General features: G+C 43.7%; 6 protein-coding genes, 2 non-coding genes and 1 pseudogene across 12 annotated transcripts; 1 reads left to right on the top strand and 8 right to left on the bottom strand.

The window, feature by feature from the left end:
- Positions 1 to 568: 568 nt before the first annotated feature.
- Positions 569 to 24,931, bottom strand: NOXRED1 (NADP dependent oxidoreductase domain containing 1). 2 transcript variants are annotated; one of them, XM_047736040.1, is made up of 7 exons: positions 24,719 to 24,931; positions 21,278 to 21,449; positions 19,383 to 19,579; positions 17,269 to 17,449; positions 16,514 to 16,665; positions 15,465 to 15,687; positions 569 to 1,223 (listed from the first exon to the last, which is right to left on the bottom strand). In XM_047736040.1, the coding sequence occupies exons 1-7, from the start codon at positions 24,735 to 24,737 to the stop codon at positions 1,046 to 1,048; spliced, it is 1,122 nt and encodes a 373-aa protein (XP_047591996.1). In that variant the 5' UTR covers positions 24,738 to 24,931; the 3' UTR covers positions 569 to 1,045. The 2 variants fall into 2 exon arrangements, with proteins under 2 accessions (XP_047591996.1, XP_047591997.1); XM_047736041.1 differs by lacking the exon at positions 24,719 to 24,931 and adding an exon at positions 21,990 to 22,047.
- A 2,420-nt stretch (positions 24,932 to 27,351) lies between these two features.
- On the bottom strand, positions 27,352 to 53,649 carry VIPAS39 (VPS33B interacting protein, apical-basolateral polarity regulator, spe-39 homolog). 3 transcript variants are annotated; one of them, XM_047736038.1, is made up of 20 exons: positions 53,533 to 53,649; positions 48,831 to 48,923; positions 48,087 to 48,189; positions 46,092 to 46,238; positions 44,980 to 45,018; positions 44,563 to 44,627; positions 43,711 to 43,767; positions 41,093 to 41,185; positions 40,320 to 40,353; positions 39,717 to 39,819; positions 38,196 to 38,223; positions 35,410 to 35,483; positions 33,384 to 33,459; positions 32,805 to 32,939; positions 32,151 to 32,192; positions 31,737 to 31,826; positions 30,322 to 30,408; positions 29,649 to 29,738; positions 29,130 to 29,234; positions 27,352 to 28,394 (listed from the first exon to the last, which is right to left on the bottom strand). In XM_047736038.1, the coding sequence occupies exons 2-20, from the start codon at positions 48,921 to 48,923 to the stop codon at positions 28,374 to 28,376; spliced, it is 1,482 nt and encodes a 493-aa protein (XP_047591994.1). In that variant the 5' UTR covers positions 53,533 to 53,649; the 3' UTR covers positions 27,352 to 28,373. The 3 variants fall into 3 exon arrangements, with proteins under 3 accessions (XP_047591994.1, XP_047591993.1, XP_047591995.1); XM_047736037.1 differs by lacking the exon at positions 53,533 to 53,649 and adding an exon at positions 53,137 to 53,255; XM_047736039.1 differs by lacking the exon at positions 53,533 to 53,649 and adding an exon at positions 49,177 to 49,196.
- A 37-nt stretch (positions 53,650 to 53,686) lies between these two features.
- AHSA1 (activator of HSP90 ATPase activity 1) lies at positions 53,687 to 61,484 on the top strand. Its single transcript, XM_047736042.1, has 9 exons — positions 53,687 to 53,918; positions 55,243 to 55,433; positions 57,141 to 57,223; positions 57,625 to 57,742; positions 58,840 to 58,928; positions 59,725 to 59,853; positions 60,327 to 60,428; positions 60,922 to 60,973; positions 61,093 to 61,484. The coding sequence occupies exons 1-9, from the start codon at positions 53,839 to 53,841 to the stop codon at positions 61,263 to 61,265; spliced, it is 1,017 nt and encodes a 338-aa protein (XP_047591998.1). The 5' UTR covers positions 53,687 to 53,838; the 3' UTR covers positions 61,266 to 61,484.
- Positions 61,485 to 65,334: 3,850 nt separating this feature from the next.
- On the bottom strand, positions 65,335 to 80,362 carry ISM2 (isthmin 2). Of its 2 annotated transcripts, XM_047737448.1 has the most exons (4): positions 80,167 to 80,362; positions 72,497 to 72,724; positions 70,159 to 70,549; positions 65,335 to 66,959 (listed from the first exon to the last, which is right to left on the bottom strand). In XM_047737448.1, exons 1-4 carry the CDS (start codon positions 80,293 to 80,295, stop codon positions 66,442 to 66,444), a joined length of 1,266 nt encoding a protein of 421 aa, XP_047593404.1. In that variant the 5' UTR covers positions 80,296 to 80,362; the 3' UTR covers positions 65,335 to 66,441. The 2 variants fall into 2 exon arrangements, with proteins under 2 accessions (XP_047593404.1, XP_047593405.1); XM_047737449.1 differs by lacking the exon at positions 72,497 to 72,724.
- A 4,453-nt stretch (positions 80,363 to 84,815) lies between these two features.
- LOC125105784 (U6 spliceosomal RNA) lies at positions 84,816 to 84,922 on the bottom strand. Its single transcript, XR_007129046.1, has one exon. It is a non-coding gene; the product is annotated as a U6 spliceosomal RNA (small nuclear RNA).
- A 585-nt stretch (positions 84,923 to 85,507) lies between these two features.
- SPTLC2 (serine palmitoyltransferase long chain base subunit 2) lies at positions 85,508 to 202,191 on the bottom strand. Its single transcript, XM_047735644.1, has 12 exons — positions 201,974 to 202,191; positions 173,420 to 173,614; positions 159,712 to 159,866; positions 157,887 to 158,035; positions 155,899 to 156,023; positions 150,478 to 150,571; positions 147,336 to 147,441; positions 146,378 to 146,597; positions 143,638 to 143,764; positions 99,496 to 99,631; positions 95,903 to 96,032; positions 85,508 to 90,925 (listed from the first exon to the last, which is right to left on the bottom strand). The coding sequence occupies exons 1-12, from the start codon at positions 202,100 to 202,102 to the stop codon at positions 90,806 to 90,808; spliced, it is 1,686 nt and encodes a 561-aa protein (XP_047591600.1). The 5' UTR covers positions 202,103 to 202,191; the 3' UTR covers positions 85,508 to 90,805.
- Positions 116,037 to 117,321, bottom strand: LOC125103796 (ubiquitin carboxyl-terminal hydrolase isozyme L5-like; annotated as a pseudogene).
- Positions 134,059 to 134,190, bottom strand: LOC125105907 (small nucleolar RNA SNORA31). Its single transcript, XR_007129146.1, has one exon. It is a non-coding gene; the product is annotated as a small nucleolar RNA SNORA31 (small nucleolar RNA).
- LOC125103795 (protein farnesyltransferase/geranylgeranyltransferase type-1 subunit alpha) lies at positions 170,119 to 171,809 on the bottom strand. The gene has a single exon (XM_047735645.1). The coding sequence runs from the start codon at positions 171,768 to 171,770 to the stop codon at positions 170,631 to 170,633; it is 1,140 nt and encodes a 379-aa protein (XP_047591601.1). The 5' UTR covers positions 171,771 to 171,809; the 3' UTR covers positions 170,119 to 170,630.
- Positions 202,192 to 234,324: the final 32,133 nt, after the last annotated feature.

The raw sequence follows: 234,324 nt of genomic DNA, 5'->3' as shown, positions 1-234,324 counted from the left end.
CATACCATTGAGTTTGCCTGGCTTACAGTTATGCAAAAAGGAAAAACGTAAATGATTAACCTAACACCATGGTGGTTTACATGTACAGTGAATGATTTTGTTCGAGAGCACTTCCGCATTTAGCAAACAGTGGTTCTGGTCAATGGCAGAGCAGAGTCAGTGTCATCCTCCTTGCCCTCACGGTCACTTCACCTCTGTTGTCTTCTGCACTCTATCACTGACAAAATATTTGCAAAACATAAAGGCAATCACTTTGCACTGTAGGGATAAGATCTATATTTTGCAAAATTATTTTTAGCCACTTAATATAAATGCCAGCTGTTTATAAAAATGGTTATGTGGTTTAAAGTGGTTTAAATCAGTCAGTGAGGGCCAGCTAGGGTACCATCGGGAAGCATTCCTGTGTAAATTGCCTAAAGAGATCTCAGAGGAAAGGGTCCTGACTCCCAAGTGTCCAAAAATTTGAGATGAGCTTTTTTTTTTTTGTCAAGCAGTACTTTCTTATCATCTATTTAAAAATAAAAATAAAATGGTTTAAATGAGAACAGTTTTAAATAAGATAGTTCCAGGGAAGTCATGTATAGCTGAAATAAGCATGAAATGAGTCATAATTTAATTAAAATCATTTACCACATTTGACTTCTTTATCCAAAATGGTAGGAAAATCAAGACGTATCATTTGTCAGCTACACACTCCTATAGGAAAACAAGCCACAGTATGTATTGTCTAATAATGACTTAATTTCTTGAATTTAGCTTTTAGAAGAAAGATAATTTATATTCCTGGGGAAGCAACTTACTTAAGTGTGTCAGGTTATGGTTTCATTTGGTTGCTTCCAAAAGCCAGACATACCCAAATATACTGATATAAAAGACCTCATTTTATTCTATATGTTAAAGATTAATTAGTACCATTTTCTAATTCCTCGATGCCCAAATATGTGGCAAACACAATACACTCACGTGACTCCCAGTGACAATTGTGATAATCAGGGTACCAGCAGTGTGGAGGGAAAAAAAATTCTGATTCCCGAGGTCTCTCCTCTCACTGAGAGGCAGAGCCCGTGGAAACCGCTGGCTGCTGTTCTTTGGTTAGGGAGATACCAAATGAATTACAGTATCGATAGGTAAGGTGGTCCTGGAGAGCAGGACTGGCTGAGAGATGCTGACTAAAGGGAGTTTCCTTGAGTTGCACCGCAGTCAGATCAAACCAGGGGAAAGGCCTGGGGTGGAAAAAAAAAAAATACTGTTACTTTCTTATGTCTGTTTAATACATCTGATTTGGCTGTTAAACATTTCCTTTAAAGTTTTCCAACATTTGGAAATAAGGTTCTTTATTTTCTACATCAAACTAATTAAAATTCATAAACATTCAGCTACAGCTTTTCATTATGTGGATTTAATTGTACTTGTGACGCATTTTGCATGTTTAAGTACATTTTTCTAAGTGCATTTGGGAGGAAATTCACAATTAAAGAATGATTATAACAATGACATTGACGTTCTTTTCAGTATTTGTCCCTTAAATTTAGAAATAGAATACATAAGGGGCACCTGGATGACTCAGTGGGTTAAGCATTGGATTCTTGATTTTGGCTCAACTCATGATCTCAGGGTCATGAAATCAACCCCATGTCAGGCACTGTGCTGGATGTGGAGCCTGCTTAAGATTCTCTCTCTCCTGGGGCGCCTGGGTGGCTCAGTGCGTTAAGCCGCTGCCTTCGGCTCAGGTCATGATCCCAGGTCCTGGGTTCGAGCCCCACATCGGGCTTTCTGCTCAGCAGGAAGCCTGCTTCCTCCTCTCTCTCTCTGCCTGCCTCTCTGCCTACTTGTGATTTCTCTCTGTCAAATAAATAAATAAAATCTTAAAAAAAAAAAAGAAAGATTCTCTCTCTCCCTTTCCCTCTCCCCTGTGCTTGCATGCACACACTCTCTAAAAAAAAAGAAAAGAAAAGAAAAAGAAAGACATAGATACATAAGAGTATCATGGGCATTAGGAATATAAAAGATCTGGAGGGCCTGAGTGGTGCAGTCAGTTAAGTGTCTGACTCTTGGTTTCTGCTCAGGTTTTGATCTCAGGGTCATGAGCTCGAGCACTACATAGGACTCCATGCCCAGTGCAGAGTCTGCTTAGGTTTTTTTCCCTCTCCCTTTGCCCCTCCCCCAGTGTTTGCACTCTCTCTCTCTCTCTCTCTCTCTCTCTCTCTCGATCTTTAAAATAAATAAATAAATCTTTTAAAAAATAGAAAATATCTCATTTCTTTTAAGATATCTTCTTCAATTTTATAGGAAAAGTAGTAGAAGTAAATATGCAAATGAGAACAGAGCAACTTTAAGTATAACTCAAGTTAATTCAAGTTAAAAAGTATTAAGACGGGACACCTGGGTGGCTCAGTTGGTTAAGCAGCTGCCTTCGGCTCAGGTCATGATCCCAGCGTCCTGGGATCGAGTCCCACATCGGGCTCCTTGCTTGGCAGCGAGCCTGCTTCTCCCTCTGCCTCTGCCTGCCACTCTGTCTGCCTGTGCTCACTCTCACTTCTCTCTCTATGACAAATAAATAAATAAAATCTTTAAAAAAAAAAAAGTATTAAGACAGGGGTGCCTGGGTGGCTCAGTGGGTTAAGCCGCTGCCTTCAGCTCAGGTCATGATCTCAGGGTCCTGGGATCGAGTCCCGCATCGGGCTCTCTGCTCTGCAGGGAGCCTGCTTCTTCCTCTCTCTCTGCCTGCCTCTCTGCCTACTTGTGATCTCTGTCTGTCAAATAAATAAATAAAATCTTAAAAAAAAAAAAGTATTAAGACATAGGGTTGTTACAGTGTTAAAAAGATTAAAAAAAAAGCAAGGATATCTGTTCTCACCCCCCTTATTTAACATATACTGGAAGTTGTAGACAATGGAATAAGGCAAGAAAAGGGAAAAACAGCATACAGATTGGAAAAAAAAATGATCTGTCTCTATTTATAGATGACATGATTATGTGGAAAATCCCAAGGAATCTACAAAAAGAATTTCCCAGAACTAATGAATGAGTTCAGCAAAATCACAGGAAACAAACAATACAAAACCCAATTTTATATATATATAATTTTATATAACCCAATTTTATATATATATATAAAATATATAAACAATGAACACTTGGGCACTATAATTAAAATATAATAATATATATATATATAATTAAAATAATTAAAAATGCAGTTCCATTCACACATACACAAAAGGAATACTTGGATATAAATCTAACAAAACATGTATAAGACTTGCATACTAGAGCACCTGGGTGGCACAGTTGGTTAAGTGGTGAATTCTTGGTTTTGACTCAGGTCATGATCTCAGAGTCATGAGATTGAGACTGGCATCTGGCTCTGTGCTCAGGACAGAGTCTGCCTGAGATTCCCTCTGCCTCCCCCTTGTCCCTCCTGCTCATGTTTGTGCTCTCTCTCCCAAATAAATAAATAAAGCTTTACAAAAAAAAAGAAAACTTGTATACTGAAAATTACAAAATGCTGATGAAATTAAGATCTAAATAAATGGAGAAACATACTGTGTTCATGGGTGGGAAAACAACATACTAAAGATGTCACTTGTCTACAAATTAATCTACAAATGTAATGGTAAAATAAAAATAACAATACCAAATCCTGGTGAGAATGTAGAGAAACTGGAAAATACATTGCTAGTAATAATGTAAAACAGTACAACCACTCTGAAAAACAGTTTGGCTGTTTCTTAAAAACAAAACAAAAAGCATACAACTACCAAATGTCCTAGGAATTGTAATCATGAGCATCCGTCCCAGAGAAATGAAAAATGATGTTTACAAAAAATCTGTACACGAATGTTCATAGCAACTTTATTCCTAATAGCCAAAAACTGAAAGAGAAAAAACAAAAACAAAACAGCCAAAACCTGGAAACCACTCTGGAGTCCTTCAACAGATGAGTGATTAAAGTATGGTACATCCATGCTGCAAATACTCCTCAGGAATAAGAAGGAATGAACAATTAATATACACAGCAACTTGGGTGAATGTCCAGAGAATTTGCTGAATGAAAAAGGTCAATCCCAAAAGGTACATACTCCATGATTCCATTTATGTAACATTCTGGAAATCATAAAATATGGAAATGAAAAACAAATTAACAATTGCCAAGTTGACGAGGAGATGGCCAAGATGAAGGGTCACTCAGTGACAGATCAGTTCTAGGTCCTGACTATATCGGTGGCATTATCCTGCTCGTAGCATTCTATCATAGCTTTATCATATCCATGTAGAGATATTTGTACTAAAATGTGTACCATTGGGGGGGAAGTGGATAATTGGGTACATGGAATTTCTTTGTATTATTTTTAAAAACTGCATGTGAAGGATTTCACTCATATGTGGAACTTAAGAAACAAAACGAACATAGGGGAAGCAAAAAATAAAATAAGATGAAAGTTGAGAGGGAGGCAAACCATAAAAGACATTGAACTCTAGGATACAAACTGAGCGTTGCTTGAGAGGAGGTGGGTGGGGGCAAGGGATAATTGTGTGATGGGCATTAAGGAGGGCACTTGATGTAATGAGCACTGGGTGTTACATGCAACTGATGAATCACTAAATTCTACCACTGAAACGACTTAAAAAAAAAACAAAACTGCACATGAGCCTACAATTATCTCAAAAGTTTTTTCGGGGGTGCCTGGGTGGTTCAGTCAGTTGAGCAGCGGACTCATGCTTTCCACTCAGGTCATGATCTCTGGGTCCTAGGATCGAGCCCCAAGTCACGCTCGGTGTTTAGTGCAGAGTCTGCATGAGGATTCTCTCTCACCCCTTCCCTTTGCCCCTCCCCCTGCTCTCTCTCTAAAATAAATAAATCTTTTACCTATTTATTTTTTTTAAAGATTTTATTTATTTATTTGACAGAGATCACAAGTAGGCAGAGAGGCAGGCAGAGAGAGAGGGGGAAGCAGGCTCCCCGCCAAGCAGAGAGCCCAATGCGGGGCCCAATCCCAGGACCCCAGGATCATGACCTAAGCAGAAGGCAGAGGCCCCAACCCACTGAGCCACCCAGGCACCCCAACCTTTTTATATTTTAACGATTATTCATTTAGGGGTGCCTGGGTGGTTCAGTGGGTTAAGCGGCTGCCTTCGCTCAGGTTGTGATCACAGGGTCCTGGGATGGAGCCCTGCATTGGGCTCCCTACTTCTCCCTCTGCTCCCTCCCCGCCCCACCTCATGCTCTCTCTCTCACACAAAAATAAATGGACACAATCTTTAAAAAAAAAAAAAAAAAAAAGCTAATGGGGCGACTGGGTGGCTCAGTTGTTAAGCCTCTGCCTTTGGCTCAGGTCATGATCCCAGGGTCCTGGGATTGAGCCCTGTATCAGGCTCCCTGCTCAGTGGGAAGCCTGCATCTCCCTCCCCCACTACCCCTGCCTGTGTTCCCTCTCTTCGCTGTGTCTCTGTCAAATAAATAAATAAAACCTTAAAAGAAAAATAAAGGTAAAACATTTTAAAAAAGTTAAATGTTGGGGGAAAAAAAGTACGATTCACCAAGAGGACATAAAAGTTATGAACTTTTTTTTTGTCAGACGATATGGCTTCAAACTTTATAAAGATTATTAGATATATAAAGAGAATGTGAGACACTACAATCAGTGGAAAAACTAATATGTCATGCTTCTCATTCTAACAAATCATCTGATGAAAGAGAATATAAATAGCACTTTTCCAACTTAAATATAGTTATCACTTGGGACTTTGTAAAAATGCAGATTCTGATTTCATATAACTGGGGTGGGCCCCGGATTCTGTGTTTCTAAACAAATTCCCAGATGATGACACGGATCCCAGCTAGTCTGAGTAGCAAGGATATAATGGATTTGAATAACACAGGAACTTTGTGCCCAACAAGGTCGTGGTTATTTTAAAGACCAAAATAGCACATGGCTGAAGAGGCTAGATGAGCATTCTTAGCTCTTACTATTTTTATAATAATAATGTGATTGAAATTAAATGAACCGTAAATATTCAAGAAGCTAAGAAAAAGAGCCACAAAATAACACAAAAGAAAAGAGGAACAAATTATTAAAGATAAAAGTAGAAATACTTGGATTAAAAAGTTGACCAGTAGAGTAAATAAAACTATAAACTTATTTAAAAAAATCAATAAAATAGACAAGCTGCTAGCAAATTTAACCAAGAAAGAAATCTTAAACACATATACGATCTTAGAAATACAAAATGAGATATAATCTGATGAGATTTTATTTATTTTTTTTTAAAGATTTTATTTATTTATTTGACAGAGAGAGATCACAAGCAGGCAGAGAGGCAGGCAGAGAGACAGGAGGAAGCAGGCTCCCCGCTGAGCAGAGAGCCCGATGCAGGACTCTATCCCAGGACTCCGAGATCCTGACCCGAGCCGAAGGCAGCAGCTTAACCAACTGAGCCACCCAGGCGCCCCTAATCTGATGAGATTTTAAAAATACAAATACAGGGACGCCTGGGTGGCTCAGTTGGTTAAGCAGCTGCCTTCGGCTCAGGTCATGATCCCAGCGTCCTGGGATCGAGTCCCGCATCGGGCTCCTTGCTCGTCAGGGAGCCTGCTTCTCCCTCTGTCTCTGCCTGCCATTCTGTCTGCCTGTGCTCGCTCGCTCTCCCTCTCTCTCTGACAAAATAAAAAAAAAAAAAAAAAAAAAATACAAATACAATCATGGGCCATCAAATTTGAAATCCAGATAAAAATGAAATATTTCTGCTAGAAAAATGCCAGTGACCAAAGTTGACTCAAGAAATTGTAAACCTGGGGCGCCTGGGTGGCTCAGTGGGTTAAGCCGCTGCCTTCGGCTCAGGTCATGATCTCAGGGTCCTGGAATCGAGCCCCGCATCGGGCTCTCTGCTCAGCAGGGAGCCTGCTTCCTCCTCTCTCTCTGCCTGCCTCTCTGCCTGCTCGTGATCTCTCTCTGTCAAATAAATAAATAAAATCTTAAAAAAAAAAACTTTAGGGGCGCCTGGGTGGCTCAGTGGGTTAAAGCCTCTGCCTTCGGCTCAGGTCATGATCCCAGAGTCCTGGGATCGAGCCCCGCATCGGGCTCTCTGCTCAGCAGGGAGCCTGCTTCCTCCTCTCTCTCTGCCTGCCTCTCTGCCTGCTTGTGATCTCTCTGTCAAATAAATAATAAATAAAATCTTAAAAAAAAAAAAAGAAATTGTAAACCTGAACAGATCATAATCTGGAAAAACTGAAAAGACAGTCAAATAGCAACTTCCCCTGCAAGATATTTGGACCACAGAGATCTACAGTAAAGTTCTGTCAAATCTTCAAGAAATCTATAATTTCTCTGTTCTGTTCTGGAACTAAAGGCTTCCTAATTCTATAGGATTAATACAATGTTGATACCAAATTTGAAAACGACAGACCAATTTTATTTTTGAGTATGATGTAAATGTCTTAAATAAAATACAAGCAAAATAGATTTGGAAGTGTATCACTAAGAGTTTAAGAATGCAATGAAAGCTTAATATTAGGAAATCTCTTTACGTTGTTTTTATATTAAAGGAAGGGAGAGATATGAAACCCAGTCTACACATACATTTTGGTTAATGTGACTTTTCATTTTTAAAGATTTTATTTATTTATTTGAGAGATAGAAAGAGAGAGAGCATGTACGCACAGCAGAGGTGTTTGCGGGAGAGACAGAGGGAGAATCAGACTCCCTGCTGAGCAGGAAGCCCAATGTTGGGCTAGATCTGAGGACCCTGAGACCATGACCTGAGTCAAAGGCAGACGCTTAACCATCTGAGCCATCCAGATACCCCGGTTCATGTGACTTTTAAGTCTTTTTTTTAAACCTTTGATTTCCCCTTCCTCTTTTTTTTCTCTTGTAGTTTATTTGTTGAAGAAATTCAGTTGTTTAGCCTCTAAAGTTTCCCATATTCTGGCTTTTGTTGATTATATCTCATGGTCATTTAACACTCTCCTGCCTCTTGAATTTATATCTACAGACCTGATCAAATTCAGGTTTGACTTTTTTTTTTTAATAAGAATATCTCATCTGGGGGGCGCCTGGGTGGCTCAGTGGGTTAAAGCCTCTGCTTTCGGCCCAGGTCATGATCCCAGGGTAATGGGATCCAGCCCCACATAGCATTGGGCTCTCTGCTCAGCAGGGAGCCTGTTCCCCTTTCTCTCTCTCTGCCTACTTGTGATCTCTCTCTCTCTCTATCAAATAAATAAATAAATCTTAAAAAAAAAAAGAATATCTCTTCTGTGTCTTATTTTTTTAAATTCGTGTCTATTTTTATCCAGTAACACATTGTCTCTCCTTCTGCAGTGTTAACACTGATTAACGACTCAGGATGATCTACTCATTATGAAGTTCCCCCATCAACTTGTCACCTAATGTTGCCCAGATTATTTCACTAGAGGTTGCAAAAGGATGATCTTCTATCACCTCTCCTTCATTTTCAACTTGATAAATAGTGCCAGAAGCCAAGAGCAAACATCCTACTCAGTGATTTAACATTAGAAACAGCCCATTTTCAGTTCATTTATCACAGCATATATTAATAGTAGTTACTTCTGGAGAGTGGGATCTGAGGGTAGTACTTTCACTTTCTGTTTGGTACATTTTAATTAATACCTTGTTTACTACAAGCACTTGTTAATTTTCTAAATTTTCAGTTTTTTTTTTTTTTTTTTTGACAGAGAGATCACAAGCAGGCAGAGAGGCAGGCAGAGAGAGAGGAGGAAGCAGGCTCCCCGAGAGAGCAGAGAGCCCGATGCGGGGCTCAATCCCAGGACTCCGAGATCATGACCTGAGCCGAAGGCAGCGGCTTAACCCACTGAGCCACCCAGGCGCCCCTTCAGGTTATTTTTTAAAAACTCAAGTGAAGGGGGCGGCAGGCAGGGTGACTCAGTCAGTTAAGTGTCTGACTTCAGCTCAAGTCATGATCTTGGGGTCCTGGGATCCAGCCCGGAGTCAGGCTCCATGCTTAGTGGGGAGTTCCCTTGTCCCTCTCCCTCTCCCTCTGGCCCTCCCCAGCTCATGCTGTTTCTCTCTCAAATAAATAAATAAAATCTTTTTTCAAAAAATTCACATGAAGAGGGGTGCCTGGATGGTTCAGTGGGGTTAAGTCTCTGCCTTCGGCTCTGGTCATGACCTCAGGGTCCTGGATCGAGCCCCACATCGGGCTCTCTGCTCAGCGGGGAGCCTGCTTCCAGCCCCCCACTGCCTGCCTCCCTGCCTACTTGTGATCTCTCTCTCTCCCCATCAAATAAATAAATAAAATCTTTTTAAAAAATTCACATGAAGAATAATTCTGTAAGAAGGATTAAGATTCTGGAAAATAAGATTAAAGAGGACTTGGTCTACAGATACCAAAATATAGATCGATATTAGAGTAATTAATCATAGCATGGGAATAGAAAAATAGGTCCACAGTTCAGAATACAGTCCAAAAATATACCCATGAATATCTTGCAGTTTAGCAAATGATAAAAATCTTATTTCAAATTGGTAGGAAAAGAAATGGCTACTCTATAAATAATGTTAGGGCAACTGGCTTTCCAAAATGAATAGAAGATATTAAAAATCCCAAACTGATTAAAGATTTAAATATTTAGGGGCACCTGGGTGGCTCAGTGGGTTGAAGCCTCTGCCTTCGGCTCAGGTCATGATCCCAGGATCCTGGGATCTAGTCCTGCATCGGGTTCTCTGCTCAGCAGGGAGCCTGCTTCCTCCTCTCTCTCTGCCTGCCTCTCTGCCTACTTGTGATCTCTGTCTGTCAAATAAATAAATAAAATCTTTTAAAAAAAATCAGTTTAAAAAAAAAGATTTAAACATTTAAAAAACAAATTACTAGAAGAAAATATAGAATATCTTAGGATGAAGAGGTTCTTAATAAGTATGACTTACAACCCTAAAGTCATGAAGTAATTTAACAATTTTGACTACAAAAATTAGAATCCCTAAACAGCAAAATTTACCAAAAAGTAAGAGAAATATGAAAATTATTTCCAATATACATAACATATTCCCACTAAAAACCTTTTCTAAAACAATAAATAAAAGCAAATAATCCAAAGGAAAAATAGGCGAAGAATATAAAATGAGAATAACATGAGCACGAGAGCTGCAAGTTGGAAGCTGGAAAAAATATGGACAAATGGTAACACTGAGCTGAATCTGAAGTCAGCAACAGGGAAAACCAAGACACAGTCCATTTACATCACAGAACCTATGAAAGACTCAAGAAGTACATCAGGAAGTGGGAGGGAGATGGGACTAAAAATAGGATGATGGGTTGAAAATCTTAAAAAGGAGGGACACTTGGGTGGCTCAGTCATTGGGCATCTACCTTCAGCTCAGGTCATGATCCGGGGTCCTGAGATCGAGCCCACATTGGGCTTCCTGTTTGGGGGGAAGCCTGCTTCTCCCTCTCCCACTCCCCCTGCCCGTGTTCCTGCTCTCGCTGTCTCTCTCTCTCTGTCAAATAAATAAATAAAATATATTTTTTTTAAAATCTTAAAATGGAGAGAGGCACTCCCAGCCCCTTACCCAATGCTGTACAGTCAGGAGACTGACCCTCCTCCTCCCCAACAGAAGATTTATTCTCCGGAAGGGTTAACTAGAGGGTCCCTGGACAGGGGGACAGTAGGCACTGTTGAAGGAAATGATTTGCTAAATATAGGGGGAAAAAGTTTTTAAAAATCTAGTGATAGGACCACCCTCTTCTTTTTAATTTTTAATATATTAATTAATTAATTTTTTATTAACATATATTTGTTATATTATTTGTTTCAGGGGTACGGTTCTGTGACTCATCATTCTTACACAACTCACAGCACTCACCATACATAGCACATACCCTCCCCAATGTCTATCCCCCAAACACCCATCCCTCTCACCCCCCTCCACTCCAGCAACCTTCAGTTTGTTTCCTGAGATTAAGACCACCCCTCTTCTTCCACACATACACAGCAATCTTTCCCCAAGTTGGGTCCCAAAGACTTAACAATATCAATATTCAAGGTTTTCCGAGGAAATGGCTGATCAAATCATTCTGTAGTAAAGACCACACTAGCACAAACAGTTTCCAAAAGGGGGTATAGCTCAGGGGTAGAACATTTGACTTCAGAGTTTCCAAGCAACTTTCTAGTGCTGGGATCTGAAATATGAGCAGACAGAGTTCTCCATATAAAAAAGCTTTGAAAATGAAAGACAGAGACCAAAACAAATGATCAGAGAACAACCTGAGGGAGACAGACTCCTCATAGAAGAAAAACACCCACTCTCATTTACATTCTCAAAGGGATAAGAGATGGTATTATAGTGAAAACAGGATGCCATATAAAAAAGGAATATTTGGAGACTTTTAAAAAATCTTTGAAAATATTCAAAATAGAGGTCCCTGCTTAATCCTCTGCCTTCTGCTCAGGTCATGATCTCAGGGTCCTGGGATCGAGCCCTGAATCAGGCTCTCTGCTCAGTGGCAATCTGCTCCGCCCCCTTCCCCTGTGACCTCTCACACTTTCGTTCTCTCTCAAATAAATAAAATCTTTAAAAAATAAATAAACATGAAGGGGAGCCTGGGTGGCTCATTTCTTGGGCATCTGCCTTCAGCGCAGGTCATGATCTCTGCATCCTGGAATAGAGCCCTGCATGGGGCTCCGGGCTCAGAGAGGCGTCTGCTTCTCCCTCTCCAACTCCCCCTGTTTGTATTCCATCTCTCGCTGTCTCTCTGCCAAATAAATGGATAAAATCTTTTTTAAAAAAGAGATTTTTAAAAATAAGAAAATATTCAAAATGGGGTACTTGGGTGGCTCAGTTAGGCATCCAACTCTTGGTTTCAGCTTGGGTTATAGACTTGGGGTTGTGGGATCCAGCTCTATGTTGGACTCTCTGCTCAGCAGGGAGTTTGCTTCTCCCTCTCCCTTTGCCCCTCCCCACTGCTTGTGCTCTAATAAATAAATAAAATCTTTTTTTTTTTAAAGTAGGAAAGATAAAGAAAATCAGAGTACCAGTCCAGGGGGTGCAACATTGGACTAATAAAATATTTAGAAAAAGAAGAAAGAAAACAGGAAAGGAGACAAAATTATCAGACATGATTGGAGAAAATTGGAGAACACAACATTCACATTAAAACGGACTATTGAATGTTCTGTTTCTTTTATGGGTATCACTTACATGGGTATTTCCTTTACAATGGTTAATTAAACTGGGTATTTATGTATTTATGGGATATGTACTTTTTCTGTGTATGAGTTATATTTCACAAATTTTTTTAAATTAAGGGAGGGAAAAAAGGAAAGGTTCACCCTGTGCCCAACACAGTGAGTTAAAATAGATCCATATCAAAAATAAAATAAAAAAGACACATGTCATGACACATCATAAAATTTCAGGATACTAAGGTCAAAAGATCCTATAAGTTTTCAGAGAGAAAAGAAACAGATTTCGAAGGATGAATTCAAAAGTTAGAATGGCACTGTTCCTCTCAACAACAACTTGTCTATAAGACAATGAAGAAATGCCTTTAAAATTCTGAGTGAAAATCACTTCTAATCTAGAGTTCTATACCTGCCTATGTTCTCAGTAAAATATTATGTTAATATAAAAACATTTTCAGACATAGTCTCTTTAAGTTACTTCCTATGCATTCTTTTGTAAGGAAGCTACTGGAGGATATGATCCACCACTATGAAAGAAAAAATCATGCCAGGGAAGAGGAATCCAGGAAAAGAGATCCAAGGCAAGGGAGAGAAAGGAATCGCAGGCTAAGAGGGAAGGAAAGTCCCCCAACAGAAAGTGCCTCACAGGCCGCTGGTGATTGATTAGAATACAAAAGGTAAGTGAGAATTGAGGATTACTTGCAAGGTTCTGGCTTGAACAACTTGGCAAGGAGCATGTATTTAGGCAGGAAACACCAGCAGACCAGGTATGACAGCAGGCATGCTACCGGACTAGTCGAGTTTGAAGGGAGATGGTGGCCACAAACTTTCCTGGGTTTCAAGCTGACATCTAGGGTAGAGATACAGAGTCGTGTGCTGTCCATGGAAAGATGGCAGCTGAAGTCCCCGAGGTGGTGAACACCCATGAACGAAGTGCAGGACGGCAAGCAAAGAAGGCCTAGGACAGAGTCCTGGAAACTCCCAGAGACAGGATGAGGCAGAAGAGGCGCTGTTGGTAAAGGAGGGGCTGGAGAGACAGGAATAAAATGAGGAGAATGTGAGGTTATCATGAAAGTCAAGAGAAGAGATTGATTCAAGAAGGATGGAATGTTCAACAGCCAAGGAAGAAAAGGATTAAAAAGCATCCAGTGCGGGCACCTGGGGGGGTTAGGGGGCCCTGTCAGTTGAACATCCAAGTCTTGATTTCAGCTCAGGTCATGATCTCAGGAATATGAGATTGAGCCCTGCATCAGGCTCTGCACTCAGCGGGGAGTCTGCTTGGGATTTTTCTCCCTGTCCGTCTGCTCCTTCCCTCACTGGTGTGCACGTGTGCACACTCTCTCTCTAAAAATAAATAAAATAAAATAAAAGAAGATCTTAAAATAAATAAAAGTATCCAGTGAATTTAGTGGCATGGAGGTCCTGGTAACAAGGGCAAAAATTCTTACCTATTAGATTATCAAAGGTTAAACAGATTGATCAAGTAATCAAGCTATAGAGAAACGGCAAACTCACACAGTACTGCTGGGAATGTAAATGGGCACCATGTTTTTGATAAGCAATTCGGGAATACCTATCAAACATAAAATATATCACCTCTGACCCAGAAATATTCTTCTAAAATATTCTTTTAGATATTCATCCAACAGAAATACTGGTATAAGTGTGCAAAGTAAGCACAAGCATATTTAGTTACAGGACGCCTGGGTGGCTCAGTCGGGTGAGCATTTGCCTTGGGCTCGGGTTGTGATCCTGGGGTCCTGAGATCAAGTCCTGCATCGGTTTCCCTGCTCACCGGGGAGCCTGCTTCTCCCTCTGCCTGCTCTGCCTGTTGTTCCCCCTGCTTCTGCTTTCTCTCTGACAAATAAATAAAATCTTAAAAAAAGAAAAGGGTGGGGGGCACCTGGGTGGCTCAATGGATTAAGCCTCTGCCTTTGGCTCAGGTCATGTTCTCAGGGTCCTGGGATTGAGCCCCACATTGGGATCTCTGGGGGGCGCCTGGGTGGCTCAGTGGGTTGAGCCTCTGCCTTCGGCTTGGGTGGTGATCTTGGGATCCTGGGATCAAGTCCCACATCGGGCTCTCCGCTTGGTGGGGAGCCTGCTCCCCCCACCTCCCCGCCTGCCTCTCTGCCTACTTGTGATTTCTCTCTGTCAAATAAATAAATAAAATCTTAAAAAAAAAAAAAGAATATTTAGTTGGAGCCCATATTCAGAATTTGGGGCACAGGAAAACTACATCGCCATCAAGAAGAAATAAGATCAGGTGCCTGGGTGGTTCACTTGGTTAAGCAGCTGCCTTTGGCTCCGGTCATGATCGCAGGGTCCTGGGATCGAGTCTCACATCGGGCTCCCCGCTCAGCGGGAAGCCTGCCTCCCTCTCTCTCTGCTTGTTTTCCCTCTCACTGCCTCTCTATCAAATAAATAAATCAATCTTTAAAAAAAAGAAGAAGAGGGGCGCCTGGATGGCTCAGTGGGTTAAAGCCTCTGCCTTCGGCTCAGGTCATGATCCCAGGGTCCTGGGATGGAGCCCCGCATCGGGCTCTCTGCTCATCAGGGAGCCTGCTTCCCTCTCTCTCTCTGCCTGCCTCTCTGCCTACTTGTGATCTCTGTCAAATAAATGAATAAAATCTTTAAAAAAAAAAAAAAGAAGAAATAAGATGAATAAATCTAATGAAATAATGTACCCAACAGATAACCTATGCAGTTGCTCATAAATGAAGTAGATATGATTGTACTGACATAGAACAGTGTCTATAACATAGCAAGTGAAAATCAGTATACATAGTCTGCATGTTTCTGAAATGTATATAGATATGCAGACACGTTACAATATCATGACAACATAAATATATGTTTGCAAATGTATAGATTAAAAAGACAAAATATAAAAACCATATGAAATGGTGTTTGGAAAGCCAAGGAGAGCTTTCACTTTTCCACTAGTAGGAATTTTTACAAGAATATATTATTTCGGGGCACCTGGGTGGCTCTGTTGGTTAAGCGTCTGCCTTCAGCTCAGTTTATAGTCTCTGGGTCCTGGGATCGAGCCCACTCCCTGCTCAGTGGGAAGTCTGCTTCCCCCTCTCCCTCTGCCCCTCCCCTCTGCTCGTGCACTCTCTCTCTTCTTTGTCCCTCAAATAAATCAAACCTCTTTAAAAACCCCAAGAATGTATTATTTTTTATAAAATTTTAAAGATTACATGAGAGAAAAAAGGAAATAAAGATTACATTAGAGGAAAAAAGAGAACAAAGCACCTGCTACAACAGTGTGGCCGAAATTAGAGTAACCAGCCGTCTGAGGCCTTACCTCCGCTGAGGCAGGTTCTTGCTGTAGACCTGGCTGACAAGATCACGTAACTCGAGTGTGGGGCAAGACGCGCCATCCTTCCCACAGGCTGCCGAATGCACGGAGAGAAACAGTTGGTTCAGCAGCTGCAGCGCTCGTAGGTGAGGCACGTCCCTGGCGGTGCAGACGTTTAGGACCATGTACACCACTCCCTCCAGCCACTTGAAATTGAGGGTTATTCCCCCTGCACGTTCATGGGGAGGGAAATACCAGTTAGCATCACCAAAAGGGCTTGCCTAGAATGTAGGACAAACCCCAAACAGTGAACAGCCGCCTTTTCTCCAAGATAGGTTGGTCATATGAACCTGAAGATAAACAAACACCCGTTTTTGTAAGCCCAGAGCCCTAACTGTGCCCTTTATAACAAATGGCGTGTTAACCCTACCGTAGGAGGACAGGTGTGACTAATGTAGGCATTGCTAATGGCAAAAGCATTCTAGAAATCTCTAGAATGATTCTTCCATCAAGGAGAAGAGACTTAAGGGAAAATACAAGATTAGAGCAGGGAAAAGCCGTTAAGGCCCAACATCACATCCTCCTATTTAAACAGGCTCTTACCTCTGGCTGTTTCTGATTCAGCCTTAACAACGCTCAGACTTCTCTGCTTTCCCTAAAGCAGGCAGGCTTTTCGCCACCGAAACTGTTCCCTTTCAAAACCTAGATAGCTGGGGGCGCCTGGGTGGCTCAACTGGTTGAGTGTCTGCCTTTGGCTCAGGTCATGATCCTGGGGTCCCCAGATGGAGCCCCGTGTTGAGCCCCCTGCTCAGCGGAGAGCCTGCTTCTCCCTCTGCCCCTCCCCCCGCTTATGCCCTCTCTCTTACTCTCTCTCAAATAAATAAAATTTTTAAAAACAAAACAAAAAAACCTAAATAGCTGAGAATGTGTCCAGCCTGTAGCCCCCTACACACATACCCAAGACACACACAGGCACACGCTGGGGTTATAAAATAGCACCAGGCCGAGAGGAAAGTAACTTTCAAAAGACTGCCCAAAACACAGCGAGCCATTACCAGCCGAACTGAACGGGCAGGTGGCCTGAAGAATCACAGGATCTTGGAGGGCTGCTGTGATGTCCTTATTGGCCCCCCAGATGTTGACCCATTCTTCAACACACTGATACTGAGGCCGCAAGATATTGGTGTGGTTCAGTAGGAGTTTCAACCTGAAAGGAAAGCCCCCAAGACAGGGAGGGCAGAGACAGGACTCCCATAAGCCACCCCACAATCCCCTGCATTGGATCACATCCAACTCCAATGACTTCCTGCCCTGCACAGCACCCCTTGGTGGCAAACGTGGTGGGGGGGGCAGGTCGGAGGGCACTGCTTCCTAGTCGGATTGTTCCGCAGCCTACCAGACACTTAGTGCATGCTGTCTCCCACCGGGTGCTAGGCTAGACAGCAGGGGTACAAAAACAATATTTGACACACGCCATCAATCACATTTCATGCTGTTGACTGACGGTTTTCCTTCCCATAGATGCAAGAGGGGAACACTAGTCAGCTTCAAGAGGAGGGAAGCAATGCCCCAGGGCAGTTCTAAGCACTTGCACATCAAAGAAAACGTTCCAGCCTCAAGGGCTGGTTATGGAGAAGTGGGGAAGACACAATTAGAAAGGCGGGCTGGGTGTTGCAGAGGAAGCTGCTTGCGCCTTACTCTTGTGAATGACCAACTCCAAGTGGGAGGTAGGGGGCTGGGGTGCTGGTGGGGGGAGGAGCCAGATATGAGGGGATGGGGCAGCTCTGCCAGCTCCGTGCAAACAGGGTACCTGGCTATTGGGATGGCAGCTACGAAGCTGTACACGATGCAGTCTTTTTCGAGGCGGGTTTGAATTTCCAGGCAGATATTAGGCAGCTGAGATGGCAGGCAGCAGAGGAATATCACGTTGGCCCAGTCCACCAGATGAGGGTTATGGTAAAAACACTGGATTCCCAGGTTCTGGAACTCACCTGGGAGGGATAAAGGAAGAAAGAAAGATCACAGTACAAAGGAGTTTGACCTAAACATCAGCTGTGGGGAGAGGATGATAACAACTCTTTCTCCAGTCCTGTCTCCACGGAAATCAAAGAGACCCCCTCCTCACGTCTTCTAAAGCATTCGGGCCATGCCCTGACACCATTAGCAAAGCAGCTAGTGTCACTGGAGCCATGCTTGAGGTTGTAATTCATCCTTATCTTGCTTTTAGACCAAATGCTAGAATTTTTCAGGTTTGTTTAGGAAGAAAAATAATCGGGAAGACGGCTTCTGGCTCTAATTTACTGACGGTGTATCTCGTGCCAGGTGGCGTACAAAGTTCTTTACATACTTACCTAAGGCAATCCTCACAAGGACATTTTGAGACTAGTATTATTCCTATATTACAGATGAGGAAACTGAGATTTTGAGAAATCACGGGGCTTTAGCTGGTGGGAAAAGTGAGGACCGTGGAAGAATACAGGGCAGAGGCTGGGAGGAGTCGGAAAGATACACTGACAGTTTCAGTAAAGTATATGCAACTTACTGTGAACAAGATAGTTTGAAATGTTGAGAGAAATGTGATGCCTCCTGTATTTGCTTTCAGTCACTGGCAGTTAATCACTGTGCTTACCTGATATGGATTTCAAACGTAAAAATGTAAACTCACGTAAGGTAGTGTGTGTGTATGTGAGTGTGTGTGTTTATTTTTTTTTTTTTTAAGATTTTATTTATTTATTTGACAGAGAGAGATCACAAGTAGGCAGAGAGGCAGGCAGAGAGAGAGGAGGGGAAGCAGGCTCCCCGCTGAGCAGAGAGCCTGATGTGGGGCTCCATCTCAGGACCCTGAGATCATGACCTGAGCCGAAGGCAGAGGCTTAACCCACTGAGCCACCCAGGCGCCCCGAGTGTGTGTGTTTAAAGATTTTATTTATTTATTTGACAGACAGAGATCACAAACAGGCAGAGAGGCAGGCAGAGAGAGAGGGGGAAGCAGGCTCCCTGCTGAGCAGAGAGCCCGATGCTCTCTAACCCAGGACTCCTGGGTTAAGCGTCTGCCTTCGGCTCTGGTCATGATCCCCGCACTGGGCTCCCTGCTGAGTGGACAACCTGCCTCTCCCTCTCCCGCCCCCACCCCAGCTCGTGCTCTCTTCTCTCTCTCTGTCAAATACATAAATAAAATCTTTAAAAAAAGAAAAAAAAAACTGATGCAAAGCATCTTGAATTCTTCCTTACGCAACATGCAGGGATGTTCTAAAACTGTAATTTTATTATTAATAAATATAATGCTTTCCAAAGAATATATGAACCTTATTGAAACACATATACTGGTCCTTTTGATGAAATTTAAGAAATTTGTCTCACATGGTAAGTTTTTTTTTAAGTTTAATAGAGAAAGAATACTTGCAAATTAATAAGAAAAATTCAGGCACTCCAACAGAAAAACTGGACAAAAAGAACTCAAAAAAAAAAGAAATAGAAATAGAGCTATAAAACATATTCAGTTCTTCTAGTGATCAATGAAGAATATATTAAAACAAAAAATTTTAAAGGCATATTAAAATGATGATTAAGGGACACCTGGGTGGCTCAGTCGGTTGAGCGTCTGACTCTTGACCTCGGCTCAGGTCATGATCTCAGGATTATGAGATCGAGCCCTGCTTCAGGCTCCGTGCTCAGCAGGAAGTCTGCTTGAAATTCTCTCTCTAACTTGCCCTCTGACCCTACCCCCACTGCATGCACATGATCTCTCTCTAATATATAAATAAATTAATCTTTAAACATATACACACACCAACATCTTTCTTTTTTCAGGACTAGTGAGCAAAGAACTCGGCATGCTCAGTGCAGGGGTGCCTTTCTCAAGGGAGCCTTTCAAAATGGCATCGTCAACACCCGAGCCCCTCTCTGCCACACACTGCTCCTCACCCAGGGCCTCTGGCCTCCGAGTAGAGATCCTCAGGTTCTCAGCAGGGATGGGGACAAGCTGAAGCAGTACACGAGCCAGCTGCTTCCCAAGGTGGCCGCCTCCGATGATGCCTACCTTTAGCTCATCATCATTGGGAACGCCAGCAACCACACCAGTCGAGAGACGGCTGGGAGTTTGCTTCTCGTGGAATGATTCTCTGGAGAATGAACACACAGACACATAAATAAATACACATGCACTCTGTAGCTCTTCACTGTAACCTCCGATGCTCTCTGCTCCAACATCCTCGCGTGGCAGCCTGGGGCACCTTAAGCGCCCCAGAGACAAGGTATTCCAGTTAGGGGCCACTTCTCCAGCATTGCCAGGGAAGGAAACGTGCCCTGAGTGAATTTGCCACAAAGTAAAGCGTACCCCTTCAAGGGACGAAAACTTGCCTAAAACATTTTTTTAAATGAACATATTGTGTTGTGGTTGTTACACGTACCATGCATTTCCCTGCCTGCTTAAACGCAAGGTCTGAATACTCAACCGTTTGACTCAGAACTATCACTGTGAACTGCCGACCGTCTGTGCAGCACCCTGGGACACTGGGGGCCAGCTCTGTCCCCACTTCCTGTGCGGACAGCGGCCAGTTTTCACTGCCACCATGATAAGATTTCCCCTGTCCTACCACATACCGACTCTTTCTGGTTTGATATTTTAGTTTTGCATACATCTGGGTAACCAGGGAACTTAGCTTTTTTCAAACATCTGATTTATCAGAGTAAGTGGTATTAGGGGGAAACAAACCTGAGAAATGGAGGATCAAAGGTTTGAGGTCACTCTTTTCCAGAGGCTCACTTACTGTGGGTTCTGGATCTGCTTCCTTGGCCCAAGGTGAACAAAGTCGGACCTCTGAATCCATAAGGCATTGTTTTCTGTTGTTATATGACAATCTTATACTTGTTCTCTACTTCTATTAGAATTAGTCTTAAGCTCTGGAGTTGCCATATAAACATCACAAGCCACTTTCTACTTAAGGCTTCTCTCTAGGTTGAAAGGAAAGTGTTTTCTCTGTGCCTGATCCTTCCGAATATAAAATGCTTCCCAGAAATGTCACATTCTGGTTTCTCACCACTCATCTGGGATGCAACCAGAAGGTTTATGTCTTCTTATCAACCAATCGGTAGACCATTATGCCCCTTTTTGTCTCTGCTGTATCAGTAACATGTTCAATTCAGATCTATCTGGTCCCACCATCCAGGAGTAGATCTAATTTCAGAAAAAAATTAGTTTGGGGGCAGGGGGCGCTGCCAATGTTCCAGGAGTAGCTTACAGAATCCAAGAGTCTGGGCTTAGATACTTGGTTCTCAGACACTTCCTGTTTAAATGTTCAAAGCCACATGGTACAGAGATACCAGAGGGCAGGACTAGACCGAGCTTCTTGGCAAATCGGTATCCCTGGGTTTCATGCAAGTCACCTGACCAAAAGGACCCCCAAAGTTTCAGGTGGCTTTCCTGTTAGGGAGAATTCCACCATTAGCTTAGCCCCTGAAAGGAAGAACCACCCTCGTTTTCAGCCAACAGCCACAGGATAGCTAGTCATTGGTAGCAGTGGAAGACAAGCTGGTGGTCCCAGGCGGTCCATGAATGGGTGAACGAATGAAATGATCATTTAACCAATCCACCCACTAAAACGAAATCATAAGCTATGCTTCATTATGTAACCACAGTCAAGGGACTCTGGTATTCATTTCCCAGTGCCTTCGGACCAGTAGTGTTTGACTGTGGATTGGAAAAGGTAGGAGGACACACCCCCTGCCCAAGTTATCCTCCAACATAGAAAGTTTAAGTTGTCTAGATACTCCTCAGCGAGGCTCTTCTCCATCTGCCAGACCTTAGAGACCTTGCTTACCTCAAATTACACAGTAGCTTGCAGAAGAAGGTTGCATGGGCACAGGACTTGATCATCAGCCCTCGAGAACGGCCCTGCAAATACAGCCAGCTGCGATCTTCCTTTTGAATCCCATACTCAAACTGCAGGGATTCAAGGTCCTCTAGCATGTCCATTTCTAAGCCACCATCTCCTGCAGTGACAGATAGCCATCAGTTTGGCTCCCTGTCTTGGAAGTCTATGCAGAAGGGCGTGTTCCCAAGTCACAGGCTCTCATGATGGTGGGCTGACAGCACCTCTCTCCTCCCACGCTCTGTACTTGCACTGTGAGTCCTGGAGGATTCCCATGCACTGACCGCCCATGGATCTGTTCAGGTTTTTCATGAATACCTGGATTCATGAAAAACCTAAACAAAAATCCAAAGTAATGTTCCTCCACATAGCTACACGCACTTTTCTCAACAGAAGCATTTACATTAGCAGTAATGCTCGTGTATTGGCATGGATGCTCGTGGGCCAGGACCTTCTCCCTTCCATTCCCTCCGAGGATTTAGAAATAGGATTGGCCATGTACACCATGCTTCAGAAGAATTCTTTTCACTAAACTCTGTGTTCCGCAAAGGATGGGAAAGAGCCCAAATTCACTAACATGGTCCCCTGCCTAGGGCAAGGACATTTGGATTTTAGAAAAGGAAGCCAGAGATATATAAACCCATTTACATTGATCTCTCACCAACCAAAGTGAGGAGAAGGTGGCACTACTCCTCAGTACTTCTGGTCTTGGAAAGTAAGAACTACATTTCCAAGAATCACCAACAAAGTTGTCATTATGACTCCTTAGCTACCAGATTACTTCAGTCTCTGAGACTTAAAGGGGCCAGCCCCACACAGATGCGTTCAGACCTCCCTCATGAGGACGAATTCTTTCCACTAGGATTTATCTATTTATTTGAGTGGGGGAGGATCAGAGGGAGAGGGGGAGGATCTCAAGTGGACTCCCCATTGAGTGCGGATCCCTACACAGGGCTTGATCTCACAACCCTAAGATCATGACCTGAGCTGAAATCAAGAGTCAGACACTCAACCGACTGAGTCACCCAGGCACCCCTTTCCACTACTTCTAGGAGCACTAGAAATAGGGAAGTATGGGATCCTCCTTTTCCTAACAGAAAGTTCTAGACTTCTAGATTTTTCCTAGACTGTAATATCATAGAGATCTCAGCGCTACTCAAGCAGTTATTTTTCAAACTCCTTTTGTATTCAAGATACCAATGAATAAGATGCCTAAGTTCTGGAAATCTAATGTACACCATAGTGACTACAGTTAATTATACTATATACTTGAATTTGACATACTTGAAATATATACTATATACTTGAAATATGTACTTGAAATCTTAAATGTACTCACCACATACACACAAATGATAACTGTATGAGATGACAGATGTGTTAACTGTGGTAATCATTTCGCAATATATATCAAATCATGTTGTATGCCTTAAATATAATTTTTTAATTTTTAATTTTATACAATTATACTTCAATAAAGCCAGGGAAAGAATCAGTAATATTCAGAACTTTATTTTATTATAGCAATGGCAAAAATGAGATCAGAAATCAAAACTTGCTCAAACCCCTAATCCACTTTTTTTTAATCTCTACATTCCATGTGGGGCTTGAATTTACGACCCTGAGATCAAGAGTTGGACCCTCTACAGACTGAGCCAGCTAGGCACCACTCTAAACCACTTTTTAAATTAAAAAAAAAATTTTTTTTTTGAGGTGAAACTCACATAACATAGCCATTTATTTTATTTTATTTTTTTTAAAGATTTTATTTATTTATTTGACAGAGAGAGATCACAAGTAGGCAGAGAGGCAGGCAGAGAGACAGGAGGAAGCAGGCTCCCTGCTGAGCAGAGAGCCCGATGTGGGACTCGATCCCAGGACTCCGAGATCACGACCGGAGCCGAAGGCAGCGGCCCAACCCACTGAGCCACCCAGGCGCCCCAACATAGCCATTTAGAAGTGAACAATTCACAATACACTCACACGCACTACCTCTAGTTCCAAAACACTTTTATCTCCCCAATGAAGGAAACCTTAAAACCATTAAGCAGTTACTTCCCACTTGCCGGCCACCCTCCTCAGCCTCTGGCACCACAAATCTGCTTTTTGTCTCTGTGGATTTATCTTTTCTGGACATCTCATCTGAAACGTCTCTGGCTTCTCTAATTCCTTTCATAGCAAGGCGCTTTTTAATTTTTATTTAAATTTAAATTCAAATTAGTTAACATACAGTACAGCACTGCTTCCAGGAGCAGAATCCAGTGACTCATCACTCTCATACAAAGGCAGTGCTCATCCCACCAAGCGCCCTCCCAAGTGCCCATCAGCCATTTAGCCCATCCCCCACCTACCTCCACTCCAGCAACCCTGTTTGTTCTCTATAGTTAAGAGTCTCTTTTGGTTTGTCTCCTGTTTTTACCTTTTCCTTCCCTTGCCCTATGTTCATCTGTTTTGTTTCTTAAATTCTACATGTGAGTGAAATCATCTGATTTTTCTGACTTATTTTGCTTAGCATAATACATTCTAGTTCCATCCACATTGTTACAAATGGCAAGATTTCATTCTTTTTGATCAGAGTAATATTCTGTCGTATGTATATATATACATGCACAGTGTATGTGATATACAAACAGATATACCCATCTTCTTTATCTGTTCATCAATTGATGGACATTTGGGCTCTTCCCATAATTCGGCTATTGTTGATAATGCTGCTATAAACAAACATTGGGGCGCATAAGTGCCTTTGAATCAGCATTTTTAATTTTATATTCTTTGGATAAATACCTAGCAGTGCAATTGCTGGGCCATAGGGTAGTTCTATTTTTAACTTTTGAGGAAACTCCATACTACTTTCCAGAGTGCCTGTACCAGTTTGCATTCCCACCAATAGTGTACAAAGTTTCCCCTTTCTTCACAGCCTCACCAACACCTGTTGTTTCCTCCATTGTTAATTTTAGCCATTCTGACAGGCTGGAGGTGGTGTCTCATTGTGGTTTGATTTGTATTTCCCTGATGATGAGGGACGTTGAGCATTTTTTCATGTGCCTATTAGCCATCTGGATGTCTTCTTTGGCAAAGTGTCTATTCATGTCTTCTCCCCATTTCTTTTTTTTAAGATTTTATTTATTTGACGAGAGAGAGAGAGCGCGCGCGCAAGCAGAAGCAGAAAACTCCATACTACTTTGAGTGAGCAGCAGAGGCAGGAGAAGGAGGCTCCCAGGGAATGTGAGGCAGGGCTTGATCCCAGGACCCTGGAATTATGACCTGAGCTGAAGGCAGAGGCTTAACTGACTAAGTCACCCAGGCACCCCACTCCACCCATTTCTTAACTGGATTGTTTTTTGGGTGTTAAGTTTGATGAGTTCTTTACAGATTTAGGATGCTAACCCTTTATCCAACCTATCATTTGCAAATATGGTCTCCCATTCCACTGGTTGCCTTCTGGTTTTGTTGTTTCCTTTGCTATGCAGAAGCTTCTTATCTTGATGAGGTCCCAGTAGGTCACTTTTGCTTTTGTTTCTCTTGCCTCCTGAGGTAGGTCTAGTAAGAGGAGGCTACAGCTGAGGTCAAAGAGGTTGCTTCCTGTTTTCTCCTCTAGGATTTTTTTTTTAATATTTTATTTATTTATTTGACAGACAGAGATCACAAGTAGGCAGAGAGACAGGCAGAGAGAGAGGAGGAAGCAGGCTCCCTGTTGAGCAGAGAGCCCGACGCGGGGCTCGATCCCAGGACCCTGGGATCATGACCTGAGCTGAAGGCAGCGGCATTAACCCACTGAGCCACCCAGGCGCCCCTCCTCTAGGATTTTGATGGTTTTCTATCTTACATTTAGGTCGTTCATCCATTTCGAATTTATTTTTGTATAGGTGTAAGAAAGTGGTCCAGCTTCATTCTTCTGCATGTCGCTGTCAAGTTTCCCCAACACCATTTGTTAAAGAGACTTTCTTTTTCCCATTGGATATCCTTTCCTGCTTTGTCAAAGATCAGGTGACCATCATACAAGGGCTCTTATGTCGCTCTCAATCTTAGCACTTGAAATGAAGAGTATGGAAGTTCTTACCAAGTTCGAGAAAACACTTCCTTATGTTGCATGTGATGTTATCGTCCTGAAGGAAATAGTTCAAAACCTTCCCACTCAGCCTGACCATGCAGCACTGGTGAACCTGTACATGTGTGGACTCTAAGCCCATCCTTCACTAACACATTCTCAAAAATGGGGATCCAGCGGCTGTGGCTTTGTAACATGGCAAGTTGGCTAGCCTGAACTACATTTCCCAGAATTCCCTACCCCGAATGTTTCTGGTTAGGGTGTGCCACAAGAGACTTCTGTGCAAGGTCTGGAAGGCTGAAATGAAGCAACAGCAGTTTGTGTGGATGCTTGCAAGGTGAGGACAGGTACTTTGTCCACTAGGGACCGTGTTGGTGTGAGGCCGCAGTTGGACCAGCAATTGCTAAAACTTCCCCTGGACACTCGTACAGCTTCTCACACTCCTGAGCCAGGTCTGTGGTCAGCTCTGCAATAAAGGCCACCACCTGTAGGACTTTCACTTCCTCAACACTGGAACCAGTGAGAACTGACAAGGGTTCCTCTCCATCCTCCTGGGCTCCATCTTGTCCTTGCTTTCCCTCACATTTTATCCACCTTCCCTTCCCCACTGCCTGCCCTACAGACATCCAGCTCTACCACCAGATAACGAAAATTATCTTCCAGAGACTGTTTAACCAGAGCCATACTTGAATAAAGTCAAATCCCTCTAACGAATCCCACATACAGACGGACTGCATATGCCTAATGATTCTGCTTCTCTAAATGAATCCTGATAGTATACTAATTAATAAAGCCACCATGGTTTATTGGATGATCAGCCAGTAACTTCAGCACAATTTAGCAAATTAAACTCCTGTTCAATCCAAGAGGATGATTAGGAAAGGAACTATGAAGTTACATGGAATTGCAAAGCAGAGAAGCAAGAGATGGAGTCTGATCACCTTATGGTAGGCTTGCATTACTGACATTCTGGGCAGGATGATTCTTTGTGGGAGCGGGCTGTCCTACGCTGCAGAATGTTCAGTGGTGTTCCCCCTTCTACCCACTAGAAGCTAGTAGCACCCACTGGTTGTAGCAACAGCACATCTCCAGATTTTGACATAGGTCTCCTGAGGGGGAAAATTGTCCCCAGTTGAGAACCACATCCCTTAAAGCCTGCTATGTGCTTTTTTGTTGTTGTTGTTGTTTTAGATTTTATTTATTTATTTGGGGTAGGGTGCCTTGGTGGCTCAATGGGTTAAGCGTCTGCTTTTGGCCCAGGTCATGATCTCAGGGTCCTAGGATCGAGTCCTGCATCGGGATCTCCGCTCGGCGGGGAGCCTGCTTCCCCCTCTCTCTCTGCCTGCCTCTCTGTCTATGTGATCTCTCTCTGTGTCAAATAAATAAAATCTTGGGGAAAAAAAAAGATTTTATTTATTTATTTGGGGGAAAGAGAGAGAGTGAGCAGTGGGGAAGGGCAGAGGGAGAAGCAGAGAGAGAAAAGCAGACTCCCCATTGAGCAGGGAGCCCCATGCCAATGCCAGGCTTAATCCCAGGACCAAGAGATGTTGACCTGAGCTGAAGGCAGACTTTTAACCAACTAAGCTACCCAGGCGCCCCCTGCTGTGTGCTTCTATACAGCTCCTTTTCCTCTATCACTTCACCCACAGCACAGGAGCATATAATTCTATAGGCTCTGAAAGAAACACACCATCCTATGACAGGTTAAGATAGTAAGTCCAGAGAGAAAGTCCAGAGAAAGGGAATCACCCACCACACTGCCTGTCAGCGGTAGAGCTAAGAGGCTAGATCTTTTGTCTCCCAGCTTGGTGCTCCATTAACCATACAGTCATTCTTTGCCATGAACACCATTACTCCATGACTTAGAGTGACAGATAATGAATACAGTCACTGAGGCAGGTTTTCTCTTGTCCCAAGAGACAGGGAAATTATTTCACTGTCCTGCACAAAACAACTGGGAGGGAAAGAGAAGGCACCAAGGAGGAAAAAGCTTTATTATGAGTTTAGGCATGTCGGGGAAACCCAGTTCAGTCCCAGAGAAGAGAGGTTAATACTGGCACAGGGCAGGAAGCTAGTATTACAGAATATCCTGTTGAAAACCAAGTGAAACTAAAACCTCATCTTAATATCCTAACCATCCGAAATGCTTCTGAGTTTAGCCCTGGTGAACCTTCTGGAAGCTCCTAGTGAAATAATGAGATTTGTGCATAAGGGGGGGAGCACTCCAACACTGCTGAATCTGAGCTCCATAAAAGGTTATGGGTCTAGGGTGGGAGAAGTAGCGGCAAAGATAACGGGGATGTCCTTATCTCCCACACAAGGCCATCTCGGTGCGCAGGTGAGAGAAGAACCACAGTCTCGGACAGAGGCTAGACTGGGGCAGCAGAGGGCACTGGTTGAAGAAACATGACATCTGGGCAATCTCTGTCATTACGTGGAGAACTCTGTGCAGTCTGGTGTGAAGGCACGTCCAACAGGTCCTGGCTATTACTGGCACCCCTTCCTGAGGTCCCTTGGGAGAAAGCCATCTTGGTTCTACTCTGACTTCATTCAGAGCAGAACTGCCAATGTCCAGCACCAAGTCCAGGGTCATAATTAGCTAAGAGGAATGGAGTGGCCACTCTATGACACCTGACCTCTTAGTCTAGGTAACTTCTTTTCTAGAGCAGTCATTTTTCCCAGACCAAGAGAGATCTTGCCCAATATGGGCCCAATTTAGAGATTACTCCCACCTTCATGTGAGCACCAGGTGGAGAAAATCTTCCTCATGAGTCAAAGCTTTAAATCTTGGCCTTTAGACGATGATCCTTGGACAGATCAGTCTGAAGCTGTCTGTGCCCAGGCGCTGGTTTCTGTCCTAAGAGTAGCAGGCACTGCCTGTCGATGATGGGTCCAAGCGATGTGTGGTACTGTAACTATCCCAACGAAGAGCACGCTCTACTTTCACAGGCAGGAAAGGAAGAAATGAGGCAGGTTCAGGGCAGCTGATGCCACTTAGTTCTTCCATCGAATTTGCTGTGGAAAGAACAAACCATATCCATTTCCATGACCCCTACAGAGAGGTAGGGGACAATAAAACAAGGCTAACAGCTAGATAAAGAAAGAAGAAGAATGGAGAGGGAAGTTAAGAGTTGTTTTTCTAATATGTGAGGGAGTTTGCTTATTCAAAGATGAATCTGACACCCATTCTGTACCTTGTAAGACTGATTTAGGCCATTTATTCTGGTTCTGTCCTCCACAGGACCAAGACTCACTAGCTTTAGATGATCCCAGAGTAGGTCCCAAAACATCAAACAGGGAGCTAAGCTTCATATTAACGAAAAGCTCAGCAACTTCCCACTATGAGAGATGAGCCAGCTGTGTTGCCCAAATAGCTAAGACCTGTTTTACCCACTTATTTCCAACAGGTAGATCACACCTGGCCCCAGGGAACTCCCATCAGGATTTTCCGAATCTGCAGCCGTTGCTTCCATACCACCTGGACTAGCACCTCCTACCTGCTACGTTTAACGACGACCACGGTGCTATGTGAAGTCTCAGCCCCATGTCCCCAGATTACCACTGGACCATCCCACATCCAAAAGGAATAATTTCCACTTTTCAAAGCAGTGCTTCAGATCCTTAGGCCCGCAGGAGATCCTTGTACCCATGACGGTCTGCAAACTCTGACCCTATCAGGCCTTGGGGATATATACTTGATGGTATTAAGAGGACCGTCTCCTGGGACCGCGGAAGGCATAAGCTGCTCACCGAGCTATTCAGAATGGCATCAATCTTCTCCTCCTCTGAGGATCCTTTATCCACCTTACTCCTGTATGCTAGCAACTGCTGACGATCCTTCAGGTCCCGGCAAGTCTGTACACCAGAAGATATAAAACCTCCAATCAGCCTTCTCTATGAGGGCCTTTTTCTTTCTGCCATTCCCAACGTGGGGCCAAGGTTCAAGGAGAGGCTGAGGGGTTGTAGTGGGATGACAGTGGGGTCAAACACCTACAGAATTTCTTATTGAAGAGAAGTCTATAGAGCTGATGTGGCTGGATTCAGTTCTGTGAATTCCTTGAGTGCAACAAATTTATAAAAACAGATTATAGTCAAAAGGCTGCGAAAACAATATAGGGAACTCCTTCCAAACTAATTCTTGACAGATCATTCTGTCTATCAAGTCAAAACTGAAAGCACCTCAGGATCTAGGACAGAGAATATCATAATCCCCCACTCTCCACCAAGGGTCCAACACAAGGTTCTCGTTTTTTTTTTTTAGGGACTCACATCAATGACAACATCATGGCACTTGAACTTGGTGGCTAAGTTCAACTTTGTGTCCACATCTTCCACCAGATTAACATACTCTTGTAATACCTACGGGAAAAGATACTTCTGATTAATGACCTCCAGACCCACAAAACAAAGAACTCTAAAAGGAAGATAACAAAAATCCTCAAGAAGGCAAGGGTTCTGATATCTAATGCCTACCGCTCCCATGATCAACCATGGGACGAGTTCTGCAATGGAGAATGAGGCAGACTGTATGCAGTACTTCCACGCTCACCCAGAAGAGATGGGAAGGGCACACACTGCCTTACCCGACAGCTGGGTACCCAGGCCAACAGGTGTGCTCTAGATATGCTCCGGTGCTGTGCTCATTGCTCCTTGATGTCCTTTCTCACTGAGCTCTCCTTTGTATCATTTGATTAGTATCTCAGTGCTTCACATAGGCTAAACACAGTAGATGCTCCTCAGAAAGGGGCAGTCTGGGATTACTTCTGAAGGCAGAGGAGAACTTCCCTTCCTCGCTTTTCCTATCTCAAGGTCCACTATAGCCATTATGTTATCTTTAGGATAAAGCAGAGCAGGTCTCAAGTCTCCCATCACCGACCAGTAAGAGGCTGAAAGCTGGGTGTCCTAGAGGATCCTACACGCAACGCTTTTTAGGGGCCATTACCTGGACAGGGGCACTATTCTTGTGCAAAATTTCCACAACCCGATGGAAGCCAATGGGTGCTCTCTTCTTAGTGTAGCCCAGCCAGTTCTGAAAAGGGAAGACAGGGCAGCAGTAGCTAGGCAAGACAGACTCAACACACTTTGTGTCCATACATTTTATGGTCAGACTAGAATAACATGGTGGTGAGCATGGATGGATGGGAGGTGGGAGATAGAGAAGTGAAGAGAGAGAATTTTTTCAGAAAAGTCAAGGAATTTAAGAGGGTGGAAAAGAGCCAGATATATGAAATAAGTTCTTAGATCTACAGGCAGAATAAAGTCTGTGAAATATGCCTATTTGAAATAAGCAATTTACTTTATAATACTTATTGTATGAACTTATCTGGGTAGAAAAAATCCTATCCTATCCTCTGTGTTTATATTCATGTAAATGTATTTGTAAATTCATGAGGGAAAGTCTGGAAAACTACCCATCAAACTTTTAAGAGTATTTGCAGGCGCCCGGCTAGCTCAGTCGGTAGAGCATGAGACTCTTAAGAGTATTTGCCTTGCAGAAGGGACTGAGACAGGAGCAGGTAGAAACAATGGATGAGGAACTTCCATGTAATTTGTGCTCTCGTATAGTGTTTGATTTTGACACAGACATGTATTGCTTTGGTAGTCAATGTAGCTAATTAAATAACTAACCACCACCACCACTACCACCAAAAAGGGAGGGGGCAGCTGGTAGGCTGAGTAGGTGGACACATGACTCTTGATCTCAGGGTCATGGGTTTGAGCCCCACATTGGTGTGGAGATCACTTAAAAATAAATCTTTAAAAAAACAAAAACCCAAGCAACAACAACAATAACAAAAACCTAACAAACAGAGAGAAAATTCTCAAACCCACAGTAGAAAAAAATGATATTTATTGAAAAAATGAAATTTAAAATATAAAGAGACATGACAACCAAAGAAATGCAAGATCCTTGACCAGATCCTGACAGCAAACACACACACACACAAAACAAAAAGCTCTAATGAGCTGATTTGAATATAGACTATAGACACGATATCATAAAATTAATGTTAAATATCCTGAAAATGACACTAATACTTTGGTTATAATTGAAATAAATGCTTAAGTATGCAAAGGAGAAGTGTCATGATGTCTGTGACATACTTTCAAATGGTTCAGCAAAAGAAAAAGGAGAAAGCAAATATGGCAAAAAATGTTACTAAATCCGTGGAATAAGACGACTAGTGTGTTTATTATACCGTTCTTTCAATTTTTCTTTCAGTTTGACATCTTGGAAAATAAAAAGTTGGAGGAAAAATGTAACCCAGTAACTAGAATGTGAGATCCCCATGAGCATGGAGTATAAGATGATACGTCCAAGGCCCCAGTGGCACCAGACAGTCCCAGGGAACGCACCTTTGTGGTAAAGAGGGCATCGACATCATGCCAGGCTCGAAGCTTGGCGCGAGCTGCCAGGGCCGTCAGCACATACTGTTTGTCTGGGATCTAAAAAGCAGAGACCAGGGGAATTAAGGGGGAGTAGAAATGCATCAGGGGAGAGTTCTAGGGAAGTCAGGCAAAAATATTCCCTGGTGTTGAATCTGTCCCTTAAAATGCAAATCCTGCAAAGTTATCAAGAACCTCTTTCTTCCCAAGTCCCAGCACTGCTGCCGGCCATGCCGTTCAGGTCTTCCCTCACTTCCCACACACTCACTCCCTCTGCCTTTAACCGTGACTGTCAAAGGACTTCCTGTGCAGGGTGACCAAGCAATAGCTATTCCAAAGTTACCCTGACACCACTTTACCAAAGACTGACCAATTTATATCTACCTTAAACGTCTTCTTCAGGTTGACCGGACTGCTGAACGTCCCCTAGGATCAAAGTGGAGAAGGAATTTTACTGTTACCGACTTTCCCAAATACCACCCTAACATTGTCTTTCCACTACTTAGACATTGTACGTTCCTCTCTGTAGCCATTTAAACCCAGAAGTTAACTTAAGAGAAAAACTCCACCAGGTCTAACTGGGCTAAGTAAGACCAGATTAATAGGTATGGTGTATTTCTCAATTTAATGCCAATCTTGTGATCATTATGATCATTCCCACCTATGATATTAAACTTGAACCTCTTCAAAAAAACATTTTTTTAAGTACACACAAATACTTAACACCCTGCTGCTCTTCTTCATACCATGCGAACCCATTTCAAATTATGGACCGTTGAGCAGGGACTGCTGTGGGACCAGCACCGGTGAGACCGCATGGGCTATGCTAGCAAGCCAGCTCATTGGAAGCCACACAAGCCCTTCCAAACCTCTTTTTCCCTCTTCGCTCACCCCTTCGGAGGGCCAGGGAAGCTTCCAGGTAGACCTCCCCAGGAACTATGTACACCCACTGTTAAGAGCATACTGAAATAAGGGGCTTCAAACGCTATTCCTCTGGTGCGGTGCGAGTGCGTGCAGTCTTTCACACTTTGCCTCTACCTCAGCCTCCGTGTAATGGTAGAAGCACGAGTAGAAAAGCGTTGTCACTAACGGCATGTTGAGGATGGAAGCTTTGCGGGGGTGCTTCCGAAAGATCTCAGTCTGTCCTGCTGACTCTAGATGTCGATCATTTGCCTGTGGTGGAGTGAACCAAGTGAGAAAAAACAACAATGTCCGCAGAGTAGAGACAGAAGAGAAACATGAAATACTATAGCAGTTGTGCTTCCTTTCCTAGGGAAGAGGCAAAGAAGAAACAAACTGCCCAGGACAGCCCAGGGGAGTTTAAAATCCATAAAATGATGATAGATCCATGCTGAATGAAGACTGGAGAAGTAAGGATGAAATGGGAGTTCTTGAGGCGGGGGGGAGAGAAAAACTTCCAGGTCAGCAGCAAGTGAGAAGAAAAAGGAGCCTGAGAACAATGGTGGGAAAAGGGCAATCACAGAAAGAGGAAATGAAAGGCTCTTAGAGAATGTTAACAGGAAATGACATACACAGCAGAGCACAGAGGTCTCCCAGATGCTGAATGGCACTGAGCACTGGCTCTGAAGCAGAAAATGTAGTGACAAGGAGTCTAACCTCAATAATGATCTGGCGTTCCAGGAGGGTGTAATGGTCTTGAATATGTGCAGAATCTTCTGCTGAAAATGGCAAACTGGTAAAGAGCCAGAAGGTTAGTACCCCTTTCTCTACTGAAACAAGAAACAAACCCAAGTAGACCAAACCACCACTGTAAGAGGCTCACAGCACCTCACAAATCTGATCCCAAGGCACCATTAGAGCATCCCTGCAAGGCAGAGAGAGAGGAAAGAGAATAGACCCTTAGCTGGGATTTTGTATTTTAGGTTTTGCCAATTCAAGAGGGATCCTGAGGGGCGCCTGACTGGCTCAGTCAGTAGAGTGTGCAACTCTGGATCTCAGGGTTGTCAGTTCCAGACCTCTGTTGGGTGCAGATTACTAAAAAAAACATAAAACCTCAAAAAAAAAAAAAAAAAAAAAAGAACGATCCTGAAAGTCCACAAAATATACAGTCATCAGTGGTTTTGCTGAGGAATGAGTTAGAAACCTCTCACTGTAGGAGCTGGAACATTTGGCGAACGGGTCACTTAGTGTATGAGTGAGCCTAGCCGACTGCCCAGCATCCACATCCCAGTGAAGCCCTGTGGTTCCTGTCCGGCCTTAATGTCAATGCTTAACTCTCTTTAGGAGGGGCTTACAATCGTTAGCTATTTCCTACTGCAGAGGTATAAGGTAAAATTAAATTACTAGGCATAGAAGTACGTGTATAAGCTGATAAGAATGTCACATACCCACACAGATATCAAGGGTCCCATCCTCTTACACATGAAAAAGTTGAGGGACAAACAGTATCTTGCCTAAAAGTCATACGTGGTAAACCAAGATATAATGCCAGGAATTAAGCTTCCAGTTCACAGTCTCTTCTTTAGAAAGTACTGCCTTAGTCCAGTACTCTACTCACCCCCAAAGAATTCTGAAACTCAGTTACACTATCCCAGGTAAGTGTGAGCCACAGCCAATTTTTATAGAAGAGATAAAGGGAGACAGCAATAGGTTTCAGTTACTTCACTATTCCAACATTCCTCTTTGTTCACCAGAGGCCACTATGACATAGCTTAGTATCTGGTAACATTAAAACTAAGGATTGCATGGACAAAGACAAATTTCTAAATGTGAATCCTGGAACTCCTATCCCATGAGGAATGACTAAAGCAACTGTGAATACTGAATGTGAATTAAGACCTACTGTGTAGGGTGCCTGCGTGGCTCAGTGGGTTAAGCCTCTGCCTTCAGCCTGGGTCATGGTTTCAGGGTCCTGGGATCGACCCCCACATCAGGCTCTCTGCTCAGCAGGGAGCATGCTTCTCCATCTCTCTCTGCCTGCCCCTCTACCTACTTGTGATCTCTGTCAAATAAATAAATAAAATCTTAAAAAAAAAAGACCTACTGTGTAGACTCTATGCCTGTCTTGAAAGACAGAAGGAAGCAAGTTTTAGTTCAATATAAAAAAGAATTTTACGATAATGGAGGTTGTCCAATAACAGGATAGCTACTTCCAAGAGCACCGAGTGCTCATCACTGGAAGAATATTATGCGGGGCTGGTTTTTACAGGGACTTATATCCGGATGAACACCTGTACTGAATCAGTGGTACCTGTGCTTTGGGGTCTCAGGGACCAGTAACACTGAAAACAATATGGAACGTAAAGTGTTGCCAACCTTTTTAAAAATATATAAAGTCATAAAAAAAAATTACATCCTATTATACCCCCAAAAAAGGGAGAGAGAGGAGGAAAAAAAAAAAAATCCCAGAATAAAAGGCAGACTTTCAAATTAGATAAATTTGACAGTAGAAAAAAAAACCTCTTTATATTGTCTTTATTTTTCTCAATTTACTACCCATCAGTGAAAACTCTACTGGGGAGTTACTGTCTGGAATCACTGAGTGAGACCACCTTTAATGATGCTTGTATGACCCACCGTTAGCCTTTCCCTTCAACTACCTATCGCCTCCACCCTCATTTAGTCTCTTCAGTTCTCTGTGTAAGAATATTTAGTGTTAAAAACATTTCTCCCCTAGACTTACCCAATGCAGGTCTTAAGAAATTCTTTTCGTTTCTCAGGGTCCTGAATGTTCAAGTGCTCACGATAATGAGACAGCTACAAGATAAATGAATGAATGAATGAATGAATGAATGAATGAAAGGCTTGAACCATTTTGTCTATTTTGCCTCCTTTAAAGGGTGAAGTAGCGATGTAAGTAGCCTTTACATCCTTAAAAAACTAAACTCTTCATTATTAAAGATTCCTCTGTGTGTGGACAGGCAGCAGGTAGGGAGAGAGTAGACAGTAACTGAAAATTGCTCTTTGGGGTCTGGCTGGCTCAGTAAGTAGAGCGTGCGACTCTTGATCTCGGGGTTTTAAGTTCAAGCCCCATCCTGGGCATAGAGATTACTTAAAAAAAAAGAAAATCTTGGGGCACCGGTGGCTCAGACGGTTGAGCATCTGACTTCAGCTCAGGTCATCATGATCTCAGGGTCCTGGGATCAAGCCCCATGTTGGGCTTCCTGCTCAGGGGGAGCCTGCTTCTCCCTTCCCCTCTGCTGCTCCCCCTGCTTATGCTCGCATTCTCTATCAAATAAATAAAAATTTTTTTAAAATCTTCAAAATCACTCTTGGGTTTATCTATAACTGCAATACCCAATACAGTAAGCACTACCCCGTTTAGTTTACATTTACCTTTAAATTAATTAAGTTGAACAATTCCTATCCTTACTTACATTAGTCATTTTACCATGTGACTAGTGCTCCCATGTCCAACAGCACAGATGGAGAAGATGGCCATCACCATAGGAAGCGCTTACCTGACAAGTGCTTGCCCATAATGAAGTACTGAGTAGGTACGCGCCTAGCTTTACCCCAAAGCCTGGCTTCAGCCTCACTATTTAACTAAAGCCAGCTTTTGCTTCAGCCTTAGCCTTTGAAAGGCCAAAGAACTAAATGCTTACTTCAGCATTATTTTTGGCACCCTTGCAATTATACATGATCAATGATAACATGACCCTGTAAATAACTAGTAATTAACAATATAAATGACAGGAATAAGCCGTGTCCTCTGATTCACTGCTGACACCGACTGAAGATTCACATTCAAATACTACAGGTTCCACATATAACTCTGAAAGAAAATCTCATGTGCTTTCTGTTTCGGAATCCAAGAAAAGAACTTAAGTTTAAATCCCTATTTATTATTACAAGGATTAATTGATGCAATAATTAATGGTGATTGTAAAACTTGCAATTTTGTGTACAATTATTAAAACTTTCCAAGAATCAGGGAGCCTGGGTGGCTCAGTGGGGTAAGCTCTGACTCTTGGTTTTGGCTCCGGTCATGATCTCAGGGTCCTGAGACCTCTTCCTCTGCTCCTCTCTCTTTCTCTCTCATAAATAAATAAAATCTTTAAAAAAACTTTCCAAGGGTTAAAAAATTAACAGACTGACAGTTAATATCAATATTAAGAGAACGAACTGGCTTTAGAAAGGGCAGTATATCCTTTTAGAAACAAGTGTATAAAAATGTAAATAAAGAGATTATACCAAAATCTAATCTTCATAAAATATCTGGCATATAATCATTCCTAGTATCAAAGAAAGTCATCTTGAAGAGTTATAGTTAATTTTTATTGTTCAATTTCCTTTTGGCCTTAAGCCTTTCAATAAAGTCCTATTTAGGTAACCTTCCCACTCTATGAAGATAAACTGAAAGCAGACTATTAACTTGGCCATTTCTGAAGTTTGCAAGGTTGGAAAACTCTAAGTTTACATACAACAGCACGCATGATAAATCATCTTCAGTTCAAAAATAATAGCAAAAGGGAGAAAATAAGAAAGTTTCAGAGGAAAATGAGTTACCCAAAACAGATTTTCACAAATCAAACTTTGTAAGAATGCTGTAGGAAAAACTTCCTTACAGTTTCAAATCTCTGGAGATTAAAAAAAAAAAAATGTAAACAAAAAGCTTTTCCAAATGATTGTTACAGACTGCCAGTCCTTTTCAGTACATTATGATAAAGGATTTCAGAGAGTTTCCCATGCCTTGAATATTAACTACAAGTTCCTTTTACAAAATGTTACTGAAAAACATTTTCCTGAATTACCTTCTGCTGGGCAAAGGGGAGCAAGATTCTCAGGTCAGCTGACCGTGAGCACTGATCTCACTGCCAACATGCGGTGCAGTAACTCACAGAATGAAATGGCAGGGATGGCCACTGCTGGTGCTGAGGAATTCTAACCCCTGCACTATAACGGCAAACTTTTAGAAGTAGATCACTACTACTACTAATAATAGAATAATAATAGAATGAAATTTTTGGTACAGTTTCAGCTTTATTCTTGTATTCCAGGAGTTTATTCTGTAATGGTGAAACTCTGCCAAAAATCAGTTTTAACAGTCCTCAAGCTCTCAGCCAAATATGTGTATTGAGTGTACCAGCAGCTTGACCTATCTTCCTTCTTGACCCATATCTGGTTTCTCATCCCTCTTAACTTACAACATTTTCTAGTATTGGAAGCCAAAACCCAAAAGCTCCTACAAACCAGGAACTGAAAACAACTAGAAACTAAAATAAAATTATAAACTGAGCAGGCCAGTTTTTATTCATTCTTCAAAAAAATATTTATTCATAAGTCCTATCAAAAGAGCATCTAGAAAGAAACTACATCATTTGGATTAAGTTTTCAGGCTTCCCTTTCTCTTTTGGATGCGATCAACACCAAAGGAAGAAAACCGTTAAGTAGTCTGATCTCGGAGACTGGGTTTTGGCTTAGATTTCTATTAAACCAGTCCCCAACTGAAACAAAGGCCACACTTACCGCAAGCTCTTCTGTTCTATCTAGGAACCTGGGAAGAAGCAGAAGGGAGCAGGGCATTTTTAGCTATTGACGTGTGGCAATATAACCTCACAAAATAGTATGACTGCTCTAGGAGAAACACAATTTCAAATTCAATTCACCTCCATACATGAGTAAGCCCTCCTCTTCTTAAACTTTCTACCACCAGCAATCTCTTGAAAACACATGGTGCATCAGGTATCATTGTTCCCCTGATCACTCTGAGTGAAAAGCAATGAAAGCACTGCAGGCCCCTAGCAACTTTGTAACGTTAACAGGCCTGACAGAAAGGCTCAGAGACTCCACATAAAGGTCCAGCGGTAATCATACAGGGCTTTTTGGAAAGATTAAGCACTCTTCTCTGACAGTACAATCTTGGAAAGAAATTCCTATATTGTTCTCTGTTGTTTTCACATACAGTGTAGAAAAAGCTTTGTTTCTCCCAATGGTGTAAGGCCTTGGAGAACAAGGACTTTGTCTTCTGATTCCTTCTTATTCTGAATGGACCACTGTAATTAAATCACAGCTTTGACCTGAAGCTGATGCTTAATAAAGCTTTCTTGATTGGAAAGGAAGGGAACTGAGGAAGGGAACAGCCTGCCTCAATGAACATGTCTTCTGCAAATCCCTGGCTAACCATCCGTAATCTTGGCCCTGGGCAGGTGATCTGCTTTCCCCACCTCCGACTCTGGGACAGCTCATCACTGTGCTAGAGGCACTGCGTAACTGGAGTTACGCTGGACCACATATCAGACTAAAAAGAGGTTCCAACCACTTCCCTGACATTGAAGAAAGGACATAATAAAGATACATTTTAATCTATTGGCAGGAAATAGTTTCTACTGATTAGAATGAGATAGGGAAGGAAGGAAAACCTGGTAGAAGTCACCCACCCACACCCTGGGCCTCCAGCAGATATGCCCACCTCCTGCCTCTCCGCCTACCAGATTCCTACCTAGTCTCAATTCCTAACCACTTCCATGAGGCTTTCTTTGGGTATCCTGACTGAAAACTGTATTTGCTGCTTCTGCTCTTCCACTGTACTTCCCACTGGCATCACTGGGGACCAACTAATAAGAAATACCTTTATTCTAAGTCTTTTATAATAAAATGCTTAAAAATATTATTAACACAGACTAGACATTACACTAAGTGCTCTCCCCACAGTAACTCTTAATCTTCATGACCTGTGGGGCAGGAATCATCATTTCCATTTTATTGATGTGGAACTGACACTTAGAGTGGTTGGTTGCTCAAGGTCACTCTATGAACAAAGCGGTGGTGCCCATATTCGACGCGGGTATGTTGGCCTCCAGGGCCTGGTTCTTAACCCCTGCTACACTATCATTTTATCGCCGGCTGAGGGGCATTATTAGTTATCCTGTCGTGTTTCAGTATCTCACCTAACAGCAAAAAAGGAGAGTGTCTTTTCTCTTTGTATCCTCCAGGGAGCCTCGAATAAAGTACTTAGTAAACTTCATGCACAAGATGATCAGCTCTTACCTGAAGAGGTCCAAAAGCAGCTTTTGATCCCCTATCTCTTTAAGGAAGTGGATGAGATGCCTCAGGGCAACCTGTCGCACCTCCAGCTCTCGGAACAGGATCTCTGGCCGGCAGGCGGGAGTTAGGTGGGGAAAGAGTAAAGCATATTACACTCAAGTGTGAAACTGGTCTCCTTCCTCATACATTCCAAACATCTCAAAGCCAATCACAAGTGAGGAACAGCTTTTTATGGTACCAATTCCTCTGGCTCAACCCACCACCAACACACCTCCCGATCCAGGGCCACTCTTGGCCCTTCAGTCAGACTTCAGTTCTCACCGCCCCAACCAGCAGGCACCTGGCGTGGACTCTGAGGTCCTCAAACCAACAGAGCCATCTGCCTGTCTAGTGGGCAGGGAGGCTTTGGAGTTCATGTAGTTATCACCCTGCAGGATGAACAAGTGCCCTTACAGGTGAGATGAATACTCTGAAGTCTTGGGCCCCCCACTGTCTCTGAAACACAGCTGATGATGGTGAATTCTGGTATGGAGGCCCCAATGCCATTCTCCCTTCAAATGTAGCAGGCATCTTGTCAACTGATAATTTCTCTCAATCCACGCTCACCTTTGCTCAGGGTCCTCTTCAGGAAGATCAGAACCTAGAGGAAAAGAGAATAAAGAGTAAATTACCCTGTGTAACCTTTCAAACACAAAGCCCTGCCCTGAGCTCCTGATGTGTAGGAATGAGGTCAGCGACTCGTTAGGAGTCTTGGCACATCCAGACAACAGATTTCTCTATGGGACAGAAGGCCGGGTGACAGACATCTGGAATTGAGCTGTGTCTGAAAGGAGTCCACCTGCCCATTCCCATACTGGCAAGAGATACCTCCCTATGGGAGACACTGCTCTCATACTTCTCCTGCCTCAGATTACTTTTTTGTTTTTATTTTTTTAAAGATTTGAGAGAGAGAGCACGCGCATGTGCACTTACACGTGCGCACACAAGCAGGGAGAGAAGCAGAGAGAGAATCCCAAGCAGGCCCCCCACTGAGCACAGAGCCCCATGCAGGGCTTGATCTCACGACCCTGAGATTATGACCTGAACTGAAATCAAGAGTCGGTCCCTCAACCAAGAGAGCCACCCAGGCGCCGCTCAGATTACTTTTTAGAACAGAGTAGCCAACCTGTTGCTTCTTGCTTATCATCTAGAGTTCCACATACAATGCATTTCCTGCCAGGTGAGTCTCAGAGCATGTATCACTGAGAATCCTACACTTGAAGAGGAATCCAGGATCTCTACTAGACATTTAACTTAAAATGTTAAAGTCCTATTCTGACAGGACTTTGAGAAAGTAATGAAAACCACAATTAAGCAGACAAACAAAACGCACAACTTACCGCAGTAATGACATTTCCATCATGCATGCTTACTGCTTCCTCTAGGAGTTGTAGCTTGTCCTGTAAGGAGCGGAATCTTTCTAGTGAGCAGACCTGGCAGAATAAGAACAGAATTAGTGCGCAAGAAGTCTTGATGTCCTGATGGAGTCTTGCCAAAGCATAAGGGTGGAGATGACCAGTTCTCTCTTTAATGAGGTATAATTTACATACAATAAAATCGACCCAAGTGTAGAGTTCAGTGAGTTTGACAAGCACACATAAAATTCCGTGTAACCAATGAGATATCACCTCACACCAGTCAGAATGGCTAAAATTAACAAGTCAGGAAATGACAGATGCTGGCGAGGATGCGGAGAAAGGGGAACCCTCCTACACTGTTGGTGGGAATGCAAGCTGGTGCAGCCACTCTGGAAAACAGCATGGAGGTTCCTCAAAATGTTGAAAATAGAACTACCCTAGGACCCAGCAATCGCACTGCTGGGTATTTACCCTAAAGATACAAACGTAGTGATCCGAAGGGGCACGTGCACCCGAATGTTTATAGCAGCAATGTCTACGATAGCCAAACTATGGAAAGAACCTAGATGTCCATCAACAGACGAATGGATAAAGAAGATGTGGTATATATACACAATGGAATACTATGCAGCCATCAAAAGAAATGAAATCTTGCCATTTGTGACGAAGTGGATGGAACTAGAGGGTATCATGCTTAGCGAAATAAGTCAATCGGAGAAAGACAACTATCATATGATCTCCCTGATATGAGGGAGAGGAGATGCAACATGGGGGGCTACGGGGGTAGGAGAAGAGTAAATGAAACAAGATGGGATTGGGAGGGAGACAAACCATAAGTGACTCGTAATCTCACAAAACAAACTGAGGGTTGCTGGGGGGAGGGGGGTTGGGAGAGGGGGGTGGGGTTATGGACATTGGGGAGGGTATGTGCTATGGTGAGTGCTGTGAAATGTGTAAACCTGGCGATTCACAGACATGTACCCCTGGGGATAAAAATATATTATATGTTTAAAAATAATAATAAAATAAAATAAAATAAAGTAAAATTTATAAAAAAAAAAAAATTCCGTGTAACTGCTCCATCACCAAGATACAGAACAACTCCATCACACCAAAAAGTTCCCTCATAGGCTTTGACGGCAACACCCTCCTCCCATCCTTAGCTCCTGGCAACCACTCATCTTTCAGTCACTGAAGTCTCCCTTTCCTAGAATTCCAGAAATAGAATCATGTAATATGTACTCTTTTATTTTTTTATTTTATTTTTTTAAATTTATTTATTTATTTGACAGACAGAGATCACAAGTAGGCAGAGAGAGAGAGGAAGCAGGCTCCCCACGGAGCAGAGAGCCCTATGCGGGGCTTGATCCCAGGACCCTGGGATCATGACCTGAGCCGAAGGCAGAGGCTCCAACCCACTGAGCCACCCAGGTGCCCCATATGTACTCTTTTATATCTGACTTTTCACTCAATATCACAATTCTCAGAGGAATCTATATGTCGTGATGAGTACTGCTAGTTTGCTCCTATTCACTGGTAAGTAGTTTTCATTGTATGGCTATACTACCATTTATCCATTTACCTACTGAGGGATATTTGCCATTTGGGGGGCTATTATGAATAGAGCTATTATGAAAAATCTGTGTACAAGTCTTTTTTAAAAGATTTTATTTGTTAGAAAGAGAGTGCGTGCGCGTGAGAAAGCGTACACACAGCGAGTGAGGGGTCACAGAGTGGGAGGGACAGGCAGGCTCTGCACAGAACGCGAGCCCGATTCAGGGCTCAATCCTAGGACACTGAATCATGATCTGAGCTGAAACCAAAAGTCAGACACTCAAGCTACTGAGCCACCCAGGTGCCCCTGGATATTTATCTTCGAGCATATGTTTTCACTTATCTTGGATTGTAAAGGTCTACCAATAAAATTAAGTGTATGTTTAACTTTGTACGAAGCTGCCAGACTATTTTCCAGAGTAGTCTTTTTTTTTTTTTTAAGATTTCATTAATTTATTTGACAGACAGAGAGATCACAAGTAGGCAGAGAGGCAGGCAGAGAGAGAAGAAGGGAAGCAGGCTCCCTGCCAAGCAGAGAGCCTGATGCAGGACTCGATCCCAGGACCCTAGGATCATGACCTAAGCCGAAGGCAGAGGCTTTAACCCACTGAGCCACCCAGGCGCCCCTCCAGAGTAGTTTTAACATTTCACTTTCTTGCTCTCTCTGTACGAGAGCTCTAGCTCCTCTACAGCCTCCCAATGCTTGGTATGATCAGTATTAAATTTGGCCACTCTAGTGGCTGTATAGTAGTATCTCACAGTTTTAACAGACATTTTCTTGATAACTTGGTGTGGAAGATCTTCTCAAGTGCTCTTTGGCCATTCATGTAACTTTTTTCTGATATAACTGGTTAAATCTTTTTTTTTTTTTAACTGGTTAAATCTTGTGCCAAGTTTTTTATTGGGTCGTTTATCTTATTAAAGATAATCATTTTTCTTTGTATATTCTGGATAAAAATCCTTTACAATGTATGCATTTTGCAAATATTTTCTCCCAGCCATGGTGGTTTTTTCCCCCACAAGACTCCTCTCTCTGGTGACCTTACCTTGCCCTTCCGGAGGCGTCGCACTGTGTCACTGGGGCTCCAGTCATTGCTGTAATCCTGGAATGTTAGCAACACATGCATCTCAAGAAGTTAAGGGATCAGAATTATCAGTGTTCCAGCTCCTCACCTAAAACTCATCTTTATTCTCTGATAGGGAAATATTTTGTGGGAGGGAATGAATGAAAAAAAAAAAATGAAGAACAGGGATGGTCTTGTTCTGAAGGAACAAGAACAGGGAAGGAATTAGAACAGGGACAATGAAAGCAGGAAGAAATGGATCAAAGAGGGAAGGTATCAACTGACAAAACCCTATGCCTACTGGTTCAGGATTTCATTCCTCAGACACAAGTTAGTCACATTTTGGGATTCTAAAGAATGGTCTTGCAGACAGAAGGAAAGAGGAAAACATGTTCCTCTTCTGGATCTTATGATACAGCTTCTTCCTTATGAATCAATGTGCTTTGTTATGTGCTTCTTGGGAAAATGAGCTCCACCAAGCTTCCAGACCATAGCAATGATCAAAAGTTTCAAAATACAGCCTCCAAAAGGCAGTATAATGGGTAAGGAATGTGTACCAAGACAGAATCAGAAAATAGATTTTGAGTCCCAGTTATATCACTTAACAGCTGTGAGATCCAAGGCAAGCCCTGGTGTTTAGATATCCAGTTTTCTTTTCTTTTCTTTTTTTTTTTTTAGATTTTTATTTTATTTTATTTTATTTTATTTTATTAGATATCCAGTTTTCTTATCTACAAAGAAGTTAAAATAATAGCTGCTCAAAAAGTTGGGAAGATCAAGCAAGATAATGTACTTCAAAGTGCTCTGAACTGTGCAGTGCAAAGTATAACTCACCCTGTACTCCCCCTTGGGTCGGCCCAGCTCTGGAGCATAGCTTTTGGCAGGTACGTCTGACAGAGCTGAAACAGAACAGGCAGCTGGCTCAGAACACCATCTTCAGGTCAATCCTTCCCTCTTCTGCTTTCCTCTCACACACCTTTTTTGACTTGTGAGGTCCCAAGGCATCTTAGGTATCCTTACGGCCCAAAGTAGATTTCAGCTCCTCCCCAAAGGCAGCATCCCTAGAAATCATCCCTTACTCCTACAGCCAGAACGATTTTGACCTCCTTACTCAGTATCAGAAAATTTCTCTAATAATAGTGGTAGATTCAGAAGAAATTCTAATTACCACCAGTCCCCATGACTCCCCAGACTGCACCCCATATCAGTAACATCTCCCACAGCAATCAAGAGCAGAGAATCAGTGCTTACCATCAGAAAGGGACTGGAAGCTTCCAGGTCGAGTTCTCCCTGAAGGTAAAGAGCATATAAGGAAAGAGGTCAATGGTTCAAGTGAGAGCCATTTCAGATTTGGTTAAGGATACAGTATGTACAGAACCTTTTTATGTAATATGGGAACTCGAGGCTTAAAAAAAAAAATACCTCCATTCAACTTCAGAAATTTGAGGTGCCATGAGACACAGAGGGTGGAAAATTTTTAAAATTGTGGTAAAATAGGGGCGCCTGGGTGGCTCAGTGGGTTAAGCCACTGCCTTCGGCTCAGGTCATGATCCCAGGTCCTGGGTTCGAGCCCCACATCGGGCTTTCTGCTCAGCAGGGAGCCTGCTTCCTCCTCTCTCTCTGCCTGCCTCTCTGCTTACTTGTGATTTCTCTCTGTCAAATAAATAAATAAAATCTTTAAAAAAAAAAAATAAAAAAAAAAATTGTGGTAAAATATACATGACCTAAACTAGAATTTTTTATACCATTCTTAAATGTACAGTTCAGTAGCACTGAGTATATTCACACTGTATAGCTATCACCACTATCCATCTCCAGAACCTTCTCATCGTCCCAAAATGAGACTCTCTACCCATTAAACAATAACTCCCCATGCCTCTTTACCTCCCACCCCTGGTAACCACTATTTTGCTGTCTTCATGAACCTGACTATGCTAAGTATCTTACAGAAATGGAACCATTCCGTATCTGGCCCTGTATGTCTGGCTGGCTTTTTTTTGAAGAACTGCCATACTGTGCCCCACAGGGGCTGTGCCATTTTACATCCCCACTAGCAGTGCACAAGGGTTCCCAACAGATACCCACAGGGGTAGGCAGGAATTCTGACCTAAGGAAATTTCTTCAGTACTTGCCACAGAGCTAATATCAGTTTTGCTCATCTCGTTCCTAAAACCCAGTCTGATCCCTCTGAATTTCTCTCATTTCTCCCACTTTTAATCCCTGTCAGCTCCAAAGATAATTTTTTACCCTCCAATAATCTTTTTCTTCCAGAATAAATGAAAATCATAGCCTGAGTGACTTTTTTTTTTTTTTTTTTTAAGAGAAAAGGAGGACTCTCTGTCTCTTTAATCATCACTCTTTACCTCTAAAAAAGCTGCTCAGGGAGTATGTAGAAGGAGGTTTGGGTAGTTGCGCATAAGTGGAGAAGCTGTTTCGGCTCTTTAGCTGTTCACGCCCCTCCTGGCTTGACCCACTATTGCCAGCAGTCTCTTTGATGGACCATGAGATACCTGTGAGATAGTAAGAACTAAGTCAGTGATTCTCATCCAAAAGAATCCTTGACATCCAGCATTCTGATAAACACTACAAGTTTTCACCAGAGGCCCTGGTCCCTTACTGACATGGACTTAAAAAGCCGGAGCAGGGGGCGCCTGGGTGGCTCAGTGGGTTAAAGCCTCTGCCTTCGGCTCAGGTCATGATCCCAGGGTCCTGGGATCGAGCCCCGCATCGGGCTCTCTGCTCAGCAGGGAGCCTGCTTCCTCCTCTCTCTGTCTCTGCCTGCCTCTCTGCCTACTTGTCTGTCGAATAAATAAATAAAATCTTTAAAAAAAAAAAAAAGCCGGAGCAGGGAGAAAGGATAAAATCAAACAGACTAATCAACAGAAAGAGGAGCAAAGGAAATGAATAAATGGATCACAGAAAAGGAAATTCAAGTGGCTATTAAGCATAGGAAAAGATGCTCACACTTAATAAGCGAATCACACAAAGTAAAGTACGCTGCGATACCGCTGGCCCCTAGAAGACTGGCAAAGATCCAAAGTCTGATAATACTCTGGTGGCAAGGCTGTGGGGTAACAGGAACACTCGAACGTTGCTGGTGGGAGTACAACCCCTGTGGAGAACAACCTGGCAACGTGTACCCCGTACAGATGCCAATACCCTCTGCCAGTGTTTTCACTCTAAAAACTGATCTTTCATGCACTCATATTGGGCAGGAAACAAGGTTACTGATAGCAGTATAAACAAGGGAAGATTGGAAATGATCTAAAAGTCATCAAAAGTGGACTGGTTGGGGCACCTGGGTGGCTCAGTCGGTTAAGTGTCTACCTTTCGCTCAGGTCATGATCCTGGAGTCCTAGGATCAAGCCCCACATCAGGCTCCCTGCTCAGCGGGGAGCCTGCTTTTCTCCCTCTCCCTCTGCCATTCCCCCGCTTGTGCTCTCTTTCTTTCTGTCAAAAAAATAAAATCTTAAAAAAAAAAAAAAGTGGAATGGTTAAATAAGTTATGGAAAATCCATACAACATAATACTATGCTCCTGTTTTAAGAGGGAGTGAGTGAGAAATTTCTTTATGTATGGATACAGAAAGATCTCCAAGCTATATCGGCAAGTGAAAAGAGCAGGGTATAAAGAAAAAGGGGAGTAAGAATAAATTCCTATATGCATTTCCACACGTAAAAAGAATCTTCAGTTGAACACGTAAGAAGCAAACAACAGCAGTGTTTTGGGATAGAAGGAACTGAGAATAGTAGATGCATGATAGTGTGGGAGGGCAACTTTGCACTGTATGCCTAAAATACTTGATTTTCAAATCCTGATGGTATTTCCTATATTAAGAAAATTTTTAAAAATATTCTTAAAAATCAGATGGACTCTGCGAAGGTGTTAAGTGGTATTATAAAATAGCCAGACAGCGAGGCCTGGTGGCTAAGGAAGTCAGTCTTGCCAGCCGGTTAAGAGCAAGTAAGCCAGCAGTTCCAAATATGACTGAATATCAGAAGCACCTGCAGTGCCTATGATAAATTAAGACCCCCCCCATCCCAACCCCCACTCCCAAGACCTACTAAATCAGTCTCTGGAGTAAAGCCTAGGAACCTAACTTTAACAAGCATCCTAAATGAGTCTGAAATAGCCAGCCAAGACAGCCCCAGGATGGCAGACCTGGAGAGCCATATGGCAACTACTGCTGTTGTGTCCTCAAGTTTCTTCTAGGGTTAAATTTCTAAATGTATGCTCATCTAAAAATAGTCTCCCCTCTTTCCCCTTCCTAACAAGCACTGAGGAGATAAGCAAGTGGCGCCTTCATTAGTGACAAGAACCCTGAGGATCAATCCCTTCCTACAGCCTCCTCTACTTACTTCCCACAGGTTCCCCACTCCAGCTGACTCTCTCCAGGTCATCGTCATCCTCATCATCCACGAAGTCGCGAAGACTATTCACTGCTCTCTTGGATTCCTTTAGCTGCAGAGGGACATAAGGCAGGGCACTCAGGCAGTCACTACTTCCCACCTCTCTCTGACAACCAAGAAGGTTGCCATTAGGACTGGAGATGGGCAACACTTGCTGCAGTCGAACGCCTCGCCGGCGAAATATTTGCCAAGAAAACAAACTGCTTTTTAGCCAACACTGCAGTCCAGTGGCAAGACTTAGAAGGAATGAAAGCTGCTTTTAAGTTCTAATCATATACGTGGCAATGACTTGCTGTGTAAAAACCTGAGTGAGTTTTATCCAGCTCTCCAAAAATAAACCCATTTCCCCATTTGTAAAACAGAAGCAATAAAGACAACATCCAGTCCAGTTCATCATGCAAAAATAACAAATTACATCACATGATAAAAGACTTGGGATTCTGAGGGAAAAAAAAGAAACTGAAATCACCTTAAGAATAAAAGTAAGAAGGGCAGAGGGTTGGTTTTTACAATCCTTCTGGCTCTTTTTTCTGAGCTCTTCTCTATGAAGATTTTTCTAAAGATCTGACCCAAAACATTTTTGAGCCTAAGTGTGACACAGTCAAAAGCCAGGTTACCAAGGATATCAGGGAAAGGAATTTTAGAGTGGCACTGTGGACGTGTGACCTGCGCCAATTGTTCACAAAAACCTACCTGTGAGAGTTCATCATCTTCATCGTCAAAGGTGAAAGCCTTGAACTTGGAGCTGTTCCAATACTCCTCCTCATCAACCTTTGTCCGATTCATCTGGAGTGAGAGTAAGACAGACATATCTCCCTCCCTGGATTGCTTCCAAAAGAGCTCCAAAAGCTTTAGGTTCCATCACTGCAAACTCTCCCTCCCACCCCACCCTGCAGTTACTGGAGATGTTTAAAAGAATCTGAGAAAGGAAATACTGAATCTGTCACATCAAATCCGATCGTTGGGTCTCCAACTGATCAAACCATACTTCTGATCCTCTACTTAACCACAAGTAGTCATTCATTCCTAGAACACCTACTTTGTTCAAGGCACTCTCTCAAGTATTGAGGGGATATTTACAAAGTGCAAAGTGCAAGACACAATCCCTCTTCCGAAGGACCCTGCAACAGAACTGGGGTATTCAGCATTGATACATATGAGGGTAATAGTACAAGACAGGAAAGAGTTATAAGAATGCATCACAAATTTTGCTGAATACACAAGATCAATCAAAGTATCGACAAAACAAATAATAACTGCGTTCATGTATTATTCAACACATATCTATTACTGAGGGCCATCTCTGAGGCACTGTCCTAGGCTCCTGGAATATACTATAGTGAATAAAACTGGCAAATATCTTGCTCTCATCTATGCTTGCTAAATGCCTAAGAATGATTAAATGAAGCAGAATTGTCCTGCATCTTCAAATTATGCCTGATTTACCAAAAAGTTTTGGCCAAATTTTAGGAACTGAGGGTGTAGCTAAGAAATGTATATAAAGAATCAGTCAAAACACTCTAAGTCTCTCTCATAACTATTCTAAAATTAGATTTCAGGACAACCCTCTCAGGTCCCCTCCTCTTTGGGAGCTTTGTACTCAATAAACTTTACTATAAAAAAAATCATATTTCACTCTGAAAAAAAAGTTTTGCCCTAGAATTACAAACTAAATTATCAATGCCACTGGTTAGAGTGAAAATTGATTTAAACTAAGAACTAGTTACCAAAACTCCCAAAGCAACAAACATAACTCCAAAGGCTACACATCAAATTTTAAAGAAATCAATTTGCTTTTCCTTTTTTTTCAATAGTACCTTTCACAACAGAAGCTTGAGATAGACTCATCATGGCAGCCCTGCTGAAGCTTCTTTTTTAATGCTGTTTTTTTTCTTTCTTAGCATTGAGATATAAGAATTCTTTTTTTTTTTAAGATTTTATTTAGTTATTTGAAAGAGAGCACACACGAATGAGCATGAGTAGGGGGAAGGACAGAAGAAATCTCAGACTCCGCACTGAGCCTGATATGGGACTTGATCTCATGATCCTGAAATCATGACCTGAACCAACACTATGAGTCAGTTGCTTAACCAACTGAGCCACCCAGGCGCCCCGTTGAAGCTTCTGATGGCCCTGGACGTACTCTACAGATATTATCTGATTAACATCCAGATAAACCCAACATAAGTCAAGAATATTTTAAGCTGAAAATGCTGAACAGCACACCTTAGCCTAGCCTTCCTTAAACATGCTCAGAATACTTACATTAGCTACAGTTGGGCAAAATCATCTAACACAATGCCTATTTTATAAAAAGTGTTGAATATCTCATATAATTTATTCATTGCTGTACTGAAAGTGAAAAACAGAATGATTGTGTGGGTGCAGAATAGTTTAAATATATCAGTTGTTCAACCTTGTGATCATGTGGCTGACTGGGAGCTGTGGTTCACTGCCACTGCTCAGCACCAAAAAAGTATTACACTGTATTTATTACCAGCCCAAGAAAAGATCCAAATTCAAAATTCAAACTATGGTTTCTACTGAATGTGTATCACTCTTAGGATGCCTATGTGGCTTAGTTGGTTAAGGGTCCGACTCTTGATCTCAGCTCAGGTCTCGATATCAGGGTTGTGAATTCAGTCCCCCTGTTCGGCTCTGCACTGGGTGTGGAGCTTACTTTACAAATAAATAAATAAATATATATATATATATATATATATATATATATATATATATGTAAAGTGTATCACTTTCATACCACCATAAAGTTGAAAAATTGTAAGTTGAAGAATTGTGAGCCTGGGAATCATCTGCACTCTCACTTCCTGACTCTTGTGTTCTCAGGGGATACAGGGATTGCAAGGTATGGTGGGTATTTTCTCCTATCTGATCCCTTCCCATGGCAGACATCACTAATTGATCTCTACTGAATCCAAATATAATTTAAAAGTCCTTCTGGATATCTAAAGCCAAATAAAGCTGGCACATACAATGAAATTATCCCTAATGGTGGTATAAGCACAAGCTTTATAGTAGGCAGGTTGAATTCAAATATTGGTTTCTGGGGCACCTGTGTGGCTCAGTGGGTTAGGCATCTGCCTTTGACTCAGGTCATGGTCCCAGGGTCCTGGGATCGAGCCCTGCATCAGGCGCCCTGCTCAGCGGGAAGCCTGCTTCTCCCTCTCCTCCTGCTTGTGTTCCCTCTCTCTCTGTGTCTCTCTCTGTCAAATAAATAAAGTCTTAGGGAAAAAGCCCTCAAATCTTGGTTTCCCAATTCTGAGCAAACTGGTTAAATAATTCTATGTCTAGGTGTTGGAGAAAATGATAGCCTACTTTACAGGACTGCAGTGAAGAAGAAATAGGACTCAGGAAACACCTAGCAGAAAGTAAGCATTAAGGACGCTTGGGTGGCTCAGTGGGTTAAGCCTCTGCCTTCGGCTCAGGTCATGATCTCAAGGTCCTGGGATCGAGCTGGGCATTGGGAAATCTCTGCTCAGCAGGGAGCCTGCTTCCCCCTTCTCTCTGCCTGCCTCTCTGCCTACTTGTGATCGCTCTCTCTCTGTCAAATAAATAAAATCTTTTTTTAAAAAAAGTAAATATTAAATTTCGTATCTGTTTAGCACAGGATTTTTACTGACACCTTTCCATCTTGGTTTCCCAATCTGTAAAATGGGCATAACAATAGATGCCTACCTCACAAAATTGTTGGAAGGCTTAAACTAGTTAATACATGTAGAGCACTTAATGCCTGACATAAAATTAATGCTCATTATTGATGTTTATTAATAAAGCATCATGGTAACTTGGAAAAATCTACAAAGAATACATTTTTAAACAATCCTAAAAATTTAAAACAATTAATTTGACACAAAAATGCTGAGAACGGCTCTCACAAACACTGAAGTCAGTGGGTAGAGCATGTAAATGTCCCTGGCACAGATGCCAACTTACAGAGCACTCTGTCATCCTCACAACAGCTCTATAACATAGGCCTGGCAGATTCCATCTCTATTTCACTGGTGAGGAAAATGAAGCACAAAAGGATTAGGTACCAAAACCACTTTGCTAATTGCTTTTATAATCCAGGTTTTCCGGCTCCTGGATCTTTCCTACTCTGACATGCATGGTCCTTCCCTGTCTCACTCTAGGGAAAACCAGGGCAGGTCCTTAGCTTCCTGCGGTAAATAAATGTCTGTAAATATCTACAAACAAGCACAGAATGTGTCCAACAAGCCCAGTAATCTACCAGAGGATTTCTGGAATCTTTTTTTAACCATGCAACCGCAATGGACACTTGACACCAATTTGTACTTCTAAAGCCAACCCAGAACCTAGATTTACTTGCCAAGGAAAGAGAGAAAGTTAATTTAACGGCTCTAGAAGTTAAAACCAGGTACGATTTTAAGAGTGACTGAAAAGGGTGCTTCAACATGATTTCAAATACAGCAGAGGCTTGTCCCTGTCGTCACCTGTTCATTGAGAGCCCACAAGACAGGGCAGCAAATCCACAAGACATGACAAAGGGAAGGAAAACAGGCATCCGCAAAAAAAAAAAAAAAAAAAAAAAAAAAATCCACGACCAACACGCTCCCTACTTCAGGACGCTTCACAAACCAGCTACCGAGAAGCTGGATTCAGATTTAACCATCATCTTCGGAGCCAGGCTTAAATACGTGACTATGAACTAAGACCAGGGAATGTGGGTTAACCGAAGACGACTCTACCGACGAACGTCCAGGAAGCCGTGGATCTACTGCACTCGCCAGGGCCCGGCGGATCGCCGGCACAATAAATGATCCTTCAAAATCAAATGTCGAAGCTCACTTAGAGCCCCAATGCCGAGCGTACTCGGGCTCCCAGCGTACTCGGTCGCTCCGACTGCAAGAGCCGGGCCTGGGAGTCTAGGGACGCCTCAGAGAACAGGGGGAAAGGATAAGTTTGCGGAAAGGCTGGAATCAGCCGGACACGCGGCCCACACGGCTTGGGACACCCTCACCTCTTCCACACCGAGCCCACCCTTTCAGGACAGCGTCAGACTCTTCCGCCGCGGGACCACCCTTTCTAGTCAGGCTAAGCGGCATAGAAAATGGGCGGAAGCGATCAGTCGCGGGTGGGGCGGAAGGAGGGCACGTGTGTCAAGAAAGGAGTCGCAGGGCATGCTGGAAATTGTAGTTTTTCTGGTACTGTCCTCCCGCACGTTCTGGACGAGACACAGGGCTCCTTGACTACAACTCCCAGAACGGCCGGCGCACCGCACTTAAGTCCTTTACTTTCAGCGCGACCTTCCGCGGTTATCCAGCCGGTTACCTAACAAGACTACAATTCCCGTGAGGCTCAGCAGGGCCAATTCAGAGTCTAGGGAAACAATGAGATGTGTTCTTTGTGGCCTTACCGGTGATGAATGGTTGTATGAGCGGTTGCATTTCGGGCCCCTTTAGCGATAACCCGAGGGAGCCTGAAAGAACTCTAGAACAGGCAGAAGCTGAAGTCCGACGAGGTGGAACGGAAGTACCGGGTGGGAGTGAGGAGGAGCCGGAAGTTAAGGCGGGGAGGGGCGGGGGGTGGAGGGAAAAGCAAGCCAGGAGGTTCTGCGGCCGCTTCTAGTAGTTTCCAGGCGCTGCCGGCGGCTGGAACCAGGCGGTCCTGAGGCTGTGGCTGTGGCTGCTCGGGAGTTGGTGGCGGTGCGACAGGAGAGCCGATGGCCAAGTGGGGTGAGGGTGACCCACGCTGGATCGTGGAGGAGCGGGCGGACGCCACCAACGTCAACAACTGGCACTGGTGAGGGCCAGCGGGCCAGGCCGCGGGAGCGCTCGGCCCGGCCGGGGTTGCGGGTCCCTGGAACCTCGGTCGGAACAAAGCTAGGGCCCGGGGCAGCCCTGCCGGGAGATGGGGCGGGGTTCTTGCTCTGGCAGGGGTCCCTAGTCCCAGGTCCCTCCACACACCACCACCTGCCTCTGTCTCGTTGTTTGGAGGGCAAGGGGGCGACGGGGAGGGCTGCACCCGGAGGAGGAGTTCCAGAGATGCGAGCACATAACCTCCTAGCCGATGCATCCAGCCTCAGCGGGGACATGCTTCTCACACGTGGCCGGAGGAACCAGTGAGACCCACACTGCCGTGGATTGTGTGGGGAGATGCTGGGTTAGGCTCGGGGCTGCGGGTTTGGAATTGCTCTTCTGCGGCTTACGGGTGAGGTTCGGAGTCAGCCGTAGGGGACCGCTGCCTAAGTCTAGAGGGCAAAGGTTTGGAACGTGTTCTGCAGGTGCCGAGAGCTCAGTGATGCTGAAGATGCCGCGGCCTCTCACCCGGAACTATTCATTTGGTTGTGTTGTAACTCCCGGGACTGTCCCTGGTTGCCCGGCAATCGTGGCTTTATAACGTAACCACTTTTAAAAGCCTCTTCTCCTTTATGAAATTAAAAGTACTATTTCCTTATCTGTTCACTCCACTGAACTTTGTTCACACTGTCTTTACTGTATTTTTACTTTGTTGCAGTTTTTCGCTTCTGGTTTCTCGGTTTCTCTACTAGTTAGTACCTAGGGAGGCAGAGAATGATTTTTCTTCTTTATATCTCAGCCTGCCGGCGTTTGATCTAATTTTTGTTTTGACGCCCTGACTTAACATTGTTTTCATGGCCGTCTAGAGGACAAAAATGTTTAGGGGATTTTGAGCACAGCCTGAATTTGACAGGTCAGAACACTGTGCTAATGAGGTCAAGATTATCAGTTTATTACTTCCTGGACTTGTTAGCTAAATACTGCATTCCGTGGCCCACTCTTGTACTCCTGACCTCAGCAAGATGGTCACAGTTTTCCATTTGGTCAAATGGGGGCGCCGTGTTTAAGTGTCAGATACTGACCCTAGCACCATCATGCTGAGAAAGGAAAGCATAATTTTCCGTTTGACTTGCAACCATTCCACACAGCTGTTGTCTTTATTGACAATATGGGATTCCTTGCCTTCCTAAATGGGTGGATGTCCGGGAGTGGGACCGGTCTTTTCAAACTTCTTGCCAGTCCTCTTTCAGCCTTGGATTCTCTTGCACAGAGCAAGCGGTTTGTCTTTCATGCGGCTCCTGGTCCATAGCTTTATGTCTGTTTTGCAGGACAGAGAGGGATGCTTCAAATTGGTCCACGGATAAGCTGAAAACCCTGTTCCTGGCAGTGCGGGTGCAAAATGAGGAAGGCAGATGTGAGGTGACGGAAGTGAATAAGCTTGATGGAGAGGCATCCATTAACAATCGCAAAGGCAAACTGATCTTCTTTTATGAGTGGAGCATCAAACTAAACTGGACAGGTAAGTCTATGCCAGGCTGTTAGGATAAACGTTAGCTGCATTTTGGGTGACCTCTTTCGGAGCCAGGGGGAACAGTTAGGGGGAAGTTAGGAACTCTGCCAGGGAGACGATGCTGCTTTGGAGGTCCATAGCAGTCAGTACTGGGTGCCAGAATTTCTCTGCTGCTTTGGGACACTAAATGTATTTCCTTTTTTGGGGAATGTGGGGGGTGTGTCTCTCAAGTCCCCACCCGCGAGGCAGTTGGGCCACTGAATCTTTGGGCCACATATGTTAGGACAGTTTATATAAGGTCCTATTTCTCAGACTGGCTTTTATCTCTTGGGTGGTTGATTTAAAGATGGGCAGGGGGATTTTTTTAAGTCTTGATCTTTTCTTTCTTCAGTGTGAATCTATCAGTTTCGACTACTGTGCTAATGAAGTTTGTGGGTGACTGTAATTTGGGGCAGTTTTATTCTCTAATTTGTGTCCCTCCTGTGAAGGTATTGGCAAAGAATTAGAGCCATGTGTGTGCCTCACCTAGATGATCCCGATAGTTGGGAGGCTGAATTTTAAAAGGCAGTAAAGCTAAAGGAGTACATGTAGGGGCAAAGCTTAAAATAGATTTGTTTCAATGAGCATTTCTCAAGTAAATGGTAATAAAGAGGGGGGAAAGTAAATCTATGTTTTCATGACTTTTTTAAAAAACTACTGAAGTATTGTAGTCTGAAAGGACCCTTAGATGTCCTCTTGCCCAGTGCTCTTTGTATGGATTGAGACGCTGAGGTCGAGAGAAGTGAAGATAAACGACTTGCTGGTTAATTTTGAAATATAGTCAGTTCTGCCATAACGTCACCCATGTGTTCTAGAGATTACCATACTGTGTAAAATTGCTCAACCAAAACCACAGGGCTTATAGGGAAGATAGGGTTAGGGACAGGACACAACACCTAAAACCTTCATTGGTGACACGTTTTTTTAAACATAGGAATTTAAAAAATGATAGCACAGCTCTACACGTTAGATGGGAAGAAATACGTTAAAAATACAGTAAACATGTTGCTCTACCTTGACAAAGACCTGAAGTTCACTTGTGAGAGTGGGCATCAGAAGGCTTACAGCAGGCGGGTTATTGTGAATTGGCGGAAGGAGGGTCAGCTGAAATCAGGGGGCATGATGACGATGACACCAGCGTGGGTGGCCTGGCTCGTGAGACATGGGCCCCTGAGGTTGCTAGTAGGTGAGTGTTTGGAAAGTGTGTGTCTTGTGTATTCCTGTGCGGATCCTTTCAGCCGGGTGTGGTTTTGTGTGTTCACCTAGTGTTTCTTACGAAGAAATCTTGTATTAGCAAGCATGAAATTCATGCTGTGATCAGGTTGTCCCCTAATATGTCAGTCGCATTGGAACAAACTTCTGTTTTCAGAACGAGCATCTTAGCAGAACTGACTGCCTTGATCATTGACCCGAATGCCCCCTGGCAAAATTCACACCGGTGCCAAATCCGTATAGCTCTCAGCCCCACACAGTACTAACACGGTTGGTCTCGACAGATTTAATGAGGAAAGACATTTCTTCTGAGGAAGCAGGGGGAGGGTTGATTGCGTCTGGCATTCTCAGAATAAAGAGGGTCAGTTCGGTAGTTCAAAAGAAGCATAAGCATAGGAGTGGTTAGGACCCCAGAGCAGACTTCGCCTGCAGGAGAGACTAATGACCTTGCATTGCCTTTGACAGGTACCTCTAAGTCTGGAGTGCTGTACAAGGGGCATGTGGAGATCCCCAATTTGTCTGATGAAAACAGTGTGGATGAAGTAGAGGTTTGTGCTTCCTAATTTCCTCTTCTGAGTCTTCCACATCCTCTCTTCCCAGAGGAGAAAAATGGCCTGTCATTCAAGATTAAAGCCCAGGCTGAGTCCCGGCATTCAGAACCTCAGTCTGCAGCTGATTTCCTAGGTCTGTGGTGCCATTGGGAGCTGCCAGCACAGCTCGTGCTCATTTAATTCCTCTGTTTTAGCTAGTCACTTGGGTTCTGACTTAGCCACCCTGGCTTTGACAGAGAGAACCTGAGAAGGAACACTCATGGGGATTGGAAAAAATACCCCAGCCCTCACACATTTCCTGTGGAAATGTCAGCAGTTACCTGATTGTGCAGCACCTGCACTCCACGCTGTGGGTCCCCCACACGTTATTTACCACCTCCTTCTGATCTTTCACTCAGATTAGTGTGAGCCTTGCCAAAGATGAGCCTGACACAAATCTCGTGGCCTTAATGAAGGAAGAAGGGGTGAAACTTCTAAGAGAAGCAATGGGAATTTACATCAGCACTCTCAAAACAGGTATCCCTTGAGTAGTTCTCTATGCCTTGAGGAGGTAGTGCCCCCCCCCCAGGCCATCAGACTGCTGATGAAGGGGCCTGACAGTCCTTTCTTTGCCAAATGAATAAAGATTTGGGGGGAGGGGGCTTATTTCTCTCAGAGTCCATCTATAACCTCAATAAGGGGAAAGATCTAGAGATGGGTTGTCCGATATATTGACTGTTGAGCTCTTGAAATGTGGCTAGTCCAAATGGAGTTGTGCCCTGAGTATAAAATACAGTGGGTTTTGAAAACCTGGTACCCAAAAAAAGAATGTGAATGATCAATAGCTTTGTTTATATTGATAACCTTGAAATGATAGTTTGGATAGCAGAGGACTGGGTTAAATATACTGTCAAAATTAATTTCACTCGTTTTAATGCTGTAACGTGGCTACCGGCAAATATAAAATTCTGTGTTGAGGCTGACCTTGTATTTCTGTTAGACAGTGCTGACCTAGACTTGGCATCCCCAGACTCACTGCTTGAGCGCAGTCCTGGACTGTCTTTGCTGCGCATTGTCCAGGGACCCGTGGGGGTCATTAGCCAGCAGTTAGCTCTCCCCCTTAGAGTTCCAGTTCTGCCTGTACGCTCTGATTTTGATGTTGGAGTACGTAGCGTGGCTGTCAAAGGGAATCAGCATAGAAGGTCACACCTCTTTTGGTGGGAACACGTGCTCTGGTGCGGTGGCTAGTTGTGGCTGCTCTACAGAGGTAAGGCAGAGCGGAGAAGGGGGACTGAATCTGCATCCGTAGGCATCTTGTCCTCCTCTTGCAGTCACTGCAAGTGCTGCTGCATTCATTCACTCCTATCCATGGTAGACCTATCCGCATTTAACAAGTTATGATGCTTCTAGTGGACTCGGGTTCAAAACAACCCTAGTTAACATTCTGTATTCTGCAGTGTACGCTCAGATGCCTGTTTTGCATAGACCAAAGGGAAAGGCATGAAGTAGAGAGGCTCTTTCTCTGTCGTTACCTCGTTCTGGGGTAAGGTGGCCATGTTTGTCAAACTCTAAAGAAGCCCCAGATCTCATCTACTAAGAAATAACTTACAGGAGTGGGGGTTTTATCTTTTCAGAGTTCACGCAGGGCATGATCTTGCCTACGATGAACGGAGAGGCAGTAGACTCGACCGGGCGGCCAGCACTGAAAACTGAGGAGCGCAAGGTACGTGTATTTCCATGTGCTTTTCTCTCTGACCTTAACCTCCAAGCCAGAGTGGCATAATCTGCCCATGGTGCTTTTCACAGAGTCCGCAATATGTAGTTGTTTTGTTCCTCTTTAACCTGGTTTTTATTCATTTAGAGCAGACCCCTAGAGCAGATGGAAGCTATCAGGGGCTTCCGAGTCTCCTGACTGCATTTAATACCAGTTAGGAGGTTATGAACACGGGATAGCGTTTACCTTTTATATGGCTTTGGTATTCCTTCCAGTTGGGGTGCTGCTCTGTCTACTTTGACACTGGAGGTCTCCTGAAGGTACCGGGGTTAGATCCCTACATTCACGTGTCAGGAAATGGATCAATTTCACATTTGCAGGGTGAGCAAATATTTTTGTGGAGGTGGACCTGTGCGGCTCAGGCTCAGTCCTTGGTCAGCTGCCCTTCATCAGCACAGTGAAGGGAATCCCAGAGGGGAGGTGGCTGCTTCCGGCTATTTAAGCACAGACTTTTTCTTTGAGAATTATACTGAAATACCTCATGGTTTGCCACATCCTTTGGTCAGTGGGGTTTTCAGTGAATATCTCTCCTCCTTCACCCGGGATGGTGTTTTCAGTGGGAATCGATGTTCTGGGCAAGTCCCCCTCCTGACTGAACCATCCATACACATTCCCTCCAAGCCCCTGAGGTAGTTAGCACCCGAGGCAGAGACGTCTGTGAGGATGAGTAACAGGCCTGTCCTGGAAGCCGTGTTCCTGCAGGATTCCCCATCCCTCTAAACCTTTCTCACTGCCGCCTCCACAGGCTAAGTCTGCTCCTTCAAAAACCCAGGCCAGACCTGTTGGTGTCAAAATCCCCACTTGTAAGATCACCCTTAGAGAAACCTTCCTGACCTCACCAGAGGAGCTCTATAGAGTCTTTACCACTCAAGAGGTAAGTATAATCCTGTCTTTCAGGCCTCAGGGCATCTGCTATTCTGGGTGACTTGGGTTGTGGGCACGTCCCCTCTGTGTGCAGAGCAGGTCCTGGAAAACGGAGCTCTGAGGTTTTCCTCCTACAGGCGGAGGCAAAGGAAAGACCCTTCTGTTCAGCCTACTCAGCCGAGTGGACATGCCTTCTTTCTCGTCCCATGTACTAGTTTTGGGTGGTGTGAGTGGGCACCACTGGACGCATTCTTGTTAGGAAAGGGAACAGATCTGAAGGAATGGCATCCTGGATTCACAAAGCATTACTCAAGCCAAAGCCTTGAGTAGTGGTTGTTCCTTTGTAGTGGAACAGAATAGAACCTGGTCATTGGGCAAAGTGGTGCCTTTGGAAATGAGAGCTGAGGCGTGCAGGTGTCAGCTGCCTTGGTCCATGGGTCCCACTGAGAGGGACATCGTCTTCCACCTCCTTTGTTTCCACAGCTCGTTCAGGCCTTTACCCATGCTCCCGCAATGCTGGAAGCAGACAAAGGTGGGAAGTTTCACCTGGTAGATGGCAACGTCTCTGGGGAGTTCACTGATCTGGTGAGTGCCTGCTAGCCCCAGACCCAGGATGTAGTCTCTGGTGAGAAAAATACATCGTTCCCTTCTCTTTTCAGCTCTGTAGGTAAAAATTTAATCTATCCAGTTTGCAAAGACTTATTTTTGATTTCCAAAAGCATGCTGTAGTTAAATTTTCTTGCTTTCCTCCAATTTTTTTTCCTTAGTGGAGTAAAATTAGTTCTTCCTGAAGTGATCCTTTGTGGAAGAGGGGTCATACATATCGGTGGGTGGTGGCTTTCCATGTGTAGCACTGAAATGTCCCCTGGGCACAGCTGACCCAACTGTACTTCAGCGTAAGGGGAGGAGCGGGGCTGGGATTGGGGCAGAAGCCGCCAACTCCGTGGTCGTCCACTTTGTGCCCGAGTGGTAGAATCACACGGGTGATAGACTCCGTACGAAAGGCAGGTGGCTGCTCCCAGCCAGGATCAGGGACATGGGAGTCCACAGCACAGAGTGATCTCTTCGATTATTTTAGGTCCCTGAGAAACTGATTGTGATGAAATGGAGGTTTAAATCTTGGCCAGAAGGTAAGTATACGGATTTGCCTGTGGCTGTTATCCCCGGAACTCGTTCTTTTCCGAACTCGTTCTTTTCCCCTCGTCTCAAGTCCCGGTGGAAACCCTGGATCCCCTCTGCCTTTCCCCAGGGCACTTTGCCACCATCACCTTGACCTTCCTGGACAAGAGCGGAGAGACTGAGCTGTGCATGGAAGGCAGAGGCGTGCCGGCCCCCGAGGAGGAGCGGACGCGGCAGGGCTGGCAACGGTACTACTTCGAGGGCATCAAACAGACCTTCGGCTACGGCGCGCGCTTGTTCTAGGCCTGGCGCCAGGGGCGTTATCCGCCCCCTCGGCCCAGCCCTCTCCTGACTAGGGCGTAGGACTCCCAGGATTGCACCATCCCAACCACTAACTTGGGGCTGGGGCCCCTTCCCTCCACGTATAGCTGGGGTTTGTGCATGTTTTCTGCTGGGTGGGATCGGAGGGCGATTTCTCTTTTATGTGTACATACGCTAAATAAACGTAATTTAAAAAACGTGCACATCTGGCATCTTCTGTCAATGGGGTGGCTGGTACTCACGAGTCCCCTTGAAGACACTGAGTTAAAGGAGGAAAAACAGGTTTTGTTTACATTCTGGCTGAGGGTAGAGGCATAAAGGAAGGCTGCCGCTTCCTGCGCTCCTCTCTGCGGACTGTACAAAGCTGCTGCTCCCCTCACGGTCGGAAGACAAGGCTGGGGGCGGTGCTCTGGGGTGGACAGTGCCCAGAAACCTTATTGCTGGTGGAGGTGGCATCCTGGGTTCCCCTCTCCGTGTGGCCTCTGAAATCCTCTTGCAGGAACAGATGAGCACTGGGTGCTGCCGTAAGATGTGGAAAGCTGTCCACGCCGTGGCTGAGCGGAGCAGGCCTCAGGTTCACGGCTCCTGCTTCCCGATCAGTCACTAGGTACCAGACGCTGTGTAACCCCCGTGCACAGCTCGCTTAACCTCCATCATAGCCTTGGGGAAGAGATACTACCAGCATTTTCTGTTGCCTAAGAATCCAGATCTTGCGTTTCTTCAGTAATACCCAAGACCTGGCAGTGGGCATTTAGTAGAGCTGAGACTCGGATCAAAGACCTGCAGAGGCGGTGCTCAAGTCTATACCACTGGCTGCTGCCGTGCCACTGGGTTCACCATCCCCCACCCCCCAGACAGCTGCTGGTGTGTCAGGCATCCCTCCTGGAAGGCCTGTTACTTCCCCCAGAAAGAAGACACAAATGTTCTTGCTAATCCCTGGTTCCACTACGCAGGTTTACAGAGCACTGACCAAGTGGCAGGGATGTGTTCAAATGGGGTTCCAGCTGCCACGTGGCAAGAGAAGCAACCTCCCCCATCCCCAGATGGGAGGGTCACTGTCCCGGACCAGCCAGGCCCTGGCGTCTGGCATCCCTCGGGAGTCCGGCATCCCTCGGGAGTCCGCGCCTGCTAACCCAGACACTCAGCCCCCTGCAGGCACAGTTATTTCCTTCAACTATTTTTGTCTCTCTTATTAGGTGGCAGCGAGGCCTGCGGGCTAATCCTAACACCGTGACGGTGGCCACAGCATTGTAGTCAAAGCAGAAAACCAGTACCCGTGGGGATCATTTAGACCCCTGAAAGCCACTCTGGGCTTGAATTACCCAAACAATGGTGGACTGAACTAATTAGCATCTAGCTTGGCATTAGATCTGCCTCCTGGGGGCCAAAAAGATGCCTTTTGGTAAAAAGCCTGGACGGTAGCTTGAATCAAACCTAGGGGCCCCTCCTAACAGACTCCTGCTCCCCACACAGAACAGTGACAAAACAGGAGCCCTTTCATACCTGGCTGGGGAGTTAACCAAGTCTAGATTTCTTGAAAAAATCTGAAGCAGAGATCACAAAGTCCTTAATAAAATCCAGAACATCGGGCAGATCACCCGTCCCATGACACACTCAGTGACAGTTCACATCCCCGGTGCTGACAACGGCTGTTAGAGTTTTTACCACTGCCATTTTACTGATAGCATTTTTGAGACTAAAAAGCAGAATAACAGAGCTAAAAAACACAACTGTGGACTTGACTGCCCTTGTGTTAAGTTGTGCCCCTTCCTACAAATGGGGCACATTTTCTCACCAGGATAATGGGTACAGTAGGCACCTTATCAGAGCATTAGAGAGAACACATACAGAAACACTGGCACTTGCCAGCATCTGGCAAATGTCCCCTACCAATGGCCGGACTCCAGAGCCCAGGCGTCTTCCCTGGGGCTAGAATTATTTTGAAAAGCTAGTTAACTGGCCAAATTGTGAATCATAGGCCAAGGACTCACCTCACTCAGAATCCCCCTGGGGGAACCTGTTAAAGTCAGCAAATTTTATGGACTCCGCCCCTAATTGATTCTGACTCAGTGTGGGGTGTAGCCCATGAACCTAAGAGTTTAATAAATACTGCAGGTGATACTGGGGTCAGGATGCAATTCGAGAAGCATCCCAACCTGTTAAGAAAATCTAACTGTAATGGAGGAGCCTACAGAAGCACATTTTGTGACCTTTTTGTGACTAACAGGACAAAGGCTCCTGAACCGTTCTGTCTTCCAACAGACAAGGGAAGTCAGCAGGATCAGGAAGGGTTCATAGCACCAGTTGTTTTAAACCCTGGTAAGAATTCAATCCGACTGGTCTTGCCTAACCTAGGGCCCTTTAGGAGATACACCAGAGGGAAACTGGGCAAAACCACCCTGGGGACTGGGCAGTGGCAGTGTTCACGCTGGCTGCATGGCCACAGAGGGCTCCTGGTGTTTGGGACAGGAAAAACAGCGAGTCAAGACAGTGACCTCACCAACACTGGACCCGAACAGGGCGGGGGGTCGGGTGGACCCTCCTGGGCCAGGTACCAGTCACACCAAATCCTCCCTTCGGCAAGGTCAGCGACCTCCCCATCACTGTTTCTCCATACACCTGTGTCCTGGGCCCTCAGCCCCCTGCACAGCACCTCCTTCTCCTTTGTAGTTTGAATAAACATCATTTTATAGCTGACTGGCTCTCCAGCCCCTTCAAGGCTCCTTTCCAACCCCCTTTATCTTCTGTCAGCTGTGGCCTGACATGATAGCAATTCCACCTGTCACTTGGATTACAGATCAAAAACGTGGCCGGCTAAATTCAGTTTGGGTAACAGACAAGCATTAGGTACAGATTAAATTTACACAATGTGTTTAAGTGTCAAGGTAAGTTATATCAGAAAGGAGGGGAATTAGCAGATTCCTATGGAAACAGACTCTGGGATGTCCTTATCTTCTTACTTAATAAAGAATTTCTGCTGGGGCGCCTGGGTGGTTCAGTGGGTTAAAGCCTCTGCCTTCGGCTCAGGTCATGATCCCGGGGTCCTGGGATCAAGCCCCGCATCGGGCTCTCTGCTCAGCAGGGCGCCTGCTTCCCTTCCTCTCTCTCTGCCTGCCTCTCTGCCTACTTGTGATCTCTGTCTGTCAAATAAATAAATAAAGTCTTTAAAAAAAAATTTCTGCCAGAGCATCTGGGTGGTTCAGTTGTTTGAGTGGTGGTTCTTGATTTCAGCTCTGGTCATGATCTCAGGGTCCTGGGATTGAGCCCCCTGTCGGGCTCCCTGCTCAGCATGGAGTCTTGCTCAGGATTCTCTCTCCCTCTCTCTCTGCTCCTCCCCCTGATCTCTCTCTCACTCTCTCTCAAATAAGTAAATAAGTTTCTGCTAAAAGATAAGCAAAACATTCCTGTGCTAATAATCACGTTGATTGCCCCAGCCAAGAGAAAGGGAATGAACTTGGATCCCCTCTGGTGACCTGAGATCCGGCCCTCGCTGCCCCTGTAATATTTTAGTCTCACCCAGTGTTTTTAGACTGTAGTCCAGGACCAGACTAATAAACTTACCTCTAGGTGTGGTGGTTATGGAAACATCTGGTTCTCTGAGCATCTCCAGGTGATGGCTGGGCACACCTTGTCTCATTCTCCTTCCTGATGTGTCTCTGTTCTTTCCCAAGTGCCAGGAGTGACAGTGCAGTGTCTGTTACCGGTAGCAACCAAAGCAGAGTGCAGGTCCACTTCCGTCATCTTACAACTGTAATCCTTTGGGCAACTCTGGGCAGCAAACCACTTCCTCTGGAGTGCATGCCATTTATCTCTGACTCACAAGTCCTCCTGTCCCCAGGAACTAGCAAATGTGCCCCTGAGGTCCAGCCAGCTCCTCCCACCTGCCAGGCAATACTGTAGAAGTGTGGGATGATTCACACCTACATCCAACCTCTGCACTCCAGGAGCTCTGCCCACCCAACTGGGTCAAGCAGTCGCAAACCCCACCACGGCGGGCTCCCTACACCTCTGCGGAGGCTCCCAATTCCTCATCAGACAGAATTTGAAAATAAAGTGCTTTATTGCGGAGGATCACGAAGAGCTTCAGGGCAGCTGTCTGGGGACCGAGGTCCCCACCTTTTGGAGCTTCTGTGAACAGGACAGTTGGGACTTCATCACTTCAACTCCACAGACCAGAAGTACGGTTCAGGGGCGGAGGTGAGGGGGCAGGAGAAGCACAAGGAGAGCTAGGATTGCCAGTCAGGCGCCTCTCTTCCCAGCGCTGAGCTCGGTGCCTTGATAACATCAGCTCGGAGCATGAAGTGGGCCGTGGTGGGGCCGTTTCCACCACAGAATTGGCCCAGACCTGGGCTTCCCTGCCGCCAACCCAGTCCAGAGAACTGGTTTCCCAGTTCACCGTGGGACACATCCTCTTGAACCTGTCCTGAGCCTAGCCCAAGCTCACCATCTCCCAGGCCTGCACGTGCCTACCTACAACCTGGACAGGACAGACGTGCTGGACAAAGAGAGGGCCCTGAATAGGTTGACCTGTTCCCCGCCTGGAGCCATCCCTTGCCTTGGCTGCCTCAACCTGTCTGTCCACACTGGGCCCCACAGATTGACTTCAGCCCTACACTGAAGGTGTCCCCCAAAGGGAAGCTTGGAGCCTAGATTATCCTGCAATGGACACGCTCCTGGTCTGTGGTGGCTCCCAGCAGGGCTGGGGCAAGAGGGCCTCGTGCAACCACCCAGAGGTAAGGAGGGGGCCACTCACGAGGTTGGCTGCCAGCCTGAGTAGCACCTCAGGACCTGGACTTTCTGCCACCTGGCCGGGGAATCATTGTGTGCTGGGGAGCCCGGCCCTTACCTGTGCACAGAGCCCAGCTCAGGGGGAGAGGGGACAAAGTGCATGGCCAGGCTGGGACACAGCCTCCCAGCAGGCAGGGGAGGGCAATGCCCCCCCCCAGACTCCTGCTTCCTCAGATACACCCTTCGACCTCCGGGAGTGAGCTCCATCCCTTGCCCTGGCCCCTGTACACCCCTCAGCCTTGTGCCCAACCCCCCACCGACCCCCCCGGGGTGCCAACCTGCCTGGGGTTCTCGGGCGCCTACCCAGGGGTACGGGCAGAGGGCCGGGGTCTGCAGGGGCGGGTTCTCGGGCACAGCCCCCCTTCCCCCCTCAGTACTCCTTGGCCTCCTGCAACTGGGCCAAGTACTCTTCCTCGGGCGGGTTGTCCGCGCAGGCCCGGCCGTTGTTGGGGGGCCGCACGGTGTGGTAGCGGCTCCAGTCGCCCTTGCAGAGGATCCAGGGCAGCGTGTCGAGCTTGAAGTGCAGCTCGGGCGAGAAGTCGGTGCTGATGAGGTCGGGGGCGCCGGCGCCCTTGCCCCGGGTCAGCAGCCGGTTGTCCTCGTCGTAGCAGCAATGCTGCGCGGCCAGGGTGCTGCTCTCGCCCGACAGCACCGAGCGCAGGCAGAAGCGCGCCGTGGGCTGGTACACGTCCAGGCGCTCCCGCGGGCCGCTCGCGTCCTTCCAGCGGAAGCTGCGGCCGCGGCGCTCGTCCTGCAGGCTCACGGCGCTCGACGCGGCCTCCAGCGGGTACCTGCAGGGGCAGCTGGGCAGGTCCTGCAGCACCTGGCGCATGTACTGGGCCAGGAAGTCACTCTTGCAGTTCAGCCACCTCTCGCAGCTGTCCACCTCTGCAGGGGGGAGGGGAGCCGGTCACCGGTGCAGAGGGAGTTATCAAGGACCTACGCCTGCCCGGAGAGGGAAGGCCGCACACCAGACCTGGGTGCCGTAGGGCACCACCATCCCCGCTTCCCCCGTGGGCACCCCCCCTCCCCCGTGGACATTCCCCCACCCTGACCTCCCCTGTGGACAGAGAAGGGCTACCGCACAGCCCCCTCCCCAGGAAACCTGAAGCCAGAGGCCACAGCTCAAAACGATGTTGGCCAAGGGGCTCTCCCTCTACGTGCTGGGTGCTGGGAAGGATCTGGGGTCTTGGGGAAGGAACTGGGAGGTGCTGGGGGCAGGCACCGCTGTTTTAAGCACTTGGTAAGAAAGTATTCCCCTGTCTTCACCATTGGTCCATTCTCGTTCTTACCTCCACCAGCTTCAGCCTTACCCTGCCTCTCTGGGGCTCCTGTGGCCCCCTCTGTCTAGGTTGCCTCCTCTCTTCTCTTTCTCTTGAGAATGTGGCCTCTGACTCTGGCCACACAGAAAACATGGCTCCTTCCTCTTTGCTCCAGAATATGGGGGCATGCCCTGCCACATAGTGCTCAAGCTGGCCGTGTGTCTCTCTCCTCCTAAGGCCCGAGATCCGTGAGGGCAGATCCCCGGCCCTGCACAGCGCCAGGCGCACCCCACCGGCTCAGGGAGCCTCACAGTAGTGAGCATGGGCCCCACCTGCAAGCGGCCTGTCGGCAGCTGCCACCCTCCTTGTGGGGTGCAAGGGACCCCAAGAGATGCAGATGCAGAATGTTCTAGTAAAAACAGCCTGCTCCCTACGCTGCTGGAAGGAGCAGTTCCGGAGTTCTGGTCCTTGCCCTATTTCTGACAGTACCCCTTCCCACACAGAGCCTGCCTGGGAGCCCCCAGAGTGACCGAGAGTGGAAGCCAGAATATCCCATCCCATCCCACAGCCAGGCAGAATATGCCCCCCCAGGGAAACCTCCAAGTTCTATGGCTCCCATCAGGACCTTCTTCCCAGCAGGAATGTCAGGCTGGGGAATGTCAATGGCCTGGCTAGGGGAACTGAGAAAGGCCGGGGTCCCTTTGCCGGAGAGGGTCATCTTCCAGCTGGAACGTGTACCCTGCCTCCATAGATGGAGGTGAGATTCCTGTCTGCAGTGATGCTCGACACTCCCGGAAAGGTTCTCCCCAAACCCCTGGGAGCAGGGCCTAGCTCCCCACTGACCTGGGCTGAGCATGTCCGGGGCATTGTGGGCCGGGCGCTGCCACCCCTCACTGGGGAAGCTCAAGGGCTCTTTGTCCTCGGTGCCTTTGGGAGGAGAGGCAGCCAGGCTGGTGGGACCCTGGGGCACCTCCGTGCTCCCCGTGGGGGAGGCCCAGCCCTCACTAGGCTCTCAGTGCCCACAGCATCCGGGCTAGGCCTGGGCCGAGGCCAGACCACTGCGTCTGTGAGCCCCCTGCCTCCCTTCTCCAGGCCCCGTCCTCAGACAAGGTGCCTGTGCCCAGGGGACCACCTGCATGTAAGCAGCTGCCTCTGCCGGCCCTGGCCCTGGGGCTCGTTTCACCTCGACAAGGGGGCAGGCAGTAGGCTCGGGACCCTGGTGGTGGTGCAGGCGTGGCCGCAGGGCCAAGTCCTCCTCTGGCTGGGAGACCAGGGCCTCCACTACTCTGAACGCTCAGAGTCCGAGTCAAGGCAGGGAGTCCGAGTCAAGGCAGGGAGCCAGGGGCGTATGAGCACAAGGGGAGCACCAGGGCCTGTCACCAAAACACACCCCTTCCTCGGGAGCATGCCACCTTTGCCAGGGCTCCCGGCCTAGGGGACGAAGCATGGGCTGGATTCCAGCCCCCGCCTGTCCCTCAGCTGGGCACCCCCGTAGAGCAGACCTCTGTGCAAACCACGTCAGTCAGAACCACAGCTGACAAGATCACCCTGGCACTGGGATTTTTAAAAAAATTTTTTAAAGCTATTTTTTATTTATTTGACAGAGAGAGAGAGGGGTCACAAGTAGGCATAGAGAGAGAGGGGGAAGCAGGCTCCCTGCTGAGCAGAGAGCCCGATACGGGGCTTGATCCCAGGACCCTGGGATCATGACCTAAGCAGAAGGCAGAGGCTTTAACCCACTGAGCCACCCAGGCGCCCCCTGGCACTGGGATATTCAGGAAGATCCTGACTTCCCACGCTGGGGACCCAGCACTGGTCTGAGGAACCTGACGTCCACCAAGACAGGCTGTGCAGGGCTGGGACCCGGGGGCGGGGGGGGGGTTCTCTGTGGAACCCCCAGAGTCCTGACATAGTCCTGACAAAGCCCGCTTTCTCCTCACTTCCCAGGCAGGTCTGAGCAGGCGGGCACCAGGAGCTGAAGGACAATTCATGGAAGATGAGCTGGAAAGCCTAAAGTTTCTGCCAGTTTACATTATTTTGGTCTTAGTTCTCAGCACGGCACCTCCCTCCAAGGACCAAATGCCAGGGCTCTGGGGAGAATGGCTACGATGGTGCATGAAACGGGTCTGTGCCCAGGGAAGCCTGGACTGCAGCATAAAACATAAAAATGGCCATCATGGAGGTCTGGCCGGGGCTGAGGGGGCATTTTCTGGATGGTCTGGGCTGATAGGTGGTTTTCTGATAAAAACAGCCAATATTTAGTTTACTACATGCAGGCACTTTAAGTGTATTAACTCACTTAATACCCTCTACACCCAGTCTTACGTAGTGAGGGTTGTGTCGTTCTCCATTTTAGAGAGGAAGGAAAAGAGGCACAGAGAGGTTAAGTAACTTGCCCAAGGTCACTCAGCTGGAAAGCGGCAGAGCCAGGATGCAAACCGCACAGTCTGAAAATGAAGTCAGTTGTGAGTGGTGGGGTTTATAATGTTTCCCAATTCGTTGGCAACTGACAGATATGAATATATATAAAATTACAAATGTCCGCTTTGCTGAGGGGGGTCTCAGGGCTGTTGTGGAGGTCAAATGTTTGGGGAAAAAAAAGAAAACCCAAATTTTGCCAGCTACAGGTAATGTTGCTACTTAGGGGATGATGGTATTTGTACAGGCCTAGCTCCTGGTCTCCGCTGCGGCCCCTGCTCGGGGAGCTCTCAGGCCTCTCTCTAGCCCCGTTTCCACTCAGGACCTCCAGACGGACCCTCTCTAGCCCTGTTTCCACTCAGGACCTCCAGAAGCCACAGCTGGGAATGCCAAGATGGGGTGCTCACCATAGCCGTCCGGCTCCTTGAAGGCCCAGTCCCCAGGGGCCAGCCAGCCCTGCTCCTGGCTGCCTGCGGCCCCACTGAACCCAGGCTCCTCCTCGTCATACTCTTCGTCATCACTGGCCTCCTGGTCCTCACTCTCGCCGAACTCTTCAGGGTAATCCTCCTCCTCCTCTTCCTCCTTCTCCTCCTCCTCCTCTTTGTCTTCTTCCCCTGGGGCTCTGCCCTTGAGATCGGTCCTCCCCTCCTTGCCCTCCAGGATGCCCCAGAACAGGGGCCAGAAGAGCTCCTTGACAGGGAGCCAGCTCGAGGCCCCCTGGGGCCAGCGGTGGCCGGGCTCGGCCAGGAGGTCCATCTCCACCTGGGCCTGGGGCTCCTCCACCACCTCAATGGTCACCTGCAGAGGGACAGACACAGGCAGGCGGGTAAAGGAGAGCTCAGAGCAAGACACCAAGGATAGGACGGATGACGATAGGGGCAGAGGTCCTCCCTTCCCTCCAAACCAGCTCGTTTTCTTCACCAAACTTCCTGGCCTCTCAGGGCACATGGGGTCACAATTTAAGACTCAGCTGTGCATCGGAATCCCCTGGGTATCAAGACCCCCGACCCAACCCTAGACCTGTGTTTAACTACCTGACATGGGGTCAGGCACGGCAGCTTTAACATTGTGCCAGGATAGAGACCCACTCTTTAAGATGCGCTGGCTGGTGGGGCGCCTGGGTGGGTTAAAGCCTCTGCCTTCGGTTCAGGTCATGGTCTCAGGGTCCTGGGATCAAGCCCCGCATCGGGCTCTCTGCTCATCGGGGAGCCTGCTTCCTCCTCTCTCTGCCTGCCCCTCTGACTCCTTGTGATCTCTATCAAATAAATAAATAAAATCTTAAAAAAAAAAAAAAAAAGATGCACTGGGTGGGAATTATGGCTCCAGTGGCCTGTGGGCGCCCAGCCCAGCCATAGGGGCCACTAACACCCTGGGGGCTCACTGTGGGACTGGAAAATAATTGCAAAGATAGCAAACTCCCATCGTGTCTATGGGTGGGGAGGTTTGGGGAGGGGGACAAAAGGGGAGCAAAGGGGGTTCCCTCACTGTTCCTGTTCCCTGGTGGACAGGAAATAAGGAACGTGAAATCATTTATGTGAAAGGGAACTTTGAAAGCATTATTTTTGGCTATTATAGAATAATATGAGGGGCACCTTGGTGGCTCAGTGGGTTATCTGCCTTCGGTTCAGATCATGATCCCAGGATCCTGGGACTGAGCCCTGCATAGGCTGGGGCGGGGGATGGGGAGGCAGGCTGTGGGCCTCCCTGCTGAGTGGGGAGCCTGCTTCTCCCTCTCCTTCTGCTTCCCCCTCCCCTTCTTGGTGTGTGCTCTGTCTCTAAAATAAATAAATTAATTAAATATTTTTTAAAAAACATTAGATTCTATGCTTTTTTGTGGACTTTTTTTTTTAATATAAAGGTTTTATTTATTTATTTGAGAGAGAGTGAGAGATAGCATGAGAGGGGAGAATGTCAGAGGGAGGAGCAGACTCCCCATGGAGCTGGGAGCCCAATGCAGGGCTCGATCCTGGGACTCCAGGACTGTGACCTGGGCTGAAGGCAGTCGCTTAACCAACTGAGCCACCCAGGTGATGATGAAAGTGTTTTGCAAACTGTAGATGCTGCACAAAATGCAGAACTACTACCGTCAGGGGGGCGCCTGGGTGGTTTAGTGGGTTAAAGCCTTTGGCTCAGGTCATGATCTCAGGGTCCTAGGAGTGAGCCCCGCATCGGGCTCTCTGCTCAGCGGCAAGCCTGCTTCCCCCTCTCTCTCTCTGCCTGCCTTTCTGCCTATTTGTGATCTCTCTGTCAAATAAATAAATGAAATCATAAAAAAAAAAGAACTACTACCACCAGGGATTGAGGACTGGCAGTGGGGAATGTAAACTAGAATCCCACTGGCCCCATAAAGCCCTTCTGGGGGGACAGCCCCCCACGACCAGCCCACCCCATTCTGCATACAACCAACCCTGCAGGAAGGATGGGCCTGGGTGAGGGCCACAAGTCACTCCTCCCCCAGATTCCTAGAAGCCCCTGCAGCTCACGAAGCTTCTCCACTCATTGGGTCCTCATGACAGCCCTGCCAGGGCCGTCTGTCCCTCACCATGGACTAGAAAACATGGGCTCAGCAGGGCACATGCCCTGCTCAGTCTGTGGCAGGGAAGAGGATGACCAGTACTCCCACCACTCCATCTTCGGTGATGCCGAACAGGACCCCCTCCCTGCAGGGAATACAGGATGGGAACTCGGATCCGCCCAGCTCCTCCCCAGATGTCCATGGGCCCACGGCCCTTCTGGAGCTCTCACCTGGATATTGGGGTTTGGGGCACTCAAGTCTGTGTTGGCCAATCCTGGCAGCTTCTGCAGCTCAAACAGCAAGGGAGCGACCTCCAGGGTCCTGGGAGGGGCCGTCCTGTCCAGGCTCAGGGCTGCTGCCTCACTGTGATGGCATGGCCCTGCCTGGAGGCGGGTTCTGGGGAGCAGTGGGCTCCTCTCTTCTTCCCCAGGAGAGCTGGGATGTGGGGAGGCTAATACCTGAAAGAGAGAGAGCGGGGGAGGGAGAGGTGACTGGGGTCAGAGCTGGCCCCAAGTAGACCTGAAGGGGGGATTCGGGAGCCCTGGGGTCTGTCCAGGCCACACACTCCCCGTGTGACTACGTATCCGAACGCACCTGCTTTACTGCCTCAGAGGGTGAGTGAGGTCCTGTCCACAGACTGCTTGGACAGACGGTGCTAACATGAGGCATGACAGGGGGGCTAAATCAGGGTTCTACACACGGAAGAGACACAAGCCAAGCCCCTCGTTTTACAGATGAAGAAAACTGAGGTCCAGAGAGGGAAGCGTGTATTTCCAAGTGCAGTTAGCAGACCACATGCCTCAGAGTCCCCAGGGCTCTTGCCCGGGAACAGGCAGCGGGCCTCCCAAGTCGGGGTGGGAAGGCCCAAAAAGGCCCATAGGAAGTGAGGGCCGACCTGGGCCGCTGGCCCCCAGGCCATCCAGGAGGGGGCTGTATTCCTTAGCATCCCTGACCACTGCTACCTTCCTCCTCCTGCCCACCTGGGGCCTGGCACCTTTCCTGTTCCAGGTGCTGGTACAGCTGCCTGTCAGCCAGTTAATTCCCTCTACCAGCCAGTGCCCTTGCGGGGTCCACACCGGGGCTGTCCCTGCTTCCGCTGAGATAGTAAGTGAAAGACCCCGGTTGTCTCCGGCTCCAGCTGCAGCCCTCACCTGCTCGGACAGTGGGACACTGGGGTGGCCATCCACCTACTTTCAGGCTGCAGCCATTACTCAGGTCTCCACAACAGGATGGAAAGGGCACTGTCCAGAGCTGCCTTTATAAGTCTCAGGGGCTAGGCGCCTGGGGATCTTGCCCCCACTCAGTCTACAGGCTTGACCCCATCTCCCACTTCATACCTGAAACAGTGTGAGAAAACACAGGTCTGGACAGTCAGATCAGCCTGGGTTCAAATCCCAGCTCTGCCTCTTACTAGCTCATTCAGCTTGAGCAGCAAAATGAGCATAATTCCTACCTGGAAGGATTGTCAGAATTTATTTATCAAATATTTCCACAACACCTGTGTGCCAGGCACTTTTCTGAACACTTACTTAATCACTGATTGCAACTCCCAACAACCCTCAGCGGTAGGTACCAGCTGTCATCTTCATTTCAACAATGGAAACTAAAGCACAGAGAGGGCAAGTAACTTGCCCAAGGTCACACCAAGACATTTAGTGGTAGAGCCAGGATTTGAACCAGACAGCCTGGGCCCAGAGCTTACACTCTTCTTCTTCTTCTTTTTTAAAGGTTTTATTTTTCAGTAATATCTATACCCAAAGTGGGGCTCAAACCCACAACCCCAAGGTCAAGAGTCCCACGTTCTACCAGCTGAGCCAGCCAGGTGCCCCAGAGCCCATAGTCCTAACCGTTGTGCTCGGACACTACAGGCAAGAGAGTGGAGGGTCTACTGCCCAAATCAGAGGCAAACTAAACTCAGTCTAGTTTCTCACTGTGACTTTCTTGGGTTGGAAAAGAGAATCAAAACCTTCGGTCTCTCCCCTTTAGCCCCTCCCTGCGGGGATCCGCAGACTCCTGGTTCCAAGTCTCCCGCATTAACCACTATGGGCCCACCCGAGTCTGGTCCTGGTGTCGGCTGCCGAGTCAAGGGGCTCGGGTCTAGACAGCCAGGCCAGATGAGCAGAGGAGGGACAGCTGAGTAGCAGAACAAGTCAGTCCCTTTGCTGACCCATCTCGGAGGCCTGGCACATCCCCGTGTGTCGTCTTCCTGGCAGCTCCCACCCACGAGGCCACCAAAGCACCAGCTGTCCCTGTGACGTGGTCTGGCGGCTCCTGTCTGCAGCCTCTGGGGCCCAGAGACAGGCAGTCCCAGGACAGCATGACATCAGGGTCTGTGGCCTCTCTGGCTGGTGTGGATTGGAGAGGGGTGCCTCAGGCCAAGAGGTCATACGACACACAGGGTAGCCCTCACACAAATCATCCAGCCCAGAATGTCAACAATGCTGCAGTTAAGAAGCCTGGTCTCGGGGGTGCCTGGCGGACTCAGTCAGTAGAGCATGTGACTCTTGATCTCGTGTTGTGAGTTCGAGCCCCATACTGGGTGTGGAGATCACTTAAATACATACATACATACATTAAAAAAAAAAGAAAGAAGGAAACTCTGCTTTAAATTCTGGCTGCTTAGGGGCACTTGGGTAGCTCAGTGGGTTAAGCCTCTGCCTTCGGCTCAGGTCATGATCCCAGGGTCCTAGGATTGAGCCCTGTGTCGGGCTGTCTGCTCAGCGGGGAGCCTGCTTCCCTTCCTCTCTCTCTGCCTGCCTCTCTGCCTACTTGTGATCTCTGTCTATCAAATAAATAAATAAAATCTTAAAAAAAAATTCTGGCTGCTTAGGTCTAAATCCCCAGATAGCCTGACTTCTGACCTTGGGGACCATGACAGGGACGTAACCTCTATGAGCATCCTCATCTGTAAAATGGGGAATAGTGATGGGAAAGAACTGGTTTCCAGCAGGTGCTCAGAATGAGCATTTCCAGGCTCTTCAACCTCTCCACTCCCTGGTGCCCAGGAGGACCTGATGATAACAAAGGCCACAGAAAGCCCCAGCTAAACATCCCAGCCACACATGCCACCTTTCTCGAGCTGTTCTCGGGCCTCCTGCCCTGTGTTTCAGGCCCAGGGAACCCCAGGAGTGGAGTGGAGTGGAGTGGAGTCGAGCGGGGACACCCGTCTTAGTTCGGGTTTCTTCAGAAGCCAACCCTGACACAGGGATTCAAGGGCAAGTCGTTCCTTTGGAAGGTGATCCCAGGAGACAGGAGCAGGGAGTCGGGGTGTGAGTCTGGCATGGGAAGCAGCTAATACAGAAATGCTCCCTCAGGTTAGTGACCATGGTGACAAGCGGAACTCAGTCCCATTGGGTGCCTCAGCGACTCCCCCAGGAGTGGGGAGCTGGGCTGTGTACCTACCAGCCCCACCAGTCACTGGTTGAGGGATCACGGAGGGAGGAGAGGGTTTGCTACCCGGGCGCCTCAGGCTGGCCGTGACAGCTCAGAGCAGGCCCTAGCAGCAGGGACAGCCATCTGGCCGCCAGACACTGGCAACCGGAGGAAAGGCCCGCAGAGATCGGGGTAGAAAGCCCAGGGCCCCGCCCTGCACGTGCTGTCTGAGCACATCTTCCCTCCCGGGCCTGGGCTAGGCCCTTGATGTACCTTCTGTCACCCCAGCTAGACGGCAGGCAAGACTTTTTGACTGCTTTGTTCCTGCTGTAGCCTGTGCCTAGCGCAGTGCCTGGGACACAGGAGGAGCTCGATAAATCACTGCCTTGCTGCATGAACACGAGCAACCCCGAGGGGTGACTGTGACTCTCCATGTGACTGAGGAGCTTACGGGGAGGCTCAGACAAGGCCAGGGACTGACGTGAGGTTGCCGAGGTTACAGCACTGGAGCTTGGGTTCAAACTCAGCTCTGTCTGATCTCCGCGCCCGTGCCTGGGTGCACACACACGTGTGTGGACACGCTCTCACGACAACCCCCTTGCACAACCACCTCTGTATTCACGGAGCCCTCCCATTTTCACCATCTCGCTGGCAGCCTAACGGGGCAGTGACGGGTGGAGGGTGGAGGCCACACGGCCTGGGTTCCAGTCCCAACTTGTACACTTACGAGCTGTGTGACCTCGGGCGGGTTAACATCATCTGCCTTAAATACTGCCTCCATAAATTAAGGAAACAGCAGTCTCTGTCTGGCATGGTTGTTGAGTTAGAACGAGGGCTGCCTCAAACAAGGCCAGTGTGCAGTGAGCCTCACCTAGAGGTGGTGACGGATGGTGTTGAGAGAGAGAGGACCCCTCTTGCCAGGTCCTGCCAGCTCTTTACATCTTAGCTGGTCTGAAGTCCCCAGCACCACCCCCTATGCAGAAACTCTGGGGGGTGCATCCCATGGCCTGAATTCTGAGGCTCAGCACATTTAACAACACCTGTCCTATCCTACAGGACCAGCTTCCCCATCTGCTACCCTCGCACGGGGAGTTTCACACAGGCACAAATACCCGAGTCCATGCTTTGGGGCAATGGTGTTAAGATCTATGCCCCTCCCCCCATTCTCTCTCTCTCTCTCTCTCTCTCTCTCACACACACACACACACACACACACACACACACGTGCATTCTATTCTTCCGTTTCTCCCTCAACCAGTTTTCCAGTAGTTCCAAACTCTGAGCAGGAAGAATGGTCAGGAGGGAGAGTGATGGTCAGTCAAGGTCCAAGGAGGTAACCAGCTGCTAGGGGAGGCTGAGGGCGAAGCCACATGCTTGGCATCACACATATGCTGGGGTCACACTCCCTCAGCGACTGGGCTAGGAAGTGGGGCACACCCCAACCAAGGAAAGCCAACCTGCAGGAGAGTATCTGCTTCTTGGTGTCCCGGCCGGACAGGCAAGACCTACCACCCCTCACGCCCCTCCTGCAATCCAGTCCTTGATGCTAGGCACCTGGCTGGAGGACGCCCGGGACGGAAGTGCTGACTGAGCTCCCCAGCCGTATGTGGGACGGTACCCCAGGCCCACGGGCTCCCTCCTCTGGGCCTGAGCTCTTCACTCTCAGGCCGTCGTCCCCTCGTGTGTGCGTTCTTCTGAGGGGACCACATCCCTGCTGCAACAGCAGGACCGCCTGCAGCTCCGCCCAGGGGGGACCCTTCATGCGGGGCAGTCCTTGCAGCATGGAGGAGCTGTGAGCGGTCCCCTCTCTCTCTCCTCTCCTCCTAGTTCTCATCTCCATCACCCACCTGTGACCTCAAGTCCTCAACTCTGTTTCCCCTACCCCCGGGTCTTCCCTTGGCTGCCCAGGAGGTGGTGGGTGCCAGGGCAAGGTGTCCAGGGGTCCCGGAGTTAAGCCAAGCTGGGTTTCAATCCCAGCTCCCCGCTTACTAGCCGCAGAACTATGGGTTAGTGATTAGACCCGCTGTCCGTCTCCTTAACCCTAAAATGAGGAAAACAAGGCAAGGGACGCAAGAGGCTAGGCACAGTGGAGTGGCTGTTTGGGTGGTGGTGTGAGCCGAGCTAGAGCAGAAGACACCCAAGGGAGAGAGCTCTGCTGTTCCTTGCTCATCTAGCCCCCAACAAATCCTTGTAATGATGACGCCACACACGTGAGCCATGCTTTCTCACCTAGCAGGCTAGCCACCAGAACGGGCTCTCTTACTCCCATTTGATTGTGGGGATAAACCGAGGCTCAGCAACAGGCCTGCCCAGAGAGAGGGTGGCACGTTTTGTTCCTGATGCTGATGATTTCAAGACTTTTCAAGACTTCAGATGAGCAGGCTAAGGGTCCCTGGCATAGCTCTTGAAATGACAGCCCTGGCTCCCAAGCTCCGTTAGGCTTACCGGCTCTGTGCCTTGATTTTTCCCTCTGGAAAATGGGAATAACACCCATGTCAGCATGGTGTGACAATGAAATAACAGCACATGAAGCACTTCGCACAGACTCTGCAAGGCCCAGAGAAGGCTCACATCCCGTCATCCTGTACCTTTAGATCTGGGGTGGGGGTGGGGTATGTTCTTCAGCTGCTTCTTCAAAGTCTTTGGGGCTGTCAGTCATTCCTACCATAATCACCTGTGGCCCCAGAACACCAATCTGCCTCATCTCAGTGGGATTTCTTAGCGAACACCTTGATATAGAACAGCCTTAACACACATTACAGACTTCTGAGGCAATGTTTGAGCTAGACGGGATCCCGGAGATGCCTCAGTCCCCTATTTCAAATTAGGAAATCATGGGTGAGTCATACATGAGTTAATGACCCACTGGGACCAGAACCCCAGGCCCTGGGCTCCAAGCTCTGTTTTTCCTTTGTGGCACTAATTTTCTTTAACATGCTTTTGAGGATTCTGACAAGCCCTATTCTAGGGCTGGGGATAGGACTTTGGCTCTGAAATAACTCATCCTCTAGGCTAGTCTTAGGGGAAGATATGGCAAACATATAAAAAAAAATCATCACGATACAAAGCCGTAAGTACTGAAGTAGAAAACGCCAAATGAGTAGGAAAAAAAACAAGTCAATTAATTGTAGGACCACTGTCATCTCTAGGAGGTGGCACTGGCCAGAGGCTGTTCAGTTCCTCCGGATTTGTCTATAGCAGTGGTTGCCAACAGAGGTGGCCGGGGGAGGGGTGTCCCTCAGGAAACACTGGGCAATGTCTGGCTCTGTCCAGGAGTGGGTTCTGTAGACATCTAGTGGGTCAAGGCCAGGGATGCTGCTAACACATGCTACAGTGAACAAAGAATTATACAACCCAAAATGGCAGGAGAGTGGACATTGAAGGGCTCTGGTCTATAAAATGTACTCTCAACAAGGGGCAAAAATTGGAAATTGGAGGCAAAAAGTCTTGGATATCACAATGGTTTGTAACATACCAAAGTGCCATAGTACATAAACAGTAAATTTACGGTATTAAAATTTCAGTGGAAAAGGCATTTTGGAGGAAAAATATCTAAAAGTCTCCTTAGGAGGGCAGCATTGAAAAAAAGGCAGATAAACACCAGTCCATAAAGACCCTAAGTACAGGCCAGGCCCTTGCTTCCCATGGCCCCTGGAGGGCCTCAGCATCCTGGGCACTACTAGCCCCCAAGCTGTGGTACCGCTCACTCTCCAGTCTCCCCCACCCGGCTGGGTCTCTCTCGGTGTCCTCATACGGAAAATGGGAAGAACTACTCTGTCCTCCTCCTCCTCAAATAATAGCTACATGGGAGGAGCCCAGACCCCCTGCCACACCAGCCTGCATACCCCGGAATAAATCTGGAGGGTTTTGACCCCATGCGGATGAGTGACCACTGCAGTCCACGGAAGAATGGCTGGACCGCTGGCCCCTGGTGCAAGGAGGCAAGTTTTGGCAGACCGTATTCCTCTCCACGTCTAAACCACCCTTTTCCAACTCGCTCCTCTGTTTTCAGTCTCATCCCCAAAACGCACCCACAGGCTGCTCAGAAAGTGCCCTCCGCCCGTCAGGTCTTAGCGACCTTTTCTGCTCTTCCAAGCACATAGTAATACCAAGGACCCTGGCTGATCTTACTCCCCTGCAAGTTGAAAGACCCCACTCCCTGCCTCTTCTCATCACAATTCACACCCAAAGGGATTCAAACCTTTGCAGGTCTGATTTGAGGCTGCACTGGCCCGTCGAACCTCAGTAGCTCGGCGCCGCGTTCCCCTCCCACCGTTCCGGCTCCTCTCGGAGCGCTCCCCTGGATGGGGGGCTGCAGGAGAGGTTCGCTCAGGGCGACGCAGCCGCGGGCGGGAGAGACCAGGCTGTCCCACGGGGTCCGGGTCCCACGCTCAGCCCAGCAGTGGAGTCTCTCCCCCGCTGGCCCTCCGCCCGGCCGGGACTGGGGCTCCCGCAGGTCCCGCGCACCTGGCCCCCGCCCCGCGCCCGCCCTCGGAGGTCGCCGCTCGAGCCCGGTCCCGCCGCTCACCTCCGCCAGCCTCGAGGGGCTCCGGGACCGCGGCCTCCTCTGGGGGAGCGTCCGGCTCGCGGCCAGCAGCGCCACCAGCAGCACCCCGCCGAGGAGGAGCCCCGCGCGGCCGGGCAGCCCAGGCATCATCTCCTTCCCGGCGCTGCTCCGCGTCGCCTCTCCGCGCCTTGCGAGCGTCTCCCGCGCGTACCTTCGCGCCCCGCCTCTCCTCCTGCTGGTAGAGCGGGAGCGCGCGGATCGCGGGAGCGCGGGGGCGCCGCGCTTTTCTCGGGTCAGCGCCCGGGACCTCCTCGGCCCTTCCCACAGGGGCGGCTCCTCGGCGCGCGCGGACAGTCTCGGCGGGGCGGGAGACTCCCTTTGGTCTGGCAGCCTCCTGCCCTCTGTCCCCGCCGCTGTCGCCGCCCTAGCCCCAGGCGAATTCCTGGCCGGGGTCGTCGCGGCGGGCCAGACGGCCGGCTCGCTCCAGCCCCTCGCTGCCGCTCCTGCGGGTCGCCCACCGGCGGGCGCGCCGACGGCACAGGGACACTCGGACCGCCTGGGTCCGGGGTGGGGGGACGCGCCGAAGCCCCGCGCGGGCGCCCTCAGCTCTTGGGCAGGTGTTTATTTACACCTCGAGGTCGGTTTGCTCGGGGAGGAAGGCCAGGAAGTCTTTCCCCTAAGGCTCCCCCAGCTCCTCTGCTGGAGGAGACGCCCAGAGAAACACCTGCCGCCGTGCGCCCCATTTCCTCAGGATGTTCTCAGAGCGCTTCAAAAAGCCAGAGAGACTTGAGACTCAGATGTGAGGATAAGTCCCAGAAGGACAGCCAGCAGCTAGACACGTCTGAGGTCGTGGTCAGAAGATGGTGCCATGCTACTGGATGTCACCTAGTTTAATCCGGGATAAAACAATGGGATCACCACTCCCTCTAGCGAGACATTCGTGCGTGTTTCCTCACCTGTAGAGTACGCTGGTCATGAAATAAAAGCTCAGCCCATGATAAAGATCAGGAACTCCTAGGGGCGATGACAATTCTTGTGGCATGGTCTCTGGTCTATGGTCTACGAGGAAATGTAAGCACAGTGACACAAGGTGGGGGGGGGGGCGGGACTAGAGGGTTGGGGTTTGGACAAGTCAGTGAGGAGCTGTCAGAAGACACTAGGAAGATGGCCACAAAGGCTGCCTGGTTTCAAGGCGGGGATAACAGATCCTGGGGGTGCTGGGGAGGAGGAGGAGGGCCAGGAAACCTGCCATAGGGGTAAAACTTGGGATCTGGGTTTAGCCAAAGTAAAACTCATAGGGGACCGGGCACAGTGCTGTGAAACCACTCCTGTCTGCAACAGCACAGCCCAGGACTCTGCGGCATTTTCAATAGTGCATCCGGAGTTTACAACCCCGGTCTGGAGTTGGCCACGGGGGTTTGAATCCTGCCTCTACCATTTACTAAGAAGTTACTATTGGGCAAGGTCTTGGGCCTCTTGGTGCTTTTCTCACTTATAAAAGTGTGTGTGTGGGTGGGGGAGTACCTACCTCGCAGATGTAAGGAGCAAATAATCTATTTTAAAGATTTTCTTTAGGATGAAGTTGCCATTTTTTTGGTCCAAGGGGTCAAATATTGGCAATTTCATGTGGTTCAACCTAGTAAGATGCTTGGTACACAGTAAACACTCCAACGTTAGCCAAAAGAAACGCCTTTGAGCACCTTCTACACCATATGACTCTTTCTAGACGAAAGGTGAGGCTACCTGGTTCTTTAGTTTTTTAAGATTTCTTTTTCACACACAACCTATTTTCTTTTCATCAAATTTCCACACCTTCCACCAGATGGAGGTCAGGCTCAAGTTCATTCGTTTGGATGGGCCTATCTCTGAGTCAGGCACTACAGCTGTACCCCAAACCCTTTCCCCCCCTTCACCTGGACCGCTGTCGAAGCCTCCGGACTGGTTCTGCTGGATCCACTATCGTTCTCACTCCCTCCTCACCGGTGCTGTTGGTTATCCTCAGCGGAAAACAGTGCACGATCTAAACACCGTACAACCTTCTGCATTAATCTGATTCCAGTCTTTCATTCTTTGAGCTGTTTTACAGCTCTGTAGGTTGTAGGTAAGAACAGCAAAGCAAAATCATTCCTGTCTATAGAAGTGAAAATTATGTCTGACCTCTCCCCGCGAGGAAGAAACCAGTTTTGCCTTCATTTGCACATTCATTTCAATATTCCTGCTCTATCATTGCTGTTTTTCAGTATCTCCTTTGATTGCTTGTCATATCCTTACTCGTTTCCTCATTCAAGAGTTAAATAAAATCTTTAACTCGTGCTCATTTTTATATCTGTAAGGGAGTCGTGACTTCTTGAGAATGATCTTCCAACAGTCTTCTTGCACCCAGTTAATTCCTACCTCCCCAGTCTTGGCTCCCGGCAACCACTCGTCCACTGTCACCGCAGGTTAGTTGTGCCTTTCTAGATTTTCATATTAATAGAATGGTATTTATGTATTCTTTTGTGCTTGGCTTCTTCATTGGACATGTTTCTAAGACTCGTCCGTATAGCTGTAGGTATCAGCCATTCATTCCTCCTCGCTGCTGAGCAGTGTTCCGTCGCATGAACACACGACATTTTGCTCACCCGTTCACAATGGTGGCATTTGGGTTGTTCCTAGTTTAGAGCTATTATGAGTAAAGCAGCTGTGAGTATTCAAGCGCACGTGTGCACATGCTTTCACTTCTCTTGGGTGAATGAAATTGCTGCCCCCAAACTGCCAAACTGTTTTCTCAAATAGCTGTGCACTTTCCATCCCCACATCTTTGCCAACACTTGGTATCGTGACTTTTTTTGAATTTAGCCATTCTGGTGGGTGGGGGAGTGGTGGAATCTTATTATAGTTTTCATTTGCATTTTTCCCTGAAGACCAGAGATGTTGAACGTTTTTCCATGTGCTTTTTTGGCCATTAGTATACCTCCTCTTGTGACGAGTCTGTTCAAATCTTTTGGGGCGCCTGGCTGGCTCAGTCGGTAGAGCAATGACTCTTGATTGAAGGGTTGTGAATTCAAGCCCCACTTTGGGTGTAGAGATTACTTAAAAAATAAAATCTTTAGGGGCGCCTGGGTGGCTCAGTCGGTTAAGCTTCTGACTCTTGGTTTTGGCTCAGGTGGCCATCTCGGGGTCCTGGGATCAAGCCCCACATCAGGCTCTCTGCTGAGCGCAGAGCCAGCTTGTCTCTCCCTCCCACTCTGCTCCTCACCTGGCATGCCTGTGCATGTGCTCTTTCTCAAAGAGAGAAAATCTTTTAAAAAATAAAAATAAAATTTTTAAAGATTTATTTATTGGAGACAGAGAGCATGAGCTGGGGCAAAGGGGTGGGTAGGGGCAAAGGGAAAGGGAGCAGACTCCTCATGGAGCAGCAGCCTGTGTGGGACTCAATCCCAGGACCCTGAGACCAAGACCTGAGCCTAAGGAAGACATTTAACCGACTGAACCACCCAGTTGCCCCCCAGCCCAATAAAGTCTTTTAAAAAGTGTTCAAACCTTCTGCCTATTTTTTAGTTTTAGTTCTGCCTTTTGTTTTTCTTAAAGATTTTATTTATTTATTTGACACACAGAGAGAGATCACAAGTAGGCAGAGTAGCAGGTGGAAAGAGAGGAGGAAGAAGATTCCCCGCTGAGCAAAGAGTCCGATGCAGGGCTTGATTCCAGGACCCTGAGACCATGACCTGAGTCGAAGGCAGAGGCTTTTATTTAAAAAAAAAAAAAAAATTTTTTTTAAAGATTTTATTTATATATTTGACAGAGAGAGATCACAAGTAGGTAGAGAGGCAGGCAGAAAGAGAGGAGAAGCAGGCTACCTGTTGAGCAGACAGCCCGATATGGGGCTCGATCCCAGGACCCCGGTATCATGACCTGAGCCGAAGGCAGAGGCTTAACCCACTGAGCCACCCAGGCACCCCAGTCCTGCCTTTTTTATTTTGTAGTTTTAGTCCTACCTTATTGAAGTGTTTTGTTTTTTAAGATTTTATTTATTTGACAAAGAGACACAGCGAGAGAGGGAATACAAGCAGGGCGAGTGGGAGAGGGAGAAGCAGGCTTCCCACTGAGCAGGGACCCCAATGCAGGGCTGGATCCCAGGACCCTGGGATCATGACCTGAGCCAAAGGCAGAGGCCCAATGACTGAGCACCCAGGCACCCCCCCTACCTTATTGAGTTTTAAGGGTTCTTTCTAAACTCTGGATGGAAAGCCTTTGTTAGATATATATTGTGGATGTTTTAGCCTCGTCGGGAGTTTGCGTTTTCCTTTTACTGAGTCTTAAAGTTTTCATTTTGATGAAGTACAGCATATTAGTATTTTGAGCCATGCTTTTTATGTTCCAAGAAATTGTTGCTTAATCCAAGGAACCAGATTTTCTATTTTCTCTTGGAAGTTTTATAGTTTTGATGTTCGGATCTATGGTTTTGAGTAAACTTTTGTATATGATGTGAGGTAAGGGTTGAAGGTCGTTTCCCCCAGACACTTGTGTTGTTCCAGCACCATTAGCTGGCTGTACTTTCTCCGTTGAATTAACTTGGCACTTTTGTTGAAAATCAATTACCTGTATATGTGTGGGTCTATTTCTGGACTTTTTACTTTCTGTTAACATACAGTGTTATGTTAGTTTCAGGGCAACTGTATACGTTTCTCGGAAATATGGAATGCTTCGTGAATTTGCATGGCATCCTTGTGCGGGGACCATGCCTCTCTTCTCCGCATCATTCCAATTTTAGTATACATGCTGCTGAAGTGAGCACTGTCTCTGGACTTTCTATGATGTCTTATTTGTTCTCTCGGACCATTCTAACGCCAAATGCAGTCTTCGATACTACAGCTCTGTACAAAGCTCTGAAATCAGGTAGTACAAATTCTTGCTCAAAATTTTTTTGGCTGGCCTAGATCCTTTGCATGTCCATATACATTGTACCAATTTGTCAAGGTCTACCAAAAGAGGATACTAGAGATCTTTTTCAATGCTTGCAACCCTTCCCTGGTTCCCCCCAGCGTGTACGATCACCGATCACCCCTGACAGCCCAGCGCAGCAGACCTCTGCGCCCTCCTCGCCAGCCTCCCTGTTGCTCCTGGAGCGTCGGCCACACGTTTCTGGATCCTCCATGCCTTACAAGAGTTTTCTCTGTCACCTCTAACCCACATACTGGTTACAGGTTTTTAACATGCTTTTTACTTTTCCTTCACAGCACTTACCAGTTTGTACAATGATGTGAGTCCATAGGGTTATTGTTTACTATTTGTTTGCTGGCTAGTATTGGTCATGCTCAGTGTAGTGCCTGGCATGGACACAGCACCCAGTTTTCCTTGGTTGAATGAATAAAGGCAGAGATCGCTTTCTGAATAGTTTATTTGGGCAAAACAATATATTTGCATGGGATGATTCTTAAGTCATCTCAAGTAGTTCCCCTTCAGTTCTAAACATGTGCTCTCAAACGGATATGCCTAACCCAATCCATCATTTAGAGCTTCACAGTCATCCAACAAGGTGTAAAAAAAAAAAGAAAAGAAAGAAAATCATCTGGCAAAAAAGGGAGACGGGGTAAGAGAGAAAGAGAGAAGAGTGACATTTTAATACAGTACTAGAATTTAAAATTTTTTATTTACATTTGCCCCTCTCGCTTTCTCAGATTATACAAGCATCACAGCAAAGGAGAGGGATTTCACAGCACCTCTTCCAAAGTCCAGTTTACAGGCAAATTGGTCAATGGAAAAATAAAGGCCAACAAAAGAAGATCTCAGCTCCCCATAAGCGATTTCTCTATTCTTATTCTCTTTCCCCCTTCTCTTAATGTTCGCGACCTTTACACAGAGAGGGATCATCAAGACCGTGTGGGCACGCTGGCTGAGCTGACAGTGGTCTCACCAGGACCCTGTAAAGAACCACCGAGGATGCTTCTAATCATTCCAACCATCGGTTTAGCGCCCCTGAGGTAACAGGACCTAATGCTAAGGGTGAAGACAAGTTACCACTCCAGCCCAGTCAGGAGTAGGTCCCACACCTCCGTAGTAGGCCTGTGCCCAGCCGAGCTTCGCACAAGAAAACTGAGAACTGTGGGGAGAAGCAGACTCTAAACCGACTCAAGGCTCCTGGGGCAGAGAGGGATCCACTCATCCACGGAGATGGCAACAAGGAAGAAGGACACCGGGCACATCAGGGGACTGCTCCTGTCCTCACCTTGCATTCAGCTTCCCAACTTCTCCAAAGGGACGGACTTTGGGTATTGCTTCATCAAAAATGCCTAACCGCAGTGGCAGAACCATTGAGTTCTTCAGGGTCAGTTTATCAGAACTCATCATACCAGAGTCACAGTTCAGGGCTGTCTATCCTGCGTACTTTCTAGTAAACAAGACCTTGACCATGGCTGTCCCATCAGGCCACTCCCCGGGGGCCGACTGAGAATGCCTCCAGGCTGGAGAAGACTAGAATCAACTTCGGTAGGTCCCAGAGCTAACTCCTTTGCCTTCCCACTCCCCGCCGTCCCCAAAAGACTCCACCTAAAGCAAAAGGTGCTTGGAGAACAGAAGTCACTGGAAATGACAAAAAGGGCAACCTTTTCCTAATTAGGTTATCTGGGCACATGGTAATTGGGTAGGGGTCTAAACACTACATTTCCTGTGGATGGAGTTGAGCAGAGAATAAGGTACGCTTCTATCCACGTGGAAGGTATTTTGATTAGCTGGTTAACGGATCGAGATGCCTGCCGGCTGAGCACTGAGCTTCCGTGGTAAGCAGGTAGCTGCAGACCTTTAGGTTCTGGGGCTGCATTTAAGCCAGGAACTGCTCGACAGCCACGAAGAATCATTTGATTTTCGTAACTCCCCTTCACCCCCCACCTTGGGCGATGCCGAGTTCACCTGGGTGAAAGGCTCAGTAGTGCTGATCTTCGTGAAGACAGACCTTCTGAAGGAAGAGCCCCTACGCTCTTCCCCCTTTGCTGACCACACAGCTTACAGCCAGCAGAGATGAAAGCCCATCTTGGCTTACCTCGAACACCAGGAAAGGAAAGACACTCTGGGAATTAGTCACAGCAGTTCTTCATACAAAAGAACCCGGAGCCAGTCAGTTGTATATACAAATTCTTACAAAATAAGAACTATTCACATTCTTTTTCTCCATAGCCTATGGCCGGACTAGCGGTCCTATAATGCTTCCCAATCCAGGACGACTAGGGGCTGGAGAGCCTCATCAGTTTGGATGGGGAGCAGGGTTGGGGGGAGAAAGAGGCACGTAGCGGTAGATAGCATCGCTTTCCCCCCTTCCCTAAGAAGCCAGGAAATCTCTCCACGGGAGCCATTCTTCCTCCTGGTTTTCACTAATAGAAATGAACCAAAGCTTATTAAACACTAAAAAAACTCAGCTAGACGGGACTAGTCCTAACGAACTTAGATACAGGCTCCCTCAAGTAGGGAAGAAAGAAGTCCCCAGACTCCTCCGGAAATGTAGGGTTGGGTGTCCCAGGACAGGGTATCTGACCCAGTGATCTTCCAAACACAGCATCACCGTCTAGGTGTTCTCCATTGACATTCTAAAACTCAAGAATGGGAAGGTACAAAGAAAGGCCAAATGCAGGACAGAGGGATGACAGGGACAAGTCACTGGCACAGTATTTCATCCCTGGGCTTCTGAAAGGGCGTTAGCAAACACAGAGCCCTCAGCCGTTGTTTTGCTTTTGATGTAGTGGTTCCATGACTCATTGTTTGCTTACAACCTGCAGCCCTTTACAGGGGCGTTTCTCTTCACCTTCCGTGACTCCTTCAGGAAGAAGCGTGTTTTCACCATCAGAAGCCCTCACCCTGTCGTGAAAGTTTAAGATAGTAACTATAGGACTGAGATGCCAAGTTCTTCAAACAAGCAAGCAGGACTCTGGGGTTCTGGGGACTAGGATGATTTTTAAAGGGAAGAAATTTTCCAGAGCAAAGCGAAAAGTTAAAAGTGCTCCAAGGACCCCGCCCCTGAACACACTCTTTCACTATTTACTTACTGTAGAGTGAATGCCATAGTTTAGGGTAAAACTTTTCAAATAAATGTGGGAGGAGAGTCTGCCACTGCCTCTTGATCCATTCTTTGTGATTCTGATGTCTCCTAGTTAGAAGTTTCTGGTTTCTGATGTGATCTGCAGAAAAAGGTCTTATAAGCCGGAAATGGATAAAGGCAATGCTAAATAGAAAGAGGGATGAGAAAAAGTGGTAAGGATTAGTCACATCTCTACTGACTGACTCCGACTATCCGCTTTGGTGGTAACGTGAGCTGACACCTGTGTGCATCCCATCTGACTCATGACCCAGGCGACCTTCAACCATGCACGACACAATACTTAAGTCTACTCATTCCCAGTGACTATATTTATATACATCTACATGTCCCCCAGTGCTTTGTTAAATAATGATGCCTGTGATATGACTGGACCCTAGATCTATATCACAGTTTCTGAGAGACAACCAGCATGTAGAACATTTTGTCCTCCAGAAAGCAGAGATCCCGTGCGGATCACAGTTTTGTCTCTTCAAAATAAACTTGTAACTTAACTGCATTTATTCTGACATAACTTTGCACCAGCAAATATATGTCATATATATGTATATATACATACATACATATATATATTTATGATGTGTTTAAATGCCCATATTGACATTTGAAATTGCAGTGACTCCATGCAAGCTGAAGTAAAAAGAGTAGCAAGGTGAAGTTCATTGCTTGAACTTTGGGACTTTTGCAAACCCTACACCATTTGGTAAGTGACTGCAGTGCAAAAGCTATCTGGTGTTCTAGTAGGGTTCTACGGTGAGGAACGAGATTCGAAGGTTAGCGATGTATCTTATTCTACAGGGCTAGTGACTTAGATACCACAATGTCTTTTTTTAACTTCAGTTTGTCCATGCTAAATACAGTCCCTGCATTTCTATTTGGTTCTTTGATTCACCCTTTTCTAGTCTTTAAAAAAGGTAAAACAGAACCTTGGAATATTTTAAAGGCCGAAGGCTCTCAGATGCTGAGAGTGATTGAAGAGAACTTAAGACAGGAAAGCAACCCCTCACCGACAGTCCCGTTGCTCCCCATCTCCACCGCATGTGTCAGAACAAGCCCCGCAGCTGAAGACAAGGAGCACAGGAGAATCTCTACTAACCCAAGGAGGGATTCCAAAAAGAGAGACATGCAAAGCTACTTTCACACAGGGCTCTTCCATGCTGTTCCCGAGCCTTCCCCCATACTACTCCAATGGCTACTAGAAGACAAGCTGGTCGTGGGCGTAATAATGTCAAAAGTTCTCTTCACTTAGGCTTTGGTCAACAGAAAAAAGGAAGAGCTTTAACATGGTGGTTTTCAGATTTGTTCTTTGGTCAAGCAGTTTTATAAAGCTCTCTGAAACTAGTCCCCTCACCTAGTATGAAAAGAGTTAAAATAGAGGATCCCAGTTTAGCAGAGATAATGTGTTCAGAATTTCTTAGGGCAGTGGGGGGGTGGGGGGGAGGGAAAAAAAAAAGAGACCCTAAACCCTAGATGCCAGATTAGAATTGTCTTAGGACATTAAAAGTAAAGAACTAGCACTCAGAAGAGTAACGTTTAAATGGGTCAGCTTCTAAAACGGGTAAGTTAATAACTTTAATCCTTGAACAGGAACATGACGAATGATTTCTGAGCATGGGATTTACCAACATTTTCCTTTATCAGTTTAAATCCTGATCTGGACCCAGACCCAGGCAGAGGCGGTCACAGCTCTGAAGAGTAGAAAGCAGAGTAGGAAGCAAGCACAGACGTTTGCCAGCTCAGTCCCCCAGCTCTGTCCCTTCGGCCCCCGCCCCCTGCTGGCTGAGCAGCTGTGTGCACAGAAGACACAGGGAGGCGGGAGGCGGCCTCACCACAAGGGTCTGGCCAGGGTGGATGTGGGTGCTTTCGGAACAATTCCAGCATTTTAAATAGCAGGTTAGTTTAGAGCTTAGGAGAACCCAGAAACTGGACATACGTCTCAGACAGTGACCATTATCAATATCTGATGGTGAAAGAAGGAATCACCCGGTGACCAGAACAAGACGAAACCTTGGGAGGCTCCTGGCCAGGGGGAGTTCACGACAAGGGGCAGTTCTTAGCAATGTTAGTGTTCATGGTTTTCCTTAAACAGCTCAACTTCGGACAAAAGGGAGAACACTTTGGTTGAATACTTGACTGGTTTAGTAAGGATTCCAAGGTTGGCAGCCTCTGACACCTGGACTGGAAGTAAGTGGAGGCACTTGCTCCCTGGGGAGGAGGGCTGGGTGAGTCTGGAGGCTGCGGTGGTGGGGCCAGCGGGAGCTGTGGGTGGGCCAAGTCTGCAGGTGGCAAGGAAAGGCTAACGGCCTGTGTGGTTAGCCAGGGCCAAGCTAGGGTCAGCGTGATTTCATAAGAAGGAGAGTTATAAAATAAAACATTTTTAATGGACAAAAAAGTAGAGTGGGTCAGCTCTTTTTTTTTAAAGGTGAAATGTAGCAAAGGAAGAATGTGAAGCAGTTTTTTACTATTTACAAAATGCCATTTAGAAATGTCTTTTGCGTGAGATGGCCACAGAAGTATGGTTCCTGGAACTGGCTCAGAAAGGCCACACACTGTCCTGGGTGAGGGAGAGCTCCTCCAAGGGAGCACCAAAAAGGCTCAGTCTTCTGTTTCTTCGTAGGTTGTCTCATCAAAGGGCCTGTCCAGCAGGGGCACCAACCGATGACGGGAATACTTGAGCTGCAACAGGTCCCCAACTTCATCTATCTCCTTGAGCGCCTAAAACATAGAGGAGTGGAGGTGAGTCGGAGCCAGCAGGACGCAGGCACGCCTGGTGCGTTAACGTTTCTAAAAACATTCGTGGCAATATTATCCTCTTGTGGGACCGTGTGTGTCTAGTGCATTAACTCTGATCAGACTATAGGACAGCTGTGAAAAGAGCTGCTTTTTGAGCAAGGACATCAGGCCAGTCATGACTAACGGGTTGTGAAGAGCAGTTATGCAGGGTAACGGGCAGCGTTCACCAAAGTCTGCTATACGGAGGAGAAAAGGAACATGCGCCTTGCACTTGCCAGGCTGGCTACCACGGTCCTTTGTCCTCTCATACTTCAGTCCTCACAGCTTCTATTTCACAACAAAAAAACCGATGGGAAGTCTGCATTGAGATGTGTCCAAGGCACAAGGTGACGAGAGCCCCCATGGTGCACCGCAGATCAGACTTAGCAAGAAAGCGGGGAAGCCATTAGGAGACTGGGTAGGTCATGGACAGGGTGGGAGGTGCACGAGCAAGAATGGGCGGAGCCGGGACTTCAACTCAGGCAGGGGTCTGAACTCTAAAATCCGAACCTTGCGAGATCGTCCTATCTTCCCATCAAAAACTACTTATTCTCAGTATAATTTTCTTTCTTATAAAATCTGCTCGTTGGTTTTTCAAAAAAATTCAAACACTACGAAAAGTTATGAAATGAAAAGTCATGAAATGAAAAGTCTCTTCCTGATTGCGACACCCATCAGCTCACAGAGGTAACCTTTCCAAACCGCGGCACAGAGGGTCAGAACAGAAGATCCCAATACAAGAATGGGATAGGTGTTCACGATTTCTCAGGAAAAAACCAATAGAAGGACAGGGACACTCGAAGCCCCAGATACTTCTTGGAGAAATCCGAAGAAGACTGTAAAAATTGTATAATCCTAGGTTCTAAGGCTTTTCAATAAAAGCACCTCACGCAGGCCACACAATGCAGTTTCCACAGCGTCTCTCCAGCCCTGTCATTCACTCCCTCTGAGTCTGGGGATGTTACCCAGGGGATAATGTGACAAATTCAGGGTGAAGGGCCTTAGCTTTGGAGACAGGGCTCTCTCCAATTTCCCATCACATCACAGACATCTTCTGTCCACTCTTATGGTCATAATTTCATATGAAAATGCACACCTTCTACTTTATAACAGGAGTCAGTCAGTTGAGTATTAGTAAAAGACATATTTCTGTGTTCTTAAGTTTAACTTTGATCTTTTTGAAAAAGATTTATTTGAGAGAGAGAGAGGGAATGAGTCGGGGGGAGGGACAGAGGGAGAAAGAATCCTCAAGAAGACTCTCTGCTGAGTGTGGAGCCCAACGTGGGGCTCGATCTCGTGACCTGAGCTGAAATCAAGACAGACACTAAACTGACGGAGCCACAGAGGTGCCCCTAAATTTAACTTAAAAATCAATGTTTGGGGGGCACCTGGGTGGCTCAGTAGTTAAGCATCTGTCTTTGGCTCAGATCATGATCTTGGGGTCCTAGGATCGAGCTCCGCATCAGGCTCCCTACTCAGTGGGAAGCCTGCTTCTCCCTCTCCCACTCCCCCGCTCGTGTTCCCTCTCTCACTGTCTCTCGCTGTCAAATAATTCAATAAAATCTTTAAAAAAAAGAAAAAAAAATCAATGTTTGTAGGTAGGGGTGCCCAGGTAGGTCAGTTGGTTAAGTGTCTGCCATCAGCGCAGGTCTTGATTTCTGGGGTCCTGGGATAGAGCCCCATATAGGGCTTCCTGCTTGGCAGGGAGTCTGCTTCTCTCTCTCTCTCAAATGAATAAAATCTTAAAAAAAAAAAAAAAAAAGCATTTGTAGAGAGAAAAAAACCCCACCAATAAATAGCATTCCTTATTTATTCTGGCTAAGAAAACATTCTTCATTCCAAATGTGGAAAATATAGAAAGCAAATTAAGAGCTGGACCCAAGGGGTGTCTGGGTGGTTTAGTCATTAAGTGGCTGCCTTTGGCTCAGGTCATGATCCCAGCGTCCTGGGATCAAGCCCCACATCGAGTTCCCTGCTCAGCGGGGAGCCTGCTTTCCCTCTCCAGCTCCCCTGTGCTTGTGTTCCTTCTCTCTCTATCATAAATAAATAAAATCTTAAAAAAAAAAAAAAAAAAAAGAGCTGGACCTCAGTATGCTTCCAGTACAGTGGTATCTTGGGGCAGCTGGGTGGCTCAGTTGGTTAAGTGTCTGCCTTTGGCTCAGGTCATGATTCAAGGATCCTGGGACTGAGCCTCACACCAGTCTCCCTGCTCAGCAGGGAGCCTGCTTTCCCTCTCCTGCTTCCCCTGCTTGTGCTCTCTCTCTCTAATAAATTAAAAAAAAAAAAAAGTGGTATCTTTGAGAAAAGGTTTAACTGAAAGCTCCATATGGAAATAATTTAGGATTGAATTTCAGCTGGAAGGAACCCATTAACCATTTATCCCCTGACCTCTGATATAGGATTTATTAATTTAAAACAACACATGACTTACTAAGATCACAAAGTGAAAGACATTTATGAACTCTGACTTTAGAATATTTTTTTCATTGATGTAAAAAAGAAAATGAATAGAAAAACTCACAGTAGCCTAAAGGGATCTAGAGTCCATGATTTCCTCTGATCCCATAACAAATATTTCAGATAAATAGGTTTTATTTACATAAAACTGTAACTAGACACTGCTAGTTGGCCATTATGTGGGTCACCTGGTTTGAGCAGGAATAAGGGACCATTCCAAGTATCGCCATCTGTTAGCAAAACATCTACACTCAACCACCGGATCCCAGGGTGAGATGGGTTCTTAGGGGAAAAATCGTGTAAAATCATAGAGTGGAGTCTGGTCCTTGAATGAGAGAATATTCTAGGATAGCTGTGCCCCAGAGCTGATCAATAACCCTGCCTTTCTCATTTTTAAAAATAAGTTTCATTGTGACACAATTCACATGCCATTAAAGTCACCTTCTTAGTATATTCACAGAGGTGTACAATTTCCATCAGTATCTAATCTTAAAGTATTATCACCTTAAAAAAAGGAACCCCATACTCACATCCTTCTCCCTGTCTTCCCCAAGCCCTGACAACCACCAGTCTATTTTCGACCCTATGAATTTGCCTATTCTGGACATTTCATAATGTGGTCTTTTGTGCCTGGCTTCTTTTACTTAGCATGATGTGTTCAAGGTTCACCCATGTCGTAGGGCTCCCACTTCATGCTTCTGTATGTGGGTTATCCAGCCGTCTGGAACCGTTCGTTGAAGACACTATTCTTTCCCTACTAATGAGTCTGGGCTCTCCTGTGGCAAATCAAGTGGCCACAGATGCCCAAGTGTATTCATGGCCTCTCAGTCCTCTTCCATCACTGGCCTCACGTCTGTCCTCACGCTAGTGCCCCACTGCCTTGACTACAGCCGCTTGGCAGTGTTTCATACCCAGGAGGTCTGACCCCTCCAACTTAGATTCTCTCTCTCCATACTGTTTTTGCTGCCTGGGCCCCATAACGGTCCCATATAAACTTTTTTTTTTTTTAAAGGCAAGACAAACTTTGAACATCTAAATAGAAGAGAATGGAAGAAAAGTTGAAAGGCACAATCCAAATAAAAGAAAAGGAAGATACAGCAGCAATAATAAACGAAATCCAATTTTCCAGGGTCAGGATGTGATGAAGAACATACTCGTACTTGCAAAACAAGTTTTGTTTGACAGAAATAAGGACGAAAAATCAGTCTTCAGAGGCCCAGAAATAAAAATGTGAATTAAACTGCTACAACAAACCTTAACATGTATTCATACTCTTCAAGATTAGTAACTCTCCAATGAATCAGTGGGTACTTCTAGCAACCGCAGCTGACCCATGAACAACAAGGGTTTCAACTGTGTGTGGGTCCACTTATATGTGGATTTTTTCAATAAATACAGTACTATAAATGTCTTTTCCTTACAATCTTAATAACATTTTCTTTTCTCTAACTTACTTTATTGTAAGACTACAGTATATAATACATATAACTTACAGTATATAATACATCTAACTTACAAAATATGTGTTCAGTGCCTGTCTGTGATAACAGTAAGGCTTCCAGCTGACTATACTTAAGTTTTGGGGGAGGCAAAAGTTACATGTAGATTTTTTTTATTTTGGGATGGGGCAGCGTGTTAGCTCCCCTACACCACCCCCCTCGTGTTGTTTAGGTCAACCATAATTTTATGCAGATATTGCATTCTAGAATTCTATAAACTCCCAGAAAGCAATACTTATTTAAAGTCTTGGATGTGAAATAATAGCACGTTAAGAGAATATCACAATGTAAGAATTAAGAGACCATAATTAAATTCAATAATTACGAGCCCTTCCTACATGCCTGGCTATGGTATATCCTGGAGATATAGAACAAGCAAAAGAGACGTAGTCTCTGCCCTCAAGATTTACCCAGTGGAGAAGACTGCCACCAAATAATTCCAGATGGGAAGGATTTACTAAGGGAGAATCTTAAGAGTCCAAGGAAATGGCAAGCAAGAGGACTGGGGAACACCCTCAAGCAATTTTCCTTTAAGTGGAGATGGGAAGAATCTGTAGGAGTCAGCCAGCCAAAGAGAGAGAGGACTCAAGAGAGAAAATTCTAGAGAGACAGAACAACATGTAAGAAGGCTTGTAGTAGAAACAGCTTGAGTACAAAGAGAGTGAGACGGTTATAGAGGCCATAATAAAGGAAAGCGTGGAACGAGACAAAGCCATCAATTCCCCACAGCCCTGATCACACAGGGTCTAGTGGGCAATGCTAATGGTTTTGCTTTTTTGGGCGGGGGTGGTGGTGGTGGTAATTAGCAATATTTTAAGCAGCACCGCATACTCCCTCCTCTATTTTACCAATTAATACCTCAGGTGCTTAAAGAACTTCAGGATCAGCAGATGATCAATTTCATCTGATATCCAGGCCTCCGTAGCATAGATATATTTACATCAAGGTGAGAGTGTCTACTTACAGTGTCAAGTATTTCTTTGGTATGAGCTGCGGACAGGCAAAACCTGGCTCTGGACTCAATAATTGGAGTAGCAGGAAATCCCACCACAACTACGCCGATATTCCGCTTCAGCATCTCCCGTCCAAAGGCGCTACGAGGGGAAAACAGGGTAAAGAAACCAGGAAGAGGAATAAACCACAACACAAAGGTCTTGTGGTCCTGAATGATTTAAACTCTTAGGTGATACAGACATTGGAGACCTCTATTAGGAATCTCTTCTAGGGGCGCCTGGGTGGCTCAGTGGGTTGGGCCACTGCCTTCGGCTCGGGTCATGATCTCGGGGTCCTGGGATCGAGCCCCGCATCGGGCTCTCTGCTCGGCAGGGAGCCTGCTTCCTCCTCTCTCTCTGCCTGCCTCTCTGCCTGCTTGTGATCTCTCTCTGTCAGGTGAATAAGTGGAATCTTTAAAAAAAAAAAAAAAAAAAAAAAAGGAATCTCTTCTAACTTCTTTTAAGTTAAAATTGCCTCGGGGTACCTGGGTGGCTCAGAGGGTTAAGCCTCTGCCTTCAGCTCAGGTCATGATCTCAGGGTCCTGGGATCGAGCCCCGCATCGGGCTCTCTGCTTAATGGGGAGCCTGCTTACCACCCCCTCTCTGCCTGCCTCTCTGCCTACTTGTGATCTCTCTCAATCAAATAAATAAATAAAAACTTTTTTTAAAAAAATTGCCAGATTTAGGGGCACCTGGGTAACTTAGTTGGTTAGGCAGCTGAGTCTTGATTTTGGCTCAGGTCCTGACTTCGGGGTCCTGGGATTGAGCCCCACACTGGAGCACTGCATCAGGCTTCGTGCTCAGCAGGGAGCCTGTCTCCCTCCCCCTCTGCTCCTCCCCACTGCTGGCTCGTGCACTCAGGCACGCGCGCGCGCGCGCACACACACACACACACACACACACACGCACCTTCTCTCTCAAATGGATAAATAAATCTTAAAAAAAAGAAAAAAAAATTGCCAGACTTCTTCAATTCAATCCTAGAGTGGTCTTTTCCCAAATGGTCTCCTTCACGAAGGTGAAGAATATAGTTGTCAGAGACCTATTTTTGACAGGGCTTGCCTAAACATATTTGCCGTTATAGCCTTGAAGTGTTCTGACACGTAAGAGTGGTTCAGAGGCTTCAAAATGAACATGAGTTTAAAATCCTGTCCTTGAAATGTTAAGTTTGGCAGTTTAAATAATTCTTTTTTTAAAAATTTTATTTATTTGACAGAGAGAGAGAGAGTGTACAAGCAGAGGGAGCTACAGGCAGAGGGAGAGGGAGAAGCAGGCTTCCGGCTGAGCAGGGAGCCTGCTTCTACCTCTGCCTGCTGCTCCCCCTGGTAGTGCTCTCCGACAAATAAATAAATTACATCTTTAAAAAAAAAAAAAAGATTAAGGATGGAGAGGATCTGCTGTAACACTGATTTCTTTCTGCTGGCAGAATGGCCGACTAGCATTAGCACTAGACCAGGCACTTCTTTTTTTCCCCCTAAGTTTATTTATTTCAGTGATCTCTATACCCAACACGGGACTTGAGCTCACCACCCTGAGATCAAGAGTCACATGCTCCTCCGACTGAGCCAACCAGGTGTCCCAAAGACCAGGTATTTTTTTGACTGACTTGAATGTTAAGCTGTCTTTGGAATTTAGGGTTTCCTTTGGTTTTGTGAGGCAACCTCATCCCCAGGCTTCAGCTGACTGCCCAGACTCCACAAATCTTGTTTCCCTCCCCACCCCAGACCAAACCGGTGGCATGGGGACCTTACTCCATATACATATCTTGTCTAAATGACACAATTCTAACTTCATGTACATTTTTTTTTTTTTTGCTAATTATGCTGTTTCTTAACTATTCCCTTAGGCTGTTATTTTTTTGTTTGTTTGTTTTTTAAGTTTATGTAAGTAATCTCTATTCAATGTGGGCTTGAACTTAACCCTGAGATCAAGAGATCAATGCTCCTCCAACTGAGCCAGCCAGGGACCCCTTCCCTTAGCATTTTAAAGCATTTGTTTGAGAATAAAAAATCCCCCCCTCATTTTAATTACCTGAGTAACTAATTACATAAATGCCAGCCTTTCCCCCCTTTCTAGTACTTCCTCTGACCCCAACGACCCTGCATCTTCAGCCAACCCTCCCAAATGGTCTAGTTCTTTCTTCCGTCTGCCTCACCCTCTGTAAATCTTAATTAGAATGCACACATTAGCTTCCCCTGTAGAGCAGGTTAGACCCAGTGTTCTCTAAAGAAACAGTTCTAGAGTAAGTTCTCCAGATCAGACAACTCTTTACTTACGATAATTCCATTTAAAGGAGAGAAAACCCTACACACACCTTCGCTTTGGTTCATATCTCCATTGCCTCTGAAGACCAAATGCGCATATGCCTTCCTGTTGAAAACTGAACTCCTTTTCCCTCAGTGGCCACCTTTTCCCAACTGCCCTCTTATCATCTTTGGAATCACCCGACTTTTAGGTTCCCGGCTTTAGTTTCCCCTCCTAGAAATCCACTTCGATGAATATTTACTGAGTGCCTCTAACTGCCAGGGACTCTGGTGGGCCCTGGGGATTCAAAGATGAATAAAAATATTTGCTCCTTTAATGAATTCCACTAAACCTGAGAAACGATCCTCATCTAATTTTATATTTAAGATCCAGTCAAAACTCACAAATCTGAAAAGATGTGTGGTTTTTTCTTTTTTCAACTGAATCTACACTAAGCAGGTAACTCCTTTCTTTTACATTTCTGACACAGTTTTGCATACACTTGATTTGCAAGTAATTATATTTGCTCACTACCTATTACTTTTCAAATGTCTTCTGGTTTGGTTACACCCGGAGCTCTCAAAATGACTGGAAGCTATTCCAGGGCAAGGCTTTCTGTTATACGTGAGTTGCACACACCGAAGAAACTGGTGTAGGCTGCACCTTGGGTAGCCACGCAACCACACGCCCTGACCTCGCAGCCCCACTCAGCCCTGGGGCACTGCGTTTCGGCTCCACGCACCTTCTTGCTATTCCTCAGTCGGGTAAGCATGTTCCTGTGTTCCGGCCTCTGCACAGAACTTCTCTCTCCAAGTGGCTAACTCTGCTCCTTCAAGCTTAGATGTCATTTTCCCTTCCCTGCTCCCTCGATCCCCACCGACCTCCCCGTTTCATACCGTCATCTGCCTGCCCACGGGACACTCAACCCCCATATCCTGCTCTACTTTTCCCTATAACATGTAACGTCTTCTAACAAATTATGTAACTTATTTACTACATTTGTCTGACTCCTGCCCCATTAGAACATAAGCTCCCCAAGGGCAGGGATTTTTATATTTGTGTTCTGTCCACTGATCTATCCCAATCTCCTAGAAGAGAGCATTAAACTCAATATGTTTAATGAAAGACTAACAAGTTAACATGTCTTACAAATTAGAATCCACTAACCCGGAATCCACTAATTTGGAATTTCTAGCAAACCTCGACAGTTAACATAGTGAGGCCCAGATAATATTTCCCAACAAAATACACAAGCCTGAGTCTAATATCACAGGAGCCCTAAGTCTAATGAGGCCAGTCTATAGCCTGCAACAGAACATACCCAATTTTGGCCGGCATATATAGCATCAAAGGCACAACTGGAGAGTCTTCATTCCCATAGATGATGAAGCCCATCTCTTTCAGCCGTCTCCTGAAATACCTCGTGTTTTCAGCTAACTGCTGGATACACTCTTTGCCTGGAAAATCATAAAGAAGAAAACACAAAGTAATACTAAGAAAAAAGGAGTGGAAAAAAGACAGCAATCCATCTCCATTTTATCAATCAGTCCTGTGTTTGGTTCTTCATTTCTAACACAAAATATTTTCATGTAACAAACTCTAGGAAATATAAACAAATCTTGCTTTGTGGTTTGTCACAGTAGGTGTTCCAGGCAGATTTTGTAATAACGTACAAAATGAAGTTCAACAATTAGCATTGTCTTGGCACATTAGCATCCTTAAACATTTTCACTCTACCATCCCTTCATAGTTGTTCTCTTCATTTCATAGATCAGGTGACTCTCACAAAGATGACTCTCACAAAGGGGGCGACTAGCCTGCAGTGACATGGTGATAAGGTGAGACTAGAACTAGGTCTCTCAGGGCGCCTGGGTGGCTCAGTGGGTTAAAGCCTCTGCCTTCGGCTCGGGCATGATCCCAGGGTCCTGGGATCGAGCCCCACATCGGGCTCTCTGCTCAGCGGGGAGCCTGCATCCTCCTCTCTCTCTCTGCCTGACTCTCCGCCTACTTGTGATCTCTGTCTGTCAAATAAATAAATAAAATATTAAAAAAAAAAGAACTAGGTCTCTCATCTTCAATATTCCTTCCAATGAACCGCACTGCAAATAATTTTACACATACGATCAGATATACAGCCATTAGAGCCCTAAATTTTCCTCTTAAGAGTTTGATTTTAGGGCGTGTGGGTGGCTCAGTCAGTTAAGCGGCTGCTTTCAGTTCAGGTCATGATCCCAGGGTCTTGGGATCAAGCCCCGAATCAGGCTCCTTGCTCAGCGGGGAGCCTGCTTTTCTCTCTGCCACTGCCTGCCACTCCCCCTGCTTGTGCTTGTTCTCTCTCGTTCTCTCTGTGTCAAATAAATAAATAAAATCTTAAAAGAAAAAAAAGATTTCAATGTGGATGGTATTTTTATTTTTTTAATTATTTTTATTTATTTTTTAATTTTTTTTGACACAGAGAGAGAGATCACAAGTAGACAGAGAGGCAGGCAGAGAGAGGAGGAAGCAGGCTCCCCGAGGAGCGGAGAGCCCGATGCGGGGCTCGATCCCAGGACCCTGAGATCATGACCTGAGCCGAAGGCAGAGGCTTAACCCACTGAGCCACCCAGGTGCCCCGTGGATGGTATTTTAAAAAAGTTTGATTTTATGTCACCATCTTCCTAAAACTTCTATCAGACAACAGTAGTGTACCCATAATAACATAAAATCGTATTTTTAATCTTAGTTTATTCATCTTCCCTAAAATACAAATGGTTAAAACAAACATTTCTTAAACTCCTAACTAACTAAATATTTGGACTGGGTTCTGACATTATGGTAGACCAATCTATGAAAAGACATCCAAACAATCATTCTGAAGAGAAAGCCTAAATTTGAAACATCAGCTTGCAAAGGGCCAAGAACTGTTCCAGGGTCTTCTCCACCACGAATACTCACAAACAAGGAAAGGTCGCAGTTATCCTCGCACATATATTAGAGAGCCAACAAATTCACATTTTACAAAGTACAAATATCATAAAATTCAAAAGATAAGTTAATCAGTTGGTCAGAAATACAGGTGGCTAACAAACGTCCTTAGAATACCAATTTATCCATCCATTCACTGACGGAAAGCTACCCTAGATAAATCTGCTACGAATAACCCAAAGTTGATACTTTGTGCAGATAAATTCAAGTTGACTTCAGCTGGCTCACTGTGAGCGATGAGGAATGCCACTTCAGTTACGAGACCTGTCTTACAACAGTAAAGCAAGCATTAAAGTACATTACATTTCCTTATGCTGAGAACTAATGAGCCCTGTGCCCAAGTTTCCCCCCAGAAATACCTATACATGCTTACTCCACGTTTAGAAAAAAAAAAAAAAAAAAAAAAAGAGACTTCCACTTCTGGCCAGGATAGAGCACCCTGGACCAGATTTTACCTTTCTGCTGTCAACAAGAGAAAACTGGACAGAGCACACAAAACAAAATGTATATAAAATGTTTTTCAAGCACGGGGCCATGGGCAGCGCCAGACTGTGCTGTTGGAGAGAAGGAAAACAAAACATGAGCCTCTGGATTGCTCCCTGACTGGCTGGAGGCAGGTCCCAGGCTGCTGCCCAGGGAGAGGAATCTAGTCTGGTCCGGTGAGGACATCCGAGATTGGCGTTGGGGATGCTAAGGTGGCTAGGATTTCTCAGGCAGGATACAGGAGAGGAAAGAGGAGCAGAGGGAGGTGTGGGGTCTGCAGCAGGGTCCCCCTGAGCCTTTGGCAGAGTGCCTTCTGTTCCGCATGAGAAGAAACCACCAGGGGCTGAGGAAAGAAGCATCAGAGTCAACAGTTCCCAGGCTCATCTGGAGTTGGTGACAGTTTGTATTTTCACCTCCTCAAATGGGAAGGCCCCAGATCACACTAGTCGTGGAGTGAAATTAGCTCTAGACTAAAAGTTGCTGTGGATCTATCCTGACAAACCTTAAAAGCAAGTCTGGAGAGGATCCAAGTGATTCAAAGAACAGAGTCCAAAACTACCTAAAGGAATACAACAAAGTGCAGCACCCGATAATGTGAAATTCACATCTGGCAGACAATAAAAAATTCCCCGCGTTCAAAGAAACAGGAGAATATGACTCATCAACCAGGAGGTAAGTCCATCAACAGAAATGGACCAGAAATAACAGGATCGGCAGACAAGGATATATAAAATGCTATCGTAAATGCCCTCCATACATTCAGAATGGTGGAGGAAGCATGATAAAGGGAGAAAGGAAATATATAAAAAGGAACACACAAGTGATACATGCAACAATGCTGATGAATCTCAAAAGCATTGTTACACGAAATAAGCGACACAGATTACGCACTGTGCGCATTCATTTATAGGAAATCCTAGAAAAGACATAATTATAGATCCAGAAAACAGAGTAATGATTGCCAGGGAGTGGAGAGAGGACTGACAGGACAGGGGTAGGAGGGAACTTTTGGGGGGCGGGTGTGACAAAAATATTCTATCGCTTGATTGTGGTATGATTACCTGACTGTATACATTTGGCAAAACTCATGGAATTATACACTTAAAGTTGGTGAACTGTACTGTATATGAATGATATCTCATTAAAGATGATTTTTTATTTTATTTTTTATTATTTTTTTTTAAAGATTTTATTTATTTATTTGACAGAGAGAGGTATCACAAGTAGGCGGAGAGTCAGGCAGAGAGAGAGAGAGGAGGAAGCAGGCTCCCCACTGAGCAGAGAGCCCAACGCGGGGCTCGATCCCAGGACCCTGGGATCATGACCTGAGCCAAAGGCAGAGGCTTTAACCCACTGAGCCACCCAGGCGCCCCTAAAGATGGTTTTTTAAAAAATTTAGTGATACACCTGCATATTAGTATATATTATTTTTTCTGCACCCACTTTATTATTTTGCAACTTGCTACTTTTTTCTCATCATAAACCAACTACTTAAAAAAAATTTTTTTTCTCATTCCAAGAATATCAGAAAAATATCAAGGAAATAAAGAAATCTTAAGGATGTAGACCATAATTTTTCCTCCCTCCCTTTTAAAAAAGATTTTATTTATTTATTTGAGAGAGAGAGCAGGCATAAGCAGAGGGAATGGCAGAGAGAGAGGGAGAAGCAGGCTCCCCATTGAGCAGGGAGCACAACGTGGGGCTTGATCCCAGGATTCCAGGATCATGACGTGAGCCAAAAGTAGAAGCTTAATGACTGAGCCACCCTGGTGCCTCAGACCTTAACTTTTCCAATTACTATATCATTCTAAGCAAATTTTCTTTCTTTCCTTTTTTTTTTTTTTTTTTTTTAAGATTTTATCTATTTATTTGACAGACAGAGATCACAAGCAGGCAGAAAGGCAGGCAGAGAGAGATGGAGAAGCAGGCTCCCTGCTGAGCAGAGAGCCCGACTCGGGTCTCGATCCCAGTACCCTGGGATCATGACCCCAGCTGAAGGCAGAGGCCTCAACCCACTGAGACACCCGGGCTTCCTAAGCAAGTTTTCTTTAATGAAAGCAACTGAACATCTGTCTCACTATTCATCACCATCTGCTCCCCGACAAGAGTCCCAGAAGAAAACACACCTAAAATGACACTCACATACCACAACCTGAAGATACTGGGAACAGGCATTTAAAATCTCCAACTTATACATCCCCATTATTATTGAACAGTTTTCCTTTGTAAAGATACACCACCATTTTTCTGTATGTTTATCCACTCACATGTTAATGGACATCAGAGATCACTGACCTTCATCTTGAGAGCTATAAAGTTAGATTAAAAAGAATTCTCTCCTAAACATATATTTAAACATCCTAGTCACACTGGAATTGAAATAAAATTTAAAAATAATAAAAAAAAGAATTAACACCTCAATTTCATTTGATTCTAACTGCTTTTAGATGGGTATAGTAAAAGAATGTACTGTTTATACTTTACACATAAAGAAACAGGCCCAAGGATGTTAAATTATTTCTCTAAGGCCTCTCTTTCTGGAGGCAGATCAAGATATTCTGATTCTGTCAGTGCTTTTTCTTCTACACCACACCAAGCAGTCAGGTATTTTTCAAACTTTAAAGTGTTCAGCCCTTTATTGGGTAGGAGTATCTGAGTCTTATTTTTAAAACAGCACTTACTGGCAAATGAAGGGGGTTGGGATGAATGAGCCTAAGGAGACACAGGGTAAGTATGAGACAAGTGAAAAGCAGTTCTTCCAATAAACTCGGCCTGACCAGCAAACGGCAATCATTGCAGGTGAGTACAGACGGGAATGAAGACTGGAAGTGTCAAAGAAAGAAGTCAGCTCAATCAGAAATGGCAGTCGCAGTGAATCACACGCATTAAGTGGTCTATTTAACCTACGAAAGTCGCAGCCTGCACCATGACACTGCCAATATTTGACTATTTGTGACCTAAAAATGACAATTTCTTGTGGTTCAACCTAATAATTTCAAAGACAGTAACAGGAAAACCAGACAAATAATTGTAGACAATTCAGTAAGCTCTGGCACTTATACATACTGGGAAGTAGTTACATAGTTATTTTTTTTTTAAGATTTTATTTATTTTATTTGACAGATAGAGATCACAAGTAGGCAGAGAGGCAGGCAGAGAGGCAGGCAGAGAGAGAGGGAGGACGAAGCAGGCTCCCCGCCGAGCAGAGAGCCCGACGTGGGGCTCGATCCCAGGACCCTGAGATCATGACCTGAGCCGAAGGCAGAGGCTTAACCCACTGAGCCACGCAGGCGCCCCTACATAGTTATTCTTAAGGTGATGCTGAATTACAAAGACAGCACAGTTACCCATTTTGAATTAAATATCATCTAAAATACTAGTTAAGAGGCACCTGGGTGGCTCAGTTGGTTAAACCTCTGTCTTCAGCTCAGATTCTGAACCCAAGGTCCTAGAATCCAGCCCCATGTTGGCGCCCTGCTCAGCGGGGAGTCTGCTTCTCCCTCCACCCACCCCACATTCCCCCTGGTGTGTGCGATCTCTGTCTGAAATAAATAAAATCCTTAAAAAAGTAAAATAAAATACTAGTTACTACTAATGCCAAGAAGTGTAATTGCTACTGAAGTCCACTCTGCTAGCTCATTTCTAAGGAGTTTTCTTACCACAGAGTTGCCGCAAGTTGTAATGGGCTGGAAGAATGGTCTAATCGCAATTTCTTTTTCTTTCTTTCTTTCTTTTTTCTAAAGTAATCTCTATACCAACGTGGGGCTCAAACTGATGACCCCAAGATCAAGAGTCGCGTGTTTTACCAAGTAAGCCAGACAGATGCCCCTCCAATAGGGATTTAAAACATGTGAAGTGTAAAAAGATTTAGGCTTACTGAAAAAAAAATCTAACTCTTAAAATGTCTTTATCCTTTTTAAGAATACAGATGGTAATAGAAGAGGTCAGCATTCTTCTCTACTTTTTAAACATAAATCTTTACTTTTTTTTTAAATAAAATTTTTAATTTATTTATTTGACAGAAAGGTCACAAGTAGGCAGAGAGGTAGGCAGAGAGAGAGGGAAGCAGGCTCCCCATTGAGCAGAGAGCCTGACACGGAGCTCGATCCCAGGACCCTGAGATCATGACCCGAGCCAAAGGCAGAGGCTTAACCCACTGAGCCACCCAGGTGCCCCAATAAATCTTTACTTTTAAGGATGATAAAAAGCATCAAAGCAATTCTGAGGAAAACCTCTACCCTGATTCTCTTGAACTTTACAACTAAGTCTCACTCTGCGGCTGTGTGTGTGTATAGAGTTCTTTAGTCAAAATCTGTGGCATTGTACAAAAGAGAGAAAGAAAAGGAAACAGGAGTACATAATTTAAGTTCTCAGAAAACGTAAAAGATAACTTTAACAGGCCATTTTGAGTCGTCAACTTCTTTGCAATAAATTTTATGTTTAGGAAGTAATAAAGGATCAATAGACTGTGATGGCATCACTAGATTTAATTCTTTTAAAGAAACAGAAAACCTAAAAAGGAGGAGCATCACGATTACCTACCTACTGATAAACTATATTGATAATTTTACATCACTTTTACGAAATAGGATTAGATTTGGAGCTCTATATATTAACCACAGCCAAGTAGATTGTGAAGTTGAACCAACTGCATTCCAGATGTTCTCCAAAAGGTACATTTTATCACGTCTTAATCCAGATTCCCCAGGATTCTCATTCAGCCATGTAAACGTTAACATTTGAAGGAACTACTGGATCATTACTCAAGTAAAATAAAATTTCATATGCCCTCCCAGACAGGTGTCAATCAGAACAGATAGTATTCTGTGAGCTACAAATTTTCTAAAGTCTCAGGACTGGTTAAAAAAAAACGGGATAAGACCTATGTACAAAGTAAGGGGATATAAAAGGCAGCAGACATTTTTGTCTTAAATGGCATTAGGGCTAACTACTTAGAACTTACGCTTCAAAGAATATAGCATGTACTCATCACCTGCTTAAATAGCAATATAATTGTCAATTTAGCTGATGAGCTTTTATATAACTTATAACATAATCAAAAAAAATGTGTTTGAGTCTGCAACTTCCAAAGTAACATTTCTAGTGTTAACTGAAATCTTTCAAATAAAGGACACAAATAGAAATTATGTTCAACCAGAGTTGGTCCCCTAAGTCATATCATACTCCATTATACAGCTCCTAATCTTCTTAGATTTCCTGGATATGCTGACATAATCTGCTTTCCTGGGAAAAATAAAATAAAATTACCGCTACTCTTCATACTTATACTTTCCAATCAATTATAATGGGCTGGAAGAATTTGAAATTGAAGAACTTCTTTCCTTCTTGAAAAGACTTCTTCTCCTGAAGAACTCCCCCCTTCCTAAAGGTCATAATCTCAAAGCAGATAAGGGTTTTCTTAATTGAGGGTCTGCCAAACAGACCAGGTAGCCCCAAGAATGGTTTCAATTAGTTTTCAGTATTAACTGTGAGGTAAGGGTCATAAGGCAGGATAAAATATGGAAAAATATTACCCATCACCTTATTCTAATTTATACTATTAAACACATTATTGTGTATATTTCATACACTATCTTTTTTTTCCCATATACTATCTCTTTAATACCTTATGTCTAAGAACTGAATTTAACTACCAACCTTTTAGTTTAATATTCTGTCCAAATGTCTCAGTTTTGCTACTTGGAAAGTTACTTTTTCCAATAGTTTACTGTGGTTGGATTACTTTGGCTATGTTAAACATATGTTGCCATTGAAATCTACAAGGAGGTTATATCTTAAAGATCTCTTAAACAAATGTTTATATAATATCAGGTAATGAGATCACATGCAAACTATGTTTTCAAAGGCTATTCCCATGGTGATTATGGAAGCTCTTCGTACTGTTCCCTTCAAGGCACAGAAAATACCTAGTATAGCAAACAGAGTGCCAGGCTCAATAAATGCTTCTTCCCTTTCCTTTTCGTTTCAGCTGCTATATCTCTAAATACTTCCATGTCGACTACCATCCAGCCTTATCCCCTGATAAGATACTACCTTATAGTCTACCATGAGTGAACGCAAGAATATATTGATTCGTATTAATCTGAACTGGCATTCTCTTATACTAATGGTGCTACATCTGAATCCCATGTTAGGACAACAGCTCAATCTCTTGCCAGCCTGGAAGTATTTGGGGCTGAGGTGAAGAGGGAATCAGATCTGCCTTAACTATTGTTATGACAGCAGTTTTGAGAACCATCAATTATTTGCATGGTAGAAGATCTCAGATGCAAAATCGCAATGACACTTTCAAAAGAGACCAGTAGATCTCAGCTGAGAATCAAAATTCCTTTCATGCTCAATACTTAAGCCACAGCATTTTTCCTACGTCAGTAACTTCTGAGAGGAAGAAGAGACTTAGGAGGGTTGCCCTCCTTCCCCTTTTAGAAACCGGCAGGTTCGAGAGTTATTCCGTGGCTGAGGAAACAAACCAACACCTGGTTCATCCAACGGATGAACCAGGATTTGAACTCCCTGGTTCTTCTAGTTTTTTTTTTTTTTCTTTTCTTTTCTTTCTCTAAAGATTTATTTATTTATTTTAGAGAGGTGGGGAAGAGCAGAGGGAGAGGGAGAGAAAAACTTAGGCAGTCTCTGCTGAGCACCGAGCCAGACACAGGGCTCCATCTCTTGACCAAGATCACGACCTGAGCTGAAACCAAGAGTCCGAGGCTTAACTGATGGAGCCACCCTGGGGCCCCCACTGGTTCCTCTAGTTTCTAAGACTGTGTCCTTAACCACTGCTCACTGATCCACTCTAGCTTCTGTATTAAGCAGGTCTTATACGGGAATCGTAGTTAACAGGAACAAAAAAGGAGAACTGAGTAACTGTTTAAATGATGTCACTGAGAGTGCCTGCCCCTGAGGCCACTTGGCTCCTGGATTCTTGGGCCCCGTCCATCTGCTCCTAGGGAAAGAGGGGGTGCCCAGAGACTTCCATTCATCCTGTATCCTCCTTCACAACAGCACTCCAGCTGGTCTTAAGGGCTGAATTGCTTCAAGCTTATGCATTCTTTGCTTTCTGACCTAAGTCCCTTGACCTGTAGCAGACCTGACTTACTTTCTTTGAGCTTTGGAGACCAGTGGCTTTGAGGTCTACCTTCCCAGAAGATAAGGCCTGACTCCATTTGAAAACAGCTGCCAGGAGGCTAGCAGGCATCAGGCTCATGTCCACTCAGGAGTAGCTGCCTGGACACCAGCTTCTCCTGCATGCAGCCCCCCTCCCCTTTCCAGTGCCTTCCCTTTTAAAACACTCGGCCTTGCCCTTGATGGAGAAGATGGTCTTTGAGACGTTAGTCTACCATCTTCCCAGGTTGCTGGCTTCCTGAATAAAGCAACCTTTCCTTTCCCATCATCACCTGTCTCTCCAGCATCAATCTTCATGTGGTGAGGAGCTGGATCTGAGTTTGGAACTGGTTCTCCTGACTGGTAACACTTCCAAATTTCCATTCTAGGATTTCTAATACTGTTCCACCTTTCAAAGAGGGGGATCTTGAAAATTTCAGTCAACCATTGCCAGTATTTCTTAGTAAGACTGCTAGTGACATTAACAATTCTTGGTCAAGGCTGTCCAGTGTCCTGAAAAGCATTTAGAATCACCCACCCCTTGGTGATCAATACCAATACCACTTCCTCACAGCCCAGACTGTGACAACCAAACAAGCCCCTAGACGTTTCCCAAGTGTCTTAGGAAGGCAGCACAGTTCTTGGTTAGTTGAGAACTACTATTGTTCCTAAAGTTATTTCTTCACAGGGAGGGAGCATAGGTTTCTTTTCTCTTTAGCCTTAAAACTTAAGTGAGAGATGCATTAGCTGTATATAGATCTTGGGCATGTTTTTACCTCCCTTAGAGTCAATTGCCAACTATCTAGAGGAAGATATACATGTGGGGAAATCTGGTATATTTAAAGTATAAAATCACACACGGGAAAACCCAGTACGAGCTAACCGATTAACAGTGTATTAAAAGGTAATACTGTAAGGTTAGGTAGGGCCTCTCTTCAGCAGGCCCTTTCCTTACCTTTCTGGAATTGTAATTCTATTCCATTAATTGACTGTTCCAAATTATTACAGCTTATATCATCACTGTATTTCCTCATTACTCTCTTTAGTTTTTCTCCTCCTTCTACTGAAATGTAATTTGCAGTCTGTAAAATGCACACCTTTACAATGTACAATTCAGAGGTGTTTAGTATAGTCACAAAGTTGTGCCACCATCACTGGTATATAATTTACCCCCGCCTCCGAAACTCCATCCACGTTAGCAGTCTGTCCGCATTTCCTCTCTCATTAACCTACTTCTTGTCTCTATGAATTTGCCTGCTCTGGACGTCTCACAGAAATGGAAAAATATAATATGTGGCCTATTGTGTCTTCTTCCTTCCACTTAACATGATGGTCTCCAGGTTCATCCGTACTCCGTTCTTTTTTCACTGTCTGTGCATGGACACACTGCAATTTGTTCCTCCACTCATCAGCTGATGCACACTGGGCTGTTTTCACTTTTTGGCTATCATGAAAAATGCTGCTTATAAACATTCATATACAAGCTATCATGCGGACATGGGCTTTCAGTTTGGTTGGGAATATACCTAGGAAGAGAATTCTGGGTAATACGCTAATTCTATGGTATCTGCTTTGTGAGGAACTGGAAATAAAAATATTAGTTTTCCAAAGTGGTTGGGCAACTTAACATTTCCATCAGTAACATGGGAGCTTTCTGATTTCTTGGATCCTCACTAATGATGTTACTGTCTGTCTTTTTTATTTTAGCCATGCTAGTGTGTGTAAAGTAGTTTGCTGTGGTTTTCACTGGCATATCTCTAATGTCTAATAGGTTTAAATACCTTCTCTTTTTTTGCACTTATTGGCCATTTGTGTATCTTCTTTGGAGAAATACCTATTTGAATTCTTTGCCCATTTTTTACTTGGGTCATTTTAATTGTGTTGTTAACGTTCTTTCTTATCAGACATGATTTACAAAATTCCTCCCATTCTGAGGGCTGTATTTTCACTTTCTGGATGAGGTGTCTTTCAAAGAACAAAAGCTTTGATGAAGGACAATTTATTTTTCTTGCTTGCTTGTTCTTTTGGGTGTTGTAACTAAGAAATCACTGCCCAGGTGCCGTGATGGTGCAGGTGGTCAAGCACCTGACTGATCTCAGGGTCATGAGATTGAGACCCAAGTGCAGCTCTGCACTCAGCGAGGAGTCTGCCTAAAACTCTCTCCCCCTCTCCCTCTGCCCTCCCCTGGATGCACATACTCTCCTTCTCAAAAATAAATAAGTCTTAAAAAAAAAATGAGAAAGAAAAAGAAAGAAAGAAATCCCTGACTAATCCCACAGTCATGAGGTTTTGCATCTATGTTTTCTTCTAAGAATTCTGTAAATTTAGTTCTTACATTTAGGCCCTTGATCCATTTAGAGGTTTTTTTTTTTTTTTAAGATTTTTAAAAAAATTTATTTGACAGAGAGAGACACAACAAAAGAGGGAACACAAGCAGCAGGGGAAGTGGGGCAGGGAGAAGCAGGCTTCCTGCTGAGCAGAGAGCCAGATGCGGGGCTTGATCCCAGGACTCTGGGATCATGACCGGAGCCTAAGGCAGACCTAAACACGCCTCCCAGGTGCCCCTAGTAATTTTTTTTAAAATATTTTATTTATTTATTTAAAGAGAGATCACAAGTAGGCAGAGAGGCAGGCAGAGAGAGAGGGGGAAGCAGGCTCCCTGCTGAGCAGAGAGCCTGATGGGGGGCTCAATCCCAGGACCCTGAGATCATGACCTGAGATGAAAGCAGAGGCTTAACCCACTGAGCCACCCAGGTGCCCCCCTAGTTATTTTTGTATATGGTGGGAGACAGGGGTCCAACTTAATTTTCTTTTTAAAGATTTTATTTTATTTTTTTGAGAGAGAGAGTGAGAGAGAGCATGAGAGGGGAGAAGGTCAGAGGGAGAAGCAGACTCCCCATGGAACTGGGAGCAAAATGCGGAACTCGATCCCGGGACTCCAGGATCATGACCCGAGCGGAAGGCAGTCGCTCAACCAACTGAGCCACCTAGGCGCCCCCAACTTAATTTTTTCCATGTGGATATCCAGTTGTCTCAGAATCATTCATTAAAAGAGACTGTTCTTTCCCCATTGGGCTGTCTTGTTGAATACCAACTAATCAGAAATTAATGTTTACTTCTGGACTCTCAGTTATGTTGTGTGTGTATTTTTTTTTTAAGATTTATTTATTTTAGAGAGAGAGAGAAAAAGAGCAAGCAGGAGAAGGGGCAGAGGGAGAGAGAGAAACCTGAAGCAGATTCCCCGCTGAGTGCAGCGCCCAACATAGGGCTGGATCCCAAGATCCCGAGATCATGACCTGAGCCGAAATCAAGAGTCAGCCACTCAAATGACTGAGCCATCCTGGTACCCCTATACTCTCAGTGTATTTCTTGGTCTATGTATTTATACTTATGCCAATACGACACTATCTTGACACTACAGCTTTGGGGCATGAGACTCCTCTAATTTTGTTCGTTTTCCAGTTTGTCTATTATAGATCTCTTGCATTTCCACATGAATAAGAGGATTCGCTTGCCAATTTCTACAAAAAGAGCAGCTGGGATTTTGAAAGGGATATTGTTGAATCTATAGATCAACTTAGGAAGTACTGTCATTTTTTTTTTTTAAAGATTTTATTTATTTATTTGACACAGAGAGAGAGAGAGAGAGATCACAAGTAGGCAGAGAGGCAGGAAGAGAGAGGCGGGGAGGGAAGCAGGCTCCCCACTGAGCAGAGAGCCCGATGCGGCGCTGGACCCCAGGACCCTGGGATTGTGACCTGAGCCGAAGGCAGAGGCTTTAACCCACTGAGCCACCCAGGCACCCCGGAAGTACTGTCATCTTAACAATACTAAGTCCTCTGACTCAGGAGCACAGATACCTTTCCATTGGGTTAGGTCTTCTTTCTGCTTTTTTTGTACATTTTTTTCTTGGGTAGAATGCAGTAAATATTGTCAAAATAGTGAGCTGGGTTGACAAGGCAAAGCAAAGCAAGTAGTGAATAAACACATTTAAGATAAAATGATACAGCTCCTAATCTGAGTAAGAATAAATAATGCTTCTTCCCTCTCTAACCCCCCCAGAAATGTGTTTTTAAATACATTAAAATGTGTTGGAAAGGTTATACTGAGTGTTGACAAGACTATGGAATGATCAAGATGTTACTAGTGAAACTGTGAACTGAGACTTTGTAAAAATGGCAATACATGCTGAATGTAAGCATATTCTATGACCTGCAATTCCATTCCTAGGTACAAACACAGAACAGAATTGTGTGCCATAAGATATATACAAGACAGCCACTCTTAATAACAGCCCAAATCAGGAAATGACTAAAAATGTCCATTAGCAGAATGAATAACTAGTAATATATTCTAACAATATTGTTTGATACTAGGTAGCAATGCAAATGAACCATATTTTTCCACCCAAATGTGCACATAAATCTCAGAAGACATAATGATGAATAATATATACCAGATTCAAAAGAGTGATAATATGTATTGCATGGATGATTCCATTTATATGAAGTTCAAGAATAGGCAAAACTAATATACAGTGATAGAAGTCAAAATAGTGTCGAAATTATCTTTAGCAAGGAGAAATGGAGACTGGAAAGAGGCACAAGATAGTCTTCTGGGAAACTGGAAATGTTCTAATCTCATGATCTGAGTGGTGGTTAGACAGGTGTGTGTATTCACTGAACTGTATATGCCTAAGATTTGTGCATGTTATTGTAGGAATGTTAATACTTAAAGTAAAAATAAGCATTTAAATACTTGGAAAATCAAAGGAAGTTAAAAAAAAACTGGAATGAGATTAAATTTCTGATAACTCAATTTATATCTTAAAAATATCCAACTACTGGGGCACCTGGGTGGCTCAGTGGGTTAAGCTCTGCCTTCGGCTCAGGTCATGATCTCGGGGTCCTGGGATCAAGCCCCCGCATTGGGCTCTCTGCTCAGCAGGGAGCCTGCTTCCCTTCCTCTCTCTGCCTGCCTCTCTGCCTGCTTGTGATCTCTCTCTGTCAAATAAATAAATTTAAAAAATCTTAAAAAAAAGATATCCAACTATTATATAATAATCACGCTTAAAAAAAATCACCCTTTTACTTAAAACACACACGCACACACACACCCACAGAATTATCTAGATATTATGGGGTGGTCTCAGGCATTCTCCTGCCAGCCTTTGTTATTTAAGACAAACCTGGAAAAATATTGAAATTTTTGGTGCTGGGTGTTCCAGGAATTTCTAAGACAGGGGAAGTGTTATGAAAACAGTACTTACGGAGTTAAAGCCCTTGCCTAGAGGCAGGAAATGAAAGCATAAAGGGGCTGGCCCTTCCTTTCTCTTTTTAAAAAATCATATGAATGAAGGCACAAATCAGACAATACTAACCATACAAATATTTATTTTCCACCTATGCATCTGCTTTCATTCTCACAAAGTCATTTTCCCTAGATATTTTAGTATTGGGTTTTTCTTCTACATATTTTGCAAGAGGGAAAAACTAAGGAAAGGCTGGCACAAAGTAATGTTAACAAGTCCGGTTCCCACTGCCTACTGGACAAATGCCTTTAGGAGAGCTATGGGGCATTATAATTGGAATTATCAGCGTGTGATGGGGCACAGAAATACTCAGCAGAGAACAAGTTAAAATGATGCTACTGTAGGAATGCAGTAGGAACAAGGGTTTGCCAGAGAGGTGAATTTGGGATTAAAAAAGTTTAAACATCTCTGGGTGAGCGTAATATTATCAATTCACAGAAAAACAGTCTCTTGAGACTGTGTTTTCTAAGAAAGACTCAAATCTGAAAACCTGACCATGAAATACGGTAATTTTTGGCAAAATATTAATTTCTTAGGACTAATGCTTTTGATAAATTAGAAGAGAAGGATGGGTTCTTTTGGAAAGTGGAGGGTTTGACTTTGATTTTAAAATGGGTAAAGCTGGGCGCCTGGGTGGCTCAGTGGGTTAAGCCGCTGCCTTCGGCTCAGGTCATGATCCCAGGTCCTGGGTTCGAGCCCCACATCGGGCTTTCTGCTCAGCAGGGAGCCTGCTTCCTCCTCTCTCTCTGCCTGCCTCTCTGCTTACTTGTGATTTCTCTCTGCCAAATGAATGGATGAAATCTTTAAAAAAAAAAAAAAATGGGTAAAGCTGAGCAGAGGGAGCAGATGCACACAGTTGAGGGAAGGCTGGAATTGTCCCAAGACTTAAGATATTCCTGAACTAAATAAACCCTAGGTAAACAGAACATTCCTTACATGTGCAAGCATATCCTTTAATGGGGAGAACTGCTGGGATTCCTGACTCTACTTAATCAGGAAATCAGAGTTCTAAAAATAACTTACTTCTTCCAAGAAAGAGGAAGTGTGCCGGCAACTGAACATTTAGATTTGAGAACCAACAGTAATAAAAAATATTCTGACGTCTCTGGGGTTTTCAGGAGCCTAAAGGAAAACAACTGAATGTTGAATCTGCATTAAACTGATCCTTACTTTTAAAAAAATATGTACATCTATGAAAGTCTCAATTAAACATGTAAGTTTGTTTCACACCGTATTACTACTCCATATAAATGATGAGCTATTTCATCAAATTCAGTATTGTCCATTAAAAGAAAAGTGCTCAGATTTGAGAATATGACCAATTTATATTAAGTTCACCAAGACTTAAAACTGTGCATATACAGTAGCTGTGTGTGGATTTTTAAAAGTCTGCTAAAATCGGGGCGCCTGGGTGGCTCAGTGGGTTAAGCCTCTGCCTTTAGCTCAGGTCATGATCTCAGGGTCCTGGGATTGAGCCCCACATCGGGCTCTCTGCTCAGCAGGGAGCCTGCTTCCCGCCCCCCTCTGCCTGCCTTTCTGCCTACTTGTGATCTCTCTCTGTCAAATAAATAAATAAAATCTTAAAAAAAAAAAGTCTGCTAAAATAAAATTGGGATGTTTATTGCTTTTTCTCCTGGCTGCAGCAAAAAATCACTATAAACTTTGTCTTTTTCAAATGAGCTGCATTAAAACCTTACTTTCTCAAGACAAAACTCGTTTCAAAATCTTCAAAGTGTTCAGATATCAAAGACAAATACAGATGTTTTTTCATTAATGATAAGGAGAAACAAGAGATCCAGTTGTTTTGTTTTTAAGATTTTATTTATTTGTCAGAGAGAGTGAGCGAGAGTGAGCAAGAAAATGAGCATAAGCAGGGAGAACAGCAAGCAGAAGCAGAAGCAGGCTCCCTGCTGAGCAAGGAGCCCAATATGGGACTCGATCCCAGGACCCTGCAATCATGACCTGAGCGAAAGGCAGACACTAAACTGACTGAGCGACCCAGGTGCCCCTCAAAGTTCTTTATACTTAATGGTTTCCATTAAGTAAGTACAGAAGCAGAAATGTGTACACATCCCAAAGCATCTTCTTCATTTGGTTTCCTGTGCTTTCTTTGCATTCTGGTCCTCTTTTGCCTTATCTACTAGTGGTATTAACTGCTGGTGTTCTGCTAGAGTCTTTAATGATTCCATAATGAAAGGCAGATAATTATACTTCCTTTTGATATTTTCAAATCTTTTTAGTTTCTGTATCTCTTCTTTAATAAGCATCTGGTTTTGGGGAACCTCTGACTGAACAGCAGTTATATTATTACCCTGATCTGTATCCACTGGTTCCTCAGCAAATTGTCTTTGTAACTCTGCTATCTTCTCTTCATATATCATTTTTCTATCAGATTCAATGCCCATTAACTTAAATCGAATTTCACCTTTGCCGTATTTTTGTATCCTTTTTTCTATGACTAGCCTCACTGCACGGATCCAGTCATCTTGAGGCGCATACCGAAACCAATCAGTCCTTCTCTTCATCCACCTAATTAATGCAATCTTCCATTTACAGGAACATAACTGACAAAGTGAAAAGCACCTTCCTTTGCTGATGTCTTTGCACCAAATTCAGACATCTGCTGTCTGGCAAAACTGTTGTGTACGTGTCAAATCGCATCTGAACTGTTGAGTGCCAAACCTTTCATAGCTGCATCAAAACTTTGTGAAAATTCTTGAAACTCTGATAATGTCTCTCCTAAACAGACACCTTGATGGGTACAGTTCAATAACACACTTACTATGGCTTAAGTAGCACAAGCATCATTAATTACCTGCTTGGCAAATACATCGTGTCAGGTCCGGAGTCCTGAACTACAGAGCCTGCTGGTTCTTCTCCTGGCTGCCACGTGCAAAGAAAAATTAACCCATCAACTGGCTTTAACTCTTCAAAATTCTCAGGCTCTAAACTCCTTAATTCTTCTACTTGGGCTCTTTGGCAACCAAATTCTTTAGTGCGTTCTGTGAAGAGCCTAGGGTCCCTTTTCATGAGGCACCACTCACTAGTACTGCCTGTCATGGCCCAGGCCACAAATGCCCTGGCTGCTATCTCAGGCTCTGTCCACCTCCCACCAACGGCCACGGGCCACTGATCTCAATGATCTCAGCAAACCTGCCACTGAGCTCCTTATTTAGCCCCTCGTCATCCTGCCTGCTACCCCCATAGCCTGCTTCAGGATTTCTTAAAGAAATAAAAGGCGGTTCCTGGGTGGCTCAGTCGATAAGCGTCTACCTTTGGCTCAGGTCACGATCCCAGGGTTCTGGGATCGAGCCCTGCGTCGGGCTCCTTGATCAGCGGGAAGCTTGCTTCTCCCTCTCCCACTCCCCCTGCTTGTGTTCCCTCTCACTGGGCCTCTGTCAAATAAATAAATAAATAAATAAATAAATAAAATCTTTAAAAGAAAAAAAGGAAAGAAAGAGAGAGAGAGAGAGAGAGAAAGGTAAACACCTAAAGAAGCTGAATTTATACTAACTAAAATACTAAAATTTAGTTAGTAACTAAAATACTAACTTTTTTTGAAACCTTATCTAACTTTAAGATACAAACTGTTAAAAAAACAAATCTAGTACATAAAAATAAAGGATAAAAATTTCATTTATTTTAGTGTCTATTTGGTAGAAATAGAGGAGACAGAGAAGTAGCATTATAGTCTTTACACCAGAGACAAAAATCTGACCAGGAAGACTACAGAGAAAGGGAAGAATTTATCATGTGCTAGGCAAACAGACATGAAACAAATGGATCCTGAGTATCCACCAGTGTGTGCCAGACATCCAGGCCCTGGACACACCGTATGGAACAAAAGAGACAAAACTGCCTGCAAGAGGCATACATTCCGATGTGGGAGATGGACAATGAGAAAATAAATACCCCACTCAGCTGGTGTGTGAGAAATGACCTGGGTGATCCACAAAGTGCACGGCCCAGAAGCAGAAGCACACCTGCCATGTCCTAGGGCAGAGTGAACCAGCAGGTGGGAACAGAGCCAGTCAAGGGAGTGTATGGTACAGAAGGTCCACAAGGGGCCAGATAACAAGGGATTCACAGTCTTCACTGTAAGGAAGGCTCTGCCTCTGCCTCTGACTTTGAGAAGCAGGAGAGTCCCTGGGAGAATTCTTAAACAGAAGATTGATAAGCTCTCTGGTGTTTCCACAGGATCATCCTGAGTGTTGCATTTAAAGAGAGGTGAGGACAGAAGCAGAGAGGTCGTGAGAAAGGACAATGGCTTGGACTACGGCGACAGCAACAGGTATGAAAAGCAGATGGGGGATATATTTTGAGGGTAGACAGAAATGTTAGAAATCGTTAAAGCACACAGAAGATACATAATAAATATTTAACAAATGAATGAATCCTGGATAGGAAGAACAATCTGGACTAGAGTATTCAGGAAAGGTATCCAAGAGTCATCACACTGCACTGAACTCTCTGCATGGAGGTCTCCAATTCCTCATTTTCAGCATTTTTTATTTATCTTAATTCTTCCAAATAATTTTTTCTTGATCCTTCTATAACTAGTAAATCCATGTGAAAATAGAAGTCTAAGTTAAGCCAATAACAGTGGGGATACAGAGTAGCAGACAGGTTCAAAGATATTAAGGAGGCACAATCTAAATGCCCTGGTGATTAAATATATGGAATGTAGAAGCAAAGAAAATAATAACAGTGATTTCTTGTTTGGACAACTTCATAAATAGTGATGTCACTATTTGAGGGAACACAAAAGAAAACGCATGTCTGAGGGCAAACAAATGGAAAAGCCTAAAAACTTTAGAGAAACAAAACTCAATTTGGGGGATCAAGTATTTTTAAAGTCTAAAGGTTTAAAATTAAGTAGGTCAAGCCTACTACTTCTAAACTTGGATTGGCATATTTAAAGTTAATTACTGTTTGGAATGATGAGAAGATTCTGGAAATGGACAGTGGTAACGGTTGCACAATGCTGTAAAATGTACTTAATGCCAGTGAACTGTAGACCCCAAATTAGCTAAAATGTTAAAAATTTTATGTTACATATATTTTACCACAATGTTCACTCACTAGAGGTCAAGGTTCTTTTTAATGAGATATAATTCACATTCTATACAGTTCACCCATTTAAAACATGCAATTCAATGTTTTTAGTATATTTGCAGAATTATGCAACCATCAAAATCATTAACTTTAGAACATTTTTATAGCCTCCCCCCAAAGAAACCAGCACACATCAGCAATCAATCATTCCCATTTCATCCCAATCTTCCAGCCTATATGTCAGGTATAAACAATACTTTTTGTTTTTGAAGAATGTAATATAATTTATCCCAAACTCACTTTTTTCTATGTAAACAAAAGACTTAAGGGATAAATTCTGAAAAAAAGTCCACACCTCTTAAAACCCTAAGTCCTTCTCCATCATTAGCTTGGTGGTAAATACACAGCTCTACTAACAAAAATTCCTGGACAATTTTTCTGCATTTTAGATGAAAATCATACAAATCACTAAATATGAGCAATTTGTTTTTCATTTCCATTTTGTTTTGTTATTTTCTACCAATATTTTGTGTATTTCTAAGCTTGAAAAACTTCAAAGGAACCAAGAGCACTATAAAAGATGAAGGACAGGGGCGCCTGGGTGGCTCAGTGGGTTAAGCCTCTGCCTTTAGCTCAGGTCATGATCTCAGGGTCCTGGGATCGAGCCCCGCATCCGGCTCTCTGCTCAGCAGGGAACCTGCTTCCCCTCCCCTCTCTGCCTGCCTCTCTGCCTACTTGTGATCTCTGTCAAATAAATAAATAAAATCTTAAAAAAAGAAAGAAAGAAAGATAAACAGATAGATGAAGGACAGAATTAAAAAAAAAAAAAGGTTATGGGAAAATTTCTGGCACCTTTTAAGACCTGTCTCTACTCTGTACGTCATGAATTTGTTCTTTTTATAAGCTTCTGTTTCTGTTCTTACACCTTTCGTGTGTGGTCTCCTGACCTCAAAACAAACTGCAAACTCTGAGGGCTGCAAACTTCCCCCAAAATATACAAACATTCAAGGTGGTCTGAGAAAATGGAAATCCTTTTATGTGTTCAAATTAGTTCGGATTTACAGCTGAATTACCTATATTCAATTACACTAAGGCAAATAATAATGAAATATCTCATATACAAAAAGCATTCTGACATTTGAACCTTGACATCCAGGTTCAAATTCTGGCTCCATCACTTGTAACTCTGCGACCTTGGGTAAGCAACTTAACCTCTCTGCTGCTTCATTTTATAAAGGAAGGAGAACTTTGTCTAATACTTGTTCTGAGAATTTATTTGCAAACTTAGAGCAGTGCTCAGTATATAGTAAACATAGTAACATGTTCACTATTATTATTTCCCTCCATTCATGTATTTTTCCCTTAAAATTGTGCCATTTACATCTTCCGCATTACATGATCTGACCCTCTAGCTTAGCTTTCAAAGATGAAATAAAGGATCCTCTTGCTTTCCCTCACGGTTTCTTTCCTTTTTTTTTTTTTTTTTAAAGATTTTATTTATTTATTTGACAGAGAGAGATCACAAGTAGACGGAGAGGCAGGCAGAGAGAGAGAGAGAGGGAAGCAGGCTCCCTGCTGAGCAGAGAGCCCGATGCGGGACTTGATCCCAGGACCCTGAGACCATGACCTGAGCTGAAGGCAGCGGCTTAACCCACTGAGCCTCCCAGGCGCCCTCCCTCACGGTTTCTAGTCCTCCACTTTCTAATCTCTTATCACACTCTTAACATATAACACAGGACACAGCTGATATTACCAACATTTAAACACATATGACACATAGAAGTTTATAATTTATAACTACACCTCATTTATTACATCCTCTACCATACACTACTGACTTTCCAAAGCTAGTTTTAACCAGTGTTCCCTGATCTCTGCCATCACATCACCCACTAATTGCCATCCAGATGAGGCCAATTACCTATGTAACTGGAGTATTCAAGATGGCAAGCAGAGGCCCTTATTTTTGAAAACCACTCCTCACCATAAGAGGGATGGGACCTGGTCTCTACCAGGGCTAAATAGATTCTCTCCCCTAGTCTGAAACAGGCATACAGAGTTGCTTGTGCTGACGTTTTAAAACCTGAAACCATCAGAGAGCATTTTTGAAGTAAGACATCAAAGCAGGAAAGACAGGAAATAATAACTTCACTGTTTCTTTCTAAATTTCACTCCTGAGCTTTAGTCTGGACCCTTCTCAAGTCAGACTATCTGGGTTTATGTTCTGGCTCCATCGTCGACTAGCTGTAAAGTTGTGGCTAGGTCACTTAACCTCTCTGAGCCCAGTTTCCTCATCTGCAAAATGGAATTGATAATGACGATGATGATTTCACCTACTTTGTAAGCTTTTTTTTTTTAAGATTTTATTTATTCATTTTACAGACAGAGATCACAAGTAGGCAGAGAGGCAGGCAGAGAGAGAGAGGATGAAGCAGGCTCCCTGCTGAGCAGAGAGCCCGACGCGGGCTTGATCCCAGGACCCTGGGACCATGACCTGAGCTGAAGGGAGCGGCTTTAACCCACTGAGCCACCCAGGCACCCCTTTGTAAGCTTGTTTTAAGGATTAAGTGAAATAATACAGGCAAAGTGCTTAATAAAATGCCTTGTACATGGTGTTTAAAAACTCACTGTTTCAATTACTTTGTTTATATATGTAACAATTTACTATTTTTATTATTTTACTTATAACAATATTTTAAGGAATTATTCTTCTTTTTTCAAATTGGAAAAAAGCCAGGAAATAGATGAGTATATATACTTTGTCTTCTAAGGAGGTACTAGAGATCTTGAGCAAAAAGAGGAAAAAAAAAAAAGAGAGAGAGAGAAAGAGAAGAAGAAAGCCAAATGACTCTTCTAACTCTAACACCTAATCAGATGCCAAAAGGGGCAGAATAAAAATTAATAAACTAAAACACAGAAGGTGTTGGGAGGTATTAAGAAATGCTAGGAAAATGTCGCTTATTTTGAGAATTCAAAAAACTGAATGCTTTGCCTTAAGAAGTTTTTGAAGATACTATGTCATTCTTCATGGCTGGTACATGGTAAGTAGTCAAAAAGTGATTGCTGAGTGAATGAAATCTTATTGTGCCTTAAACTAATTGGGGGTAAAAAAAAAAAAAAAAAAAGCCAAAACCAGATAAAAAAAGTAGTAAGAAGTTCTATCTGGATGTGTGAAAGATCAGATACCAATTAAAGGAATAATATACCTTAAAAAAAATGTAACAGACACAGCTCTTATCTGCTAATAAAATAAATTTAACAACATATTCTCAATTAACTGTGCAGATGGGGGTAGAGTGAGGTACAGTAGTAATGGTGCTCAGATAACCAAGAAAGTCTCCATCTGAATTTGAAATTTACATATTTTTTAATTTTTAAAGATTTTTATTTATTTATTTGACAGAGAGAGAAGAGAGAGTGTGTGAGCCATGAGGAGTGGAGAGGGACAGAGGGAGAAACAGACCCCCCACTGAGCAGGGAGCCCCACATGGAGCTCGATCCCAGAACCCCGAGATCATGACCTGAGCGGAAGGCAGACACTTAACTGACTGAGCCATCCAGCTGCTCCTGAAATATATTTTACTATCAAAAGCAGACTTACCTTATTGCTAACATTTTTATTTATTTATTTTTTAAAAGATTTTACTTATGTTTTTGACAGAGAGACACACCAAGAAAGGGAACACAAGCAGAGGGAGTGGGAGAGGGAGAAGCAGGCTTCCTGCTGAAGCTGCATGTGGGACTTGATCCCAGGGCTCTGGGATCATGACCTAAGCTGAAGACAGATGCTTAATGACTGAACCACCCAGAAGCCCCATACTGCTAACTTTTAACTTTGACATAAGTCCACAAAGGGCAGTTCTGCCAAGACGGGAAAAGACTAACACCATATCCCCTAACGATATTTAGGGGAAATGATACACATGTGTAGTTGTGCAGTGGATTAGGATGACAAATATGCCATAATCTATTTGCAAAACCAAAAATATACGAAACATGCAAAATCCACAAATAAGCAAAAATTAACTAAGAAGGTCTGTTTGCAAACACTTTATATATACAGAAGAACAAAAAATTCAACCCAAAGCAGCACATTCATCTGTCAAAAGTAACTTTTCCAAGCAACGCCTTATCATGGCCTATTTTCATTTCAATTACTGTTTTGAGCTTTGAAATGCGAGAATTCTAGGTATAGAGACTGCGCGATCTGGTTATAACATGACCCCTTTCAGGAGGGTGAGGGATCTGCAAGCACATGTGTTCCAGCATAATCCTATGGAGATGTATGTTCAGACAGGTACAGAGGAGACTGCTTCTCCTCCTGAATCTCCTGTAATTATGGCAGGTTTCTGGCAATTCCACTGTTTCTTCTACTATCCTCACAATTCCCATTCGCTACTCCCAGGCTGCAGTAACATCTGTGATGCTTGACACAGTATCAAAGGCCTTCACTAACTAATCCTACTTCTTGCTGATCATTACTGGCTGAGTTCTCAGCCCCTGCCTTGAAGAAACTTCCAGAAATCATGAAATGTGTGTCTGCACATCTGGCATACTCCATTCCTTAGTGTATGATAGCTCTATCACATGCATACATTTGCCGGCCATTACGAATAGGTCAAAACTGATGTCAGTACACAAAACACAAAAGAAAAAGAAGACACCACCAAGGCTCAAGTCAAGATGAGAAAGAGCCTCCTGCCCAAGAGTAACCTGTGTTCTGCCAGGGCACAGGGCAAATCTCACTGGTCTAAAGTCGAGGAGGGCAACTGGCCAGACTCAGGTCTCACCAACCATGGGCAGGAATTAACAAGGAACAGTAACAAAATGGCTTGTTTTATTTTTGTTTCATTTTTTTAATACTTCAGAGAGAACATTCTATTTTTTTTTTTTTTTTTAATTTGACAGAGATCACAAGCAGGCACAGAGGCAGGCAGAGAGATAGGAGGAAGCAGGCTCCCCACCGAGCGGAGAGCCCAATGCAGGGCTCGATCCCAGGACCCTGGGACCATGACTTGAGCCGAAGGCAGAGGCTTTAACCCACTGAGCCACCCAGGCGCCCTGAGAATTAACATTGTAACACATTAGTCTTATATGGGGTGCTATCAGATGAAGGTACCCACAAGAGATGCTGGAAAAATATGGAACATTTCACTTACCATAATGACAAGATTCTCATATTCAAGCCAACTTGGATATGATCACTTGTTTAGGCATTGTTAGTGCCCTCATTTACAGAGAATGCACAAGCTGACAGCCCTCTCACAATGCGATTTCCTTCTCTCTTCTCTCTCTTTTTTTAAGATCTTATTTATTTATTTGTCAGAGAAAGATTGAGCACAAGCAGGCAGAAGGGCCGGCAGAGGCAGAGAGAAGCAGGCTCTCTGCTGAGCAAGGAGCCAAACATGGGACTAGATCCCAGGACCTTGGGATCATGACCCAAGCTGAAGGCAACTGCTTAACCAACTGAGCCACCCAGGCTACCCGTGATTTCCTTCTCTTTGTTCTTCTTAAGCACTATAAACACAGAGGGTAGGGGAGGTATCCTAAGCAGGACTCACCTGTTTTCTGTTCTGCCCAAACTACGGAGTACAGTCCAACAACCGTAGAACAAAACTGTCCCCGGTAACTGCTAAAAAGGCAGTAAGTATTCTCATTTTCTTCCCTCCCATAACTACCAAACTCTTCTAATCAAGTGGTGTTGCTAAAAAGGAGTGACAGTGATAAATCCGTAGACCACATGCCAAACAGCTGACACGGGCTATCCACACACACACAATCACAGAGACCGTACTTTCTGTAACATATCTGTGATATCTGGGTTTTGAAAATGAGCATGGGTTAGTTTTATAAACAAAATAAAGAATAAAAATAGATGAATACATTTACATTGGCATTAAAAATCGTGCATTTTGGATCCTGAAGACTGATCCCTGAGCAGCACATGCATTCGTGTTACAGATGATCTACTTTCTGGCAAACTGCCCAGGGTGTAAACATCATGATCGGGACCAACTAAAAATCAACGAACACACAGAAACTAAAATATAAAGTTAACTAACTTAATATTATAAAAACGGTTTACATTTGAAGAGAACCAGAGTTTAGAACCCAAAACTGTGTCCTCACTGCCAAGCACAACATGGAGGAGGAAAAAACGACAGGCCTAGTACAGAATTCATTCACTTATTTATTTCTACTGAGCCCGGAAAACTTTGCAGGCAAATGTTAGTATTCAAAAAAGCATCAAGAATGCTGGGACGGCTGTATGTCAACTTGACTGAGCCACAGTGACCAGATGTAGGGTCAAACAGAATTTGGGTGTACTTTGTGAGCATGTTTTGGATGAGATTAACATTTAAATTGGTGGACTGAGTAAACCTGAGTAAAGACTGTCGGGGAGGTGGGGGGTGGCCCAGTTGGTGAAGCTCCAACTCTTGGGGTTTCAACTCAGGTTATGAGTTAGGGTTGTGAGATTTGAGCCCCGTGGTGGGCTCTACGCTCAGTGCAGTGTCTGCTTAAGACCCTCTCCCCCTCTCCCTCTGCCATCTTCCCCTGCTCTCTCTAAAATAAGTAAATTAACCTTAAAAAAAAAAAAGGGCGGGGGGACTGTCCTCCCTTATGTGGGTGGGCTTCATCCAATCGTTTGAAGACCTCGGTAGAACAAACGGGCCCTCTCAAACAGGAAGAACCCCTGCCTGTCATGCTAGCACATCAGGTTTTTCCTGCCTTCAGACTTGAACTGAAGCATCAGCTCTTCAAGGGTCCTGAGATTAATGGCACTTGGACTAGAATTCTATCAGCTCTTTTGGGTCTGCAGCTTGCCAAATGCAGATCTTGAGACTTGAAAGCCTCCATAACTATGTGAGCCAATTTCTTATAATATCTTCTTTTCCACTCTCCTTCTTCCTTTCTATAAAAACACCAAATAGGAAAAGCCCAGCAAATGCTTTATGATAATGATTGCAGCTTTGATGCCTCAGAAAGCTTAGGATCCTGTCCAAGAAATAGCCATCTATTCTTCTGACCAAGTTATCCCAAGCCCAGTGGGACTCAGGGGATACTTAATATTTTCCTTCTTTCTTTTTTGAAGATTTTATTTATTTATTTGACAGAGAGAGACCACGAGAGAGCGAACACAAGCAGGGGGAGTGGGAGAAGGAGAAGCAGGCTTCCTGCTGAGCAAGGAGTCCAGCCTGGGGCTTGATCCGAGAACCCTGGGATGATGACCTGAGCTGAAGGCAGATGCTTAAGGACTGAGCCACCCAGGTGCCCCAACAGAACAATTTCTTGAACAATGGCCACACTTAGACGTTAAAAACAATCCCCAGCTGATGTTAAAGCTAGTCATTTTCTACTATCATCTTTCTACTTCTCTCCTCAAATGGTCACCATCCCCACTGTTAATGTTTGAAGAATTAGCACAGAATTAGAAAGAGTACTAATCCATACAATTACTGTACTTCATTTAAACAGTTTTGATTATAAAGAAGAGATAAGAACCCCCTCCCATACCAAACACAAAAATGGCTAGGTACTTCCTTTACCCTTCATCAATGGCAAAAAATAGGGCTTGAGGGAAGACCTCACCCTGCCATCAGTGGGGTGCTGTTTAGGAATCACAGAATGGTACACATTATTCAAATCACATACAGTAGCATCTGAGACCAAAAATCTTGTAGCCGTACTCTCTGTACATTCCTACAAGACCAGGGTATGCTAAAGAATTAAAAATTGAGTAAGTGCAGTAAAGGTAAAGATCCATTAATGGAGAAAAGAAAACCTTTCTAGGAATAGAAGCAAACACTTCGTACTTGTTACAAATTTTGCTAACTTTTGCTTACCTTATGAATCTTACGAGTACCTAGGTACCAAAGTTGATTTCCGTGCCAACAGAAATATACTGACAATTAACAAGGTTAAGCCACGAAGGACTTCTACTCCGTATTATTATTTTTACTTTTTCACATCTAGATGATACCTTGGTGTAGAGGCTGGCAGAACAGTGATGAATTCTTAACTAAGTCATCTAAGTTTCTTTCCTAAAGCAGCAGCACTCACGTTTCTCAATTATCACTCACGTTTCTCAATTAACCGTGGTCACCTTCTATGGACAGCTCTAAAGTGGGTGGAGAAGGCGGCAGACAACACTTTTCACTCATCACAGCACTCTGTAGATCAACAGATTGTACATTTGCCACAAGTACCCAGTCAGGAAGTACCGGGAGGAGTAGGATCTCATAGCTTACTGGAAAGGCAAGAGAGGGACTAAAGAATGCCTAAACACACAAATCAACTGCCATTAAAGGTCCTCCTTTTTTCTTTAACTTCCACGTGAACAGCTGCAGAATTTCAATCTGCAGATTGAAATTCAGATCTCTATGCCTAAAACTATCTTCAAGTACTAAATAGGACTAGGAAAGGAAGTAAGGGTGAGAGAGGAAAGCATGGGATGTGAAGGAAAAAACACAGTGAAGCTATTCCAACACAACCACACTGTGTTGGAATTTCAATTTATGAGTTCAGCTTTTTCACACGATTTCAGAGAAGGAAGGATAAAGTAACCAGGAATGTTATCTAAAACAAAAATAAAGGCAATATTAGCTAGAAGGCAGGGAAGACTGATTTGAATAACACATTCCCCTTAAGTACCAACTAAATTGCACTAGAAAGTCTTTGTTTTAAGGTCCTTATAAGAGATCCAAGGAATAGGAACATAAATGTACCCCTAACCCACTCTTTACAAGCTATTTTCGTACTCCGCTGAACACTCTTGTAAAAGGGATTTATAAGGGACTTCCAGAAAGCAGGAGCTCAGTAACTGTTTAACACTGAAGCAAAATGAGTCAGGGGCTTGGTTCAGTATCTCCTAGAAGCAGCACTATTTTGCTGGACTGGGAACAAATAAAGTGTTCAGCTCAGGCAGTTGTCAAGCTAGTGAACATCAAAGCAGACAGCCCGCCTCTCCCTCCCCTAGGGACACTGTTCCAAAGCAGACTTGGGTGTTTAAGTCTCCCTACCAGATGCGGCTGAGTATCTGACTCTACTCCACATCACTACGGCTCCTTCCCTCCCCTGTACCTAGAGTTTTTGCCAACATCACACACTGCACAGTGACTCTCTCAAGCACCGCTTACCACCCTCTCTCGAGAGTGGCAGCTTAATCCTTTAATTAGTTTCAAGGCCCCAAACTAGGATTTCCTGAGGACTGCCACAGGATGTGCACCAAGCAGCAGGGGCTAAGGCTTCAACATGTTTGAGAGTTTCAAAGAATGGTTGCCAAAGCACTGTCAAAAACAGCCCTAAACAAAAGGAAGAAAGGAGGCCAAGTGCCTTCGAAAAATTAAGGAACTGAGTTTTATTTATTTTTTAAAGACTTTATTTGAGAGTGAGAGTGAAAATGAGAGAAAGAGAGAGAGCATGCACAGGGGAGGTGGGAGGGGGTGGCGGGGGAGGGGGAGGGGGGAAAGGGAGACACAGACTCCTTTCCAAGCAGGGAGACCAACAGGCCAGGCTTGATTTCAGGACCCTGGGATCATGACCTGAGCCAAAGGCAGACTCTTAATCCACTGAGCCCCCCAGGCGCCCCAAGGAACTGAGTTTTAAAGGGTGCCAGCTCACTGTCAGGACAGAAAGTCTATATTTGTCCAAAGACTAACCTACTGTCCTTTGGGGCTGAACACATAACAAGCTAATTTTAGACCAAACTCCAGGAATGAGGAAGTCTGTAGCGTGCTCAAGAACCCATCTTCAGATGAGGAGGGTCAGCAAATAAGGCAACTGCTGGTAAAGGCGAGGCTTGGAATGAACTTAGTAGTTGCAGAGGTGGAAGACAAGGCCATAGTGAGTTTCACGAGCGAATCAGTATTGTACTTTTTAAAGGGTATAGCGGGCAAGGCCATCTGTAGGTTATGTACTAAAAAATTTGATTCTGAATTAACAGTGAAACAAAAAAAGTGAAACAAAAATTTTTAAAAAAGTGAAACAAAAATAAATGCACCCAGACTTAAAGAGCCAATCATGGGTCTCTGAATTCTTAGTTCTCTTTCTCCCCTCCAAATTGATTTCTGAGTTCTCCACCCATGACTCTGATTCAATGAGCAAGGATCATCAGCTCTCTAGAAGAAAGCATCAAATCATCCAGATTTCCAAAAATGATGAAAACTGTCAACTTAGTTTTACCACCAAGTTCCTGTTCCACAAGCCAACATGTACCTTATTTTTCTTTCAAAAGAAAGAGACCATATGTCTGCCTTCCAATTTCCTTTCCTTCCCAAATTACCACCTCTAGGTAGAGCAGCTCTTGGTTCTCTTTGGTGTAAACAAGCCCAAACAAACAAACAGCCCTTAAATCCCTTAAAAAATTCGTTTGCATTTTAAACTGATGTTTTTGGGGCACCTGGGTGGCTCAGTGGGTTAAAGCCTCTGCCTTCAAGGGCTCAGGTCATGATCCTGGGTTCCTGGGATCCAGCCCTGCGTTGAGCTCTCTGCTCAGTGGGGAGCCTGCTTCCCTTCCTCTCTCTCTGCCTGCCTCTCTGCCTACTTGTGATCTCTGTCACATAAATAATAATAAAATCTTTAAAAAAAAAAAAAACAAACAAACTGAGGTTTTCTTTAAAGTACATCCTCTAGGACCTTGTCCACCAAGATTTCGTGGTCTGGTAGAGTGGACTAGAATCCTCATTTCTAACAAGCGCTACATCAGTAGTGCTCAACCCTGGCTACATATTAAGATCTGAGGTGCTTTTAAATAACATCCTGCAGGGGCCTCACCCCCTAGAAATTCAGAGGGTCTGTTAGGGGCCCTGCCATCAGCAATATGATTAATTTTGAAGCTTTCGTCTGTGTAAGCAAGGTTAGGAACCACCACACTAACAGTACCTCTGATGCAAGGTGGTCCATGGACAAAAGTTTGAGAACAGAGGCCCACAAGAGTACACCTGAATGAGGTTCTTCTGAACCTTGCTCCATCACCAAAGCAGATGGCAGGTGGAGTAAAATATTTGGATAATTAGACAAAAAATAGATGACTTTTTTTTTTTTTAATAAATTCCTCTTCAGAAAGCTCTCAAATCTGGCAAGCCTTCAGAAGGGTATCTGGTTCTTAACGGAGATCAGAGTCCATACATCTTCTCACTTGTTTATAAATATTACGTATTCTTGTAGCAATAAATAGCAAAGTTGATGAAAAACTAGGGTCAAGTCTCCTAGACAAGGTCCTTCGAAATAATTCTGGGGGGAAAAAGCACACTGAATCATGCTGAGGTTTAGAAAGTTGTTCTTCTTCAAACAAAACAGAGCCTGGATTATAAGGTTCACAAATTCAAGTCATAAGAATAGACTGAAGGAATGGTCCTAAGTTTCAGCTAAACGGTAACTGAATAAATCAAATTTGGGGGGGGGGAATCTTTAAAATAAATCTGATTATGAAATATAAGTAAGGTAATTGGCCCACTTCAGTCTTAAAAAGCAAACAACTCATGGTACTTTAATTAAGAATTAGTTTCTTTATATCAACTTACTAAATCTCCAAAATGAGGTACATCTAGTACAGGACTCCTTTCCTGTCCTAGGGGAACAACCTCAAACTCCTTACTTATGCTTTGTACTAAGAATAATATTCTACTAAATGAACAAGTCTACATTTGTTCAAAGGTTAGCTCCCAGGCCTGCCTGCTGCCTGTGGACATCTTAAGAGCCAGCTTCAAACAAACTCTCAACCAAGGCACAAAAGGAGAGAGAAACAGATAGGTAAATGCCCCCACAAGGCTTTCATTTGTCTGGCTGATCACTCACAACTAAATTTAGCTATGTTTTGGAAAATTAGCAGACCAGAAATCAGAAAATTAGAAAGAGTTCATAAATTTTTAATAATTTATGGTTTAATAATGTTAATATTATTTAATAATATTAATGTTTTAATAAAATGTTAAATATCCTTAATGCAACTTAGAAGAAGTAGATGCAGTTCAAGAACGCCACATTCCTTCTATTCAGAGACACGATATTGAGAAAACTTCTACTGTTTATGGGTGCAAATTTCTCCACCATAAAGTGATCATATTGCTTGCTGACTTTAGAAAGCTTAAACCATTGGTTAAAAAGCCCTTTGGGCTAGATAATGACGAAGCTAATTTACAAAAGGAAAATCTTTCTTTTCCTTTGATAGCTGGTAATTTACTAGAGTGATAAGCTTTTTTTTTTTTTAAGAGTGATAAGCTTCTATAGAAAAAATCCACTTAGAAATATTGATAAGGAACATAAGATTAATAAGATCTGAGTTTACTTCAAATAATTAGCTAGTTTTAAGGAAGTTTAAGATTTTGGTGTGTGTGTGGGGGGGGGGGGGGGTCCGGTAGTAAGGAAGGAGCTTTTTGGAGAGGAGACTTAAGGAGGAACCAGAGGAAGGGGGAAGCGGAACAAAGGAAGAATTTGCCTTGTGTCTCTAAGACCAGCCCTTCTCTGGAATCCTATCCTTACCACTAGACGGTGTACATTTTATCAAAGACAGAGATCATGCGTTGTTCAGCCCTGCACTGCTCAACTGCAAACCCACCACAGGGTACAGAGGAGATGCTTGATAAATGTTTTATAAATGTGGAATCCAAGAATTTTTTTTTTTTAAGATTTTATTTATTTGTCAGAGAGAGAGGAGAGCGAGCGAGCACAGGCAGACAGAATGGCAGGCAGAGGCAGAGGGAGAAGCAGGCTCCCCGCCAAGCAAGGAGCCCGATGTGGGACTCGATCCCAGGACGCTGGGATCATGACCTGAGCCGAAGGCAGCTGCTTAACCAACTGGGCCACCCAGGCGTCCCTAAGAATTTTTTAACAGTATCTTAGGCAGTCAGTTATAAAGACAGGAGGTAATCTAATCTGATTCTTGGTGTCAGATACAATGCTAAGCTGTAAGTAACCAAGAAAACTGTGTTTAGGGGCGCCTGGGTGGCTCAGTCATTAAACGTCTACCTTAGGTCCGGATCATGGGCCCAGGGTCCTGGGATCGAGCCCCATATGGGGCTCCCTGCTCAACAGGAAGCCTGCTTCTCCCTCTCTCACTCCTCCTGCTTCTGTTTCCTCTCTTGTTGTGTCTCTGTCAAACAAATAAATAAAATCTTTAAAAAAATAAAACGAAACAAAAAAACTGTGTTTATTAGAAGACTTGATTTTTATTTACATGAACTTCTAATAGTGAAATGAACAAATTAGGTAAAAGCAGATAAATAATAATGAAGAAGAAAGTGGAAGCCAACAGTCCTGGGCTCAGAAAGCAGAGGGGTGTCCAGGCTCTGCCCCTCAGCCAAACACAACAAGTGGATGTAACAGCTGTCAGCCACCCCCCAAAGAAGCAGGAAATTCTTCCTGTGCCCGCCCTCCCCATCCAAGATAGTTTTAACAGTTCTACCTCCTTAGCAGGGGACTCGTGGAATGCCCCTTTTTTTTTTTTTTTTTAAAGTTTCTCAGTTCTCCTAAATCAATTTTTGACAGTTCCTGGGATTCTCAAGATGATCATTTAACACCTCATTAACAAGTCTATTATAGGAATTAATTCAAATGAGCCAAAACTAATTTTAATTAAATTTCAATCTGCCCAAGGTATTCCTTTTTTCTCCTACACCAACAGGCACCTAAATAGGCCCAGTTCTTTCAAAAATAAGAAGTAGAGGGCGCCTGGGTGGCTCAGTGGTTGTATCCTCTGCCTTTGGCTCAGGTCATGATCTCAGGGTCCTGGGATCGAGTCCCGCATCGGGCTCTCTGCTCAGCAGGGAGCCTGCCTCCTCCTCCTCTCTCTCTCTGCCTGCCTCTCTGCCTACTTGTGATCTGTCTGTCAAATAAATGAAAAAAATAAAATCTTTAAAAAAAAAAACAAAACAAAAATAAGAAGTAGAAAAAGTGCAGTTTCCTGGAAAATTACCTGTCATTTAAAAAAAAGATTTTATTGGGGCGCCTGGGTGGCTCAGTGGGTTGGGCCTCTGCCTTCAGCTTGGCATCCTGAGATAGAGCCCCGCATCCAGCTCTCTGCTCAGCAGGAAGCCTGCTTCCCCCCACCCCCCCGCCTGGCTCTCTGCCTACTTGTGATCTCTCTCTCTCTCTCTCTGTGTCAAATAAATAAATAAATAAACTTTTAAAAAATAAATAAATATTTAACTTTAAAAATATAAATAAATAAATAAGTAAATAAGATTTTATTTATGTACTTGAGAGAGAGGTGTGCACTGGAGCCCGAGGGAGGGGCAGAGGGATAGGCTGACTCCCTGCTGAGCACGGAGCCTGAGGACACAGGACTCCATCCCCGGACTCCGGGTTCATGACCTGAGCCAAAGGCAGACACTTAAGCAACTGAGCCACCCATGGGCCCCACTTGTCATCATTTTTAAATTTACCTAGTAAAATGTACCTATTTATTTCATTCCATGATTTGGCCATTTGATTTAACATTCACCTACTGAAGCTTTAAGAACCCACCATTTTCTAATAGTTACGGATCACGTGTGCATTCATTCATTCAGTTATTCAGCAAATTTATCAAAAGGCCACTGGAAGTCAGACACTAAGCTGGGGGCTGTTCATGTTATTAATTACGTCTCTGGTCAGAAGTAAAATACAACTAAGCACAGCTCTGGAAAATGGAAGAGCATAATTTTAGTTTCTTTGCTCAGACATGTTTTGCCTTGACTCGTAAATAGATCTTACAGCTAAATTTCCATCACTGGATGGATGTGTGTGTGTGTGTGTGTGTGTGTAGTGAAAGCTTTTTTTTTCCCCCCTTCACTGGCTTGCATTTAATTTACTTTTAACCCTTAAGTTTTTAAAAGTGAAATTAATCAAAAGGCAAGTGTCTGGGAAATTCTTTTCCAACACTTTCCATAAACTCCAATTTTAGACACTTTGGAGTAAACCAAGATCTTCACTGTTGACAAGGTTTGAGTTGCAGAAATTTCCCCCCTTTTAGCCTGTACTCCCCCATTCAATCTTGACTGCCACAATGAGACAGACAGAAAGCGCGAGGACTTTTTTCTTGCATCTCTAGTAGAAACCTTAGCAGCAGACAGGAACTGCTCCAGGTCTGTCAAATGGATGCATGAGAACATTTCTTAACAATCAACCATGTATACTTTGTGAGTATGTTTAAGCCTTACTTTCAGTCGTATTTTTATTTATTTATTTTTTTTAACATATAATGTATTATTAGCCCCAGGGATACAGTTCTGTGAATCACCAGGTTTATACACTTCACAGCACTCACCATAGCACATACCCTCCCCAATGTCCATAACCCCACCACCCTTTCCCTACCCCCCACCCCTCAGCAACCCTCAGTTTGTTTTGTGAGATTAAGAGTCTCTTATGGGGGGCGCCTGGGTGGCTCAGTGGGTTAAAGCCTCTGCCTTCAGCTCAGGTCATGATCCCAGAGTCCTGGGATCGAGTCCCGCATCGGGTTCTCTGCTCAGCAGGGAGCCTGCTTCCTCCTCTCTCTCTCTCTCTCTCTGCCTGCCTCTCTGCCTACTTGTGATCTCTGTCTGTGAAATAAATAAAATCTTAAAAAAAAAAAAAGAGTCTCTTATGGTTTGTCTCCCTCCTGATCCCATCTTGTTTCATTTATTCTTTTCCTACCCCCCAACCCCCCAACACTGCCTCTCAACTTCCTCATATCAGGGAGATATGATAATTGTCTTTCTCTGATTGACTTATTTTGCTAAGCATAATACCCTCTAGTTCCATCCATGTCATCGCAAATGTCAAGATTCCATTTCTTTTGATGGCTGCATAGTATTCCACTGTATATATGCAGTAGTATTTTAAGCAAGATTTATTCCCATAGAAGGTTTTCATGTACTGTGGAAGCTGATAACAAGAAAGTCTTAGTCGTAAAAGTAACATATTCATATGGTAAAATAAAATTCAAGCAGTACAGAATATTAAATATAAAGTACAGAAGTCCCCCCTCCCCTCCTCGGCCAGCCACCTCCTTTCCCATCCCAGGAACCAGTGCCAGGTTCTCCTTCGGCTATCTCTGACAGCTAGCACTACAGAGCTCAATGTGCTTAGCCCTCTGCTTCCCCTTCCAGCAGCCCTACCTGGTGGTGTGGTGAGACAGCTGTGCTCTGGCTACTTTCCATGTTTTCTTTTTTTTTTTTTTTAAATTTTATAAACATATATTTTTATCCCCAGGGGTACAGGTCTGCGAATCGCCAGGTTTACACACTTCACAGCACTCACCATAGCACATACCCTCCCCAATATCCATAACCCCACCCCCCCTCTCCCAGCCCCCCTCCCCTTTCCATGTTTTCTTGACTAATCACCACCAAGCTTTGTTTTTAATTCTAGTGGCCAGTCACCTTCATAAACCTAAAGCCGATTCCTTCACTTCAAAATGTGCTCATTTATAAACAAGATAGTACCCATTGACTTTCCAACAAGTACATAACAGAAACTGATACACTTCCATGTCCCTCACCTTCCTTTACCCCTTTCCACACCTCCAGTCTGCTACTGTCTACACTGTCAAGATATTTTTCTTATTTATACCTGGTTTATAGCCACTGCTAAACTTCCCATGCTTTACCTGTAACTGATCTTATAAACTCGAAACTAATTAAAAGCAATAATATGATTTTACTCTGCTTGTATTAAAAAAAGTCTTCCAAGTATCAAAGCTAAGTGATTTCTCTTTTTTAACCCCTAACAATTCAAGTCACATTTTAGTTTATTTTTTTAAAGGCTTTTATTTTTTATCTTTTAGATTTTATTTATTTATTTGACAGAGAGAGAGAGAGAGAGAAAACAAGAGAGGGAACATAAGCAGGGGGAGTGGGAGAGGGAGAAGCAGGCTTCCCATTGAGTAGGGAGCCTGATGCAGGGCTCGATCCCAGGACCCTGGGATGATAACCTGAGCTGAAGGCAGACGCTTTAACGACAGAGCCACGCAGGTGCCCCAAGTCACATTTTAGTCATAATTTCATCTTAAATGAAGATGAATTGTTCACCATTTCATAGCTCATTGTATTATCATTATAAAACAACCATTTTAGATCCACTAATTCTGGCTTGGAAGGGAAAAAGAAAAAAATCATATTAAGCTCATAACTGGGGAAAGAACAGTAGCCCCTGTGAAAATACACCCTGCCATAAATCCTACATTCTGACACACGTCGCATCTTTGCTTAAAATAACAGATATTAATAGACAACCTTAAAACCTAAGTGAAGTATTTAATGACAAGCAAATATATACATTTTAGCTCAAGTCTAATCTGTTTTAGTTAGCTATAAATCCTATTTATAAGAAACTAAGTTTAGCATCTCTATCCTAATCTGATTTAGAATGTTCCTCCAATGATACTTAAGCTCCATTTCCTTTTTAATGAGATACACCTGCCAGCTGGGAGTGGAACAAATGCCTCCCGGGCTTGGAAAGCGAGCTTACAAATGGTTGCTTCTGGTTACCAGAGGACCTGGCTAGGGAGAGCAAAGGCCAAACTACCTATTTCATCAAAGTTTGAAGATTTATCCCATTAAGAGAAAATCATTAACAGCATCAAATCAAAGATACATTTATATCTTTAAAACTAAATTATCAATCTTAAATTTATCATATTTTTTTCCCCGAGTCCTATAATTCTAAGAACATTGGTCAGTATACATGAGGCTTCCATTCAAGAATAATCCTATATGTGAATGAGGGATCTTATTCTCTTAGGTCTATAAATTTCTTAAGTCCTCATCATTTAAGAACACAAAGAATATAATAAGGACTAAATCATAGGTCATTAACTCTTACAATGCCTCTCTTCAAGGCACCAAAGTATTCATTTAACCATCTACCAAGCATTTACTGCATGGCTACTATGTGCCAAACATGGTTTTCAACAGAAGCAATAAAGTGATCAAGAGAGCCAAAACTCCATGTTTTCATGGAGTTTATATTCTACTTTAGGAAGACATAACAATTTTGTGAAAAATCAAGTCAAACAATTACTGACTCTAAGTTCCTGATATAGGCACTATTTAAGATGCAAAGAAGGAGCAAGACAAGGGTCCTAACGGGGGAGCTGACATGACATAGAAAAACTACATAAAGGGTTAGGGCACCTGGTGGCTCAGTGGGTTAAGCCTCCGCCTTTAGCTCAGGTCCTGATCTCAGGGTCCTGGGATCAAGCCCCGGGCTGGGCTCAGTGCTCAGCATGGGGTCTGCATGGATTCTCTCTCCCTCTCCCCACCCCTGTCACCCCTGTGCGCTCTCTCTTTTCTAAAAATAAGTAAATAAATCTTTAATAAAAATTTAACATGCGACTGAGAAGCTTCAAGACAAAACCAGAAGTTACTAGACATACTGAATGAGACAATAATAAACTTTACAGGCTCATTGGAATTGTGCTGTAGCTACACTATTAGTTATGGAAAAAAAGATCAAAATCAAGTAACATAAAATACTTGAGACAGTCAAAATTATAATGAAAAGGTAAGGCTTAGAGATTTCATTATATGTTTGGTATTATAGGACTGGACACCAACTGTAACACTAGCAGTTAGCCTACTGATTGACTTGCATACATACTTCAAACAAAACACTGTGTTCAAACACTAAACACTGGCTCTGTGAGACAAAATCATAAATCTGTGATATTACAAAGCTGCAAAACAGGGCTTTTGGGAGAAAAAGGGTATTAGCACAAAAGACACAGCCTTTCAGCTTCCCCCATTTCCAATCCACAGCAGTATGGAAATTCAATGAGACACAGAAAATATTGTGCAGCTCAGATGTAAACCTGATTCCTTCCAGGCAAATTTCTTCAAATATAGAAACTGAAGAACAGTACAGTATTAAAATGTATGGTTCTAGAAAGTCTAGATAATCCAAGATAAAAATGAAAAATACCCCTAAAATAAATCATGCACACACATATAGCTGTACAGAAACACATACCACCAATTAATTAATTGATACAAAACAGTAGAAGAAAGCAATAAACACTTGCAGAAGATACATCTGACAGGGACTAAAGAAAAGATTGTTTAAGGCACAAACACATTATCTATATGGGAAAAGACTCACAAATTCTACCATATCAAAAAGGAAAACTTTTATAAAACATTATTATAAACAAGATTTAAAGAAAAGCCATTTCTCTCAGTTTGAGAGACAACAGTGGTAAAGAATTATTATCCTTCTCTCTCTCTCCCTCTGACCCTCCTCCCTGCTTGTGCTCTATCTCAAATAGATAAAAATTTTTATAAAAGTGGGGGGCGCTTGGGTGGCAGCTGCCTTCAGCTCAGGTCATGATCCTGGAGTCCTGGGATCGAGTTCTGTGTCAGGCTCCTTGCTCGGTGCGGAGTCTGCTTCTCCCTCTGACCCTCCCCCCTCTCACACACTCTCTCTCTCAAATAAACAAATAAAATCTTAAAAAAAAAAAAAATAAAGATAACAGCCTAAATGTCCATCAGCAGAGTAATGAACACAGAAGCTGTGGTAATACTCAGCGAATATTACACAACAGTGAAAATAATGACTAAGAACCTCACACTCAACAGGAATAATGCAAACAAATAATATTAAGCAAATAAAATGAGTTATGGAACAACATCCCCAATATGACCAATTTATGTAACATTTAAAAACACAAAACAACAGGAGCATCTGGGTGGCTCGGTCAGTTAACTGTCTCTGCCTTTGGCTCAGGTCAAGATCTCAGGGCCCTGCATCGGGCTCCCTACTCAGCAGGGAGTCTGCTTCTCCCTCTCTCCCTGCTCCTCCCCTGCTCATGCTCTGGCACTCTCTCTCTCTCACTCTCAAATAAAAATCTTTGGGGGAAAAAAAAAACCCACCACACACACAAAACAACATAGACAGTCCTTGTTATTGGAATGCAGTCTGTTCCTAAATGTGTGTTACAGTGTGAATTTTCAGGTAGCTGAGTCTACATTACATCATTCAAAAATAGGAAAGATCACATGTTCCTAGCTCACCCAAAACTCCAAACGGTATTTTTTCCCAAGTTATTATCTACATAATAACCTGCCAAGAATTTCTATAAAACGGACAGCATCTAAAATACAGTGACTTATTTTTACCCTGAGACAACAGAAGTGCTCTCGCGTGTGTGATGACTCAGTGATGTGGGACAATATGGAGTCCATCATGGTCCCAGGTGGGCCATCCCTTGTCTCCATGAGCTTTAGCACTCCTACAAGTTCTGCAAATGTAGGGACATCTGTGGGCCTCCTTTACTCACCTACTTTTTTCACAGGTTTTTCTACATGTCGCAGGACATTTTCATCAGTAACGTGGGGAAGATGACAAGAGATATTGCACAACATATTTAACAACTCAAGAGGACAGGAGACTGGGTCCTATCAGGAAAAGAGCAGAAGCACGGCAGAAGCGCACTCTACAGCCTCCCCCTGGACTCGTGCCCAGCTGAGAACATGAGTGCTGTACACATGACAATTTATCAAGGTGGCTTTTGATTCAGACAGTTAAATCTCACAAACATTCCTGAAAATCGTCACAGCAAATAGTGAGCCTGCAAACAGTGGGGGATACTTACTATATGGATACTATATGGATACAATTCACAGTCAAAGCATAAAAGTACAGAAAGAGACAATTTCAGGATAATGATTATCTCTGGGGAAGGGGTGAGAGAAAAAAATCAAGAAGGGACACTAAACGGAGCTTTAGCTACCTTTTTATTTTTAAAAAGTGACATATATGGGGTAAGATATTAACAGTAAAATATGGGATCACGGGTACATTATTTTCTGTACCTTTTCATAAAATATGAAGGACCAATAATGTTCTTCACCTGTCTGATGCACACGAGAAGCCTGTCAGCATGAAGCAGCCCACAGATTCACAGGAATCTTGAGTTCGATACTAAACCAGAATCTGAATTTGATTTCAGGGCAAGAGAACCAGTGTGTCTATGTTTTTTTGTGTCACCCTAACACCCTTCACAAGTCTGCTTCCCGTCAGAACTGCCATCCTGTGCACCTCTATCCTTCCCCACAACCCCTCTGCCTACACTACTATGCTCAGGCCACAGTGGTCTCCTTGCTGGTCCTGAACAGAGTGGCCTCCCTCCCTAGGCCTTTTTATTCCTGGATTTTCAGGGCCAAGTCCTCACCTTCTTCATATTCTTGCTAAAGTCTTATCTTCTCAGCGACCGTTTTGTTTAAAATTGTAAACTGGTTCCCCAGAACCCCTGGTCACCCACCTTCCCTACTTCCCTTTCTCCCGGGGTACTTATTATCTAGCACACTGTATAATTTACTTCCTGTACTAGAAACCCCATTATGCAAAAAGTTTGGGGTTTTTCATCCTTGATGCATCAGGAGTGTCTAGTGATAGCACCTAGCACACAGAAGGCGGATATTTGGCAAAGTGATTAGTAAAATTTCAATTTTTCAATGTTACAGTACTCTCCAGGACTGATACAACAAGACTCTATCCTCTGCATCTCGAGCACTCCCCAAGTATATATACTCCTCTCAAACCATCTGCTTGTATGCCCATTTCTTGTGGATTCTGATTCAGAGTCTAACACGGAGTGAGATACTCAGTGTGTGTGGAATGAATGAAATTCAATGTCTTGAACATATAAGTTTCTCTCAGGGCAGGCCACTTCTACTACAAACTCACACCCAGGTAAATTAATTGCAGGTACCTTTTTTTAAAGGTCACCTTAAGGCACAAAGGGCTGTGGCTTGATTCACACTTTCTTTCTACTACAAGAACAGTAAGAAGATGCATTTTATGATGCCATAAAAATAAGCATTACCTCACACACTCAAATCTAAAAGAAATCAGGTCAAATGTAATTAAGATCAGGTAACCAGATTCAAGAAAGATGGTACTTCTCTCTACTTTGGGTTACTTTTTTTTTTTTTTAAGACTTTTATTTATTTATTTGACAGAGGAAGAGAGATCGCAAGTAGGCAGAGAGGCAGGCAGAGAGAGAGGGGGGAAGCAGACTCCCTGCTGAGCAGAGAGCCCGATGCGGGGGCTTGATCCCAGGACCCTGAGATCATGACCTGAGCTGAAGGCAGAGGCTTAACCCACTGAGCCACCCAGGTGCCCCTTGGGTTACATTTTTATTATCCTCTATTTTGGCAGAGAAGCAATGTGGCAAAAAAAAGTTTGCCTATACTACTTAAAAGTTTCAGAGAGCAAATTTTAAAATATATAAAAGCTGGTAGTGGCAAATTGTGAAAATGGCCACAAATTCTTGGACCCACTTCCCATTTGATGCGGAGTCTGATTTCCCATGCCCTACAGTCTGGACTGGTCTCAGTGAGCTGCTTGTTAACAACAGATCAGCCAAGGTCATGGGGTTTCATCAGGTTCTTAGGGAACGCTTGCTCTGAAGCACCCCCCTCTGGATCCCCAGTCACCATGCGACAAGGAGCCCATGCCTCACAGGGAGGTCACATGAAGGTGCTCTGGTCAATGGCCTCAGCTGAGCCAGTGTTCAAGTCACTTCGGCCCAAGTGACATGGAGGGAAGAAGCCTCCAGATGATCCCAGCCAGGGGCTTGGGTCTTCCCCCGCAGCTCCAGCCCCAGATATTTTGGAGCAAAGACAAGCCATCCCTGCTGTGCCCTGACCGAATTCCTGACCTGCAGAATCTATGAGCACAATCCGATGGCTGTTGTTTCGCACCACTAAGCTCCGGGGGTGGTCAGAGAGGCAATAAATAAACTGGAAAATGAGTGCTAACCCAAAGCCTGTAACTAATTACCACATTTCATTTTCTCACCACCGGCAGAGCCTAGATTTCACTACTTAGTACAGATAAGTCATTCATGCAGAGGTCACACATCACACAGATCCACGTTCTAGGACAGGGCAAAGAAATTATCCAAAATGAACTCTGACAGCTATTAGCCATTCATTTTAGTTACCTGTCTGTATGCTGAATCAATAAGGTTGATGCACTTATGTGAAGTAACTAGATAATTGCTAGCTATATAAATCTATATCTCAGATCAAAACACACTACTTCTACGAACACCATGAGGAAGAAGGGATGGTAACGTAGCTAATGTTAAGAGGGGGTTACTCCCCAGGCTCCATGCTGTGCTCACAACATGAATGAACTATTTTCTTCTCCAAGGAATCAATTCATGAGACTGAAAATGATCAACACGTTGAAAATCTATTTCCAAAAATCTCTTGCTAGAGATAATAAGGATATACTACAGATCAGAAAAAAAAAAAACCTGGGAAAAAATTCCGATTTAAGAAAACAGGTTTGCATCAATCAAAATCAGACTACTTCCTTCTTGTTTTCCAATGCAAATCAAATAAATCTTAAAATATTATATAAATGAGAAGTAGAGAGCTCAAGGCTGATAATGTAAAATCTTTTACAAGAATAAAACTCATTTTAGAAGCATTTTTTTAAAAATATTTTATTTATTTATTTGACAGAGAGAAATCACAAGTAAGCAGAGAGGCAGGCAGAGAGAGAGGAGGAAGCAGGCTCCCCGCTGAGCAGTAAGCCCAATGTGGGGCTCGAACCCAGGACCTGGGATCATGACCTGAGCCGAAGGCAGCGGCTTAACCCACTGAGCCACCCAGGCGCCCCTAGAAGCATTTAAAAAGCAAGTAAAATTAATGAATGTCTCATACAATGGAAATGCTTTTAGAAGTGAAAAAACAAAACAAAACAAAAATCACAACTGTTGGGGCGCCTGGGTGGCTCAGCGGGTTAAGCCACTGCCTTCGGCTCAGGTCATGATCCCAGGGTCCTGGGATCGAGTCCCACATCGGGCTCCTTGCTCAGCGGGGAGCCTGCTTCTCTCTCTGCCTCTCCCTGCCACTCTACCTGCTTGTACGCTGTCTCTCTCTGACAAATAAATAAATAAAATCTTAAAAAAAAAAAAATCACAATTGTTCTAACTTTTCTGCAATCAACACTGCCCTCTAGTGATGCAGAATAAAAGTAAAAGAGAAAGCAAGTGTCACATTTTATTCATTGTTCATTTCAGTGTGTTCATGTCAACGTGCTTAGTTTGGACTACAAATTCCACCAAAGACAGAATAAACAAATTCAGGATGCCTTTTATTACCTATTGTTCAATTAGAAACTCTTTCGAAAGGCACTGAATCAAGGACATTAATACATGCAAAGAGCAGCTTTTAAATACTACAGGAATGAAACATCGTTACAGTCAGTTACATCTTCATATAAAATTGTGCAACTCAGAAAAAAAAATTGTGCAACTCAGCAAAGACCCTGCAGCTTATTACTGAAGACTTATGAAGACAGTAAGACAGTAAGGTTAAGGCATTACCATCTATAGACAAGAAAGTTCAATAGGAAGCAAGCCAGCCTAGTTCTCCTGGCACATGTGTATCAAACATGCTGCAAAGTGTCCATAGCAACCCAGGCCTCATCCACCTGCCAGTTCAGCCCATCCGTATACCCAACTCCTCATTTTAGGGAAACAGTTCAAGGAAAAGAGCTCGTTTGACTGCTAAGCATTTATGGAGCAGAGGAAATCTTCCAAGAAAACAGACTTACCAAGGGTGGTGCCATCCTGCCCCATGATGCACTTCATAGAGGTGACGATCTGTTCCACGACCGGTGGCGACAGTGACGTGGCATACACGGCACTGTGAGAATGTGTCCGCAGATAGTCTATCAGCTCCTGGGGAGTTCACAGAAGCGAGGCATTAGAGGGGGAACCTCAGTTCTCCACAATGTCACTGCCAGCCTTCCAGGTAAAAGCAGATTCCTCCTCCCTCAACAGCCTGGGAAGAGGGCCGCTCATCTGAGATGCAAGGTATCCGCCCTGGTCAGAAGACACTCTCAGCGACAACTGTGTCTGACACATGCCAACACCCTCACTCGGGCTGTTTGTTTTTTAAACAGGCCACAACTTGAAAGAAAGAAAAACTAGCTTTAAAGAAGCCCTCTAAATTTGGAGAACATCTCACTTAATGTTATGAACAGATCTACAATGCTGAATTAAAGTGCTTGCTTGGACTGCTTTTGAGAAATTCCCTGGGTCTTTCATGAGAACAGGAAAGCCAGCTCACTGAACAAAGAAAAACTTTGTATGTCAGTTGCAAGGAGTCCAAAACAATCAGTGGTATATCCCTATTCTCTCCTTTTAACTTCACTAACTCTTTCAATAAAACAGGCACACAAAATAGCTCACGTACCAGACCCTAACAAGGAAACACAAAATATGACTATAAAAGAGTGCATCACTTCAAAAACACTAAAAACTGTATAAAAGCCACAAAACCACAGATATACCAGACAAAAATGATGTCCCAGAGTATTAGTCTAAGTCCTCTGGTTTAGCAGTAAATCTCACCAAAAAGCAAACAACTCTCCAAAGTCAGCCTGGTCCCATTAACAAAAATTTGAGGTAAAAAAAATCTATCAAACTTCACTGAAACCAATAATGAGTTTTCCCTAAAGACAATCATGACTAAGAGAAAGTCCATGCTTTAAGCTTCCCTAATGTCAAGTTTTAAAAAGGAATTAAAGATACTTATGAGGGGCGCCTGGGTGGCTCAGTGGGTTAAGCCGCTGCCTTCGGCTCAGGTCATGATCTCGGAGCCCTGGGATCGAGCCCCGCATCGGGCTCTCTGCTCAGCAGGGAGCCTGCTTCCTCCTCTCTCTCTGCCTGCTTGTGATCTCTCTGTCAAATAAATAAATAAAATCTTTAAAAAAAAAAAATAAAGATACTTATGAGTTCCTACTATATGCCACAAAATAGGACTCGATCCCAGGACTCCCAGGATCATGACCTGAGCTGAAGGCAGTTGTCCAACCAACTGAGCCACCCAGGCGTCCCTGGACAATGTATTTTTATTAATACTATGGAGTATTTATGGGGCGCCTGGGTGGCTCAGTGGGTTAAGCCACTGCCTTCGGCTCAGGTCATGATCTCAGGGTCCTGGGATCGAGTCCCGCATCGGGCTCTCTGCTCAGCAGGGAACCTGCTTCCCTCTCTCTCTCTCTCTCTGCTTGCCTGTCTGCCCACTTGTGATCTCTCTCTGTCAGATAAATAAAATCTTTAAAAAAAAAAAAATAAAAAAAAAATAAAATCTTAAAAAAAAAATACTATGGAGTATTTTTTGACAATAAGTTTTATTGAGATATAATTCACTTTTCTGAAGTGTACAATTCAGTGACTTTAGTATGTTCACAGAGCTGTGCAACTTTCATCACTATGAAAATATTTATTTATTTAGTTAGTTAGTTAGCTATTTTGTTTTTAAGTAGGCTCCACACCCAACATGGGACTTGAACTCATGACCTCAGGATCAAGAGTCGTATGCTCTACCAACTGGGCCAGCCAGGCACCCCACTATCTAATTTTAGAACATTTCATTATCTCAGAAAGAAAACCTCATCCCCACCAGCAGTCACCTTCCACTCACTCTTCCCCTCAGCCCTTGGCAACTACTAATCTACATTCTAATTTACCTGTTCTGGATATATCACATAAAATAAATAATATGTGACCTTTTGCGACTGACTTCTTTAAATTAACACAATGCTTTCAAGTTAATCCATGTCGTAGCTTGGACATACACTATTTTTTCAACCTTTACTACAAGTTTATAAGCTAGGCATATTTATCTCTGTTTTACTGATAAGGAAATGGGAAGGTTAATAAATGCTTTGCCCCAGGGCTCACAATGTTAGGGAAATATTCAAACCTAGTCCTCTGTCTCAGGGTTCAACAATTTCCACCACACCATACTGATTCTCAAATGCCTCAGAGTTCATTACACAATTTTTAAATTGAAAACTACAATGCCTTCTAGTAAACCAGATCGTGCAAAATAATCTTTTCCTTCCTGTCTCTATGCTCACCCAAGATGCCTTTGAGGCCAAGGGCGGGGAAACCGGTCTTCTGTTCCCACTCGCTCTCAGAAACTCACTACTTTTGGGAAACTACCGGTGCAAGTCAAACCCCGAAGAAGACTGGCAAACAGGCAGCACCACTGCACGTCCTTTCACACAAGAGGGTGTTCTGTATGTCAGATCAGCATGTCGTTTAGGACGAAGCTCAAATAAGAAAACAACAAACAATGAACAGAACCAGCCTTTAGTTGCTCAAAATCGCTCACTGAGCAGCTGAAGTGTGAAGCCCGCTGGCAGTGTGAGCTGAAGCCACAAACAAATTTAGGATCTCCACATCCCAGTTCGGGATGCTTATCTGCTCCGTGTGAGTCACCAAATGTGGTAGCCAGAAGCACCTGCACCCTTAGCTGCTCAATCCGCAGGGCCCGCTTACCTTCTTCCCCCCGATGTAGCCTCCAGAAGCCCCAAAGCTCTTCGTGAACGTCCCCATCATAACATCCACATCCTGAGGATCCAGGCCAAAGTAATCCACCACGCCTCGGCCTGTAGGGCCCAGGGCCCCAATGCTATGAGCTTCATCTAGGTACAAGTATGCCTTGTATTTCTTCTTAAGGGCAATCACTTCAGGAAGGCGAACAATAGATCCTTCCATGCTGGCAAAATGGATACAAAACACACACACTGAGTCTTTTTAACTCAAAAAGGAGTTAGCCACCTTACTATTACTATTCCTTTTTCCAACTTTTTTGTTGCTTTTTTAAATGGTTTGACAACTCTGCCTGTGATTTTAAACTGGCCAAGTCAGATGATGCCACAGCTAGGCAGATGTCTAGGGGAAAGGAAACTGGATCTTTTCAAACAAGCACCAGAACAGAACTGATCTTCATTCACCACAGATGGATAAAGGTCACGGAAGAGTCTTCTAACACTTGCACTTACAGGCAACATTAGATTTTGCATTACACTGCAGATGAAATTAAAATGGCAGAATAAGAGAATAAAAAAGATAAGGACGTAAGAGAGTAAGTGCAAGGGCTGCAAATAAACCAGAATAAAATCTGTCTTAAAAGGACATGATGTAGAATTTGTTTTGACACATTAGAAAACATATTCCAGTTCTTGCCCATACGTACACAAAAAGGAGAAAAATAAAGGATGCAAAAAAGAAAGGGGATTTGAAGACCATCAGCATGATGGAAAGAATAAGGAAAATCCAGACAAAAAGACTTCGGTGCTAGTGCTAACTCTGCTTCCAGGTATTTTATTATCAAATCATCAACACTGCCTCCTTAGTGTCCAGAGCGGTCCTGATTACAGTTCCCTTCTGCTTAAAATATTCTACAACTTCCTGGAGCCAAATCAGAAAGATAAGAATAAGAAAGCAGGATTACCTATATATTCCCTCCACAAGGATTAGAATTTTCTTCCAAGGCCTTCGTGTCCGAGGCTGACCATAAACAATGGCATCTTTCAACAGCTTCTCTAGGCTTTGCATATCTGTAGCACACAAAACAGAATTTCAGCACAAAGTACCTTCCTCTTTCTGAACTTTATTTCAGAAATGCAAATACACATTTCTTATTCAGGAAGTGTGTCTCAGACAGCGAAGGACATTAACATAATCCGAAGTGAGCAGAAAAAGATAAGGCAAAATGGGTGATCTCCTGCTAGCCTGAATGACAATCTCATCTAAAAGGTAATGAATGTTCACAACCACAGAAATTCCACTAAATGACTGAGGCACAGGCGGTTCCGTTGGGTAGCATGCCTGTGAAATGACCCATGTTTCGTGTTAAACACCTGGCTGTTCACTTTTTTTTTTGTATTTGTGGAATCAACTGTATCTTTAATCCTAGTGACTCATTCAGAAATACATGCATAAAGAAGACTGACCAAGAGTGCAAATAAACAAATGCATTACCTCCTAAAATGCAAATATGGGGGAAAATTCAAAGTACACGCCCTGCTTCCTTTCACCTAGGATACACTCAATAAACACTTGCTGAACAGCTTTCTCTTAGCGGTGAGCTCAAAGTACATCAGTCCGGGCATGCATGAGATCATGTGCTAAGAACATGTGGCCATCAGATGAGACTGTTCCATGTCTGACTTGATCAGCTCTCCTGGTCCTAAGGACAGTTACCAAGCCCAGAAAACAACCTATCTTGTGCTACAACTGAGCATCGTAATTCTCCTGTTACCGATAAAGGCTGTGAAGACCACTGCTACCACTACAGTGGGCTTCATACTGAAAATGTCTGCCCTGCAATAATGGCCTTAAGGACCTTTGCCCCCAGATCTATGCAATATTAAGTCTGGGGTACATTTAACAGGGGTGGGAGGCACCCCATCATAAAATGTGATTTTATATTCTCTACTGCTCAGGACTGAAAAAGGGGGTTACAAAGTTATCTGATTTTGCTCTCCCCATGAAAGGACTTTGGTTAGGAAACAGAAGTAAGGCAATACAAACACATACCACAAGTAAAATGGCCAAAGGTTGTGACTGTACTTATACCTTCAGTCACTCATAACAACACAATATGCTACCTAACCCAGAGAGGGGATGCTACCCCAGAAAATACTGTGAAGCTGCTATGTCTGCTGCAGACACCAATGTGTGGCGACCAGCAGGAGACAAATAAAAATGCACTCATTGTTTTAGTTTCCTCTGTTTATAGACAGAAAGGAAGAGAAAAATACTGACTCAAAATTTTAGATGAAAGGAAGTACCTATAGTAGAATGCTTGACCATATCACCTACGTAGGAAAAAGATTCAATTATCTCTTTTGTATTATGCTCCCTAAATTCCATGCAAATTGAAGACTTAAATAAAAAAATGTATCACAAAAAACCACAAAAAAGAAAATATAAGAGAATAACTTTATGATCTTAAAACAGGGAAGGCATTATGCAAACTCTAAAACTTGTAAGACAATAAATGTGCCAACATCAACATTTTAATAAATCTACCAGCAATACACTAAAAACAAAGTTAAAAATGAAATAAAAATACTGCAACACAGAAGAAAGAATAATTAATATAAAGGGCTCTTATACTCAGTAGAAAACAGAAACAATTTGAAAATGGCCAATTCACAAAGAAATACAAACACAATTAACTGTATAAAAAAGTTGTTTAGCATCTAATAATCAAAGAAATAGAAATTAACATGATATTGACTGATTCCATTAGAAAATATTTTAATTATGGACACTGGGGAGGATATGTGCTATGGCGAGTGCTGTGAAATGTGTAAGTCTGATGATTCACAGACCTGTACCCCTGGCGCAAATCACACATGATATGTTAATAAAAATAATTAAAAAAAAAAAAGAAAATATTTTAAGTGATTCATAATGTCCTACGTCAGCCTGTGAGTACAGTCACTGTCATGTTGCCGAGTAAAAATCTGCATCATACTTGGAGGCAATTTGGAAAAGTCTAAAAATTTTATAACCTTTTAACCAGGCATCCTAAGACTACTAGGAATTTATCTTAAGCCATTAATCAGATCACTGAGCAAAAATGTGAGTAGGTAGTACTGTTTTTAGTAGAAAAATTGAGAAACAACCTTGATGTCCAAACTGAGGGATGGACTGAACGCGGGCAACTCCACCCGTCACCCTGGCATTAGGGGAGGAGGCAAGTCCCATGGAGTCAAACGAAGTTCATGACGTGTTGTAAGCAAGGAGGTTACACAATTGTGTCTAATAATGCCATGGACTTCATAAAACAAAATACTGTTTGTATCATCCTCATTATAAAACATCTTAGATAAGACAAAGACAGAAGGAAGAAAGTTATTAGCATGCATAAGCCTTCCATCCAGAGTACAGATCTCACACTTGGGTGTTTATTCTTCCAGACTTTTGTCTGTATGTGTACACATTTTGCCAAAAAAAAAAAAAAAAAAAAAAAAAAAAAGTATTAGGCGTACAGTTTGGTAATCTTTCCTTCCTACACGTGAGTATTTTAACTACAAAAGTTACTTTTTTTTTTTGTTAATCATTATTTTGCTAATACACCAGACACTTCCACTTAGGGAGAACGTTCTGGCAGTGCCATCTTCCTCCGTGCCTCTACAGCATCTGCTCACATCTGTAGTCCAGTATCTGTTCTGTATCAGTGGTATTCCACTAGTGGTTTCTCTATAGTCTCTTCATTAACGAGTTGGAGATCCTTAAGATGAGACCCTGCTTTATTCATCTCAGTAGCCCTGGTGTTACAGAAAGATACACCATAGGCATCTAGTAAACGCACACAGAACGAGTGACTTGTAAACAAGGAATATGAAAGAGCTAAAAGTTAAGTAAAAGGAAAATGTTGTACTTTGTACTAAAATGCTTCCTTCAGCCTCTATTCCTAATGAGGAAGAGGGTAACTTTTAAAGGACTGGACCAGAAGGACATTTTAAATGTTGCTACATGCTTCATTTGTATCTTCCATTATTAATGTAACTAATGTTACCACTGCCATTAACCCAGAGAATATTAAACACTAAGGCCTGCAGTGAAGTCATCAAACTCACTATTGTGTTTGAAGATTCGAATGGTTGCTCCTGAGAGTCTGGCTCCTAGAACCAGCGATGCGTGGTTCAGCTCATCACTTAGAATCAGGCAACCCTGCAAAACCACCAGCACAGAAAGGTCAGAAGCTAGGGGGAAAGACTTACTTACACAAATGACAAAATGCTAAAATCATTAGTAATGCTATTTTATTAAGGAAAGCTTATACAACAGCAAAATTATGAATTTCAAGAAGAAAGGTATACATATTCTTGTTTTGCAAAATTAACTTGGAAGCAGATACAAAATTCTAGCCTTTTAATTTCTTCAGTCCTGTGACAGACTTAAATATTCAGATATGTAGAAAGAGGCTTTTATTTATACCTAAAATCTGATATATCAGATAGTATTCATAGGGTGTCAGTTTTGCTGGTTTGATGGTATTCCATATGAGTTTTGGTATGATGTACTACTATTCATGGGAAAAGGTAGGGGACAAGGGTGCTGAGGGAGTAAAGCATTCTTTCTCTCACTCCTAATAATACCTCCCAAATCAATGAGGATTCCACTTACTAATACTCTCCCCACTGACATGAAGTGTAGGCCTCAATTCTGCCTTTAAAATCCCTCAATAAGCTCTACTTTAATAAATAAACATGAGTTTCTCCTAAGGCAACAAGAAAAGGCTGAGGTTCTCAGGGATTTTATTTCATCCCAGGTTCCTACTATTCCACAGATCAGGCCCTTCAACCCATTAAGATCTGAACTCAGCAACAGGTTTTTCTGTCAACAGTGTCCTCAAAATACCCAATTAGATTTTAAGAGTAAGTTGCAGAAAGTATCAGCATGTTCTCAGGAGAACAAAAGAAAGAAGACAGATACACACACACACACACCCACACACCGATTTTAACAAAATATTCTTAGAGGAATACTTAAATTTTAATAGCAGATGTCTAAATTTTACTGTGAGCCAAGTTTTTATTATATTATTAATTAAAGATTTTATTTATTTATTTGACAGAGAAAGACAGTGAGAGAGGGAACATAAGCAGGGGGAGTGCGAGATGGAGAAGCAGGCTCCCTGCTAAGCAGGGACCCCAATGTGAGACTCGATCCCAGTCCCTTGGGATAACCAAAGCTGAAGGCAGACCCTTAACTACTGAGCCACCCAGGCGCCCCCAAAGCTTTTATTATTAAAATAAAAAGCTACTTCATTAAAAATGTGTGCATTAAAAAGAAGTAGAGTTGGAGGTAGCAGTACAGGCTGATGGGTTTTAAAATGTATATGTAATGTATACACATGCATGCAGTATATGCATGAGTTAGCATACATGCAGATATTTTTCTAGCTCTATGCACTGAGGGACAAGAAGCAGTGACACCCAAGTGGCCATAAACACAACAGACCTTGATTTCTAAATACCATTCTCCAGTAAAAACAAAAACAAAAACAAAAACAAAAACAAACAAACAAACAAAAAACTAGGGCTGAAAGGAGAACTGGTTGATCCCAAAACTAAAATAGGTTTTGAAAAAAAAAAAAAAAGGAAGAAAGAAAAAAAAGAAGAAAGAAAAAAAAAAAAAAAGCCCAGAGCCTCTTGTCCTGCTACAAATTAAGAAAGTGCTCTCTGGGGCGGGGCTGGGGTGGGTGGGTGGTGGTAGGATCATCGCATAGTCAAATGGCACAGGAGGCCCCGTGAAAGATCTCCCAAAGGCCAAAACTGGAACAACTTCAGCAACAAAATAAAGGGCAACCGTGTTGGACCCAAATAATAAAATATTCACGAATCTCTACTAATATAAATGAATAGGGGAAAAGCAACAATTCTGCCTTCGGAAGAGTCAAGATAATGAAAGACAAGGAAAGACAGGAACTGTCACACACTAGAAACTGAGGAGATCCCATGAGGATCAACAGAAAATGGTATTGGTAGAAAAACCTGGTGAAATTGAAATAAGTTCTGTACTTCAGTTAATTGTATTGTATCAAGCTTAGTTTTGGGGTTTGATAAATTCCACTGTTGTATAAGATATTAACATAAAAGGAAGCTTACTGAAGGGTATACATGAACTCTGTATTCTTTTACAACTCTTCTGTAATGCTAAATTAATCTTTGAAAAAAGTGTTAAAAATGAAAAAAAAAAGTCGAAGAGGGTGCAGAAAATGAAGAGATACTGAATTTCTCTTCTGCAAATCTTCAAACCCTTTACTTAACCGCTCCTGGCATTCCATTATACCTTAAAAGGATGCCCCTCCTTCCCCTCCATACAATTTTATTTTCTTCTCTTTCCTGCTCACTTTTTTTCTGACAAAATCTGCAATATAACTTGCTATGTGCTTCCTTTTTAGACAGCCTTATTCACCATTTTAATGTATCAATCTACTATGAGGCTCTATTATATCCTTAGTTCAAAAATAAAATAAAAATTAAATGTCAGCAGTTAAAAGTTAAGTGCTTAATATGTTCTGGGCATTAGGTTAAGGGTTTTAAAGGCATTATTACTTTTAATCCCCATTAAAAAAAAATCTATGAAGCAGGAACTATTATTATCCCCACATTATATAAGAGGAAACTCCCTTTTAGAGGAGTTACAGATCTTGCTCAAGGTCACAAGCCTAGTGAGTGACTCATTAGAAAGCCTCTGCTTCCAGAACACATGCTCTTAATCTATAATATACTGCCTCTGCCTGCCTTTAAGCTGAAAAATCAACCACCTCACATAGAAACTTAGTATCAGATTCAAAGAAATATTAAAACTGGATTAGTTCCTGCCTTTAATGGATTAAATGATACTTAGTAACATTTAACTATAATGTTTTATTTGAAAGATAAATCTTTAAGGTAGTATCTTCCAAGTCTGTATATAAGATCTCTAATTCTATGTGATTAGTTTCTGAACATCCAGGAAAGAGCAGGATGAGATCATTTAACCCTCTAGTGTGAAAAATTCTGAGAAATTCCAAATAAGAATCTCAAGATTTATACCACTCAAATGCAGGACAGGAATGTATTATAATCAATGTGAAGTCAAAGAACCATACATTTATGTCTTTCGAGGTATCTGTCCATTGTATCTAAGTTGTTGAATTTACCAGCATAAAGCTGTTCTTAATATATCCTTATTATCCTTTTAATGTCTGTAGGATGTGTAGAATGATGTACTCTTTCTCATTCCTGCTACTGGTAATTTGTATCTTCTCTATTTTTTACCCTTACCAGTCTGGCTAGAGATTTATCAATTTTATTCATTTTCTCAAAGAACCTCCTTTGGGGGCACCTCGGTGGCTTAGTTGGTTTGCCTTTTTGGCTTGGGTTATGATCCCAGGGTCATGGAATCGAGCCCTGGGACTGGCTCCCTGCTCATGGGGGAGCCTGTTTCTCCCTCTCTCTGTGTCTCTCAAATAAATAAATAAAATCTTGAAAAAAAAAAAAAAAAAAGGAACCACCTTTGCTTTCACTCATTTTTCCTAATTCACTATTTCCAGATTTAGCTTTATTTTATCCTTCCTCTATTTGAAATCTTTGGGCTTAATCTGCTGTTCTTTTTTGAAGTCCATATGTAGATGGCAGATTCAAAACTTTTCTTCTTTTCTTACTACAAGCCCTTAAAGCTATATATTCCATTTGAGTATGGCTTTAGCTTCATCTCACACACTGTAACATGCTACACTTCTATTTAGCTCAAAGTATTTTCTATTTTTCCTTTCTTCTTTGACTTATGGATTATTTGGAAGTATGTTGTTTAATTTTCAAATATTTGAGGATTTTCAGATATCTTTGTGTTACTGATTTCTAATTTAATTCTATTATGATCAGAGAACACACTGTGAACAATTTAAATTTTTAAAAATTTGGGGTGCCTCGGTGGATCAGTGGGTTAAAGCCTCTGCCTTCAGCTCGGTCATGATCCCAGGGTCATGGGATCGAGCCCTGCATCGGGCTCTCTGCTCAGCTGGGAGCCTGCTTCCCTTCCTCTCTCTGCCTGCCTCTCTGCCTGCTTGTGATCTCTGTCTGTCAAATAAATAAATAAAATATTTTAATTAAAAAAAAAATTTTTTTTTAATGTGTTGAGGCTTTTTTAATGATCCAGAAAATGGTCTATCTTGGTAAATGTTTTGCTGTTGTTAGGTGAAGTGTTTCATAAATGTCAATTAAGTCAAGTTGGTTGATAGTATTTTTCAAGTGTTCCATAACCTTACTGAATTTCTGTCTAGTTCTTCTATCAATTATTCAGAGAGCGGAATGGAGACCTCTAATAAAAATTATGTATTTTGTCCATTTCTCCTTTCAATTTCTTCCAATTTTTCCTTCATGTACTTTGAAGCTCTATTATTAGGTACCTATACATTTAAAATTGTTATGTCTTGGGGCACCTGGGTGGCTCAGTGGGTGAAAGCCTCTGCCTTCGGCTCAGGTCATGACCCCAAAGTCCTGGGATCAAGCTCTCTGCTTGGCGGGGAGCCTGCTTCCCCTGCACTGCCCCCCACCCCCCGCCTGCCTCTCTGCCTACTTGTGATCTCTCTCTGTCAAATAAATAAATACAATCTCTAAAAAATAAAAATAAATAAATAATAAATAAAATCACTATGTCTTTTAGGGGCACCTGGGAGGCTCAGTCAGTTAAGCATCCAACTCTCGATTTCAGCTCAGGTCTGGTCTCAGGGTCATGGCATTAAGCCCCATGTCGGGTTCCGCACTTGGCGCAAAGTCTGCTTGAGATTCTCTCTCTCTCTCTCTCTGCCCCTCCTGACCCCCCAATTTGTGCACTTGTGTATGTGTGCCCACATTTTCTCTAAAAAAATAAAATAAAAAATAAAACAAAAACCTTCAGGGCCCTTTCAAGCTGAGAGTGCCAACCTCCTAAAATGTGACTTACAAAGTCTCTTATCTCTTCTCTCCTTAACTACCCCCTTACAAACTCTACCCACACACAAACTTTTATTACTATTATTACTATTACTTTTAATCTTCATTATTATTTACTTATATTATTACTTTTAACCTGTATCATTACATGTATTTTACATATATACACATATTTTGCCCATGTATCTCTGAGCAACATGCACTATGATAAGAACAAGTATTAGGGTACCCATGTATTTTCATATGTTAAGTAACCTTCCAATTTAAACATTCTTTCTTTTAAAATTTTAGCCTTTTATGAAGTTTAATTTCTTAGAATCCCTTTCAAAACTGTATGAAATGAAGAAGGCAAGCGTCATCTAATGGAAGAGAAAGAATCATGGGTTCTAGCAAGAAAGCTTCAACTGATAAAGTCTCCTTGGGATATACTTATTGAAAATTTGTGACAGAAACATCTTTGGGTAGACCACATGTAGTCTGAAGTTTACAACAGCCTTGGGCTTGCTGTGAATGCTTTATAAAACAAAACAAAATACGCAAGAGCATTTTCATAAACGACAGCCTAAGTCTTACTTTGCCAACAAGAGCAGGAATGTTCATTGAATTTGTTGCAAATCCCATGCCATATGCCATAGCGGCTTCTACTCCCAAGAAACTTGCCACAAGCTTTTCTAGCTCTTCATGCTTGTCCAGGTTTCCTGCGTAGAGAAGTTAATGAAGTTAATACCACTAAATCCCAAATTGAAGAACCACTCATTACTTTATAAAAAGAAATCATAGGCTACATGGGACAACCTTTTCAGACTAAGCTCCATGGGAGAGTATTATGAAGAGAAAGGGCTGATCAAGGACACCATAGTTGAACACATTCAGATTTGCCACCTGGGATGGAATTCCTGTAAAGAAAGTTGCCAACAATTTCTCCCAACCCTTCTGACACATGCCAGTTCCAATCTAAGCCTTAAGAGCCTTGCAACATCTGCTTTTATACTTTTGGAGTCAGCTACCATGTAAAATAGTCTAACTAGCTGTTGTAAAGAGAGGCCACATGGAGAGGGAGAGGCTCTGGAAGACAAGAGACTATATGGAAGTGGAATGCAGGGCTCAGCGAGGCCTCACCTCATCCCACTACCTGGCTGAGGTGCCAAACATGTAAGTGAAGCCATCCTGGATGCTCTGTCTTTGTCCAGAATGCCCCGCCCATACCACATGGAGTCAAGATAAATGCCAAGCCCTCCCCAAATTGCGGCATCACAAGCAAATAAATGTTTTCTGTTTTAAGTCACTAAGTTTTAGAATGATTTGTTATGTAGCAAAAGACAAGTTAAAAAGCATCCCCCCTCACTTTATACCGTGATTTTACATCAATACTCAAATCCTTAAGGAACAAACAAGACTGATCAATGATACTGGCTAAATTCAGAAAAGAGGATGAGAAAAAAGACTGCTGAACTAGGGTGCTACATGTTCTCAAAGCTTTAATCAAGTCATTTAACCTCTCTGGGCTTCAGTTTCTGCTAAATACCAGTAACAATATTTGCTCTGTCTACCTCAGGATACTGTTGTGAGGATCAAAAGAGAGAACAGGTTCAAGCAATTTATAAAGTATACAGTGCCATAAAGATGTAAGGTCTGACTACTATATGTCATCACGGCACAATGCTCCTTAGCCACATCATTAAGGACCCTGAGTGGAAATGACCCAGCTACATTTGCCAGTCATTGGACCCACAAGAAATAATGAGGAATTATTGTTTTAATCCACTAAGTTCTGGGGTGATTCCCAGTAACAAATATCCTGGAAGTTGCCTTATAATTTCTGTAGTTTTTAGTTCTTTCAAACAAAATCGAAGAATTTGAAATCTTCCTATGAACAAAAATTAATTCTCTCGAGGGGCTCCTGGGTAGCTTAGTTGGTTAAATGCCTGCCTTTGGTTCAGGTCACGATCCCGGGGTCCTAGGTTCAACCCCCGCATCTGGCTCCCTGCTCAGCCTGCTTCTCTCTCTGCACTTGCACTATCTCAAATAAATGAACAAAATCTTAAAAAAAAATTAACTATCTTTACATAAATCTGTTCACCTTTACATTTTATAGATTTACAATAATAATAAAAATAGTTAACATTTACTGAGTGTTTACCATGTCACAAGCACTTTACATGAATTAGCTGATTTAATTCTTCAAAGAGTCCTATAAGATATGAATTATTATCAGTCTCCAATTACCGGTATGGAAACACATTAACCCTCATACATCCATGAGGTTAGTACTAGTAAGTGGCACCCTTATCCACTATCATTTGTAAAAGCCAACAAAGTCAACATTAAAGTTATAAATGAATCAAATGTTTATGGAATCTTTCTAGACCCACTTTATTATACAATGGAAAAGGTAAATATGTCTCAAAATGTGTTGAAAGCTTTAAAATCATCCATTACTTCAGAAACTATATGGCAAAGTACGTATTTGGATGCTTACTATTCTAGCTCCGTACCAGCATTACTCCCTCCTGAGTAGCACAGTGGAGAACATCAGCTGGTCAAACAGAGCCTGCACTTACCGATTTCCTGCCGAGTGCTACACACTCCGACTCCATACTCCTCTAGGACTTTGGCAGCTGCTTCTTGACATGATCCTGTATTCCGTGCAAAGCCGAGATAGTTGTAGGAACCCATGTTTATAACACCTTTAATTATATTCCCTGTGTACCTGTATTTCAATAGCATAAAAGTTCATGAAACTCATGAGCAAATCAAACACTTACATGTGATAATAAACATATTGGTAATACAAAAGGAAGCACAATATATAGGAAATAAGGAGATTACGGCCTCAGTGACAAGCAACTCAAACTCACTACCAATTAAGAAGTGAAAATTAAAATACTAATTTTTGCTTATCAATAATGATAAAGACTTAAAGAATGACCATATCCATGTTAGCCAGGATAGTCTCCATACACTGTAGATAAGAATATCAGCCAGTACTTTTCTTTTTTTTTTTGGAAGGCACTTTGGCAGTACTTATCCATTTAAAAAATATACACACACTTTAACTCAGCAATTTCCACACACATATGAAAAAATACATGCATAAAGATCCTTTAAGAGTCACTACACAATGGGGCACCTGGGTGGCTCAGTCAGTTTAGCATTCGACTCTTGAGTTTTGGCTCAGGTCATGACCTCAGGGTGGTGGGACTGAGCCCTGAGTTGGGCTCTGTACTCAGCAGGGAGTCTGTTTGAGATTCTCTCCTTCTCTCTCTGTGCCTCAACTAAACCCCCACCCCCGAACCTTATGCCCTCTCTCTTAAATAAATAAAGTAAAATCCTTTAAAAAAAAAAAAAAAAGTCACTACACAATTTATCTGCCACGTCCCCTTCCCAGGCACATAGACCAGTGACATCCCACATTGGAAGCTCCAACAGCCTGGGCCCACAAGTGAGAACAACATGGTTTAGAGGCTCCACCAACCTAAGGCAGACACAGAGTATGAACAAGAAATAAACCGTTCTGTTTGATCTCTGAGATTTTGAGGTTTTTAACCAAGGATGATGCAGCCCAACCTCTATTACTATATGCGGCTATACTCTGGGGTAATCAGTGGCCACTACTAATAATGAACTTGCTGTGAATACAGATTACCAGCATGTTAGCAAGTAAAAAAGCAAGACATAAAATGATTTCTGTAATATGATCCCATTTTTATAAATCAAAAACTACCTGTATGTCACTCCACAGATTCGCTACATACATGCCCCACAAAAAACATCTGGAGGACTCCTACACAACAAACGGGTAACAGTGGTCACCTCTGGGGAGTGAAGACTTGTGAAGTGGGTTTGCAGAACGGAAGTGGTTAGTTGTCATGGGGGAACACTTCATTTATCTGTATTATTTGTCTTAAAAAAATAAAAACAATGCAACCATGTAATACTTGTGAGATCTAAACTATAAAATTTTATGAATATGAAAAGTTTTCCAAACTATTCAATCTATTTAAGTAAAAGCATTTCATATGTCCTTCAATCATTTGAGGACTCAAAATATCCAGAAGTAAATTCAGACACTTGATTCTGGTAAGTGGTGTAATAGGACACCACTGTTTATTATTGTTGTTGTTTTTCTTTCTAGTAGGTCAAATTTTGTTTTCAATTATAACCCAACACAGTATCAAATGTAATAGAAAAATGCATTTTAAAAATCCAGATAACAAAAAAAATCTGGTAACAACGAACAATATGCAAGGAAACGAGGTGTGTTGTCCTGTACTATCAGCTTCTACTCGCTTTAACAGATTACTCAATTTGCAACAGGATGCATTCTAAAGTGAAGAAATTCTTTTTTTCTTGCTGTCAAGAAATAATTTCCCAACTGAGACTCACTTGAAGGACCAGTTGTAATCATGAGACTGCCTCTCCATGATGTCCACCCTGGCTCCGGGCACACTGCAGATCGGCCGGTTCCAGTTGTCTCTAATCCTCATGTAGAGGTTCCTTGTATAGAAGTTTTCGAAATCCTGATACAATGACACAAAGTCCTGCCAACAGATGGTGAAATAACATGAATTTAACTGAATTACTTTAGAAAATTTTTACAACCTCCCTTCCCATGTTGCAAGAGTGCTTGAGAATGAGAGGTCAATTACACTGAATTAACTGATAAGGAAAACATTTGCAAAGGCATCAATTCTCTATGTTTAAACAACTTTAAAACAACTCTGGGAACATCTGATTGGCTCCATCAGTAAGAGCATGCAGCTCTTGATCTCAGGATCATGAATTCAAGCCCACAATGTGCACAGAAATTACTTTAAAAAAAAAAAAAAAGTAAAACAACTCTTAATCAGGTGAATGTCACTCAGCTCTGGTGGTTAACCTGTATGACATGGTTGTAAATAACTATCTGACTACACAAATATAAAGCCAAAGAAATTAACTCAATTAATAGGCGTCATAAAAATAAAACTTAGTTGTACAATTCTGTCATCTAAATGATTTTCCTTGCTAATAACCTCAAAAAGACTTCTCTTCTGCCTCCCAAGTCATATATTGGGAAATACCATTAAAAAACACTATAATTTCAGGTTCAAACAAGAAAAATACTTCTGAATTAAAATTCCAGCCTCTGCATATTTTTGAGGATCAAAGTGAAAAACCTCCAAAGAAAAATGATAAACAAGAACACTTAGAGGTAGTTTATATAGAAAGATATCTATCTCAGGTTTCTTTCCCTGGATGGGATTTAAAAAAAACAAAAAAACAAAAAAACAAAAGATTCTTACGATGAATTCCCATGACCAGGTACTTAAAGCTCTCCCTTCCACTATGAAATAAGTTACACTAAAAATTAAGTCTATAAAAAATAATCTGGGTGGAGCTAAAATGAATGCATAATGTCATGTCCCATGTGGTATGACCACTGCTCAGAACATGATCAGACCACATTAGATCAACTCAATTCCTGAAGATAAGGAGTAAACCAAACAAAAAGAAAACTATACTAGAGTCAGCAAACTGCTGGACTTCCAGCCTGGAGATCCGGACTTACATTAAATAAGCTAATCAGAAACATTCAAGTTTAAGCCTTATTTTGTAACACCCATTGCTAAAGAAGACTCTTCATAAAATTTTATAATCAACAACTTTGTATGACATTGGGCTCTAAAGTAATCAGCAGAAAAAAATCTTAAATTAAGCTGAGCAGAGTCAGAAAGTACTCTTAGGAACGTACAAGTACCTGATACCATCTCTTTCACAATTGTATCCAACATTTACATTTCCGTAAGAGAAAATATCCATAGATAACCTATCACAATTGGAAACTTACTACTTAACTGGTATATCCCTTTTGATAGTCTCCTCTTCCAACAAGAATACTGAGTGACTGAAAACTGGAACAAAGACATCCAAATTCTAATTTAGGACTTTTCCTTGGCTACTATTCACGCGCATTTATTTCCCAAAGGAAAAAGCAAAACGAAACCAAAAAGTTGTTTTCAATCCTTTTCAATTCACACCAAATAGGGTAAACAGTACTAAACACTGTACATTAATGTCAAAAGTATTAACTCAAACACCTGAGAGAAATTCTCCATCACAAATTTTTATTAGCAACAAAGAGCACTATTTTTGTTTTTACTATATAAACATCAGAAAACAGTTAAAAAGTCTGATCCCATCTACCAGAAGGCTTACCAAACCCCAGTATAGAAAGAAGGCTGCAGGCAGCTCTGGGTAACCAGTGACCTAGTGGTGTGTGGCTGGGAGGGGAGAGAGAAAGGGGTTCAAATCTCCGTAACAGAGACTGCCAACATCAGGGAGCTCACTGCTCATTGTTCATCCTTACAATAAGAGAACAACTAAGTCCTTGATTTGGGAACAAACTTGATGGGGAAGTTGCCACAGTGAGGGATGTTAGAGACCAAAGGCAGCTGAGACAGAATGGCAAAAGAGAACACCCATGCCCAGGGTAGCAGTCTGATTATAGCTGGAGAGTTTACTGGAGAGAGCTGAAAGAGAGCTACCCAAACTCCCTACAACTTAGCAATGAAGAATGGGAATGGAAAGGGATCACTGTTCAGGGTTCTAGTTCTTTTTTTTTTTTTTTTTAAAGATTTTATTTATTTATTTGACTGAGAGATCACAAGCAGGCAGAGAGGCAGGCAGAGAGAGAGGAGGAAGCAGGCTCCCTGCTGAGCAGAGAGCCCGATGCGGGGCTCGATCCCAGGACTCTGAGATCATGACCTGAGCCGAAGGCAGCGGCTTAACCCACTGAGCCACCCAGGCGCCCCCAGGGTTCTAGTTCTAGGCAACAAGGGTGAGTGCCTATTTCCAAAAATATCTCATACAGGTTAAATATTCAAGGACTAGAGGACTTATCTCTTCATTCATTCATTCAAATACCTTTTACTGAATAATTCTGCCAGACAATTCTCTCTGCAAACTATGACACCCCCACTACACCTGCCCTCACCCTCCCATCCTGTCCCCCATCCCACTCCACATCCCCACCACCCCCTTCTTCCTCCTCAGTTCAGTCACTGTGAAATGACTTTAGTCAGGGCCGACCTAATACTTGTTTGCTTGGTCACTGAACAAACATTTATCGAGCTGTCCTTTCCAGGCACTAAGCTAGGCATTAGGGATAAAAATAAGTAAGACACAAACAACCTCCACACTCCCAAGATCTCTTAGTGGAGTAGAGTGGAGTGGCACACAAAGGAAGGTGAAATACAGTGTCACAAGCACTCTAAAGGGACACTTGCCCAGACAAGAACTGGTAAGTGAGAGGCAATGGTAAGAGTCAAGTGCAAAGAGCCTCCATGCCCTGTTTGAACTTGATGCACTCCTCATGCACATGCTTCCTCAAGACCTTTCAATAAACCCATATACTAGCAGATATCCATGATAAACAGAGAACAGTGTCTCCTCGAGGCTACACTCTGGATTGCTGGATGTGAAGAACCCTGGTAAGTGACCTCTACCAGTAGCCTAAGAGAAAACTTCAAATTCATGGATTGGTTCTTTCGGGATCATTGAAGACCTTCCCAAAAGTAGTCTGGAGTCATCTTAGTAATTAGCCAATAAATATCTTCTATTGGTTGAGGTTGAGTCTTTTAGAAAACATCCTATACTATTTTAAGTAAATAGGTATCGCCTATTCTAGCCCCTGTGTATGCCGTAAGAGCACAATGAAAAAGGCTGGGTACTAGCACTTCCAGAAGCTGACTTCATCGTAACAACTGCCAATGGTTGTTAAGAGCAATTCTGGCCCAACACAGATGTCCAAATATGAGGATAATAAAGACGATGCGAATCACAACGGCAGCCAGAGTTCCCATCTGAGTACTGAGGATACTTATGGTACGTCTTCCATTACATACATTTGTTCTTAAATACCCCTGCACCCTCTTAAAAAAGATATTACTCCAATTTCAGAAAGATAAAATGGCTTTCCCAATTAGGGAACCAGCCAGAGGCAGAGCTAGGAACTGATCCAGGTCTTTACACTCCAAAGTCTATGCCCATACATTTCCATGGCACACAATTTTGTCGGAAAGGTTTATGTGTCGCAGCTTGTTGAGCTGACTGACTCAACGATGTGCATCCCAATTTGCTTGGCCTAACATCTGATCACAAGAAATTCTACTTCGTCCGAGGGGGCTAAGATGCTTATGTATCTGGCAAAGATCAGGATGCTTCAAAACTCTCAACCACTGAAACTGAAGACAGGCAATGACATTTCAAAAGTAAAGACCGCTGTTTTCTTAGATCTAAAACTGAGTCATCTGTGTGTTCGTATGTGCATGTGTACACATAACACACACAACCCTGACTATGAATACTTCAAAAGACTCAACACTTTTTTAAATTTTTAAAATTTATTTTCAGCGTAACAGTATTCATTGTTTTTGCACCACACCCAGTGCTCCATTCAATCTGTGCCCTCTCCAATACCCACCACCTGGTTCCCCCAACCTCCCACCCCCCGCCCCTTGAAGACCCTCAGATTGTTTTTCAGAGTCCACAGACTCTCATGGTTCACCTCCCCTTCCAAGTTCCTTCAACTCCCTTCTCCTGTCTAACTCCCCTTGTCCTCCACGCTATTTGTTACGCTCCACAAATAAGTGAAACCATATGATAATTGACTCTCTCTGCTTGACTTATTTCACTCAGCATAATCTCTTCCAGTCCCGTCCATGTTGCTACAAAAGTTGGGTATTCATCCTTTCTGATGGAGGCATAATACTCCATAGTGTATATGGACCACATCTTCCTTATCCATTCGTCCGTTGAAGGGCATCTTGGTTCTTTCCACAGTTTGGCGACCGTGGCCATTGCTGCTATAAACATTGGGGTACAGATGGCCCTTCTTTTCACTACATCTGTATCTTTGGGGTAAATACCCAGTAGTGCAATGGCAGGGTCATAGGGAAGCTCTATTTTTAATTTCTTGAGGAATCTCCACACTGTTCTCCAAAGTGGCTGCGCCAACTTGCATTCCCACCAACAGTGTAAGAGGGTTCCCCTTTCTCCACATCCCCTCCAATACATGTTTCCTGTCTTGCTAATTTTGGCCATTCTAACCGGTGTAAGGTGGTATCTCAATGTGGTTTTAATTTGAATCTCCCTGATGGCTAGTGATGAACATTTTTTCATGTGTCTGATAGCCATTTGTATGTCTTCACTGGAGAAGTGTCTGTTCATATCTTCTGCCCATTTTTTTATATGATTGTCTGTTTTGTGTATGTTGAGTTTGAGGAGTTCTTTATAGATCCTGGATATCAACCTTTTGTCTGTACTGTCATTTGCGAATATCTTCTCCCATTCCGTGGGTTGCCTCTTTGTTTTGTTGACTGTTTCCTTTGCTGTGCAGAAGCATTGGATTTTTGATGAAGTCCCAAAAGTTCATTTTCGCTTTTGTTTCCTTTGCCTTTGGAGACATATCTTGAAAGAAGTTGCTGTGGCTGATATCGAAGACGTTACTGCCTATATTCTCCTCTAGGATTCTGATGGATTCCTGTCTCACGTTGAGGTCTTTTATCTATTTTGAGTTTATCTTTGTGTACAGCATAAGAGAATGGTCGAGTTTCATTCTTCTACATACAGCTGTACAGTTTTCCCAGCACCATTTATTGAAGAGACTGTCTTTTTTCCACTGTATATTTTTTCCTGTTTTGTCGAAGATTATTTGACCATAGAGTTGAGGGTCCATATCTGGGCTCTCTACTCTGTTCCACTGGTCTATGTAAGACTCAACACTTTTCACTGTTATTACCACCACTCCCAGTATTACTATCTTAAACATTTACTGAATGTTTAAGAAGTGCAAAGCACTCTTCTAGGCAGTGGGTGTACAGTAGTAAACAAAAAGATAAAAATAATCTCTGCCCTTGTGGAATTTACATTTTGGTGGAAGAGACAGACACTAAGCAAGACAAATGTATAAAACATAAAGGATCTTAAACAGTGAAAAATGCTAATAGAAATAAAAATCACATAGGAAGGGGGCTATATAAAATGCTGGAGCCATGCTAAAACTTGGCTAGGGTGGCCAGAGTAGAATAAAGGAAAAGGAAGTGAAGGAACTTGCCCTTTTGACCATCTGGAGGAAGAGCTTGCCTCGCAGGCAGACAACTGGTGCAACAGCACCAGCAACACTGGGCGTACAGCTCACTTAAGCAAGTAAGTAAGCAAATAAATAAGTGTATGTGCGTTAGAAGGAATGGAACAGTAGATGGAGGAGAAAGGATCAAAAGAAAGTTTGTTTTTAAGATGGGAAAAATAACACGTCTATGCTACTGGGAACGATCTGGAAGAGGGCAAACAGATGCAAAGCTGATCCACTAGACTCCTAATGGCCAAAATGGAATGTGTAGTAAACAGCAGCTGAGCACTGGCCAGTCACCATGTGTTGTCTCTGACAAGCTCCATGGGATGGCCAGATTTAAGGAGAGCAGATATTTACTACCAAAGCTGTCATGGTATTTTCAAAATGCTTTCATGAGAAAAATATATAAAACCAAAATATAGCTTAAAAATGTAACGAAACTTCAACAGGGTTTCTTCAACTGGGATCGAAGAACTGTGGAGAGTTTGTGGGTAGTCTTAAGAATCTAGGAATTCTATTTTTTTTAAAGTTTATTTCTTCCTTCTGATAAAACACTTTAAATCAGTTTACCTGTTTAGCACCCTAACGGAACTCAATTAAACTTGGAACGACTTAGGTTTTTAGGGCACCAGATCTTTAAATTTTTGCATTCTCAGTGAGTAGTAAAAAACAGTTCCAAATTTTTAAATGCAAAGAGTAGCTCAAAAGATAGAAGCCGAAAGAGTCAAAAGACCCCAAAAAAGCAGAGGAGGGGGGCACTTTGCTAAAAAAAAGCTGCACTGGTGCCTGAACAGAAAAGCCCAATGAGTGACAGGGAAACGTCTGCAAATCTGTGCATGTCACCAGTGCAAAACAATGAAGTGGTTCCCGATGACAAAACTCCTTAAAAAGGTTTACTTGGCATACAGTTTTGTGCCAGTGAGAAGTCCCGAGAGTGAGTAAAAATAGAAGACTGTCGTGTACGATGGAGTACAACCCAGCGGTAAAAAGGAATGAACTACTGAGATCTACAACAGTGTGGACGAACCTCAAAAAGACTCCTCCGAGGGAAAGGGGCACACACACAAGATCACACACTGTACGATCCCATTTTCAGGAAACATCTAGAGACAGTAGCATAGGGTGATGAGGGGGAGTAATGAGTGACTGCTGATGGGTATGGGATTTCTTTTTCAGATGATAAAAATGTCATAAAATTAGATTACAGTGCTGGCTACACACCCGTGAAAATACAGTTGACCCTTGAACAACATGGATTTGAGCAGTGCAGGACCCCTACACACAGGTTTTTTTTGTCTGTCTGTTTTTAAGATTTATTTATTTATTTATTTGACACAGAGAGAGAGATCACAAGTAGGCATAGAGGCAGGCAGAGAGGGGGGGAAGCAGGCTCCCTGCTGAGCAGAGAGCCCGATGCAGGGCTTGATCCCAGGACCCTGAGATCATGACCTGAGCCGAAGGCAGAGGCTTAACCCACTGAGCCACCCCGGCGCCCCCACACAGGTTTTTTCCAATAAATACAGTTAGTACAGTACTCTACATGTATTTTCTCCTTATAATTTTCTCTTTTTTAAAAAATATTTTATTTATTTATTGGACAGACAGAGATCACAAGTAGGCAGAGAGGCAGGCAGAGAGAGAGAGGGGGAGGCAGGCTCCCTGCTAAGCAGAGAGCCCGATGTGGGGCTTGATCCCAGGACCCCGGGATCATGACCTGAGCCGAAGGCAGAGGCTTTAACCCACTGAGCCACCCAGGCGCCCCTCTCCTTATAATTTTCTTAATAACATTTTCTCTTCTCTAGCTTACTGTATTGTACAAATACAGTATATAATAAATGCAACTTACAAAATATGTGTTAACTGTTTATGTTATCAGCAAGGTTTTGGGTCAACAGCAGGCTATTAGTAGTTAAGTTTCAGAGGAGTCAGAAGTTACAAATTTTCAACAGCGTGGGGGAAGGGTCAGCACCCCTAACCTCCACATTTTTCAAGATCAACTGTAATGCTAAAAACAACTAAATTATATACATTTTAAACAGGCGACCTTTATGGCACATAAATTATATCTCGATGAAGCTCTTAAAAAAAATAGAGGACTGCCATCCACACAGACAGAGCAATGGCAAGAAGAGCTCTTTGTAAATCCCTGGAAATAAAAAAGACAAACCACATGATAACCCACCAGCTTAATACGTCAAGTAACCATACTACATTACTAGTTTCCAAAGATACTGCTAAAATGACAACTGCCAGAATATTGTCAGTACACTGCTTTCTAAAAGGAGATCAAGAATAAAATCCTTCCAGGAATTCCTGTTAATATATTTCAATCAATTTCCCTCTTTTGTATCTTGAAAATTACACGTATCAGGGGGTGAATATATAATGTCCCTTCCCAATGTCTTGTCCCTCCGATTTTTGAATATGTGGTCATGAACAAACTGTAGAGGCAAAATGTCAGGTTTAGTAAGCGTGTAGTCATCACCTGCCACAATTTGCTTCTTAGACTAGGTATTTCCTATCTAGATACTAAAACATTTTAAATTCGACCTTTTGCTTTATCTAATCACACAGATTAGTTCTGGAGTGCTAGTTTTACCTCACATAAAAAAGAAACAGACCAGGGGCGCCTGGGTGGCTCAGTGGGTTAAGCCACTGCCTTCGGCTCAGGTCATGATCTCGGAGTGCTGGGATCGAGTCCCGCATCAGGCTCTCTGTTCAGCAGGGAGCCTGCTTCTCTCTCTCTCTCTCTCTCTCTCTCTCTCTCTGCCTGCCTCTCCATCTACTTGTGATCTCTCTCTGTCAAATAAATAAATAAAATCTTTAAAAAAAAAAGAAAAAAAGAAACAGACCAGAGACTGGGAAAAACAACATTCTAATCCAAAACAACACTAATAACAGAGATCGAGTAGTAAAGAATTCAAAGAATTTTTTTCAATTCACATAGAACAAACTCAGGTTAACTCATCTTTATTTTTTAAATTTAAATTTTTTCTTTTGCTAACTTATATATATATATTTTAAAGATTTTATTTTTTTTATTTGAGAGAGAGAAAGTAAGAGAAAGCACGAGTTGGGGGAGGGGTAGAGGGAGGGGGAGAGAGAGAGAGAGAGAGAAAAGCAGACTCCCCCTGGAGCAAGGAGCCTGATACAGGGCTGGGACTCCATCTCAGGACCCCAGGACCAAGATAAGGCAGCTGCTTAACCAACTGAATGACCCAGGAGCCCCTAACTTATCTTTAGAGTGGGACCACGGGACTCAGTTATACCCAAAGCAACATATGAAGAACCAGCATAGTTAGTTAAAATGAACTCTTTTACAACAGAATGAGGAAGAAAGTAAGGATGTAGTTATAAATACCATTTACTCAGTGAAATGAGGAAGTGGCAACATTATATTTGCATTTTATGATCCAACCAAGCACTTTCCCTAACCTCTTCTAGTGTAACACTTTGAAATTTGCATATCCCTCTCACTACATCTAATCCAGAATCAGAAAACAAACATGCTGTACCATAAGGCTGAATGATCTTCCTTCCGTCCACAAGCTGAATTTTTGTAAGAAAATGGCGGAATTCAGCTGGTTTAACTGTTAATGTTATCTACTGTGAAAATCCTATTGAAATGAATTTGAATAAATTCGCAGAGTCCTTCAAATTGCAAATGCCCCCCCCCACTGTCCCACATATTTTCTCCTATTACTTCTTCCTCCAAGAATCATTTCCTGATTAACTCAATGCTACTCAGTTATTTTTTTGTTCTACATCTGCATACAATTCAAACACTACTTATCTGTATAGGGCTTTACAAAGACCTGCTAGATTGGAAGAGTTTGTTTCCTCAACAAAATCAGAAACTACCGAAGAATGAAATCTATGTGTTCTAATACTTTAATACCAAGGTCAAGCACACACAAGCCACCATAATACTCAGGAGCCAATTCACCCTCGGGCACATGAGACAAGTTCCAAACGTCATGTACTCTTTCACAAAGTAATCTGGATGCAACTCCATTGTTTCATTCATTCTTCATCACACATTGACAAAATACCAGCTGTGCAAACTCTCCTGTCACACCCCTATTCAAAAACCACCCAGATTCCTCACTGCCTACCAAAGTTCGCATGACATTCACAACACAATCTCTCATACATCCACATTCCAGGTTCTCCCAAACATCCTTCATGCCTTGCCTACACCATTCCCTCAGCCAGATCCACTCTCCCCATCAGTCAGCACCCCGAACTCCACCCTCGCATGTTACTTAGCAGGTCTCTACAGGGTGCCCACAGTAGTAGAGGCCCCTGTAAAGCGTTTTTTTTAATATGGGAATAAAACTTTAGCTCCCATCCGTCACAACCACCACTAACTCAGTCTAATAGGAAGATACCGGGCTGTAAACAAGTGACTGCAATTCCGGACAAGCCCGTAAGTACACACGAAGCTCTAACCCACAGCCAATAGGCCCCACCTGAGCCACGTACAAAATCAACACACTGGCCATGCACTCTAGCACCAAAGTCTATTTGGGATGTACAGAGGCAGAAAAAAAGAAGAATCAAAAAATTTATGAATGTGTTCTGGTTTTCAATGATCAAAACTAGTTTGGCCTACTGGACCAAACTCTGAATACAGGGCTTTGCTCGCATTAGGTATTCAAGAAATACCTTTTTTTTTTTTTTTTTTTAGGATACATCTATAATTTTATTACAAAATCATTCTTTTGGCATTAGTTGGTTACAGTGATAGCAAGATACTGTGAGTGTAACATAGCAGCTCTAATGTAACATTGCATTCCCTGCTTCCTGAACCCTAATTTAAGTTATCTTATATCCATTACATACAAGTTACCTGCGTTCATTAATGCTGCAAATCCTGATGCATAGTTCCTTTAGGGAGGAGCTGATGCTAAGGGATTAGAGTAAATGTTGGTAAGTCTACAGAAGTTCCTTCATGGGACTTTCTGTTTCTTCTCCCTCCCCCCAAATTACTTTGCTTTAGAATCAAATTACTAGTCTGAATAGCAGCAGCACCCAAGGAGCATCACACTTAGTTCTTGTTAAAAAGCAATTACCTGTGCAATGCACGTTTTACACCACAGGCAAAGGGAATGATTGCTTTAGTTTTAAACTCCTGCATTAGAGTCTCTTAAAAAAATAAAAGCATTCCATCGAGTTCTTCCAGATGGTGTTATTGCTGTACATTTGTTGGTGGGTCACTCTCTGTGCTGTGTTTACTTTGAAGGGATCTTCCAATATATCTCCAATATTCCTTTCTTATAGTGTCCTTTTCTTTAGCTAGAATTTCACATAACTCTAATGCTTTATTAAGAATGTCCTCCTTGTTGTCACATTGGTTTTCTAGCATGTCTTCATAGATATCCACGAGAAAGGCAATTAGGTAAGGGGAACTGTGACTTGGTTGTAAATCAAGTAACTGATTTAACAGATTCGGGTATTTGGAAAGACCACGATCCTGTAAAATCCCTTTCAAATAGTTCCATGCACTTTCATTATGTGGTACTAGTTTAATCATTTCCAGAGTGTACTGGACTTCTCTCTCCAATATAGCACGATCATTATAGCCAGTGGTGTTAGAAATTACGAAGTATCTTTGGTTCCAGACAGAGTTATTTCTCACATCCTCTTTAAGAAGTTGGTCTACATACTGCAGCTCATTATCCCAAAGTTTAAATTCCTGAATAACCCACTGTCGATGTTGCCAGGCATGATAATTCTTTGCATCCTGATTAAGAATATCAGCAATAAACTCAAGCTCCTGAGAAGGATCTTTTAGCCATTCCACTAAAACTCGCCTATGGTGCCAAACTTGATAGTTTTTGGGCTGTTCCTCAATTATTGCAGTGATGTAGTTCATCTCCTCATGTAGATCCTTTTGAAGTGACTTTAAGAGAACTCTCCGAAAATGCCATACTGTATAATTGGCTGCATTTAACTCAATAGCATCTCTGGTTAGTTTAAAAGCTCGTTCACTTCTTTCATCACGCTGCAGAACAGCCCGGAAATAATCATAAACATCTCTAAATTTTTCACTGTAAATGATCTGGACCACTGGATTGGGGCCATCATTCTGCGGTACCGGATCTATATCAGCCCATTCTGCTCTGTCCCTGTACAGGACATAGGTGGGAGAGTCCAGGCTCAGGAACCCGTCGTCCATAGGGGACGCCACCGCTTCTCCGGGCTCAGCCGCCATAGCTTCTTCCTGCTGCTGCTGGGGCGGCGGAGGGTGCGGCTGGGGCGGTGGCGGCTCCGGCTGACCGGACTCGCTGTCCTGCGCAGCCTCCCCAACCCCCTCCGTGGCGGCCATCTCGCCCCGGTCCGCAGCGGAGGTGGCGGCGGCAGCCCCGCCCCCCCAAGAAATACCTTTTTCATGAAATGAATCTGTAGGCATTTCATCCCAATGAGAAGGAGGACCAGCTCATGGTGCTGAAGCTAGGAAGGGTGCAGAATGGCTGAGATGAGAGAAAAGAGAGCCTGGATCCTGGGCTCTCCCAGGACCAGAATCTTCAATCCCCATACTGACAGGTTTTGATCCTTTCTTTCCCCATGTTTCTAGATGCTCCCTTGCCCTTCCCCCCACAGGACCACCACCCCTTCCCAGTATCTAATGGCTCCTCTCTCAATGGTGACCTTGCTGCCACCATATCTACCTCTCTCTTCTAATACCCACAAAAATTGAGAGGTATGATGACCAAAAAAAATCTAACTTCGAAAGCCCTTCTCTAATCTAGGATATTCGTCGGGCTAGAGGACAACCTCTCCATACTCCACATGCCAAGAACAGTTTGTTTTTAGAAAAACCAGGCATTTCACTCTAATTTTATTTATCTTTGAGAATAGGCAATACACGTAGCTTGTGCAGAACTCTAGAGGTACGAAGGAGTATATGGAGGAAAGTGAAGTGAGATCTTCCCCCCAGAGACAATCAATATCATCTCTATTTACAATTACTAAAACAAGATTGCCTTTTTTGTTTTTTTTAACCATGAACAGAGTAGCTCAGCCACATTCTGTTTTTAGGCTTGTTTGGGGGAAAGGAGCTATCTGTGAGCCAAACACCTACGTATAATGTGTCTATGAGAAAACACATCATGAGTCCTCCAGAACTTCTTTGTCTTCTCAGAAGATCGGAGATACAACTTGGGATACAGTGCAACACCATCAACATAAAGAACATGGCTTCTGGCATTTCACAGACCCATGTCTATGTACCTGTCTCAGGACAGGTATGTATGTAACATGTCTCAGGAAATGTTAAATTTTTAACTTGTGAATTTTAGCTTTCTCATTCAGCAAACAGGAATCAATTCTTATGATCATTAAATTAGATCTGTTAAATGTGGAGTGCCTAGGTGGATCAGTCGGTTGAGCGTCCAACTCGTGGTTTCCACTCATGTCAGGATCTCAGGGTCCAGGGTTGAGCCCAGCCCAGCAACCCGCTCAACACCCTGCAGGGAGTCTGCTCGAGATTCTCTCCCTCTGCCCCTCCCCAACCAGCACGCAAGCACGTGTACTCTCTCTCAAATAAAGAAATAAACCTTTAAAAAATAAAAAAAGAAATATGTTAAATGCTTTGATTTCTCCATGCCTTAACTTTGTTTTCCACTTTCTTTGTGAAATACTTTCATTTAACTGCATCTAGAATATTTTTATTTTAATGTGTATACAAATTTTTTTTTTAAAGATTTTATTTATTTATTTGACAGAGAGAGAGAAAGCACACACACAAGCAGGGGGAGCAGCAGAGGGAGAGGGAGAAGCAGGCTCCTGCTGAGAGGGAGCCCAAAGTGGGGCTCAATCCCAGGACCCCAGGATCATGACCTGAGCCGATGGTAGAGGCTTAACCCACTGAGCCACCCAGGTGCCCCACGTGTATCCAAATTTCTAAAGAAAAAAATGAGTGAGAATACCAGGATATCTATAAAAGTTTTCCATATAAAGACTCTTAACAATTACCTGTTGTTCTTTTCTTTCTGTTGCATGATGACACTTTTCAATTCTCCAATGCCTCAAGAAATCTCGAAGATATCCAAAGAGAGTGAGTACACCATATCCCACATAAGTAAGCACAGCAACCAGCATTGGTGTTTCTTCAAAAGCTTCATTAAATGGTCTTTTGTAAAGTCCTCCATTTTGTGTAACATGATGGATCTAAAACAGAGGTTAAAAACATTTATTTCGATCCCAAGAAAAAGATTGCTACTTAAAACCTAATTCCTTACAGATTTGCATAACTTCAGAATTCTCTAATAGTCAAAAAAATCCACTAAGACCTAGCAGGGCATAATTTTTTTCAACAGAAATATTATATGTTACATACACTTTAGATAAACAGCAAAGAAAAAAAAAACAGAGAAGTAACTGCCTAAGAACAATGCTTAACACTCATTTCTTTCATTATTTGATTTTTTAACTAGATCTTAAAACACTCTGGTTGGATCGTGTATAATTTCCTTTGTTCTAATAAAGCAGATAAAAAAATGAACCAACAAAGAAAAAGCCTATCCTGAAAAATAGCATTTTAGCTTACAAATGAAGTAGTCAAAGTAAATCAGTCCCAGAACAAACTAAAATATTTATGTTTTCCTGCTATACGGTCTTTTCCACCCCCCTGCTCTATAGTCTTAAAGCCACCAGCTGTTGTATTCCAAACAAGGGCCAGCACTAGGCCCCTGTAAAAACCCATGGTTTATTAACAGCTTTTGTTGAGGTAAGGCAAATAAATTATGCACAAAAGTAAAATGCTTATATAAGAGTGGTCCAGTACTGTACAGAAGTAAAAAGTGGAATGCAACACAAGGGGAAAAACAGTTAAGAGCGATCAGTAACTGGGGCACTTGGGTGGCTCAGTGGGTTAAGCCTCTGCCTTCCACTCAGGTCACAATCTCAGGGTCCTAGGATCCAGTCGGGTGTCGTGCTCTCTTCTCAATGGGCAGCCTGCTTCCCCCTCTCTCTCTCTGCCTGTCTCTCTGTCTCTACTTGTGATCTCTCTCTCTCTCTCTCTCTCTGTGTCAAATAAATAAATAGAATCTTAAAAAAAAAAAAAAGTTTCTGTCCCCCTCCATCTTGACCAAAGTATCCATTTCCACTTTAAGATTATCCCTGGTTTCATCCTTTGGAATACTTGAATTTTAATACAGATACCAAGCTATTGCACTTTTGATCTCAGAGCTCAAAGCTTTTTACACTTTGGCCAATCTTAATGGAAATCTTTTATGGAAAAATCTCATCAGAGACATCTGTGTGTTAACTTTAACCTTAAGTTTGAATCAGCCAACTGCAGTAAGGATGCTCATTCACGATTCGGCAGGAACATATTTTCAACTGCGCATTGTACTAGAGTTACGAAAAACCCCTATTTTTATGAAAGAATAAAAGATTCTTTCTTGGCCTCTCATGCAACTTGATCCAAGGAAATATATTTTAGAATATTATATCCCAATAATATTCTTTTGGGAAAGCTACCTGAATGATGCAAGTTAGAACAGCTGGAAAAGAAACAGTTGCTCTAAACAAGGGAAAGGCTTTCAGAAAGGCATGATACTTAGAATCTGGTGGCACTGCTTCAGTTTGATGGCCTAAAGAACTTCTGAAAACCATATGTAAAACTGATATGCGTCTTCATCAATCTCTTCCTCAAAGAGGTGGAAGTCTGTGTCGATGTTTACTACTTAAACTTTTATGCAGGAACAAGGTTGCAATGTATTTAGAACAGAATAGCTAGAAGCAAGCCAATAACTGAAGAGATTGTTTAAAAATTAATACAGCATATAAATAAGTTATTAAGCTGGACAAAGCAAATCAAAAATACTTAAGACACAACAAAAACAATATTCTTTTTTTTTTTAAAGGCTTTATTTATTTATTTGATGGACAGAGATCACAAGTAGGCAGAGAGGCAGGCAGAGAAAGAGAGGGAAGCAGGCTCCCCGCTGAGCAGAGAGCCCGATGCTCTCTCTCTTTAAAAAACTCTCTCTTTAAAAAACTCTCTCTCTTTAAAAAGCTCTCTCTCTTTAAAAAGCTCTCTCTCTTTAAAAAACTGTACCTAGGAACACCTGGGTGGCTCAGGCAGTTAATCGTCTGCCTTCAGCTCAGGTCATGATCCCAGGGTCCTGGGATCAAGTCCCCTGTCAGGCTCCTTGCTCAGGAGGGACCCTGCTTCTCCCTCTGCCTGCTGCTCCCCCTGCTTGTGCTCTCTGACAAATAAATAAAACCTTAAAAAAAAAAAACCATATATAAAAGAACACTGTATTTAATACCAGTATCCAACTCTTCTTAACTCTGGAACTGTTTTCTCTCAATAGAACATACTAGTAAAAAGTAAGGCAATTGGGGCGCCTGGGTGGCTCAGTGGGTTGGGCCGCTGCCTTCGGCTCAGGTCATGATCTCAGGGTCCTGGGATCGAGTCCCGCATCGGGCTCTCTGCTCAGCAGGAAGCCTGCTTCCCTCTCTCTCTCTGCCTGCCTCTCTCTGTGAGGCAGATCTCTCTACTTGTGATCTCTCTCTCTGTCAAATAAATAAAAATAAAAAAAAAAAGTAAGGCAATTTTCAGAGCTCCTAAGTCTCTAACAAATGTGTGACAGATTTGTCTGTCGGGAATGCTGTGGGTGGATCTCTTTAAAAGATATCGCCTTGATCTGAGACACACCCAAACCAGCACGACCAAGTACATTCATGCAGTTGGCTGGACTGTCTAGGAAGGAGGAAGTTCAATCATGAGTTTGCTTTTACATACTGTGATTCTATCACAGTGCCACTTTAAATTAACTGCATTTTAAGGGACTGAGATTCAGCTATTAAGTAACTTTTAGAAAACAGTCTCAGTCAAAACACAGTTCACTCTGATCATTCAGGGTGAGAATGTACAGGCCAAGTGATATGCAAACCTCTGAAAGTTGACAGAATCTTAGAAATTAGAGAAAAAAATCACCTGCTCTTCAATTACTGATGCCAAATTTTATTTTTGACATGACTGAAATACAGTAGTATTACTACATCTGAAACTAATGATGTATTATATGCTGGCTAATTGAATTTAAATAAAAAATGGAAAAAAAAAGTAGTATTACCACCATCTTATACATGTATCATGTTCCATAAGGGAAAGCACCAGGCTTATTTTGCTCATTATCGCACATCGCACTCAGGAGAGTATGTATTAAGTGCTAACAAATAGTAAGTACTCAGCAATGTTTCCTTTTATTACTATCAGTATTAGAGAAAGTGGCACCTTACAGGAGCTCATTAAGCATTTGTTGAATGAATGAAAATACACATTATGCTTTTTGCTCTTTCGACAGTAAGTACCCTGTAACAGAGGGGTTTAAACAAGTTATAGTGATTACACAATTCGTATTAGGACCTTTCCAGATCCCACATCTAATACCTTAGTCCCAACTACAATGGAGGTCAAATTCACACTGAACAAAACATGGGCTACAAACTCTTCCAGGGTATTTCATATTCTGGATTCACGAAGCAAGAGGGCTCTTAAGAGGCCTTTCATTCATTCTAACGAGAATTATACTGTCAACAAGACAATAAAAAAAAAATATTAGCTTATGACTCCCTCCAGGGGTTAAAAAAAAAAAGTTGTCAGTCTGCTCACATTAAACAGGTAAGAGTGTAACAATGCTAGTATTATTAATCAAGGGAAGATTTAAGGACTCCAAAGAAAACCTAGATATGTCTGCTTGAAAAGTAACATATTTTTTTCAATAAAATGCAAAAGAAAAAAAGGCCAAAGAAGAAATTTTTTTCAGTCAAAATCATAAGCACATTATCATAAAATATATTACAAGAAGAGGAGAGGGGGAAAAAAAAACAAATCAATAACCCATTCTGTTCACATGCCTGTAGGCCATCAATTATACTTATTAAACAGCTGAAAAAAGACTCTTAACCAAAGCAGTAATGGAAAGGTATAATCAAGATAAACCATAAACAACATACATGCACTAAAATCACCTGGAAGGAGACACAGAAATTGGAGTGGGGAGTGAGATAGAGGCAGAACACCTACTTCCTATTTAAAAACCTCTGAACCAATCTGATTTTTCATTTTTAAAAGAGTACACATTACTGAATTTTCATAAGAAATGTTTAAACTGAGGGCACCTGGGTGGCTCAGTTGGTTAAGCAACTGCCTTCAGCTAGGGTCATGGCTCCCAGCTCCACGGGGGTCTGCTTCTCCCTCTGACCTTCTTCCCTCTCGTGCTCTCTCTCTTTCTCTCTCTCAAATAAACAAATAGATCTTTTTAAAAAAGTTATTTTAAAAAATGTTTAAACTGAATTTTCTCACTGATTGTATTCACTTTTGGACTAAAAGAGAGTTAATAAAAGCAACATATGCCTCTCATGATAACCTTAGGTCTTTATCTACAGCCTCTCTAGAGAATTCTCATCTACCTGCTAGCTCTCAAACAGACTGTAAACGTTGGTAAGTATGCACAAATCTCCATGTCAATTCCAAATTTTCCCCAGAACTCCAAATGTATATTTCCACCTGCCACCTGTAAGTTCCACTTGGACATCCCAACTCAACAGGTCTAAAGCTGAACTTCTCTCACCATCTTCACTCCTCCCTCAATTGAAACCAGATTATCCTCCTCTATCACCCACCAATCTGGTAGCATCACCACCCAGTCCACCCAGTCTCCCAAGTTTGGAGTCATCTTTAGCTCCACCTCATTTTCAGACTTCATTCTAGAACCAGTAATGAATTTTTGTGCCTTAGTTCAAGACCTTCTTGTGGGACACCATGGAATTTTAAGGAGGCTGGAAATGTTCTACATCTTGAGAGAGGTACTGGAGACACTGTACACACACGGGTAAAACGTCATGGAGCATGATATATTTTATGCACTTACCTGAATGTATGTTATCCTCAGTTTTAAAAAACCCTCAGTGTCTCTTTCTTCATTGAACCACTGCAATACCCTCCTTTTCTTGTCTGGTCTCCCTGCCACTGAGACCCTCTCCACACCCCAATTATCCTTCTAGTCACACCAAACTTCCTGCCAGAGTCTTTCCAACAAGAATCCTCCCCTAGATAAGGAGCGTAAATCTCCTAGCGGTAATAAAGCAATAATAAATAATGTTCACTGTGAAAAGTCAAGAGGCAGTAAAATAAGCATTTTAAAATGTGGAGGTAAACACAGAAGATGGAAAAAAGAGTAGAAGAGAGCAGGAGACTGCTGCATATTTCATAACAAGTGTTGTGGAACTATCTGATGCTTGAAACCATGTGCTACAGGCTGTTAGGAATTCTTAGATCCTACAGGACTGGACCACAGAGCCATTTCCCTGTGAGTGTGTGCTATTTTCAAAACAAGAAAAGAATAATCCCAAAGACGGTTTAGAGATCATCCGGGTACCCTTCTCAGCTTCAAAGGTGGGGCAACCATCACTTCAGATAGAATCAATAGGTAAGTGCCTTGGAAGGGAAGCCTGAAGCATAGGGAGTAGAGGTGAGTGACCCCAATCCCAATGGGTCCAGAGGGCATAGAATCAAACCAAAGAGGATTATTCTTGATCCTTAAGATCTCGTGGAATTTGCCTTCCTACATCTTGGACTTGGTTGGGACCCATCACCCCTTTCTTCCTTCTGATTTATCTCTTTTGGAATGGGAATGTCGATCCTCTGCCTGTCCCACCACAGTATTTTTGAAGCACGTAACTTACATGCTTCAAGAGCTCACAGCTGGAGAGGAACTGTCTTCGGATAAGTGGTATCTCGAGTTTCACTCATATCACATGACTTGGACTACGGACCTTAAAGCTGATGATGGAATGAGTTAAGACTCTTGGGTTGCTGGGGCAGAATGAACGTGTCTTGCAGGCAGGAATATGATTTTAGATGGATCACGGGCAGAACGTTACAAGCTGAATGTCTGTCTCCCCCTCTGCCACCTCATTCATATACTGAAGCTCCAGTGTGATGCCATTTCAAAATATGGCCTTTGGGGGGCGCCTGGGTGGCTCAGTGGGTTAGAGCCTTTGCCTTTGGCTCGGGTCATGATCTCAGGGTCCTAGGATCGAGCCCCGCATCAGGCTCTCTGCTCAGCGGGGAGCCTGCTTCCTCCTCTCTCTCTACCTACTTGTGATTTCTGTCAAGTAAATAAATAAAATATTAAAAAAAAAATAGGGCCTTTGGGAGGAAATGAGGGTTACATTAGGTCATGAGGGTTAGCCTCATAATGTAATTAGTGCCCTTATAAGGAAGGCAGAGATCTCCACTGAAGAATGGCCCCGTGAACACACTATGAGAAAGCCATCCGCAGGTAAGGAAGAATGCCTCACCAAGAACTCAGTCTGCCAGCAACCTGATCTTGGACTTCCTGAACCGTGACAAACATGTTGTTTAAGCAACCTCATCTGTGGTATTTCGTTAGAGCAGCCCAAGCTGCCTAACACAAAGGTAAAGGGAGAGAATGTATACAACCTACTCCCAACTGGTTCAGGAAAAGGCAATTGTGTGGTGGTGTGGTATCGTGTGTGGAGAGAGAGCGCGATGGAGAATTTTCTGCATGAACCATTTGAGTCAGGTGCAGTTCTGATGTACCTTTATACATTAGTGTGTCTCTCTTAAAAACAAAGATATTCTCTTACATAACTACAGAACAATTTTCAAAATCAGGAAACCAACAGATATTAATTAATATCTAGTCTACAGACTTCACTTAAATTTTGCCAATTGTCCTAATAATGTCTTTATAGAAAAAAAAAGTCCTAGATCACGTGTTGCATTCTGTCTCACTAGTTTCAGAACAGAGAAAAAGGTAAGGTTTGACTACACTGTACACTGATTTATAACGAATGATCCTAAGCAGAAGTTTCGAGAATCCCATGAAAGAACACAGGGTAACTATGTAATGATGCAATAATGGGGAAATAATTAGTGGGAAACAAAAGCACACACTTCTGATATAAACAAATAGATATATTCCTGCTGAATGTGACAACAGTATGACAGAACCCACCCACCTGGCAGATAGTCTGGAACATTAAAAAAAAAAATCAACATCCAATATGAACACCCGTTATCCTTTGGCAATCAAAGGACTGCTACCATGCCTTTTCTGCTAAACAAACCCCATTCACTTCCAGTAGTATGTTCTGTTGTTCCTTAAAATTAGTTCTGCTCAAATGGCCCTTTCTTGGAATTTTACTGAAATGTACTAGCCTCTCCCTACTGCATACCATACATGCTGAAGAAAATAGTCTGGAGCTTTGGTACCAGTCACACGAGGATTCACACTCTGAACACATATTTCCAGAAGTGTCCTCATTTTTCCACAGGCAACCTTTAAAAAGTTGGGAGTCCCCATTTTTTCTTGCAATCGGGATAAATTCCCTACTTTTGGTCAGTAAGTATCTTCTATGGATGGGCTGGAAATGCTTCCAAAGCTCGCTGGGAAACAAATGTGTTTTGACATTATGTGATTTTCCTCTTTGAAAACTCAGAAATGGAGACAGCCACGTGTGCATGCCCTGGCACGTTTTCAGCTCAGTGGCACCCCGTGCACTCGGGCAGCAAGGCTGTGCCCCGGAATCACCACTCTCCCCTGCCACCCACATCTCCTCTGGAGCACCTTCCGACCTCCAGATAAGCATCGTGGCGCAACAGGGGTTGCCGCGGTCAGGAGATGGGAATATCAGGGCAGCTCTGCCAGATTCTGCTCCTGGGTCGGAGCGTTCTTCCGCCTCTGACCTGTTCTGTAACTCCGTGCCCTCCACGCGGTTCTGGAGTGGACAGCGCCTGAGGGACTACGTGTTTCACATCACTTTTGCTTCTCTGCGGATGGCCTCTAATACATGGGGGTAGGCCCCTGGTGGCCACATCTGTGCAGCAGGACCGTTTTCCTGGGTCCTGACTGACTGGCACAGGGGTAAGCACCTATGCCAAAATCAACCTAACAACCCTCTCTCATGGGATTTAGAATTCAATAGGTTAAGAGAGTGAAGGGCACCAGACCTCCAACATCCTCAAGGAAAGGTCTGTAAACTCCTGCTGCTGAAGTCCCGGGTGCTGTGCTATTTCCTGCCTGACTTGTCTGAGTTATTCGTCAGTTCTACCCTACTACTCCCTCCTTTTATTTTTTGCATGCCTATCATTCTTGCAATAAATCACCTTTTGGTTTAGATAGGGTCAGTTTCTGTTGCTATCAACTGAAAAAAATTACAAGGTATTGAAGGACATGAGATTCTCATTGCCTGCTCTAACTAAACTGTTTCCAGGTTCCCATTAATACACATGAAGACAGACCAAAAAAAGAAAACAAAAATCTGAACTAGTATTTTTAAAAAGGGCAACAGAAGACCACAAATCAAAATGCCAAAACACGTTTGTTCCCCAGCGAGCTTTGGAAGCACTTTTCAGCCTACTCCACAGTAGATACTAATTGACCAAAAGTAGGGAATTTATCCTGACTGCAGGAAAAAATGTGGACTCCCTACTTTTCAGAAGTTGCCTATGGAAAAAAGAGGACACTTCTGGAAACATATATTCAGAGTGTGGAAATTCAGACAATACCTGTCTGCTAACTTTGCCTAACTACAGAGAACATGCTCATAACCATTAAACAAGACTCCTTCATGGTTGAAAAATCATAAACCAAAGGGGATATGATAGATTATTTAGTACAAGAGCTTAAGAAAATTGACTGTTTAGGAAAAAAACTCTGGTTAGAGCTTCTCCTCACACCATACTATGACACAGCTAACTGGCTCCCTATGGACATCCTCCCTCTATCCCCTTTAGTAATAGAACCTCAGTTTTAGCTGGGTCCATGGACACCCGGCTTACAGTCGACATCTCCCGATCTCTCCAGTGGCTGGGTAGCCATGTGATGAAATTCTGGCCAAAGAGGAAATGAACAGAAGAGACAGGTACCAGGGCTGGATTACATCCTTAAAACAGCAATTGCTCTCCTTCCACTTCTCTCTCCCAGTGGCTTGCAATGGAGATGGGTTGAGACTGAGATGTGAATAAAAACATCCTAAAAGATTAAGGAACAACAAAGAAGATAGCTCATAATCTACCAACCAAGTGCGACCAGTCTGCCTTCGGACTTTATGGAGAGAAATAATCTCTAAACTGTGTGAACAACTTTATTTTTATGTCATATTTATAGCAACAAAAACCAAAAAAATAAAAAAATAAATGCTTCTAGGTTAAAATTAATAGGTAGAGGCACGCCATCAATTTCACAGAACAACTAGATAAAACAACATAGATTACTTAAGACAAGAAATAGTTTTTAAAACTATTTAAACTATTAAACTGCAGGTCCATGCAAACCAAAGAGGGCAAGATACACTAAAATTCCAGAGAGCCTTTCCTTAGTGAGCTGAAATTGCTAGTCATTTTCTCTCCTGGTAGTATTTGCAGAATATGAGCATGAATGATCATAACTGGGTTTGCCATAGGCAGAAATCTGCTAAGAGAAAGAAAAACCAGTGGAGCTTATGACAGCTCTATAGGATGGTGTGACAGACTAAATTCTAGCACAGCCCCAGATGCAAGGCCAGTTTTCTGCACAGGACACTTACCAAGTGCCAGAGAAGCTGGAGAGCTAGACTAGAAAGGTGACTTGAAATCAACCACAATCTTAACAATGCTTAGCAGATAAAGTCATGGTAAAGGGAGGGGCTTGCAACACACACACAGTGGATCCCATCCTTAGACATCCTTTCTACCAAGGAGCTCAAAATCAGCAGAATCATCTCATTCTTTTCAACAAATATTTCATTTCTGTATGTCAAGGACTGTACTCTGTACTGGAAAATAAAAATAGGAGATACTCTGGGGTGCCTGGCGGACTATGTCAGTGGAGTGTATGAGTCTTGGTCTCGAGGTTGTGAGTTCGAGCCCCACACTGGGTGTAGAGACTACTGAAAAATAAAATCTTTTTTTAAAAAAGGAGATAAAAAGGGCACTGGGTGGCTCAGTGAGTTAAGCCTCTGCCTTTTCGGCTCAGGTCATGATCTCAGGGTCCTGGGATGGAGCTCCACATCGGACTCTCTGCTCAGTAGGGAACCTGCTTCCTCCTCTATCTCTGCCTGTTGCTCTGCCTACTTGTGACCTCTCTCCCTCTCTGTCAAATCAATAAAATATTTTTTTTAAAAAAAGGAGATAAAAAAGCAAGAGATAATACTAGTATTCACAGATTTCTTCAGGGTTTTTGTTTTTGTTTTTCACGGAAGGATGCAAAGAACAGCATGGTTTTTGAGATAAAAAAGAGTAAGGAAACTATTTTAAAGAATATTGTCAAAAGGGATTTACATTTAAATATCCAGGATAAAAAATACAAAGTGAAAAGCATTTCTTTTACAAGTGATTCTCCCTCTTCCTCTTCACATGACTAAATGACAACACCAAAGACAGAAGATTAAGCAATCTGTCTAGTCAAAAGAAAACTCAACTCAAAGTTGGGATTAGAATCCAAGTCTTTACATTTTCCACTTATTGCCATTTTAGTCATATTTCTGAGATTTTCTATGGATCCAGTTTTTCTTCAATGATTTCAGAAATACTACAACTTAGTCTGATCATTTTTAAATCATTATTAATATTAGACTTTCACTTTAAACTCACCCTTTGTGCTCCTTTTTGCTCTTCAGATAGAATTAGCTAATTTTGCTGTCCATATTACTAGTTATATTTGGACTGAGATAAGTAGTTATATGTGCTTCCTCTGTTAAGAAAATGTCTGTTTTTAGGAAATCAGAACACTAATTTTCCTAGAAATAACCTGCTTCCTTCGCCTCTACATACAAGCCAAGCCCGTACAGGAGACGATGGAGATACTGTCCTTTAGCAAGTACAGCAGCTTTCTGACAGGTAGCTCTTTTACAGTCCCATCGGTGATCGCAGACCAGGTTTCTCAGCCCAGCCTCACGGCATTTCAAATCAAGATGAGAAAGGGAGAAATGGCAGAAAATCAGGCTGACGGGTTTCCCCTTCTCTAAGGGAAGCACTCAGCATCATCTCACAGCTTAGACCTCTCATAAGACAATGGGAATGGGAGTTAGAGAAGTTCCATTACTGGCCACGTTGCTCCTTAGGAAGAACTAACATAAAGGCGATAAAGTAGAGTGGGTCTGTGCCATTTCTGGACCACTGGACCATCACCGGCCTGTTCTTATTCCTCCTCACAAGCTGTCAGCACTACCAGGACTGCTCAGTAAGCCCCTGCTGACTTTAACCACCTGCAAGCCCAAAACACTAACAACAGCGCTCTGGGTGTCTTTAATGGCACATGTATCACAACCTGTTTCTTGCGGATGTTTATGTGATTTTGGGAAAGTGTTTTTTTGCCAGCCAGCAAGTACATATGAAATAGCATACTGTAACTTATACAAATAGATAAAAAATCTACGCAACACATAGTTTTATCAAAACTTAACAATTAGCTTATAGGCTTTAGATCTTATTTTTTCCCACTAAATAAAACACTCAAGTTATCATCGATTCATTCTTTCATTTATTCTGCGGATACTTACTGAGCCTCTACTACGAGCTAAGCATGATCTAAGCGCTAGAATACAGTGCCATACACTCCAGTGGGAGAGGCAGAAAATAAATAATCAAGCAGATATACAATAAAATACCAGGCAGTTTGTAAATTCTATAACAAGGGGGAAAAAAAAATCATGGCAAGAGGTGGCCAAGGATAACCTCTCCAAAAGAAGTAAGGGGGTAGGCAAAATCTACATGGAGGTGGGAAGAAAACTAAGGAGAAGTTTTCCAGGCGGAGCTAACGTGAGGACACAAGCCCTGGGGCAGGTGCACTCCATGTGTTCGGGGAAGGGCAGAGAGGCCCGCTTGGCTGGAGGACAGTGACCTGGCAGGACGTGAAATCAGAAGTGTTCGAGAGCCAAATGATACAGGGCCTTGTAAACCAACAGAAACCGTCTTTTGTTGCCAGTGATTAGAAGCTCTCTGGAGAGCGTCATGCTCTGATTCATGTTTAAGCAGTTCCCCAATTCTTTTAAGAAGTTTGTCCTGGGGAAGTGCTATTTTAACCCTTTTCCCAAAAAGTATAAAAGCTACCCTCAGTTGGTGTTTATCATATCCATGCATTTAAAAAACACCTTTCCTTTTAAAAATAAATATCTTTTTTTAAAGGTGTTTTGTTTTTGTTTTTGTTTTTTTTTTTATTTGACAGAGAGAGAGACTGCAAGAAAGGAACACAAGCAGCAGGAGAGGGAGAAGCAGGCTCCCTGATGCAGGGCTCGATCCCAGGACTCTGGGATCATGACCTGAGCGGAAGGCAGCCACTTAATGACTGAGCCACCCATGCACCCCCAAAATAATACCTTTCTTACATAAATACATAGCGATAAACAATACAGTATTGCCCTGCATGTTTTTAATCCTTATATACATATCATACTTTATGTATCTTTCTGCAACTTCTGTTTAACAATATGTGTCTGAGATTTGCCCATGTGTATAATACAGATCTAGATTAATCTTTTCAGTGTTGTATTCATTGTAACAATACGCCATACTGTTTTTTTTTTTGTTTGTTGTGGGGTTGGGATGGGTGGATAAGTCATGCTCCTACTGATGAAAAGCTAGATTACTTCCAACTTTTTGTTCTTATGTTTTTACAGTAAACTTTCTTAAACGTGTCTCCCTGTGCCATGAGCAGAATTTCTTCGGAAAACCATGTGACACAGGTTGAATTGATCCTCCCAAAAGTAATGTGTTGAAATCCTAAGCCCCAATACCTCACATATTACATGTACATAAGGTTGATATAAAAATGTTCTTTCTTGGGGCACCTGGGTGGCTCAGCGGGTTAAGCCTCTGCCTTCCACTCAGGTCATGGTCTCAGGGTCCTAGGATCGAGCCCCACAACAGGCTCTCTGCTCAGCAGGAAACCTGCTTCTCCCTCTGTCTCTGCCTGCCTCTCTGTCTACTTGTGATTACTTTCTCTCTGTCGAATAAATAAATAAAATCTTAAAAAAAAAAAGATGTTCTTTCTTAGTGTAAACTGGAACAAAAATGTTTGAAAACCTCAGCTGCTGTATACACCCAGAGACAAACTGCATAGGGTAGTCATTAGGAATGTGTATTTCAACTTTTGTAGAAATTGCAAATTGTTCTCCAAGGCAATTGTACCAATTTATGCTAAACGCACCTGTATATAGTTCCCTTTGCAACATCACATTGTCAACCTTTAATATGATCATATCTTTACAGCTTTCAAAAGCTACAGATGAGAACAGTTACTTAACTGTTTTAATTTATAGTAACTTGAACAAAGTGAGGATGGACATATTCATATATTTTCCAATCAAGTTCCTTCTTTCCTATGAATTGACAGTTCCTTCTTTCGCCCATTTTTTTCATGCTTGTTTCTTCCTAATTTATAAGGCTTTCTGATCCAGATACTAAACCTTTCTCGGTGATATGCTAAAAAATGTCTCCTCCCAGTCCACGGCTTGTTTTTTTTCACTTTTGGTGTCACTTTGTTTATGATGTGGTATTTTATTGAAATAGAATTAACAAGTCATTAAATTTGTTCTTTCCAAGTGTACAGTTCAATGGTTTTTATTATATTCACACAGTGGTACAACCATCACAACTTAACTTTAAAATATTTTCATCACCCCAAAAATAAACTCCACCCCTGGCCCTGGCAAACTCCTAGTCAACTTTCTGTCTTTATGGATTTACCTATCCTAACATTTCATGCTAGGGGAATCATACAATACAGGGCCTTTTATGTCTGGCTTGTTACACTACAAATAATGTTTCTTTCATCCATGTTGTGACATGTATCAGTTCTTTATTCCTTTTTTTTTTTTTTAAGATTTTATTTATTTATTTGATAGTCAGAGATCACAAGTAGGTAGAGAGGCAGGCAGAGAAAGAGAGGAGGAAGCAGGCTCACCGCCCACCGAGCAGAAAGCCCGATGCAGGGTCCAATCCCAGGACCCCGAGATCATGACCCGAGCTGAAGGCAGAGGCTTCAACCCATTGAGCCACCCAGGTGCCCCTCTTTATTCCTTTTTATTGCTGAAGAATATTCCATTGTAAGATTATACTATATTTTATCTGTTCATCAATTTATGGATATTTGGCTTGTTTCCACCTTTTGACTAGTAGGAATAATGCTCCTATGAGCATTCATGTAGAAGTTTTTGTGTGTACGTATGTCTCATTTTTCTGGGGAGTAGAAATGGTGAATCATATGGTAAGTTTATGTTTAGCACTTTAGGAACTGTTTTCCAAAGTGGCTATATAAGCGTTCCAATTTCTCCACATCCCCACCAACACTTGTTAATGGCTTTTTTTTTTAAGATTTTATTTATTTATTTGACATACAGAGATCACAAGTAGGCAGAGAGAGAGAGAGAGAGAGAGAGAGAGAGAGAGAAGAAGCAGGCTCCCTGCTGAGCAGAGAGCCCTATGCGGGGCTCCATCCCAGGACCCTGGGATCATGACCTGAGCTGAAGGCAGAGGCTTTAACCCACTGAGCCACCCTGGCGCCCCTTGTTAATGGCTTTTTATCTTAACTATCCCAGTGTGTATGAAGTGGTATTTCACTATGGTTTTGATTTGCATTTCCCTAATTGACTGACACAGAGCATCTTTCCGTGGGGTTATTAACCATCTGTACATCTTCTTCAGAGAAACCATCTATTCAAATCCTTTGTCTGTTTGAAAATTGAGTTGTCTTCTTATTGTTGAGTTGTAAGTGTACATTACATATTCTAGATAATAAGTCCCTTATCTACTATAGGATTTCAAATATTTTCTTCCATACTATGGATTATCTTTTCATTCTCTTGATGGTGTCCTTAGAAATACAAAAGTACAAAAAATTACAAAAGTTCATTTCGACCTACTCCAAGGTTGCTTATACCTTTAGAGTCGTATCTAAAAATCCACTGCCTAATCAAAATTCACAAAGATTTATACCTATGTGTTTTCCTAAAAATCTGATAGTTCTTAACTCTTACATTTAGGTCTTTGGTCCATTTTGAGTTAATTTTTTTGTATATGGTATGAGGTAGAGATCCAAATTAGTTTTTTTGCTTGTGGATATCCAGTTATCCCCACACTATTAGTTGAAAAGGCCATCCTTCGCCCCCTTGAACTGTCTCAGTATACTTAAAGAAAAATCAACTGACCATAAATTAAGGGTTTATTTCTAGACTCTCAATTATAGTCCATTGACCTCTAGGTATATCTTTATGGCAGTACCATACTATCTTCATTACTATGGCTTTATAGGGAGTTCTGAAATCAGGAAGGGTGAGTCCTCCAGCTTATTTCTTCATTTTCAAGACTTTGTTTCTCCTGGGTCTCTTATATTTCCATATAAATTTTAGGATCAGTTTGTCAATGTCTCCAAAAGAGTCAGCTGGGATTTTGACAGAGGTTGCATTGAATTCATAGAGTATTTCTATCTTATTAATTTTAAGTCTCTCTCTCTTTTTTTTTTTTTTAAGATTTTATTCATTTATTTGACAGAGAGATCACAAGCAGGCAGAGAGGCAGGCAGAGAGAGAGGAGGAAGCAGGCTCCCTGCTGAGCAGAGAGCCCGATGTGGGGCTCGATCCCAGGACTCCGGGATCATGACCTGAGCTGAAGGCAGCGGCTTAACCCACTGAGCCACCCAGGCGCCCCTCTCTCTCTTTTTAAGTAAGCCTTATTGCCAACTATGGGGCTTGAACTCACAACTCCAAGATCAGGAGTCCCATGCTCTGGGTCAGCCAGGCACCCCAATAATAAGTCTTTCTTTTTTTTTTTTTAAAGATTTTATTTATTTATTTGACAGACAGAGATCACAAGTAGGCAGAAAGGCAGGCAGAGAGAGAGGAGGAAGCAGGCTCTCTGCTGAGCAGACAGCCCAGTGTGGGGCTGGATCCCAGGACCATGGGATCATGACCTGAGCTGAAGGCAGAGGCTTTAACCCACTGAGCCACCCATGCGCCCCAAGTCTTTCTTTCTTTTTTTTTTTTTTAATGTTATTTTTTCAGTGTTCCAAGAGTCATTGTTTATGCATCACACCCAGTGCTCCATGCCTTCCTTAATACCTACCACCAGGCTTTCAATCCTAGAACATTGGATGTCTTTGCATTTACTTAGATCCTCTTAAATTTCTTTCAAAATGTTTTGTGGGTTCCAGTGTGCAAGTCTTGTACTATTTGTTAAATTTTTTCCTAAGCATTTTCTTTTTGATGCTATTGCTTGTAAAAGTTTTATACAGTCAAATCTATCAACCTTTATAATCTGTGCTTTGGTGCTTTTAGGAAAGTCACTCTATACTCTAAGTCATAAATATTTTTTCCTATATACTGGGTTTTATATTTATTTTTATTTTCACATTTGAGTATCTAACAACCCAGCATTGATTTTATAGACCGGTGTGAGGTGGGGATTTTTTTTTTTTCTCTTCTTTTTCCATATAGAAAAAATTTTTTTCTTCTTTTTCCATCTTTTTTTCCCCTTCTTTTTCCATATAGAAAACCACCTGTCTCAGCACTAGTACATCCCCCACTGATGTGAAATGCCACCACCATTATCTATCAAACTCCATATTCATGGGTGCTCCTTCTGGAATAGAAACTGCCACTTTTATTATAGCTTTACGCTAAGTCTTATTATCTAATAAAGATGATTCCTCCTACCTAATTTCTCTTCCTAACTGCCTCGGCTCTTTCTGGTCCTTTGCTTTTGCACATGAATTTTAGAATGAATTTGTCAGAAAAGAAAGAATGAAAAAGAGAGTGAAGGAGAGAAAGAGAGACAGAGAAAGAAAAAACCCAAAACATTTAGAGGGTGGGACTCTGTACTGGAACTGCCCTGACTTAAAGATCAATTTGTGGAAAGTGACATTTGAACCACATTTTCACCAAAGGATTTTAGGAACCCAAGACGATTCTGTGTTACATTATATTTTGAGATACTAGTTTAATTCATTTAAAGATGAGGTTTGGATCACTTAAATTGTTGTCACTTACACTTTAGAAATCAGAAAACTTTAAAAAATATCTCTAAAGCTTCCTTTAAATTCATTTTAAAATGATATTCTGATTCTGATCAAAATCATATATATACACACATTCATATACACATATACTTTCTGAGTGACACTATTTCTAAGCCTTTATCCTTATGAAAAAATCAAAAGTGTGAGATATATGAAGTGTTCACATATTGAAAATATGGGGGAAAGTCTACACATCATGCACAGGGATTCATTAAACAAACTGTACTATAGATTCATATTATGGAATTTATATACCCCTTAAAAGAATGATGTTTGTCTTACTGATTGGTGATAGGATATATTAATGATATTAAGCAAAAAAAATTAATGATATTAAGCAATTTATTTTATGTAAAATTGCACCCCTCCCTGCCTATTACACATACACAAATGTATATATATTTGTATATTTATGTATTTTGTGTGTGTGTGTGTGTATGTGTGTGTGTGTCTAGCAGGATATACAGCAAAATGATACAGTGGTTATCTCTGGCTTATAAAATTTCAGGAGATATTTATTTTCCTTATACTTTAATGTGTTAGTTTAACGTTTTGCAAGTATGATGTTTTTCCAACTCTAGTATTTTCACATAAAACTGCATCTAAAGTATGTTGACTTTAAAACAGAAACACTATGGGGCTCCTGGGTGGCTCAGTTGGTTAAGCATCTACTTCAACTCAGGTCATGATCTCGGGGTCCCAGGATGGAGCCTGGCATCAGGCTCCCTGCTCAGCAGGGAGTTTGCTTGTCCCTCTTCCTCTGTGCCTCCCCTAACTTGTGTTCTCGCTCTGTCAAATGAATAAAATCTTTAAAAAAAGAGAAACAGGGGCACGTGGGTGGCTCAGTGGGTTAAAGCCTCTGCCTTCGGCTCGGGTCATAGTCCCGGGGTCCTCTGCTCAATGGGGAGCCTGCTTCCCTTCCTCTCTCTCTCTGCCTGCTTCTCTGCCTACTTGTGATCTCTGTCAAATAAATAAATAAAATCTTTCAAAAAATAAAATAAGAGAAATACTACATGTGTCCAATTTAAATTTTATTGAAAATATGCAAATGTTCCTACTGGGTATTTACCCTACAGATACAAATGTAGTGATCTGAAGGGGCATATGCACCCGAATGTTATAGCAGCAATGTCCACAATAGCCAAACTATGGAAAGAACCTAGATATCCATCAACAGATGAATGGATAAAGAAGATGTGGTATACACACACACACACACACACACACACACACACACACAATGGAATACTATGCAACCATCAAAAGAAATGAAATCTTGCCATTTGCAACAACATGGACGGAACTAGAGGGTATTATGCTGAGCAAAATAAGTCAATCAGAGAAAGACAAATATCATATGATCTCTCTGATATGAGGAATTTGAGAGGCGGAGTGGGGGACCTGGGGGGTAGGGAAGGAAAAAATGAAGTAAGATGGGATCGGGAGGGAGACAAACCATAAGAGACTCTTAATCTCACAAAACAAATGGGGGGGGGTTGGGGGGTTGGGATAGGGTGGTTGGGTGATGGACTTTGGGGAGAGTATATACTTTGGTGAGTGCTGTGAAGTGTATAAGCCTAATGATTCAGACCTATACTCCTGGGGCAAGTAATACATCATATGTTAATAAAAATATGTTGGGGCACCTCGGTGGCTCAGTGGGTTAAAGCCTCTGCCTTCGGCTCAGGTCATGATCCCAGGGTCCTGGGATCAAGCCCCGCATCAGACTCTCTGTTCAGCAGGGAGCCTGCTTCCTCCTCTCTCTCTCTGCCTGCCTCTCTGCCTACTTGTAATCTCTGTCTAATAAAATAAAATAAAATCTTGGGACGCCTGGGTGGCTCAGTTGGTTGGGTGGCTGCCTTCGGCTCAGGTCATGATCCCAGCGTCCTGGGATCGAGTCCCGCATCGGGCTCCTTGCTCGTCGGGGAGCCTGCTTCTCCCTCTGCCTCTGCCTGCCATTCTGCCTGCCTGTGCTCGCTCTCTCTCCCTCGCTCTCTCTGACAAATAAATAAATAAAATCTTTAAAAAAATAAAATAAAATAAAATAAAATCTTTAAAAAAATACGTTAAAAAAATAAAGCGCTGGCTGCTTTTTTTTTTTTTTAAGATTTTATTGATTTATTTGACAGACAGAGATCACAAGTAGACAGAGAGGCGGGCAGAGAGAGAGCAGGGGAAGCAGGCTCCCCGCTGAGCAGAGAGCCCGATGCGGGACTTGATCCCAGGACCCTGGGATCATGACCCAAGCCGAAGGCAGAGGCTTAACCCACTGAGCCACCCAGGCGTACCAAAGCACTGAATTCTTAAAAAAGAAAGAAAGAAAAAATATCCAAATGTTCAAGAAATACTTGTTAAAACTGAAAAAATATAAACCTTTTCAGATATGTAAACTCTGATGAGGAGTGTAACACAGATACTATTTTCCTTAAGGACAAACTCTCCCCCTGGAATTTTTAAATCCCCGTAAGAGGGTTCCTGGGGTCACTGTAGCATTGGTGCCTACCCCCATGCCAGTCAGTCAGGACTAGGAAAATGGTCCTGCTGCACAGATGTGGCCACCAGGGGCCTACCCCCATGTATTAGAGGCCATCCGCAGAGAAGCAAAAGTGATGTGAACCACATAGTCCCTCAGGCGCTGTCCACTCCAGAACCTCGTGGAGGGCACGGAGTTACAGAACAGGTCAGAGGCGGAAGAACGCTCCGACCCAGGAGCAGAATCTGGCAGAGCTGCCCTGGTCCTCCCATCTCCTGACCACGGCATCCCCTGTTGCGCCACAATGCTTATCTGGAGGTCGGAAGGTGCTCCAGAGGAGATGTGGGTGGCAGGGGAGAGTGGTGATTCCGGGGCAGAGCTTCGCTGCCTGAGTGCACGGGGTGCCACTGAGCTGAAAACATGCCAGGGCGTGCACACGTGGCTGTCTCCGTTTCTGAGTTTTCAAAGAGGAAAATCACATAATGTCAAAACACGTTTGTTTCCCAGCAGCTTTGGAAACACTTCCAGCCCATCCACAGAAGATACTTACTGACCAAAAGTAGAGAATTTATCCCGATTGCAAGAAAAAATGTGGACTCCCTAATTTTCAAAAGTTGCCTGTGGAAAGGGACACTTCTGGAAATACGTGTTCAGAGTGTGGCATAACCTGTGGCATATTGAATTTAAACCCCTCAAATGTTACCAGTAATTTCTGAACTGCCAAATCTGGTAGCTTAATAGAATAAGATACACCAGGCTACACCAACTAACTAACTGGGACAGTCATTTAAAGAGTCTGGAATTCAGTCTTATTTATAACGTGGTGCTCATATTCACCTTGTAAAGATCAGACAGGTGAAGAAGCCGGGGGTGGGGGGTGGTCCTGGTCACAGTAAAGAGTACCTATTGTAATTACACCTTTGGTCTCCCACCACCGAGATGTTGCTTACCCCTCCCAACCGAAACAGCCTCCCTTTCCTTCTCATACCGCTTCCTAAAGCTTCTGTTCTCATGATCAACCTTCCCCAGCAGTGTGTGTGTCTTCCAGTAACATGATTCCCCAATATTAGACCCTTCTAGCCTCCTCTTCTTGCTTAATGCCGTCTTCTATCTGCTTCACCAACTTGTATGGCTTCAACTATTAACCATCCATTCCTTCCACTAAGATTTCCTGAGTTCCTATCACACAGCAGGCACAATGCAAATATGGTAGTCACCCCCATTATCCACGTGTTCAGTAGCCCACGACCAACCACAGTCTGAAAGCTGATGATCCTCCTTCTGACATATCATCAAAGCTCAACAGCAGCCTTAATGCTGTGTCACAATGCCTACGTGATCCCCTCACTCCGTCCCATCATGCAGGCATATGATCATCTCACATCATCAGAGAAGGGTCAGTACAGTACAATAAGATATTTTGAGACCACATTCACATGACCTTTATTACAGTATACTGTTTTAATTTTCTATTTTATTATTAGTTATTATTGTTACTCTCTTACTGTGCCTAATTTATAAATTAACCTGTATCATGAGTATGTATCTATAGAAAAAAAAAATAGTACACAGGGTTCAGTACTATGCACTATATACAGTGGGTTCATGCATCCACGGGTGGTCTTGGAACATGTGGCCTGCAGATAAAGGGGGCTACTGCAGTAGTATCTCAGATGTTTGCTGAAAGGGCTTTACTAATTAGGCAGCAAGAGGCTTATTTAGAATAAGTCAAAACCTTCAGATGTGAGAGGTCAGTACTTTATCTACACAATAGTTTCTAAACTTCCCAGATTACAAAATTTGTTGAATACTTTCCCCAAGCTCAATATGTGTTATTTGCAGTAAGGCTGGGTCATACCCACGTCTCAGTACAGCTGTATATTTCACTATTACTCAGAAATGATCAGAAAGCAGCAGACTGGTAAGACAGACCACATTAAAAAATTAACCCCCAACACCGGGGGTTATCACAATCCTTTAGGGTCCTGTAGTACACATGTATTATTTCTATAATCAGAAGCAAAGTATTTTAAAACAAATGGAAAAATAGCAACCTGAACCTTTATAATGGGCCTTGAAGGTAGCCTTAAAGACAACAAAAGTTAAGATAAATTTTCTGAGACTAAAAGTGTGAAGAGCAAGGACTTAGTCAGTCACAAACTACAAATTATGTTATGGAAGTCTTCTTAGGAGCTATTCAGAAGGCAAGGGACTTTGGAGGCCACAAACCATGCCTTGAATCAAGTAAGGCGCACCCACGCAGACGCAAACAGTCTCCGCCCATCCCTCTCAAATGCCCATTCTGCCAATAAACACTACCTCTTTCTTTCAAAAACTGAATCTAACTGAATCTCAACCAATTAACTATCTTGCCCAGAGCACTATGAAGTTTCTAGGGCACCTAGGCCAACCCCCCAAAGTGGGTAAGTTTGCTTTCTTTGAATAGGCAAGTTTTAAAACACTATCTTTAGAACACAGCAGTTTGTATATTAAATACTGGTCTCATTTCCCAAGAATCTGTATTAAAAAGAATTCCTGAGTACCTCAAATGACTCTGGCATCTTTCAGATCTAGCTAGCAAGATCTGAGATGCTCTTCTTGAAACTAAAAGCATTCAAAACAAAGATCTAGTCCCACAGCTGTAGTTACAACATTATTTTTGCAAAGCCTTGAGGTCTTTGGATATCTCACCAGGACTTCAAAACTTGAACAGGTATCCAGGCCATTCTAGATACTCCTCCCATTCTTGTCTCCTAACTTTTCAGTTACTTTTTCCCCTCAGGGGAAACAAAAGCTGGTGCCTCTTCAGCAAAGCGCCCTTCGTTAGTTATTCATTTGCCTCCTTCTAAGCGTAAGGAGCAGCACCAGCTCTTTGTGCTCTCTGCTTTGCTTGTCCTAAAGAACTTGACTTGTGCCCCACGTCCTCCTTAGACTCTTACCTACTTTGGCAGCTAGAAAGCTGTCATCATTCTAGTATCTCATTAAAACTACTTTTTTTTTTTTTAAAGATTTTATTTATTTATTTGACAGAGACACAGCGAGAGAGTGAACACAAGCAGGAGGAGTGGGAGAGGGAGAAGCAGGCTTCCTGATGCAGGGCTGGATCCCATTGAGCTGAAGGCAGAGGCTTTAACCCACTGAGCCACCCAGGTACCCTAAAACTACTTCTAAAGGGAAGAAAGTTAGGCTCAAAAAAGTCTCAAAGGCAGATAGTTTCTTTCCTTCAAAACTGGTTGACTAATTAAGGAAAGGAAATTGCATGTCCAAAACTCAAAAGTTTTATAAAGAAATGGAAGATCTTTTAAAAAAGTGCTGTAAATAAGGAGCTCTAAAAAGTAAAAACAGACAGTATTATATTTTAGGTGCAATGAAAATATGGCATTTATTTAATCAAACATTAAATCCACAGTTTAAAAAAAACTCTTATAATTAAAATCACTGAACGTTGCAACATGCTGCTGAAAAAATTTCCTGCAAATCCTCTAGAGGTCTTTAAAAATAGGATAGAATCATCTATCAAGATTAGTTTTAATAAAGTCCTACAAAAGGATAATGGGACTGAATTACATAAACCCCTAAAGGTTTCTTCCAGCTCTAATTTTGCCAAAGCTTCCAATTCTAACTCTTTTAGTTTCCCTAGTGCTAACTGCCACCCTTTACCTCAAATAAAGGCTGAACCTCCTCTCCTCTGAATGGCAAGGGAGGAAAAATCACTGCTTTATCGCTCCTCTTCTTGTGCAAACTCTGTGTGTACTGTCATCATTAAAAACCAGTAATGTCTACCCATAGCTGCTGTAAAAAACAGAACCCAATACTGTGACACTTCTCCTAAACTCTCAGAGCTGCCACACTCCCAGCACTTCTGACACCTGATGGGGGGGCAGTTTCCACTCCACCAAGCACTTCTCTGACACCAGCTGGTGTCAATTTAACTCAGTTCTGACACACTCTACTCAGAGATAGTGTCAGATCCCTCAAGTGAAGGGCCTGGTCCCGCAAGACTGCTTTAACCCACTTTAAACACAACCCGCCCCCCACCCCCGCCGCTTCAGATGCCTGTGGCCAAGTCCAGGCTGTTCCCTGCCCACGGAATCCATAAGCTATTAACCAGGTTCCCACCACTTCCTCCTCTGGTTGATAATTTGCTATAATGGCTCACAGAACTCAGGAAAACTATTTACTTACTGTTTCCTAGTTTATTATAAAAAGATGATAAAGGATACAGGCAAGGTGTGTGGGAAGGGGCTGCCACTCTCCTAGCATCTCCGCAGGGTCAGCAACCCGGAAGCTCTCTCAACCTGGTACTTTGGGGATTTTTATGGAGGCTTCGCCACATGGGCATGAACAATCATTAACTTCATTTCCAACCCCTGCCCCCTCTCTAGAGAATGCAGGGTGGGGCTGACAATTCCAAGCCTCTGATCTGGTCTTTCTGGTGAGCAGCCCCCATTCAAGAGCCCACCCAGGGTCACCTCACTAGAGCGAAAGACACTGCTATCACCAGGGAAATTCCAAGGGATTTAGGAACTCTGTGTCAGGAATAAGGGTCAAAGACTAAATATTAGAACAAAAGATGTTCCTAGTATTCCTATCACTTAGGAAATTACACAAGTTTTAGGAGCTCTGTGCCAAGAACCAGAAGCAGAAACATATATGCATACTTTTTCCCTATCATCTCATAGCTACAATGAAGAAAAAAAAAAAAAAAAAAACAGAAAATAACAATTGTTGGTAAGGATGTGTAGAAATTGGAAACCTTGTGCACTGTTGATGGAAATGTAAAATGGTCTATTTAGCTGCTGTGGAAAACAGTGTGGCATTTCCTCAAAAAATTAAAAATAGAATTAGCATATGATCCAGCAATTCCACTTCTGGGTATACATCCAAGAGAACTGAAAGCAGAGTCCTGAAGCGATATTTGCGCACCCCTGTTCAAAGCAGCATTATGCACAATACCTAAGCCCTGAAAGCAACCCAAGCGTCCACAGAAGTAAACAGCTAAGCAAAATGCGATATGTACATGCGATGGAATATAATTCAGTCTTAAAAAAGAATGAAATTCTCGGTTAAGCATCTGCCTTCAGCTCAGGTCATGATCCCAGAGTCCTGGGATCAAATCCCACACTGGGCTCTCTGCTCAGCCGAAGTCGGCTTCTCCCTCTCTCTCTGTTCCTCCCCCTTGTTCACGCTTGCACATTTTTTTTTTCCTCTCTCTCAAATAAATAAAATCTTAAAAAAAAAAAAAAGGGAAGAAAATTTTGATACACACGGCTACATGGATGAATCAGGAGGACAGCATACTACATGAAATAAGCCAGACACAAAAAGAAAAATACAGTATGAATTCATTTACACTAGGTACTTATAGCAGTCAATTCATAGAGAAAGAAAGCAGAATGGTGGTTTGCCAAGGACTGAGAGGAGAGAATGGGGATTTACTGTTTAATGGGTACAGAGTTTCAGTTTTGCAAGATGAAAGAGTTCTGGAAGTGGACGGTGGTGACAGTTGCACAACATGATGAATACGTTTAAAGTCACTGACCTGCACACTTACAAATGGTTAAGACAGTAAATTTTATGTCTGTTTTACCACTATAAGAAAATACTGGAGGAAAGAACCCAGAAAACAAAAACAGCAATGTTGGTTGTTTTATATACCCCCCCTTTTTTAAAGATTTTATTTATTATTTATTTGACAGAGATCACAAGTAGGCAGAGAGGCAGGCAGAGAGAGGGGGGAAGTAGACTCCCCACTGAGCAGAGAGCCTGATGCAGGGCTCGAACCCAGGACCCTGGGAACATGACCTGAGCCAAAGGCTGAGGCTTCAACCCATTGAGCCACCCAGGCGCCCCTTATATGCCCTTTCTACCACAGGATCTATTTACTCAAACTCTAAACCCAAATCCAACAAAGGGCAAGCACATATAATCTGTACCTTCAAACACTCAAACTCTTGAGAGTGTGAAAGAATCCTAGAAGCTCCTAACCTCTCTCCTGTTTATTAAAAGACAAATGGTGGGATATGTGAGGAAATGAATGTATATCCCAGGTTTAAAAACTCTTAAATTTAGGGCGCCTGGGTGGCTCAGTTGGTGAAGCGACTGCCTTCCGCTCAGGTCACGATCCCGGAGTCCCCGGATCAAGTCTGCGTGGGGCCCCCAGCTCCATGGGGAGTCTGTTTCTCCCTCTGACCTTCTCCCCACTCATGCTCTCTCTTTCTCCCTCAAATAAATAAATAAAATCTTTAAAAAAAAAACCTCTAAATTTATACTTTAGTTAAAAGATGACACACACTTGCACACTTAACATCTTATGTGTATTTTCAGGGCATAATTGGCAACATTTCCCCTAGAAAGTAGGGGAAAATAAATATGGGTTGGTGCACTATCACTGTAATTGAAACAAAACCAACTTAAAGTATTTTAAAGATGCTCTTGCTCCCATGAAGTTACCAAAAACCTCTCTTTTACTTAAGAAAACAAAACAAAAACCTAATAGATAATAGTCCTCATATTCATGTACAAAGCTATATCCCTAAAGTCTTTGTTTTAAAGATTTTTATTTATTATTTATTTGACAGACAGAGATCACAAGTAGGCAGAGAGGCAGGCAGAGAGAGAGGAAGGGAAGCAAGCTCACTGCCGAGCAGAGAGCCTGATACGGGGGGCTCCATCCCAAGACCCTGGGATCATGACCTGAGCCGAAGGCAGAGGCTTAACCCACTGAGCCACCCAGGCGCTCCAAATCTTTGTTTTAAAAACACTTGTGACAAAGAGTTTTCTAGAAGTGATAACTGGAAGCCTAACCATTTTTTCAGGCATTCCAGTAGACCAGTCTTCCAGATGCCACCACAGTGACTTGAGTGGAATTTTTCACTAAAATACACTAGAAAGAAATCAGCCAGATGCTAGAGTCATACACATTTTAAAATTTCACTTTAGCAACTTGATATGTCTTCATCTTACTATTAGTTGGCAACCTCTAAAATAATATCGTACCTATAAATGCTAGACTATTAGAGATTATGGGAGAAATTTACTATTAAATCAGAACATAACTCCTGTGTTAAATGAAAAGAGCTCCTGAACACAAAACACCTCTGAACACCTTTCTCTTGACTTCCTTTTCTCTATTAAAAAATCATAATCCGGGGCGCCTGGGTGGCTCAGTGGGTTAAAGCCGCTGCCTTCGGCTCAGGTCATGATCCCAGGGTCCTGGGATCGAGCCCCGCATCGGGCTCTCTGCTCGGCGGGGAGCCTGCTTCCCTTCCTCTCTCTCTCTGCCTGCCTCTCTGCCTACTTGTGAACTCTGTCTGTCAAATAAATAAATAAATAAATAAATAAATCTTTTTTTTTTTTTTAAAGATTTTATTTATTTATTTGACAGAGAGAAATCACAAGTAGGCAGAGAGGCAGGCAGAGAGAGAGGAGGAAGCAGGCTCCCTGCTGAGCAGAAAGCCCGATGTGGGGCTTGAACCCAGGACCTGGGATCATGACCTGAGCCGAAGGCAGCGGCTTAACCCACTGAGCCACCCAGGCGCCCCAATAAATAAATAAATCTTAAAAAAAAAAAAAATCATAATCCACTCCTTCAACTGCAAAGTATTTTCTGACTCCCACCCATCAGGTTTTCCTGTTACATTCCTTATCACAGCAAATTTGTCTTATTAGCCATTTACGTTGCTAAAAACAACAACCCCTTACACAGCCAATAATGAGAGTGTTCTTACACTTCCTCTCTCACTCAATTATTTCTTTAAAAATGAAAATAAATCTTTGGCATCTGTGCATTATGGTGCTTTCAACCTTACAACCTCAGGGGAGGTCAAGTCTCTTTCATGTGTTTTCGCTCCAACTCTCACAGCCTTGCTATGTCAACATGACCCAGAGGAATGATGTTATTTTCTGTTTCACACCAAACAGTAACAGGCCTATCTATCCCATCTACTGACTGGGGGGAGGAAGCTGCTACATATCTATATTAAAGACAAACTAAATCACAATAGTCACACTACTGCTGCTCAGAACAGTTGACTTTGGGACAAAAAAAACCCCAAAACACACGTTTTCCTTAATACCTAAACAGAATTTATAACTATTAAAGTCAACTGCAAATCTTACAACACTGTTCCAGCAACACTGATCTCTTCATCTTTTTAACCAGCTCGTCTTTAAAAACACATTTCAGGAGAATCTGTCAATCCAGAGAACTGGAAGGCTATTCCTAATCACTGTCTTCAATTCAAACCTTTTCAAAATATTTCAGAACTCCCTGGACTTGGCTGGGATTCAGCCTTGGTTAACTGGTATGGAGACTCATCACAAGTCACCCCCTGGGTTCAGCAAGCCCCCTGGGTGACAGCACTCCCGCTCCCAGGGACCACCTAACTCAACCTGGAGCCCGGGATGGGGTCTCACCACAGGCTGAGTAAGACCATAAGGCTAGTGAGGCACCAGCCCGGGTTCACTGCCAGATAGATGTGTGGTCCAGTGCCTTGCTTGCAGAAGGGCTAGGTATATGGTAGGAAGAGACCTGGGTGTTTATCCATCTGGTATCGCTGTCTAACTTTCTTGGCCTCCTGAGGACCCCGAGGATGGTTTTCCTGGGAGGGTTTCAGGACTCTAAGAGGAAGCAATCACCTCGAGGACATGAGGCGGGAGCCTGGAGAGAAAGAACCAAGAGCCCTCGAGTGGACCCTCTCCGAGGGCCGGCGCGTATTTCTGGCCAGATCAGCGGGAGGAAGGTACTCGGACTTGGAGCAGAGCCCAAACCTCCGGGGGACGACCTCCGACGCGGAGACACGAGGGAGCCCCCACGCCGCCCTTGAGCCTCCCGCTTGGGGCAGGCCCGGTCAGCGCCGGGACACCGCCGCCAGCACACCTGAGCCGAGCCCGGCGCCCGACCCCGCGGACGGTCACCGCGACCTCGCCCCGCCCCACCGCCCCCTCTGCAGGCTCGGCACGGACGCAGCTCGCGGGGTCCTAGCCCGCCACCTCCGGCTCAGCCCGGCCCCACCATACCTGGCCGGCGGCGGCTGCGGCGGCAGCGGCGCTGCTCCTGACGTACCCATTCCGCACTTCCCCGTTCGCCACGCAGCCGTTCGCCCGCAGCGGGCGGCGGCAGCAGCAGCCTCCGGGTTCCGGCCGCATCGTCCCGGCAGCACCAGGCGCAAGGCGGGCTCTGTAGGCGGTGGCCCAGGCGGCGGCAGCTCCAGTCCCGCTCCGCACCCCACCCACCTCCCCGAAACCGGAAATGGCTGCACGCCGCCGCCAATTACCGGCCCGGCCGTCACAGGGGGCGGGGCCCGCTCCCGCGGAGGCGGGGGCTCGCCCGAGGCCCGGCGGCCGAGGGGAAATGGGGCGGGGCCTGACGGGAGGGACCGGAGCCTGGGGACTGCTGGCCAATCTGGAGGAGGGGAGGCGGACCCCATGCTGCGGTCGGGCCAGTCACGGGCGACAGCAAAGGCGGCTCGCTGGTGTGGAGGAGGAGGTCTGGGGAGGGGTCGGCGGCTCCTCGGTCCACGCAGGGGAGGCGAGGCCCAGGAAGAAGTCGGCCAATTAGAAAGTGAGAAGAGGAAGGGGGCTGAGCCCTGGTGTCCAGAACGAGTTGCCGGGTTCCCCTGCACAGGTGGCGGCGCCCTCTCTCCCCTTGCCTCTGGGGAAGTTCTGGGATGGGAATTCTAGGCGGTGACAGGGCTCCTTTATTTAATCAAGGAATTCCTATGTGGGTATCTATAGAATAGCATTTTTAGCATTCGCTCAACATTCTTCAGTACGCTGCGTACATCAGCACATTTCTTAATAATTCGGATGCCTCTTTGCCCTTCACATCTGTCCCTAATCAGTGTTTTCTGTACAATTTCCTTTAAAGAGTACTTCCTTGAGAGTCAGGAAACCTGGTCTCATTCCAACTCTGCCAATAACTGAAAGCCGTACCTCCGGTATTTAGCCACGTTGGGAGCCAAATTCTCTAAAATAGAGTTAATACTTTCTGTTTCATAGGCTCACCTATCATGATGCCTGGCCCATATTGTTCTGCACCCCTCGAGTTCTATCTTCCCATAGGGGTTAGAAAGGAACTGGGTCTACATCATAACAAGAGACTTTCGGTTACCTACAAAAATTTAGTATCGTAGTTAAGAGTATTGATTCTGGAGGTGCTCTGGGTTTGAATCCTGGCTGTGCCACTTATTAGCTGAGTGAGCTCTATGTCTTCCATCTGTTCAGTGGAAATAATAATAGTCGTCCTGAGGATTTGCCTTAATACAAACAGAGTATTTTGTATGAGACCTGGCCACTGGGGGCGCCTGGGTGGCTCAGTTGTTAAGCTTCTGCCTTCAGCTCAGGTCATCATCCCAGAGTCCCAGGAACATCCCAAGCCCCCAGAAACATGGGGGCTCCCTCCTCCACGGGGGCTTGTTCTCCCTCTCCCTTCCCCCTGCTTGTGTTCCCTTTCTCCCTGTATCTCTCTCTGTCAAAAAAAATTAATAAAATCTAAAAACAACAACAATGGTCGTTAGTAAAAATTCATTAAGTGTTGGTTATTTTTTTTTAAGATTTATTTCTTTTAGAAAAAGAAAAAGTGTGAGGAGGGAGAGGCAGAGAGAGAGAGAATCCTCAAGCAGGCTCCCCACTGAGCATGGAGCTCTACTTGGGGCTCAATCCCAGGACCCTGAGATCATGACCTAAGCCCAAATCAAAAATCAGATGCTCAACCAACTGGGCCACCCAGGCACCCCAAGTGTTGGTTATTTTTAATTGCTGAATGGGCATATAAGATCCCCTGCCTTCTTCCCCCTACCCCATCTTTAGGAAAGGGATTGACAAGCTATCAGCTTTTCGTGGTTTAGGAGCTAAACAATCTCACAGCAAGTGGACAGAGCAGACACCTTCTTTGAGTCAATAAACATTATGATCCCAAAGAACATAAATTTGTGATAGAAGCGTGAGGCTTAAAGAAAAATGTGTGGCTTGCTCCTCATGGCTCTTGCATTCTAGTGAGAGAAAAGACGGCCAAGTGTTAACACAAACAGCAACAAAAGGTCTACAGAAGGCTGGAGTTCTCATGAGGATGGCTGGACTGCAGTGACAGGTCTAGACTTTCCATGCAGACAGTTTTTCAGGGTAGGAATCTGTTGGAAGCAGGGCTAAGGGATTTAACGGAAGCTCAGATAGTAAGCTGAATGAATTTGGAAAAGACTGGGAAGATGTTGTAGGATGAGCTTAATCTTCAAGGATGAGCAGTATTTGGAGAACTGGGAATGAGAAGTAAGGGGAGGGTGTTCCCAGGAGAGGCAACCTTCCGCAGCTCAGGTACAGAGGCTGAAAAAAGCAAAGCCTTCAACTGGAGCCTAAGAGTGAGGACCAGCAGCTACATTAGAGGAATTAGAGAGCCAGTCCCTCTCTCCGGAGGGCGGGACACACAGGTCCTTGTCTTGTTCTGCCACTTACTCACTATGTGTGGTCTTGGATGAGTCACGCAACATCAGCCTTGGTCTCCTCACCCATCTTACAAAATTAATACCTGTACTACTTACCTCACAGGGCTTTTGTGACCATCAACGATATAATCCACACATGATCTGATAACCTTGCACAGCATTGCTAAATCACAAAAAGGATGCCGCAGAAGGCAGTAGGCAACACCCCAAGCTCCCTGCAAACAGGAAACAGCTCCTTCCAGACGCATAAGCCACCTCACCACCATTTTACTGAGTTCATATGCAAAGTTCTGGGCTAGGCACCAGGGTTACAAGTCTTCCTTCAAAATTGCTCAAACCATTCCAACTGTAAAACCTTTCTTGAACTCCAACCTCCTCACAAAATTAGTCTCTTTCTTCACTGTGAACTTTTATACACACCTGTGTAAGCAAGGATGTCTCACATTATTTTGGGACTTTTTTTTTTTTTTGAGAGTGAGATTACAGGATGGTTCAAAGCAAGAGCTCCATGGTCACACAGAATTGGAGACCCAGCTCTAGCACTTAAAAGCCTTGTGACTTTGGCAAAGCTACACGACTTCCCTGTGACTCAGTTCCCTCGTCTGTAAAATGAAAATGAAACATACCTTAAAGAGTTGTTGTGAGAATGAAAAAAGAAAAGTATTTAGTCCCAGGGCCTGGCACATAATAGTTAATAAGTGCTGGTAATCATTTGTTGACTAGATGAATTATTTGCCAAATAAAGGAAGGAATGAATACATTTATACCCCTGACTAGACAGAGAGCAAGCTCCTTGAAGTCAGAGGATTGTCTAATTCATGTCTGGGTTCCTAGCACCTAGCACAGTGCCTGGCACATAGTAAATACTCAATAAATGTCTGATGAGTAATACATGGACAAATGAATGAAAATCTGGCCCTGCCTCCAAGGAGCCTTCTATCCTATGGCGACTGTGTTAAGATTCTTGTGATTGCAGCTAACATAGGTCAACATTAGAAAACTTCATCAAGAAAGGTAAAATAATTGCAATGCTCCCCAAGATAGGGAAGTGTGGGGACTCAAAAATCCCAAAGCTTGGCAAGAGAAAATTATAGGCCTTCCTCATAAAACCAACCCACTTGTGAGGCTTAGGTCTCAGCCATCTACTACTTTCGCATTCCCTAGGTCAAATCTATAAATTCCTATGAAAGAGAGATCTGATTGGCCCAGCTTAGGGTGAGACGTCTAATGTTCGCCCGGTCCATGGTGATCAAAGCACAAGGTCAAGCTGCTGGAGGTGAGGAATCAGTTACAGAGAAAGAGGAATTGCTGCAGAGAAGAAAGGACAGCCCTATCATCGTCCGCTACAAAGAACTAGAACCTGGGAATGAAAAGAACAAATAACAATCACTTGGAAGGAGTGTTGAAGGAGGAGGCTGCCAATATAGCATTTTAAAAAAACCTTTTTTAAGTAAACTCTATGGCCAATGTGGGGCTTGAACTCACAACCCTGAGATCAAGCGTTGCCTGCTTTACGGATTAAGCCAGCCAGGCACCCCCAGTATAGCATTTTTAAAGGGCCAAGCAAGACTGCCCAGTAAGAGAAATGAAGTGAGAGAAAGCAGGCTATTCAGCCAGAGGAGCAGGTAGCTTGCACCATCAGGGGTCTTGGTTGCCCATATACAAGTTAACACTTACTGACCGACACAAAAGGTGACTCATTGGAAGGTTATTAGGAGCTCAGTGACATTGTTGAAGGCTGGAGGCCTGGGCTTAGAAAAAGTCCCAAGTAAGAGGATCTTCAGAGGGCTGGGCGGCAGGGGACTCAGGAGGGCTTATGGCAGAAACTGTCTGATAAGTATACAACCACCCAAAGAAATGACCTCCAACCACTTTTACCATCTTGGGTCACTTGCCCAAGAGTTAAAGTCTCAGGAGAGAGCATCTGATAGGCTGAGTTCAGGTCACATGGATCCATATGGGGAGGGGTTGAAGGGGGGCAAAAAGAAGGATAAAGTTCCTTTACTTTCAGGGTAAGAGTTGTTTTCCAAAAGTCACCCTCCCAAAAAAAGGGTGCAAAATGAAGAGAGGTGATTTCCCAAAACTAAAAAGTAAATTGGGAACCTCATAGAAAAGGGGAGTGGACACTAGGTGGGCAGAAATGATGAACATCAGTTAAGACTGCAGAAGATTCATAAGGGGGAAAGGGCCCTTTAAAGGTACTCTGTTTCATGGGACACCTGGGTAGCTCAGTCCAGTTACGCTGCTGCCTTCGGCTCAGGTCATGATCCCAGGGTCCTGGGATCGAGGCCCGGATTGGGCTCCTTGCTCAGCGGGGAGCCTGCTTCTCTCTCTGCCTCTGCCTGCCACTCTGCCTGCTTGTGTGCGCTCTCTCTCTCTCTCTCTGACAAATAAATAAATAGATAAAATCTTAAAAAAAAAAAATAAAGGTACTCTGTTTCAGTACAAAAACTAGGGTTGGATAACAGAAGTAATTATCTGATCCTGGCCCTGAGATCATCACTTGGTCTTTCCTTTCCAGACATTTTTTTAAAGATTTTATTTATTTATTTGAGAGAGAGAGAAAGCACAAACAGGATGGAAGGGTAGAGGGAGAAGCAGACTCCCCACTGAGCCTGACATGGGGCTCAATCCCCGGACCCTGGGATCATGACCTGAGTTGAAGGCAGACACCCTACTAACTAAACCACCCAGGCACCCTCCTTTCCAAACTTTTCATGCTTGTTCATTCATTTTTGTATTTGGCCAATTGTTCGACAAATACTTTTTTCTGGACATCATGTTATTACACCAGGTACTACAAATACAATGATAGGGCACCTGGCTGGCTTAGTTGGTAGAGCACGTGACTCTTGATCTCAGAGTAGTTAGTTTGAGCCCCATGTTAGGGATAGAATTTAATTTTTAAAAAATACAATGAGGGTAATGGTCATGAATTTGGGGTACAAGGGCTTCCAGCCACAGCACCGGTCGAGGGTAGCTTCCTATTGGATCACTTTCGTGAGCAAAAAAGCCTTAAAGAGAAATTCATTCTCCCCAACAATAAATTAAAAAATGCTTTGTGCAGAAATGAATCAAAAGACTATTTAGAATGCAGAATGGAGAGGCGGCTGATGGCTCAAGAACCCCTGAAAAAACTGAATCCCAATTCAGTTTGATTGATGGGATACCAGAGGCAAAAACTACTTTCTAATGGGAAAAAGACAACCTACTAGTGGGTCATCCAGGATTGACCTTGTCACCTGAGGATTTATAATTCGGTGCTATGACTTAAAAAGGGACTTCCAGGGGTGCCTGGGTGGCTCAGTGGGTTAAAGACTCTGCCTTCAGCTCAGGTCATGATCCCAGGGTCCTGGGATCGAGTCCCGCATCGGGCTCTCTGCTCAGCAGGGAGCCTGCTTCCTGCACTCTCTCTGCCTGCCTCTCTGCCTGCTTGTGATCTCTGTCTGTCAAATAAATAAATAAAATCTTTAAAAAAGGGGGGGGGGACTTCCAGAACACCCTCCTTGATGGAAGCATCTCATCCTGATGTTTCCCAGGTTATTTTGAAAAAATTATTGTTCCTTTTAGATCTCATTTTCCTCCAAGAGTGGTAACTTTTGTTTCTTTCTTTTAAAGATATATTTTTTAAGATTTTACTTGTTTATTTGACAGAGATCACAAGTAGGCAGAGAGGCAGACAGAGAGAGAGAGAAGAAGAAGTAGGCTCACTGCTGAGCAGAGCGCCCGACGTGGGGCTCCATCCCAGGATCCTGAGACCATGACCTCAGCCGAAGGCAGAGGTTTAACCCACTGAGCCACCCAGGCACCCCTTAAGATATTTTTTTAAAGCAATCTCTATACCCAATGCGGGGCTCAAACTCACAACCCCAAGATTAAGAGTTGCTGGCCCCCATGAGCTAGTCATATGTCCCCCCCTTTCTTTCGTAAAGATTTTTTTTAAGAGTGTTAGGTTATAAAAAAATAAAGAGTGTGCAGCAGAGTTCCTAGGGAGACCCATGACAGGAGGTGAGAATGTGGAGCCATGCCTGCTTAGTGAGGGGACACATGGACCTACATTGGACCTCTGTGAAATGGTGACTTCATGTGGTAATACACTGCTTGCTTTTCAATACTGACATGCTGAATGTTCACAGCTTCAGCCTCTTATAGAGGCATTATCAGAAAACCATTCCCTAGCAAGATGGTTTCCTTTTTGTATTCATAAATATATACATGCTGGTTTATTTCCTTTTTTAAAAACAAAAAGAGCATAAACTTGGAAATAAACACAATCTCTGCCCTTGTGGAGCGTATAGTCTTGACTTACAAGAAATGGGGTTGTTATGTCCCTTTTTACTACTCCTTAACCTAATACAGTGAGTGAAAGAGTCTCATTCTCTCCCAGAGTTTCTGGCCTTACTTTTGCCAGAAAATCTTGGATAATATTTTTGGACCATTTTCAGTGGCAATATTTGTACCCACAAAACTGAGTAGGCCCTGGGACAAGAGCTTAAAATTGCATTATTATTTTGATGCCTGGGCTGTTTAAAGGAATGATTTCGTGCAAATATGAAACTTTAATAGGAATGGTGGTTCCTGGTTTATCCTGGTGTTTCCTTTTCAGGGTATCTGCAAAGCCCCCAGTAGAGTGAGTTTAATCTGTTTCTAAGGAAGGACTCCTGGATGACTCAGTTGGTTAAGGGTCCGCCTTTGGCTCTGGTCATGATCTCAGGGTCCTGGGATAGAGATCCTCATCAGGCTCCCTGCTCAGCAGGGGGTCTGCTTCTCCCTGTCCTTCTGTCCACAGCTCCCCCTGCTTGTGCTCTTTCTCTCTTTCTTTTTCTCTCTCTCAAACAAATAAATGAAGTCTAAAAAAAAAAAAAAATCCGTGTCTATTAAAGTATTTGCAGTCGGAGCTGGGAGAGAAGACAGATGAGTGCTCCAGGAATAGGCAGCTAGAGCCTGTGTCTCAATGGCAGCTCTCTGCAGGTGTGTTTCCTTCACCCTGGAAACACCGCCAAGCCTCCTACTCAACCACCACACTCCACACTGTCACCCTGGACTTCCTGTGGGTATGTACTCAGTTGACTGTCACAATTCTCTGAGGTTCTGCTTCAGGAAGTGGACTTTTGCTTTTGGCTCCAGGAAGAAAAGGTGGTGCTGCAGATACATTATGATAATGGTGGTGCTATTGGTCAAAGCTTTTTGAGTTTCCAGTTTTGAAACTGAATTCAAACTGGGTTAAGTATGAAGGAGATTTATTGTCTCACATAATCAAAAAGTGTAGGGGATAGATCTAACTGGATTCATGTGCTCGAACAATGCCATCAGGAATCCATCTCCATTGTTGGCTTGGCGTCCCTCTGAGTTGGCTTTATTCACATGTCAGGGGTCACCATGTCAGGTAAAGATGGCTCATGCATGGCTGGCAAGCTTGCATTCCACCAGCGTTAAAATACCAGCGGAGAGAATGCTTCCTTTCTGGACTTTCAGCGAGAGTCCTGGTGAAGTTCCCATTGGCCCAGCTCAGGTCACGTGCCTCAGGCGGATGTTGAATAGCTGGCCAGGCCTGAGTCTTGTGCCCACCCACTCCCTCAATTCTGAGGCAAGAGCTCTGAGAAGGGGAGACCAGTGGTTTCTGGCATGGGAGAGACAGGTGCTATTTCCAGAAAAATGGGTGCTGGGCAGGCACAAACAACAGATACACCGCTCATGTTGGATATGATGATAACAACAAGAACCAGGAGGTAAGAATGCCTAGGAGATTCTTAACACTTTTAAAAGACATTATTAAGAAATACTGGTTTTAGACTTTCCCTGCTCCCCAAATCCAACCTCCAAAATTACTCCAGATTTGTTTATTTAAACTGATTAAAGTGTTGGTATCTTAACATTTTCATCTTCATCAAATCATCATCCCAATCAATTAATAAACAACCTCTGTGTATGTAGTTATATCAGAAAAATAAAAATATCATCTTTACAAACTGAGCATTTACTCTCACAGGGTGCATAAATGATGACAGAAGACTCGTAGACAACCACACTAGCTCTGAACATGTTATGTATTGTCAGTTTTTTTTTTTTTAATTTCATTTATTTATTTGACAGAGAGAGAGAGCACAAGTAGGCATAGAGGCAGGGAGAGAAAGAGGGAGAAGCAGGCTCCCTGCTGAGAGCCTGATGTGGGGCTTGATCCCAGGACCCTGAGATCATGACCTGAGCCGAAGGCAGAGGTTTAACCCACTGAGCCACGCAGGTGCCCCTGTATTGTCAGTTTTAAATGACATAAATTGAGTTGTATATGGGTGGCTCAGTTGTTGAGCGTCTGCCTTCAGATCCCAGGGTCCTGGGATAGAGCCCTGCGTTGGGGTGGAGGAGGGGGGAGTCTCCATTCAGCGGGGAGTCTGTTTCTCCCTCTGTATTTTCCTCTGCTCGTTTTCTCTCTCTCTCAAACAAATAAAAATATATATAAACAAATAAAATGGCCTGAGGTTCTTCCATGTACCCTCAATATTTCCTAACTTTTTTCTCACATATTGTCTTATCCTTTTTTTTTTTTTTTTTTAGATTTTATTTATTTGGGCACCTGGGTGGCTCAGTGGGTTAAAGCCTCTGCCTTCAGCTCAGGTCATGGTCCCAGGGTCCTGGGATCGAGGCCCGCATAGGGCTCTCTGCTCAGCAGGGAGCCTGCTTCCTCCTCTCTCTCTGACTGCCTCTCTGCCTACTTGTGATCTCTCTCTCTGTCAAATAAATAAATAAAATCTTTAAAAAAATTTAAAAAATTAAAAATAAAATAAAATAAAAGATTTTATTTATTTGACAGAGAAAGACACAGCAAGAGAGGGAACACAAGCAGGGGGACTGGGAAAGGGAGAAGCAGGCTTCCCGCTGAGCCCGGAGCCCGATGCGGGGCTTAATCCCTGAGCCACCCAGGTGCCCCCATATTGTCCTATCTTGTACCACCTCCAAACCAATAATTTCTGGTGCCTGATGTCTAGGAGAGCCATTTGACCTGTATCTAGAAGAGTGCTGTTGTTCTGTTGCTTATGCTCCTAGAGTACCGTCAAAGTCACATAAAAGTTCTCTCAGTAGATGTGCTGAAAAGTACAGAAATTAGAACAGGCAGTTAGGATGCAACAGGGGTGCTTAAATAGATGACAGAGAAAAGGAACTTTTTTGTACCCACTTGAAGGCCCTGACACTCTAGCATCTCAAAATATAATACTCTTCTGTTTTATATCAAGAATACCTTTTATTTTTATTTTATTTTATTTTGTTTATTTATTTGACAGACAGAGATCACAGGTAGGCAGAGAGGCAGGCAGAGAGAGAGGGGAAGGGAAGCAGGCCCCCTGCTGAGCAGAGAGCCTGATGATGCGATGCGGGGCTCGATCCCAGAACCCGGGTATCATGACCTGAGCCAAAGGCAGAGGCTTTAACCCACTGAGCCACCCAGTGCCCCTCAAGAATACCTTTTAAAACATAAATGACTCCTGTTTCAATCCAATCCTGACTCTCCTCATGTTGACCATTCCATACTGATTTGCCAACCCGTATCTCACATTTCAGTGGGTTGCCTCTCCGCCATCCATTCCACTCTTCCTTCCCTGGTTAGTAGTCGTATACTTAGAGCTGGGTTAACTGCTGCCCGGGCCCTTGCCACAGTGATGGACTTAGGGACAGACACAGCTTCGGTGATTCAATCATGGCAAGATGGGAAATTTGGGTTCAGTGTTTGGGGGAAGGAAACCTACCTATTCTCCTAAAAGCTGTGCTATATGAATGTGAAGTCTATAGCCGGCTGCAGCCATTTGGCTACCAGAAAGAAAACCCGTGCAAGGATGAAGACAGCCTCAGGAAGTGAGCAGAATGCCTTACGGATATATGGAAGTGGTACTCTGATCAAACTATGCCTGAAGCCTACTCTAGGAATTTCAGTTATACTGAGTCAAGAAATTTTCTTTAATTGTTTATGCCAGTGGAATTAAATGGGAACTTAAAGCAGCCTATTACTGCCTGTCAGGAGAATCTTTTTTTATAACATTATTGATGTATAATTGGCATCATATAAATTATATCTATTTAAGTGTAAGATATGATGAAGTTTGGTATGCAAAAATAGCTGTGGAATCATCTCCACAATCCAAATAATGAAAATATTCACCAGCCTCAAAAGATTCCCATTTTGCAGTCCCTCCCTTCTTCACTACCTTTCTCCATCCCTTTCTGTCAGTAGACCAGTTTGCATCATCTAAATTTTATATAACAGAATCCCTTGAGCTGTTGTTTAAGACAATGGCGGGGGTGCCTCATGGGTTTAGTTAGTGCAGTGTGACTCTTGAACTTGGGGTTGTGAGTTTGAGCCCCACAGTGGGTGTAAGGATTACACCATAATGAAGTATAGAATTCAATATGAGTCATTTTATATTCAAAGTATTTATGTACCCACTTGTGTTTGTTTTCTCCACTAACAGAAACTAGTGAAACATAGTTAGTTAGTTTGTCAGGTTATTTATGTATCTTTTCTTTTCATGCATTTGATTCTCACAGAATCAGACCCAAGAATTACGTGTTCAGTTGTGGATAATTCAATGTATTCATACTTTCCAGTTTTTAAAAAATTTTTATTTATTTATTTGAGAGAGATAGAGAGAGCAAGCCCAAAGGAGGTGGGGTGGAGCAGAGGGAGAGAGAAGTAATTCCCCACTGAGCAAGGAACCTGACGTGGGGCTTAATCCCACGACCCTGAGATCATGCCGTGAGCTGAAGGCAGACACTTAACCAACTGAACCACCAAGGCACCCCCTACTTTTCAGTTTTTAAAAAAGAATCCATTTATAATTATAATAATTAAAAACCTAATGACAGAGTGGGACTACAACTTTGCTTTAATGTTTAACATTGAAAAAATTAACATAATACATTATTTTAATAGAATAAAGGACAGGGGCGCCTGGATGGCTCAGTTGGTTGAACATCTGACTCTTGATTTTGGCTGGGGTCAACATCTCAGGGCTGTGAAATCAAGCCCTGCAGTGGGCTCCACCATGGGTAGTCTGCTTGGGATTCTCTTTCCCTCTCCTTCTGCAACAAAATGAAAGAAAAGGTATCCAGATTAGAAAGGAAGAAGTAAAAGAATCTCTATTTGCAGATGACACAATCTTATACATAGAAAATACCAAGAATACACTAACAAACACTCAGTATTAATAGAGAAGATAAATACAATGTTTGCAGGATATAAGGTTAATAAACAAAAATCAGCAGTATTTCTACATTCTAGCAATAAACATTCTCAAAATGAAATTAAGAAAACCATTCTATTAAACCACAGCCCATAAAAAACTAAAATACAGAGAAAAAACAATGAATAAAAGGGGCACTTGGATGACTCAGTTGGTTAAGTGAGTTACTCTTGATTTTGGGTCAGATCATGATCTCAGTGTCCTGGAGTCCCGAGTTGGGTTCAGCACCCAGAGAGGAATCTGCTTTAGGATTCTCTCTCTCCCTCTGCCCCTCCTCCCATTCTCTCATATAAATAAAGAAAGAAATCTTTTTAAAAAAATTAATAGAAAAGTGCAAGATTTATACACTGAAAACTATTACTGAAAAATGTAATCTAAAAAATGGAAAGATACCCATGTTTAGGGATTGAAAGACTTAATATTGTGAAGATGACACTGCTGATTCAATGCCATCTCTATCCAAATCCCAGCTGTGTTTTTTGAAGACATTAACAAGCTGATCCTAAAAACCCTAGGAAATGGCAAGGCACCCAGACTAGTCAAAACAACCTTGATAAAGAAGAACAAAATTAAATGACTTACACTGATGTCAAAACTTTACTATACAGCTGAAATAATTGAGCCAGTGTGCTAGCATAAGAATGGGCATAAACAATGCAATAAAATTCAGAATCCAGAAATAAACCCTAATATAGATGATCACTTGATTTTCAATAAGAGTGTCTGGACAACTCAAGGGCAGAAAGAATGATCTTTTCAACCATTCAACAAATGGTGCTGGTACAACTAGATATCCATACGCAAAATACTGAAATTAGACCCCCTAACCATATGTGAAAATAAGTGAAAATGTATGAGGGACCTAAAGGTAAATACTAAAACTATAAAATCCTTAGAAGAAAATATAGGTTTAAATCTTCATGGCCATGGATTAGGCAATGGTTTTAGATAGGACACCAAAAGCATAAGCAACCAAAGTAAAAATATACACATTGGATTTCATCAAATTTAAGAACTTTTGTTCTTTGAAGGACACCATTAAGAAAGTGAAAAAACAGGGTACCTGGGTGGTTCAGTTGGTTCAGCGTCTGACTTAATCTCAGCTCAGGTCTTGATCCCAGTGTTGTGAGTTCAAGCCCCATGTTGGGCTCCATGCTGGGTGGAGAGCCTACTTAAAAAAAAAAAAAAAAAGTAAAGGAAGAAAACAACCCACAGAATGGAAGAAAATATTTACTTGCAAATCATATATCTGATAAGAGACTTGTATCACATATGTAAAGAACTTTCATAACTTAATAATAAGACAAACAAAAAAAGCACCCTATTTTCAAGTGGGCAAAGGGCCTGAATAGACATTTATCCAAAAAACCCAATTAAAAAAGAACAAGAAAATAAATTGATCAAACGAAAAGGAAAAAAGAAAAAGGAAAGCAAATGACTAATAAGCAAATGGAAATACACTCAATTTCATTAGTCATTTAGGAAATGTCACTCAAAAGCTAATAGTAGCTTTCTGCCCGTGGATGCCGGCGAGTAAGCATCGTTAAAGTCTCCCCTCCCACTGCCATCCTGTCTAAGTCAGAATCTCCCAAAGAGCCTGAACAGCTGCAGAAGCTCTTCATCGGAGGTCTGAGCTTTGAAACAACCGATGAGAGTCTGAGGAGCCATTTTGGGCCATGGGGAACACTTACGGACTGTGTGGTAATGAGCGCTCCAAACACCAAGCGCTCCAGAGGCTTTGGGTTTGTCACATATGCCACTGTGGAGGAGGTGGATGCAGCCGTGAATGCAAGGCCGCACAAGGTGGATGAAGAGTTGTGGAACCAAAGAGGGCTGTCTCAAGAGAAGATTCTCAAAGACCTGGTGCCTACTTAACTGTGAAAAAGATTTTTGTTGGTGGCATTAAAGAAAATACTGAAGAACATCATCTAAGAGATGATTTCGAACAGTATGGGAACATCGAAGTGATTGAGATCATGACTGACCGAGGCAGTGGCAAAAGAGGGGTTTTGCTTTTGTAACATTTGATGACCATGATTCTGTAGACAAGACTGTCATTCAAAAATAGCATACTGTGAATGGCCACAACTGTGAAGTAAGGAAAGCACTCTCTAAGCAAGAGATGGCTAGTGTTTCATCCAGCCAAAGAGGTCGAAGTGGTTCTAGAAACTTTGGTGGTGGTCGTGGAGGTGGTTTTGGTGGGAATGACAACTTTGGTCGTGGAGGAAACTTCAGTGGTCGAGGTGGCTTTGGTGGCAGTTGAGGTGGTGGTGGATATGGTGGCAGTGGGGATGGCTATAACGGATTTGGTAATGATGGAGGCAACTTTGGAGGTGGTGGAAGCTATGATTTTGGCAATTACAACAATCAATCCTCAAATTTTGGACCCATGAAAGCAGGCAATTTTGGAGGCAGAAGCTCTGGCCCTTACGGTGGTAGGGACCAATACTTTGCCAAACCATGAAACCAAGGTGGCTATGGTGGTTCCAGCAGCAGCAGTAGCTATGGCAGTGGCAGAAGGTTTTAATTATTGCCAGGAAACAAAGCTTAGCAGGAGAGGAGAGCCAGAGAAGTGACAGGGAAGCTACAGGTTACAACAGATTTCTGAACTCAGCCAAGCACAGTGGTGGCAGGGCCTAGCTGCTACAAAGAAGACATGTTTTAGACAATACTCATGTGTATGGGCAAAAAACTCGAGGACTGTATTTGTGACTAATTGTATAACAGGTTATTTTAGTTTCTGTTCTGTGGAAAGTGTAAAGTATTCCAACAAAGGGTTTTACTGTAGATTTCTTTTTTGCACCCATGCTGTTGATTGCTAAATGTAATAGTCTGATCATGACACTGAATAAATGTGTCTTAAAAAAAAAAAGCTAACAGTAAAAGTTACACAACAAATGTTAGTGAGATGTGGAGGTATTGGAATCCTCATCCATTGCTGATAGAGAATGTAGAATGGTGCAGTAGCTTTGTAAAATAATTTGGCGAGTCCTCAAAATGTTAAATATAGAGTTAACATAAGATTATACAATTTCATTCCTCTAGGTACCTACCAGGAGAGATGAAAACATATGCCAACATAAAAACGTATATACAGGGCGCCTGGGTGGCTCAGTGGGTTAAAGCCTCTGCCTTTGGCTCAGGTCATGATCCCAGGGTCCTGGGATCGAGCCCCACATCCGGCTCTCTGCTCTGTGGGGAGCCTGCTTCCTCCTCTCTCTCTCTGCCTGCCTCTCTGCCTACTTGTGATCTCTGTCAAATAAATAAATAAAATCTTTAAAAAAAAACAAAACAAAAAACGTATTTACAAATCTTCATAGCAGCTTTATGTATAATATCTAAAATGTAGAAACAACTCAAATGCACATATCACCTGATGAATGGATAAACAAAGGGTCATCTATCCATACAATGGAATAAAAAGGAATGAAATACACATGTTGCAACATACATGAAACTTGAAAACATTATGCTAAGTGAGAAAAGCCAGATAAAAAGACTACATATTGTTTCAGAACAGGAAAATCAGAGACAGAAAATAAATTAGTGATTGCTTTAGGCTGGGGTCTGAGGCAGGGGAAAGGTAAAGGGAGGAGGGTGTGATTGGGACTGACTACTAACAGATGCAAGGTTTCTATTTGGGATCATAAAGATGTTCTGAAATTAAATTATAGTAATCGTGGAACTCTGTAAGTACTAAAACCACTGCATTGTATACTACAGGTGTTGAAGGTTAAGGTATATAAATTACATCTCAATAAAGCTTTAAAAAACAAATCCTAATGGGGCACCTGGGTGGCTCAGTCGGTTAGGCATCTGCCTTCAGCTCAGGTCATGATCCCAGGGTGCTGGGATTGAGCCCTGTGTCGGGCTCTCTGCTCAGCAGGAAGTCTGCTTCTCCCTCTCTCTCTGCCTGCCCCTCTGCCTGCTTATGTGCTCTCTCTCTCTCTCTGTCAAATAAATAAATAAAGTCTTAAAAAAAAACCCAAACACCTCTCACAGCGATAATATCCTCTTCATTGATAGGGAGGGATTGTGTTTTATAAATCATGTAATTTCAACATCTATCTCAGTGCCTGGCTGATAGAGCACTTGATAACAGTTTAATAAAAGGAAGGAAAGAGGGAAGAGATGAATAGATATGACTATGATATTCCTTCAAAAACTATTCATTTTCAATAGTGCCAAGAACCTAACATACCCTTTGCCCTCACCTTGCAAATGAGGAAACTGGATCTCCTTGGAGGATCAGTAACTGACTTAAATCCTTGCTAGTGAACAGTGGAGGGAAAATCAGAACACAAGTCTGTATATGCCAAAGCCAATAATCTGTATATTCATTTCTGTAATGTTGATGAAGATCTGAAACTATAGGGGTGATTGGAAGCTATGTTGACATGAAATGGGGAACTGTGTAGGCATGTACATGAGCGCACTGAAGGATGGACAAGGGAAGAAAGGGGGTAGCTTTTGAAAATTTATGTTAGGTATTGATGGGATTTGAAGGGGCCCAATAAATAATACTCGTATTCTTATCAAAGTTCTGAACAAACTGAGAAATAAAATAGTGAAAGTACGGGGTCGGATTGATGGGCTTGGGGCCCATGTGAGTTGTGCTTGGGTTAATGCTTTGCCACCACTGTCTTGCAATTCTTGGTACTTTCTTAACAGCTCTTGGTACTTTCCATTTTGTACTAGGTCCCACAATTATGTAACTGACAAAGATGTCACCTGACAAAATATCACCTTTATTACTGTTATAAGAGGTCTAGGAACATGTGGCTTGAATGTGACAACAAATTTCTAACCTTCAGTCTAGACCTTGGGCACCCTACCTAAGGGAAAGTTTGAGTTTGCAATGTGCATGCATGTAGCTCACTCCCACTGGTCCTAGTGGAAAAGAAGAAAGAGACCAGACAGACCCCTTGAGCCAGGACCATTGAACAATCACTCCCATCCAGCAGAGAAATCTATCCCATAACCAGGTACCTGACTCCGCCTCCCTGGGAAGGAGTAAAGTATGGGGCAGGAGGCCAAGAGTGATTGGGTAAACCAGAGAAATGAGGAGAGATTCCTTTTTACAGCAGTCAAGATTCTTTTGGTTATAAGTAACAGACACAATCAAATTAGCTTAAATGGAACAGGACATTTTAAATGGGTGTTGTCAACATTCTTTTCTTGTTTGTTTAAATATTTTATTTATTTACTTGACAGAGAGAGAGAGATCACAAGTAGGCAGAGAGGCAGGCAGAGAGAGAGGGGGAAGCAGGCTCCCCGGCGAGCAGAGAGCCCGATGTGGGGCTTGATCCCAGGACCCTGAGATTATGACCTGAGCCCCAACATTCTTTGTTTTAAAGCAACACCCACGGGTTACCCACCTGGCTCAGTTGGAAGAGCATGAGACTATTGGGGTCATGAGTTTGAGCCTTATGTTGGGTGTAGAGGTTAGCTAAATAAATAAAAAACTTAAAAAAGGGGTGCCTGGGTGGCTCAGTGGGTTAAGCCGCTGCCTTCGGCTCAGGTCATGATCTCAGGGTCCTGGGATCGAGCCCTGCATCGGGCTCTCTGCTCGGCAGGGAGCCTGCTTCCTCCTCTCTCTCTACCTGCCTCTCTGCCTGCTTGTGATCTCTCTCTGTCAAATAAATAAATAAAATCTTTAAAAAAAAAAAAACTTAAAAAAAATAATAAAGGAGCGCCTGGGTGGCTCAGCAGGTTAAGCCTCTGCCTTCGACTCAGGTCATGATCCCAGGGTCCTGGGATCGAGCCCTCCACCGGGCTCTCTGCTCAGCAGGGAGCCTGCTTCCCCCCTACCCTACCCCACCGCTGCCTGCCTCTCTGCCTACTTGAGATCTCTGTCAAATAAATAAATAAAATATTTTTTAAAAATAATAAAGCAACACCAAATCCCTTTCCCCCTTTTTTCCTGCTAATTTTGTTCAGGTACAGGGAAGAAATTCCTTGATCTTGGAGCAGTAGACGTCCTGCCAGCATTATGAATCATAATCAGAAATCCGGGCGCCTGGGTGGCTCAGTGGGTTAAGCCGCTGCCTTCGGCTCAGGTCATGATCTCAGGGTCCTGGGATCGAGTCCCGCATCGGGCTCTCTGCTCAGCAGGGAGCCTGCTTCCCTCTCTCTCTCTCTCTCTGCCTGCCTCTCTGTCTACTTGTGATCTCTCTCTGTCAAATAAATAAATAAATCTTAAAAAAAAATAATCATAGAAATCCAATTCCCTTTTCCTTGCCAGGTGTTCACTTTTCCAGCCTGTCTTGCAGGTAGAGTAAATATATGAAACAGTTCTAGCCACTAAGATATATGAACTTCTGTGGAGACTCTTAAGAAAGAGGAATTTTTCATTCACAGAAATTAAGCCTCTTTCCGTCTGCTTCCTTCCTTCTTACTTGATGCAATGATATGAGGCCATGACATCTGGAGCCAAGGGAGCCATATGGAGACCATGAAGACAGGAGCCCGGTATAAAAAGTCAACAGCCAAAAGATGCAGGAGTCTGGGTCTTTGATGATATAGCTGAACTGCACACACCCTAGCTCTGCCTGACTTTAGACTTAAGGAAACAATGCTTCCTAATGGTTCAAGCCATGGTCACTTAGGTTATCTCTTAATTGCAGTCAAATACATCCAGACTCCTGCAGACTTACACCACACTGCTAGTGAACATCAAGGAAGCCAAGGGCAGCAGCTCTCAGACAGGAAGCAGGAACTGGAAAGTTGTCACGCTCCTGGGCAGTTACTCGCTCTTCCAGCCTCCCCTGTGCTTCTGAGAACTTGTATCTTTCTTCATTCTTCTCTGCACCAGCGTTCACTGATGCAACAGCCACACAGCCAAGCCCTCCGGGTCTGCATTTCCTGCATCTAAGAGACCAGCTCAGGGGGTAACAGCGTCTCAAGCTCAATTCCAAAGTCTGGAAGAGAGAGGAGGCTTGACCTCGTTGTGGGTCCTGTATTTCCCTGACACCGTGGGGGCAAAGTCACACGCTGGAACGCGGCTACCGAGGGCCCCTCTGTGTGTGTGTGTGTGTGTGTGTGTGTGTGTGTGTGTGTGTGAGAGAGAGAGAGAGAGAGAGAGAGAGATTCTTAGAGAAAGGGGAAGCATGGGCTAAAAGATACCCATAACTACCTCATCGGCTGAGCAAAAAAGGGAGATAAAATCCAGATTATGTCACAGAGGGGGCGGGAAGGGGCTTGAGAAAGATGAAAAGATTCTGGCAGCAAGTGGAAAAGCTGGGAGAGGGATGAGCTCTCTCTGGCGGTCGGGGGTGGGGGTGGGGGGTGTAGCTGCAAAATTCCTCAGGAAAGAAGTCAAAATTCAATCCCCTAAAGCCTCTCCTTGAACGAGGAGTGAAGGAGAGAGGTGGCCAGAGAAATAAGGAGGAAGGAAAGGAGTGGCCCTACAGAAGGAAAGAGCTGTCACGGAGAAAACAGAGGGTAGGACTGGACGCGCCTCCAACCTCCGCGCCCCCGTCCCCCCAAGAGGGAAAGCCAAGAACCTAGGCTGATTTGAGGCCCCAGGACGGGTGCGGGCGTGCGTTCCCTGGCAGTCGCCGAAGAGGTCCCTGAAACAGACTGGGGCACCCTTAACGCTGTTTCCCCACTGAGACGAGAACACGGCATGGAGGCCGAAACGCGGCCCCCAGGGTCACCGGCTTCGCACGTGGCCGCCCAGATACACGCCACAGCCGGAGGGGGCGCTGTGGGGGCGCGGAGCCATTCCGGGAAGGGCGCTCGGCCGGCCGGGGCGGGACGTGGGGCGCCGGGTCTCCGCTGACCCCGGTTCCCTCTCGCCCGTGCACCCGCCAGGTCCCGGCGGAAGGCGTGCGCAGGCGCAGACGCGCGGCGGGAACAGAGCTGGGGGGTGGGGTGTGGGGGCTGAAGGACGCGTTCCGGGAAAGCGCAGGAAGGAAGTCAGGACGGCCAGATAGCTGGGCCTGGGGCGTCATAGTGGACAATTCTGGGAACACAAAAGCTGGGGTCGATTTGGATCTAACCCCGTCCCTTCCTCCCTCTTTCTCTGCATTCCTGCATAATTTAGTAGCGCGGTTCTGCGCCCCTGCACATGCATTTTCCACTTGGCCCCCGGGAGGGGTCGGGTGCGCTCGGTTCACTCACTATAGGTCATCCAGAGCGGTGCTCCGCGCAGAGGAGGTGCTCGGCAAATACTTCTTCCGTGAGTCAGTGCGTGGGACTTTATGAGCGGAAGAAAGGATCCAAGACATAAGCTGATACGTTGGTTGTCTAATCAGGGGGTGCTCCCGGGGAAGAGTAACCTTTACACCATTTTTGGATAAAAAAATAAAAAAGAATATATTGTGTGCCTTGTGATTATATGAAATTCACATGTCACTGTCCAGAAATAAAGTTTTATTGGTACACAGCCATGCCTGTGCACTTACTGCTGCTTTTGACACTACGAAGGCAGAACTGAGTGCTTAGTACACAAACTATAAGTGGCCCACAAAGCCTGAATATTTACTATCTGGCCCTTTATAGGAAAAGTTTGCTGAGTTCTGGTCTGGAATTCTCAGGGGTTCCTTAGGTTTTCAGCTACTTCAAAAGGCCTTAGATGCTGGCATCTGGGTGGATTATGTGACAAGGAGTGGCAAGGGGAGAGAGGACTGCAGATATTAGGATCCTTTGATTGAAGGCCTAGAGAGCAAGGGCAAGTTCATGGCCAGCTGTAAGCAGTACAGGAAAGAGAGCAGGCCTAACCTAAGCTAGGTAATCATGAAATCAGGGACAACCTGACTTCCTGAGACACTCCCATTTCCTCTTCTGGGTACTGTAGGGTTTATGAACAAGTTCCTAGGAAGCTGCACAAGTGGGCCACTGTGCTGTTTGAAGACTGTTTACATACCATGAGCTTTAAGAACACTCTGGTAATGATGGTGGACAATGTTAGCATCTTACCAGGCTCTGTCCTTAGTCCTATTATATTAGCTAATATTTATGGAACACTTTTTCTGTACCAGGCACTATCGTAGCACCTTTCAAATATTATTACTTCTATGGGATAGACTTTAGTATATATTTTTAAAAGATTTTATTTATTTGAGAGGGAGAGAGTGCATGCATAGGAGCAGCGGGAGGCAGAGGGAGAGGGAGCTCTCTGCTGAGCAGGGAGCCCAAGGACCCCAGGAGCATGACTGAGCCAAAGGGGCTTAACAGGCTGAGTCACCCAGGTGCCCATCTCCATTTTGCAGATGAGGAAACTAAGGCTTAGTGAGACTAGTGTCCCTCTATGAAGACTGAACAAGGAAGTGGGTGGGGTCAGGGTCCAAACTTAGATCAGCCTAATTTTATAGTGTATTTTTTTTTTAAGATTTATTTATTTTAGAGAGAGGATGAGTGTGCCAGTTGGGGGGAGGGACAGAAGGAGAAGAAGAGAAGAAGACTCCCCACTGAGCATGGGTCTTGATCCTATCACCCTGAAATCATGACCTGAGCAGAAATCAAGAGTCAGACACCCAACTAATTGAGCTACCCAGGCGCCCCTATGGTGAATTTCTTAAGCAGCAGGCTATATGGCCAGTGATGGGTGTTGGGTACATCCTAGTCCATGTAATGCCCCCTGAGAATGACACAGTGAATCATTCCGGGTCTGATCAGGAGAAGGGAAACCACTCCGAGCACTTGAAATGGAGGGGCGTGGGAAGCAGAGTACTGGTGATAGAAAAGCTGAGAAGCCAGTGGAAGACAATAAGAGAGCTCAGAATTAGTAAAAGCAGAAAGGAACCAGCGCTCCGAAGCTGGAAAGGTGTCCTCATCTGTTCAGGCTGCCATGAGAAATACCACAGCCTGGGTGGTTTAAACAGGGGAATTTATTTCTTAGAGTTCTGCAGACTGGGAAGTCCAAGATCAAGGCGCTGGCAAGGCAGAATTCATCCGGAGACCTCTCCTCTTGGCTTGGAGGTGGCTGCCCCTCACCGTGTCTCTGTGACCTAAAGGGAGGGCTGTCAGAGCACACTACCAGCTGGACTGGGAGTTCCTGAGACCCGAGAGGGCTGAGTGCTGGCTCTGGCTGCCCGAGATCAGCCGGAAAGGCCTCACCGCCTGAAGGAAGCAATAAGGCTGCTGCTGCCCGAGCCTCCTGGTTCTGCCAGCCTCCCTCTCAGGCTGTGACCGAGGCAAAGTAGCCAGCCAGCACCTTAGCACAAAGCCTCTTCCAGGGTCCTGCCTCCTCACATGGAGAACTTAACATCCCATGGGTGGAATCACATCGCCCCTTCCTGGGTTGCTGTCCACCCCCTCACCTGCCCCCCTTGAGTTTGTGGAAAGAAATGGGGGAACCCCTCTCACCTCCTCCAACTAGTCAGAGGTCTTGTACACAGCTCTTCTCTCCCTTCCCTGGCTTCGAATATTCATCCCCTATCTTCCTTTGTGCGGGGAGGTGGGGTGTTCTCAGGAGGCTGACACCCGTTCTCTGCAGGGCCCAGTGTGGATGGCACAAATTAAACACATTACAACCCAAAAAACCCCCACAAAAAAAACAAAAAACAAAAATCAAAAAATGGCGGGGGAGGGGGGTGCCTGGGTGGTTCAGTCGGTTAAGCATCAGCCTTCGGCTCAGGTCATGATCTCAGGGTCATGAAATCGAGCCCTGCATCAGGCTACCTACTCAATGGAGAGCCTGCTTCTCCCTTTCCTTCTGCTGCTCCCCCTGCTTGTACTCTCTCTTTCTGTCAGATAAATAGACAAAATCTTAAAACAACAACAACAACAACAAAAAAACAAAAACAAAAAAAACCAGATCTCTTCTTTGTGTCTGAGCAAAGAGAGACAGCAAGTTCTCTGATGTCTTTTCTTATAAGGGTATTAATGCCATTGGATTGGGATCTCATCCTGATGGTCTCATTTAACCTTAATTACCTCCATAAAGGCCCTATCTGCAAATACAGTCACACCAAGGGGTAGGGCTTCAACATGCAGATTTGGGGTGGGGTGACACAAACATTCAGGTGAAGAACGAAGGTGGTGTTGGGGAGCCCAGGGATGGGATCAGGTGGTTTCCAGCAGAAACCTGAGCAGCAGGAGCCAGAGTCACAGAAAAGGTTCAGCAGCTGCTGAAGATGCTGCCCAAGGTGGGGGCGCCTGAGTGGCTCAGTGGGTTAAAGCCTCTGCTTTCGGCTCAGGTCATGATCCCGGGGTCCTGGGATTGAGCCCCGCATCAGACTCTCTGCTCAGTGGGGAGCTTGCTTCCCTTCCTCTCTCTCTGCCTACTTGTGATCTCTGTCTGTTAAATAAATAAATAAATAAATAAATAAATAAATAAATAAATCTTTAAAAAAAAAAAAAAAAGATGCTGCCGAAGGCAGAGGGAGAAGCGGGAAGGTGACTGACTTCCTTTTCTCATGCCTTCTAGTCCCCTGTCTCCAGCCAAACTGAGCAGGAAGCCAGCTAACTCAGAAAGTCCTGGGACATGCAGTGCATAGGAGTCAGTCCCACTTTGACACAGAGCAAGGGAAGGAAGAAAATAGACTTGGGGGCTTGGATGGGGCCAAAGAGTGTCACAGAAAGTCTCTTGCTCCTCGTTGGTGAGCCTTGAGCGACTGTATTTAAAAGATGAGCCAACCTATGCTTGTTCCTGCCTAACATCGTTTCCGGAAAGATACACAGGAAGCAGGACCAGTGACATAATTTGGGGGCCCAGGGCAACATAGAAATTCTAGGCCCCTTGGTAAAATATTATTAAAAATTTCAGGACGTCAATGACAGAACAGTTAGGTGTCCTTCTGAGCATGAGGGCCCGCATGACTGTAGAGAGAGTTTATCCACGAAGTTGGCCCTAATAAGAAACTCCTAACATGATTACCTCTATAAAGTGATCCTGAGCGCTGGGGAAGGGAGGGAGGATTTACTTATCATATTATACTCTGGTGTGCATTGAATACATGTGTCACTACCACAAATTAAAAATATTTCAGGGGCGCCTGGGTGGCTCAGTGGGTTAAATCCTCTGCCCTCAGCTCAGGTCAGGATCCCAGGGTCCTGGGATCGAGCCCCACGTCGGGCTTCCTGCTTAGCAGTGAGCCTGCTTCCCCCCACCCTCTCTCTGTCTGCCTCTCTGCCTACTTGTGATCTCTGTCAAATAAATAAATAAAATCTTAAAAAAAATTTCACTCATAATGAATTTGAGTCAAGACAGGCACAACCACCTTAAGGACACAGAGGGCCTTCCAGATTAGCAGAACTTGACACAGTAGTCTGACTGAAACTACTGATCTGTCATGGGGCACTTGGCCTGGCTGGCTCAGCTGGAGGAGTGTGTGACTTAATTTTGGGGTTGTGAGTTCAAGCCATAAATTCGGTGTAGAGATTACGGAAATAAAAAAACTTAAAAAAAAAAAAAGATAAAAAAAAAAAAAAGGAAGAAACCATTGATCTATCTCAAGAAAAAACATGTCTGTTAGAAAGGGGTTGCCAGGGGGTGCCCTGGGTGGCTCAGTTGGTTAAGCGTCTGCCTTTGGCTCAGGTCATGATCCTGGGGCCCTGGGAAGGAGCCTCGAATAGAGCTCCCTGCTTTGCAGGGAGTCTGCTTCTCCCTCTGTCCCTTACCTGGCTTGTGCTCTCTCTCTTTCTCTCACTTTCTCTCTCTCAAATAAATAAATAAAATCTAAGAAAAGAAAAAAGATTTAAGAAAGGGGTTACCAGATATTACATATATATTTTTGTATTATATATTAATTATATATATAAATTTTATATACATAAAGTAATTTAAATAAAATAATATAAATAAAAATTTAATTTAAATAATTTAAATAAAATTTTAATTTTATATATATAAAATTTATATATATAGTTTTATGTAGCCTATATAGACAGAGCATTTTATTAGCATATGATTATTTTATAAGTTTAAATTTATGGCCCTTACTTCTCAATCAGTGAGAAGATATATGTCATTCTAACACATGGAGAAAGTTGAGATTATTGCCATTTATTGTGCTGCCAGCCTCAGAAGCAGAGTTAGCATTTTTGGTTTGTTTACACATGTTTTGGTCAGGATAGGTTAGGTTTTTGGTTTTGTTTTCAGGATTTTATTTATTTACTTCAGAGTGAGAGCGAGCACAAGCAGTGGGGAAGGGGAGAAGGAGAGGGAGAAGCAGGCACCCTGGTGAGCAGGGGTCCTGACAACGGAGTTGATTCCAAGACCCTGAGATCAGGACCTGATCTGAAGACAGACGCTTGATGGACTGCGTCCCCCAGGCGCCCCAGGATAGGTTAGGTCATGTTGCTAAAACCGATGAGCCCAACATTTCAGTGGCACATAACAAAGGCTTATTTCTCACTCAGTCTCTGTCCCACAAGCAGCAGGCACTACTCTGTGCCGTCCTCTCTCTCTGGTCCGTGGCCATCCTCACTGTGGCCGAGAGAAGAAGGACCCTTGGGGAACATCGCCTGGCTTTTAGAGCCCTGTGTCTGACGTGGCGTATATGACTTCCACTCGCATTTTATTGGCCCCAACAAATCGCATAGTCAAGCCCGAGGTCCGCAAAGCAAGGAAATACAATCCCATCCAAGGGAGAAGCCGTGAATCCTCGTCAGCAGCAACACCGTCTAGCACAGCGAAACATGGCAGAAATCTGGATTAATAGAAAAATCCGTAGACGTGATAAGAACTCACCTGGCAATCTCAAGCTCTCTAATTACACGAGTCCCTGGGCTAGAAATAAAAATGAGAAAATTTGTTTCCAAGTCGATCCCTAAGCCCTGAGCTAATCACTGCTCATAAATATAAAAGTGAGACTAGAAGCATCCATCTGAAACCAAGCAGTAAACGATCTACATTTTGTCACTCTCACTGTGTGCCGGGTTAAGCATTCACTTTTTATTGCCTGGTGGATTCTTCGCCCTGTGATTAAAGTGTGTCTCTGGGAGAGGCAGCAGACCTTTGCCCAGCCGTCAGGGCAGTGCAGAGGGCATGCGTTCCAAGGGTGCACCCACTTGGATAATTTCATGTGCACACACGTGCTCACATTTTTAATTTTTAATTTTAATTTTTTATTTTTTAAATTTTTAAATTTTAATTAAATATTAAATTAAAAATAAAAATTAAAAAATTAAAATTTTTAAATTTTAATTAAAATTTTTAATTTTAATTTTTAATTAGAACCAGTGTCGAACTATAGTCTTCTTAATCGGTGTTGCATTTACAAGGCATTCGAATACACTCAAGGCATGGCCGGAAAATCCACCCCAAGGACAGCTCCAAAGTGTGGTGGTTCTCATGTCCTGGCATCTGAATAAAGAAACAGAGAGGTCTTGGAAATTCCAGTGCCTGGAGCAGCCAGGCTGGCAACGTAGGTGGTCAGAAGGATGAGGAAGGGCACCGACCCTCTGACTCGCTGTCCGCAGGCTGCAGGAAGAGAGGAGACCCAGAGAGCGGGGAGCCTGCCTGCACTTCTAAAGGAAACAGCTACGGTGCAGCGCTGGCCAGTTGTTGTTATAGAGAGAAAAACCATTTTTTTTTTTTAAGTTGCAAATCAAATTTATATGGGGAATCTGCTGGCTTTACATAGTGGCAGTGATTCAAAATTGTGAAATACAGTGTGGGCCTAATAAACACCTTTGCAGACTGTGTTTGGGGCTGTAAACCTGCTCTCCTTGAGGCAGGTGACCAGGGTGAAGACCTTGCAGAAGGGAGAAATCTGGAGGGCAGGAGAGGAGGCGTCACCAAAGGGGGACCGTGGGATGGAGCAGAGAGCCAGGAGGACAAGCGTGGGGTCAGCCACCAGAAGGCAGAGACCTGGGGGAAAAGACAGAGGTTGAGATAGGAAATTTAGAAAGCTGGTGACAGGGAATCGCTTCGCTCTCCTTCTCATAAAACCTTGAGGAAAACAGGCTTTTGGCATTGGTTGTTTGGGGAGTCAGATTAATGCTTTCTTTGTGGTCCATCATCGCGCTGAGACCCGCTCTGAAGAGGTTGCTCTGTGTGGTGTTTGAGTCTCCATGAAACGCCCCTTGCTTTGAGCCCACATTGCAGTCTGGATTCCCCCGGGGCAGGGGCGGGGAGGGGAGGGCAGTGGGCAAATTCCAAGCTGGGTCTTGCAGGCAGGCAGAATGGGGTTTGAATCCCGGGTCCCCCACTTATTTGCTCTAAGGGTTTCTGAACCCCGTTGCAAAGAGGGGATAAAGCACTCCATCACATCATGCAGTACGGAGGGACTTCCGTGAGAAGACAAGACAACACCCTCAGCACAGGCTACACTCGTACCGTGTGCCAACAAAGAGCAGCTGTCCCTGTCACTAGTGTTATTCGTACGGGGTTACTTTCATGTGGGATGGCAAAGGCACAGGGGGAGAACGCGCTGATCATCAAACACAGTAATTGCCCAGTAACAGCTGGGCAATCCATTTAAAACTTTTATTTCTTATTAGAAAACAATGGAACGGCCCTCCTGGTCTCTATGCCTCCACCTCTTGTGAGCTTGGTAGTGTGATTCAGTCCAGTGGGGCATAATTTCTGCTTTACTCCTGTCTGGCATCTTACTTCCGGCCTTGTGCTTTTCCCCGTGGTGCCTCCCTCCGCCTCTCTCCCGAGAAGAGAGTTCATTGCCATAGCCTGCCAGCTCCGCGGAGAGGGAGAGGGAACCATGTATCGGTGCCCTAGCCCATCCTTGTGCAATGGGGGAAGGCCTGCTGCCCGCCGGAGTGACTTCCTCCTTCCTTCCTCCAGTACTGTGCTATCCTGGCTTGGCTCCCCAGGGAGAAGAGTAGGGTTTCATCATTATGGAGGAAATAGCATGCCAATGATATTTATTTCGGTAATAGCAGCAAGTAGGAGCCTTGCTCTGGGGAAGTAGTGTAGGAAGACTTCCTTTGGCTTAGTAAAGCCCACTCTATTTATTTATTTTTTAAAAATTTATTTATTTGGGGTGGGCAGAGGGAGAGAGAGAGAATCTCCAGCAGACTCCGCATTGAGTGTGGGGCCCCATGCAGGGCTCAGCCTTATGACCCTGAGATCATGGCCCAAGCCGAAATCAAGAATCAGGCGCTTAACCAACTAAGCCACCCAGGAGCCCAGTAAAGGCCACTTTATAAAAGACTTTTTATGACCATGTATAAGGACCCCAGGAATCTTCTGGAACGAAAGTTCCAATCTCCCCTATTCTTAGTTCTCTCCAGCTGAAGTCAGAGGATTCTGTGGGGAGTGAATCTAGATGGTTCTTGACCAGACCTCGCAGCAGCATTATCATTTCAACCTAAAACTACTGGAATAAAATTACCGAAAGAAGTCTTCGCTTATGACTCAAATTAAAATGAAATGAAAACACACACACACACACACACACACACACACACATCAGGCAACAAGGAATGCTGTAAACCAATTGAAAACAGTGGTTATTTTGTAGTGGGATGGGTGGCAACTTTTACTCTCTACTTTAAATATTTATGCATTTGTTTGTTTGTTTTTACAACAAGGCTATTAGTATCATAATCAGGGAGAAAATAAGGTTCTTTATTTCCGTTTTGAAGAAAGAAGAAATGGATGCAGCCTAGAATCGGGAACACTGCAGGTGGAGTAAAAAGGGACTATTTAATGCTGGTTGCTGGATTCGAGAACAGGAAGTAGAGAAGGGAGGCCGGAAGTCCAGGAGAAAAGACGGAGGGAGGAAGGCTGGCGAGGCAGGGGAACCCGCAGGCGGTCTCCCAGAAGAGGCTGGGTGTGTCAGGGCGAACTCTGAGGGTGCTGGCTGGTCTGGGATGAATTAATCGAGAGTTGGGGGAATTAGGCTCAGTTGTTTTGGCAACCAGCCCCAAGTCAGACGCTATTTCTTATCCTTAGTGAATGTTTACACGGTGATCTCGGCGCACAGCTTCTGCCCTCCGAGTGAGACTGGCTCTGACTGAGTCCAGAGGAGGATTTTGAGCCTTGGATCTTGGATGTGAGATTTACTGAGAAAAAGTGTAGCAGGCAAAGTCAATGCTTCCTGTCTGCTGCTCGGTTCAGGTAATCACTTGAATGCTTTCTAGGCCCAGGGGTCTCTGTGCTCCATGCTGGGGATTCAGAGGCAAGAGAGCAGGCTTCTCTCCAGAGGAGGAGCTCGGAGGGAGGAAACAAGGACGTCTGTCCGGCTACGAACTGCAGTTGAAGAGATGGCTTGGAGGTGGAGAGAGCACTTGTGACCCCAGGCTTCTTTCACTTGCTGTCTGTGTGACTGTGGGCACATGACATGAAGGGTCATTTTCAGGATCAGTTTCCTCATTTGTGAAATGGGGATGATAATAGCGCCTGGATTTTAGGGTTATCGTGAGGATTAAAGAGATAATGTCTCTGGAGTCCTTAGCCCAGAGACTGGTGTTAAGGGCTCCATGTTAGCCATTGTTCTGGACACAAGTGCTCAGGGGAACCCTGAGGGTTCCAAGGAGGGGCCGGGGATCCTCCCACAGGGAGCCAAGGAAACCACAGATGCGTGAAGTGGGTCTTGATGGAGGAAGTAAGAGTTTGGTGGACAAAAGTGGGTAGTTTATTGTCAGCAAAACAAATGAGGCACAGAAATATATGGTGGGTGGGTTGAAGGCAGTAGCTCTGTGTGTGTGTGAGAGAGAGAGAGAGAGAGAGAGAGGAGCTGGCTCTCAGTGGTCCTAGAAACGTTAAGTTGGCTTCAACTTGAGAAAACCCTTCTAAACCAGGCTAACGGCCCTGAACTTTATCTTTCCCTTGAAGGCACAGGGTGTGTGGGGCAGGGTGGCATGAGAGAGTTAACTGTGTTTTTGAGGTTTCTAAGCAAAGAATAACAGAATCAGATATATGTTCTGAAAAGTGGGTTCTGGAAGAGGGGTCCGTCCATTCCGTAGAGTGGTCAGTAGCTCTGGCTGTTGTCCCTGGACTGGCCACTAGAGGGAGATCTGGGCCCAGAAGTGGCACCACACTGCCTGGTGTTGAGGGGCTGCCTGTATGGGCGGCTGAGTAGGGGCACCCCGGGGGCAGCCAAATCTCGACTCACATCAGCCCCTCATTTAGGCTGAGGCCGACTTGCCCTATTACAGACAAGGGCACTGGCAGGTTTGGAAGAAAAGACAAGACGTGCTGTGGGAACCTTGATCTCCATGCATCTAACAACCTACTGAGCTTCCGTCTCCCTCCCAGGTCATTCTCCCTTTCTTGCTGTTCCTGCCTCTGGCCCACTCCGAGTGTGTGGACACCCCAGTCTGCATGGCCAAGCTTTGCTCACAAGCTCACAGATAGCCCAGGCGTGCATCTACTGGCGGAGAAATGAACCTGAGGATGGGGCCTGTGTAGACCCGGAGAGAGACTTAAGCCATCAGGGAAGAAAATTCTGGGGTCTTGGGTGTTCAGAGCACAGTCTAGAAGAGGGTCAAGAGCTCTAGGTAGGTACTTCCTTTGGCTGTGGCTGAGTCACTTCTCGGGGAGGGACGTGGTTAAAGGAAGGACCCAAGGATGTGTCCTCTTTCAGCCAGATCTTGAGTGAAAGCAGCTTGTGTTATTTCTGCCTTTACACCCAATATTTGGCAGGGAGCCTAGCAATTAGTGGGTTCTCAGTAAAAGCTGTTTGAATGAATGACTTCTCCTCCACCTCTTGACTGGCTTCTTAGGTGAGAGAGCCCAGTTACCTGTCCTTTGTTGAGGCTTCTTGTGATCTTAAGAAAGATCTGTAAGTTCTTTCCTGAAGAAATGGAGCCTCATTCCCCTTCTGGGACAGCCTGTGAGCAGCTTGAAAGTGTGGATGTGCTACTTTGGGAACTAAGTCATGAAGGCACTGTGACTTTCTCCCCTTTATCCCTTGGATTGTTGCTCAGGAGCAGCGGCTGCTGTGTCAAGCGAACACTCAGGTAGCCCTGTGGAGAGGCCTAGTGGGGGGAGTGGAACTGAGGCCTCCTGCCGGCTGCCAGGCTAGAAGATGGTTGACGCCTCAGCTCCGATCAAGCTTTGGATGATGGCACCCTGACCTATAGCCTCATAACCACGCAGCTGTCACCTCCTGAGAAACAGTGTGAGATAATAGATATTTATCATTTTATGTCATTACACGGAGGGTAATTTGCTATGAAGGAATAGGAACTACCACAGGCTTCAAGGGGACTCCCCCAAAGTAGCACTCTTATTTCCTTCTCAGGTTTTATATAAGTCAAAAAATAAATCAAAAGTAAATATGGGGGGCGCCTGGGTGGCTCAGTGGGTTAAAGCCTCTGCCTTTGGCTCAGGTCATGATCCACCAACTGAGCTGGCTGACACTGAATGGAGAATTCAGGCAGACTTACCCAGTCCTAAGAAGCACTTGGTGGAGACAAGTCTCCCTCACAGAAGGGTCTAGAGGGGGAAGAAAAGTGACCAGCAGAGAACAAGGTGTGGGTCTGAGTCAAAGATGCCCATATGTTCTTCCCAAAATGGACAGTAAGTCACTGCTCATACCCCTCCCCCCACCCCAGGGCAGGAGGAGCAGTGGGGTGAAGAGAGTTCCAGAAGCTCTGATAATGAAGCTTCCTTCATAAGAAGGAAATGTCAGGAGTGAGGAAGAAGTCTCCCGCCTCATACCCTTCCCTTCCCTCTGTCTCTGGGCCTCTCCCATGCCCGTGACCTGTTTCTTCCCCACAGGGTCAACACCCCCGGGGGGACTGCCACTCCTGGAATCTTGCTACTACTTTCATTCTTCTGCCGCTTCCTGTTGTGTCCTTGGAACTCTTTGTTAACTTGGCGCTCTGCCCACTGCTCTGCACATACCAGCCCGTCTCTCTGGACATACTGGGAATCAGGACGCTTCTAACTTGTCGTTTTGAGACTGAGGACTGTGTTGTTAAATCGGCAACGGCTGGAACCATCTCTGCAGGAATACTGTATAAATGTGACATCATCACTTTCTTTCACAAAGACCTTATCAGGGAGAAACATTCCATTTTATGGGTGGGAATGCAGTTCTGGGAAAGTATTTAACCGCCAGCCAGCAGTGGCCGAAAGGCAGGAGAAAATGTAAAATCCCGTCCTCCTTTCTGACAGCTCAGTAATAATACGAGCATCTGTTTCATGTGTACAGCTACCTCAAAGTCTGATCACACTTACTTCTCAGTGTTGGGAATGTAACAGAATATTGATGCTTTCTTCCTTTGCTCTTTCTCGAAGATGCACAATTCTCACTAGTCAACACGCCACAGCTCTAGCCTGCGATGTTCCAATATCCATTCCCTCCCAGTTGCTTTAAAAAAAAAAAAAAAAAAAAAAAGCTTGCTGGGCACCGGGCTGGCAGTCTCAGTTGGTGGAGTCTGTGGTTCTTGATCTGGGGTTGTGAGTTTGAGACTCACATTGGGAGTAGAGATTACTTAAAAAACAAAAGCCCACAACAAAAACAGCTTGCCACTAACCTTGAGGTCGTCTTTGACTTTTCCATCTGAATTACATGTCAACAAATCCTCATCATTCTTGGATATGTCTCTTTGATTCACCTTTTCAGGTATTTGAGTTTATCCGAGTAACACAGGAGCACAGAGTGCAGAATCCTAAAGTAAAAGGAGAAAGGGGCCCCTGGGTGTTTGTTTACAAGTTCTTCTCATCCCACTCCAGCTGCCCCTTTGCAAAGTCACTCTGCCATTCCCCTCTTCAGGAGGGGTCTGTTTCCTGGTCCCTTAAACTGGGTTGTCTTTGGACTTGCTTTGAGCTGCCGAGCCCAGTGGTGTGCTGTTGCGGAGTGGCCGAGCCTCGGCCAGTCAGCGGTTCCCTGCTTCTGCT

Source organism: Lutra lutra, chromosome 7, assembly GCF_902655055.1.
Source record: "Lutra lutra chromosome 7, mLutLut1.2, whole genome shotgun sequence".
NCBI lineage: Eukaryota > Metazoa > Chordata > Mammalia > Carnivora > Mustelidae > Lutra > Lutra lutra.
The sequence above is the reverse complement of the archived record's forward strand: the minus strand, read 5'-3'. Positions and strand labels throughout refer to the sequence as shown.

What these genes read in the sequence shown, in the direction of transcription:
- SPTLC2 (XM_047735644.1), bottom strand. Translation starts at nt 202,102, where the DNA reads ATGCGGCCGGAACCCGGAGGCTGCTGCTGCCGCCGCCCGCTGCGGGCG. An exon ending in CAGAAAGAAAAGAACAACAG is followed by an intron (nt 159,867 to 173,419) that starts GTAATTGTTAAG and finishes ATCTGTTGGCAG; the next exon opens with GACTTTGTGTCATTGTATCA. An exon ending in TATATGCCGGCCAAAATTGG is followed by an intron (nt 96,033 to 99,495) that starts GTATGTTCTGTT and finishes TTCCCCTCGTAG; the next exon opens with CGCCTTTGGACGGGAGATGC.
- NOXRED1 (XM_047736040.1), bottom strand. An exon ending in AAGCTACTGTGTAATTTGAG is followed by an intron (nt 19,580 to 21,277) that starts GTAAGCAAGGTC and finishes TTCATTCTCCAG; the next exon opens with AGAATCATTCCACGAGAAGC. An exon ending in AAGAACCTGCCTCAGCGGAG is followed by an intron (nt 1,224 to 15,464) that starts GTAAGGCCTCAG and finishes TTTCCACCCCAG; the next exon opens with GCCTTTCCCCTGGTTTGATC.
- ISM2 (XM_047737448.1), bottom strand. Translation starts at nt 80,295, where the DNA reads ATGATGCCTGGGCTGCCCGGCCGCGCGGGGCTCCTCCTCGGCGGGGTG. An exon ending in CCCCAAACCCCAATATCCAG is followed by an intron (nt 70,550 to 72,496) that starts GTGAGAGCTCCA and finishes GTCCCTCTGCAG; the next exon opens with GTGACCATTGAGGTGGTGGA. An exon ending in CAAGGAGCCGGACGGCTATG is followed by an intron (nt 66,960 to 70,158) that starts GTGAGCACCCCA and finishes TCCCCCCTGCAG; the next exon opens with AGGTGGACAGCTGCGAGAGG.
- AHSA1 (XM_047736042.1), top strand. Translation starts at nt 53,839, where the DNA reads ATGGCCAAGTGGGGTGAGGGTGACCCACGCTGGATCGTGGAGGAGCGG. An exon ending in CATCAGCACTCTCAAAACAG is followed by an intron (nt 57,743 to 58,839) that starts GTATCCCTTGAG and finishes TTATCTTTTCAG; the next exon opens with AGTTCACGCAGGGCATGATC. An exon ending in GAGTCTTTACCACTCAAGAG is followed by an intron (nt 59,854 to 60,326) that starts GTAAGTATAATC and finishes TTGTTTCCACAG; the next exon opens with CTCGTTCAGGCCTTTACCCA.
- VIPAS39 (XM_047736038.1), bottom strand. Translation starts at nt 48,923, where the DNA reads ATGAATCGGACAAAGGTTGATGAGGAGGAGTATTGGAACAGCTCCAAG. An exon ending in ATAGAACAGAAGAGCTTGCG is followed by an intron (nt 35,484 to 38,195) that starts GTAAGTGTGGCC and finishes TTTATCTTGTAG; the next exon opens with CTGTCTCATTATCGTGAGCA. An exon ending in ACCTGAAGAAGACGTTTAAG is followed by an intron (nt 31,827 to 32,150) that starts GTAGATATAAAT and finishes TCTGCTTTTTAG; the next exon opens with ATCCCAGACAAACAGTATGT.
- LOC125103795 (XM_047735645.1), bottom strand. Translation starts at nt 171,770, where the DNA reads ATGGCCGCCACGGAGGGGGTTGGGGAGGCTGCGCAGGACAGCGAGTCC.